Source organism: Camelus bactrianus, chromosome 33 (genome assembly GCF_048773025.1).
Source record: "Camelus bactrianus isolate YW-2024 breed Bactrian camel chromosome 33, ASM4877302v1, whole genome shotgun sequence".
Lineage (NCBI taxonomy): Eukaryota > Metazoa > Chordata > Mammalia > Artiodactyla > Camelidae > Camelus > Camelus bactrianus.
This window is the reverse complement of record NC_133571.1, coordinates 6,112,671-6,401,028: the sequence shown is the minus strand read 5'-3', so window position 1 is coordinate 6,401,028 and position 288,358 is coordinate 6,112,671. Positions and strand designations below refer to the sequence as shown.

The 288,358-nt window shown below is 39.1% G+C and overlaps 1 protein-coding gene and 1 pseudogene across 2 annotated transcripts; one reads left to right on the top strand and one right to left on the bottom strand.

Annotated features, from left to right (window-relative positions):
• Nucleotides 1-58,843: 58,843 nt before the first annotated feature.
• On the bottom strand, nt 58,844-273,118 carry DDX10 (DEAD-box helicase 10). Of its 2 annotated transcripts, XM_074356829.1 has the most exons (18): nt 272,824-273,117; nt 265,220-265,280; nt 264,325-264,455; nt 263,136-263,294; nt 261,947-262,067; nt 261,142-261,331; nt 258,325-258,451; nt 255,048-255,210; nt 250,908-250,992; nt 237,838-237,939; nt 236,599-236,686; nt 233,673-233,761; nt 231,123-231,591; nt 148,472-148,591; nt 145,464-145,625; nt 134,715-134,771; nt 73,786-73,925; nt 58,844-59,520 (listed from the first exon to the last, which is right to left on the bottom strand). In XM_074356829.1, the coding sequence occupies exons 1-18, from the start codon at nt 273,007-273,009 to the stop codon at nt 59,343-59,345; spliced, it is 2,628 nt and encodes an 875-aa protein (XP_074212930.1). In that variant the 5' UTR covers nt 273,010-273,117; the 3' UTR covers nt 58,844-59,342. The 2 variants fall into 2 exon arrangements, with proteins under 2 accessions (XP_074212930.1, XP_074212931.1); XM_074356830.1 differs by lacking the exons at nt 58,844-59,520; nt 73,786-73,925; nt 134,715-134,771; nt 145,464-145,625; nt 148,472-148,591 and adding an exon at nt 225,697-226,675 and having other exon boundaries at nt 272,824-273,118.
• Nucleotides 181,731-182,443, top strand: LOC105080332 (small ribosomal subunit protein uS5 pseudogene; annotated as a pseudogene).
• Nucleotides 273,119-288,358: the final 15,240 nt, after the last annotated feature.

Here is a 288,358-nt window from a genome sequence, read left to right as displayed (position 1 = left end):
AGGCGGAAAGGAGGGGCATGGGGCCAAATACAGGAAGCCCTACATCATGTAAACAACAAGGGTCCCTGGGCAGACAAAGAAAAGCAGGAACCTCTGGGCTGGTAAGTGGTCATATATTTGGGGGCGACAAGAGGCCTGGAGATTGACAAAGAAAGATGGGAAAAGGCAGGAATCTCCAGTGTCCGAATGTAACCTTTTGCTCATTATGCCCTCATTTCAATAAAATTAGCCTTGCAGATTAGAAGTACCACTGTGCACCGAGGACATGACACTTCCGATCCAGACTAAACAAGGACAAAAATCCCACCTTCCCTCAGGAAGGTGGGGTCGGGATGAAAATCAGGAAATATGATCTCAAACCCTTTCCTTCCCAGTGAATTTTCCGCCCATTCATTTTCACACCCTATGTAACTCACTTGCCAGAGAAACTCAGGGCAGCCGCTCACCTGAGCCTGCCCACTCCCGCCTGGAGAATGCGCTATCCATCCCTTAACAAGTCCTCACTGTACTTTTTAACTTTTTTAACCTCTGTGTCTTGTCTCTGAATTCTTTCTGGGACAAGAACCTGGACACCGGTTACAACTGCCAGCAACAGTTACAGAAGCCAAGCGGAGAAGCACATGGGAAAAGGAATTTATTAAAAAGATAAAGGGTGTGTGAAAATGCCTTCAGCTCAAACCCCAGCTTCATTCTTTGTGTCTCCACAGACTGGCTCTCTGTTTCTCTACCCCACATCAGAAGACGGCCTCAAAATAAAAAAGAGTCATGTTTCTTTCATAGCTCATGCTTAAATCTGGTTTCCTGCTATCAACAAATTTCCAGTTAACGAAAACGCTCGCAGGTTCTCATGTCTCAGACAGAAAATAGTAGCAAGTGCCCACACGCCTGGCTCGCGCTGGGAAGCTGATGAACTGTGGGGACTGTCGCTACCTCGGCAGGCAGTCGGGAGGAGGACGCTGGGATCCACAGTGTCTTTCTCTGCCCTCTTCACTGCTTGCTTTGATTTCTGCCGAAGCAACTTGGTTTGATCTCAGTTTATCTGGAAGTTGCCAAAAACATGTTGGCTTCTTTTCTTCCCTTTGGCATATATCCTTAAAATCATTTTTTTTTTCTGTTGAAAACTTTTTTGAAACAAAAATAAGTAGTGCTCTATAAGTAAATCTGTAACTAACATAAACAAGCTAAATTACCCTGAAAATCCTGTAGCCCTGCTACGAGAAAGCAGTGTGAAAGTAAACATCAAACATTTTTAAAGTATCAAAAGAAAAGAAGATGCCCTCAAGTTCACGGCCTCAGTGTCGACCCCACAGACTCTCTGGAGAAAAGCGCATTGGCTCAGTTCGGCTCGCCCATCCTTCCATCCTTCCTTGTTGTCACAGTGAGGGCCAGCACGTGGGTTCCAGGGTACCCTGCGGAGCCACCAGTGACTTTGTGGACGGAGGGTGTGGTTCCAGAAACAGGGGAGCTGCTGCGAGCAGAACAGACCCTCCCAAGGGGCGTCCTTGGCCCATCTACCCCGCCATCTCTCTTGGTTGTGTTAGGTGGTTAGATAAGTGGGGGCACCGGGCAGACGGGTGAAGGAGAGGGAGGAGGGTCCGGAAGATGGTGTTCTGCCTGCCTCCAGCATAAGGGGACTTTACTTCTCCTAAATGAGTGCCAGCAAGAACCCGGTTAGAACCCGACAGCCACGACTGGCGCGGTAGCAAAAAGGACGTAACCTGACACGACTCAATGCTCATTGTATTACAATTAACTTTGGAGTTTAGCACCCCATGGGTTTTCCTGGGTACATCCTGGGTAAGGACATGCACAAAGGGGCCAAGCATGAGTAAGCCTTCCAGAGACACGAGCTGTCAATCAACCAAGAGACCACCTAAGGGAGGAGGTAAGAGAAAGGGGAGACAAAAACCACGGCTTGGATCAGCCCACCTCCCATTCTTGGAGGTGTATTTTTCCTTTTTTTTAAATAAATCTTTTAAAATCCTCGCTACACAACTCACCATCTCCCAATTGTAAACTTATCTTTCAGGTACGACAAGAAGTGGAGTCTTTACCTTTTGGGGTAACAGTTGCACCTCATCTGCGGTTGGCATCTCACAGGTCAGCATTGGCTGCTCTGATTTCAAGTCTGAGCCCTGTCAGCCAAATCGAGGGCATGGTCGGGGCCAGCCTCACCTCCAGCTTCGTCATATCTTCCCCAGCACAGCACGTCGCAGGCTTTGAGTACTTACCATTTGATTGCCTGAGAGAAGTGTCAGCCTTTAATACAAGCTTATGATGTGGTGTAAACACCCCAAAACAAGCTTTCAAGGGATGAAGCCAAACAGTTCAGCTCTGGAACCGGAACCAGGATGAAGGGCGGGTTTTCAATTCTGTATGGTTAGTTTATATTGTAGAGCACAGGGGAATACATTCAAGATCTTGTGGTAGCTCACGGGGAAAAAGAATATGAAAAGGAATATATGTATACTCTGTATGACTGAAGCATCGTGCTGTATGCCAGAAATTGACACAGCATTGTAAACCGACTATACATCAATAAAAAATTCAAAAAATAAATAAAAATAGATAAAATAAAATAAATTCTGTATGGTTTAAGGAGAGAGCTAAGTGGAACTCAATTTACTCTGTGTGTGTGTGTGTGTGAGTGTGTGTGTGAGTGTGTGTGTGTGTGAGTGTGTGTGTGTGTGTGTATGCATGTGCACATGCTTGTGGGCACCTTCCCCTCATAGACCAAAGTGAGGAGATGAGAGACTAGAAATCACCTTCATTTTAACAGCACAGTTTTCCATGCTGGAGGCATATTCAAAAGATATTTTGGTCTATGAACGAAGCAGGGATGTTTGCATAAGAATGCAAACAGAATAGAATTTAGATCCCATCGTCTCAGGCTTGCCTGATACCAAGCTCAGACACATTAAGAGAATTCCATTTGGGACCTTGTTTTAATTGGATTTTATAATCTTCCATATATTCTAATGAGTTCAGGGGTGGAAATCCCTGGTATTGAGGAGACAGCCTCTGTCAAGACGATCCAAGAGCTTTCTTCTCTTCGGGCTGCTTTGTGCTGGAAGTAAGGGCCAGGTGGGGTTTAGCATACGTTTCCATCACCTGCGGGAACTTCCCAGCTGCCAGCCTTCAGGGAGAGCCTGTCCAAGCCTCCCTGGAGCCACGTGTTATGAAAGAAGGGCCCACAGGCCTGCAGCAAATCATCCCTCTCAGAGAGCTCACAGCACTATAACATCATGCACTTGATGATGATTTAAACAAGGGTCTACAAATCCAATCAGGCCAGAAGTCAGCGGGCTGCAGACTGGAAGGGCAGAGGACTCTGCTAACCAGTGGGCACCCAACAAAGGGCACATGACCACAGAGCTCCTGACCCTCAGCCCAGATCCTGTGGCCCCAGCTGTGGAAAAATGTCTAGAAATACAAAGCTGGGCACAGTACTGACCATCTCTGACGATCTGTATTCTCTGCTCAGACTGCCATAAAAATCACCATAGACTGGGGGGCTTAAAAGACAGAAATTTATCTTCTTACGGTGCTCGAGACTCAAAGTCCAAGACCAGGGTGTTGGCCAGGTTGGTTTCCTCTGAGGCCTGTCTCATTGGCTTGTAGATGGCTGTCTTCCCTCTGACATGTCTGGGTCCAAATTTCCTCTTCTTATAAAGACATTGATCATATTGGATTAGGACCCAACCTAATGACCTCATTTTAGCTTTATTACCTATTTAAAGGCCCTATCTACCCAACACGGTCACATTCTGAGGTCCATACCACCATCCAGAGGAGCAAGCCGGAGGTATATATACGTCTCAAGCCTCTCTGAGCCATCGAGGGGTCAGGGCCCCATTCTGATATGTGCAAACTCTAGACAAATGGCCTGAATCTCAGTCCTGCGCATCTGGACAGGCTGTGAGACCTTAGGTAAGTTACTTTTCTTCTCTGGGCCACAGTTTCTCAGATGCAAAACAGGGATGATTATAAGGGTACCTAAATCCTATGACAGAGGATTGTCATGACAAACGAGTTTCCACATATAAAAGGCTTAGAATAACACCTGGCACAAAGTAAATGCTTAGTAAATACTAGTGACTATTATTATCAATTTGGCCACAAAGCACCCCAGCTAATTACTGGCCCCAGTCTGGGTGGGGATCTGTCGGATCTCCCAAAAGCATTGTCGAAGGGCTCCAAGGAACACTAACTGAGGAGAGTCTTGAACCAAGGACAGTCTGACCACAACCTGTCAAGTCACAAATCTGGAAAGAAATAGCCACCATCCACCTTCCAGAAGCCACAGTTCACTCCTTTAACGTGTGCCTCTGAAGACTTGAGGTTTCAGCTTGTGTTGAATGAATTTGCATCCACTTGTAAGTCCCTTTGTACAGACTGAATTGGCAGGCAATGAATTTTTCCCTTTGTTTTTCTTGTTCTCACTGACGACTACAAAAAAAGGCTTAAAGTAATCCTCGGAAGATAAAAGTCCTCAAATGACTCTTCTTTTCCAAGCCCGTTTAGTCTTGCCTATAGCTAATCAGCTTGCCTGTCAAAGCAGACCCTAGATCCGCTGGAAATACACGACAAGGCGGAACGTAGAAAGACAAGCGACATTTTGCTCCAATAGGCTGGGTGTTTATCATTTGTCTGTGCTGGAACTCCAGTTTTACAGGAACTGCATCAGAGTTGATAGAATCCTTCACTTCCATCCCAGAAGTGGAGCGCCCTCACTGACATCAACAGACATTTTTTTGGAGAAACTACTATATGCATATCGCTGCCCAGAGGTGGGAAATAGAGAAAATGTAGCAATACAGGAGCAAGTTCCTCAAGGGGGCTGAGAGTGTAGTGAGACAGACCAACCCCACAACCAGATGATAAGGAGATCTGATGAATGCTGGAGGAATTACAACCGCCCTGCTTGGGAGCACAGGGGAGGCAACGCTTGTGACCCGTGATGGGGGAAGGGTGTGTCTGAGACGGACCCTTTCAAGGATGAGCAGACAGACAGCAAAGTGAGGATAAAGACCTTCACAACAGGGTAAACAGGATAAATAAAGGGGGCAGGGGCTTAAAACTGCTGAGGTGGTGAAGTAATATCATTGGGGCAGAGCAGGAAATAGTGAGAGAAGATACCGAAGCCCAGAGACACCACCAGTTTGGGGTTCGTTCACTTCGAGGGACGTGCCTCACTGCACAGGTGCACAGAGACCGAGCTCACCTGCCTTCCTCCTGGAATACGGTTCCCCGTCTTTATTCCCTTTTACTGCTTGTTTTCCTAGTCTCTGCCTGTAAAGTGGCTGTTGAAAAGCCTCCTAGGACATTTCCTTCAGTGCAGAAAGTTCTATTGGACAGATTGTCTTAGAGAATATTATTCAAGGCAGCTAGTGAGTTTTGGACAGGTTTGGAACAAAGCAATTCCATAAACATGACTTAGGGAAGTTAGAAGTCAGAGCGTGACAGTTATTTAACATACAATTATTTTTGCCTTTGCCAACAAAGCCCTTAAATACGCTGTATTCTGAAGGAGGACCTGACTCAGATCATGCTGTTAACATGTCAGTTTCAGATTTTTTTTTCAGAGTTTCATATAGGTCTTGGTAACTTAATTATTATTTGGAACCTAGCCATCCCTGTGTTGTTGGTGCCATTTTTGTGTTTGTGTATGTGCACAAACCCATTTACATGTTCCATCTCTCAAGATTTTTCATTCCTTAAATGCACGAATTTGTTCTTTTAATTCTTTGTACCCTTAGAGCCAAGCCCAGTGCTTTGTACATAGAATGTTCATGTTCAAAAATATGTGTTGGTTAATAACGGCATACAAGGCTCTCGATGTCTTAGTTCTGCTTCCCTTCAGAGCCTCATGACTCCCGCCAGACGGTCCCTTTACAGTTCATTTCTGTGAGCACCACGCCATTCCCCCATGCTCCAGGCTTTACATGCTCCCGGGTCTTTGCACGCACTGCCTTCCACCAGCACTCCCCTGTGCCTGCCTGGCTCTATTCACCTTTTGGGAGTCAACATAAACTCCCTGTTCCTCACCTGGTCTGACCTCCAGGCCCAGTTAGCTGCCCCTCTGAGAAGCCCCTCTGTCCTCCCCTTTGGAGTGCAATGGCCAGTGTGGCTTCCTTGTCCTCCACAAGTTCTGTGAGGGCTGCAACTATAGCTCGGTCATGGTTGTGTCCCCAGAACCGAGTATCATGTCTGGCCCATAGAAAGCACATAAATGTTTATGGAACAAATGAATGGATTAATGAGCCATAGAAATCACTGCTTGTCAGATACGTTTGATTAAGGACTTATAGAAATGGCTGTGGACCCAGACCACTCACTGTCTGTCGTTTCTTTCTCTCTATCATTTAAAATGCAGACATTCCATAAGTTGTCGCTTTGTTCTGCTTACGGTTTCCTTTGCTGTGCAAAAGCTTATAAGTTTAACTAGGTCCCATTTGTTTATTTTTGCTTTTATTTCTATTGCCTGAATAGACTGCCCTAGGAGAACATTGCTAAGATATATGTCAGAGAATGTTTGCCTATGTTTTCTTCTAACATGTTTATAGTATCTTATCTTATATTTAAGTCTTTAAGCCATTTTGAGTTTATTTTTGTGTGTAGTGTGAAGGAGTGTCCTAAATTTATTGATTTACATGCAGCTGTCTAGTTTTCCCAATGCCACTTGCTGAAGAGACTGTTTTTTCTTCACTGTATATATTCTTGCCTCCTTTGTCAAAGATTAATTGACTGGAAGTCTACGGGGCATATATCCAGAGGGAACGCTAATTCGAAAAGCACCCTAGTGTTCACAGTAGCACTGTATATGATAGCCAAGACATGGAAGCAGCCTAAATGTCCATCGACAGATGACTGGATAAAGAAGTTGTGGTATACTTATACAATGGAATACTATTCAGCCATAAAAAATAATGTCATTCACAGCAACAATGATGGACCTGGAGATCATCGTTCTAAGTGAAGTAAGTCAGAAAGAGAAAGAAAAATGCCATATGATATCACTCATATGTAGAATCTAAAATGAAAGAAAAAGAAGACACTAATGAACTTACCTACAAAACAGAAACAGACTCACAGACATAGTAAAGAAACTTATGGTAATGGTGGGGAAGGAGGGTGGGAAGGGATAAACTGGGAGTTTGAGATTTGCAAATACTAACTTCCATACATAAAATAGATGAACAAGAAGTTTATACTGTACAGCACAGGGAACTATATTCATTATCTTGTTGTAACCTATTATGAAAATGAATATATATATATGTATATGAATGACTGAAACATAATGCTTCACACCAGAAATTAACACGTGGTAAACTGACTCTACTTCAATAAATTTTTTTTTAATTTTAAGAATTCAAAATAAAATGCAGACAAATAGGAATGATAAACCTAAAACTCAAGAGAAACACCCGAGGCAGAGAAACAGGGCCTTGGGATGAAGCAAAAGCACATAGATAGATGAAAATGTATTTTTAATATCCTAGTTTTTAAGCTGGGTGGTGAGTTCCTGGTATTTAATTCCTTACACATATATGACATATATGTTATAAAACATAAATTTAAGAATTCTTTTGTTTTATAAAATATGTGTTACTTATTTTATGAGTGAAATATGGCAGGTTATAAAACAAATTTTTCTAGAGTTTAATTCGTTCTGAGTGATGAGTTAACGTTAACTATTTTATCTTTCACTTTTTACAGAGTTTTACTTCTTTTGCTGCATTTCATAAATATTTCAACAATCATTTTCATTCTTTCAAACAGGGGACAAGGGCTACTGCCTTGAAGTGTAACAGTAATGTCCTCAATCCTTTTCCCACGCATGAGAAAATGGATGTCAGTCTGTGTGTCAGACCCTTGAGACATTGTTAAAGGATTGTTTTTCCACTCCAGCCCAGGTGGTCACAGCGACCCTCAAGACAGCCAGTACAAACCTGTGCCTACAAGTATGACTCCTAAGAGCTCAACATGGTCTCAAGTGACACTTTCTTCCAACGAAGTGGTGAAAGATGGCGTGGGCAAGCCACGGAGCAGGCTTGCTATTCTCAATTTGGTGACATCTAGGTGGTACCTGCCATGTGCCCAGCATTGTGATGGACATTGAGGATACAGGGAAAACTTAGACCAAAAGACACAGCTACTGGTCTCCAGGAAATCACCTTCTCAGGTAGAGAGGCTGACAGATAAACAGAAGTGCAGCAATGTCAAAGAAACACACATAACTCAACTGTGGGGAAAGTTAACTTTAAGTGGTAGGAAGGGAGGTAGATGGCGAATTAGAAGAAGCTTCTAAAGGTGAGGGGAAAGACATTGCAGGAGGAGGAGAGAGCATTTGCAAAGACACAGGATATGCATGTGCCAGTACCAAACAGCGTCTACTAAGCAGATGCATTAAATTGCCACCCCTCACACACACATTTCATTAAAATAAGAGAATCATATTGGTGCCCTCAGCACACCAGGAATTTTGAGAATTTCATGAATGTTTCCATCCTCCCCCCTTAACTGTGGGCCCTCAGATGTTAGAAGTAAGGAGGCACAGGTTATATTAAAAATTATTTACAGCAGAACTTAATACCTAACCATATTTGACTTTGGTCAATGTTAAAAAATTATTTTACTTCTCCTGAGCATTCAGCAAGCTGAAATGAAGATGGGGGTGGGGGAGAAAGTGGCTCAGAACCACTGGAGAATAAAAGCAAACTAACACAGTCATTGGGAATTTTTTAAATAAAGAGGTAACAAAGACCCAGGTCGTGGGGCATTCTCTGGATTAAATCATCAGCTTCCTCCGTAGAAAGAGGTGGCCCTGCAAGACCTTTACCGTGGCTTTCCTTGCCCCAAGCCTCCTCCACGGACGTAATCATTCTCAGTTTCCATGAATATTTTCAAAGAACTAGAGACCTGGTACTGCCAGGTAGAGACACGTGAAATTCCTTCAACAGCCCGGGCAGAACAAGGCTTTCTGAATTCCTCACTAGGCAGGGGGTGCGTTACAAACTGACGGCCCCGAGTTTCCAGACTTTCTAACAGAAGAGAGGCAACTGTAAGTCCTTGATTCCCTTTTCAAGTGGCCGATCCTTCTCTGGTTTCTTCCGTGCGGGTCTCTCCCGTTTCCATTCCGGGCAGCAAGCCCCGCTGGCATGGATCATAATTAAGTGCGATTTAAATGCTGCGCAATTTGTACAATGCTATAAAACGCCGGTGCAAAATCAAGGGAGTTTGGTCAAGAGGAAGATTTATTTTGGAAAAGGAGAGGAGGGGGGAGCAGGTGGCACGAGGCCATCTGCCTCGGAAGGGATAATTAGGGTTCTGGTTTTGCTGACAACATTTTTAGAAAAAAAGCATTTGCAAGGGTTGCTGAAAAGTAGCATCGATTCTGAGAGGAAGTGGGAAGAGAGAGCAAAAGGCTGAGCAGGCCGAGCTTTCCGAGCTAAACTAGTACCGAGTCAACTTGAAAATGAAAACGCTCTGAAAGGAAGCAGCCCGAAGGAAATCCTGCCAGTAAAAAGCAGCCATCCAAGTGGGAAGGATGATCCCAGCTCTCACACAGGGTATCTTTCATCCACCGATACTATTCAGCGCTTTCATCGCCAGGAAGTGGACGGCATTAGAAGAGCTAGTGACCAAGACGCTTTGAAAATGTGCAGACTTTCTTCCTTTTCAATCTTTGGCCTCTGACTATGTGGCCGTTTCTTAGGGCCTCTACCCTTGTCAGGACAAAGGGATTAAGCATATAACTCTTCTGGCGTCAATACCCAGGGAGAAAAGATGGGCTCTTAAACATCTCAAGGAGGAAAGAAAGAAAGAGAGAGAGAGAGGGAAGAAAGGGAGGGTGGGAGGGAAGGAAGGAAGGGAGGGAGGGAGGGAGGGATAGAGGGAGGGAGGGAGGAAAGAAGGAGACAGAGGGAGAGAGAGAACAGGAAAAAAGTGCAAAGAAGAGTAGTGGTTGGGCTGTAACTTGTAGAAGGTACTCATTTGTGAACGAGCATCATGAACTTAGGTCAATAAAAATGGAAGATGGTTTTCTCTATACAAACACAAATTCAGAGGTATTTGTGCTATGTGATTCTTAACAAATATCGCACTTCAGTTTTAATCATTTCTGTAATGTGAACTAAATAGTCTATGTACTGCAATATTCGCCAGCATCTATTATAATCACTGTAATTACCTTCATCTGTCTATTAAAGGACAATTCTTACTTGATGCCGTAACCCTTACACTAAAATAGTGCAACGCAAATTAGAAATTATATACAGACAAATTGGATTTTCCTACCAGAATTTGGGTTTCTCCTGTGAAAACTTCAGTGATAAGAGTCCAAGTTCGGTTGGAAGAATTTAAACTTAACTCATGATCTGGTATGAAATGAAGTTAAATGGGTAATGTTGAGTAGAGAGAAACCTCATGAATTCAGACTTCGTTCATGTGAATTTGACATCTTATCTCTTCAATATCCTTAAAAACATAGTTTCCTAGCAAATTGTTGTTATAAATTCACTTATTCCAAGAAGCAGCTGCTTAATGCTATCTTTAAGAGTCTTGAGGGTTTTTAAAACAAGAACTTAAAAATGTTGTATATGCTGCTGTAGATTACAAGAGCTCTGATTCCTTTTCTGGAGTTAAACATAATATTAGATCTACACCCAACTGACACATCTGGAAAAATATACCATGCAAATATATACTGTCTTTTCCCCTCCCCCTGTTTGCAAATATTCTTATCAAAAGGTTTCAGTGGAAAAAAAAAGTTACACTGAAATGGTTAATTGAAAAAAATACATAGTTGTATCTTCATGTCCATAATAACTGTATAGTTTGCTTTTTTCCATATTAAGACAGAGTCTTGCCAAATCCCCGTACCTCCATAGTGTCATCGGGTGGCTTGAAATCAAGTGACTGATGCATTGATTTCCGGATCCTTGCTGGGGTATTCTTCTAAATGCCCTTGAACTTGAAGTAGAAATGTCTCTTCTCTTCTCAATATCACTCTTCTGACCCTTTATACACAAAAGCAGTCAGTGTGGGCACACCTGCAGAGCACAACAGCACAAAATATAGTGACTCCTCCTTAAATCACCCTGACTTACACAACTGTAAATAATTCCAAGTCACAGGGTCATAAAATCTTAGCATCAAAAAAGGGTAGCATCCAATTAAAAGTGTTCATTTCATAGCTGAGAAAAATGAGTTCTGGGGAGGTGAAGTGACTTGCCCAAGATCATATATCTCTTCTTGACAGTATTGTGAAGCAATGTGGAAATTCACTAGGCAAAATTATGGCTATCAGCCTACTAGTGTTTGTCATATGAGAAAATAATAAAATGGCATTAACTTTTTTCTAGTTTGGGCTTCACATGAACATAACTAACATATTAAATGAGGGGTTTCTCCTTAATTAATCTGTGAATTCATAATACTTTCTACTATGAATGGTAAAGTTTTGTTAAGAAGGGAAATTCTGACCTCTAGTCATTTGGCCAAGGATTCTTCTCCTAGAAAGCTGTCATTAGAAATGAAAAAGAGATGTGAACGATGCTTTTTGCACTGAGATGTTCTTCACTTTCTATTTATAGTATCAAAAACTGGAAATACGTTAAATGAAAAATTGTATTGGAATGGTAGATTACCGTACACTGATGATTCTGAAACCAAAAAAATCTGATTTTAAAGGAATTTAATGATGTGTAAATTTTACCATATAGTTTTTCAGTAAAAGTATAGAATTCAGAAGTGTGTCCTAGAAAAATTATCTCTAGAATTTAGGGCAGAGTATTTCAGTTGGAATCTTTATTTGCATTTTTAATACTTCCTTGTTCTTTATAATAAGATGCATTGTTTCCATAATAAAAGTAAAAACTAGAAAAAAAAAAAAGAAGGGAAATTCTCAATTTATTTCCCTACGTTTTAGCCTTGGCCCATAATACAGGGGGAAAAAAAAAAGTTTTCGCTTACTTCCTAGCCCTCTCCACAAGAGAAAGCATTGTCGTTCTGATTGGTCAGTGTCTGATTTTCATTTGACCACATTTTGCCAGATGGTTGAGTTCCTGTGCCTACAACAGGAATGACACCATGGTTTCTTTTTCACTTCCTGCACCCAGAGCAGCAGGCTGAGCCCGCTGCCTTGGGCACCGCCTCACACTCAGCAGTTAGAAAGCAGCTACCTTATTCGCCACGTGGAAGAGAGCCCATCCATCCATCTCCTCTCCTCTCCCGTCAGGCCGCCTGACTTGGGCTGCCGACCTGGCCTGGAGCCAAACAGCACAGACCCACATTGGGTGATGTCCATGTCGAGCTCCTTTCCTCCTGGAGTTGACTGGTGTGCTTTGGATCAGCCCGTCCTTGGTTCACAATTCAAAGATCCTCTCTTGAGGCTGGGGATGGCGGGTGAGAATAAACAGAAATTCAGAAGGTAGGAAGCAGAGGACGGCAAGTTTAAGGCATGCAGCCTGCCCTGCTCGGCTCTACCACAGACGCCCAGCCTGGTGGGAGGGCAGGAGGGAGGAGCAGCTGGCTGTTGGGTCTTCGCTGAGCCACGTCACTACTATCAATGCCGGTAATGTGTTTCCCATGTGGTCCTTGTTCTTGGTATGTGTAGAGTCCCTGGAAGAGACCCCAAAGGGAAGAGGAGTGAGTGGAACGGTTCAAGGACCAACTCCTACTCCAAACCCACCAAACAAGTGCCAAACTCCGTATCATCACAGAATAAAAAAAGATCCAGTTCCTCCTCTAGCAAAACCTAACCCAGCCCCTGAAGGATGGCCATCTACAAGATGCCCCCGTCCCAAAATCCCAGCTCATTGTTTCTTGACGAAGGCATGGAGACAGATGCTTGTGTTCCCATTTGGCTCATTCCTAGTCCTTTCCTCCAACGGAAATACTCAACCGGCGTGGGCTCGTTCATTAGATTACCAGGAGGGGAGAAATGCCTGACCATGACGCCTGTCTCAGGCAAGACTGCCGCAGAGGGAAAGACAAGAATCACTCTACTTGTGCTGAGATTACATTGAGAAGCTGACTTCGAGGATCCCTAAGGTGCTGCCAACAACCATCACTCTTTGGGTTCCAGTTCAACCTGTGCCTAATTTGATTGAAATAGACACACAAAGGAATGGTATTTCTCTGGACAGAGGGACGTCAGCAGAAGTGATGCTCGTAAAGGGGAAGCTGGACTCCTTGGAAGGCTGCACCACTGATGCAGGGCCACGGTAGCTCTTGCCTGTACTGAAAACCACAAGCTTCATGGTAAGAATGTAGGTCGGCCACGGTGCTCTTAAGTGCGTTGCTGTGACGTGGAAAGGCCACCTGTCAGGAAACCCAGGTGCTGGTCTTACTGACCGTTTAACTAGCTGTGAGACCCAGGGCCAGCACAACCTCTCTGATCATGCTCTATGTGCCTCATCCATAAAATGACAGAGATCCCTTCCAGCTCTAAGACTCCATGTTATTAATGAAATGTCCCCTCATTAGAGATAATGAGAGGATACTGCCTATTGCCTATTTTTTTTAAACCATGAAATAGATACTGAAAAGTAGTATGATTGACCTCTAATTTAAAAAAAACAAACTCAATAAAAATAGTTTGTCAGAAAAGATTGAAACTCAATCCATTAAAATAATTGCTTCCCATATTCCAAATTCAAATTAGATTGTTTCAGTCCATTACGGGTGTTTTTGAGAAATCTTACATTAACAACAATTTGGTCCTTTTCCTGAAAAATCCTGGTGGCTCATATTTCTGTTCTGTAAGAGCAATTAACATTTCTCTCAGTGGAAATGTTAGCAACAACTTGGGGCCACAAGTAACCAAGAAGTCCATTTTCATTTCAAAGACTACAAAAGACAGAAACCCAGGGGGTTGGGCAGAAGCTGGAAAACAGCAGAGATGCTGATTGTGTTTTTAAAATTCCAATTCCATTTTCAAGTGCAGAATGTGCCCAGAAGCAAGACTCAGTACAGCAACCTACAGCAAATGTCCTTAATTACTTCTTTCCCAGCCTCCTTCAGACATTAGCAAGCTAGAAGCTTGGTTCATAAAACTGGCCAGAAATTGCTCCAAATCATTTTCTAATCATTTACTTGAAAAGAGGCAGAAGTTACACTGTGATGTGACTCTCCTAAATAATTACTTAACACGGTGAGGCTCTGACCTCTGAAATCCTGGGACCAATGGGGTTTCAGAGGCAGCAAAGAAACTAAAATTCTGTTTCCCTGGACTTTGAAATGGCAGGTTCTGCTTCCCTTGTTTGATGCATCGAGATGGAGTACTTCTTGCCTTCTGTGTTTGGGGACTGTCCAAATCGTCTGCCTTATTGCCTCCGCTGTTACAAACATATTTGCCAGATGATGTGTCCCAATTTTCAGCCTGAAAAATTGGACACCCTGAGTCCTGGACTTACCATAATTTGTTCTCTATGCATGCACGTGCTCTTTCTTGCTCTAAATCCTTTATCCAGGCTGGTACCAATCAAATAACCTTGGTTTTCTTAAAATAAAATGTACAGTGCCCAATACCCCAAGTTGGTTTTGGTCAAAAGATTCCCTCAAATACTAATCAATAAAACTCAAAAAGTATAAGAATTTATATTGTCTCCAGGAGTCAATCTGAGATGTCTGTTATGGATATGAAAGCAAACATCTCCTGGAGGATTAAATAAACAGCCTATCTGACAAGGTCAAACATCGCCATCTGGGGAGACGGGAAGGAGGCTGGGACACAGGGATGCAGGATGAAGAAGGGAAAAAGAGAACAGAATAATGCAGTTTATCTTGGACAGAAGGATAAAACCATTTTATGGTTTCACAAAAGATCATCTTAGGAAGAAGACCATCCACTGGGGGAGAAAAATCCAGCCGCAGACTATGCTGATGTTGTACTTGGCAGAAGCCAAGCAAGAAATTCACCTTGAGGAAACCTAGGAATCTGCTCAGGCAGGCGGGGCATGCTGGCCACCTGCAGGAAGATGTCTGAGTGATGCCCGTTCGCACATCTTCCTGCCACTGCCTCCTCTTCAGAGCCCAAAGAGGTAGTGCTGCATCTGCAACACTCCCACCTCGAACTCTGTGCAAACGGTCCTTTGCGCAAAGAAGGCGGAGCTGATTCACTAAAATGTTGCAGAAGCCACTTGCCCTCTGCTTCGGGACTTCCCCGCTTCCCACGCCCCCCCACCCCCTGCCACCAAACCAGCATCCTGCCAGCGCCCAGGGCAGGCAGGAGGTAATTACTGGCAGGGCAGACGTGCCTCCCTCCTGGCTAACCGAGGCAACGTTCTCACCCTGGTGAGCAGCAGTGAGCAGCACGAATAACAGAGACAAAGAGATGGATTCTCTTTCTATAAATAAACATGGAACTCTGTCCCAGGACTGTACAGTCGAAACGGTGCCATAAACACACCAGGCTCCCTTTCATTCACCAAGGAAACCTTGGCATTTGTGTAAGAATTATTTGTTGCTGGGAGAGAAGATTTGTCGATTTCAAGGCTCTTTTATATACAAGTTAATGTTAACACCGGAACAATGCAGGAAGGTCTATTCCAGGCTAGGGCATGGGAGAAAAAGAGCTTTCTAGGCCTTTTTAGTTTCCATCAACAGCATTTCAGACCCACTCCATCAGTACCTCGTTTACTTTAACACCTAATGCTGAGTCTTCTGGTTGCCAGTCTGGCCTCCTCACAACTGATACACCTACCTCCATCTTTAGTTTTAAATCTGGCCCCAAAATAGCTTGTAGTTTTGGTGACGCCACGGTTGTCAAGCGGCTTATCTTGTGTGACAGACAAAACCACCCCACGATAGCGCTGGTCTGTTGCAAACCTGACCGACATCAACTCAGCCTCGCCAGTTACCCGAGCTCTGCAGGGCCTCCGGCTGCCTCCTCTACCAGCTTTTTCTTCTCTTCCTTCTTCCTTTTTTCACACACTTTATTTTTAAGCTTCCCTATACCTAAATACACTTTTAAAATTAAAAGCATAAGAAGATTATATCGTACATCTTGGGGCTTTCGTTTTGTTTTGCAACCCTGCCCCCCTTCTCCCTTACGGCTCCACCCAAATCATGGCTTCTTTCCCCAAATAGAAATCTCCTGGTAAAGACCAAACATGTGTCCTTCCATATTTTACCCTGTGCTCATAGATTACTACACAAATATACACACACATCCATATGTAAATATATGCAAATTTAAGAGCCAATGCATTGTTTGTGTTACAAAAATGGAATATTTTAAACACTTGTCTGCATCTTGCTTTTCTCACTACCACCACGCAGAAATCTCTCCAAGTCAGGCAATGGCATTGTAAGTTTATTTTTTTATTTTTCTTTTGCTTTTATAAAATACCTCTCCAAGATACCATGCATGGATGAAAATAATAATTGATAAAATTACTCACCTCTTCATAAAATTATCTTTCTTTTCCATGTGCAAATCTGCTTTAGTCATGGTTATCCAAAGAAACAGAATGAATAGAAAGCATATACATGGAGAGAAAGGGATTTATCATAAGGAATTGGCTTATACAGTTACAGAATCTAAGGGGTCCCAAAATCTGCAGTCAGGAAGCTGGACCCAGAGCCAAGAGAGCCAAGAGCATAAATTCAAGTCCAAAAGGCAGAGGGCTCAAGACCCAGGAAGAGCTTATGTTTCAGTTAAAGTCTGAAAGCAGAAAAAGACTAATGTTTCCAGTTCAAGGCAGTCATGCATGAGGAGTTCCCTCTTACTGTCAGGAGGGTTAGCCTTTTTCTTCTAGTTGTCTTCAACTGATTGGATGAGGCCCACCCACACTGGGGAGAGCAGTCTGCTTACTCAGCCTACTGATTCAAATGTTAATCTCATCCAGCAGGTTGGCCAAGATGACGAAGTAGAAAGACCCTGATCCCACCTAATCTCATGAGCATATCAAAATTACAACTATTTGATGAAATACCATCAATGAAAAAGACCGGAACCTACCAGAAAATCTGATCTACAACTAAAGACATAGAAGGGACCACAATGAGACAAGTAGGAGGGGCAGCTTCACAACATAACCAAGTCCCATACTCCCAGATGGGTGATTCATAAACTGAAGAAATATTATATTGTGGATTTCTCCCATAGGAGAGCCCCACGTCAGGCTTCCCAGCCAGGGTGATGAGCTCCCATAGCATGTGACTTGGATGGCCAGTGGGGCATAATTTCAGGAGCCCCACAGGATTGGGGGAAACAGAGACCTCACTCATAAAGGGCACACAAAATCTCACACACTCTGGGGACCCAGTGCAAAAGCAGCAATTTGATAGGAGCCTGGGCTAGACCTACCTGCTGGTCTTGGAGAGTCTCCGGGGGAGGGCTAGGTCAGCTGTGGGTCACCTTGGGGACATAGACATTGGTAGCAGCCATTCGTGGGAGCTACTTGGGAGCTACTTCTAAGCATGAACATTAGTGCTGGAGAGTGCCATTGTGAAATCCTCTGTCTAGCTCATTAGCACCAAGACAGCCTGTGGGTACCAGTGCTGTGAAGCCTCAACAAAGAAAACCTTTGACAAAATGAAAAACAACCTATTGAATTAGAGAAAATATTTGCAAATGATATGACTAATAAGGGTTTAATATCCAACATATATAAATAGCTCATACAATTTAACATTAAGAAAACCCCAAACAACCTGATTAAAAATGGGCAGAAGAACTGAAATGGGCATTTTTCCAAAGAGGAACTGCAGATGGCCAACAGACACATGAAAAGATGCTCAGCATCACTAATAATCAGGGAAATGCAAATCAAAGTTATAATGAAATATCACCTTACACCTGTCAGAATGGCTGTCCTCAAAAAGAACATGCTTAAGGAGTGCTGGTGAGGACGTGGAGAACAAAATCACCCTTGGATACTGTTGGTAGGAATGTAAATTGATGTAGCCACTGTAGAAACAGTATGGAATTTTCTCAAAAATCTAGAACTAGAACTACTGTTACTACTCCTGGGTATATATCCCCCCAAAAAAACAAAAACTCAAATTTGAAAAGATACATGCATCCCAATGTTCATAGCAGCATTATTTACACTTGCCAAGATATGGAAGCAACCTAAGTGTCCATCAACAGTTGAATGGATAAAGAAGATGTGATTATATACATATATATATATATATATATATATATATATATATATATATATATATATATGTATAAAATGGAATACTACTCAGCCATAAAAAAGAATGAACATTTTCCTCTTGCAGCAACATGAATGGACTTGGAGGGTATTATGCTAACTGAAAGAAGTCAGACAAAGACAAATACTGAATGATATCACTTATATGTGGAATCTACAAAATACAACAAACTAGTGAGTAAAACAAAAAAGAAACACACGGATATAGAGACCAAACTGGTGGTTACCAGTGTGGAGAAGGAAGGGGGAGGAACAACATAAAGGTATTAAGATGTACAAACTATTATGTATAAAATAAGTAAACTACAAGGATATGTTGTACAACACAGGGAATATAGCTAAGATTTTATAATATCTATAAATGGAATAAAACCTTAAAAAAAAGATCTCATCCAAAAACATCCTCACAGACGTACCCAGAATAACGTTTGTCCAAATATCTGGGCATCACATGGACCAGGCCAGGTGACACATGAAATTAACTATCACACTTTCTTTATACATACTAGTGTTTTTTGTTTTGTTTTGTTTTGTTTTGTTTTAATACAGGCTTAAGTTCCAGTACTGGGACTACTGAACCAAAAGGAAAGTGTAGTATTAATTTTAATGGTTTTAATAGTTTGCTTTCCACAAAGACTATAAAAGTTTACATTTTGCCCACACTGTATAAGAGAACTCTTTTCTCCAGAGCCTTACCAGCAATGGATGTTATATTATTTTAAATTTTGGCCATTTTGTATCTCACTGTTACTTAAAATTGCATTCTCTGAACAGCAGTGACTTTTAATATTTTCTCATCAAAATCTGGCCATTCGGGGTTGCTCCTCTGTCAATTGTCCTTACATATCATTTGCCCATTTTTCTACTGGATATTTTGTTCCTTCTTGACACTTTGTAAGAATTGTTTGTATATTTTTAGCTGTATGTCTATTAACCCTGTTTCTTCATTGGTATTTTTTTTCCTATGGCTAACATATAGTTGTTTTTATTTCAATATGTTTGGTGAAATCTCTTTTTTTTACAGGGGGAGGGTCTAGCTCAGTGGTAGAGTGCGTGCTTAGCATGCACGAGGTCCTAGGTTCAAGCCCCAGTACCTCCATTAAGAAATAAATAAGTAAGCAAACCTAACTACTTCCCCCAAAAAACAAACAAAAAGTGCGAAAAATCAACTATACTTCAATTTTTTTAATTTTTAATCTTTGTTTTACAGACTGAAGCTTTCTAGTCTTAGTTCAGATCTCTCTTGCCACCAGATTGTACAGGTCAAATCCCAATTTTTTTCACAAGATTTGCATTATTGTGTGTAAATGAAAGTAGTGCAGTTTTGCTCTCCTCTAGTTGAGGAACCAGGAATCCCAAGACAACGTTGTTAAATCCAGTCTTTTCCTGCTGAATTCAAGTGCTGGAATACACTAAATTCTCACATAAGTCAAGCTGTATTTCTGCACTATCCATTCTGTTCCCCTCATCTCTTTGTCTACCCGTGCCAGTAATACGTTGATGTAATCTCGTTGTCTTAAAAGTGTGTGGTGACATCGGCTGAGGAAAGTTTCTCTTCCATTTTTCTTTTACATAAAATTTATTCTTCTATATAAACTGTAAGATTATTTTGCCTAATTCCCAAGACAAAAACTCTCTCTTGGAATACGGATAGGAATCCCTAAAATTTGTATATGAATTTTGAGGAAATTATCTTTATTGTTTCTAAAATTTTTCCTCTGAAAAAGGAGTCTTTCCAAATGCTTAGAGATTATTATGTGTTCCTCAATAAGATTTTACGGTTTTCTTAATAGAGATTCTGCATTTTTCTTAGATTACTTAATTATAAATATATCTTAGTATCTAAAGCTATTATAAATGAATTTTTCTATTTCCATTTCTGACTGCTTACTTATATAAAAAGACAAGTTTTGATACATGCATATGTATCTTATTCTAACTACCTTACAAAATTATCTTGTTAACTTGAGTAGTTTTTTTTCTTTTTTTTTAATGTTTATTAAGCAAATATTTTTACTTTTTAGTGGGGAGGTAATAACGTTTATTTATTTATTTTTCTGTGGAGGGACTGGGGATTGAACTCAGGACCACATGCATGCTATGCATGTGCTCTACCACTGAGCTATGCCCTCCCCCCTTGAGTAGTTTTTGTAAAATATCTAACAGTGGGGCTTTTGGATTTTGAAAGGTTAAGAAAAAGTATATGGTCAATAAAAGAAATCATTTTAAAATTAGGTTTTTTCCTTTCCATAACTTATTTCATTCACTAGAAACTCCAACATGATGGTATATAATGATGGTAAGCATACTCCTTTCCAGTTTCTGATTTTTACAGAAGTAGATTTAGTGCTTTATGACTTAGGATAATATTTGCTGGTGGGCTTTGGTGAGCAGTATTTATTGTATTAATTTGCTTACTTGTATTTCCATGTTAACTTTCTTTTATAAGAATTTTATAAGCTGCATTTTCAAAAGCTATTAATATTACTATTATAATAATATTATAATACTATTGTAGTATTATTTTCTCTTCTAATTTGCAGATGTAATGAGTTATATTGGTAGATATTTTATTTCTGCCAATTCTTGCATTCCTAAAATAAACCTTACTAGGACCCAGGGCAGTATTCCTTTAAAACTTCACCAGATTCCATTTGCTACTGTTTTACCTTCATTTTTGCATCAATATTCATGTAAGATTGGCTTCTACTTTTAAATTTCCAATTATGCCTTCTCTATTAGAGTTCAGTATTAAAATTAGGTTGACTCCGTTAAGTGAATTCAAACAGGTTTCAATGTTTGCTATGGCCTAGAAGAGTTTAAATAACATTGCAACCATCTTTCTTTAAACATTAGATAAATGCGAGTCACGAACCCACTGTGTCTTAGGGTCTGTTTTCACCCAGCACTCTTGCATCAAGTCTTGGTCCCTCCTCTGTGCCTGACACCGCTGCCCCAGGACGGGAGATTGCTTTGTCTTTCAGGATCTACAGACAGAAAGAGCAAGCTTCTTTGCTCCGTACTCTTTCCTTTCCACTTTACCTTCTTCTGGCTTAGCTCGCTTGCTGTTTGTTTTGAGTTCTTTTCGAGTATTTTGCTGAGAAGAGTAAATGTGAGTGAAACACTCTAAATTATTAATAAGTTTTAAAGCACTTTTTTTTTTTTTTCTTGCCATGACAGGCGAATGATGTCTTGGCTGAGAACAGGATTCTTGTGTTGTGTTTCCTCCAGCTTCCGGGTGAGAGTCTGATGCAAATCCTACTCAATTCCCTTGTCAGTAACTCTCTCCTATTGTCTGAAAACTTACAAGATTTTCTCTTTATTCTTAGAGTTCAGGAATTTTTGCCGGAATAGATTGGGTCTCACTTTTCTCAGTCTGACCTGGAACTTGTCCCTTCAATGTATAGAGTCAGGTCTTTCCAAAATTTTCTTTTATTTTGTGTTTAATTATTGCTTCTTCTTCAGCTGTTCCTTTTTTTTTTTTTTCCCCTTCTCTAAATCTTGCAGGTTAGATGTCCTCATTACATCCTCCCAGCTTCCTTCTTTTCCTCCTTACGATTTTCATCTCCCTATGATTTTGTCCTTTGTGCTTTGGACTTCCAAGCCACCCCTGTGGGTCTCAGTTGTGACCATTACCTAATTGACTGATGGAGAATTTTTTTTTCCACTAGAAATTCCTTTTGTATTGTACTTAAGTCTCTTTAGTTTCTCTTACTATATCTCTGCCTGTTTCCTCCAGCAGCTCCGTGTTGCTAAGATTGTGTTGTCGGTTTGACTCATCTTTCTCTGTCCAGTGGCTGGGATCTCTCACCTGAGAGTTCTTTCCCTCTGTGGTCTCATGGAGGTGAGGTCTGGCTGGAGGTGGACAGGAAGGGGTCTCTTCCTCCGAGGCTGGTGGTACAAAAGCGAGTCATGTCGAGGAAAAGTGCCCAGCACTCTGTCAGCCTCAGCTGAGTGGCCTTGGGTCCAACGCTTCAGCTCTTTCTTGGCCTCTGAGGCACCAGGGGGATGAGAATTACCCACAAGGCTGACATCATTCTTCTTCCTGGGGGAACTGAGACCTCAGTGGGCCCTTTACAGGACAAAGCACTTTCCAGTCTCCACGGAACTCAGACGGTGGTCTCAGAACTCTTGCCAAACTTGTATCTAGTCCCGTCCTAAAATACCTGTCAGCCATCCCCCCTTCCACACAGCCTCCAGCCCCACGTGAACCATTGCTGCTTGACTCCAGCTTCCATTTTGTCCCAGAGATGCAGGTAAACTGGAACTGGGAGTTTGATTAACCCACTTACAGGTTAATAAAACACGAAGACCTAAAAAATACTTCATAGGTCTCTCCTCCTCCCCTCAACCTAGTTCTAACTAGAAAATCACGGATGCCTGCTGCACGGGCTGGCTGGAAGTTAAAAAAAAAAGAGCAATCCAATTTCAGAAACACTTTAAATGATATTTTTCTTCATTTCTGCAAGGCTTGCCCTGATTCTGCAGAGGCCCACAGCATGCAGGTCAATGTGTATTTACCACTGTGTTCATAACACGCAGGAAACTGGGCCGAGGGGTGGATCCAAAGGCTGGGAGATGCTCCCCCTCCCTCCCTCCCTCCTCGGTCTTCATTTAATTCAGCTACAATACCAAGAAAACTAAATATCACAAAGCAATAATCGTTGTGTGAGCACTAAGTTAGGAAATGAAGAAAAATATGACTGGCTCATGCCCTAATAAAGTGGAGCTTTTGGAAAGGCTGAGAATTTACAGCAAACTCCCCTCTGAGGAGCCCAGCTTCTCTGTTCCCTTTTAGCAGTGATTGAAGTATGTGTGTGCCGCCTGAAGCAACTCATATCTCAGCCCAGATCAAGCCTGAGGGAGACCGCGGGCTCCACAGGCCTGGGGAGGACCCGCGGGTGGCAAGGTGAAGCGGGCAGGCCAGTGCCAGGCAGTGTCCGCCTGGACCCAGAGGCGAGCTGTGATGGGAGGAGGATGCTCTGGACTAGAAAGATGCCCGGGTCTCCTCACCAGGAGGCGGAGGCCAAAATGCCAGCCTCACTGGCAAAGTAAAAAGTAAAATCAAGTGCTTCAAACCCTGCAAAAGTGAGGTGATTGAGCAGGCGCCATTATCCTTGTCATCCCAAAGGCGTCTGCGGCTGCACTTTCCAGGTCCATTGCTTCTGCTCCATTCAAGCCTGACAAGTTTCAGAAAACACATTTCTTCACACCTCCATCTCTTTTTATAGTCCCCATTAGCAACAGAGGCATCAGAGTGATTAAGCCAGTGTTACTATTAACATTCTCTCTGTGATTTACGACAGCGCAAACAGAAGGAACATCTTATGGGAGCAGTTAACTGGATATGTTAACTGGGCCATAAAAGATGTTATTTATAAGTAATAAACTTAAATCAATCCTGGCTCAAAAAAAAAAAGGAGAAAAGAATAAAATATCTTTTTATTAAATAATAGAATAATAAATATATATTATTAAAATATAAATATATATATTGAAAAATAAATAATAAAATAATAAAATTAAATAATAAAATAACTGGTTCAGGTATTTAGGAAAGTGTAGTTTTGTTTTGACATTCTTCTCTGCTTTTGCTTGTTTATTTGTTTGTATTTTCCTGACAAGGGCTTTCTCTATTTCTTTCGGCAGATTAACAAGATTTTTCTTCGCTAGAGTGGTTGGCTGTTGTGAGGAGTGTCAGCTATGACTGGCTGCCCTCCCATTAATAACAGGGGCAGAAGCCTTATCTCCAAAAAGGCCAAATGGAGCTGAGAAATTCTGGAGTCATCACTAATCCCATAACTGGCAACCGAGGACAGTGGTTCAGAGATACCTGGGTTCTAACCGTATTTCTCCACTCGGTCACTTGAACTAGTTACTCAGATCATTTCTTCAACCTCCTTAGCTCCAGTTTCCATGAATGTAGAACACGAGGCTGTTCTGTAACTCATCAGTGAGGACTACACTAAGTTAAGTAAAATAATTTTCCACAAGTCCCCACACCAGCGTCTGGCCATAACAAGTTGTCAATAATTTAATATTAATTTTTGTTAATAAAACACCATTTCCTTCTGTACTAAAAGGCCTTTTCTTCAATGAAAAGAAAAATGCTGATGTAACCATGGGATGATAAATCTGGAGGCTGTGACTAGAACGGGTGAGTCCCACACCTGGCTGCTCATCAGAATTTCCTGATGAGCTTAAAACGCAGATGCCTCAGCCCCAGTGAATCAGCCTGGTGGGATGGTTGGGGGTGGAGGGTGGGTCACGGCAAGAAGCTGTATCTATTTTTTTAAATTGTATTATTTAATTATTTTATTTTGGTGGGAAGGGGAGGATGAGGTTTATTTATTTTTAGAGGAGACATTGGGGACTGAACCCAGGACCTCATGCATGCTAAGCATGTACTCTACCAGTTGAGCTATACTCTCCCCCAAAGCTATATCCATTAAAAGCATCCCAGGTGATCTCGGCGATAAGCTGTGTGTGGGAACCAGCAGCTTAGACAATCAGGGCCCGAGAAAAGTTAGTCCTACGGACATCAAAAGCAAAAGCAAAAGCTAAAATAAACTCATCTCAATTTCATTTCAAATTGTGCCTCTAAGTTCCCTTTAAAAAATATTTTAGAGAATGCCTTGTACGTGTCTATGAATGTGTTAAAATATATTTAACTATGTAAGGGGACAATAGTCACAGAAGGAGAACACCCATGGAAGCCAGCAAAGTGACATTTTGCCGCAGATGAGCTTCATAAGTCATAGACACATTGCATGATGAGAAAAATGAACTGAACCATCCTTCAGTTTTTGGTCCTGAGGGATGTTTCACCTTGTTTCCTGACCATGTGGCACAGAAAAGCCTCCATGAATTTATACATCTGCAGAGAGGGTGGTGTATATGGGAGGTACGTATGGATCCAGGCTTTCTCCATAATTATCTGTTAAGACAGGTCCTTTCCTAAACATGTTGCCCACCCAGCGGCCCAAAGCAAAAACCTGAGAACACACTTGACTCTTCTTTTTCCCTCACTGGTCTCATCCAAATAGTGACCAACACATCCTGTCTATTCCCCTCTTCCAGCCATCTTTTCTATTGTCACCCTCCACATGGCCAGCGCTAGCCTAAAAGTGCCCTTGACTCTCCCACACCAGCTACTCCACTGCCCTTGTCAGACAGGGCTCTGCTCAGGGCCAGGACCCTGACAAGGAAAGACACAGGAGGCTGAAGGGTGGACCAGGCATACGGGACAGGCAGCCACAAGTTCCTGGGGCCTGATTTGAGGTCCCACAAAGAGGTCTATAAAGAGCATGCTGGCCTGGAAGGGCTTGTACCTTTTTATTGGACCAGTCATGAGAAGGGAGGGTCACCATCCCTAGGGTCAAGGCCTCTGGTCAGAGGCCCCCAAAATTCTTATCCCCAGAATACAGAAAACATACTATAGGTTAGTATAACACAACAGGCAAGATCTGGGTCAGAGCAATGTGGGTTTGAAGGAGTGTGACCCATCACTACTGGGTCATCTTAGACCAATTATTTAATCTCTCTGAACCTCAGAGTCTCTATTTGAAAATGGAATGCATAATGCCCATTGTATAGGACTACTCTGAGAATCAGAAATATTTGCAAGTGCCTCTCATGGATAATCACTCAATGAATTCTAGCTAGTACTCTTATCGATAACTATATGTGTATATAGGCCTGAGTATTAGAAAGAACTGAAAAGATATATTCAAAAGAGAACTATTCTTCAGAGTTACATAATCCTCAATTTTGAGTGTCAATATTGTATAAATTTCCCCACTTAAAAGACTCAGATTCTCCATGTTTTTCTTTGACACACAGTATGAATGAATGTCATTTTGGTGGCAGTAAGTCATGGGGGGAAGGGGGGAAGTGGAAAATAGAGGAGATAGGTGGGGAAAAAATGTATGTTCATGTAGGACTGAAGCATTATGCTGTACACCAGAAATTGACACAACATTGTTAACTAACTATACTGCAATAAAATATATATATACAAAAAAAAGACATATGAAGAAAGTATTAATTAATAAACCTGTTTATAATCACCTGAAAGAAATACGAATGATGTTTAGAACCCAACAACCATCAGTGGCCTTGGCCAAAGGGAAGAGTACACATCCAAATACAAGAGTCCATCACACTCACCTGGACAACCTACCTGGAAGCAGGATCCCCATCCTGCAGCGTATGAGAAATGTACAGTCTTAAATAAACTGCATTTGGGTAAATAAAGCTAGCTGCTATAACAACAACCCCCAGATGCCAGTGACATAATAGATTAATGGTTTGTTTCCCCCCGTGTCATAATTTCATGCAATAGGAATCATGTACTCATGCAGGGATGAGACTCCTTCCTCCTTGTGACCCTGCCCTCCTTTAAGTTCTCACAGTCTCCTCCAGTCCACTGGTGAACAGGGAGAGCAAGAGGATCCTAAGTGGTAGGTATTTATGGACTACGTCACTTCCGCTCACATTCCATTGGCTCGAACTCAGTTACATGCCCCACTCTCAACCACCCAGCTTACATAATAGCAGTGGAGGCTGGGACATAGAGACCAGCCAAGGCCAAGCAAGAAGAGAGGACACAGATATGGGTGAGTCTCATCAGTCTCTGGGCTCTTCCTGAAGCCAATGTCATGGTCAGAGGACTTATCTATCCTGCATTTTTTTCCCAAAGACTTGCAAACCTATTTTTTTTTAAAGAACTTCTCTTTTGCCAATTTCAGGAGCCACTGGTTAATCAAGCCCTAGTGTCACTACAAGCAGCTCCTGGCCCTTCTTCAATGTTCTGAGTCCACACTACCTGTCAGAAGTCACCCAGGGCACAAGGACCATCAGGTCAGGACACTGTCTGAATTAGCAAGCATGAAAGATTCCTAAGAAGGTCTGGTTACCAGGCGGGGTCAGAGCCTGGTAGTCAGAAGTCTGAGGGGAGAAGGGGCAAAAGTCTGTCCGAGGTGCTAAGGGAGAGCCACTGAGAGGCCCTCACAGCTCCACCCAGGGAACCTGGGCTTTTCTGCCCAATGGGACATCTCAGCATGCACGGACAGGTCGCCAGCTTCGCAGGCCCATCCATCCTGAAACAGCACTGTCTCCTTGTTGGCTAATCACTAAGGCAAGATGATAAGGAAGCCCTCGAGAACTCCCTGAGTTAATGGATAATGCTGATAATAACTGATGATTAAAATGTGGTTTTATTCTCAGGGTGTTTTTTTTTTTTTCTTTCTTTCAAATAATTCTCACAATAACCTGCTGAGGTAGGTAAGAATTATTTCCACTCTCAGAGGAGGGAACAGAGGCTTGGCAGCTCAGTCCTTGGAGCAAGGCCTCCCAGCTAACAGGGGCAGAGCTGGGAGCCAGTCAGATCTGCCTCCAAACCAGAGAAGGAGCTACCACGTTGTGCCCTCAGCAAATCCTCTGCTGGGGCCTCTGGTTCTTCTCCTGCACTGAGCCTCCTTCCTCAAGCAGGATGCGTCCACTCCAATTTTCCTCCACTTTTCATCGCGGTGGCGGCGGGGGCAGGACAGCACTATGGCCACACCCTCCAACGCCCTCCTTGCAGGCGCACATAAGACTCTTCCCCTTATGTTTTGGTAATTCTTGCCCCCGATCCCTACTCAGAGGGACCCCCTTCTCATCTTGGGGGCAGAACAAGACCTGGTGGCTGCCCTAACAACACATGTCATCTCCTCCATAGACGGCCTCTGTGGTGGAAAGGTTTATACTGGTAAATTCTCAGCTGCTGGAGACAGCACAGGGGGAAGGGGCGTGGAGAACGTGATTTGCCCCATTGCAATCCCCCTGCATTGCTTTATGTAAAGGTCCCCTGATTTCAAAGTGAGGAGGAAGGGAAGAGATGGCCCACGGCCAGCCAGGCCTTGACAAGCCCTGCAGCAGGGCATTCAGCCCGGGGCTACGCGGATCATCCTTGAGACAACCAGCGGGGGCAGAAGTGCCAGGGGTGCCGGCCCGTGTGGTGAGGGGGGATGGGAAGCAAGCCCCCGAAGGCAGGAAGCGCAGGGCCCCGCCCCTGTGAGCTCGGGCATGAGCCTAGCCCTTGTTGCAAGTGACAAGTGCTTTAAGGTCAGAATCCGATTTATTTTTCTGTTTTGTTAATGAGTGACTCCCAGAGGCAGGTCACAGCGTCCCCATGCACCCAGCCTGAGCCGAGCGGGTGAGTGCTTTGGCACGACCTTGTTAGGATCCCAGTTGAACACGCTCCGTACACTTGGTACCTAATGCAGCGCTCAGCGCAGACAGATGCTTAGAAATTACTTTTAAATGAGCCGTTTACAGATGACCTCTCTGCAAGCCCGTGTTGAAATCAAGAAGACGGTGATAATGGCGATCCGCAGTAACCCTGTTATAGCACTGTTTGTTCCACTGGGGCTCCATCCCGGAGCCTGTCCGAAGGGATTTGATTATTAAAATACCTAAAAGATACGTTATAAGGTGGCTTCACCAAAAAGACAGTTGAGAAACATCAATTTAAAAAAATTAAACGCCTTGCTGTACGTCCATCCCTCAGGAGTTAGAAGGAGTGGGGGCAGGGGGGTGGAAGGGGGGAGAAGAGGAGGCAGGTCATGCTTTCTAACCTTCCCCAACGTTTAACTGTGTGTGGAAGAGGCACAAGGGAGAGAATCCTATTTTCCCAGTTCACTTAAGCAGCCTCCTGCCGCTACTTCAAGTCTCCAGAGCATCCAGCCTTGCTCGAGTCGCTGGAACTAGACACATCCCCACATGGCTTTATTCTTTCAGTGTGAATTATTGCTTTGAGTGTGCCAGACAGTCTGCTGTACCACGGGATACAGGAGCAAAAGACTGACATGAACTTGCCCTCATGGAGCTCCCAGTCCAGTAAGAGAGCCAGACAAGCAGGAAGAGAGCATCACCACATGAGGAGGGGATTGCAGGACTGTCTCACCCACCAAGTCAGATACCTCTTTGCCTCATTGCACATCTTCTGAGCCCAACCTTTTGAGCTTCCCACAGCTGTACCCTGACACCCACTTGACATGTCTCTGCAGCTGCTGTATGGGGCGCCAGCAGGATCCACTGGCCACTCACACAGGTGCTGTCTGGAGAACAGGGGAGTTTATGCCCCATGGGGCATCGATGGTGGAGGCCACGAGCCTATGCTTCAAACTTTGGCCCCTTGGGTAGGCAATTCTGAAACAGACTCTATATGGCTTATTGTGGGTTAAACTGTGTCCTCCAAAGAGACGCTGAAGTCCTAATCCTTAGGACCTGGGCACATAACCTTATTTGTAAGTAAGGTCTTTGCCGAAGATCATGTCAAGATGAGGTCACTAAGGTGGGCCTTAATCTGATATGACTGGTGTCCTTATAAAATGGGGACATTTGGACCCAGAGAGAGAGAGACACACACACGAGGACAACAGCATGTGAACATGAGAGCAGAGATTGGGATGATGCTTCTGCAAGCCAAGCGGCACCGAAGATTGCCAGCAAACCATTAAATGCTGGGAGAGAGGCCTGGAACATATTCTTGCTCACAGTACTCAGAAGGAACCAACCCTGCCAACACCTTGATCTCAGACTTCTGGCCTCCAGAACTGGGAGACAATAAACGCCTGAGGTTTAAGCCCCCCGCCTGTGGCACCTTGCTGTGGCAGCCTGGACCAGTACACGGCACCTCAGATGTCCCCGTGAGATGGGGCCTCAGCTTTTCACAGCGAGACCAGCTTGCTAACCCTCCCTCAACCCCTGTTCAGTTTTCCCCAAAAACTTCTTCGTAGTTCCTTGGATCCCAGAAGTCCCCAGATGGAAGCCTGGCACCAAGCCCTTGTCTCACACTCTGCTTTCTAGTGGGAAACCCAGGCTGAGACACCCGCCCTTGGAAGAGTCAGCCATCAGCCTAGGTCCCTGAGTGACTACACGGAACAGGGTGACTTCGGACTGTCACATGAGTGAGAAGTAAACTGATCTATTGTTCATCCAGTTGATGTGGGGGATTTACTGGTGAGTTATAGCAACTTAGCCCACCCTGGGCCCCCTTTATCCATGGGGGATATGTTCCAAGACCCCTGTGGGTGCCTGAAACTATGGGTAGTACCAAACCCTATCCGTATTCTGTTTTTTCCCATGCATATGTACCTAGAATAAAGTATAAGTTATAAATTAGGCACAGTAAGAGATTAACAACTACTACTAATAAAACAGAACAATGAGATGTTATGATAACTCACAGAGAAAAAAATGTGACAATGAGTGTGTATATGTCCATGAATAACTGAAAAATTGTGCTGAACACTGGAATTTGACACAACATTGTAAAATGATTATAAATCAATAAAAAATGTTAAAAAAAAAAAACGGAACAATGAGAACAATACACTGTAATACAAGGCACAGGACGGCAGTCTCTTTCTCGCTCTCAAAATACCTGATTGTACAAAGCCAGTGCCTTCTCCATCTTAACTAAGCACTCACCACGCCTTGTGGCCGTAACTTGCGCAGTGTGAGACGCAATAGCAAAACTAGCACGTACTGCTTTTTCCTTCTTCACAATTTTGTGGATAGATTTATTCTTACGGTAGATTGTAGCCCCCTCAGCACCAGATTTTTTTTCTTTTCTTATTACACAGGGAAGTTTCACCCTTTCACTTACAGGAAGCACTCTGGCTCCTCTTTGGCAGATCCGAATTGCCAGCATCGTCACTCTTGGGCTTTGGGGCCCTTGTTAAGTACAGTAAGAGTGACTTGAAACAAGCACTGTGATACCGCGACAGTGCATCTGACAACGGAGACGGCTACTAAGTGACAAGCGGGAGGGACACGCTGGACAAAGGGAGGATTCACATCCCAGGCGGGATGGAGCAGACGGCGTGGGACTTTATCACACTACTCAGAACTGCGTGCAATTTAAAATTTACAGATGGTTTATTTCTGTAATTTTCCATTTAATATTATTAGAATACAGTTGACAGCGGGTAATTGAAACCAGAAAAAGTGAAGGGATGTCATTAAGTCCAATCCGTAGCAGAGTGTTCAGGAGAAGTGACAATGTGCTGGGGCAAAATTTCCCAGTACCTCCCAGAGTGCTCTCGTCACGTCTTCCCAGCGCAGACATTCTTCACTGCCAGTGCTCGGATGGAGTATCGGGGTACAGTGCTTCTTTTAAGGGCCACTTTTTTTGCTTTTTAGAAAGTCCAACCACCTGTGCCTCACTTCCTTACCCAAGCCCTCTTGCTTATTGCTCCCAGAACAGGGGCTGTTGGGTCAGTGAGGTATATTTGCACAACTGCTCCACCTACTTTCCTAAGGGAGTTTTTCCAGCAGATTCCAGCAAAACTAACCAGTTATTCCAGCCTATTCCGGAAGAAAGACAAGAAAATTCTATGCAGTCATACCTCCAAGATACTGCAGGTTTGGTTCCAGACCATCACTATAAACAGAATATTGCAACAAAGCAAGTCACACAAATTGTTTTGGTTTTCCAGTGCCTATAAGCATGTTTAAACTGTACTGTCGCCTATTAAGTGTGCAATAGATAGCATTATGTCTAAAAAGCAATGTATATACCTTACTGCTAAAAAATTCTATCATCTGAGCCTTCATCCAGTCGTAATCTTTTTGCAATAGTAACTTCAAAGATCACTGGTCACAGATCATCATAACAACTAAAACAATAATGAAAAAGTTTGAAACATTGTGAGAATTACCAAAATTTGACACAGAGACACAAAGCGAGCAAATGCTATTGGAAAAGTGATGCCAACAGACTTGCTCGACGCGGGATTGCCACAAACCTCCAATTTGTAAAAAATACTATCTGCGAAGCTCAATAAAGCAAAGCACAAGAAAACAAAGTGTGCCTGTATACGCTAAAAAGTTGCTATTGTATACACTTATTATATTACTATGACTTCTATGTTATCCTTTGACTCCTGGACTAGCCTGAAAGCTCCTTGATGTCAGCAAAGAACCTCATTCTGCATTGATTCCAGTAGCCCACAGCTGGGGAAACCTTTCTTGCTTTGTATGGAGTAGGAACTGAATAAATATTTAAGACGTTATTCCTGTCACATTTACATTTAATATTCCCTAATCCTCTTTTTTTTTCAAGTGTAACCGCAAGCATGTCAGTCAACGCAAAATTCAGCATTTTTATAAGATGATTTTTTTACACACAGGTTCTGTTTTCGGTGCTGCAGTTTGAGACGATCATGGGAGGGAGAGAACCAGGGAAGCCCTTCTGCCCCAGCCCTGCCTCTGTGCAGGGCTGCAAGTGGCATTTGCTCTCACCTCCCCAGCCTGCCCAGCGCACACGTTATAATCAGGCAGCATTCGTCCATCTGGCACTCAGGGACTTGGGAAGGGAGCTGGGGGAAAAGAATCAAGGCAATCTCTTTCCACAAAGCTTCCCACCTGCAGAAGAGCTGTGATAACACTCCTATTTTTAGCACGGAATAATCACATCAGGTGCTAGGTGGAGGAGATGGGGATGGGGCTGGATTGGACCAAAAGTTCTCCAAGCACTCACTCCCTCTGCTTCTCTGCTGTAGGCCCCCTTCCCAAGATGCTTGCTTCTTGTTCCACTTATAAATCACAAAATGCGTGAGAGAAGACAGCAGAATACTAAACCCTACAAACAGTTTAACTCTGTGGGCAATTATTTGTTCAGGATTGTTTTGTACCTGCAAATACTGGGGCAAGGTTTGAATGGCAACTGCATGAAGGGCTGGGGGAGAGCGTAAGGTAAATTAACCATACATTTCATGACTGGGTCGTGCTGAGTGCTGTCAGCACTGTGTAGAGAAGAGGCACCCGGGGAAATGGGTCTGCCCTAGTTTTCTGCATCCTAGAAAGCTCCAAATCTCCCCAGTGACACCACGAAAGCAAATTAGGCAGAGAAAGTGATGATTCAGTGGCTTGTAAAATACTGTGCATAGGAAGCTGGACCAGGGTCTAATTTACTGTAACTCAACCACAAACAACGACTCATAGTTGGAACTTACGGGCACTTTGGGCGGGTCCTTCTCCATTTGCCTGTGGAATTGCACAGGCGCAGCTCTGGTCAGGGGCTGTCTCCTTTGGATCCAAAAGTCAGAGGTGTTTTCCAGTTGATCTCACGTGTGTCTCGGTTTTAATCACTTTGGGGAAATACCACACACTTCTGCTCTGAAGCTCTTGCCAATAAAATATAAATTGTCATCCCCAGAAGCAATCCTGTGGCTTATAATAAAATGATGGAATACATCAATTAGGATGTGCACACGTATCCAGTGAAGAATGCTCTCAGCTCATGAGATGCGGGAAAATGGATTCAGTGGCCTGATGTGAGCATGCGATCAGTTAATTTCCCTGACAAGCGGATCACTATGCCGATTTTTTACGGCACTAATCATTAAGTGAATCCTATCAATTCTGCAAAATTCTTTATACACTTAGTAACAGGGTTTTCTCTTTCAAAACTGTCAGTGTGAGACTTCCCTCTCTGAAGACTTGATATTTCAACACGCTGGCCCTCCTGTGGTGTGCAGGGATCGAGGACGTGAATAAGAAGCAATCCCAGCCTCACGTGGCAGGCAAAGGCCTTTAATCTTCCAGGAGTGTGATGATCTCAGACACTGCTGTGAAAGCTCTGGGAAGCTGGAGGCAGAATGAGTGAGTACTGTCAAGCCTGGGATCAGAGAGAAAACATGTGGTTTCTTGTCTCCACCCCTACTTTTCTTGACACTCTGGTCCCCTGGGGTCTTCCAGACTAAGGCCATTGAGCTCCCTCTGAGTTATTAGGTGGCTGACTGACAGGTGCCACTGAGGTCCTGCTAGGGCGGGGAGAAATGTCATTGCACTAGAATTCTTCCAAAAGCACACTGTTTAAAGGAGAAATAAACAGGCGAACTGAGGTCTGAGCCCTTCCTTTAACAAAAAAAGCTGCTAGATCACGTAGCCCTGTGGATGTGGCTCAGGGGGAAATGCTAAGGGTATCATCAGAGGCTGTCGTCACTGAGAACTGACCTCCCTCAAGTCAGGAGGCATCCAGCCCAGAGACAGCAGCTGACTCCAGTGACGTCGGCAAGCTCCCAGCATCTTTGCTGGTGAAAAGAGGTAATTCAAAGAAAGCCTGTGCAATCAAAGCACAGACATGCAGGAGCATCTTTCTGGTGCCGGCCAGAGATAACTCTTCCCCAAAGGGCCAGTTTGCCGGCAGAGAAGTACAGCAGGGTCATCCTGGTATGTGCTTGCCATGGACATCTTGCAGGATGCAGGTCATCAGGGCTGCAGGATAGGAAATCCCGTCCTGGGCTCTGGCCAGGGTATAAGCAGGAGGTCATGAAGATGCAGCTGGCTCCTTTAAAACGGGAAGGGGATTCAGAGTTATTGGGGGGGTGGATTTCAAGCCCAGAAGAAGAGGACCCTAAAAGGAGGTATCAGGAATTGCTACAGGGGAGCAAGACAAGAGTCTGGAAGGATTTCAGTCTATAATTGGCAATTGCCTGGCCTCGTCCTGGAAATTCAAAAACTCACCTTCCCTCTCTGCCCCCACCCCTGCCAGAGCTTCTAGTCAGTTACTCAGACACTGACAGACACACTGGTACACGTTTAATAACAGCCTTTTGGGGGTAAAAATGTGTGCATGTATATGTCCATATATTGATCATAAGTTGTATGGATCTAAAGGTGCATAATATATGGCGACAACTGATAATAACGTTTACAGTACCCTGTAAGTCTTCATGTAACTAATTTGAGGTGGGAAGCCCCATGAAAGAGTCTGGCAGGACCCCTAGGCAGAGCCACTACTTTCCTGCCAGCGCCATCTGGTTCCCTGGCCCCGCGGCATTGTCTCACTTTTTGCCTCTACAAAACGGCTTGCTTCTAGGAAAGTGGAACTTCTCCCTAAAATTCTATTGGTTCCTGAGCTAACTCCTGATTGGTCCATTTCTATCACTCTATTTTTTTTTAACATTTCTTTATTGATTTATAATCATTTTACAATGTTGTGTCAAATTCCAGTGTAGAGCACAATTTTTCAGTTATACATGAACATACATATATTCATTGTCACATTTTTTTCACTGTGAGCTTCCATAAGGTCTTGTATATATTTCCCTGTGCTATATAGTATAATCTTGTTTATCTATTCTACATTTTGAAATCCCAGTCTATCCCTTCCCATCCCACACCCCCTTGGCAACCACAAGTTTGTATTCTATGTCTATGAGTCTATTTCTGTTTTGTATTTATCTTTTGTTTTTTGTTTGTTTTAGATTCCACATATGAGTGATCTCATATGGTATTTTTCTTTCTCTTTCTGGCTTACTTCACTTAGAATGACATCCTCCAGGAGCATCCATGTTGCTGCAAATGGCGTTATGTTGTCGGGTTTTATGGCTGAATAGTATTCCATTGTATAAATATATCACTTCTTCTTTATCCAATCATCTGTTGATGGACATTTAGGCTGTTTCCATGTCTTGGTTATTGTAAATAGTGCTGCTATGAACACTGGGGTGCAGGTGTCTTTTTGAAGTAGGGTTCCTTCTGGATATATGCCCAGGAGCGGGATTCCTGGGTCATATGGTAAGTCTATTCCTAGTCTTCTGAGGAATCTCCATACTGTTTTCCACAGTGGCTGCACCAACCTGCATTCCCACCAGCAGTGTAGGAGGGTTCCCCTTTCTCCACAGCCTCCCCAGCATTTGTCATTTGTAGAGTTTTGAATGATGGCCATTCTGACTGGTGTGAGGTGATACCTCATTGTAGTTTTGATTTGCATTTCTCTGATAATTAGTGATATTGAGCATTTTTTCATGTGCCTATTGATCATTTGTATTTCTTCCTTGGAGAATTGCTTGTTTAGGTCTTTGGCCCATTTTTGGATGGGGTTGTTTGTTTTTTTCTTATTAAGTTGTATGAGCTGCTTATATATTCTGGAAATCAAGCCTTTGTTGGTTTCATTTGCAAAAATTTTCTCCCATTCCATAGGTCATCTTTTTGTTTTACTTATGGTTTCCTTTGCTGTGCAAAAGCTTGTAAGTTTAATAGGTCCCATTTGTTTATTCTTGCTTTTATTTGTATTGCTTGGGCAGACTGCCCTAGGAGAACATTTCTGAGATGTATGTGAGATAATGTTTTGCCTACATTTTCTTCTAGGAGGTTTATTGCATCTTGTCTTATGTTTAAGTCTTTGATCCATTTTGAGTTTATTTTTGTGTATGGTGTAAGGGAGTGTTCTAGCTTCATTGATTTACATGCTGCTGTCCAGTTTTCCCAACACCATTTGCTGAAGAAACTGTCTTTATTCCATTGTATATTTTTGCCTCTTTTGTCGAAGATTAGTTGACCAAAAGTTTGTGGGTTCATTTCTGGGCTCTGTATTCTGTTCCATTGGTCCATATGTCTGTTTTTGTACCAATACCATGCTGTCTTGATGACTGTAGCTCTGTAGTATTGTCTGAAATCTGGGAGAGTTATTCCTCCAGCCTCTTTCTTTTACTTCAGTAGTGCTTTGGCAATTCTAGGTCTTTGATGGTTCCATATAAATTTTATGATGATTTGTTCTAGTTCTGTGAAATATGTCCTGGGTGATTTGATAGGGATTGCATTAAATCTGTAGATTGCCTTGGGCAGTGTGACAATTTTAACAATATTGATTCTTCCAGTCCAAGAGCATGGGGTATATTTCCATTTCTTAAAGTCTTCTTTAACTTCCTTCATCAATGGTATAAAGCTCATTCCTGATTGGTTCATTTCTATCACTCCTGATTGGTCCATTTCTAAAAAGCTTATTCTTGATTAGTCAACTTTGTAACACCTTATTTGTATATGATGTTACAAAGCCTAGACTGGCAGCCTACAAAAGCCTGTGTAAACCTACAGACGGGGTCCAGAGCTTGGAGTATTAACTCCTCTGGGCCCGCTGGCATAATAAACCTGAGATTGCCAACTCTTTGAGTGCTGCTTGGTCTCTCGTCAGGGCCCAGGTTGACTGTCACAATTGAGCTGTAACACTGAGCTGTAACACACTTTGGTGCAACATTTCAATTCTTTTAGAACGCTTTCATTGTATTTTGTCTGTCTTCTAATTGACGGAGAAACTAGTTGAGGACCAGAACCCCACAGAGACACCTTTCAGACAAGGGAGCAGACAGGCAGAAACTTCAGTGTCATGAGGAAGTAATTGGCCAAGAATCACTTTCAGTACAAAATGATATTCAAAAGTTGCTCCGCCTGCCTCAGTGGCACTGCTCCCACAGACATCTGCGTATAACTCGCACACACACACGCATGCACACACGCACATGCATACACACCTGCCGTTCAGAACAGCCTAATTTTTCGATTCCCAAAGCAGCCAGTTCCTTAGTAGTGATCTTAAACTTGGAGGTACGTATGACCTAGCAGTTCTACTCCTAGGTACATACACAAACAAATGAAATCAGCTGTCCACACCAAAACTTGTAGAGGGATGCTCACATCAGCATTACTCATAACAGCCAAAAAGTGGAAACAATCCCCGTGTCCCGCAACTGACGGCATAGTCATGCAATGGAATACTATTTGGTGCAACATGGATGAATCTTGAAAACACTGTGCTGAGTAAAAGAAGCCAGGCACAGAAGGTCACATTTTGTATAATTCCATTTACATGGCATGTGCAGAAATGGCAAATTTACAGAGAGAAACTTACTGGAGAAAAACGCCCCACCATCACGGAGATTTCAGGGGGGAAAGCACAGACAGTAAACGGATAATCCCATGAACAATTAATCATCATATTGTAAAGGGGTCCCAGGGAAAAACAAAAAGTGCCAAGAGAAGGTATAATAGGACCTGACCTGACTTGCTCAGGACTAAAGACAGACTGGGGAGGGAAAATCCAGTATTTTGCCAAACTCTATCTTACCAGTTCCAAGTATGTCTTTGCCTTGCAAAGTCAAACCAGATAATCCATTTCTGCTTTTTTTTTTTTTCCAGTTAGCATATGATATTTACTCCTCTACTCTGAGGTTTTCACAGAAGAAGAAACTTCTGCAAACACTTCCACCCTCTCAAGAAGTCCTCCAGAGAGGGGCTTATCGGCTCAGTGAAAGCGGTGGGAGGCTGACACCCACTGGGTCCGTCCACCTGGGGCAGGTCCGTGCCCTGCAGTCACAGGCATGTCTCTGTGTCACTGTTGGACCCCTGGGCCCTGGTCCCCTGGGGTCTCATGCTGTCCAGCACAGCCAGAAAGGGCTTGCCCCTTCTGCCAGTCCTGACCTCAGCGCTCAGTGTTCCAGCATCTCCATCTGGGACTGGGTGAATGCTGCTGAGTAACACACGACTCCAAAGCTTAGTGGCTTAAAGCAACAGCAATTTTATAATACAGCATGATTGTATAGATCAGGAATTGGACTGGGCAGTTCTGCTCCCCTGGGCGAGGACCAGGGTTACTCTGTCATATTCAGCTGGTGGCTGGGCTGGGCTGGGGACTCCCAGAAAGCTGCACTCAGATACCAGGCACCATGGGAGGCATGGCTGGAAGGCTGGGCTCGGCGGGCACCTCTCCTCTCCATGGAGTCTCGGGGCCTCACTACGTGCTCCCTGCAGCAGGGTGGCTGGACATCCCACATGCTGCTGAGGGTGAGTGTTCAAAAAGACCAGAAGAAGAATGAGGGGAAAACTGGCACAGCATCACTTCCACCCATATTCTGTTGACCAGAGATGCTACCAGTTTCAAGAATAGGGACCAGAGATCTACTGGCAGTGAGGGGAGAAGCAAGGGACTTGCAGCCATCTTGTCTACCATGACGGGCCAATCTACCCAAGTTTAAGGTGAGGCAAGAGGCAAGAAAGCCCCACTTTGACCTCAAGCCTACAATTCACTGGGGAGCCCTTCCTTTGGGAAATAAAGGTGATATATGGACCCCTGCTTGGCTCAGTTATTTGTGTTTATAGTCCATAAGCCAGAACCCTGAAAAGTGGAAGGAATGACTGCCTTCCCAGACCTGGGAGAGCCTGGATCTTGAGAAGCCATGAGTCCTAAGAACCCTGAGCAGGCTGACGGGGTAAGAATCCCAGAAAACCATTTCTTCTCAACTCTTTTCCACTGCCAACATGGAACCCAGGGTTGGTGTGCTCAGCGCCTGCTATCTTGTGACCAGTAAGTAGGCAGGGCCAGGTCTGGGAAAGAGGGGCCTCCAAGTGATGCTTTTGGAACCCTTCCCAGGCCCTTGCATTTGAAATGGGCCTCGTGGGACCTGGAGGTGTGATTCCTGGGAGCCAACAGCTGCAGCCTCCCTGCATCGCTTGGCAACTCGCCCCACCTTTTCTGGAGCAAACACCCTCGCAGGAGGCCTGGTGAGAAAGCCCTTGGGGTGCCACGCTCTCCGAATCGCAGACGGCTCCTGGGCAGCAGAGCTCCGTACTGGCACACACAGACCTGAACCTGAGGTGCACACGAGTGTTGATCAGCCTTGTGCCCAGTATGTTTGTGTAACGAGCCCCCATCGCCCTCATCACCGAGGCCAAGTGCACAGCGTCATGGACGTTGCACTGTCACCATCCAGTGCACAGAAGCATAGAGCATAAGGGAGTGAAGGTCCAGGGCTTCTTGTTCCCCATCCCAGACCCAAGTAGATGACACCACTGGTGGCAACAACAGTAACAGAACCACGGCTGTAAATGCTCATATGTAACAACTCGCTTCACCTGCAAAATAACCCACGAGGTAGGAACTAGTATTAACCACGTGTCACAGGAAAGAAATTCGAGGCACGTGGCAACTGAGTAACTGGCTGGAGGTCACCCAGTGAGTAAGTGGGGGTGGGGGGAGGACTTGAAGTTCAAAGCCCATGCCCTTGACACGGAGTCTTGGCCTGGTTAACCTCCGGAAGATGGCTGCAGACTCTGTGGCCGCATGACTGGGTCAGTGGGGAGGACGTCGGCACTAGTGTCTCAGCCTCTCTGAGGGTTTCACAGATTACTGTACACTGAGTGGTTTAAGGTAATAGAAATCTATTCTCTCGCTGTTCTGGAGGCTGGAAGTCCAAAATCAAGGGGTCAACAAGCAGGCAGAGCCACTCTCTCTCTGAAGGCTGTAGGGGAGGAGGTTTCCCGGCCTCTTCCAGCTTCCAGAGGTCAGCAGCATCCTTAAAGTTCCTTGGCTGGTAGCTGCCTCAGTCTTGGCCCCGACCTTTGCCCCGCCTCCTCCCTCGTGTGTCTGTTTCTATATATTTCCTTTCTTCTTCTTATAAGGACATTGGTCATGTGACATTTAGGGCCCACTTTACTCCAGATTGACCCCCTCTTAACTGGTTACATCTGTAAGACCCGATTTCCTGAGAAGGCGACACTGTCAGGTTTTCAGTGTGAGCAGGAATGTTAGGGCGACACAAAGCAGTATATGTGGGGACAAAAACAGGGTCATTTCACTGCCAAGAGGCAAAGAAAAATCTCAGTTTGAGCACATCACCTCCATCAAGGTAAAACGGATGCGGTCCATCCAGCCCGGTTAGCTCTGTGGCCTCTGAGCCCGTTTAGAACTCACATGTCCGCCCGTGGCGACAGCGCGAGCACTTCATGGGCCCACCTGTGAGTTCTGCTCGTTAAGGAGCCCCTTCACAGCCTGGTGGTGGGCAGTGTCCCCTGTTTTCTGCCCCACATGACATCTTGCACATCCAGTCCACACACAGCTCTCGGGAGGGACCTTCTAAAGCACAGTCTGCACGGCTCATTTTTCCAAAGGATAAAATCTTTCCCAATCCCCCCCCTCCCCGGAACTGAGCACGGCCCTCCATGTCCTTGACAACGTGGGACAGCCCTGTGCTTATGAGTGTGGGGCCTGGAGTCAGGTTGTCTTGGCCCCAAACCCTGGTGCTGCCACTTCCACGCTGAGATAACGCTGGCGAGGCGCCGGGCAGTTTGGCGCCTGAGCTTCTGCCAAACGTCGGCGTGAGTATTATCACCACCGCCCTCCAGCCCGGCTCCTGGTGCACAGGGCGCTCTCACCGTCGCCCCAGCACTCCGGGATTTTTTAAACTCAAGTTATCCCTTTTCTGGAATGCCCTTGTTCCTCTTTCTGACTGGAAAATTCCAATTTTTCCTTTATGGGCCACCCAGCTCAACTTCACCCTCTCGGTCACGCTCTCCCCCATGTGGCACAGGCGAATTATCGTCTTCTCTTCTGTACATCCACCAACTTTGAGCCGTCAACCCTCTGTCTCCTTAATACCTCCCCTCCACCTGCAAAGCATCCACCACAGTGCCTGGCACACTGACAAGCCGTCAAAACTATTTGTTAAATTGATGTACAAAATACAGACTAGTGGACACTTTTTTTCCTTCTTTCCCCTCCTCTCTCTACATGGACTCACCCTTGTCCTTCTGCCCCATCTACCCACCCACCATCCCTCTGGGCTGATTTAGAAATAGGAAATGACAGCTGCGTACAAATATACCCCAGGGGCCAGGAATGCTCCGAAGACAAGGTCAGACACATTTATTTTTTGCACCTTCTGAAATACCTAATTCCTACCTATTTCAGCTTCTTCAATATCAAAAGCTCAGCTTTCCTCCTCAAGGTCAGTGAATGTTACCTTACAACATTCTGCGTGGAAAGCCCCTTTCCTTAGGCTGGCAGCCCTTCCCCAAGTTAACTTCCACCTGGTTCTAAAAGGCTTCATTTGAAAGGATTCTGTCATCCCAAAGAATCCAAATGCTTTGTTGATTCACTGTTTAACACAGAGTCTAACAAGACAGACAGATTTGGACCCTGTCCTCTGGGTTCACAATTGTTGAGTGAGGAAGACATTACTACGTAAGTTACAGGTTTTATATGAGTTCTTAAAAGTAAGAGCAGGTATGGAAATGTACAGTGCTGAGTGGTCTGAGGAGACAGGCAGTTCTTGTGAGGGAGTGATGTTTACTCAAAGGTCTTGAAAGATGAGGAGGAGTTGTCCAGGAAAAGAGCAAGAAGAAGAGGGCTCTAGGCATGGAGAACAGCATGTTCAAAGGCCCTGGGGCATGAGAGGATACAACTGATACAACCAGTATGTCTGTAGATCAGAGAAGCCACAAGGCTGTTGGAATAGGCAGGGGCCGTGCTGCAGAGGACATTGTGAATCAAGGCAAAGGCTTTAAACTTCACCTTAAGCACACTGGGAAGCCTCTGGGGCTGTAAGCAGGGAAATGAGATGCTCTTACTTGGTCTTAGAAGATCTCTCTGGCTGTGGCATGGATAACAGATTGGGGGTGGTGACAGGGGGAGTGAGGAGGCCGCTCAGAGGCCCAGGCAGGAGCCCACGGGGGCCTCCTTATAATAATGCCCCATTACCTTGAATTCCCATCCTCTTTCCTGAGCAGGAGAGAAAGGAGTGATCCTGGCACATCAGAAATTATGAAAAAAAGTGCTTAGCACACTTGCACACCATCCATCTATGTGCTGCTGAGAATCACCATTGAATGTGTCAACAGTACACACCGGCTGAAAGTTGTCAACAATAGTTTCATGCTTCCTATGAGCCAAACGAACATGATTCAGCCTTTCAAACGAAGGTGATTCTGACACAGGCTACAGTGTAGGTGAACCTTAATGTCATTACGCTAAGTGAAACAAACCAGACCAAAAAATGACAGACAATCCACGATCCCACCAGTGCGCGGCATCCAGGTAAGTCAGGCTCAATGACAGATGCAGGAGGCTCCTGCCGGGAGAGGAGGAGAGCTGGTGCTTAACGGGTGCAGCTCCACTTGGGGAGATTAGGAGAGTCCTGGAGGTGGGTGCTGAGGCCATTTCCACAACATAACTGTAGTTACTGTCATAGGACAATGCACTTAACCTGATTTAAATGGTAAACGTTATGTGGTTTGGATCCCCTCTCCGCTCTCCTCCCTTGCCTCACTGCACCTGTGATTACGCTCAGCTTGTCGCCCCCCGACGGTGGAGACTGCTGGTGGCCCACCAAAACCCACTCTGCCCTTCTCCCACAGGGACAGAATGGAAGCCAGGCACGTGGCTGGACCACCCCCCCCCCCATCTGCAGTTAGGTCAGGTCGTGGATGGAGCTCTACCCAGTGGGACATGTGGTGATGTGGGCTGCTTCGGGCGTGAGGTTCTAATGGTGTCTGTCGGTCTCCATGCTCTCCTGCCAGATGTGGCCACGGCTCAGCCTCCACCACGCACACAATGCAAAGTGCTGGAGAAGCACTTCCAGAGGGAAGCAACGTGGTCCTGCGGGAAGTGGGTAGCACTGCGCATGTCCAGGAATGCTTCCCCTGGACAAGAAAGGTGAATAAAAACCTTTGTTCTTTGCATCACTGAATTCGGGGTCTTTCCGGGATAGCGGCTTAGCTCCTACTCACACACTGACCTCCATCCTCCCTTCTACCCCACGCTTCTAACCCAGAACCCCCACTGCTGCCTCCTACCGTCCATGCAATCGCTCTTTCACACGTACACCAAGGTATGTCACAAAATTTCCTGTTTTTTCACAAATAGTCAATCAGCAGTTTGGTCCTCTTTTCTCTCCTTTTATATTTATAAAGAAAAAAATTATAAATGCAGGTGGAAATCATAAAATGCAGATAGGCAAGAAGAAGGAAAGAAAAATGATTCATAATCTCACCCAAACATGCAATTATTTAATGGTTCCTTTTGTATTATTATATCTGTATCCATTTGTGATGAAACAATATCACGAATCTATTTTCATATCAAGAAACAGATTTTTACAACAGAATTTTTTTAATGGATGCATACTATTCTGTTGAATCTGCCATAATTTACTCATCTACTCTCCAATGGTTAGAAATTCATGTTGTTTTCAGGGATTTTTTTTTTATTATAAACAAGGCTGAAATGAAGACCCTTCCACATCCTTTGTTTCTTTGGCATTAATTGCTGAAGTGAAATTACTGGGCAAAAGAAATACATAACTCACAGCTTTTGATCTTGTATTGCCAGCTTGTCTTTGAGAGGCAGTAAAAATAATTAAAGCAAATTTGTCTTCTAATTATTGCTTTACTACAGTGTGTAGTTTATGTGGAAAAACACTCACCTCCACTGCCCCTCACTGCACGTGAAGCCACATCACCGTGTCGCACAGGTGCTGAGCCTCCCTCCAGGTGCCCAGGCAGCATCCCCACTAACGCACCATCCCTGGTCTAGAATAAAGATTAGTAAGGCACGAAAAACCCATAATGTCTGTTATTTTGAAAGGTAGCTTCTTGAGACTCTTCAAACAGGGCTCATTTCCATTTTCTGAGAACTCAGTAACCCTCTCCCACATAGAGAAAAAAATCAAACCAAAATACAAACGCCTTAGGGGCTTCTTCTCAGATCTCTGCCAAGATTTAATAGCAGAGCAGAAGCGAGGTCTTAAACTACTTCAACAGCTTAGCCACCCCGCAAAGCCATGCACTTGCCTCCCAGGACGCAGAGAAACGACTGTGTCCGTCGGAATTAACGCACACTCCTCTTGCTAAAAGTGTCTGTTCTTTTTCCTAAAGTTGTTCGCATTGTCACAAAGTTGGATAAAAACAACTCTAGCCAGTGCCCCATAATGCTAATGGGCCTCTCGCATAAGACACGATAGTGAAGATTTTCTGTTTGTATTCATTCTTTAAACAGCCTAAGCTGCAATCATTCTGAGACCACAGTTTTCAGTACTAAGCTTACTCTTGAAATCTTCTCCTCCGTCTTTTCCTAATGCTTTTTCAGTGCTGGACCCATGGATTCCTAATACTTCCTCCAAGCTCCCTTTGCCTGCCCAGAAGCCATCCTTCAGGCCATGGTGGCTGTTATTTGGAAGGTGCTCAGAAGAAGGGCCAGGTGCTCCGACAGCTCTCCTGTAGATCTGACCTGTGTGCCCACGGGGCACCAGAAGTACAAGCATGCGGTGAACCTCCACCGAGAGAGTCGTTCGCGGCAGATCTTCAGGGCTGCCTCAATAATGCAGAAAAGTGTCTCCTTTATAGACTGTGAAGACACCGTCTATTGAAGAGATGGCTTCGAAATAAGACCGGCAGGTTCTCATGAGCCTCAGAAGAACACAGTTGAGACACCCGGGGCAGTGATTTGAGTATTTTTAGACTAGAAGGGAAAAGTGAAAGGAAAAATTGGATTCTTTACAATGTGAGGCTTTAGATGGGACACGATGCTGTGGGAAAGAGAAGCACAATCGCTCCTTCCCTCTCTGCCTGGAGCTGTGTGGCCGGGGCCCTGCAAGGTCCCCCCTGGACCTGCCGCTGCGGCCGCTCAGGTGTCTCAGAACACACTCTACCCGGTTCCACTGTGCAGTTCTCTGCCCCCTCCTTTAAACTCCCTGCAAGAGACTCCCGCTGATCAGCTCATTTATTTCTCTATCTCAGCCAGGTCAGACTCTGCGGGCCTTGGGCTGGGCCTCGCCCCTGGTCTGGTCGGCGGGGGCCTGGAAGCGTGAGGGAGCAGAGGTCCCCACAAGGCCAAGCTTTCCCCATGGTGGGAGGTGGGCAGGTCTCTTTCCATAGAAGGTTCTGTGAGAGTGACGCTGCTGGTACCAGAAGGACCTTCACATATGGGTTAAGATTCTAACAGGGAGGAGAGAAAAGGAAACTGGAGCAACCTAGACAGCCGGCGCTGAAGCCTGAGCCGCCCCACGCAGGTTCTGGTTGGCAGGTGTAGGAGGCGCAGAAAGAGGAGGTGGAGGAGAAGGGTTTTAAGGAAACAAAAGCCTTCCTCACTAAGAAATTCCCATCTTGGGTCTCTGAAACCTTAAAAGCATCTGAACCAATTCCACAGCAAGTTCCCTGTTCATCTGAAAAGCCAGGAAGAGCGAAGAGGCCCCACAGTGGGAACGTCCAGACACAGGACCCCTCCTCTCACCCGTGTCTTCCAGAAACATCAGGAGGCGTGCGCCTGGGAGGCGGGCGGGTCTGAGAGTGACTCACCTGCAGAGCCGGTTGGCAAGGCTGGAGGGCAGGGGGCTGACCCGGGAATCTGTCCCCACGGGCCGTCCCCACGGGCGGGCTTGCTCCTGGGGAGGCAGACTGCAAACCAGTCCTTCTCTCCCTCATCCGCTTGGTGCCGTCCTTCTAGAGAGGTGCTTCCCCTCCCTTCAGAAGGTGGGGCTGAGCTGCCGTGCCCTGAGCTTACCAGGACTTCTGGCTGCCAAGCTGCAGGAGTCAGACAGAAAGTGTGGCTCCAAGTCCTTCCTGAGTAGCCAGACTGCCAGCCTCGTGCCTCAGGACCCGGTGAGTGAGGCTGAGCTGCAGGAAGGCCCGAGGGTCAAGGCCCAGGGCCAGGCAGCTCTCTGGCACTTGAGGACACCTCTGGGCCATCTTCCCACCAAGGAGTGCAAATCAGGGCGCCAGAAAGGGGAGGTCCGGGGCCAGGGCGTCGCCCCGCTCCCAGCGATGCCCTAGAAGTGAACCAAGCACCAGACACAGCCCTCGGGGTCCCACAGCTCAGTGCCCGTGGGGAGACCTCCCGCTTCCCACGCGGGCACCACGCTGGCCGCTCAGGCAGCCACGCTGCTGTTCAGCTGCGGCAGCGCAGGGCAGGGCAGGGGAGGCCCAGACGGGGAACCAGGTAGGCCAGCCGCACACCCTGGCTCTGTGCGACATGGAAGCAAGTCACTTAGCTTCTCAGCCAGCTTCCTGATCTGTAGAATGGGAAAGAAAGAATCCCCTCCTTCTGTCAGAGCAGGCAGATAGCTAGATATGAGCAGGGAAAGGGGGAGCGCAGGCCAAACGGCAGGAATTGGGTGCAAAGGAGGGGCACGGGCCAAATGCAAGAAACCACACATCATGTAAGCACCACGGGTCCCTGGGCAGACAAACAAAAGCAGGAACTTCTGGGCTGATAAATGGTCACACATTTTGGAGTGACCAGTGGCCTGGAGGCTGACAAAGAAAGGTGGGAAAAGGCAGGAAGCTCCAGTGTCCAAATGTAACCTTTTGCTTATTATGCCCTCATTTCAATAAAATTAGCCTTGCAGATTAGAAGTACCCAGCATGCACCGACGCCATGACACTTCCGACCCAGAATAAGTAAGGACAAAAATCCCTCCTCCCTTTGAGAAGGGGGAGCTGGAATGAAAATCAAGGAATACGACCCCAAACCCCTCCCTCCCCAATAAATATTCCACCCATTCATTTTTACTCCCTGTGTAACTAACTTGCCAAAAAAACTCAGGGCAGCCGCTCACCGGAGCCTGCCCGCCCTCCGCTTGACAGTGTACTGTCCATCCCTTAATAAATCCTCATTTTGCTTTCTTAGCTTCCATCTCTCCGAATTCTTTCTGTGACAGGAAAAGAGCCTAGTTGCCACCGACAACTCTTCCAGAACTGTTGCCTGGATTGAAGGAGATCATGGAAGCAAGTGGCTCCCATAGTGCTTGGCAGGCGTTAGGCTGAAGCAGCAGCTCCGGTTTGTCACTCACCCACTCAGCCACACAAATCTGCCTTGGCATTTACTTTGCAGCAGGCACTGGGCTAGGTGTGAGAAGATGGAGAAACCAGACAAGCGAGCAATTACTTAAAATTATTGCACAGTTTGAGCACTGGCCATTGTGCAAATACGTGGAAAAGACTTCCGACTCAGGTTAGGGGAGGAAATCAAGGAAGGCTTCTGAGAGGAGGTGGCATCAGTGAACCAGGAAAAGAAGGGGTGAGGACTAGGCAAGGAAGAGGGCATTCTTGGCAGAGGAAGCAGTGTATCCAAAAGCCCAGTGTATTCTCTCTGTGAGAGGCCCTCCTGGGCAGGGACCTCCCAGGCCACGAGCTCAGCATGGGTCTACCACCACTGCAGCCAGCTGACTCCTCCATGAAGCTGAACTCCATCAGTGTAGCTGTGTATATGATTTCTGATCCAAACACACATGTAATACTATTAGGTTCAAATGCTTCCAAGCTGGTGGCTCACAGAGCAAGTATTTGCTGACAGTGAACTTCTGTGGCCCAGGGGAATCCAGTGCTGGTGATGGGAATATGGTTTCAAATTTAGTAACATTTTTACTTACTCATGGACGGGTTTCTGTTAAGCCCCAGGGCCTTGGGAGCCAGGCTAATTTGCATACAGCAGAGACATGTGGGTTTGTCTTTAATCAGTGCAGGAGGTAATAAATAGATGAGGATGAAAATTCTAATTGGATAAAGGTGGTTCAACTACCTTAGGAGAAAATAAAAATTAAAAGCCTTATAAATTAGCCAGCCTAACAGGTCGTCAGGCAACATGTCCAGCTGGAGCACCCAGCCAATCACTCAGTCTGACTGACAGGCTGATGTTTCAATGACTCATCTTTGCAACGACAGGGTCAAGACTAGAGGCTGAGAGCCACTTTTCAATTTAACAAACCATCTGTAAGAAATGCAAGGTTTTCAGTTTAGCGTCTTTGGCCTTCCTATGTAAATGCTTCGACCTTAAGGTCCAGCACATCGCTAATTAAAATCTAAATTGCATTCAAGACATTTACATCCAAAGAATGCCATTCTGGTCAGCCAAACCTACATCACCTGCTTGTGCGTTAATGTTGAAAAGTTCTTTCACTCTCCCTTCTCCAACGCACCATTTTCTGTTTTCACCTGGGTGCCAGTAACCTTGCTATGACTATAACTAGCCTCATTTCTCCTCCCGGCAGATGTAACAACTGATGCTTCGTAAAAAATAGTCAGAAACCTTCAAATGATTCATCCCATCAGCAGCATAACAATAGCTTAGAAACACACTGGATTTTCTGACTTGGCTCTTACCTGTCAGAGAAGGGGGGGTGGGCAGGTGCCCCAGATGATGAAGCCCACATGCAGAGTCCTGACTGCGGGGGCCCGCTGTCCACCCCAGCAGGTCTCACTCTGGATGCACGTTAAAATCACCTGGAAAAGATGAAAGGACCCTAAGGAGACGGAGCAACTGAAATGATCCCAAATGGCAATGGATGAAATTTGATTAAGGTCTGTGTTAGTGACTAGCACTGTGTCCATGTGAATGTCTGCCTTTGATAATTACCTGGTGGTTACATAAGACATTAACATTTGGAAAAGCTAGGGGAAGAATATATAGGGCCTCTTTCTACTATTTTGCATCTTTTTTTAAGTCTAATATTATTTCATAAGGAAAAGTGAAAAAATAACAATAAAAAGAAAGTAATCAGAAAAAAATAACCTCCCAGGAAGCCTCTAAAAGTCCCACCTCAGACCCATCAAATCAAATCTCTTGAGTATGGAGCCTGAGTGTCAGTATTTTTTGAAAAATCCCCTCCTGGGCTTTTACCGCGTAACTAGGAGTGAGAACCCCCGTTCAAGTGCTCAGAGGGGTAAATGAGCCGAGGCTGATTCCGGGTTTATCACATCCTGCTCTACGACTTGAGGCAGGTCGTTTGCCCACACGATCTCAGTGCCCTCGTCTGTAAAATGGAGTCACCTGGTTGCACCTGAGGATACTGACAGTGTGCAGGTAAAGAAAATATAGAGAGAAAAGCTTTATAAAATTTCAAGAACTATGGAAACTGAAGGTGCCAGTGAATCATTCTTTCTGAAAAGAAACGTCAACACTCAAGAGCCCAGGTGACCTTCAGAACACAATGACACTGGTCAATCCGTGAGGGGAGGTCTAGTAAGTTAAAGGTGGCAGTTTCGTTATTTATTATTATGTATTAACCAAGGCTTCCTTTCCTTCAGCCGTCTCAGCCCAACCTTTCCCTGCATCTCAACGTCAGTGCGTGGGCCACACAGTACCGCCCCCCCCCCCCACCGTTGAGGTCCTTCCCTATCTACCCTGACTTAGGACCTGAAGGATAAAAGGTGCTCTCTAGTTATTAAAAAGAACCACCTACTGTCAGCGCTTGTCCCCTCTCAACTACAAGAGTGGTTCTCATGAGCTAGCATGCACTGGAATCACCTGAAGGGCTTGTGAAAACACATATTCTACAGGAATGCTCATGGCAGCCTTACTCACAATAGCCAAAAGGTGGAAATAACCCAGATGCCCAGCAGCTCATGAACAGATGTAGTACGGAATATGGAATATTATTTGGCCATAAAAAATGACACTGTAGAGGAATGCAAACATTAAGTAATCTAGCACTGGCTGGGGCACCAGGCAGTGCAGGGTCTTTCTCTCAACTCTGCAAGTCATGCTCCTCTGCCTCCTACAGAAGTCAAGGGCAACGAGCCTCTCACCTGCAGAGAAAAGTTATAAATAGCAAGGACGTAGGTAGCTTGACCCGTGGAGGCCACACTGTTTTTGGGGATAGCTGGAGATAATTCAGTTTTCTGTAGAACTGAGATAGAAAGTCTCTGAAGATTTCGCTCTGGGATCCACACCCACAGAATTCTTAGTGCAAAGAATGATGGAACCATTTCTTTAACTGTACAGTTAAAAGTCATATGCATATTCCAATTGTTCCTATTAGATGAGTTACAATGAACAGACTAACACATCCCTACATTAGAGAGGAAGCAAGCCCTCTTGCCAGTGATTTACTTCAAGGTAATTTATAGAGAAAATTCTTTTGTAAGAGTTTATGTAGGAGTTGGTTCAATATGTATGTTTGCTCATAATACCCCCAACCTGGAGACAACTCAAAGACCCATCAGCAGGAATATGGATAAACCAATTGTGGTCTAATCACACTATCAACTTTCCATCGCTACCTGATAAGCTACAGCAAAACTTAGAGGCTTAGAAAATAACTTACTTCTCACAATCTCAAGGGTTTGCGGGGTTCAGCTGGGTAGTTGTCAGTTCCATGTGGTGTTAGCCTGGTTACTCACACGCCTACATTCAGCTGGGAGCTCGGCCAGACCTGGGACATCGGAAACGGCTCCAGTCACATGTCTGGTACCTCGACTGGGAGCTGTCTGAGCCTCTCTCTCCATGTCATCTCTCCTAATCCAAGAGTATAGTTGGATCACAAGAGCAGCCTTTGGTTTTTCTTGAGCACTTACTATGTCCCCCACACACATTGTCTCATTTAATCTTCAAAGGAGTTGTTGGAGGTGGGCATTAGTGTTAGTATTTACAGCAGACCGGTGTGAGGCTCAGAAAGGACAAATGTCATGTCCAAGTTCACCAGCAAAGTAGTGGAGGAGACTACTTAAGAAGTATTGAGAGGCAGAGCTGGAGCCCCAGTCAAGATCCGTTTCACTCCAAAGGGTCTAACAGTACTGCCTCTAGACGGCTGCCCAGCGGCTTCGGGTACCACTTTTTTCCAAGGCATCAGAACGAATCTCAAAACAAGCAGACAGATGTGCCTTTGGAATCTTTATGCCCAGATCTCAACACAATATTCCCCTAGGATTATTTCCTTGCTGCTCTGTGGTTGTACAGAGCCCATTTGGTGGGGCCTTTTGCCACACCACACTTAGCCAAGGGCTCTGTCTTCCAAACTCAACTCCCACCCCCCAACCCCGAAGTCAACTCCCAACCCAGCTGGGTATAAGGCAGCAGGCTGTTATGGGTTAATTTTAGTGCAAATGAATAAAAGCCTCAGTCCTGCCAGAGCTATGAGCCTTTTAAAAGAAAATCTCATTAACCCAAAGGGATGCTCATTTGGTAGGATGTGGATGCACTCACTCACCCAGTGCTCGTGGACTCTCCACTCTGTGCCATTTACTGACCTCGGAGCGCGGATTCAACAAAGAATAAGGAAAACACCCTCTGGCCTCAAAGACCTTAATTTGTTTGGCAGGGGTTGGGGAGGAAGGGAGCATGGAGACAGACAAAACTCAGTGCCACACGGCGTAAAAGCAATGAAAGGAACTAAAAGCAGAGAATGACTTGAAGGTGGTGCCGCTTGCCACTGGGCGGCCAGAGAGGCTTCTCATAAGGTGATACTTGAGCTGCACAAGGACCTGAGAACTGAGAGCTCCAAGCAGACGTCCAGTCAAGTGAAGTGAATTGAAGGAACATTACGCATGTAGTCAGAGACAGGACAAAACATAGAGCCCTGTGGGCCATGGAGAAGACACTGGATTTTATTTGAAATGAGAGAAGAAACCACTGGGAATTTTTTTCTGATTAAATGTCTTTAAAAATTTTATTTTATATTGAAGTATAGTTGATTCACAATGCTTCAGGTGTACATACAGCAAAGTGATTCAGTTACATGTATATAGATAAATATTCTTTTTGAGAGTCTTCTCCATTGTAGGTTATTACAAGATGTTGAATATAGTTCCCTGTGCTGTCCAGGAGGTCCTTGTTGTTGCCATTGGAATTGTGTTGAAGTGTAATGAATTTGTAATAGTTTCAGGTGTACAACAAAGTGATTCAGTATTTTTTTAAGATTATACTCCATTTAAAGTTTGAGATGCTTACTGGACCTCCAGGCAGGGTGTTGAATACAGATGGATATGAGTCCGGAGTGCAGAGAAGTTGGGCTAGAGATACATTTCAGAGTTATCAGTCTAGAGATGTTATTTTATATCAGGAGACTGAATGAGATCACTCAGGGAGTCAATGTAGATAGAAAAGTCCAAGGGTGGAGGTCAGAGTCTCTAATGTTTAATAGTAAAGACCATGAGAAACACCCAGAAAAGGAAAATGGAAGAAAAGTGATCAACAAGAAAAGGAGTTAAAAATTTGTACACTTTAAACACGGGCATTTTATTGGTGTCAGTTGTACCTCAATAAAGCATTTAAGACTGGAACGGGAGAAGCAAAGACATGGAAACAGCCTAAATGTCCATCAACAAATGACTGGATAAAGAAGAAGTGGTATATTTATACAATGGAATACTACTCAGCCATAAAAACTGACAACATAACGCCATTTGCAGCAACATGGATGCTCCTGGACAATGTCATTCTAAGTGAAGTAAGCCAGAAAGAGAAAGAAAAATACCATATGAGATCGCTCATATGTGGAATCTAAAAAACAAACAAACAAACAAAGCATAAATACAAAACAGAAATAGACTCACAGACATAGAAGACAAACTTGTGGTTGCCAAGGGGACGGGGGATGGGAAGGGACAGACTGGGATTTCAAAATGTAGAATAGATAAACAAGATTATACTGTATAGCACAGGGAAATATATACAAGATCTTATGGAAGCTCACAGAGAAAGAAATGTGACAATGAATATATATATGTTCATGTATAACTGAAAAATTGTGCTCTACACTGGAATTTGACACAACATTGTAAAATGATTATAAATCAATAAAAAATGTTAAAAAAAAAAAAAAAAAGACTGGGACGGGTGAAGGGAAAGACAGGTGACAGAGACAGCCCTTTGGAGAAGTTGTACGGTAAAGGGAAAGGGAGAGAGCGAGTTGTGCCTGGAAAGAGACAGGGGTGTCAAGGTTTTGTTGTAAGACGGGCGAGATCACAGCATGTTTTCTCACTGATGTGAACAACTCTGTAGGGAGGGCATACTGGTGATACTGCAGAGAGAGGGGACAGCTACAGAAGTGATATCCTTGAGAGGACAGGGGATCGGCACAGGCAGGGAGTTCGGCCAGAGGCAGCAGGGAAGGCGGTGGGGGGCGTGGACTCACAGGTGCAGGGAGGTGCGTGGATGTGGTGCGGGGGGTTGGGGAGGGAGAGGGTCTCTTTTGACTGTTTCTATTTTCTCAGTAAAATTAAAAGTAAGGTCATCAGCCAAGAGTGAAGAAGGGCAGGCGGTCTTGGAGATTTAAGATGAGAGGGAAATGTGTGGAATAGGTGTCCTGGAGCGCAGGAGAGAGGACAAAGCTAGGAGAGCGGCGCTGGGGGCCCACTCGGATTCTCTAGTGAGACCAGGCCATGTGGTTCACGTGCTGCTCTGAGGTGCCTCTGATGTACCTGGGAAGGTCCTGGTCCTTCAGACATCATACCCATCAGAGGTTTTGCTGGCCTTCCTTCACCAAGTCCCTGCTCTGCTGACCAATTGCTGTCTCCTTCCCCTGCTCTGTTTTCCTTCACACCACGCATCCCTGCCTGACAGTGTTTTATCCGCGGGGTTGCTTCTTGTCCATCCTCGCTATGTGTCTCCCCTCAGAGCAGTGCCTGGTGCGCAGGAGGTGTCGCAGGGACAAAGTCTGAGGGCCTCTCCTCTTCTCCCGCAAAAAGAGTCCAGCTGTGTACACCCTACATCTCTGTACCAGTTTCTTCTGATGGCCCCTTCGCACTTCTCCTCCTTGCTCTGTGTCCCAGGAGACCGTGCAGATTCCATCTATGAGCAGCTTGCTTTCTGGCTTTGGTTGGGACCCGTGGGGACCACTGGCAAGAGTCTAGTGAGGCGGGAGCGTGAGGTCAGGAGTGTATTCTCCCGGCCGGTTCCCTGTGGTCACCTCAGCTGGCTGCATATATCAACTGAAGGTCAAAAATCAACTGTCAGTCCTTCCCCTCTCTTCCCTCACCCCTCCAGGGAGGGGAGTGCTAACACTCCCATCACTAGCCTCCGGTAGACCATCCTTTTGTGGTTTCCTTACACCCTGCTCTGTCCTATGTAAATAATCCTTTTATTAAATCCCCTTAGGATGAACCTAATTTGCGTGTGTCATCTGTTTCCTGCTGGGACTCTGACAGGATCCCTCTCTGTAAATAATGATTTTAATAACTCTCTGAATTCCATTAGTGCCTTGCTGCTCAAATGCGGCGGGGGGCCAGCTGCACACTGTCCCCTGGGAGCTTGTGAGGAATGCAGACTCTCAGGCCGATGCTCTCAGGCCAGTGCAGGATTAGCACTTTTATTTCTTTCCTTTTCTTTTTTTTTATGTGAAAATGCGTTTATTTGCTACCATTTCTGAAGTGTATATTCACTGGTCACAGACTCAGAGTTGACACCTTTTTGGGGGGTGGGGGAAGTAATTAGGTTGATTGAGTGATTGATAGTGGAGGTACTGGGGATTGAACTTGGGATTGAGCTATACCCTCCCCCCTTTTGGGGGTGAGGAGTAATTATGGCTGTTTATTTTTTTATAACGGAGGTACTGGGGATTGGACCCAGGGCCTTGTGCATGCTAAGCATGCGCTCTACCACTGAGCTCTACCCTACCCCAGGATTAGCACTTTTAAAAGATTCCCTGGTGATTCTCAAGCACGTTAAAAGTCTATGCAGCAGGCATTGGGGTATTCTGAGTTTTACCGAAGCTCTTTGGGGTATAAAGAAAACCCAAAGAATTGCTCAGACTAGCTCAGGCAGCGAAGTCTTACACCCCAGGCAGTGAAGGAGACCGGCCGGAGCAGGCCCCAGGAGAAGCAGCCGCCGCATGGGGACACGAGCCGCCGGGTCAGTGCGGACCTCTGAGACTCGACAGAGAGCCTGCAGGCAGGCGCTGGCTCCTCCGGCCCACAGGCGGAACCCACCATCTGCCTGCTTCACGTCCCATGACCGGGCGGCTTCCTCACCATTCACTTGTGCATCTTTTGGCCAGAGTTCTTGTTCACTCACAGCTTTGCCTGATTCTAATCAGAGCTCACTTAGGCCCATGCTGGGCCCCCGGTCTGCCTCACACCTTGATTTTGCTGGCTGCATATATCTCGGTTTCCGAGAACAGGAACCTGATTTGCCCAGTTTGTCCCTGTTTGGATGGAGCTTTTTCGCAGGGCCTCTCTCACAGGCTCATGGCTAGCTTCCGGCTTAGCTGCCAACTCCTGCTTCAGCAGGCGCTGGGTAATACGGTATAAAACTGGTCTGCCCGGGGCTACAGGATCAGCAGGGGCCATGGAAGAAAATCACACTATGATTCCACGTCTAGTTAAAGTGGTCTTGAAAGATCTGAAACCGGGTTTTCAAAGCCTGGTTGCAGGCCCTTTCCCGTCACCCCACCCCCCACCCCCACCCCGCCTTCCTCGCCACACTTCGCCTGAACACCTGCACCATCTGGCAGACTCAGGCAGCCATGGAGATGACTTTTCACGTTCAGCGTATTTCAAAAGTTGTATAACAAAATTAATTACATTTAATTAAACTTATCCATTTTTTATAGCCCCAAACAAATCTGGAATGCCGTGTTAAGCTTATGAGATGGCAGTCCTCCAAAGAACCCGGCTGCCGGCTGTACCTGCTCGCAGTAACGTCCTTTAGGGGCGCGATCACTTTACACGAGTGGGTCTGGTGAATGGCCTCCTGGCCTCAGTTAAGGATCAAAAGCCAGGATTGCTCTCTGGGACCCGGGCCAAGAAACAGTCTACATCCTCCCTCCTTCCTGCATTCCGGCTACAGCTTTCACACTCGAACTACAATCTTCCTTTCCCCGCCTGCTCTTTTCATAATGCACTAAAATTACGTATTTTCTTCTCCAGCAGGAGGAGGGGACTGTTCGTATTTCTCTCAAGTGCAGGGCCGGACATCCTGTAGTTGCTGAGTTAACATTTACTCAGTGAATGAATGATGCTCTTGCTCCTGGGTTATGCGTCTCTCCCCCTTTTCTTGTGAAGACCCCACGTCTCAGTGGGTTTCTTGATCCATGGGACTTGGAGACGGCTGTGGTGGCTGGAGGCCTGTCTCACATCTTCTCACCAGACTTAAGCAGCATCCTCTCTGGTCCACGCTGCTCTCCAGGTAGAAGGGAAGACTGCAAGAGGGATGATAGATGCCTCTTAAAGTCTCTGTTTAAAAAGGGCATGGCCACAGTCCCCACACTCTGCAGCTGGAGTCAGTCACACGGCCAAGCCCAGCGTGAAAGGAGTGGGGGGAAAAGTCACGCTTCTCAGAGGGAGGGAGGGAGGGGCTGGAGTGACTATTTGCTGAACAACAACACAGCCCACCACGCCTGTTACCCGAGCTTTCAGTCGGCACGGCTCTATTCCGGTAATTCGTTTGCCAAGTCAGCAACTACATCCCCTACAGTATATACATCAAGAGTCAGGATCCATTCAGCTCCAGGGATAAAATACAATTTAAAGTAGTTTTGCCAAAAGGAAACTTACTGACCCATAACTGGGTAGGACAAGGCGTGGGTTCAGTTGAAGCCACGGAGCTCAAACAGCACCATCCGGGCTCCCCCCCACCACTCTGCTCCCCGCGGGGCTGGTCTTACGCTCCCCAGCCTCTCAGGGGCCGCCTCCACTGGGCCAGGAAAAACGGCCGCCGAAGGCCCCAGGTCCACATCCTCCCTTTTTTTGGAATTCCCCATGGGGAGGACTTTTAATTCCTATCCCTCATTTCACTCTCAAGGGAGGAGTCTTTTGGTCCCCACCCGAGGATCACACCTACCTCCGGGTCAGTCTCTGTGCCTAGGAAATGGGCTGCTTCGGCTGTTCAGATTTAGGTCATGCACCACACCTCCGTCCAGCACAGCCACAATGGTAACCCATTCTGTCCACTGAAATACGTATTTCTTGCCTGAATGTTCAATCAGCACTATCCTCATGTTTTAACCAGTTCTCAAAAATCAGCAAGCAGAAAGCCCCTACGATGTATGTATTAGTCAGGATCCGTTCAGGCCCAAAGACAGGATACAACTCAAATTAGTTTATGAACCAAAGGCTTTGCAGTGTATTTATTCAATGTTTACATATATAGGTAATGAAATCACCTTAATTTCTTATTTGGGCTCAAAAAAAAAAATCCCCAAAACACCCCAAAATCTAAAACTGCATTGAGTGAATTCAACGATAAACCCTCAGTTTGTATACTCTTCATCTTCTTGTCCTTTGAAACTATTTGAGAGATCCTGCACCAGAAACATGAATTTCAAAACCTTCCCAGGTTGTTATACCCCAAGTTTCTTCCCCATCTGTCTTCCCCATTACAGCCATCTCATCCAGTTCTCATCTCCATCACTCCATGTCCCTCCCACCAGAGCAATGCGCTGCAACACACCTTTAAAACTGTCTTGGTTTGTCGCTGTCCATTCACTAAGTCAACAAGCCTTTACCAAACCCGTCACAGGGCAGGCGCTGCGTCTGGCCCTGGGGATGCGCGGGATCGATAAAACTGTCCTTTTGCCCTCAAGAAATCCATCAGATAACAAGGGCAGAGGCGTGTAAACCAGCCGCTGCAGTGCTTTACACTGAGCACTGGAACAGAAGCTAGACGCGTGCTCAGATCTGCGCTACGAAGGCAGTTCCGACAACGCGGAAGGCCGGAGCACGGAGCCCAGCCGGGAGCTCACTGTAGGGATCCAAGCTCTGAAGGCAGAGCTGTGGAGACAGAGAAGGGCGGGGAAAGGGAGAACCAAGCTTCTCGCTCTGATGACTGGGCGATGCCTGTGTTGGTCAATGAGGACACCAAACTCGAAAGTAGGAGAAACTTTTCAGAGACAAATACGGACTTCGGCTGAGAGGGAAGTAGCTGTGCACATCCCTTCCTTGGATTCGTGAGTCATTGGCACCAGTTACCCAAAAATGGTTTTTGTTTGTGCCTGGAGTGGAAAGTAGGAAAAGGAGAGAATACGGAGGTGACAGATCTACGGTCAAATCATTGTTTCGTGCCAAGGCCCCGATTTCTCTCCCCATGAAGAATCTGACAGTCATTTGTCACCAAAAGGGCTCTGTCTTGTTCTGCCCTTTACTTGTTCTTGGGAGCTGGCTCTGGGTGCCTGATGAAGAAGACCCACAGGCTACGGGATGCTCGCTCAGAGACCTAGCTTTTAGATCACAGCCTGCAGGTTCAGGACTGCTACAGAATTTATAAACGGCTACTGTATCTGCAAGTGTCGGCTAAGTGGTATCTTTAGGAAGGCTAATTTAAAGATCTGTTTCAGGAATTGGCCAAGCATTGCAAGCTCAAGACCCTTCCCTTAAGCATGCTCTCATATTACTGGACACAATGAAAACATCAGTATTTTATAGGAAATATGTTTATTATTGATCACGGAAATCCAAAAATACTCATTTTTTTCTCAGGGTTGGTCCATCATACCCTTTCTCTTTAGTGATATTAAATACATCAAAATCATGAGCAATCTGGTTTAACATTACAGAGAAACTTCTGTATGGTAAGCAAGACAGGAATTTCTAAAAAGAAACGAGGTCTTCAGCACTTGCCAGCACAACAAAGGGAGCATTTCCAGGGAGAAGATGAAGGAACCCATGGATCAAATCTAGCAGAGCACATGCTGGCACACGCGATCAGGAAACTGCATAATCCACCCTCGCTGTGAGTCTGCGCTGGGACGGCCTGTGAAAGGGGCTCAGAGGCATGACTGCTCCCGTCTGGAGCCGGGGACCTTTGGGCACAGGACCCATGTTACCTGGGTGCTCAAAGCCAGCCGTTTTGTTCAACTTCTTGTCCACATGACCATGACCAGAGGTCTCCAGGCGAAGACCAGCAGGAAGTGTTTAGCTTTGACTTCTGAGCAGATGTAACACCAGCTCCTCGTCCTCGGCCAACGACAGGCCCGTGTCCACAGGCTCTAAGGTCTCCCACTTGCTCTTCTTTCTGTTCTGACCCGTGGGTCCCACGTCTTCCACTTCACGGTTGTTCCTCTTCCTCATCCCCTGCTTCTTCTTGGTATCACTGGTGGGAACAAATCCAATGATTTACTTTGTAAACAATTAAATCCATTATTATGAAATCAAACACTTAAAACAGGGCAAAATGACCACTAAGAGACAGTTGACAAAGTGATGTGATATCCGAGGGGGGAAGAGACTAACAACATCAGGAAATCAGGGTCCTGTAAGCAACCACCTTCCCACTAACGGATGGGAGGAGCGGGCCTGACACACACCAGGCAGGGTGCTTGTACTTTGCGTGCAGGGTACTTGTACACCCCGTCTGTCTCATCCAATCTTCACAGTAATTCTAGGAAGCTCTGGTATGGTATCCACAATTTGAGGACACCAGCTGGCTCACAGTCTGGCTCCAGACTGGCTCCTCCCTGGGCCACATCAAACCATCTCTGCTTAAAGTCAGGTTAGCCTTTAGGGAGCTGCCTGTTTATGAGGATACCAGGCGCCGATTCTAATATCTGTCGCATTAAGTTGTGATACACAGATTGCGAGTAAAACAGAACCTGAAATGTTAAACTACAAATTACTTAAGACATCAAGTAAATGTGGCCCATTTAAGTCTCTACCTAAGACTCACACATGGCCTTAAGAAAACATAAATATTACTGCAGTACTCTGCACACACTTGAGGCACAGACCATAAAAATAAAGCTAATTTCTGAAGGTAGAGAAAAATCAACTTGATACATTAAAACTGGGAGACAAAGTAAAACGTCTTCAACACATTCTGAGATACGACCATCATGTTCAAAGAAGGCCCTATTGTTGGATAAGAGTTGACAACAAAATAAAAAAATCCATCTATTAGCAATGACAGTGGCAACCATTTATTAAGGGCTTACTAAGGGGCTGGAATGTGCCACATGCTTTACACAGATTCCCTTTATCTTCATGAGAATCCTTGGTGTGGGGAGCCCTGGCCTCATTCTACGATGAAGTTAAGAAAGGTTAAACGACTGGGCCCAGACTGCATACCCAGATCTATCTGACTCTAAATTCAGCCCCAAAGCCAGGCTATTGAAAGCTTTGAGTTGACGCGCCTATATCAACATTTAGATGGCAGTCATGGGAAGAACTGGCTGTGGAGAGAGCACTGGTCAGACCCTGGCCGATGAACCAACATGTCTAAGCCTCAGACTCTTTATCTGTAAAGATGTGGATTACACAATTTACTCAGCAAAACTGCTGTAAGAATTAAATGAAATTACGTAAGTGCAGGAACATAACAGCGCTTCATACACAGTAGTTTCCTTTCTGCCTGTACACTACTCCCTTTCGAGTAAATTCATATACTGAGGTTACATAACAAAGAGCAAAAAAAAATCATCACAGGAATATTATAATATGTTCCACACATAGAAATTATTCCAAATGAGAATAAATGCTCAAGTTCCAATGGACTTTACTATTCCTTGAGAAGACAGCCTGGATATCCAAGTGAATGTGCCTAATCGGCAGATCCAGTTACGACCAGCTTGAAGCGAAACTGTAAATAATTTCCCCACTCCCCTCCCAGAAACGCCCAGTGCCCTGACTCAGCAGCCACTCTCAGCTCTGGAGGACAGGCAAACTAGACAGCGCCAGGAAGTTATTTTAAGCCACAGATGACTGCAATTTAAAAGGGTGCCTACAGAGACAAACTCGGAAGAGGTTCCTCTGATGGAAATTCAGTCAGCAAAGAAAGTTATTCTTACTGGAAAGGGACCTTAAAAAAAAAAAAAGCATTGAGTCCTAATCTGCTTGAGATGGCCAGTCTGGTGCCAATTCCACTGGCTTAGAGTGCCATGATTTATCGGGAACAAATTACTACTGACTTCTGCCCTGCTTATACTTCAAGTGCATCTCAGAGAAGTGGCCTCATTGGCGGGCTTTACTAACGCGCCCTTTGTTAACATGCGGCTGTGCGCTATGTTCCCTGCGGGAAACGGCCGGCTCGGGGAACAGAGGAAAGGCAGGAAATGTATGTAGACGGAAAATACTCTCACAATTAGCAGCTTGTGGACTAGTTCAGAATTCAGAAAGGTATTTTACACTACCCTCCATGGCGAATAAGTGGTGATTGGTATAATTAATTAATTATTAAACAATAATTTAGATATTCTCCAGGTGATTTACCCAAAAGGGGGGATAATGTTATGAATCTAGCAAACACGCTGTTTCCCCAAAAGGGAATAATGTAATGAATCTGGAAAACACTTAGTCAAAATATGGTCACAACATGATATCTTCAGAAAAGGCCTTTTCTAAATGGTGCGGCACTGATGTCAGCAACGTGGCTGAATGAGGCAGCCTTGTGGATGTCCCTCCCAACAGCAGCAGCGTGGCCTCTGTCCACGGGCAAGAGTGCCGCTGTGGGAGCTGTGAGACCCAGCTCTGCACACCAGGAGGCCCTAGACAAGCACCCCACCCCTGAAACCATGTGTCCCGTAAGAGGCATACAGACCTCAGTCCTGGCTGTGACCCTGCACTGACCCACAAACCACCCCCAGTCCATCTTGGCCGTGGAACAGCACTGTCTTAGACAACCACCCACAGACCAGCGAGCCTTCATGGACGTCCAGGCCTCCAGGGGAGAAGTTCCAGCACACCAATAGAGGGAGAAAAAACATGGGTTTGGACACATCTGGAGAGGGTATATGGAACAGTTTGCTTTTATTCACATCACCCCTCCTCCAAGGCGGCACAGCTCAGGGCCAAGAAAGAGCTTCCTAGCCTGGGATGCCCAGCTTCCCCAGCTGTACGAAACGTTCCCAAAGAGGCCGTTTCTCTCTCACCCTATCCAGAGTACTAAATCATGAGCTCCATGATGGTGGTGGTGGGTAGGAAGAGGCTGGGCGCGAGGGAGATAGGGTTCTCAGAGGGAATTAAAAGGACAGGAATCCTGCTGACTACATCATGAACTCCATCAAGAAAACACTTTGTTTAAAAAGGCTGCATGTATGTTTGCACAGAATACGATCTGGAAGATTTTTTTCAAATATTCTTTTTGCTGGTATGTGTATCTTCTGGTTTTTCTGTAACAAGCTTGTATTACTCTTTGCAATAAAAATCAACAAATTTGAAGGGAAAAGTAGTTCTGGGCAAAGAAAAATTACATTTATTCTTTATAATTTCACATAGCTCAAAGCACAGAGACTAGGTGTGCTAAAATAAGGTTCAATCTGGGTCCTGAATACATGGAAAAATGGGAAAAAGTAAGTTTTTTTTTTTTTTTTTTTTGGTCACAATAGACGGGTCATCGATTATTTTCAGCATTTCAAAACACCTGCCAACTGTGTGCCCCAGACTAAGTTCTAGTATTTCTCTGCTTTTGGCTGGAATTATATTAACTGAACTTTGTAAATATTTGACACTTCAGAAGCTTGGGTGAAGTGGAAATTATGCTTCTGTTAATAATAAATGTGAAACATTAACTTTTTTATAAAACAAAAATCCTTCAAAACATAGGGACCAATGGAGTTGAAAGCAAAAGTTCTCTGTGATGATGGAAATGTTGGAAGTCGTGGTTCTAGACTTGAGAACTGGGTCCACCGACCACACAGAGAAATTTGTGGGCGTTCCCAATAGTTTTACTTTTCAGCTTTACAAACTGGGCTTCTAAGGAAGCCGTTCAATAATGGTTTCCATGCCAGCTATCCAGCACGAAAAAAAGAAGTTAAAAACCAGTTTTCTTAAATCTAGGTTCTTATTGAAATATCATATTTTAAACCTTAACGTCTCCCATGTGAGAGCCCTCCCATTCTCACCAACCCTAATGTGCTTAAAGGCGGAGTCTTTGTAAAGCACACTTTGACTCTGGTAATTCTTCATCAACATTGCAAGCGACTGCCTTCTCTTATTACTCAGTATAATCTTTGCGGACTCTCATGATTGGGCGTAGGCCTGCGTCTGCACCCTATTTAGCATTACTCCCTCTTTAATGTACTCCCTGTTCCCCTGGACTACATTTTATTCCCTGAACATGCTCTAAGTTCTCAACTTCTTTTGTCTCCATTGGGAATTCCCTTTTCTGTCTTACAACTATCTAAACCCTCCCTAGCCTTCAAAACCCAGTTTAAATGTCCCCTCCTCCTCAGATTCCACCTTATACAATTCCACTTTATGCCTTTTTCACTGTACTCATTCTGAATGATATTACAGTAATTTTGTACAGAGCTCTTCCTGTGTCTACTAAATTGTTAGGTTTTTGAATTCTGGGGCTGTTTGTTGTCTTCTTTATCTCTGAAGACAACCTGAATAAAGGAGTCATTCAACAAACATCCAACCATCTGAATGGCAGAAATCATGTTCCTCCAAGTCCTGAGAAGCATCACTACTGCAATAAAGAAGGCATGTTTCAACACTTCGCTTCTAACTCAAGCTCTGACAGAGTCACAGAGGAGAGCTTCATGTATGGGAGCACCCTGACAGCACTGGGTCCGGGCTGTGGGTACACAGGCTCCTGTCTGCTGTCCAGTCCTGTTTTTATTAGCAAAAAGTTCCTGGTGTTCTCAATTTTGGCTTTGCATATGTTTTTCAAAATTACATAAACGATATAAATTCTCAAAAATCTTTATATCTATATTCCTTAAGTATTTGCACTCTGGTATTCAAATATGTTGTGCCAGAGACTTTTCCCCTTAGCATACATTTTCATTTACAAGGCCACGGCCACAGCCCTAATGAAGATTAATTACTGCAGTACATTCCATAAAGTCTGCCCGGCTTCCTTCTGATGGTGAAGGCTACGGCATATAGAAATGGAACTAAAAATGTATCATATCCTTAACGTCTCCTTTCTCGCTGCTCGGTACTAGAAAACAGACTTGTAAAAACAATTTAGTCAAGGGGGGAGGGTAGAGCTCAAGTGGTAGGGCTCATGCTTAGCACGCACGAGGTCCTGGGTTCAATCCCCAGTACCTCCTCTAAATAAATAAATAAATAGGCAAGCAAGCAAACCTAATTACCTCCTCCTCCCCGTGAAAAAAATCCAATTTACTCAAAGAAAAGATTGATTGGCTCAGAGTTCATTACAAACATAACTGCGAGAGTGGAATTCTAATAATCAGAAAAGGCTGGGGGTCATGAGAAGGCAACAAAAGGCAGAGGATTGCAGCCACACTGCTGATTCATGCACACGTTTCCTTCTAAACACACACACACACACACACCAGCCACACTGCTGATTCATGCACACGTTTCCTTCTAAACACACACACACACACACACACACACACACCATTTGAGATGAGCAAAACATTTGAGCTCCCCCAACCTCTATTTTTTTTTTGGTTTAAAAACCCACTTGAACCTGCCTCCTTAGTGCAGTAGGCAGCGCGTCAGTCTCAAAAAAACCCACTTGAGAATCTGATGAAAATTCATGACCCTTTTCCCAGATAAACACATGGGAGTGTCTGGATGGCAAGCATACTCGAACCATGATTTTGCATACAAGTTCAAAATGTTTGAGATTCCTCTAAAGTCCATGTATTGAGTCCAGGTTAAGAACCTCTGCTCTGAAGCAAGTTAGAAGACAAACATAATGATTTCTCTTCTCCCAGATTAAAAAGAAATATTTTTTAATATACACATTGGGTTTATACTGTGTATTTTTCTCAATGCTAATCTGTATATAAAACATTTTGTGCTCTCCAAAGCACATTAACTTTTCTCAAAGTACTTTTACTGGTTAGTTTTTAAGATTCAAGAACATCACCTACCCAACCATGTCCTCAATATTCTAGCTATCTGGCAAAATTAAGTTGTACACTTTAGTCTTACTCTTCACTAGTCCTTCAAATGATTTCAAAAGAGAGAAAATCCAATCTTCAACAAAGTCATCTGTTATTACTTGTAATAGCAAAAACAGAAGGAAACAAACACCAAACTATAAGAACTAAAAACCTAAGCATGGGTACAACCTAATATTCTAAAAGGGGAATGGTAATGTATTCTACATGAAGCAATGTGAAATGAAAAAAAAGGATGGTGTCATTCTCAAGGATGGTCCTAAGAAAGTGTCATTCTCCTTCAGACTATACTACAGAGCTACAGTAATCAAAACAGCATGGTATTGGCACAAAAACAGACAAATGGATCATTGGAACAGAACAGAGAGTCCAGAAATAAACCCACACAACTACAGCCAGTTAATCTTTGACAAAACAGGCAAGAATATACAGTGGAGAAAAGACAATCTCTTTGGCAAGTGGTGTTGGGAAAACTGGACAGCCAATGTAAATCAATGAAATTAGAACACTCTCTCACACCACACACAGAAATAAACTCAAAATGGCTTAAAGATTTATAAGACAAGACACTATAAACCTCTTAGAAGAAAACATAGGGAAAACATTATCTGACATAAATCTGAGCAATGTTCTCCAAGGGCAGTCCACCAAGGCAATAGAAATACAGGCAAAAAAAAAAAAAAAAATGAAACTTAATTAAACGTATAAGTTTGTGCACAGCAAAGAAAACTATAAACTAAACAAAAAGACAACCTACAGAATGGGAGAAAATATTTACAAATGATGTGACTGACAAGGGCTTAACTTCCAGAATATACAAACAGCTCATACAACTCAATAACAAAAAAACAATCAACCCAATCAAAAATGGGCAGAAGACCTAAACAAACATTTCTTCAATGAAAGACGTACAAATGGCCAATAGGCATATAAAAAAAATGCTCAAAATTGCTCATTGTCAGAGAAATGCAAATCAAACTACAATGAGATATCACCTCACATCAGTCAGAATGGCCATCATCAAAAAGCCTAAAAACAATAAATGCTGGAGAGGGTGTGGAGAAAAGGGAACCCCTCAAACCGCTAGTGGGAATGTACTTTGTTGCAGCCACTGTGGAAAACAGTACAGAGATTCCCTAAAAAACTAAAAATAGACTTACCATATAATCTAGCAGTCCCACTCCTGGGCATAATTCTGGAGGAAAACTAAAAGAGACACATGCACCCAAAGTTCAAAGCTGCCCTATTTACAATAGACAAGACATGGAAGCAACCTAAATGAGATGACTGGATAAAGAAGTTGTGGTATATATATATAGGATGGAATACAACTTGACCATAAAAAAGAATAGAATAGTATCATTTGCAGCAACATGGATGGACCTGGAGATTGTCAAAGTGAAGTAACTCAAACAGAGAAAAAAAAATGCCATATGACATCACTTATACGTGGAATCAAAAAAAAAAAAAAAAAGACACAAATGAACTTATCTACAAAACAGAAACAGACTCACAGACATAGAAAACAAGCTTATAGTTACCAGGGGAAAGGGAAAGGGTACAGAGATAAATTAGGGGTTTGGGATTTATAGATACTAATTACTGTATATAAAATAGATAAACAACAAGGTCCTACTGTACAGCACAGGGAACTGTATTCAGTATCTTGTAACAGCCTACAATGAAAAAGAATGTGAAAAGGAATATATATATACATATTATATATATCTGAATCACAATGCTGTACACCAGAAATTAACACAACATTGTAAACTGACTATACTTCAATTAAAAAAAAAAAGTCTTATTTAACAGTCTTTTTAAATTTTTTTTTTAATTTTGGGGAAAGGGGAAGGTAATTAACGTTATTTATTTATTTATTTATTTATTTATTTTATTTAATGGAGGTACAGGGGATTGAACCCAGGACCTTGTGCATGCTAAGCACACACTTTACCACTGAGCTATACCCTCTCCCCTCTCAACAGTCTTTTCAGTCAAAACAAAGAGCCACAATCAGGGCAGCAGCCAAGAGAACCCTACTAAGTGGTTCATTACCCTTGATAAATGGTTCATCTTGGCCTCATGGCCTCCCAAGCCATTCACCAATCTTAGAGATCCTAGCACATCGCAAACATGACAAATTCACCGCTGTCATTGAGTGACAGGTATTCAATGCGTGGCTAAATGACAGACGAGCAGAAACCTGCAAGGTCAAGCTGGGAGCTTCCTAAACCCCAAATTTCTCAAAATATGTCCTCCCCATCCTAAACTCTCACCCCAGAAAATAATGCCTTTCTTCCTCAATGGGTGGCAACCTTTCCTGTAAGAGTCCCAAGACAAATAATACTGCCTTTCCCCAACCTGCTGCCTTGGAAGCTTCTCCATTCATGCTAAGTATCACACAGGATCTCCATCCTCCCTCCCTCCCTCTCTCCCTCCCTTTATTCTTCCCTCTCTTTCTTCCTCCACAAATAAGAAGAGATGATCAAGAGTTTCTCTTGAGCTGCTAGGCATGTTGGAATCAGGGCTAAATCTCTTGAAGTTAAAGAGAGTACAAGGAAAGATGGCAGGCACACAATAAAGTCAGTGTGTCATTAAGCTGAGCCAACTTCCTTCCACACCTCCCACCCATAGCTAGATCCACAGTGGGTCAAGCAAGTAAAAGCTGCAGCCAACACTATTTTTCTTTTATCAATCACCTGGACTCTGAGTAAGAAAAATCTCTTTTAAAAAATCATCCCCTCTATTAAGTACCAATAATTCCACCAATTTATATAAAATACATAATACGCCACACCCAGCCACAACCAAAACTAGTTAAGAAAGGAAAATGCTTTCTGGGAATTCCCCTCCCCCCCACCCCAAATTCACCTTTGATTTCATACACATTTCTTCAAGTGAAAGTCTTCCACATATTACAGAGCTGACTGTAACGTCTCGGAAGAAGAGTGGCTGATGAACAAAGTTTACTGAAGAGATGTCATGGACCAACACTAGGAGAAACCACATAGACTGAAGTGGCTCATGTCCTTCAGGTAAGAGAGAACTTTCAGAGACAGGCAAGTTCACTCAAAAACAGAAAATTCATATAAAGCAGATTTCTAAAAGGAAACAAAACAAAACCCCTAAGGATATGGAGAAACAGACAAAAATCCTCGATCAGCCTTTTGATTCAGAGCCGTGGCAGACTGTGCAAAACAACAGCTAAGGGCGTTAGATGCGAAACGGTTTACTCGGTACGGGAAACAGTATTGCATCTAAATTATGCCAACAGTCTTGGTGCAAATTATAGATGTAATTGGTCTTATGTCACCTAGAGTAATCTACCAAACAGACCACCATAAATCAATTCTTTATAAAGAATTCTTTATAAAGTCTCTGGCCTTAGCCAGAGACTGTGGTCTGTGGAGAAGAGATTTATATAAGGCAGTAACAGCCTAACCATAGCCTTTTTCTCTTTCCCTTTTTTATTTGAAAAAGGTTAAGATTATAAATATTAAAAACTTAATCTGACTGGATAATGAATATCTGGAACATCCAGCTGCTTCTTATTCATCGTTTTCAATACTTTGCAAATTTTCACATCATTAGCAATTCACATGAAGATGGCCATAAACCAAACATGATGAATGTTACTAGATATACAAAAATTAATCTTACAGTACACGTTCGGAGCCCGATCCCTCTCAGCTTGTGAGGCTGTGGAACGCTGTTATTGAAAGAACAGCTTAACTTGTCTCACTTCAAAGGCCACACTCTTTAGAAGGGCAACTGCCCTGCTCCCTGCACACTTAAGACTTACACTGACTTCAGGTTTAGCTTAGACATCACTCCCTTGAGGAAGCTCTTTCTGGTTTGTCAAGCCCAAGTCAGGCCCGTCCCTTCTGTGCTCAGCTACCCCCGTCCCTACGGCTTCCCCAGTGCACAAATCGAGGTACTTAACCATCACATTGTTTTGTCACTGCTTGCTTAGCCGTCGGTAACCTCCAGAGAACTAAAAGCCCTGTGAAAGCAGGAAAGGCTTTTTGTTTTTCTTTTTGCTTACTGTTTTATCCTCTGCACCTGCACTAATTACGCCTAACACAAGATAGGGCCTAAAAAAATTCTTAGTTGGAAGAATGGATGACAGAAAGCCAGAGACTACAGATCAAGTGGATATTTTAAACTGTTAAATAGGTAGAATGTGGTTTAAGTAACGCAGAGCTCTTTCTCCAGTTCTTGGCACCACACACAGAAGCTTGTCAAAATATTTTTATCATGAAAGCAGTACAACTACGTTATAGGGACTATTTGGGAGATAAAGAAATGAAAAATCACTTATGAGCACAAAAGATAATTACATGCAATATTTGAGGCCTTCTGTCCTCAGAAGGTATAAAAGTCTGTATCAAAACTCATGAGAGACAAGAACACAGGATTGGGTGTAGTTCCCAGCAGACCAATGAATTCTATGATGTCACAAAGTCCACTGCAACGAAGAGCTAGATTTCCTACCAAACTGTCCTGTCTCTATTTTAATAACAATAACAACAACAGCTAATCCTAACATCTTATATTAATTCTACCTAAGCTAAGCCCTCAGTTCCAAAGGAGGAATCAGAAATGAAAGCCACAAAGTGAAACACAGCCTGGACCAATCTGTAAGGTGGATGAAGATGAGAAAAGAAAGCGAAGAGCATCAAAGCAAGCCCTCCCTTCCACACCTGCTCTCAAAACCAGCGCACAAAAGCCCAGAGCCCCCGGCAGGGTCTGCACATCCGCTGCCAACCGGCCAGCTCGCATCCTGCCGCACGATGTGCAGGTTACTCGCTCCCCCTACTTCTCAGCTCTGTTTCTGAGGATAAACGGAGCTGTTCACGGCAGCATTCTTAAAGCTCCTCAATAGAACTCAAGGTCGTCTAATTTTCATTGTCCCTGGCGCCATAGTATAAGCAAGAACTCTGTTTCCGCCATGCTAGCTTACAGGAGCTGAAGCTTGTATGTCAGAATCTCTTTGGAAACTCAGTGTTCAAGATGCCAATCCTGATCACTCTATGGAGGGCAGGGGATGACTTAAACGCCACTGCGGCTATGCGCGAGCTGAGGAGGAGGACAGAGGGACACACTCCTTAAAACCCTATCCTATCTCCCTGAGGAGGAATTACTGGCCCCAAATCCAGTCATTCTCCACTAAATCTGGCTCTCCTTTGCCTATTTCCTACTAAGTGTCTTTCTATGTAGAAAGACAAAAGCGTTACTCATGGTGAATGTCTAGGATGTCACCAAAGTGAAGGAAAAGAAACACCCAAAGGAAACTTCAAAGAAACCTGCTCATACTAGTTATTTTGGGACGAGTAGCCACTTTCTATTTGGTATATCCAGTCTCATATAAACTCATATCTGAAAACACTATGTCAATACCCAGGGAATAACCTACAGAGAGAGAGAGAGGATGACCAAAGGCTGGAACACTAGCTGTTCCTGTAATTGTTGAGCAGAAGCTACAAACAGTGCAGCAAATAAAACCTGTGAACACGCCAGGAGGATCCTCTAAAGCTGCCATCACAAAATCTTAGCATTTACTCATGTTCATGAGAGGCAAAGAAAAAAAGATGTAGCAAAGCAGGAACAATACAGGATAAACAGCACTAGCAGTATTTACCTGTGAATACCGTAAATACGGATATACTTGTGAATACCGTAAATACGAATTTACTTGTGAATACATTTTCTCATCCAAAGCAAAGTGGTTTTAGTTTATATATATCTTTATTCACTGCCATTGAGGTAATTTCAAGAGAGAAGGAAAAATTAGAGCATACATAGAAATCTCACGTGTAACTTACCCTAAACCCTGCCTTCTGGTCCAAGAATGGACGATACCAAGAACTAGGTTTTTATCCTGTGTACCAATCCCAAGTGATTGATGGAGCCTGTCTGAGAAGGACTGCCAGGGCTAAAACGGAAAGGAATGCAAACAAGCCCACGCTGGATGAGGCGTGGGGAGATCACACACTAGTAACACACACCGCCATCCTGGGTTGAGTCCAGCAGTTCTCAACCATGAGACATATTGCTCCCTGAGGGATATCTGGCAATGTCTGAATATACTTCTGGTTATCCCAACTGGGGAGGTGCTGGTGGTAGAAGATGATGCTAAGCAGTCTACAATCACCTCAACAGCACCCCCCCCCCCACGACCAAAACAAAGAACCACCTGGGCCAGAATGTCAATAACGCTGAGGCTGGGAAACCATAGTCCAGTCAAGTCCATCCTATGGAGAGTCCATGCATCAGGGCTTCAGCTAAATGACATTAAATTTGTTTTGAGGTAGTTTTCCTGAGTCACCTCTCCCAATGTCAGAGTCATTCTGTATAACTTGATTGGACTGTTAGAACCAAGGGATCAATTTGATTCAGGTCGATCACACTGATCTGACCCTAGCTTATACTGTGATCACAGACAAATTAGGACAAGTCTGTTAATTCTTTTCAATCTCTGCTAATGCGGAGTTACTAATTGTGCCCGAAATTAAAACTATTTTAATTTTCATGTCATGCTTAAATATTTTCCCTCTGAACCCTTGTCTTTGAGTTAAGGTGCTTCGGCATCTCTCGAGGTACTCCCACCTTCTTGTCCATCATCATTACACTGTCTGAGCTGGGATCCTTCCAGTACTCCTACCATCTATGCTGTCACCTCTTGTGTCATTTAAGCTATTAGGACCAATTACATAGCTGCTTATCATTAGGATTCTCTCCTTTACTCTGTAAATCTCCTTCATCCACCCATTAATCAATCCAGATATTTCAGTGCCTTTCTCTATGCCTATGACATTAATGTTGGGGAGATGAGTAGAGAGTAGAGCTGAAAGTGTTGGTACAGACGATCTAGCTACAAAGCATTTACAGGCTAATTAAGAGGATGAAACATGTGAAGCTATTAGAGAACAAGTCCTATTAGCTAGGTGGTAGCAGGGAAATGTCACTGTGAGGGTGAGAAATGCCAGAAGAATGAAACAAAATGTCTGCTGAACACAGATTAAGGATGACCCAGAAACTATCATAAAAAATGTTAGGGAAAAAATCCTTACAAATCAGATACAGAAGGATTGTTGACATCTTGCCAGTGACTTCAAAGGCTGGCTCTATGTTTTAAAGGTATGTTAGACAGATGTGAAAAATATGGTCAAATAAACTGTAAGAACCAATTAGAACTCCCTCCAGAGAATAAAATTACACAGAAAGAAATACTTGGAAGTTAACGATATAAAGTCGTATGTGTTAAGTTCAATCCCACAAACCACTCTGAAGGAGCAACACTTACGTAAGAATAAAAAGGGCGGCAAACCTAACCACACTGATGGTCCGTCAAGGTCTGGACGTGTGCAACTGAGAAACTTTCTGAAGCAGAGTCTGCACATTTACTCTTGTAGTAGGAATATGCCCTGGACCTAAATTATTTAACCCTCCTGGCATACGTTTAGATATTTTCCTAAATCCTAATAAGTTCTTTTCACCTGTGGTGCTTCTTGCGGTAGTAAAGTTAACATGTTCAGTATCTAGTCTGCTAAACTAGAAAGCTACCATGTCCATTGCCTAGCTGTCCAATAGCAAATGTCTCAAGTTTCTGGCAACATGTGGGAAAACTACATTTTGGAGAAATCATTTTCACTATTATAAAATAATTCTCTGTTCAAATGATTAAAATGAAGAATAACTCAAATGATCTCCCTACAGCATTTTCTCCGAAGGGGATAACCTTTTTGAGAACTTTTCATAACGTTCTTAGTTAAAACCAGATTATAGCTCTCTGGGGCCTATTTTTTCAACTCCACACTCTGGACTAGTACTTTGGAGGTTCTAACAGGCCTCCTCTTCCCTTCAACCATATTAACCTCATCTGTCATTAGGACCTCCCTCCTCCCTTCTAAATAGGTTCATTGATTTAGAATGTCCATGCAGTTCAATATCGTCAACTTTTAAATCAATAGAATCTCAATATAACCTAACACACAGTAATCTGAAAACACATGCTGAGCACGTCTTACTATTATTCAATTCATCACTTTCATTTGTTTTTGACATGCCAGCAAAGAAGTCCACATTACAAACAAACAGATTCCAATTTGAGAGAATTTGTCAAGGGCTATTTGTGTATGAGTTTTCCATTATTTTGTGTGTTTGTTACTTAATTTTATATCAAAGAATGTGAAAGTGTAACTGCCTTTCTAAAAATTTCAGAGATAATTTTTAACAACACTGTATCAATAGTGGTCTTTGACAGTGTAGCAAAATAAAATCTTATCTCTTTTTGTACTAAAATATACCCTAGTGCATCCAATACTTAATATTTAATACTTACAATACTCAGAAAGAAAGACAAGAAAAAAGAACAGAGCAAGAAAACACCCCTCATATCACCATTATATCTGTTAACAGGAATTACAGAACCTTAAAACAATGACAAGAGCATAAGACGTTTGTCTCCACGCATCTTTGAATTTATTAAAAGGAGAAGACCCATTTACTTAATGCTACCAATGGTGAAAACATACCTAGTTTTATTTTCCAGATCTTCACTGTCTGACTCCTCAGAGCTCCTGTACTTATCTGGATCTGGCAGTGTGCTGGGATCAAATCCATTATCGTCATCATCATCACTCCAATCCAGAAAGGCTTCCTCTTCATCTTTGACCTAAGAAAACACAAGGAAAATTATGGTTTAAGAAAACAGCTGATGAATAATCAGGTCTTATTCAGACCCCAATAAATACCCCTAATTGAGATCCTCAAATTAGAAGTCTTCTATTCTGGTGAAAGCCTCTATTAACTTTTAGAACCGTAATTATTTGCACTGAGAAAGAAAACCCATGTCATTTCAAAAATTGAACAAAATATAGTTTAGACAGTAAGTCACTACTGAGTTCCTTAAAGATAATATGGGAAAAAACTGTCAGTTTTATTACTTCCATGTAACTCAACTATCAAAGAAATAAAGTATAAAATAAGGTTGCTACAATGCTCTTATCCACTATGCAAGTTTCAAAAGTACCAAAAATACTAGGTAAAAAAATAAAAGACCAGAAAAGAGTACAGAAACGTTTGTCTGAACATTTCTAGGCCACAATAAGTCTTAAAATCTGTACAAGCTCATTAATAGTGAGAGGCATCCTAAATTCAAATTAAGTACAAGTCCAGAAAATAGGACGAACACCAAGATGTAGAAAAAGCAGTAACACACTGAGGAAGTTGGGAATCATCCAGTTTCATGCAAGTAGGTAGGTAGGCAGGTGGGCTCTCTTGCTTTTGTTTTGCGATGGTTTATTTTTGTCAAAGAATAAAGTAATGCAATGTTAAAATAAATTTACTACACATTTATACAATGAACATCCCTTATAATAAATTTATCCCTGGCAGATTGGTCTTGTCACCTAGTAGGTAAGAAATACAAACAGGCATTGTTACGTGCATTCAACAAATTATAAGCAGGACTAAAAACAGACAAACAAAAGTTCTGGATGAATTTCTCTTAGTTATCATTTTTATAATCCTTCTTCACACCATGTGAGACTAACTTCAATGCTTCTTTGATTTCGAATGGTTAATGCTCTTTCCCAGAAACTAAATAACAACCCAGAACAGCATAGCAATTGACTGTGCAGGCCTCTGTGAAGACCCCTAAGACTTTTTAAAAGCTCTCCCTTGATAACCTCTAAACATAACAAAAGGAGGAAGAAGTAAAGAAAATAAGGATTAGTCACCACAGCAAAGGTCCTCTGTTGCTTTCGTGATAAAGTTCCCTGTTAAAAATAAAAGGTCTGGAAACAAATATCAGAAGAGAAAAAGAAAAGGCTGCCATTAGACACAGTAAGAGGCACACTCAACAGCCTACTGTATGGTCCACTTGAAAATAACCAAGGATATCAACAAAAATTGAATGTCATCATATACTCAAGAACACTAATCTCCTGGGCTACAAGGTATTTCCAATTTTCCAGTCTGATGCTCTCAAAGTAATCTGCTATCTAAAGGTGGAGGAGACAGAGCCGACTCAAAATAATTCTCAAGTTTTTTTCAGTCTCAGGGCATCTCTACATTTAAAAAGTACGAAAGACTTCAAAGAGCTTCTGTTGACGTGGATTATATCTATTGACATTTACTGTATTAAAAGTTAACTAAAAAACTAAAAAAAAAAAAAAAGTTAAAACTAAGAATTAAAAAACCTCATAAGCTTAAAAGTAATAATAAACTCTATATTATTACATATTAATATATACTAATATAAATAGTATTTTTTATGAAAACAGCTATAACTTCCAAAACAAAAGAACTTAGTTTTACATTTTGCAAATCTCCTTCATGTCTGGCTTAGAAGAAGACATCTGGATTCTCACATCTGCTTCTGCATTCAGTACGTTGTTTTAGTTGAAATACATGAAAAAAACTTAGTCTCTCAGAGGTAGGTAATTGGGGAAGGGAGAAGTAATTTAACAGCCTTTTTAGGTAATAGCAGTTACTCTTCTTTGATACGACAATAAACCTTGATGTGTGGCAGTTTGTTTAAAAGTAGTTGCAATATATAATCTGAAGCCACATGAATACACTTTCTGTACTCTGTTACATTAGAATTCATTGGTCTACGTGGCACTTTGAAAGGCCCCTTTACCAGTGAATGACTTCGTAACATAGTACATTGGTCATCTGGAAAATACTGGTTCACTAAATTATGCACATCTTCCTTATGTGGACTTTCAAATGTTGACACACTTCATTGCACAATATTTTTTAAAAATCATATTTCTTAATATCGCTATCAATATTATAAAAAATATCTTTCAAAGTAATTGGGAAGCTATTGGTGGATACAAATTTTCCAAAGTCGATTATTGGAAAGTATCGATGAATACAAGTTTTCCAAAATTCTAATTTATTTCTTAAAAGCCTGAATTGTATCATCAGCAACAAATAATTTCAGTCTTTTCCTTGAAGTGTAAGCAACAAGTGTGATTTTCCTCTGGCTGTTTTCAGAATTTTCTCTTTATCTTATAGGGGCTCTGCAGGCTTCTTGGATCTGTCAATGTTTTTCAGTAAATCTGGGGAGATAGGACCACTCTTTCTTCAAATATTTTTATGCCTCTTTTTCACTGCTCCTTCCATGATTACAGCATGTGCACTGGACTACTTCACAGTTCTCAGAGGTTTTGTTCATTTGTCTTCAATCTTTTTCTTTCTGTTCCTTGCACAGGGTCATTTCTACTGGGTCCTCAGGGATGCTGTTCCTCTCTTCTGACATTTCCAAACTGTTTTTTAGCCCACCTAGCAAACTTCAAGCTCTAAGACCAGGTTTGTTCGGGATTTTTTTTTTTTTTTTTTTTTTTTTTTGTCTAAATACAGTTTCCATTGCTTTGTGAAGACTACCTATCTGTTTAGTCATACCTATACTTTCCTTTAATTCTTCAAACATACTTTCCTTTAATTCTTTTAAAATATTTAAAATAGCTGCTTTGAAATATTTGCTAAATTCAAGTCTAGGCTAACTAAGAGTTTCTACTGACTGCCTTTTTCTTGGTCATGGATCATATTTTCCTGCTTAACTGCATGTTTAATATTTTTATAGAAAACTAGACACTAGATAATATATTACAGAAACGATGAATTCTGTCAGGTTTTTCTGAGGATTACTGGATTTCTGTTCTAACAGGCAGTTACCTTGCCTAGATTCAAACTGTAAACTCTCTCTCATGGTACTCAGCTACTTATATGTCATTTCTGTTTTGTTCTTATGGCTTCCAAATGCTGTTTGTTAGTCTGGTTTCCTATGGGTCTTACCTCAGCCTGTGAAATGTGACACTGAAAAGATTTAGGAAGAGTTGGGCTCACCAACTCTGTAATTTGCTTGCTTCTTGGAGGTTTCCCCTAATTTCTAGTTGCTCTGTTGACTCTGAGATCTGTGGTCTGACACATCAAGCAGAATGCTTCAATTAATTGTATTTTAACACCTAAAACCATTTAATATGCTCCTTTAACATTTACTATAAAACAAGTAGACTTCACAAAATATCTACAGTATAGTAAGAAATAAACTAGAAAGTGAAAGTTGGTATAAATACCTCAACTCAGTATTCCACTGTACATGTTTATCTATTTGAAGGAAAATACTAATTCAAAATAATTAAAATTTACTTTTAAATGGATAAAGTATTGTTTGGATGTGTGTTACCATGACTCTCTTGTAACTGACAACATTCAGGTCTTGCTATTTCCTGACCAGTAAGATGACTGCACTGTTGCTGCCATGCCGCATTGTCTGTGCTACATTACACTCCTCAGTTCACGACAATGCCAGACAAATATGAGTTGGCAATCACTCCTTTCAGAAACACAATTTCATACTGATCTTTTTGTTTGTTTGTTTCATCCTTTGAATGGTTAGAAGTATAAAACTATAAAAATGTATGATATCTCTATTAAAAAGCATAATGTGCCTATATTAATAACTTCATTAAAAAATAAATTAAACTGCTATCATCTACAACAAGCACCAAGCATTAATAAAAGTCATTATGTAAACAGGGTATTGACATAATGAAAATATTATGGAGAAAAGCAGTGTTTATCTTCCTGGCAAGGTCTAGTTTAGCAGTATGCTCTTTCTAGTTCTAAAAGGTGGCAAAGAAAATGGACATTCTAGCTGCGCTGTTTCTATCCTTGAGATTTCATGAACCATTTAAAAGCTAATTTATAACTATGGCACAATCCTCACTTTTGTCTCTCTCTGGACTCATTTTCATGAGAGACAGCACAAATACTATGCTATAACTATCACCTCCCAACTGACTGTAACATTCCATGATGTATCTAGAACATACATATCGATGGCTGGAAACTCATTGAGGTAAATAAAGGGGCACCACTGAAGTATTTCAGCAGGAGACTAAGTTTATACCTTACAGATGCTCTACCTTAGCGGCAATGGGAAGGGTGGTTGGAAGGTTTAAGATCTGAAGGTAGAATATCAGTTTAAAAACTACAGTAATAATCCAAGTAAGACAAGGGATTCAATGAAGGAAGTGGCAGTGGGGAGGGAGGTGGGGAACAGGTATGAGAGATGCTAAGGAGGGAGAACCAACCAGACACTGCAGACCACATGGATACATATTACATTTCAGACAATCATTATGCTCATAAGCATAGCTGTACATGTTAAATACGGTCTAAGAAAGTTTAGTAAATATTATGAAGACGCCTTACAAAAATGCCTTCACTCAACAAGTTTTTATTAAGAAGATACGCAACAGACACACTACTAGGATCTGCAGGTGTAGCAGTGAGTAAGACAAAGCCCCTGCCCTGATGATACAATAAACTGTTCCAGGACAGTTACTCACAGAAGCACTAAAACAAAAGGCATGTTTTCTATTTCTGGGGGGCAGCCAATCAAGAGCGAATTGACTCCACAAGCCCTGCGAAATACTTAGCATCTGGCAGAACGCAGGCTTCACCTTACAGATCCTGGCTGTCAACGTGCCTTTCTCTTCAGGTATTTCCAGGATGGAAGCTGCAACCACTCCTCCCTTGCCGACTAATTACTTTCCCATCTCTCTCCACCCTCCCGGCTCAAAAAACAAAACAAGATGACCAATCACAACACCCACACTCCTCTCTCACGGCCCTGAGAAATAAACAAAAAGTAGTTCACACACACAAAGAGATCAGGGGCACCTCTATGAACTGGCTGCTCCTGAAATACAGTTTCAGAGCCACTGAGAAAAAATATTTCACCTAAAATAGGAATGACTTTTCCTAAAACACTTATTTGGAAGTCTCAACTATAAGTAGGGCAGACGAAAATATCCAATAAAAAATGTCCCCCAACTAGCTTTTATTTTGCTTTCAGTTTTGATGGTGAGAAGAAATGCAGAAGAAATGAGAAGTGGCGTTCTTCTACAACAAACCTATAAAGTGCTCTGACATACACTACTTTCCTTCATCTTCTAACTTTGTGACGTAGGAAGATAAAGGATTATTGTTCCCATTTTCAAAATTAAGTAGCTGTGATTCACATGATTAAACACCTTAACCAAGGTCACACAAACCTGGATATACGCTACATCTTCTCCCACATCACCCTGAATCTCAGCTTTCACCACTAAAGCTTTGAATTTGCTGCCTGTACAATTACGTCTTCCGAATCAAGCGTATTTTACAAAGCTTCATAAAACATGTGGGGGTGCTTTCTAGGTCACATTGTATGTGTCCATCTGCAGTTTCACTACCCTTGTCTCCAAAGCCTCTCTTCCCTGCTACGTGGAACACTGCACCAGCTTCCTAGTGAGTCTCCCTGTAACCATTCTTCTGATCGTTCCAATTCTCTGTGTCATCATTAGATTGTTTTCTTTTAAATAAGTTTCAAATCTGATCATGTCTATCACCTGCTCACAACCCTTGAAGCCACACTTTCTTTGAGGTCCTAGAACAAGTCAAGCCCCTTCCCACCTTTAGATGCCAGCTTCAAAATGTAGTTGCTAAGCAACCTGCACTTTTATTTGGCTGACAACAAATCAGAGATTCTCACAACCTCCTCTTCAGGTTTAATTCCTAGAACGACTCACAGAACTCAGAAGAGTGCTTTACTTCTGGTTACAAGTTTATTATAAAGGATACAACTCAGGAATAGCCAAATGGAAGATACACATAGGACAAGGTATGTGGTGGGGATAGGGCACAGAGCTTCATGTCTTCTCTAAGTGGACCACCTTCCCAGCACACCAACATGTTCATCAACCTGGAAGTTCTCAGAATCTTGTTGTTCAAGGTCTTGTAACTCAATTTCCAGACCCAACTTCCTCCCCGGAAGGGTGGTGGGGCTAAAAAGCATGTGCCTGGCCTTTCTGGTGACCAGTCACCCACTCTGAAGCTTTCTAAAGATCCCACCCTGTCACCTCATTAGCATAAATTCAAGCGGGTTGGACCAGGGCTCATTATGAATAATGAAAGACACTCGATACATCACTCAGGAACTTCCAAAGGTTTTAGGTCTTCATTGTTAGGAACCAAGGATAAAGTCCAAGTGCATAGTTCTATTATAGCAAGCCTGGTTAACTTCAGGTAATCAGGTCTCAGATTTAACATTTCTGAACATCACTTCCTTAGTAAAACTCACTGTAGAATTCTCTTCAGTGCTATACCTAGATGTCTGCATCCCTTCCCAGGAAGTAAATACCATGGGAGTAGAGGCCACATCCCTGTCATCGAAGTACATTTCTAGGCTTATGATAGAGCCACTCCTGTCTGGGATGCCTCATCGGCAAATCAAAACTCATCGTTTTGTGTCTCTGTAAATGCTCCACTTGACCAAAAGAAAGGTGGTATGTCCAGTCAGTGAATCCCCAAACACCAAGTCAACTCTGGGTCCTCTCACTCTAAACAAAGTTGGTTATGTGGCCCCAACTAATCAGGTATCTTCTATCTTTCTTTTCCTTATTCTTTATGCTTTATCCTATAAAAGCATGCTGCCTTCCGCCCAATTTTGCAATTCTCCAAAAGGAGACTGTCCACCTCAGAAAGTGTTAAATAAGTTTGTACGACCTACACTGTCCTCTTTTTTTTCTCTCTTTTAATTTTTATGCATCTATTTATTTTTTAGTTGAAGCACAGTCAGTTACAATGTGTAAATTTCTGATGTACAGCATCATACTTCATTCACACATATACATGTATGTATTCATTTTCATATTCTTTTTCACCATAAATTACTACAAGATATTGAATATAATTCCCTGTGCTACACAGTATAAACTTGTTGTTTATCTATTTTCTATATAGTACTAGTATCTGGAAATCTCGAACTCCCAATTTATCCCTTCACTCCTGATTTATCCCTTCACCCCTTTACCCCCTGGTGACCGTAAGTTTGTTTTCTATTCTTTTTTTTTTTTTAACATTTTTTATTGATTTATAATCATTTCACAATGTTGTGTCAAGTTCCAGTGTAGAGCACAATTTTTCAGTTACACATGAACATATATATATATTCATTGTCACATTTTTTTTTCTGCTAGCTTCCATAACATCTTGTATATATTTCCCTGTGCTATACAGTATAATCCTGTTTATCTATTCTACAATTTTGAAATCCCAGTCTATCCCTTCCCACCCCCCGCCCCCTTGGCAACCACAAGTTTGTATTCTATGTCTATGAGTCTATTTCTGTTTTATATTTATGCTTTTTGTTTTGTTTTGGTTTGGTTTTTTTAGATTCCATATATAAACAATCTCATATGGTATTTTTCTTTCTCTTTCTGGCTTACTTCACTTAGAACGACATTCTCCAGGGACATTCATGTTGCTGCAAATGGCGTTATGTTGTCATTTTTATGGCTGAATAGTATTCCATTGTATAAATATACCACCTCTTCTTTATCCAGTCATCTGTTGATGGACATTTAGGCTGTTTACATGTCTTGGCTATTGTAAATAGTGCTGCTATGAACATTGGGGTGCAGGTGTCATACTGAAGTAGGGTTCCTTCTGGAAATATGTCCAGGAGCGGGATTCCTGGGTCATACAGTAAGTCTATTCCTAGTCTTTTGAAGAACCTCCATATTGTTTTCCACAGTAGCTGCCCCAAACTGCATTCCCACCAGTAGTGTAGGAGACTTCCCTTTTCTCCACAGCCTCTCCAGCATTTGTAAACTGTCTTCTTTAAACATTTTTTAAACATTTCACTGATATAGTCAAAAAGCAAAGGGTAGGTTCCCAAATATTTCATAAAATAAAGATAATTTAATATGAAAACATTAAAGTGGGATCCAATACTATTTATTATTATTAAACATGGAATATATAAGTACTTATTATTGATAGGGCTTTAATACTAGAAATCTCAGCAATTTAGATCTGACTGAATAATTTTTATTGATAATTGTTAACCACATAATCTCCATCTCGGATTTCTCAAGTATAAAATTTACTTCGTAGAAGTTTAAGGAACTTGTAAAGATTTTAATTAGTTGCAGATGCTTGGAAAATAAGCAATCAGCATCTTAATGGAGGAAAAAATGAGTCACTGGTATGGAAAAATGAAATATGTGACAATGCCTATAAAAATTGCAAGTTATGTTTAAAATTCCCTCTATAGGATCATGTAAGAAAAACTCACATAAGAATCTATACACACACTAAGGGCTTATACACAAAGAATCTAGTTATTTCTACACATATGGATTTATGCACAGTCAGGTTCTTGACCCTTACATTCATTCAAAAAATACATTCAGCTTGAATTAAAAATTACTTTTTGAGTGCTTAGTATATTTAGCCTATGATGGGTGGGCAAAAATGAATGAGTTAGGGTTGTACTTTTGAGAAGTTCAAAAGCTTTAGAATGGAATATTGTATAAAATTCCTCCGGCAGACAGGCAACACAGAGGCATAACCCATGCTTAAATATGCTTCCATACATCCTGTATTTCCTTTATTTCTTTTTCTTTCTGAGCATATCCACAACCACACCAAAAGCAAAAACAAAAATGAAATCCTAATGTTAAAAGTGAGAGAGTACAAAATACTCCAGTAAGAAATGTAACACTCTTGACGCTTTATTAAAAGAAAAAAGTTATCTAACTCAAGACATCTCTGAGTAGAGAGGAGGGCTGATGGAGGGTGAAAGAGAATAGATTATTTCCTTGTACCACACAGAAATTAGGAGATCATCACTTAGCACCATAGTAAATTTTGTTACACCAAAGACCTTAACTGTTCATAAAATAAGAGGGAATGAGACTTGATTTCAACCACTTTACTAAGGGGTAGAGGTTGAAGCCACACTGCACACAATGGGTTAAGGAGTGAGTGTGCATTCTTCCTGGTCAGGCAGTGATTGGTAGTGAGAAAATCAATTAAGAGTCTAAACATAGAGAATGATCTGTTTTGTCTTCCAGTATACTATAAAGCATTCATAAAAATAAACAAAATAAGCTATAAGAATTATATTTAAATATTAAATCCACTCAGGATTTTTTAAAAGGAGCCTTCCCATATTGTATCAATTACAAACAAAATATCAACTTTGACACCTCAGAATATGGTGAGAAGATTCCAAAATTCATGGTAAACTATTTCTGATCCTGACAAAGAACATAAAGATTATAAGGAAAATTTTAGAGAAAAAGGGAGGTATTCAAAACACATTTTATTTTCACTAATAAAATTTCAAAACGACTTTCTAAGAAAGCATTGGGAAGATAATACTTCATAGGTTTGACATTTAAGATATAAGTTCTGATTGCTGTGTACTGCCAACCCTCTTCAATAGTTAAGAGATAGATTGATTTCTGAGATTTACACAGGCTATAAATCCCATGTATAAAGTTAGAGAAGAAATTATTAAAAACTTTTTTCTGAATTGTGAGCACAGAAAGATTAATGCTATTATTAAATGTGCCTATTGAAAATAAGCATTTATCTACTAAGGCAAATGTCCAGAACAGTAAACAGAAGAGCAAGTGCCAGCGCTGAGAAATGACTGTTCCTGCATCATAATGCCAAACTGTAATGGTCCAACGTCTCTCCACTTTTTTTTTTTTTGATTGAAGTATAGTTGACTTGCAATGTTGTTTCTCATATACAGAATAGTGATTCAGTTATACACACACATATTATTTTTCACTATAGGTTATGACAATATATTTAATGTAGTTCCCTGTGCAGCAGGACCTTCCTGTTTATCCATTTTCATATACAGTAGTTTGTACCTGCTAATCCTAAACTCCTAATTTATCCCTCCCCACCCCTTTCCCTTTTGGTAACCATTGTTTGTTTTCTATGTCTGTGCATCTGCTTCTGTTTTGTAAATAAGTTCACTTGTATCACTGTTTTAGATTCCACATAAAAGTGATATCATATGATATTTGTCTTTCTGACTTCACTTACTATGATAATCTCTAGGTCCATCCATGTGCTGCAAATAGCAATATTTCATTCTTTTTATGGCTGAGTCGCATTCCATTGTGTACATGTGTGTGTATTCATATATATATACACATACCACAGCTTCTTCATCCATTCATCTGTCCATAGACATTTAGGTTGCTTCCATGTCTTGTTTGCTGTAAACAGTGCTGCTATGAACATTGGGGTGCATGTATTTTTTTTAATTACGAGTTTTCTCTGGATATATGCTCAGGAGTGGGATTGCTGGATCATATGGTAAGTCTATTTTTAGTTTTTAAAGGAATCTCCATACTGTTTTCCACAGTGGCTGCACCAAACTACATTCCTACGAACAGTGTAGGAGGGTTCCCTTTTCTCCACACCCTCTTCAGCATTTGTAGTTTGTGGAATTTTTAATGATGGCCATTCTGACTGGTGTGAGGTGATATCTCATTGTAGTTTTGATTTGCATTTCTCTGATACAGCAATTTTGAGCATCTTTTCATGTGCCTACTGGCCATCTGTACGTCTTCTTTGGGAAAATGTCTATTTAGGTCTTCCACCCATTTTTTTGATTGGGTTTTTTTTGTTATGAGTTGTTTTTATATCCTGGAAATTAAACCCTTGTCAGTTGCATCATTTGCAAATATTTTCTTGCAGTCCACAGGTTGTCTTTTAGTTTTGTTTATAGTCTTCTCTGCTGTGCAAAAGCTTGTAAGTTTAATTAGGTGACATTTGTTTATTTTTGCTTTTATTTCTATTGCGTGGTAGCCTGACCTATGGAAAACAGTATGGAGATTCCTCAAAAAACTAAAATAGACTTACCATATGATCCAGCAATCTCACTCCTGAGCATATACCCAGAGAAAACTCTAAATCAAAAAAATACATGCTTCATTCTTTTTCTTCAGTATTGCTTTTGCAATTCTGGGACTTTTGTGATTCCATATAAATTTTAGGATTATTTATTCTAGTTCTGTGAAAAATGCCCTGGGGACTTTGATAGGGATCGCATTAAATCTGAGATTGTTTTGGGTAGTATGGCCATTTAAACAGTATTTATTCTTCCAGTCCAAGAGCATGGGATATCTTTCTATTTCTTCAAATAATCTGATTTCCTTTATTAGTGTTTTTATAGTTCTCAAGGTGTAAGTCTTTCACCTCCTTGGTCAGGGTTATCCCTAAGTATTTTTTTTGAATGTGATTTTAAGAGGGAATTTTTTTTAACTTTTCTGATATTTGTTAGTGTAAAGAAATGCAACAGATTTCTGTATGCTAATCTTGTACCCTGCTACCTTGCTGAATTGGTTTATTAGCTCTAGTAGTTCTCCTGTGGTTCTTTAGTGTTTTCCATGTATCATGTCATCTGCATAGAGCAACAATGCAGAGATCCAGTTTGGATCCTATTTATTTATTTATTTTTTCTTGTCAGTTGCTCTGGCTAGGACTTCCAATACTATGCTGAATAGAAGTAGTGAGAGTGGGCATCCTTGTCTAGTTCCAGATTATGGAGGGAAGGCTGTCAGCTTTTCACTGTCAAGTATTATGTTGGCTGTGGGTTTGTCATAAATAGCTTTCGTTATGTTGAGATATGTTCCCTCTATACCCATTTTGGTAAGAGTTTTTATCATGAATTGCTACTGAATTTCATCAAATGCTTTTTCTGCATCTATTGAGATGATCATGTGACCATCTTTTGTGGATGTGGTGTATCACATGGATTGATTTGTAAATGTTGAACCATTCCTGTGACCCTAAAATGAATCCAACTTGAATGTGGTGTGTGAATTTTGGGGGAGTGTGTTGCTGGATTTGGTTTGCTAATATTTTGTTGAAAATTTTTGCATCTGCAACCATTGAAGATATTGGCCTGTAACCTTCTTTGTTGGTAGTGTCATTGTCTGGTTTTGGTACCAAGGTGATGGTGGCTTCATAGAATGAGTTCCCTCCTCTTCAGTCTTTTGGAAGAGTTTGTGAAGGACTGGTATAAGTTCTTCTTTGTATGCTTGGTAGAACTCTCCAGCAAAACCATCTGGTCCTGGACTTTTGTTTGCAGGGAGCTTTGTTTTTTGTATTTTTTAATTACAGATTCTATTTCACTTCCAGTGATCAGTCTGTTCACATTATCTATTTTTTCTTGATTCAGTTTCAGTGGACTGTATGTTTCTAGAAACGTGTCCATTTCTTCTAGGTGGAGTGTAGCTGAACACCTGGATCTGCGTGGAGCTGTGGATTCAGTCCAGACCCCAGCACCGCTTCCACATCACACGCCTGTTGCTAGCGTTGGACTTGCCCCAGCAGGGCACCAGTAATCCACTCAGACGTCCCACAGGTGCTGACCTCTCAAAGGCACTGTGGTGTAAATCTGCCAAAGCCACCTGGGACATGGCTTAGATTTCAGCGCCACTTCTGAAGTTGTTTGACCCCAGGAAGTGGGCTCGGATTTACACCCTGCGTCCCCGTGGGGGCAACCCACCAGCACTTGAGCACTCCCAGAGGTCTTAGAGGCAGAGCGCTGCAGGCCGTGAGCACATCAAGAAAGAGGCTGCAATGGTGGGGTTCTGCCCCTCCCTTCCCTTTGCGCATATGTGTTAAAACAGAGACTTTTTATGGCAGACCTGGGCTCCATTGCACACATTCCAGCTGTGGTTCGTATCACACCCCGGCCCCTTCAGACTGTCTGCATGGCCAACCCCAGTCCTCTCCATGCGTCTGTCCTCTGAAGCCTGAGTTTCAGCACCCAGGCCCCACTCACGCCAGCAGGCCTGGGGAGTGCGGCGAGGTGGCACAGATCCTCTGTGCTGGTCTCTCTCTGCTCTGCCTGGGGCAGATCAGCTGCTGCATTTCTCCTCCCAGCCTCTGAAGCTTCCTTTCTGTCTCGGTTGATCTGCCTGCTGGTGAAGGGGCTTCCCAGGGTGAGGGAATAGTTCTTTCACAGCTCCCTCCCAGGGATGCAGGTCCTGTTCACATTCCCCCCCGCTTTTTTTTTTTTCCCCTTTATCTGGTTACGTGGTGAGATTTTTGCAGGCTTGATTATATGAGATCTTCTCCCAGAGTTCAGTAAGTATTCTTAGATGTAATTTTTATGTATTTGTGGGAGAAGGTGACCTCCACATTCTTCTATTCTGCCATCTTGATCCCAAGCGTCCCCTCTAATTTTAATAATGTTATAATACTAACTAAAATTTTTTGAATGCTTTCAGCTTATTTCTGCCTCCTAGAAATTTATTCCATAATTGTGATGTTGGGCTTTAGCCTAACACCGTTTTATACATTTGGCTCTTTGGTATCTGGCTAAGGTGTGTATTGTTGGCACTTTTATATGTACTGGCTGAATTACACTTGAAAACCCCAACTTCAATCAAGGGCTCTGGACTCTACAATTATGAGGATCCTGCTCAAAAACATCTGTCTTTTCTAACATCCAGCATTTATATAATAGACACAGCCAATGAGAGGAAGCCAACACATATCAGCTCTGGTCAGTTGATCATACAGGCATCCGAGAAGAGGGAACACAGGATGGTGGGGAATGATAAAAACAATACCCAGGGGGAAAACGTAGGAGATTCAGACAAAGGCCACCTGTTTAACAGAATTTCTCTCTTAGATCGAGTACAGCTTACCCAAATTCCTCTCAGTACCTTCTTTACTTTTTTCAAGCATTCCAAAACAATGGGAATATCTGATTAAAAGACTATGAAGAGGAGATATAAACAGCACATGAAGTGAACACAGTCAAGAATGGCAGCCAAAGAGGTTTTGCACATGAATATTAAAAGCCCCAAAGATCAAATCCCAAATTTGGAAGGATCTTCAGAATTTGAAATAGTCAATCAGTGACTGTTTAGTGCACACTTATTGTGTGCTGAACATTACTATAAAAGAAGAATGTAATCTGAAACACAGCATGGCAAGAGAGACTGTGATTCAGCGTTTTAACCTTAGTAAGACTTTTTGTAAAATGAAATTTCTTTCAAATCTGCCTTGTGCAAAATTCATTATTCTTCCTAAACTGCTTACTCACTTGCTTCTCTCACAGAGCTCTACAGGATACTAACAATGCTTCAATTTCATAACACCCTATTAAATAATAGTGCATCACATCAACTTTGTTTCTTGTTCTCTTCTTTCCAAAGGAAAGTTACACTAAAGAAGACATTAAATAAAACACATTTAAAAGTCCAGCTTGCTGTTCTCAAAATAATGCACAATTTAATATAAGATGAGTCACAAGACCCTGATTTGATTGCTCCCCCAGTGGCGAGCTGTGTGTCCTTAAGCAATCAACTAACTCAGGGAGCTTCCGGTTCCTTATATGTATAACCTGATCACTGGCATCTAGCATTCAAGGTTGTTGTGAACATTAAACAAGAGAGTATGTGAAGATGTCTACAAAAATGTTTATGATCATTATTAACAAACTGTGCAAACTGGGAAAAGATATTTCAACAGTCTGGTGGTCTTAACCTTCTTAAGTACTCTTCTGCTTTCCCCAAACCTGAGGCTAGCATGGGCAGAAATGTGAAATAGATTTAAATCGCCTGAGTAAGTAGTGTATTCATTAGGAAAATATAAAAGACTACACACAAAAGGGAATAAAATTGAAACTATAAAAGTGACATAAGGTTATAAAGAGTGAAAGTATCAATGTTAGAAGTAACCACAGTATTTAAGGATGGTAGTTCAAGTTTAAATAAAAGTACTACATTGTAAACTAAGTAGTAAATCATTTGGGGAATGGAATATTACTCGACAAGGACTGATATATGCAACAACATGAGTAAGTCTCAAATGCACCTTGCTAAGCAAAAAAGGACAGATTCCACAGGCTACATACTGAAGGATTCAACTTATATAAAATCCTGGAAAAGGGAAACCTATAGGGACAGAAACAGATCAGTGATTACCAGGAGCCAAGGCTGGAGAAGGAAGCAAGAAGGAATTTTTTGAGATGATGGAACTATCCTGTATCTTCAGTTATGGTGGATGTACAACTATGTATTTGTCAAAGCCCACAGAAGTGAACACCACAAACAGTGAATTTTACTGTATGTAAATTAAGAAATAACAGACCCCCCCCCAAAGATTATTTTAATGACATTCAAAAGAGTTTTCACAATGAATTACTAAAGTACGAAGACCATACTAATAAAAAATTTATACAGAGGAAGCTTTCAGTAGGAGGATTGGGTTACAGGGTTTCTCCTCTTTCTACCAATCTAAAAGTATCTTAAAATAACTAATATTTTTAAATTAAAGAGATAAAGTATTGTTTTTAAAAGATTCTAAAAGAAGTTTTGTATGAACTCTCTAATACAATAATAGATTAAGGGTGTTCTTGAGATTAGAAGTTCTAAATTATTAGAATATCATATGATATCACTTATATGTAGAATCTAAAAGAAATGATACAAATCCTATTTACAAACCAAAAACAGACTCAACGGACACAGAAAACAAACTATAGTTTACCAAAGGGTAAAGGGCAGGGGAGGGATAAATTAGGAGTTCGGGATTAACAGATACACATTACCATATATAAAATAAACAACAAAGACCTATTGTATAGCACAGGGAACTATATTCAATTTCTTGTAATAACATAAAATGGAAGACTCTGAAAAGAAAAAATACATATGTATGCATATATATAACTGAATCACTTTGCTTTACACCTGAAACTAATGTTATAAATCAACTATACTTCAATAAAAAATAAAATTAAAAAAAAAAAGAAAAAAGAAAAGAAGTTCTTAATCTGGGGTTCCTGGAAGCCACAAAACCACTGAAACAATACAGAAAATATTCTTAGTCTGTGCACATATGCATTTGGAGAAGAGGAGTGCCTAACATGAACCACCACTGCCAAGTCAAGAACTACTTGCCTGTTACAACTGCACTTCTTGGGGTTAAACTGATGCTAGTAACACAGGTCTCAAATTGGACAGTTCTGAGCTCTGAGAGGTCATCTATCCCCAAAAGCCTTGAACATGCTTTAGGTTTCAACTACCTAGTGACACCTGCCAGTCTCTCTCTTAAGAATTGTTTCAGGCTGTTGAGAAGCAGAAAAACACAGAGCAAAAGTCATAAACGACATTTTTAAGGGCAGGAACTCATAGTATTACAATAATTCATAAAACAGCCACAGAATGAGTGGGACCAAGCACCCCTCCTGCTACATGTCTTTATTTTCCACCTTTGGCCAAAACCGTCATAGCTCAGGGAGAGGAGAAAAACCATGATGGAGCTGGTTAAGCTCTAGCTTTAGAGCAAGAAAACACTCATGGGATGGGTTTTCAGTCGTGTGCATGTTTGGTTTTACTACATTCTTCATGGTTTGTTCCATCAATTCATTATCACTTCTCCAAGTGGAAATTCAAGTCCAGCCTGAACTTCTCAGCAAGCTATTGGAAAACTACTCTCCACAGGGATTAAAACTGGCTCATGTTTGGTGAAAAATAAACAGCAATTTAAAATCAGAAATGAATTGAATGCGTTCAGGTTTTGATCAGTGCATATGAATGAATCCAGTAGAATGTGAAAATCCATCAACCACATGCATACAAAAAGGCAAAAATGCTAAATAGTGGGGAAAGCACTCCTGCAGAGTGAAACTACAAACCATGATGGCATATCTTCCAAGGATACGTGCAATTTTGATCTCAGTGAATGAGATGTCGTTGAATGAACATTTCCAACCAAAACCGATTTTTCCTTTTGGTGTTTTGTAGAGAGGCCTCTGTTACTTGCGTTGCAACTGCCTTGCTCTGATAGCCAGCCTCCTAATAAGAGTAGGATCAGTTCCAACTGGCTAGTTAAAACAACAACAACAACACACCAAAAAACTGCCCATTAAGAAAAAAAATCACAGCAACAAGGTTATTTTCTTTCTCTTTTTCTTCCCCTCCCATCTATCAACATTATAGCACCAATGACTCAATGGGAGAGGAGACGAGATAAAACTAGAAACTTAAAATTAAAGGGTATTTTGCTTTGGGAAATAGATCGTTCTTCAAAACGTTAGTTACAGAATTACCAAAACAACCCAGCAATTCCAATCCTAGGTACAGAGCCAAGAGAAGTGAAAAGTATGTCCACACAAAAACTTCCACACGAATGTTCCTAGCAGTATTATTCATAATAACCAAAAAATTCAAACAACTAAAATGTCCTATAAAAGATAAATGAATAAATAGAATGTAGGATATCTACACCTAAGATGGTTAAAGAGATCATACCTACTTAAAGTTATAAAACAAATGCATTTTTAAGTTCTCACCTAGTTCCAGCTGTTATATAATAAAACATGTAACAAAAAGAAAAAGCGAACCTTTAACACTTCTCCTAAGGAATAGTAATTCAGACTTTGGGAAAAGAGCCTTAATAAGAGACTGACAATGTTAAGTTTTCTGACCTCATTGAGTTTACATTTCAAGAACACCCAAAACTTAAGGATAACACAACAGGACGAATAAAACAACTCACAGAAAAGCAGGTCATGCCTTATGCATCAAGCAAAATAAATAATTCACTCAATGATGGCATCTAATACTCTGGATGTTTTCTGAGGAATTATTACACTGGCTTATGAGAACTCACACCTCTTAAATCAGAGCCCATTTTACTGTTCAAGCATTAGTAAAATTGCTTGCAGTATGCACTCTTTTTAATTACCCAGGTCAAAGCTTGCCTCTATTAATCAGAGTAGATATTTTAAACCTCCCTAAACATAAATTGCAATTACCCCAAATCCCATCTTTTATTTTGAAATTGACCAAAATAGTCATGACCTGAATTGTTGGCCAGAGCATAAGTGCCAACCAACTATAAATCCAATATTCTTAAAAGTTTCTATATAGGATAAGAATTTTCTACTTAAAAAAAAAAAGGAAGAAAGCAATCACTCAATATTCCTTAAGTAGTAAATGAAAGTCTTTTCTTCTTTAAAAATGGAAATGAATTATGAATTGCCCCCAAGTTCCCTTAAAATTCCACAATTACTATTTAATTGAAAAGTTACATAGTCATCTTTTACTGGAAGTTCTACTTTTTTTTTAAATGATAGAGTACTTTATAAAAGAGTATGCCTAAATGAGCAAAATGTCATTTTCTAAGATGTTCTGCGTTTTAAATTCCATTAACTTTGCTAGTTCCCCCATGATACTTTGGCAACAAAGAATTAAGGTTGTATTTATAAAAATTAATAAACCAGCTCTAAGATAAGCCATGCTAATATTTTCTTAAATGTACCACTCCGTAGTCTTAAGTCTATTCCATTTTAGGCTTCTATTTTCAAATTTAGTTGAAATGAACTGCACATTAAAATTAGGAAGAAAAAAATCACAATGTGCAGCACATAATAGGCAATGGCTTACAATCATGAAAAAAGATTACCTCTCATTTAAAATTCTTTAAATACATCTTAAAATTCTACATGAGAACATCTTAAGTGCATTATATTATAGAAAGAATGAAAATCTCAGTTACCATCAATTTCCTACATCTTTACCACCTTTACCTTAAAGACAGTAAGAAAACATTGTAAAATTTCAAATTCATTATTTCCTAGTTTTCACTCTTCCCATCTATAAAACCTCTCAGCACCAACCTAGCACCTTCTCTGCTAAAACATGACATATACAAAGTATATTATCCACATGCTCTCACTTACAAGCTTTCTTTAACCAAGAAATCAATCAACTAGCTCATGATTTTAATATCCAAATTAAAACTTAATATCCAAAATTAAAGTTCACTTGTGTAGTGAAAACCTTCAAATGTTGAAATTCTCTATTCTGTTTCTTTATAGTTTGCCACACAGTCATTTATAAGTGGGTTTGAACAGAGGTACAATTAAGATAATCAATTTTCCATTCAACAAGATAAAAGCAAAGAAAATGTTTTGTTTATACAGGAGAAGCATATTTTGAGGAAATGAATGCTAGAAATCATAGGTAACTCATCCACTGCATAAATTTGCATGAAATTTCTTACCTTCTATTACTTTCTCTGGTTGGGGAAAAAAATAGCTAATCTTGCATATCAATCTCTTTAATATGCTATTTAGCAACCAATGCTTCCCTGGTAAGGAAATGACAAAAAGCAATTTCTATATATCATTCAGATGCTGGGCTAAGATTACATCACCTATCCATATATATAATTATTTAGAGATAGAATTGAAACCACAATCTCTGGTGCCTGTATACCTGAAAGACAATTTATTTTGTGCAGTTTTCCAAAAAAAGGTGGTAGACAAAAAAGCTAACAAAAGAAGCAAACATTTTGGTGCATTTTCTAAAGGTTTATGCAATACAAGTAGAAAAATTATTATCTAAAGGTTAAAATTTCAAGATTAAAAATAATGTCTAGAACACAAGTGTTTAATAAATGAAAAAAATGAATAAAAATATTAAAATTTCGCATTTTACAGATAAGGAAATAGGATTAGAAAATTTAAATACAGTCAGTGGCAGAGCTAGATCCCAAATCTGTGGGTTATTAATACAGAATTAACCTAAAATTCTTTCCAAAAGAAGTAATTTAAACAAATACCTCTCACCTTCATCCACAATCTGAACTACCAAGTCAATGATGTTAATAATAATCTTCAAATCCATACAAATCCTAAACACTCATGACACAAGAAGCTACTGTACAAATTTATGAACTCTCACGGGCACTCTGCCTTTTCCTTCCTTTCTCCAGCAAGTATTTGTCGATTATTTACCATACGCCAGGTTAGTGGATGTAAGACCTCTAAGTAGGAAAGCACCTGTTAATAGACTTGCTTTATTAGTGTGTACACACACACATACACAAAAGGAATCCAAGAGGACAGAGAAGACTTCACAGAAGAGAGTCACGATAGTCTTGAGTGAGTTAGAATTTACAGGCAAAGGGAAAGAGAGGGTGGGAAAGAACAGGGGGACTTCAGGACTGTAAAGGATGGGACAGCACTGGGAGCCAAGGCTGGGAAAGTAGACAGGACAGCTTGGGAAGGGCCCTGAAAGTGTGCTAAGGAAATCTCTATGGTCCCAAGCCTACTAACCTTTTAAAATAGGACTTTTTTTTTTAACCATAAAAAAAAATTGTGTAGATTCCTCTGTCTTCATCTCCCCCCATGATGATGGTAGCTGTACCGTTGTCATCTTTGAGAACATACGCAATGACCAAAATTACTATGAGTTTAGACCCTTCTTAAAAATGTATACTTTTACTAATGCTAATAGTAACTATATGCATGTTCAAGTTAGTACTATGTAAGTGTGAGAATTATTCAGTTCAGGCTTTTTCACTGAGCTATGTTTTTAAAAAAATGTTGGCTTCACAGGCATTACTACAGGATGATACAAATGAAGGAAGGCACCAACGGATGTGGTTAAAAACATAAAATTTCTTTCATGGCAAAGGATATGGAACCACATCTGTTCTGACTACTACACAAAGCACCAGACAGGGCAGCACACTCCCAGATGCAGACGCAGGCTCCCCAGGCCTCCAGAGGTCGGCCTGGAGACATGCAGGAAACATACGGTAACACTTGAACACCTTGCAGGTACTGCCAGGTGTGAGAAACTCATCTTTGCTAATTTTCCAGGGGGTTTTACGTCATCCTGGTAACTCTTTACCTCTCTGCTCCATACCCAACCCCCCAAAATATTCTGGAGATTACTGACTCCATGCTTGCTGTTCACCAAATTCAAGTAATTAGTAGCATAATGCTGGGTATAAACTGTACAGCTGCAGAATGCTTCAGTGGACAGGTTTTGGACCTGCCTTAGTCTCATTTCAGAGCCACAGTATGAAATATAAAGTCAAGAGTAATTCCATTATGAAGGGGACTGATGCACAACCGTACCATGGGGTAAGAAAGTGAAGAACTGTAACACTTTTCTTCACGTCAAAGTCTACTTTTTCTTGGGCGAGTGGTTAAACTACCCACACAGCCCTATTATCTGAAAAGGTCCACGTTGGAAGGTTCCAAATATAGTCATGCTTTTTGCACATACAAGCACTGACTGGACAGACAGACTCACTTACTCACCTCCCAGTTAACCCTGATGTCACTGGCTACATTACAACCTCACCCTTGTGCAGGCTCCTGTGAAGGGTCCAGAAGGAGAGCAAAACACAGTCTCCCAAGGACCTGGAAGAATGCTGGCGGCAAAGGTACCAGTACAGGATGACGACGTGAATGAAGGGAGCTGTCAACAGGTACGTTTCGAAACATAAAAGCTTCTCAGAATACTAAAAATCTATTCAAAGGAAGCTGGCCAGAAACATAATTCCTGACTACCACAGAAGATGAATGATTAGGAGCTGGCATTATCATGTGGTGAGTAAAATGGCTCTGGGAGTCAAAGAAGGCGTTCCAAGAGGGCTGGAGCACACAGGAAAGGCTTCATGGAAGACGGGGAAATGGATTTGAGATGATCTTTGAATAATGGGGGGATATGGGAAAGATAACACACACACACAAAAAGAAATGCCACTAAACATGGGCACAGCGGGGAGAAGGTTGCACTAGGAAGAAGCATGTTGGAGGGGACAGCAGATCAGGTGATACCCAGCAGTTCAGAGCTAAACCTTAACCTCAGTTACAGCAGGTAAAACCTGAATTTTCTTCCCTAATGTCACTTTCTGGGCTCTTTATTTCTGTATTTCTAAGGTTCCTCCCTCACTTATAAATATATGTATCCATTACTTTATTATAAGTATTCTCTTGGGCTCCCTCAATCCTCTGTGAAACAGAACCTGGTATAATAAACAAATCTGTGTTGAACTGTAGGGTGAGATCAGACTACAGAGAACCTGGAATGTTCAAAGAGTAGTCTAATGCAGACTCATAGACATAGAATACAAACTTCTGGTTGCCAAGGGGGTGGTGGGGTGGGAAGAGATAGACTGGGATTTCAAAATGTAGAATAGATAAACAAGATTATACTGTGTAGCACAGAGAAATATATAGAAGATCTTATGGTAGCTCACAGAGAAAAAATTGTGACAATGAATTACATGTATGTTCATGTATAACTGAAAAATTGTACTGTACACTGAAATTTGACACAACATTGTAAAGTGATTACAAATCAATAAAAAAATGTAAAAAAAAAAAAAGAGTAGTTTAATGAATGAGATGGTCTACATGGGTTCTTAAGCAGAGAAGTGTCACTTAAAAAAAAGTGGTATTTGAAAAACTCATTCTAGCCACAAGCATCATACTGAAGCAATTAAACAAAATTTTAATTAAAAAAAAAAGGCAGGAGTTGGCAAGAGTATTGTAGCACTACAGGTACCAGGCGACAACCAGAAGACACTGAGATCAAAGCAGCAGCTCTGGAAGAGGCAAGGGCACCTGCAACATACTGTCCTCAGATCCCACACAGGCTGCTCTCGTCATCTGCAACAAGCTACTGGCAGGTGGAATGAACAGCGTCTCTCTCAGCTGTGGTTTATCACAGTGATATGGATTGATAGTTCCTGAACTGATGGCCTATTTCTATCAAATTATATTTACCCTTGTAGAGGACATAGTAAATTTACCAAATACTCAGAATAGTGAAATTCTCAAGGAAGGACTTTCTCCAAGGCAGCCATGCATCTACCCTCTAACAAATACCTAAGCTCTATTGGTCTATTCTGTAATGTCTGGTCCTAAGTCAAGTGTCATATATTTTTATCTTTTTAAGAAGATTCAATACACCTTTTTGAAAATCTCTGCTACAAAAGAAATAATATTGCTATTCTTTAACCTATTTAATTACTGAAAACATCTGTTTATTTAAGATTTGGTATGTGATACATTGAATTTTCTTTATAACACCTCAAAATGTCACAAAAGAATCACTTATATTTACGATGTGGCTAACAAATTAAACTTCTAAGAAACAAAATTTCTTCTTTCTCATGCTTCTCTTTTTCATTTCTGGCTGTGCTGAAATTGTGAGCTTGTTGTTTAATTCTGGTTTACTTGTCTCATAGCAACCATATGGCATACAGTAAATCACTATTTTTATAACTAAGTAACCTTTTCAAGGGTTCTTTTATATTGCCACAATTCAAGTTATTCTAATACGGGCTTCAGAGTTTAGAATCTTTTCTATGGTCAGCTGTGCTCTGGCTCAAATTTAATTGGCTGAAAGTACTTTGAGGTCAGAAAAAAATTAAAACCTCCATTATTCAACTGACTGGAATCTTCAATTAAGTAAAAATTGGGGACAATGAACTTTTAGGAAGAAGAAGCAGTATGTGTTATTGGTCACTACAGATTCAGCTCCATTTCCTGTCATTTTGACACAGATTGTGTAATCATCCTAAGAGCTGAAGAAGATAACCTAGAAATATTGTAAAATACTGAATTATTAAAGAAAGGTAATATCTGTAAGAATTCGGACATCTGTATAATCAATATACAGTTTACAAACATGTTTACTATGTTGACTCAATTCTCAAACAACTCTGTTTGATTGGCTTTATTTTTATTTGACAGACAAGCCAAGTAAGACTTAGAAATCTTAAATACCTTGGCCTGAGGTCATAATGCTGATAAACAGCAGGGTCTGGATTGGAATTGAGTCTAATTGCAAATTCTATGTCCTGATCATTAACTAATAATATCTCGTGGTACAGAAAACTAGACTTCAACTGCAGAGATGAACACCAAAAAAATCGACTAGTTAGGCTTCGAAAATATTTTTTTTTTTTGGTGGGTAGTGGGGGTTGTTAAATTTTGTCAGATATATTATCATCTATATCCCATTTCTATTACCAGTCTATTACCAGTGTAGCATGTCCAACTTCCCTGGTAAAATGCATTGGTTTAAGTGAACTTTACAAAATTAAGGAAGTAAACAGGGATTTTTGCAGCATAAACCTAAATCTAGAACAAAGGTACAGCTGCATAGTCTTTCAGGAATCTGTAGTATACACAGTCACATAATATAGAGCATACACAGAAATAGTCCAGACATGGTCATATTGACAATGATATTTGCTTATAGGAAGTGAAATGGCACGTAAACTTTGCAACCAGAAGGCAGTATATCTTACTTATATCATCACTTGGGTTTTTGTAAAGAAAGGAGTTCAGTGATTTTTTTGTTCAACAAAACTACAAGGCTAAGAGGATGGAGGCATATACATTAAATATGTGTAAGTATTTTAAGATAACTGAAACCATGCACGGTGTCTGTCAATGTGTTATCAGAATTTGATAGTATTATTGTTACCCCTTATTTGAATTTAATTTGACATTCCATACAAACATGATTTTTACAGTTTAGGGCCTATAATATAAAGGGCTTGGTATCTCTATTTTAATTCTAATCATCATCCTTCTGCTGAGAAGATTTGTTTATGAAGTGACTGACAGGGCTATTAAAATCCATGAGTTATCTAATCTTGAAAATAAGGCTTATTATAAGCATTATAAACACTATCTCAAACAAAGCAATATCCATTTCCTCTGATTGAAAAAGTTATAAAAACCAAGAGTAATTTAGTGGCTAGAAAGGTGAAGTGAAAGGACATTAATATATTTCTAACCAGGGTGATTTTCAGGTTGTTTCAGATGTGATTTTATTCTCTGCATCGAGAGAATTCACAGGTGATCTGCTCAGAGCCTACAAATTTGCTGTACCACAGTTTTTTTAAAGGAAAAAAAAAATCAGAAGAGAGACCAACAAGTATAAAGGCCCTGAAGTAGCAATGAGCTTGGTGAGTTCACGGAACTCCTATGGTTTTTGCCAAATCGACTCAGTAAACGACGATGTCATAAACTATGGTGGGGAAGAGCTGAGAGGTGCAAGCAAATTCTGCACAAAGAGGGACAGTTTGTTGAGCTCGCGTTTTCCACTCTAAATGTCTTGCCTTTCCAGTCTTTCATCTAACTGCGTTGGGTGGCATGGGTTAAATTATAGCAAGGTACAGTCAGTTTCAGAATGTTAGGTTTCAAAACTCTCTCTGTTGTTGGGTCTGTTTCAAAAATGACTGACCTACCACTCTCTTTCTCTTTTACTTTCATGGGCGAGAGAACACAATACCTTTGGAATTGACCATAAATAGAGATGAACTGACATTTTACCCATCAAATAACATTCTCTTGTGCTTGCCTAAGAATGGAGACCATTTAAATTGTCTTCATTCCCTTTAGTTTGTTGACCTTAAAAGCTTATCAGTTTCCTTGTTGAGCATTAAAATAAAATAAAATAGTATGCTTAACCATCATAAATTTGAAATGCCTAACAGCCACTCAAGTGAAAATATTAAGGATGCAGTTAAATATATAAATCAGGACCTTGGGAGAGAGGTGAAGGTTAAAGATATACATTTAGGATTCATCACATTGGAATATTTAATGTGCTGAGAATGAATGAAAACATCTGAGGATGAGTGAAGACTAGAGAAGAAAAGAGGTCCAAGGACTGAGCCAGAAGCATTCCAACAACGAGAAAGCCACTAGTAGAAAAAAAGTTAGTATAAGAGGGGTTCCCAGGGAGATTTTCAGAACTTGATTGTCTTAGACCCTAGTAAAGAAAAGCTTTAAGAAGGAGAAAACGAACCACTAGGTCAAGTGTCGGGAGGTCCAGTAAAATGAAGACTGGGAACCGACAACTTGATTTGGTAAGATGGAAGTTGATGATGATTATGAAAAGAAACATTCTGGTGAACTGGAAGTATTACACCCTGAGCAAGTAGCCCGAAGAGATGAGGGATGAGGAAATGGTAATAGAAGCATAAAAAATTCTGTGGAGTTTCACTATCAAGGGAAATCGACAAAAATGTGCCCCAACTATAAGTGTGTCAAAAATGTGGCGAAGGGAGAATGTAAAATCTAGAAAAGGACTTTTTTCCCCTGATGATGACAGATATAATATGTCTGCATGCTGATAAGAATGATCTGGTAAAGAGGAAGAAATCAACATTACAGAAGAGACATGGGAAAATTCAACAGCAAAGTTCTTAAGTAGAAGAGATGGGAGGAGACCCAGGGCCCCAGCAGAGGCTGGCTCTTGGGATCAGAGGCTGGCTCTTGGGATCAGAGCTGAGACAATTTATCCACGGTAACAGACGGAAAGTCACAGATGCACGAAGGAGTATCACATAATATAAAATAACCCCTTGGATTATGACTATTTTCTCAGTAGTAATCTGAGACAATCTCAGATTTGCAAATCTTTAAAAGTAATCATCATAAGTATATGGTCTACTGAAAAGAGGGGTGGCCAAGAAGTGGGTCCTAGATCTGGTTCTACCAATTCACCACCTGAACACCACCAGCCAAATGTCCTTTCTCACCTGTATTATAATACCTCAGTTGCCCACTTATCTTATGGAGTGCCGTGAATGTGAGTACAAACCATTGTAAAGTTATTTAGAAATAGGAGGAAGTGCCACAAATGTACATAGTTATACAGCATGGGCTGTAGACAATTTACATAGGAATACCTAGCAACTGATATGGGCAGTATCTTGAGATTCTGAATGTTTAAGATAGATACTTCTGTATCAGAAATTCCCAGAAACATGGACTGTTTAAGTCAGAAGGCAGTGTGCTGAAGTAGCCAAATCATGCATTTTAGAAGCAGGTGGTATGTGGGTGGGGATTGGTCGAATATCAGCATTACCACTACTATAAGGCCTAATCTCTACCAGACCTTAATCTCTACCATAACATTTACTTCTTCAGTGCTCATTCTTCTAGACAACACCACTTACAATAAAGCAAACCTCAATGATGTAAAAACCTGCAAAATGCTTTGTATCACGTTACCTTCCAAGTCTACCTATTCCCTGAAAGCAAAGAAGGAAACAGCCTATATCACATCCAGAATTTCATTCCATTATAGACTGATCTGAAGACAAGAGACTAGTAATTTTCTTGTGAATCTCATAATTACTAATGTAACAGAGAAAATAAAGACTTGAGGTAAGATAAAGATCACTGCTCTTATGAGTCATGCAGGTAAAAAGGTATCTCCAATTTACTCTGGCATTCCAACCAAACATAATTAGCAACCTGCTGGGCTACAGCTCAAGTTTTAATGGAAACTACTGCAAAGTGTCAAAGTGTCCTTACACAGAAAGCATGTCAGAAAACAAAGAGAAAAAGCCCACAGCATATCTACTCCTGATTTTTAAAAGCCAGTATTAATGGATTTTAATGATAATCATTATTTTAAATGGTAGGAGCAACAAAGAGGAATGAAGGCAAAGAAAGCCACTACTGTCCTGAATTACAGAATCTTAGATGTGAAAGCAACATTTTAAAAAATAAATGAGGAAATGTTAAAGACCCAGAGATTTTAAGTAAGTTGTTTCAGGTCATGTCACAGGCCCACAACAGGCAAGCAGCATCATGTCCTACTTCCAGTCTACTGTTCTGAATCCATTTTTATTAGAATATTTTTGTACAATATTAGCTAAAACACATTTTCTGTCATCTCCTAAAGTACTAAGAGGAATAGACATCAAAGTTAACACAGACACAAGAAACTTCAAAATCTGACCTTCCATCCATCACTGAAAAGCAATGGACTTTACACTCTAACTACATAATGGCTTAAGAGCATGTTTCAAATTACCTCATCTTCTACACAACTGAGGATTAACTGCTTATATTATGGATGTCACCGTGGAGTTATAATGAGGGTTTAAAATGTGTTTCTTCATAACGTAGAATCAAACACAAGTCTTCAGTCAAACAGACTGCTGAGCATCTTGGTTCAGCCTGATTCTCAGGGACCAGGGACTTGCTCTTTTCTAACCACCATTCCCGGTTCCAGGTGAAATCCTGAGATCATAATGGTCGAGAAGAATCTTTAAAATAAGCACAAAAATTGGGACCACTTCTGCCTGCTCCCAGATTTTTAAAAATGGGATGAAGCAGACTTTGAGTAAACACTATTTCATGTAGGATAATACAGAAAAGCAAGAAAATGACTTCAGAGAATCCTTAAGTAATTTGGACTGAGTATTTAACCTAGTTTAGAGAAAAAGGATGCTCTTACTTTTCTTTTCTCCCCTATAATTCATGATTACTTCATGGTTAAGCAATCCTCATAGTGCTCAATCCTCTACCAGGAAGGAAACAGAGTTAATAAAAATAAATGAGTTTTAGACCTGACAAATTTGACCACTTGTTAGCGAACTGCCTAATGGCTTGCTCTGGAAGGATATTCTTTCTACCACAGGATAAAACAAGACGTGAAAACTCTATATAGACTTTATTTACCTGAGATATGTCCCTAATTATTACAAAAGAATTACTTTATATTACTGATTTGAAAAAGTGAATTCTGTTCAAACGGTAAGTCTGTTGTGAGACAGACAAAGACAGAGAGAGGAGAGAGATGTTCCACAGCTTTATGAGAAAGCAGGAAGCCTTTTGGGGGGTTGCCCTAGATGACAGTTTGTTATAACCTAAATAAAACTAGAGAAAATACAACCTGATATATTGCTAAATATAAACTAATACAGTAAGGGCTAAATGATAATCAAAGAGAGAAAGAGTTCTGAATTTAGGCAAACCCAAGTTCAAATGCCAGTTCTCTGGGTTGTAAAACTTCAATTAAACAATTTAATCTCTCTGAAGCTATTTCGTCTTCTGTCAAATCAGAATGTTACCTAGGACGTCACACATTTGGAGAAAGGAATAAATGAGACGGTGTAAAGGGAGCCCCTGGCCCATACAGCACACAAATTTTAGCTTGCTTTCTTTCCCCCTTTCTCACCATATTTAAAACAAGCAAGGATATTTTATAAAGCAAGTTCTTTACAGACCAGCATAAGTCTTTGGAAGTGAAGTTCAGGGTCTGAAATGTTGAGAAAAACAAGTAGCCCTCAGATTAGGAAGTGGCCACCAAATGAAATGAAAATAATTCATAAGGGATGTAGCCATATTTCTAAGCAGGAACTTTAGCTTTAGCTAATGAGCAAAAGAGAAAAAAAATGAAGATTCTTTAAACAACAGACTGATACAGTGCGAGCAGCATTTTGGTAGGATGAACTTCACAGAAATACGCGAGGCTGGTGAAGCGGGTAAGGCTGCTGTGAACTGCACAATTCCAAAAGGCATCATCAGCATCATGTTGTACAAGTACGACACCCTCCAGAAAATAATCCTAAGAATCTGGAGCCATTTAGAAAGTTTCTGCAGGAATATAATTTGATGCAACAGAAATCTCAAACTGGAGTGGATGGCAATGGGAAAGAAGATGAGAGAGGAAACATCCAATATACTTAAGGAAGGAAGCACTTCCTGGATGGTTCTAATTAATCCCGTGCAAGTAAAATTAATGCATGTTCTCCACGCCTGCAAGTAGCTCACAGCATTGTCTCTAACAAGCAGGTGTTTTAAAACCTTGTTTGTTGGCGATTCTAACCTGTTTGTAATTCATAGTAAGAGAGAGACAATATTTAAACTATTGAAAACCTATCCTACCTAACAAGCAGAAACAAAAAGTTGCAGCGAAGAGCTGATTATTTATAGTTCTGCTCTCTAACCAGCAAAAACAGCCTATTCTCCTCTCTATCAAGCACAGAAGGATTTATTCAGAATATCAATTCTGATTCTGTAATACCCACAGTGTAATAAATTAAAATACCACACATGCATAGAATTTAAAGCGCTCTTAAGAAGGCATTAAATTCAGTCCTTTCCCAGGAAAGACAGTGTCTGACCCTCTTCCCTTGACATTTCTGGAGACTCCACAGTTCTTATAGGTAAGTCATTTCAAGATGTCTCACCTAATTCCTTCTGACAAGAGTTTAGGTCCACATACTTCCTTCCTGTACTAAAAGAAAACGGAGTCTATCATAATCACTTGAAAAATACATTTTTATATATTTCTGACTGTTTTAAAATCTTCTCAAAGTTTTCTCCTCTGTGCTAGACCTTCTTAATTCCTTTAACCTTGTTTTTATATCTTTAGACCTTTTATAAGGTGTATTTTCGCAGACTGTTTAACTTCAAATATCAAGCTTGTCATTATAATCACACTATGCTCATTCAACTTTAATTCACATCTAAGGTTTCCATGTCAAACTGATCTATGAAACAAAAAAAAAAATCTTCCTACAGAAAGTAGTCATGAAGCCTAACAGCCAGCCATCTAGTAGGAGAGGGGAAAACTACTATTATTCAGCTAAAATGATACTGTCATTTGTGTCTCTCTCCCATCATACTTACTAGATAACACTCCTATGATTGATTTATACATTGGGCTTCCACACTGAGCGTGAACTCCTCAAAGATCAAGATGAGGCCTAATTACTGTTCATACATCCACTGCAATGCTCTTGTGGATTAAACTGTGCCCACTCATCAATTCATATGCTGAAGCCCTGACCCCCAATATGACTGACTGTATTTGGAGACAGGGCCTTTAATGAGGTGATGAAGGTTGAATTAGGTCATAAAGGTGGGGCTCTAATCTAACAGGACTCATGTCCTTACACGAAGAAGATGATCCAGAGGCCTCTCTCCCCACACACAAACACAGAGGAAAGGCCACGTGAGGAGGCAGCTGTCCACGAGCCTGGAAGAGAGGCCTCACCGGAAACCAGTCCTGACAGCACCTTGATCTTGGACTTGTAACTTCCAGCACCAGGAGAAAAGACATCTCTGTTGTTTAAGCCACCCAGTCTGTGGTGTTTTGTTATGGCATCCGAGCTGACTAATTCCAAGGAAGTATTCTGTCAAGTAGAGTGTTTTTAAAAGCTAGGTTTTTTCAAAAGAACATAAATACAAAACAGAAACAGACTCTTAGACATAGAACACAAACTTGTGGTTGCTAAGGGGGAGGGGGATGGGAAGGGACAGACTGGGAGGTCGAAATTTGTAGATACTGACAGGCATACGTAGAACAGATAAACAAGATTATACTGTATAGCACAGGGAAATGTGTACAAGAACTTGTGGTAGCTCAGTGAAAAAAAGTGACAATGAATATATGTATGTTCATGTATAACTGAAAAATTGTGCTCTACAGTGAAATTTGACAAAACATTCTAAAATGACTATAACTCAATTAAAAACAAGTTAAATAAATAAATAAATAAAAGCTAGTTTTTCCTTTGTTTTAATAATTAGGTAGAATTATTAGAGTTTGACTGCACATATACATTATATTGCATGTAAATATATATATACAATAGTATAAAAAAGCTAGTCTTAAGAGATCCACAAATTAGTAAATGCCTTCCAATTACTAGCACATAGTTTTTGAACAACATGTCTTAAAGTTGAAGAAGTATGCTATTATACCCGTAAAACCTTGGTGTTGATATGTGTAAGAAACAACAACGTATTTTGATATGGTCACCTTGAAATGAGGGACATTCTGACAAGGCTAATTTGATGAAATCATGTCAGAATGACGCCATTAGAAGGCAAAATCAATTATTTTATTAACAAGTATTATGTGCAGATACAGTGATGATTCTTCATCCGCTCCTGCCTGTCACCTACCCAGAGTTGGCAACAGCAGTCACATTAGGATCAGGGTTACCTATTTCACTGTCATAACTCGATAATAAAAACAGATGAAGGTAATGGATTTCTTATCTTTTTTGAACTTCAGGATGTCTCTGTATCAAAATAGCCAAGCCAAATGTCACATAACCATGTGCTTCTGAGGCTTGTTACAATTCTTATTCTACGATCTTTCCTCAACAGGAGCAATGCAAAGTCACTATTTCAGGAAGATTATATTATTCATGATTATGGTTCCTTTACAGGAATTTAAAGAGAAATCTAAGCTAGAGTATAAGCTAAGTGTTGTTCATATAAGTAGGAAGCTATTTGTTTATCATTGGAAGAATGCATCTAATTAATTAAACTCGATATTTAGCAGACTTAGAAAATTCTAATGGGAAATAACTGTTCTACCCCTAATTCCAGATAGTACTGAACATGGAAACTCTATAGAAGCTGTAACAAAAGCAAAAGTATTTCAGTTCCATTTAGAGGTTCTCTGCACTTTGTAAGTCAGTAAACTGAGATTTAAATAAGTTAAATAATTTGCCCAAGTTCACAGGCCTAGTAAAGTTTTGACCTGGGATGAACAAGTGTGTTTGTCAGCAACCCCTAAGTGCTTTGCATTAAAACATGGCTTTGGCAACCAACTGGCAAAGAAAGGCAAGTATTTATCCAGTCCTCAAGATAGAGAATCCCTTTGTAATACTGTGCCAAATAAAAACCTTCATCAGAAAAAACTAAAACAAAGTGAGACATTAGAGGAAGTTTTGTTATAAGACTTAATGGGCTATTGTGGAAAAAAGGGAGAATGATTTTCAAGTAATCATAATTTTATTCCAAAAGAAAAACTGAAATATCACACTAGGGGAAGAAGGCAAGAAGAGAGAACAAATGTAGAGACCATTCTTCAGTAAAATAGTATCTGGCCGAGAGAAAATAGTAAAAAAAAAACAAAAAAAAACCTTTCTGTAGCAATAGTGTGATATATCTATACTCACAAGGTAATTTATACAAAACCTTTGACATGCAATCTAAAGTTCACTGAGATAACTCATTCTTTATAAGAGGATGTTTCTGTGCATCTGCCTTCCAGAGAGAAACAAACAAACAAGAATTTCTGCCCAATCCATCTTTTTTTTTTAATTTTTCCATACTTGGAAATGGAAAAGTTATTACACTGTCTCTAACAAAAAAAAATTTTTTCTTGTCCTGTATACGAATTCAATGTGCTTAATTCTGAATAATGTGGAAGTTCAAAAACACTCAAAACTATTATTTTATCTTAGAAATTATTTTCAAATAATAAGTAGAGAAAAACAAGCCTTTCATTAAATAGCTTCCTTTTTCAGAAAGAAAGGAAGGATGAGAGGATAGGAAGGGAGGAGAAGCAGAGGGATGGAAAAAGGGAAGAAGAAATCCCCAAGTCAAAAATAGAAGCAAGATAAGTAAAAGAAACATTGGCTAGCATCATCCTTAACAAACTTCCTGGATGTGAGATTTATTTCCCTTGGGCTAGAGTGTTTCACTTCAGATGATCAGATGAACTCTGCCAAGTTGGGAAAGCTACACCAAACAGCAAATCAGATGGGAACTGCACTTTTCTATCATGCAATTATCAGCATAAAACTCTCCAAGGCAGGGAGCTGTACATGTATCTTCCATAGGATTCCTCTAAGTAATGTTTATGTTTACCCAAGCCCCTGAGTCCAGATCATCAACTGTATGCCTTTTACATATCAACTGTAAATTTGCCTTCAGAAGGTACCTTGCACCCCTCCTCCAAACCCACCATGCATAGCCAACCTCCTTAGTTAGTAACACAGTAAACACCTGACACAAATTTGCTTTATACAGAGATTTTAGAAACTCAATGAAGTTCTTTATAGCAACCATGCTGTAACAACAGGCTTTAGACTGTCACTGAGATTTAGATATAACACTTCTGAAATCTCATCAGGTCACTAAAATGAAATTCCACCTGCACTGTCTATACCCAAAAGCATTACATAAATTTAAAGAACTATCGATACACACAACTTACTAGACTTTTCCTAGAACGTCTAGATCATAAAAAACAAAAGACAAATGGTGTTGATGACTTTCAAAGAACCATGAAAATAAAACAACCATACAGATTATTTATGTTCAAGTTTGCATGTTTTAACCTAGAACATTCTTTTGAAAAGTTAAATACAGCAGTACATAAAAACAGTCACAGGGACCAAGACATCATTCACTTACACTTTTCACAATGGGGGCTAGAAATTCTTGAGTTTTACTGGGAAAACGCAATCTTGGAAACATATCAAAAATTTTAATGTTCCAGAATATTCTTATGTTTATGATGACAACAGGACAAGGGTTGGCCTTTTGTTCTTTAGGCTTATGGCTCTCTCTCTAAAGAACCTAAGAACTAGAGAAGTTTCTGGAGGTCAGTAAGACTAGCCATTATTGAACCAAGAATCTGCTTCGTAACAAAGGGGACTTTTATTTGGACACAACTAGTGGTGGCGGTAGTGTAACTTAAACCAAAATCTCTCTAAAAATATTGTGATGAAATCTGCCATATTTTTAACATCCATACAATGGCGGATGTAACTTTTCATGATAATAAAAATAATTAAATTAAAAGGATGCATTTTCTCTCTTCTGAAAAGTGTGGCATGAAAGGGAATTAATTTGTGGAGAAACTCTTAGGTGTCAAACATTAACAGGTAGTTCATAAATGTCATCTTACTTCTCTCAATAATTATAGGATTTATGTATCAAGAGCCCCATTTGACAAATGAAAAAAAACTTGGCGAGTTTAAGAAACTTGTTTGAGATCACAAAGGTAGTAAATAATGAGATGGACTTTAATCAAGGTCTGAATGACTCAAAAGTCAGTGTTATCTTCCCTTCCTAAGTACTTTCTCAGCCAAGTTAAATATCTACAACACAGTTCCTCTGTACCCATCTTTCATCTCTCATGGCTCCAAAGTCCCCTCTCCCTTCTATCAACTGCTGTGGCATGGAGGGAGCAGAGGTTGGGAGTAGGGAGATTTACCTGCCACATAACCTGTGTACCTTAGACAAATCACTTAACCCCTCTGACCCTCAGGCTCCTCATCTGATGAAAGAAAAAAACAAAACTACCAGGGCAGACATATGGAAACAGGAAGGTACTCTCAAAGAACCTAAAATTGAATAAAAACAAGAGAGTCTTTTAAGAGTCAAAGGACAAAAATCAACATAAAATAAATCAGAACAGAGATTTACAAACATGCCTATTCAGTATCATTGAGTAAATTACTAGGTTGAACCATGTGAAATTGCTGTTTTTGTCAATGAAAAATGATCAGATATCAGTAATTTTTAAAGATTCAACTTGATATTTAACCTCGCCAAGGCTCAATTTTCCTCAAGTGCAACACCAAGAGAACAGTGTTACTTACACCCCGAGTTTACTGGGAGCACTATATGATCTAGTGCATATAATGACTTGAGGCATGGGGTCCAGCTCCCTGAATCTAATAAGCTATGGGTTACCTATGCGAAAATAAACAGGAAAACTCATAGATGCCTCCAGGAAATCAATCATTTGTCCTTTCCAACCTCACCGTCCTCTGGTTCCTACTAATACACAGTAATCCCCATCCACCACCTTATTGGGAAGGCTAGTAGTGAGAAGCTTCTATGCCATGTGACAGCATTCCAAGAACCAGAAAGCCAGTGAAGACTTCAGCCATTGTTGTTATGGTAACAACTGACAGGATGCTAGCTCTGGACATTCCCTGTGGAGATAAAGACTTTTTTTCTAACTGCTCTTCTGGTCACGTGGTCATTTACCCCTGGTGAAGGCAACAGTGTTACAGGCACATCTGTGTACTTAACACACCGGCAGCTTCAAAAGGCATTCTGACATGAGCTTAAAAACTGGAACAACAAATCTCTTGCTGAGAGACCCTTCTGAGTTTACAACCCTGAAATGGTTCTATAATGACAGGGAAAAGGGTCATAGGGAGTTCTCAATTTGGGATTAGAAGTATCTGCAATTTTTTTAAAAAGCTCCTGACCCATCAGGTCCTCTGGTTTCCACCAGGATCTGCACTTTCAAACAGTGACTGATTAAGCTCTCAGGGGAGACAAAGGCCTAAGATACGAGAAGTCGAATTTTAAAAATGCATGCGCTAAGGGGAGGAGGGTATAGCTCAAGTGGTCGAGCACATGCTTACCATGCATGAGGTCTTGGTTTCAATCCCCAGTGCCTCCTCTAAAAATAAAACCTAATTACCTGTCCCCTCCCAACAACAACAAAAATGCGTGTGGCAACAGACAACGAGTATACATTTACCAAGATCCAACAGTCTCTCTTCCTTTTAATAAAAATTAAAATGTTGTACATAGTAATGAGGTCCTTTGAGAAACTTTATGTCCTTTCTTCATTTCGAGTTATTCCTTGAAATAGGCAAAACTGTTTGCCCTAAATTTCTTCCTGGTTTGAAACAAACAAACAAACACAATACAGACACACAGATACAGACACAGACACAGACACACACACACCCCTTTACTATGGTAACTTTACAGCATTACCTCACTTATCCCCCAAATAGTGCTACAAAATAGGTGCTATTATTAACTTCATTTCAGAAATGGGGAAACTGCTCTAAGGGTTTCTGTAAGTTGCCAAAGAATTCAAACCCAGACATTCTGATCCCAGGGCCAGCCCTCTTTACTGCTCTGTCCTACTACTGCCTTCAATAAAGGAACTGAGCTTAAAGACTGCATGATACTTTATTAATTTAGGCCCCATCACTTCTACATTGGCGATTTAAAAAAAAATCCAGCTGAAATTAACTGCCAAGCTATACCAAATAAGGGTGTTAAAAATGTTTGAGCTACTAAACAAAAGAATCCATCTTTAAGCACCTCCAAAAATCTTGAAGTACCTATTCTTAAATCCACCATCACTCTTACAGACAGCTCTCTGCTAAAGAACATGTTGTCTGCCTCCTCTGATTCCTCTCCAAGTAGAATCAACCCAATTATGAGCTTTGGAGCATCTTGATGAGTCTCAGAAGTTGTCTCATTCAAACTCTCATGATGGGCAGGAGTCCCTAGCGTCAATGAGAATGGTGTCTGAAAGTGAAGGACACAGTAATTCCTCATTGCATATAATATCTTTTTAAATGTCTTTGTCAAAAGACAGGAATCTTGGATTAATCACCAATTTGCTGCACTTCCTGTGGCTGTAAAACATCAGAATTTTTTTTCTACTGCTGCAAAAACACAGTACTCTCACCTAAATCAATACCCCTCCTGACTCTTAACAATCTTGCAGGTTAAACAGAACATGCCCTTCTTTAGGAGGTCAGGCAAGCACACCTACTCCTATTGTGGGCAGCTAAACACCTAACAGAAATAGACCCTTTGGAGCTATCTGAATGAAACACAGCTCAGGTAGTGTTTGACCCAATTTAGTTCAAGATCCAGAGGAATAAAAAATTAATAAAGTAAGTTACTTGGGACTGGTGCATAATCTGTTTTGGTAAAACTATACCGACATTTAAACTTTTTTATGGGCAGCTTTGTAACATGGACAAAATAATTAAGTGATGTTTTGGGTCAAAATACACAGACTGGATAGATGTCATAGGGTATTAAGTCTGAGTTCTCCTTCTTGGCCAATTATTTAACCTCTTTGGAAAGAGGTTTTATGAAAAGAATTCAAGATTCTTTATAAGGGAAAAAGAGAAGCAGATCCAGACCATTAAAGAATTTGCCCTGAAAAGGAGGTGTTCTCAAGTAAATTATAGTTTCCTTGGTTGAAACACCCAGGACATTGTTATAAGACAAAGGAAATCATAGATTAGGAGGGGAAAAAAAGTCCTATGTTGGTTCACTCCTAAATAAAGAGGATAGTCAGTCAGTCAGGAAGGTAAGAAACATGTCTCTGAAATACCAGGCAGTCCAAGTCTGGAGATCTAAAGCTAAGAGTGAAAAGGAAGAACGGAAAAGGAACTGCAAGTCTCTTCTCATGGGGACTGAAACAACACACTCATCCCTGATAAACACCATGCTACTCAGGGACAGAATATCAAGTTTTCCTCAAATTTGACCTTCTGACAGTTAAGACACCCTTGTCTACCTACTTAGAAGAACAATATACCATGACTCAATTATCTAACAACAACAAAAACGGCCACTTAGTCCAAACTTCAACACCAAAATAATTATGCTAACACAAGATGACAGGGCAAAAACCTCATGGTAACCCTCCACCGACACATGAAACTGCTAAAGAAGTGCATAAATACTGAGGATGATTTAACTAGGAATTATGCTCATGCTGTTTACTCTGCAAAACGTTTACTCACAGAACTCTTTCCAGATCTCCTTCTGAGCATTGGCTCCTGGTCTCAAATCACAATACAGCTCATACTTAAGAGGCCAATTCCTAGTTTTCAGAAGCCTTTACAGTAAGGGGAAAGAAGGGACAGACAGTGAGAGACTGAATGGGAAGGAGGATGAGAAAGAAAGAGAAATGAGTGAGTGGTAGAGCTGATAAAATAAATCAGCATCTGCAAATTTTGATAAACACCACACTTGTATTTGCACCAGAAAACACTGCTGCAGGGAAATACTGTTAAGTATTTCCACAAATTCAAACACACACACACACACACCCCCACCAGACACCCGTGAGTACCACAATTAATTTAGAAGTTCTTCTAAAAGAAACAGAACAGTAATAGTGCCAAAAATAATAGAAGTCAGTTGGGAAGCTGGCACAACTGAACCAAAATGGACTTATATTTTTGCTGTCAAAACAAGGCTGTTTTATAAACCAAAGCTGTCCAAACCTAGGGAGAATATGATCTCAAAGTATCCCTGGTTTTGTGCAATTCAAATTTACTTTTTATAGGCTATACCTCCATCTCTCTACCCCCTACGCTAACTTATGTAAGTGCTCATTTTAAGGAGATGAGGAATGTTTTCTAAGTGTCTTATGCTTATTCCAATTTGCTTTTCTCTGAGAGAGCTGAACATGGTGAAGAAACTGCTTGTTTTATAGCCACTCAAGTAGAACACAATGATCCTAAAGAATGTTCAGTGCAAATAACCACTTAGTGGAAAATCAGTTATGACTTTGATTGCAATTAGTCATCAGTCTCTTTTATGTATTTGTGACTTATCTTGATATAACATTATACCAGTGTTTGGTAGTCACAGTGACATTTGACAAGATCAGCTTTCAGGAACACACTGCGCAAAAACTAAGAATCAGGACAGCTGCAAAATAATTAACTCATAGGATTAGAATGCTGCAATGGATGGTCTTTTAGTAGTTCACTATTATTACTGCAATCATTTGTTAACTCAGAAAATTTCTTAGTACTTCACGCAAACTCCATTATGCATAAGCAAGGAGGAGACGTTAATCTACCATCAAAGCTCAGTTGTTTTTTTTTAATTGTTGGAACTGGTAAGGAAGAAGATGGCGCTGGGATATAGGCAAGTGGATGGATATGGGAAGGAAAGCTGAAATTTATTCTGAATTCTACAACAGTGGAGGGAAAAGATTTCTCCTCCTCACCGCTATGGTGACAAGCAGAGTATGCTGGAAAGGAAAGGGGACAGATGAAACAAAATGTGGCATTACATTACAACTCATATTTTCCACCAGCAGGAGCTTACGTCTCCAGAGTCCCCAAGCCTCCAATAGTGTTAAGACTCCCTTCCCATAGGTTAGGGCAAAGGTATCTTTGAGTTATAACGAGGGAGACCATGTAGCCTGGTCAAAGACAGTCTTAGGTTTGCCCAGGACCAGCTGTCTGAGTGTAATTATCCATTCCACCCATCTACACTCTCTAAGGTGTCCTGTTTGTATGATATTTTATATGGTCACTCTAAGTAATAATGGAAATCAACCACGAGGAATTGCCATACTGTTTTCCATAATGGTTGCACCAAACTTAAAAATAAATGTTGATAGGAATGTAGTTAAGTCAAAAGGATTTACTGATAAATTGCGATGGGAGTATAAGAATGAGAAGTCAAGGCATCTCCAAGGTTTCACCTGAGCAACTGGAAGGACGGAACTGTCACTTCCTGGATAAGGAGGATCATGGGAAGAACAAACTCGGGAGACAAAAAATTGAAGTTTGAATTTGGCTATGTTAAGTCTGAGATTCTTACTAAAAATCCAAGTGGAGATTTCCAATACACAGTTGATTATATGAACATAGGTTTCAAGGAAGAGTAACATACTAGTTTGAGAGAGATTTTAAAAATAGAATCACAAGAACTTGATGTTTAATTGCATATGATGAGTAAAAGAAGCTAAAAATGACTCCCAGGTTTCTAGGCAATGAAAAACAGGAAAATGATAACAGAGAAGTTTCTAAATTTTAGCCTTCTCTTAATTACTATCTGCATTTTACCATAATTCTCTATAATGAAGCTAAAAATCTCAACTTTCGAAATTTCAAGTATAACCTTTTAAAAAAATTAACACATTTTACAGAGAGCATTATTTTTTAAAAATAGAATATATATCAAACTTTTCTTGGTAAGAGACAATTTTTCTTTTACCAAATTATCAGAGATCAGAAAAGTACAAAATTGAGATTCTTAAGTTTACTTGTATACAAATACGTTGAAGCATTCATTTTTTCATTCTTTGCGTTTCAGATTAACATTGATAATCAGCAGTCTGTTCAGAGTGAAATTTGGAGCAAGACTTATTATGCTTTTAATGACTTTCAGAGGGGTAAGAAATAAAAAAAAATAAGATATTTTTGAAAAAGATTAAGATTTTATGAAAGCTTATCAATGAAAATACAGAATAATCTCTAATAAAAAGGAAGAATTGAGGCATATCTGTAACAATTCACACTTGGGAAAAGACCTGCTAACATGTCTTACTCCAAATGATGTTTCTAAAGTTTAAATATCAGTGTTTCCAGAGTGGAACATTAAACAATGAAAAACGCTTTCTCAATTCAGTTCCTTCCAAAGAGAAAATGAGTGATGAAAACTATCATAGGCCATGACAGAGCGTAATGGCAATTTTATACCTTGCCCTTGCTGGGTAAAAGGGCTGGAATTTTACAACATAACTAGAAAACTATCTTACCAAAGAAAGAATGAGAGTTTAGGGATGTACGCATATGACTTTCAACATAAAAGTAAATTCTTCAAGCAATTATTTGGGTTTTCCTTTAATTCTACATCTGATCCCTCCTTTCCATTTCCATCACTATCATTTCCTCTTGCACAGACTTTTAAAGACTGTTAGCTAAGCTCTTTCTCCTACTCACTGATCTAGCAGTCAGAAAAATTAAACTTAAGTCCTAACTGAGGCTTTAAACTTGAGACAAGAGATTTACCTCTTTAAACCTCAGTTTCTTTATCTGCATAAAGGAAACAAATATTTCCTCTTATCTACTTCTCAAGGTTATTAATGGGAACAGGGTAAATACTGGATGTGGAAGTTACTTATGAACTGTAAGGAGCTCTGTTGGGGTATGGTCTTCACATTCCTGGTGCAAAGATGCAGTCTCGTTATCACTGACACAGATTCTTCAAGGACTTTTTGTTGCCCATTAGAGGTAAATTCCTTGCTGAGCACCTGCAATCTAACCACAGTCTATCCCTTTGGCTTTACCTCTTCACAAAATAACCGACTTTCAAGTCACAATAGCCTGGTGTTTATCAGACCATGTATCTTAACTCACTAGTGAACCAGGATGTCACCGAGTGGATTGAGCCTATCCTTTTTTAAAAAGAAGATAGAATAGAAAATTCTGAATATATGACATATACTAAGGATAAGTATTGTTTTGTGAAATTTATCTTTCAATGTTGTGTGTCCATGTTACTAGGAAGAGTAAAATGTGTTTCTTATTCTCAGGTTCAAACAAAAAAGTATAGAGAACCCTAAAGTGAACTACTCACTCACCCTTCCACAAGCACAACTTCGTGATCTCAATCATCTCACCATACTAATCACGTTCCTTGCACCCAGACTTCCCTTCTACCTAACCTTTCTGAGACTCCTTACTTGTCTGAAAAATACAGGTAACACAAATAGCTATCTCACAGTGCTGCTACGAACAACAGATCAAAGTCCTTTGTTAAAAGATACTGAATGTGATGAGGCATCAAGAGATTTTCTCTGCTCTTTCTTCTTTCCTGACTGCAAATCCATATGACAAGGTAAAGAAATGTCAGCAAACACTGTAGGCAAAAGAGAAATCAGAGCCCAGTGGATACCAAGTCATAGTATCTATGAAATTAGGAGTTTTCCTATTATCTTGGGTCCCAAGCTGTTATTCACAAACAAGCAAGAGGTCTTTAAGTCAAACCATACATGTAGGACTGCCCGAAGACCAAATAAAGCTTAATATCCCCTTGATGTCTGAGGGCACAAATTACAACCATCAGTCCTGAGACAGTGGTGCCCTCTGTGTCTACTGAGATTCCTGAGGGCTCTCTGGCCCTATCGCTGCCATGCTTTTCAATCATGAGGTCTCTTTTATTCACAGGTTGCTCTACATTTTCCTTATTACCTCATTTCACTGATGATGGGGGTCTAGCCTTTAACAAACCACCTATTCTAACCTGTTGTTTACCCTCTGTGGCCTCATAACCCACCGAATCACACGTTTTAGGACGGGGAGTCAAGTGCAAATCAGTGTGTAATGGGTGCAGACCTTCCCTGGAGGTAGAATGCCCGTGCTCAGTGCCCAAGTGTTGTGACTTTCATGGAGACTGGTCAGAGGTTTTTGCTCACTTCCTGGTTCTTGACTGTGGTTGTCAATTTTCATGTCAGTGAGGTATTATATCAGAGGTTACATACTCCTAAGAAGAATCAAATCAAGTTTTGGCTTATTCTTCAAAGTTCTAAATTTCTACTCAGACTACTCCCCATCCCCTCTCTTTCTATATATATATATATATATCATACTGAATCATGAGCTGATACATAAAACACATATCCTTACGTCTGCTCACAATTCTTCACTGGCTCTGTACCGTCCAATAATAAAGTGCATTCTACTTACCATAACATTCAAAGCCCTCTGTTTTCAGCCCTGACTTGTACTGTTCCACTTTGAGAACCTCTACCCCTCAGGAAAAATTCTGCAGCGGACAACTTGTAACTTAATGCTCAATTGCTTCTTTTTGATGCCAGCTTGGTACATTCAGCCTCACTTACTGTCAGTATAACATTTCTACGGTCCATTACAATTAAAGAACTTTCAGGAACACTTCTCTTGATTTATGTTTCAAGCCTGAATCAAATGGCCCCCTTTCCTGAGATACTATTTTGAATTCTACAAGTAAAAAAATAACCTCTCCAACTTCCAAACTGTTAGCACCTTGTATTACTCATGGGAGGTGCTGCTAATATAATTATATCCATTATTTTATCTCTTTTACTAGATCTGCCTTCTAGAACACAAGTTAAATGCAGTTAAATGCAAGATTTTGGACTCAATCACTTACTAAATGTGAGACTTTGGGCAAATTTATTCAATTTCTTTTAAGTTCCAGGTCCCTCATCTATCAAATTGTGTTCAGAATACCTACATGTGAGTATTAAGTAAAATGCCTTAGCATAGTGTACAGTATAATAGCTTAATGTTGGGAGCTATTAAAAATGGCTCTCTGTTACAGATCTGTGCACTCCCTAAAGCAATGTACCTGATAGGTGCCAAGTTTAGGAAATCTTAGGACAATCTTTGACTCATCTCTCCCAGTCTCCCCAGGCCCAATTAAGTCGCCAGTCTTTAATAGTTATATTTCTTGAATACCTTGAATAAAAAGTCCTTTTCCTACCAGCCTTCCTAACCCTCTGACCCAACCACACAATGCAAACAAAACTAATTGTGGTAACAGCATAATGATATTCTAATTGCCAAACCATGCCTGTCTTCAGTTCTCATTCTATTTTCTCTTTCTGCCATAGCACTCCTGATCGGGTCCTACTTTAAATTCTCTCTCCATGCTTCCTAAAGTAATATACCAATTTTCTTCTCTCCTCGCTTTCTGGAAACATCTTCTCAATTGTCCTAACTGCTTTTCATCCACCTGCCCCTACAATGCTGTTCCCCAGGATTTGTGACCTGGTTCTCTCTCTGTCTCATCCACTCTCTGAAGTCAGACTAGCTAGCTTGGAATCCCGATCACCATAGACAAAGAGGTGAACAACCCTCTGTGCTAAAATTTCCTCATCTGTTAAATGGACATGATGATATTACTACCTGTAACTTCAAGGACTGAAATGTATACTCTAAAATACATTTTTTTAAAAACCCGCAGAAAGTACTTACAGTACTATCTGACACACTGAAAATGCCATATAAATGTTTCATTTTTCCCCCTTTGGCTTCAAACATTATATATGCAGACTCATAAAACTTCTCCATCGTAACACTCACTGTATTGCACTATCTGCAGACATCTCCCATTAGATTGATAGTTCCTCAAGAGCAGGTTGATTCTATCTTGGAGTTACGAGGGCTAACACATAGTAGGTTCTCAAGAAATATGTGTGGAGTGAATGCATGAATCTTTCTAGGACCATCCTGCTACTTACACCAAATCCATCCTCAAAATCTTCACTGCATCCCCCATACTTCTGAGTCAGCCCAAATCTTTAACTAGGTATTTGAGATCCTCTAAAATCCATCAACTTTCTCCAGCTCTAGCTCCTGGGATCCCTCTTACATGCTAGAAAAAACTGATAGACACTCCCAAATCAGATGCTTCCCAAATGCCCCACAGCTGCCAGCCAAACCCTTTGGCCCGGAATGGTGACGGTCTCTTGTTCTATTTCTATCACTGGTGATGATGCTACAGAGAATAGACAACACACCTGCAAGTATTATTTGGGAAGGTTAGAAAGGATCTAAAAATGATTTTAAAATATTTTATCAGCTCCTGAATAACAAAAGGAAATCAGAAGTCTAGCTGAAAGGGGCCAAGCTGGACATCGGGTCCAAAATACCTCTAGCCAGTTGAGAAGTTTGCTCAAGGCCACTCAGCGATCCATTGGCAGCACAGAAATCAGGCTCCCAGGCCGTCAGATCCTCTAGGTCAGCACTAGTTCCACCGAACAAACCAGGGCTACTCCAGAACCACGGTGCTGCCCACTGCCTCCAGGGCCGCCTTGTAAGGCTCCAGTTTTCTGGACAAGGCAGCTTGGTCCCCACCACCCCCATTCTCCATTTCCCCCTTTCTGTGGCACATTCCGTGGCCACAGGAGCTCAGGGCCTTTTGTTTTTTTCAAATAAAGTGGTGGAAGTAAAAAAAAAAAAAAAAAAAAAAATTTCTCCCAGCGTGGCCAATCCAAGGACGTTCCCCTTTCCCCAAAGCCGAGCTTTTCAAGTGTGCCTGCCATGAAGGGGCCAAATGCGGTGGTCTTTTCTCTTATAAAGTTCTAGACAACATTCCTCTCATACTCAGCATTGGTTCCGAAGCAAGAGGAAGAGGAGATCTTACTCTGATGCCAACCTGCATACAAGTAAACACACCGAGGGAGAGCCAGCGCTGCTCATGCCAGGTTACAAACTGATTCAAGAAGCTCAGCTTGCATTTATCCATGTATTTCTAGGAAAATGCCTTTCTGCTGCAGCGGCATAAGCCAAACCAAAAATGTAAGAGGCTAATGAGCACCTCAGGCTTGTAAGCAAGTATGAAGTTGCATATCTGGACATAGATCACTGGCTCTTAATAGGGTAGTGGTAGGATTTAATTACACATATATATGCTACAATGAATGCATGCAAATAAGCCTCCTCTCCAGAGGTTCTGATGGGAGGAGAGTGAGGAGGGAGGAAGCTAGATATGTGCATTTTGAGACCTCAAGCGATTTGGATTCAACACACTCCAGTCCTGACTGAACCACTGGATAATGGTGGGTAATTCAGAATTTAGGCAGAAGCATGCCTAAAAAGGCAACACGTAATAATATTAGAGTGACTCACAGCTCGCCAAGCCCTTAAACATTTATTATTTTCACAGGAGATCTGGAAGGCTGACAATGCAGGCAATGTCACTGTTATTCTACAGAAGAGGAAACTGAGGCTCAGGGGAAAGACGACTGCCATGGATTCCGAAGCTTATTAGCAAGAACTGAACCTGGCTCTTTTATTTCCAAGTCTCATGCTCTTTTGGGAGAGCTCTAACAACCTGGCAGTTAATGATAAAAGCTGACCTTAAACCCAAAATCTGTGATCTAACATTACTGATGAACTCAGTGCAAACTACAGTATCTGTCGATCTTAATCTTTTCTTTTATTTGGAGATGACTTAATATTTTTCTTCTTTCTTTCACTTTCTGTTATCCTCAAAGGAACACCACAGAAATACCATGTACCAGCTGTACTGAGAAGGGCAAAAATCCCAGGGCTGGATGGATGCCAGCAGGCGGCGATCAATAGCACTCGTATTTAGAATTTAGATGAGACTCATGTTAGAAGCAATTCAATGAGGCTGAAGCCCTATGATAATAAACTTTCTACTCTGCAAAGCAAGCTGCACTAATATAAATAAATGGATTAGCTTGAGAGTGTATATCATTTCCAACTGAAGGAAATGAGATGACTTTAAAAAATCAAAATCAAACACGTCTGTAGTAAAGGGTGAAACTGATGTACACAGCTGAAGATCAAGATAAGTAAAATGAAACAACTGATCTTAATTCTAGCAGTGATCATCTCCCAGACAAGCAATGTTTCCTGATAAAGAAACTTTTGGATCATGTATACACTATGCCTGCAGTGTTTTCCAAGCTTAACATCTGATCTGGAATTGCAAGAAACTTACTCCCTCAAGTAAAGGTAAAATGAGGTTATATTAACAAATAGAGCCCACCTCCTCCTCATAGACACTGTAAACTCTTACCACTGGACCAGGTGCATGACAGATGCTCAGTAAGTACCTGTCAAATCGATGTTTATCTGTAAATGGTCAAAGTAAGGGAGTAAATACTTAAATCTCATAGGATGCACATGGAAAATATTTTATTAACCGGAGTCTATGGCAAGAATGAGGTAAACCAAATGAAAAAAGCGTACTCATGGAAAAATAATCATTTCTTTGATTAGATGATCCCTCAAGCTCTGGATATTTCCCAATTTCTGTGGTCAATTATTATGCATGTATTTCAATTCATGAAGTTACAATAATTATACCAAGGGACCATTCATACTAATGTCCATTTCATCACCCTTGTGTCCCCTTTTCTACATGTAGTCCAATTCAGTAGCTCTCAGGGTCCTCTGAAATGGCAAGAACAGTAGGAACCTATACAATAGTCCAAGGCCACCAAACTACCTCATAAATTTAGTGTAGAAACCAGAAAATTCACTGGAGTGGAAAGAAGGTTTAAAATCTCTGAACACTGCAGTGAGTACTGTGCTTCTTTTAGAAAATATACATTTTTATTTTTTGATTTGCATGGGAATCAAAAGAGCGTTTACTTTCTTATTTGGGGAAAAGTGCTTTGTAAATTTTAGGGGGTAAAATATCATACTTCTTAGAAAAGGGTATTTAAAAAGAAATGTGCATTTGAGGAATATAAATTATTAATTTTCTTTCATAGCTTTCATAAAACATGGATGACCCTAGGGAGGCTCTTAATACTTCTAGGAGTTACACAAGTTACTCATAATACCCTGTATATTTCTAAATCTGCAAATTAAAATATCTAGGTTAAAAGCATGTATAGAGACCCAGTATACCACTCCATTTTTTTAAAATAACCTTTTTTAAAATTGAAGTATGATATATACTGAGGAAAGGACACAAACCATAAGCATATGGCATGATGAAATCCCACAAAGAGAACACCCCCACGTGTCTACCACCCAAAGTAAGAAGTCAGAACACTCTCAAGTTCTCAAAAGCCCCCCTCATGCTCATTTCCAGTAACAACCCCTTGTTTTCCCCCAAAGGTAATCCCACCACACTGACTCGAATCCCAAAAGTTAGTTTTGCTTTCAAAAAAATTACATAGATGGAATCTGTTGAATTCATTCTTTTGTGTATGGCTTCTTTTGCTCGGTATTTGTGAAATCTGTCCTTGTTACTGTATGTAACAATAATTCTTCCAAAACTATATACATTTGACCCTTGAACAATACAGGTTTAAACTATGTGGATCCACTGATACGTGAATTTTTTTTCAGTAAATACATACTACAGTACTATGTGACTGTGGTTGGTTGAATCCGCAGATGAGGACTTGTGAATCTGGAGGGGCGACCATGAAATTATATCTGGATCTTCCACTGCATGTGGATCGACCCCTCTAACTCCTATGCTGTTGAAGAGTCAGCTATAATATTTCACTGCATCAATCCATGCAATTTATCTATTCTACAGTATGCGTTATTTCCAGAATGTGATGACTATAAACAGGGCTGCTTTATGAACCTCTTTTGGTAAACACATACACATTTGTCCAGCATGTAGACCTACCTAGGAGAGGAAGTGTGGGGCGCAGAGCCGGTGTATGTTCAACCTAGCTACACTGCCCAATATTCTTCCCAAGTAGCTGGATCATTAAAAAGGAAAAGCAAAGCTTCAAGAATTGTAGTGATTTGTAAATCACTATAATTATATCACCTAAATATATAGTGATTTAAGAAAAGAAACAGAGATATTCAAGGTCTCATAATTTAAAACTACTCCCTTCTGAACACTGCACATAATATTCAAGGCAATCAGGATGAGAAGATTTATTCAACCCCTAAGTAATGCCAAAAGACCTCTGCATATTGGGTCCTGATACAGAAACCTGAGGGTTTTCTTAACCAAGTCACTTACCTAGCTTCTCCACAGTAAAGCTGTTCAGTGGTCAGATAGCTATAAAGCTCCTACTTATTACATACACGAATTAATTAAGCATGATAATCCCGATGAAAGTGCTTTGAAAAGGACAAAACACCATGTGATGCTGCAGAACATTTACACCCAAACAGTCTGTAAACAACAAATTCTGGAGTTCTCATCAAGTAAAGAACCTTTGAATGCTACAATATGTATCAATAATAAAGACTTAATAGGCAAAGGAAAATATGTTATCGCATAAAATACTGCAGACATCTGGCTACATCTTTACCCAAAGCAAGAAAATATAGCAAACAGGAAATCATTTAATGTTGCTGATAATAACTGCAATCATAAGTAATAAAATTAGCTAAATAGAGTTTTACAGTTATAACATATTTTATATATAATTCTTTAGAGGATTAAAAAAAAAATGTCAGTGAGAAAAACAAGTTCTTCTCGGTATTTCCAGTATATTTGTTTACCTCCAAGAACAAATTCTTCTGGCCAGTAACTCTTCTCCTTAGAATGCCAGCTTACAGTGCTCTCCAATAGAAGTCATTATGGCTTAAAGGAAGGTCAACAAAGCTTGGCCACTTATTACTCCACAAACAACACAGTAGAGGGTAAAAGTTTACCCCTGCAAAAGAGGTTTCCTTATTCACTAAGAAGTATTTCACACTGGAGTAGTGGATCCTATCACCCATCTCTGAGATGAGGAATGGCCTTTAGGATCAATACAAACCTTATATCCATTGACTGCACTCAAGGAGTCCACATTAGGATTGCAAAGTACAAAGATCCTGAGTTCACCTCCTCCCACAGACACACCAAAACTACAAGTATGCAGAGAAGAGCTATCTCTGAGAACAAACTGAAGACCAGCAGAACAGTTTTTTTCACAACTAAAGGATATAACGAAAAGTGAGACTGGCAGAGAAATAGCCTAGTCAGAACCCACACTCACAGTGCAGTGATGCACATGTGGGAGGGATATCACAAGAACAGAGGCCCCCACTAGAGAAGCAAGGGATCCAAGCTACCCATTAGGCTCCTCAGCCTGGGGAACCAGCACCAGAAGGATGAACTCCCACAATGTCTGGCTTTGAAAACCAGTGGTGCTTATGTCCAGAAGAGACAGAGGACTGAAGGGAACCAAGAGTCTGCTCTTGAAGGGCTTGTGCACAAACTCACTCACCTCAAATCCCAGCAGAGGCAGCAGCTTGAAAAGCACTATTTACAATAGCCAAGATATGGAAGCAACCTAAATGTCCATTAACAGATGACTGGATAAAGAAGGTGTGGTATATTTATACAATGGAATATAACACCATCTGCAGCAACATGGATGGATCTGGAGACTGTCATTCTAAGTGAACTAGGCCAGAAAGAAAAATACCACATGATATCACTTATATGTGGAATCCAAAAAAAAAAAAGGTACAAATGAATTTATTTACAAAAGAGAAACAGATTCAGAGACATAGAAAACAAACTTGTGGCTACCAGGTTGGGGTGGGGAGGGTGGTGGAGGGATAAATTGGGAGTTTGGGATTTGCAGATACTAACTACTATATATAAAATAGAGACAGAGCAAGGTCCTACTGTACAGCACAGGGAACTATATTCAATACTTTGTAATAGCCTATAATGAAAAAGAATATTAAAAGGAATATAAATATATATGTATAAATATATAAATGTATATATGAATGCAAAAATATATAATGTATATACATTATGCTGTATATCAGAAATTAATACAACATTGTAGATCGACTGTATTTCAATTTAAAAAAAAGAACAAAGCCTACAATTAGTAGAAGGAAGAAAAATAACAAAAATCAGAGCAGAAATAAGTGAAATAGAGGCTTACAATAGAAGAGCTCAATGAAACTAAGCTGGTTCTTTGAAAAGATAAACAAAACTGATAAACCTTTAGCCAGACTCATAAGAAAAAGAAGGGCCTAAATAAACAAAATCGGAAATGAAACAGAAGTTACAACTGACACCATAGAAATACAAAGTATCTTGAGATTACTATGAACAATTAATTATATGCAAACAAACCGGACAATCTAGAAAAAATGGCCAAGTTCCTACAAACATATGGTCTCCCAAGACTGAATCAGGAATAAATAGAAAATCTGAACAGACTGATCACTAGCGATGAAACTGAGTCAGTAATCAAAAAAATTTCCAACAAACCAAAGTCCAGGACAAGACGGCTTCACAGGTGAATTCTACCAAATATTTAAAGAGTTAATGACTATCTTCAAACTATTCCAAAAAACTTAAGAGGAAGGAATGCTTCCAGACTCATTCTAAGAGGTCAGCATCTCCATGATATCAAAACCAATAAATACAAAATGCCAATCAAAACCATAATGAGATATTTCCTCATACCTGTGACAATGGCTATTATCAAAAAGACAACAAAAAAACAAGTATTGGTGAGGATGTAGAGAAAAGGAAATCCTCATGCACTGTTGGTGAGAATATAAACTGGTGCAGCTACTATGGCAAACAGCATGGAAGTTCCTCATAAAATTAAAAGTAGATTTATTATATGACCCAAAATTCCACTTCTAAGTATTTATGTGAAGAAAATGAAACCACTAATTAGAAAATTCATATACGCACTCCTATTTTCATTGCAGCATTATTTACAGTAGCCAAGGTATGGAAGCAATTGAAGTGTCCATCAACAGGTGAACAGATAAAAAAAGATGTAGTATAAATATACTATGGAATATTATTTAGCCATAAAAAGAATAACACCTTGCCATTGTGACAACATGAATGAACCTAGAGAATATTATGCTAATTGAAATAAGTCAGACAGAGAAAAACAAATACCATATGAATTCACTTAATCTAAAAAACAAAGCAAAGAAACAAAAGAAAACAGATACAGAAGCAAAGATACACAGAACAAACTCGTAGTCGCCAGAGATGAGGGGAGTAAGGCAAAAGAGGTGAAGGAGATTAAAAATTACAAACTTAAGAGTTATAAAATAAATAAGTCATGGGGATGTAGTATACAGTATCGGGAACATAGTCACTAATATTGCATTAACTTGTATGGTGACAGATGGTTACCAGGTCTTTATGGTAATCAATTCATAATGTATACAAATGTCGAATCACTACGTTGTACACCTGATACTAATATAACATTGTATATGAACTATACTTCAATTAAATTTTTAAAAAGAAAAAAATATAAATCATCAAATTATCTCTAACTTAAGCAGAATAAACCATGACTGAGCATAAAGGGCGTCACCAGGATTAAGTGAGTCTGTTTAGTGAGAGTCCTGATGTTCTGGAATGGACCTAAATGACCATCCAACCGAGCAGAGCCCAACAGACCATTTAATAATGCAGTGTTCATCCATAACATATGTAAAAGGAGACATACACACACACACAAATAAAACAGTGAGAGAAAGAGAGTGTAAGCACGTTATTAGCGCTTTTCTGACAACTTATTCTGAGTTCTGAGTCTATTTCCCCTCCAATTTTATGTGTTTAGAACATTTTTTTATTTTGCAAGTTTTATAAAAGAAACAGAATTCTTTAAGAAGTATTAGAACACGTTTTGAAATAGCTATTAAAATTCTGTCTCATATTACTAAATGAAAGAAGCCAGCCTGAAAAGGCTACAAACTGTACAATTTCAACCAAATGACATTCTGGAAAAGGCACAGCTACAGAAACAAAAAGATCGTGGTTTCCAGGGGTTTGGAGAGAGGGAGGGAGGGAGAAATGAATACATGGAGCACAAGGGATTTTTAGGGCAATGAAATTATTCTGTATGATGATATAGTGGTGGCTACAATTCATTATGCATTTGTCAAAACCCACAGAATATACACTATCAAGAGTGAACCTTAATTTAAACTATGGTTTAAATAGTTGATAATAGTGTGCCCATGTTGGTTCATCAATTGTACCAAATATGCCACACTGATGAGGGATGTTGAGGGTAGGCGAGTATATATGCGTGGGTGGGGAGGGTTGTGTGTGAACTCTGTGAACTCTATTTTCTGCTCAATTCTGCTGTGAACCTGAAACTGCTCTAAAAGAATAAAGGCTATTTAAGAAATAAATTAAATAAAATGAACTACAAAAAAAATTATGTCTTAAAGATTCTGTCTCAAATTAATCTGATATTGCATTGCAAGTTTAGAAACAACAAATACAACTTTTTTGGGGGGAAATGTCTTCTTGTTCTCAGGGTTAATGGCTCACACAGCACAGGTTTAGGATCACCCTTTATCTTCACAGCCACTGCGGGGCCCTCAGTGGTCATGGGTCAGGGGGTGAACACAGGCCTGGACTCTTGTACTAGCTCTTTCATGTTCTAACCACAGCTACAGTTACTCAGGCAACCCGTATTCATCGGTATCAAAGAGAATACTCAACGTGACTGACAACAAAGCAGTTTTAGCAGGATCTGCTGATTTGGTCAGTCAACAAATATTTGTGAGCAAGGTAATGGATGAATGAGGTCTCACATCTCTGACAGAGGTTATGTTCCAAAATCAGCAGGCAAGGTGACAATCATCATGCTCAAACTACCCTAAAATGTCCCTTCTATCACCCATAAAATACAATGCACATAGTTTGTATATTCAGCTACACTAAAGCTTGAGGACCTCTAAGTATGATAAAAGGGCGCAAGAAAAGGAAAATCAATACATGAGGACATATTAGGACAGCTCAACTTTTAATTTACTATATTCTTAGCACTTAGGGAATGGGTCAAGTATTCTAAAGGGATCTTGATTACCTAAGAGTGTACTACATTCTGTTTTAGTATTAAGCACCTATAACCTTAATGTAAGTTAACGGATTTGCTTGAAATTGTGGTGAATAAGCAAGATGGGGCAGGAGAGGAGCATCAACTTGGAGAGCGTTGGGTGTGCTGGACACATGCACAGTCTGACAGAAATTTACATGGTGCAACTCCACTGCATTCTATGAGCCCAGCTGCTAGGTTTCAAGGAGCCTGTAACTGACACAGGATTAACATGTAAATGTTGACCTTGAGAATGAACATACCTGGACCTCACTGATGTATTCAACTAATATTTACAAGAATTAACTAATGTGCCAGCTATGAAAAATAAGTTGCTGTTCTCAAGGAGTTTACAGTTTATTGATAAGAGACACAATCACTAAGTATCATGACAGAATAATGTACGAAAAGTATTGTGGAGCAAAAAGGAAGAAATGCCTAAATCTGCTTGAAGGAGGCAGGAAAGGCTTCAAAAAGGAAATGGCGTTAGGAGGAAGAGCTGTGAAGGAGAGGACATCATAGGGCAGAGGGAAAGTCTGTGTAAAAGTAAACAATACAGGAGAACATGGCAATTTTAAATGATCTCCATGGGTTGGAAACAACGGTCAATTGTTTCATGATATTTCATTCATAAGAAAAACTTGACTACTGGGATTATAGCAAGGTTTAATAGAAACTAATAGGAAATTAGCAATACTCTGTAGCTGCCAATGGTTATGCAGCTAATCATTCTGTTTCTTAATGCAACCACTATAAAAGGGAACTAACAGTGGTTAAGAAGAGCAATTTCAGGAGAAGAAAGTATTTGCTTGCAACTTCTATTTCAGATTTTCAGGCTGCCAAATGTGCATACTCTTAACTGTCTTGGAAATGAGGTGCCAGTATAGCCTAATGCTTATTAAGTGTCAGGACTCTAAAAGAGTCGGTAAAGGAGACTGAGTCTGGGCTCTGCCATGCCCCAGCTATGTGACTTGCGGAAAATTATGTAATCTTCCTAAGCCTCCATGTCCTCATCTTCGAAATGGAGATAATACCACTTACCTCACAGCTCTGTTTGTGAGGATTAAAGCCATAATGCACGTAAAGCCTTTAATCGCAGTATTTGTTACAGAATAGGCAGTCAGTGAATGGTAGCAGCTACCAGTTAATACTGTTTTACGTCGGCCATGAAAGGTATATCCCAAACTAATGTCATTATTACAATCCCTATTTATTCTAGAGGGAAAAAAATGCATACTCTTTGAAATCTTTTGGTAAATTTAACATTAACGTTATTAAAACTTTCAACATTACTTGCGTTACAGTCTTAAATAAGTGTTAAGATTGTGACTAGAGTAGTATTAATGATATCATTTTATTATATTTTTAATGTGACATCTTAAATACAATAAACCTAATAAAACTCTAAACTATGGTCAGTGCTCTCTGGTATTTCCTGTCTTGCTGTTGTTTAACTATAAGACCCTGGAAGAATCACCTATCCATCAAGGGCCTCCACTTCCTCCTCTGCTAAAAAAATTATTTGGAATATGAGTTTTCTCTTTAAAAGTTTACACTCTGGGGGGAGGTAGGAATGGAGAGTTGCCGTTCAGTGGGCACAGAGTTTCAGTCCAGCATGAAGAGAGTGTTCCAGAAGTGGACAGTGGTGGTGGTTGCACAGCAAGGTGACTGTAATTAATGCCGCCAAATGGGACACGTAAAGATGGTTAAAATAGTAAATTTTAGGATATATTTTACCACAATAGAAGTATTTTAAAAGAATTTAAAGTCTGTGCTCTGTATCCCTTTAAGCCACTCTATCACCACTCAGTCATTCATTTAAATATTAAGTGCTTACTATGTACGAACCAGGCAATGTGATAGGTGATGCAAAGAACAGGACTTAGAGCTGAGTGAGAAAATCTGACATGTTTACAAATAAGTGCAATAAACTATCAGATGCTTCACAAAGAAGGCCGGAGTAGGACTGCAGAAGCAGGAGTCCATTATATCTGAGAGGGTCAGTTTCAGAAAGGGAGAACCTATAAGCTGAGTCTGAACAGATCAGCATGTACTCACCACGTGGGTGAAACGCACGACCAGAGAGCTGTTCCTTCTCCCAGAGTGAACTCTAAATCTTCATGACCAGAAAAGGACGGGGAACCCCGCACGCGCCTCTAAAATAATTCGAGACGGTTAAAAGCTCAAACTTAGTGATCCCCTTCTTCACTACCACCAAAGAAAGGGGGGGAAAGAAACTTGTTTGACCATCACTTTAATCTCAAAACAAAGCAAACCAACACTACAATCGCAATAAAAGCTGAATGTAATTGAGCTTTCATTTCTAATTCAGATAGTTATTAAAGGGTTTTGGAAAAGCACGTCTTCTAAAGGACTCAATCTTGTTTATTTAAAAAGTAGAAGGAAACCATAATGGGTCTTATTATAGCACTAAAATAAGGTATTATTTGACTACTTTGCTTAGAGAAACCAAATAACTCATTTAGGGCACCATTAAATATGTGATTGCGTCAGTGCAGCAAATGGTGCCCTGGAAGAGTTCAGACCCTTCAAACAGAGCAATTTACTTTCAGGGAGCACCTTTGCTTTCTCTGGGAATCGGGACTATAAACAAACTTATATTTCCATTATCTTGTTTTAAATTTTATCAAAAGCTGTTTGGTTTAAAATAAACCAATCCTCTAGAGCCCTTGAAATCCTAACCATATTAAAAACAAAGAAAGAGACCAGTTAAATTTCAATAATTACAAAATGCCAAAGGAGGGGAAAAAAGGAGGGGGAGGTAAAAGGGTTATATGTAACATATGGAATGAGGAAGCATTTCTCCCCAGAATAAAAAATATTAATTCGGTGTTAGTCAATAAAGCACTGTCAAAAAGGAGTAAATGCAAAGACTTAAGACCTAGAAAAGCTGCAAATGACCATTTTCCACGTTTATCAATGTCTATTTGCAACTCTACAAAGAGAGATAATCCTTTAGCAGTTAAGCCTACAGCAAGATGTGACAGAAAAAAAAGTAGTTATCCACAAATGTTGAGAAAGGCTGAGGCCCTATACTAGCAATTGTGTTGAGCATAATTCATAGTTTTTGTTATGCATCTCGGCTCAGATCAAAGGGTCACCCAGCAATGAGACACAGACTGCTTTCCAGTCTTAGTCTGGAGTTCTCTCCTCACTCAAGTTATTTGCTATTAGTTATTTTCTATGAATAGTTGTTAGCCCATGTACCAAAGATCAGGTTTGTTTTTTAAAGAAAAGACGAACAAAGAGGTAAAAAGTAGCATACAGAAAGAGCATGGGGCAGTAAGAGTAAGAGGGAATGAGGATTCAGAGAGCCTGAGCACGTAACAGTTCCACCATCAAAGGCAGTGACAGCGGTAAGTCATTTACTTGCTTTTAGCTTTAATTTATTTGGGTGTTTTCAGAGTAACAAGTATGTATGGATGGATGTATTTAAGTAGAATCATTATTTCAAACACAAGTTTCCCTGGAAGCTTCAGTATACCTAGAGGGGGAAAAAATGGGACTGTTCTGTTCGAAGACAAAACGGAAGCCTAGAGTCCTATCCAAATAACCGTCCTGTGTGCTGAGGGGACGGAAGGACGTATGCCCACAGGACCCCTCAGCTACACAACCTACTGCTTAAAACTGCTGGGAGAGGTCCGCGGATGTTTCACACTATTCAATTCCATGTACTAGGAAAAGTTCAAAAAAGATTTTAAAGGGCTGACAGATGGTTTTCACTTTGTTAAGTAATAATGATTTGCAAAGTCATCATTATTATTTCATAAGTGAAAGGACATTCCAGCAGCAAAAATCCAGAAAGAACGTATTATCAGAATGAGTAAGTTAAGCTTTGCTTTATGAAACTATTGGTGGCCAGAGAAAAAGGTATTATAAATCAGTAGATTAGGAAACCTGTCCAGGCCATCTCTCAGGTCTATTCAGGTTTGAAAATTATACACCTTCTACTGCTATCCTGAAAGAACTAAGGTCATTTTAGGTATCCAAGAAATTATTCCCTAAGATTACTGTTTGTTAAGCACATTATTAAAGTGCCCCAGGGTCACTAAAATAAAAAAAGCAATAAAATCAGAAAGAAGAAATCAAGTTAAAATTGGCTATATAACATCAACCTCAAAACGTATATCATTTTAATTATTTTCAAATAATTTTCCCCATGCTTAAAAAATAAGAACTATAAGCAACATCAGTAATAAATTCCAAGCAATGCTTAACTTCCAGGTGTTTAAATGTCTCGAAGCCATTTCCTACTCTTTGGTCCTTCACAGTCAATGTTCAGTTTTATCAACCACGTACTTTGTTTAATACACTCTACTTGTCTTTCAAAAGCAACACAGCACTCAGATATCTCTGGGGTCTATTTCCTCAAGCTTCAGCACCGTTGTTCTTTCTCTTTTCGTTTCTGCAAAATCCTTCCAGCCACCAGAGGTTGGTACAAGCACTTGTGACCATCAAAGTAACAGGAGGAAATCCAGTTGGATAATGAGATAAATAAAGCTTTATTTCCAGGATTATGTAACCTCCCTGAATCCAAAAAGTGACATGATCTATTGAGCATTGCTACAACTAGTGTCTCAGATCTCAGCATAAAATTTCTAACTTGTAAGAACATACAGCATCCTGTTAGCTAAAATAAAAGTCAAATACTCTTCAGCAGTTCAAATGTTTCTCTACTAAAGAAAGTTTTGATACCCAAAGACCTCTATCTTTCAAACCACTAGATATTGGGTATCCTGAAAGTCTTCTTTAAAGTTTCAACTTCATATTTCTCTCCAACTCCTGACACTGCACATAACATACTCTGGGCAGATCTCAAATCTATCTTTTGACAAAAAGTTGTATCAGACTTCTGAGAGGTCCATTCCAACTTTATTTTACCACACTCTGACTTTAAAGTGTTTTTCTTAGGAATACTTACTATGTCAGGGAAGAGATAACCACCAAGCATTATGTGTAAAATTGAAGACTCATAATATTAAGCCTCTCTTTTCTGGCAATTATGGATAATTCCGCCAATTTTTATTCCATTGCTGTTTCCCAGTTTTTAAAGCAATACTCTGCCCTCTATGCTGAATGAAGCACAAAACAGGACAGCTCTGTCAGTCTCCCTCTCTCGCCCTTTCAGTTTCTACGCATTGATCTGTTGCAGTAGCTACAGACGGGTAAGACAACGCTGTCTGGTACAGTAAGTCAGCAAACACCACTTTCTTTCACCACTAAGGTGTCTTTCAGATATCCTGTAGGTTTAGTGACTGAAGGATGCTCTGGATTGAAGCTGACCAAGGGGCCCCAGAAAGCAACAGTCTCAAGTCATACAATGGTCATGTTTAAACATGTTAAAGAGAAGACAAAGCTTACTCTAAAACTACGTCATAATCCTCATTTAAAGCGCACGTGCATGTGCACGCAGACAACCGGAAAACCTGACAATTCGTACCCTGTATTTCTTCTGAGGTATCACGGAACTTTGGGCCATCACCTCTTTAAAAGTCCCCCCAAATAACATCTTCTGAGTCTGTTTCTAAAGGGGCGCCAGGAAAGCCGTCAGAGCCTTCATCCCCTGTCACTTTCATTTGAAAAGAAGCTGGGCACAGAAAGGGGAGTCCGAGCTCATGCCTCGGGCTCCATGAGTCAGCCTGAATCTGTCACTGCTGCCAGCGCTTGGTGTCCTGGGGAATATCTGAGTCCTGGCTACAACCTGTCCTCTCATCCCTCTGCTAACATCATTCTTACAAGAGGGCTGCCATCTCTGGGCACTCGGACGAGGCTGGAAAATGAAGGCAGCTCGACTACTCAGAGCAACACTGCAACAAAGCCTGGTCTACTGGCTTTGCAGCAGAGCCGCGTCCGCTGTTCTTCTAGGAAGCCCTCCTCTTTTCTTGGACATCAAAAGACAAACACACACAACAAACATGGGAAGGGGCACAGAGTGGAGGGATGGGCCTGGCTTGAGGAGTTCACTTTAGAATTCACTGCCCAGTGGCAAAACCTAACTTTGACGGCCTTTACAGCTCTTCATTTCCCAGCTGGCATAGTATCAAAACCAAACACAGACACCAACTTATAGGGAAATAAAAGAAGAGGCACAGGAGGCAGGCTCAAGGGTGAGAGCCACCTCTCACAGCTTAAACCACTCTGAAAATGAAGCACGCAGTATCAGCAAGTATAAAAAACAAACCAGCCTTAGCAATAGACACAAACGTGCATGCACACACAAAGGGAATGCAGTAACACGGCTTTCTTTTGGCTCCAGATTGTATCTTTCATTTTATAATTTCATATGCAGAAACCAGAGCTCCCCAGTAAAATAAAACAGGTTTATTTTTATGCTGCACATGCAATATTCATAAATATCAAGTGCTTTCATTAGACTTAAGATTTTCTTCCTAAATTTAAATTTTTCCCACTACAGTCCCTGAGATCTCATTTCTATGCCATGACAGTTCACATCTGCATTTTAAAAGCAAATGCAGAATCCGCCATCTGATTTAGCAGTCAGGCTGCACACCCCACAGACCTTGTTTTGGGGCACCTTTGAAGACAGAGTGACATTTAGTACTGAACACAAGCAGTCCTTTCGACTTTCACTGTGGAGTAATGGCTTCCCACTTGAGAACTGCAGCATGAGTTATCAGCCCTGACTTGCTCTCTAAGTGCTACGGTCAGCATGGAAAAGAATGAGGAAGAACATTATGGGTTTACTCAAGGGAGTCGGATCTTTGCTAACTGCTACAGAGAAATCACGGCTAGTCAGGCACAGCACAGTGAGATACGGCGTGAGAAGCGACATACATTACTGGGTCCTGGTTCTAGGAAGTCATTTCTACAAAATGTCCTCAGAATGCAGAAGCTGAACCCTTCTCGGAGTTAAACACACTGGATAAAAATTGTAGCTGCACGTGGATGATGGTGTTCATAGCTGTGTACATATATTTGAAAGAAACATCTACAGAAGCTGAAAATTTTTGTTGACAGAATATAGTGAAGGTGGGAGAGAGAGGCCTTTCCCCTGGATTCTAGGAGTTAAAATAACCAACGCTTTCATCTATTACCAAGCTGAGTTCACACAGGCTGTCTCCCTAGTCTGAAGATGACATAGTACAAAATCCTATCAGGCCCAGCCCACAGAGTCAACCATCTCCTGTACTTAACAGGCACAAAACATAGCAGAAAAAGATGGTGAAGGCAGTAGAGCAAAGTCAAAGAAACAAGTCATCTCATGTATTTTTCCTCCTACATCACAGGGGAAACAAATGAATATCAGAAAGCAAATAATACATATACATGGGCTTAAATCCAATTCAAATGTCATGATACATAAATAAATATAAAATACATATGGAAGAGAAGGGTATTTAAACTCCATTCAATGTTACAAACATTTTTCTCATTAAAATATAAACTCTTACCTTTGCTTGCTTCTTATTGGCTTCTCTTCTGGCTTCTCTTTCTTTCAGTCTCTTCTCCTACAGGTAAAGGAAGAAAATTAGCAATGTATAAACTTGTCTAGCAAGTGTAAATCAGACTACATACTCATAACAGGTTTTTCTTAAGCCAACTGATAAAGGATATTCATTTTTCAAACATTTATTAAGTACCTACTATGGGATTAGCACAAGTTTTCAGAATGATTAAGTATGTGTCAAGCATCTGGAATCAAATCACAGTTCTGCCATTTATTAGCTGTGCAATTTTAGGCAACTTATTGACTACCTCTCATTTTCTCCATCTAAATATGGGGATAACAGGGGCACACATTTCATAAAGTTGATATAAGAATTATATAAAATAATATACATGCTTAGCACAATGTGTGACATATGACTGGTACACAGTGTTGGCTATCAGAATAAAAAAGGAAGAAATGCAATAATGACTATTTCCCTTTTCCTCTGTCTAAAAGCAGAATTTATACAGGGTATGAAATCCACAGCCTTGGGGTTCTAAGAGAAGTGGCAATATTTTTTGCAAAAGAAAAACAATGGAAGATAATTCTTATAAGCTCATTATTTTATTGAATTGCTTTATAATTTCCCCATTCATTTTCCAATGATCATAAAACAGGCAGAAAATGCAACACAAATGTTTTTCAAAATAAGAAAATAAATGTGTACAATATTAAAATTCAAAACAATAAAATTTTGTTTTAAATAAAACACCTCTTTTCTTCTTCAAAAATAAAGCCTTAAAGCAATAAGAAAAAGGCTATTCTTAATCCAAAATTCGTAACTATATAGATTTTTTAATTTAATGAACTACTACATCTATGTAAAAAGTGAAAAAACAACAAATAATTTTTTCATGAATGTGAAACTGCAACCGTGATTCATAGTACGTGAAATATCCACTAACATGAGAATTAACATGTTTTCTCAGTCCGGGCACTCTGTCATTACCAGACATGGCTTTATGCTTTACATATGGCTTTATATACTTCATACACGGCTTTCTCCAGATTCAAGAACCAATTCTAATACATACTCTGAAGACACCTGAGGCTGCTCCATTGCTCCCAGCATTGAGAAGAGCAGGCAAGTGCTACATTCCACACTATCTACTTTATCTAAGTTTACAGACTCCTTTTCGACAAAGTGAGAACATAAATATTATAAGTTGAAAAAGGGGTTAATTACGAAGTAATGTCAAGAGGAGGGGAGTCCACAGAGCTTATAGATTCAGTTTTTATAGCTTCAGATTGCATAGCAAGAAAGATAAATTCTAAGTGAAACTAACAAAAATCCAAATTCAAATGGCAACTGTGAATGTGTCATACTCTTAAATAATGCATAATGTTAAACTATTCTTTTCTGTGATTATTATTCTCTCTCTATCCCAGTTTTGGAGAAAATGAGTGCTACTTTCACTTCCGAATAAAACACACAACTAAAAGGGTAGATAAAACTTAAACAATATGCAATTACACAGAGAGACATTCTAAAGATTACTTGGAAGTTCCAGGATCAAGGTCAGAGGAAAAAGAAAGATAAAGAAACCAAAACTAAGAAGGTGATTTGTTCACTGTCAAAGAGCTCAATCATCGGTCTTCGTGTGCCAAGTCTAGTGCTTTTTCCCCGTATCTTCTAAAAACAATTAAAAGTCAGGATTGGGGACTTTAACAGACGTGGCTTTAATAACAGAAAAAATAATACTTAGTATTATTTTAACAAGAAGTCAACAAATACAATAGTTATCAGATACCCCATACTCGAGATAGTTCTCTAATGGGCTTATAAGAGTTGTTCTGCCACCAAAGTAAAATAATCTCAATGTGTCCTCAATTGGGGGAGGGTGGAGTTAATGGATGGCAGTTTGTAAACATCTGCACCCAAATTCTTCATAGAAGTTGGCACCAATTACTGATTCTCTATGAGTATTAGCAGACTACAAAATAAATCAAAGTAACATAAAACTGATCATAATTATGCTTAGTGTGAGAGCTGGCTTTAGTTTGTGGATGCACATATTTGTAATTTTCTCTCTCTTCTCTTTCACACACACACATTTCAGTTCCATCTTCCACGAAAAGTTTTCATGTTTAGAAAGTAAAATTAAGCTAGACAGTATTTTATGTTATTTTATAAGGATCACAGCGACTTTCAAGTGTTGCACTGCTTAAACTAACTTTAAAACTACAGCTATATAAAACATCAAATAACTAGGGAGGAATAAAACTATACTTTCATAAATATATCTGTCCATCAGCATATGATTACTGCTGTTATTTTCTTACTAACAGTAGTAGCACTGAATTAAGTATCAGCAGTATGCTAAGCATTTTACATATATTTTCAAATATGTGCTACAAAACTTTTTGACGTATTATCATTCCTATTTAATAGATGAAAAATATGAAGATCAAAGTGGTGAAGTAACTTGCCTGATGTCACGCAGCCAGTGATAGACCTGAGACTAAAACTGAGTCTGCGCAGCCAGCATCTCCACTCCCTCAACTCCAGCACACGTCTCTACCCCTTCTCTCCTCCATCAGAAAGTTTTGCTTAGCTTTGTAGATGAATAGTGTTTTTATCTTATCAGTACGTTTTAGCCAAATGTTGCATTTCCTTTTGTTGTTAATAATGGTCTGTTACCATATGGGTCTTTCATCCTGACAGCATTTTTTTCTGATAGAATTTTATGTATACTATTTTAATTAATTTTTGCCTATACCCTGTGGAAAAAAAATAAAACTAGATAATTAACCACATGTAACAGTCACACAAATTGTTGCTGTAATTATTCAGTAACTGGCCTTCTCCCAACACACTAGAGTATCTGAAAATGGCACTTCAAAGTTCCAAAGAATAACCTTGATATGTCCACATCAGAAAAACTCTAACTAAGTAAACGCTATCTTCCTCTTGGAGCTTTTCAGCTAGCCATTTTAATCATAGCAGGAAAAAACATATTGATAATTTTCCACTACTACTGAACTCTGAACTCCAGTACTAATTCATTATAGTCCACGAAGAACAATTTATATTTCAAATTTAAATTGGCTATCAGAATTCACACGTGCATGCAAGTGGAATAATTTTTCCTTTTAAGATTTCGGCCACAAGTCTCAGGTGAATGAGGAATATTCAAAGCCTTTCAAATATGAAGTGAATATGACCAGGATATGAAACGGACGTATAATAAAAAAGTACAAACTTTCAACATTGGGTGAGACAAAAAGAAAATTAGAAAAGTTTTCTTTCTTATCTTAAAAAGCTGTATTAGCACTTTATCTGAAAAAAGCAAGTAAACATTAGTCTTTAAACAAAGGAGAAGAGGAAGTACAATTATGGTAACCCAAAATTTAGGAAATGGATATAGGGAAGAAAGTACATTTTTTTTTGATAAGGCATGACAGAAGTTCTTTTTTTAAAAGAACAGTATATGAATCATAAATGCTATAAACAATGAAACATAAAGATAGAAAGGTTGGATTACAATAACTAGTGGAAAATTATAATTGAATTTTATTAGATTCTGTAGCTGAGGTTCCCCACTCCCCAATTAATTTATGTGGTTTAAATGCTTTGTCCTTTCTTTCCCTATTTCATTTTTGAGGATAGATTGGTACCAAAAGGTACTTTATGCCAACAAAAAGAAGGCAAAATTTTATCTTTAGTTCTGCCATGCTACCAATGATTAAGTATAAGAAGAGCATGGAATTCAACAATAAAAATCAAATTCACAAGAGACAGGACAACAGAAAAATTACATTTCAAGTTACAAAATTCTCCCCTAGACGTTCTTATATGTCTTTTGGCTTCTCACACACTACAAGTCCTCAGTTTCCAGAAAAGAAAGTACCAAGAAATATGAATTTCATCAGCAGTCAAGACTATGTTATTTAAACCATTTTCATTTCATGGAGATCTTGAAAATTCGCAGATCTGGAAATTTATATTTTTCAGGAGGTGGTGGAAGCCTATTTGAATGAGTCTCAGGCAACTGTTGTCAGTTTGGTAAGGAATGGAGTTCCAACTGTCCACAGAAAAAGAGGGGACGTCGATCTTCATTTGAATATTACAGGAACCCCTTTTTCACAGAAGAAAATTGGCTCAACAAAAGTGAGTAAAAGAATGATTATAGTTTGGTTTTTTTTTTTTTGCCCTGAAGATAACCCCTGCCCTCTAAGAACAAAATCCCAGGGAGCCTAAACCCCTCCTGGGAACTAAGAACACAAGGGTCTATGACGTGTTATCTATTCTATAGAGTTTATTTGAACAATATAAAAAAATTGGTCTTCCATGTATAAATCTATAACAACTTCATTAAGTATATGAAGACAAAGAAAAACACAAATTTACATAGAAACACAGATTCACTAATCAATTCCTTCAAATATCTGCTGAGCTACTATGCGCCAGGCCCCGATGTGGGCTCTGGGTAGACGGATGGGCAAAACAGACACAGCCCCGCTTCCCCTCATCTCTGCAGCCCCTCAGCCACCTGGCCCAGCACCAAACTCTGCCCCTGTGCCTCAACGCCTCTCCAGCTCTAGACCGTCAATCTAACAGCCACCCCACCTCTCAAACACACACACACACACACACACACACACACACACAAAGAAATCCCCAAAACAAAGATCTTAACCATAAAAAGAAAGATAACAATCAGGTCAAAGACCTGCCACACAGTTGATAAGACCTATATAATCTTGAGTATTTATTTCATTTTGGATGCTGGATGGGAAAAAGAGCCCAAGTAACCAGATGCTGGGCTGAATATCACAAGCTGCTATAAGCTCATGAGAGTAAGAACAAAACTTCCCAGGCAGACATCACGAAATTACAGGCAAAGTTTGCACAGCAATCGGCTGGACTCTCCTGCACAGTAAGCCTGGCTGTGATGGTGGCAGGAAGGCTGCACAGGACGAGGATCTCTTTTCCTCCCCTATAAATAAGCTTGATTCATAAAGTCCATTCTAGAATTAAGCACCAGATACTTTGTCCCTTGCCTTCATGATAACATTTCTGACATTAGTAAAATTTCATAAGACCATATGCACCAGATCAGTCTCTGACATCTGCCTTCGATGTTAAAATGACCACAGCTACACAAAAATGGATCATAGTTCTAGTAACTACACAGCCTTGCAGTGAACACTCAGGGAAAGGTGATGTTAGTATGGGGTCCTAGACTAGGCTCCTAAGCACAGTGCTTATTTTATGACCTTGCTCTGGAAACATGAACAATTTCTATTTCTTGTCATTCCTTCTTCAAGATCCTCCGTCCCTGTTGTCGTCCTCTACCTTTTGCTTCACTGCCTCAGAGTTACCCTGTTGTAGGAGAACGCCTGACGGTACAAGGCAGCAGCTGCGTGGGCAAAAAACAGCGTGGACAGTAACAAAGACCTTGGTAAGAGTCCCAGGGCTGCTACTGACAAGCTGTGGCGCCTTGGACAAACTACTTGACCCTTGTAAGTCTTAGCTTTATCATTTGTAAAAATGAGGCTAGCTCACTTGTATCATAAGTTAATACATAGAAAATGCTTGTTAGTGGGGAGGGTATAGCTCAAGTGGCAGAGTGCACACTTAGGAGGCACGAGTTCCTGGGTTCAATCCCCAGTACCTCCTCTTAAAAAAACAAAACAAAACAAAAAAAACCTAATTACCTCCCCCCACCCCCACCAAAATAAAAAATGCTTATTGCAGGACCCAGTTAACTAGGTGCTACTTGTTACTGTTCTTGTTATTACTATTCCTAAGATGCCTGATTACTGCTGCCTTCCTCCTTCACTATCATATAAATTTATGTTTAAGATACTTGGATTCCATGTCAACTCAATTCTTGTCACCAACAAAACAGATTTTTCGAAAAAGTCCCTTTAATTCTTTTTTAACTTTCTAATATTCATGCTAGTAGTAAGTAGAACTCAGAGGATCTTTGCCCACAGTCCAGAGCCACCTTTTGACTTGGCTATGCCGTCTAAACAAGCAATCCAAAATGGATAAAACACTCCAAGTACATTTCAAAGAAATGAAAGAGAACGTCGTAATGAATTGCTTCTCTTCACTCTCAGCTGTTACAGCAGATATTACTGCACTAAATACAAGCAATCTTTCAGAGCTAAGAATAATGACATAACACCACAGCCCAGATTTTCATTCCATTAAAGTAAAAACCTTTCAATGATACGACCCATGGCCCATCTTTCACAGCTCTGACTGAATTATCAGAAAACACATGGTTTCCTTTGCAACTTACTAACATACTAATGGTTTTACCTGCAAAAATATGGCTTTTGCTACAGTTTTACTTCTCACAGTTTCAAGAAAAGGCATAATTAAATATAGCTACTGGTAATTGCCAGGTAAAGCGGACAATCAGAATGGCCTCAGAAGAAAGTGATGCTTAATGGCTATAACAAAGACTCCTGAAAAAAATAGAGCTACTAACTGGGTGACCTAAAGCAGTTACACAGGGCTCCTGATGTCCCCAGAGCGGCCAAGTTCCAGCAAGCGGGTGGCTCATTTCCACTTCCCAGCAAAGCCATAAACTGTACGGCGTTTATTTTTTTCTTTATTTTCTTTTCTCTTCTTTTTCTTTCCTTTTCTTGTCTTTCTTTTCTTCTTGCTATAAACTAGTTAAAATTCTATAGCTCATTTTCTAAATCTTTGTGACAAAGATACTCCCTTGAGTCACAGTAAAACTTACATAGCTTTCAGAATCTGGCAGATGAAACTATGAGGCAAGGACAGGTGTAACAGCATGGAGGAAGAACAGGCGGGAATAAATGAATAGCTGAGACCTGCATTACAAAACCTGAGTGCGTATTCAAAGCTGTGGTGTGAGGTTGCCAGTTTTAAACAGCAAGAATAAACGACTACTTTCAAATAGAATCATTAAGACAAAATTCACGTACATATTAACTATCTTATCCTTTTAAACTAAAAATATAATCATGAAAAATTTTTAACATGCTGAAAGAACATTTCTAACCCCATAAAAACTTCTAAAGTTGACATGTATTTTTTAAATGTGTCAAATACAGAACCATGTTATAGTCTATATGAAGTTTCCTTTTCACATGTAAAATGCTTTCAGGCACATTCCTCATTCATAATTTTGTATCAAAAGTTTCTTCACCTTTTTCTATCTTCATGAAGTAATGCTTACTCCTAGACCCAAAAGTTAGTATTTCAAGTAGTCTTTAGGGACATACAATTCTTCTCAGTATATTTTCATAGAAATAATAAACTTATAAGTAACTGCCTTCAAGGCAAACATAATCACATTTGCCCGAGGTAAAACTTCATGCTAGAAGAACTAAGAATTGTCATTATAATAACTTAATACACTTAATTAGGGAAAAAATATGATTTCAAAACCAATATTGTGTTCAGGTAATGCAATTAAGATAAACTGTGCAAGATTAATAATATACTTAGTTTTTAAAGTAAAATGCTAGTGACCATTGGAAAACAAGTGAACAAGGTAGCCTTATCATCAAGCAAGGAACCTAACGGGTCAGCAGGGGAAAATGACAAATTAAAATCCCATTTTTTTTAAACAGAAAAGGATAATTTTATTCCCATGATGTCTCTGATCACCCGGTATTAACCCGTATTTTCATTTCCTCATTTTTCAGAACAGGAACATGCAGTCTAAGCTGATGACTGGTGATCCCCCAGGTGGACCAAATAATGCTAGACTCAAGACTCAAATGCAAGTGTTCCACCTTACAGCACAGCATTCTTTCCACCAAACATTATGCCAAAGGGTAAAACCTGCCATTTAAAAAAATACTCCATACGCCTTGTAGGCAGAAATTTGGTCCATGGCAGCTTCGTGCACAACTGATTTGAGCACCTGTATCGTGTGTTACGTATGCAACTGTCATAAACCTACTAAGTGCTCACAAACATGAAATTTACACTAAGTTAATATGCAAATACTTGTATGTATTTAAATAATCATTTTACTGATGAAAATACCAAGAAACGAACCATATTTGTGCAAGGTAGCTTTTACACTGAAGTTGAACAGAGAGAAGACTGTTTTAGTTACCTCCTTGTGCTTTCTTTAGGCTACATAATATCTTCAGTCACCAATATAGAAAATATGCTATGGGCCACCTTGTGCTGAATATACTTATTTTATATAAAACAACAAACTTTGACTTGTTTTTTAAAAAGGCCTTATGTCTATTTTAGTTACAGAGGACTGACTTCAAAACCAGTAGCATGTAAAGTTCTTGTGAGTTCTCTCACAATTATGTCAGCCCCACACTGTTCTGTCTGACACTGCTGTGAGACAATCCCAGCGATGGTTTAAAAATCATATTCTATGTTTTAACAATGGTGCAAAGACAAGAAAATGAATTACATAAAAGCTCAAAGATAAGTGAAAATGAACAACTATAGAACAGTACATACAGTATTCTACCTTTCATGCAACAAAGGGAGAAAATAAGAATATGTACTTCTGTTTACCAGCCTTTGCGTAAGGAGACTATAAGGATACATCAGTAATTAATAAAAATAATTATGTATGGGGGAGAGGTATGAATAAGACTGACAGGGCGGGGCAGAAGGAAGACTTCTCAACGCTAACTTTTTTATCACTTTGATCTTGGAAAAAAGGCGAAGATATTATTTATTTCAAAAATTTTAATGTAAAAAAACTGGGGTGCACAAAGCTTCTCTGCAGTGACAGACTCTCCAGAGTTAACCGTGATTTCACTATAATCTTCCTCAGGACGGAGGAACCCATGTATTTTACATATTCCATCTTCGCAGCCTAGGGTAGAGCTTAGCGCACGCACACACTGTACAATAACTATACAATAGTCAACTTGAAATTAAGTTCCTAAATGTCTCAGAAACAACATTCCACAACCTGGATACAGAAGCAACTTCCACACGTGGGGGAAGGGTGAAAGGGAAGATAAAAGGGGAGGAAGGCAGGGGTAGGGGAAGGGGGAGCCTTCATTTTATGTAAGTTCTCCACATTTCTTTTACTGATGGCTACTATTTGAAACTACAGGATAGTCACGGATAGTTAGAGATTTGCAGATACTAACTGATACATATAGAACAGATAAACAAGTTCATGCTGTATAGCGCACAGAACTATATTCGATATCTTACAGTAACTTATGGTGAAAAAGAATAAGAAAATGAATATAAGGATGTTCATGTATGTATGACAACAATTGCACTGTACACCAAAAGGTGACACACCACTGTAAACTGACTATACATCAATAAAAAATACATATATGAAAATAAATAGATAGATAAATAAATAAAATAAAGGACAATTGTTCTTATGCTAGATAAATACTCTAAGTAGAATGTAAGCTGAAACATGACAGCTGCTGACACTCCTAATGTTATTAAAAAATTTAATGACAAATTATCAGCACCAAATTCCCATACAAAGCACTGTACTCAATGAAAGCAGCAAGGCAGGAAATGTTTTGTTGTCTCAATAATATTAATGCCCAGTGACTGCAACCAGTGTATTTCAGGCTCACTGGTTCTCCATACTTCTGGAATGTTTTTCTCACCATTCATCTCCATCCGTGAAGCTGTATCTTCAGTATCTGCTTTTTCTTATCCACTACTGTGAAGCTGCAACAAATCTTAAAGAAATGAGAACTGCTCCTCTATTGAAAAAAAATTTTACTGGGCTATTAAATAGTTACAAGGTCAAACAGGAGTCAAAAACTACAAACTCCTTCTAGGGATGTGGTTAATGATGTCCACATCCGAAGGCTTCACGGTTTCTTAACACAGAACCTACTGTCACAGCACTGATCCTTCGGCATGATGCTGTGTTACCCGGAGGTCAGGAGCCGTCCCAAGGGCATGATGCAGAAACTTCTTTAAAAATGTAAATGTGTTTTATGTCACTACTTGACTCATTGATCTAGGGAAACGTCCACTTGTAAGTAGTGTGGAAGGACAACACCATCACGAGTGACCAGAATGGAATAATCCTCTGTTTCAAGGATAACAGGAAACTGCCACGTTTGAGGTCAACAGGGCACTCGCCCTCTTACAAGGTTTCCTTTTTTTTTTTTCCTTAATACAGTGAGCTTAATCTTATATCCATTACCAAGTAACTGCTTATGGAGGAAATTTAACTGTTAAGTTGAAGCTGGAAACAACACTAATGTTGCTCAAATGAGTGAACCTTGAGACAAACTGTTTCATCCACACCATGGAACACTACTTACAACAGAGGGAGTGGAGCATTACATACAGAACAACTTGCAACTCAACAGATTCGTGCTGAGTCAAAAAACCCAGTCCTAAAAGGCTACATACTTCATAGCTTCATTTATATAACGTTCCTGAAATGACAAATTATAGAAATGGAGCACCTAGGATATCTGTGTACCTACTTCTAACAACTACATGTGCAGCTACCATGTTCTCCCAATTAAAACTTAAACTGAAAAAAAAATTCACTGTAATGTGGGTCACCTCAACCAAAAGTAGATTTAGGTAACATTCTCAGAAACCAGTTAGCAAACAAAGACTCCATCAGCAGAAGGAAAAAGAAGGACTAGATAAAATAACAAAATAGCCACTGAAAAAGCACTGTTAGAGACAACGAAGTAATTTGGTTATTAATGAGTATCTAATAATTATTTGCATATGTTTAGAATATATGAAATTTCATTCAGTATTAATTCAAGACAGAAAGCTTACCCGATGCTTTGCCTTAATTTTCTTCCTATATTCTTCTTTGTCAAATTTGTCCTCTTCTTGAAGCCTTTCCTTTGCTTTACCTAAGTTGATACCGCCGGCATCGTCCTCTTCCTCGGTCTCCTTTGAGACAGATTTCTGCACTTGTGGCCACTGTTGAACCAACTACAGACAGAAAAGGTTAAGTATGGGGCAGGAAGGCAGGGAGTTTTAACAGAGCATCACTTCCCTTTATAGAGTGACTTTGAAATGGTGCACATACACACTTTCTGCCTTACAACCTGTATTTCTTAAACTTTCTAACAAACTATATAATAAAAGTGAGCAAGTCACAGAAAACACCATCCCAGGCAGGATAAAGGAATCCTGCCACAACTCAGTAAGAGCAGAACTGAAGGAAAATTTCGTAAGATGATTTGGAGAAGGATGTTGCCCCAACATCATCTCAGTGTTCTGGGCAGGCTATACGCCACCAACTCAGCTCCCAGTGATCCGCACGGGGTGGCAGGGGGCAGCCCCAGCACAGCACGGCACCCTGGTGTACCTCAGTCATGCTCTCACCACACTGGCTTGTTTCACTCTCCTGTTTTTCTTTACCAGCATTAATCCCCTCGAGGGCAGTCGTATGTCTTATTCATGTATCCTCAGAACCCAACACATTATCTGGCACGCACTAGATGCTCAAAAGTGGCTGATGTGTCACACATCAGCTGGTTCTACACATAAAAGCTGAAATAACTAAGCTAAGTGTAAAGGAGAGTGGGTCTCAGAAGCCTGCTCAGACCTACGTGATTTGACACATACAGTTTATGGTTAGGAACAAGGTGATGAAGAAGTCAGGGCCCTGATCTGGGAGTCGGGAGACCTGGTTTAATTGTCCTGACTTTTTCACTAGCTTGATCCATAATCCTGAATGGATTACTTAATCTCTGGACATCTGTGTCCCTGCCTGAAAAATAAGATTTGTTTGACTTCATCATTTTCCAGGACCAACAATACTAAAACACTAGACAATTTAGACACAAAGGATTCTCTAATTTTACCTAATGACTGGTTGCCGGGAGGATTTAAGTAGCTGCCACTCTTTCTGAAAGACCACTGATTAACCAGCAGGCAAATGCAAGTTGTAGGCACACACATCGCAGGTGTTAATGCCTCCTCTCACTCCTGTCACCACTAGTCATTCTTCAAGATGAGATTTCTACAGAGCCGCAACTTTAGGCAACGAACCAGGGTCACGAACACAACTGCACAAGAAGCCAGGCCAGCCATCACCGACACCAAGGAAGCAGCGGGAGGGAGCAGCTATGACAGTAAGAAAGCCACCCATTGCTCTGACTTCTCACCCCTCTTCCAACCAGAGTGAAAAAAGTTCGCTTTGTGGGTTGAACAAATGGTGGCTTTTCTTTGATACTTTTAGATCAGAAGTTTCAGCATAGCTCACGCCACACAGAGCTCCTCTCAGCAATCAGCTTACACTGAAACATTTTACAGCTAAGGATTTACACTCATCTGGAAGCTAATGGATATGATTTGTGCCGTTACACTCGGGAGCAGAGCAAGGAACCTCATTATGGCAACAGCACTAACCTTTCACAGTCAGCATCTGATGCAATACAACTGTATTTTGGTTTAGCCTGCTTCTCAGGCGCTGGCCTCTTTTTAGTAATTTCATGAAGATTCATGTTTATCAATTATATAGGGTTCCTTTGCAACTTCCAGCAACAGTCTGAACTGCATTCTACTTGTTGGTTTTCATCTAATTTGCACATCATTTTACTCTATATATTACTGCAGATTTGGGCTTCTAAAGCAAAGCCCTCTTCCCCAAAGTAACATCCAAATCTTCGTTAACTTCAGAATTAAAAGGAAACATACTCCACTGAATACAGACTGTGTAGACAGCATTTATATTAGTCATGATGAAATAACTGATGTGATACATTACTCTCAGTATAAAAAGCTCTGTTATTTCACTGAGATACTAGACAATAGTTCATTCACTCAGCAGGTGTTTGTTTCGAGGGCTTCCTATTTGCTAGGCTCTCTTCTAAGGGCTGAGGACACAGCAGTGGGCAGACGCCTTCCCTCACGCTGCTTCTCCCATCCCAGTGGACTAGAAATACCTCACCTCGTGCCGCTGGAGTGGAAGGAATGGACAATCACCAAATAATACAGAATGTAAAGTCAAATAGTAAGTGCAATGAAGGAAAAAATAAAAACAGGGCAAGGGAAATGAGATCGCGGTGGGCGAGGGGTGCGGTGTGCTCTATCCAGATGAACAGGGAAGACTACAGGTCGGTGAGAGTGAAACTGGGAGATGACAGTTAGAAGATCTGCTATGACCACTGACCAGACACCACTCCTTAAGTGAGTCACCTGATATTCTAGATATGACTCTTTTAAAAATGAAGATAATATTCTTATGTAATAGAGTGACCTTCTTCAAGCAATCTGTGAGAGGTAGCCCCTTCCCCACTCTACAGGGATGAATTTACACTAAGACCAGGTACACAGTGAGATGAAAACCAGGCAGCTACGTGCCCGAGGTTATTTTAAAGCAAAGAATTCCTTCCCACAGTAGCCAGTAAGGAAAAGCATGCCAATACAGCATGTGAAACTGAGGAACTGAAGAGCAGAGGCTTTTTAAAGTTAAGCAAAAGATGCTGTGGTGAGTAGCTGTGTTACTAGCCTTGAGCGTGTTCCCATAGAGCGTGTTGACAGATGGGCCCCCATGACTAGCAAATCTTATCTATAAAAACAGGATTTGGAAAGTTCAAAACCAACACTGTTGTTATCATCAAGAAATACCGCAGTTTACTGTCAGTGAGGCATTCGTGCCGACAGATGTACCGTTGACCAAAACCCTACAGGAGCAGCGAAAGGAATGGCCTGAGTCCTTTACACAAACGTTATTTTTCCTACTAAAGAATGCTTAAGTCAGCAGGAGACTCAGACTCTTTCTAGTACTTGGAATGTACCTCAGAAACGAAGCATGTGCAGAATCTTACCTCCCCTTCGTCAGTAAACGTTATTTTCTTGTTTACTTTAAAATTTCTCTTCATTACTTTTTTTGCCTCTGCGACCTTGGTCACTTTTTTCTTCAACCTGGATTTAGAAGGTTCTTTCTTCTGTGTGAGAATATACAAAAAACAGAGATGATTAGGTAAATAGCTGGTTCATAATAACAACTTAACACTAGCAACACACTTCCCAGAACTGAGTGTGTGTGTTGCTCACTGGATAATGGGAAGCACCAAAATTACTGTCTAGAAGTAAAACTATTAGACTTATTAACTAACGCCCCCACCTCCAATCCTAAAGGGGTTTAGGTTTCGATAGGAACATGAGACATAAATAACCTTAAAAATTTTTATTACTAAAACTATGCTACCTTGATAATGTAGAAGCATCAGAAATTACATGATGGATAATGTCATTCTAAATGAAGTAAGCCACAAAGAGAAAGAAAAATACCATATATCACTTATATGTGGAATCAAAACAAACAAACAAAAAAGGAACTTATTTACAAAACAGAAACAGACTCACAGACATAGAAAACAAACTTATGGTTACCAGGGGGCGAAGAGGGTGGGAAAGGATAAACTGGGAGTTCTAGATTTGCAGATACTAACTAATATATATAAAATAGATTAAAAAACAAGTTTATACTGTATAGCACAGGGAACCATATTCAATATCTTGTAGTAACTTATGGTGAAAAAGAATACGAAAACAAATATATGTATGTTCCTATATGACAGAAGTATTGTGCTGTATGCCAGAAATCAACACAACATTGTAAACTGACTATATTTCAATAAAAATACATTTAAAAAAAAAAAGAAACTACATGATAATGTGATAAATGGACAGATAAGATAAGTAAAGCTATCTTCCAGCTAAAAACAGGGCACGTTTTTAAAATAGTTCTAACTTCCAAGTACAACTTTGAATTTTTAGACTAGGAAAGTATTTCCCTGAAAAGCAAAATGACTCCAATACATTGTCTGTGACTCAAAAATCTCCCTCCCATTACAGTAACTCACTATATGAATACTGGGAAACATCTTATGATAACTAAGCTGTGTCCAAAAGTGAGACAGTGTAAGAGTTCTTGAACAGGAAGCTTGTCAACCAAAATAAACTGCATACTTTGTGAACACAGGGCACTCTCACTAATAAGACTTCCTTCCACCCAGCCATCACTCCTACACCTCCTTTCTCCCTCTAAATACTTATCAAAGAACACCAGCAACACCACCACCAGGGCTGGAGACTGTGTTACTGACTCCTACAGGATCTTCTTGGTTTTATGCCTAAGTCAGTTCTTAAGGATCTTGGGTTGGCCGATACTGTCATCAGCCCTGGGCTAGTGATAGAGAGAACGCCAATCAAACAGTGCAAACTGAGAAAATCATTATGATATAAAAATAACACAGAGGAGTGAGTTATAACCAAAAAAAAGCACGAAATATCCTGGGGAGCCACAGGAGCAAACTTTCTGAGGGCGATGATAATGCTCCTAATCTTGACAGGCGTTTGAGTACACAGGTGTATACATTTGTCAAAACTCATCAAATGTTACACTTAAAATTGGTGCATTTCATTGTATGTAAACTTCTACCCCAAAAAAGTATCCTGTAAATAAAAACTGTACTTTTAGTTAATGCCAGGCAAGTTGAAGAATATGGAAGAGTGTAACGATGTTGGCAACTTACTCCAAAATGAATTAAATAAAAAAGGATGATGAATGGATAGATGGAAAACTACATGAAAAAGGAAATATGGTTAAAAGTTAATTACAGAATATGAGTGATGGATATTTTGGTATCCAAAGTGTACTTTTTTCAACTTTTCTGTATGTTTGAAATTTTATGTAATAAAACACGAAAGAAAAGAGAGAATACACTCAGAAAAATAAGAAAAAATACCCAGAAAAACAAGAGAAATAGTCACAAAGGAAAGATACCAAAAACTGTCAGAATAAAATAAAGAACAGTCAGAAAAACAACCCTGCAGAGAGAAACCCTGGAGTGAAGTAGGTCTACATCAAGAGCTTTAGGGAAATCCATGTTGTCACTGAAATTATGTAACAAAAGTCAGGGGGTATTTGCATCTTTGCATTTTTATGGTTTATCATAGTTTCTAAAAGGGGTCTGTGATATCCCCCTCCTCCCCACAAAAAAAGGTTAAATTGTTTGTTTGTTTGTATGTTTTAGGGAAGCCACTGAAGAATGGAACAGAAATGCCAACATGGGTGAGAAGACAGGTTTACTGTATTTTCCTAATAGGCTGTGGCTTTGCTCTGATACTTTAGGATTAATCTTCACTCATTCAAATCTGCAGAGTGTCATCAACACACAAGACATCAGAGTACACACTGCCCCAGCAGTGAAAGTGACAGGTGGACTCCCAACTCCCACTGAACCTCACTCTATCAACAGGGGAAAAAAATTAAACATTGACTATTTAATCACAGATGTAAGTGCTTGGACAAAATATACAGGATGAATAAATCTTTAATAGGGTGCCTGCCCTAGCTAGTCTAGGGTGAGAAAGTCGAAGAAAACTTCCTTTTAAGGGACAGGTGTTTGAACTGAGTAGCAAACACCCAAACACTGCTGTATGACTGGCACATCGGCGCTGAACAAATGCCTTCTGTGAGTCAACGGATGGTGGATTTCATATATGGCTTACAAGAGAGTCGTAGTTCAATGTCATTCTTTTCAATATTAATGTAGCAGTTAATACATGCTTATTTATTCATTAAAGAATATTCAGTTAAAAAGTCACATTTATGTCCTCTTCATCTACCTCAGTTTACCTTCCAAGAAGCAAACACAGCTACTAGCTCTTTCTGTATCCTTCCAAAGACATTCCAGTCACATTCAAGTACATATGAAGAACCCATGTTACCACAATATTTACGTCTTCGTGAGCATTTATCTACCTAGGGTACATTCCTTTAAGTTAAAGCCATTGGTCAAAGAGTATGCGCATTTAAATTTTGAAAGGTATTTCTAGGCAAATTATACAAATTTATACTCCCATCAAAAATCTGAAAGCAACTGATTCTCCATATCTAGTCAAACAAAGTATAATATTTGGCTTTATATTTGCTGGTCAACTAGGTGAAAAAATAATATCTCTGGGAAGTTTTAATTTCCATTTGTATTATTTTGAACATAGCAGAACATCTTTGCAAAGGCGTGTATTATTTTTCAGTGCACAGTACAGATTCTTTGTCAATACTTTTAATGACTCCCTGGTATTTTATTTATTAACCTGTGAAGTTTCTTCATTTGTTAAAGATGATTCAGTCTCTTCTCCCACTTCATCCTTTATGGTTATACTTTTGCCATATAGGGTAAGAGTCTATTGTTTTGCTTTGTTTTGGCCTTTACTGAGCAGATTTTTTTAAAATTTTTATGAAATTACATTTTCAAATAATAAAATTTTCTAGGTTTTCTAGGTTTGTGCCATACTTAGTGCTTTTCCAACTAAAAGATTTTTTTTTAATGAATTTAATTCCTTAAAATGTAGATTTTACTTTTCTCAAAAGTTTCAACATTGGCTCTTGGACCAGAGGGAAAGTGCTCATTAATACTTTAAATTTCTATACACTGTCACAGAAACTGTAAAGTATACCTATTGCTAGGTAAGAGTTATTTTTTGACTATGAGCCTTTATATTAATGGTGTAAGAATGAAATTTGCAGCAGCCAGAAAATATTATGAAAGATTTCCTGACAAGATATGAAACATCAAAATGCAATTTTTATTTCTATTTGCACTTCTTCCACAACATGTATGCTAGACTTTCAAATAGAATGCCAAACGGAAAATCTCAAAATACAAAGCTGATAGAGCATCAAGTCATTCTCGACAGTGATGGCTGTAGCAGGTTGCCACGAACAACTTGGAAAATAAAAGGTAAGAACAGTTACAAACACAACAAGGGTTCCTATCAGAAGGGCCATGTTAGTTAATATTGGCTACAAGAAGATTCAAATTATAATCCATGAAAAAAACCTACTTTCATATAAGCATTACTGGATATCCTAGAGGGTAAAATAAAAGCATTACTGCAAAACAATAAAAAACAAAACCACAAGGAGATGAAAGTTAGAATTAAAGGGAAAGATACTCCAAAGAAGTCAGATTTTTATCTTTCCTTAAAGTAGCTTCATTTGCATCACCAAATAATTAATAGTTTATAATAGAATTGTATCTAAAGGTGAAGAAAACCAACAAAATAAAGAGCTATCAACCCTGGTGGGGACCTTGAAGGACACCTATTAAAGCCTAAGCCCTCATGCTAAAGGTAAGGGCACTTTGCAGCGTTTATAAACACTGCCACTCCAAAATCTGAACCTACTGACCTTGAGACATTTCTATTGCCTAAATCACCAAACCCTACTAGAACATATTTATGATTTTTTTAAAAAGCAAAACTGCCTGCTATATAAGCATAATGCCTTCATCATCCTACATTTACTGAACTACAGTAACTCACATATTCTAATTTTACAGTATGAAGTAAGGATGCACTAGCTGACATTCTAGTTTAAAGCCATCGAAACTTCCCTGATGATTAGGGATGTTGAGTACCTTTCCATGTACTACTGACCATCTGTATGTCTTCTTCGGAAAAGTCTATTCAGGTATTTTACCCACTTAGAATTTGAAAATATGATTATTTGGGTTTTTGTTTCTGAGTTGTGTGAGTTCCTTATGTATCTCAGATATTAACCCCTTATCAGATACATAGTTTGCAAATATTTTCTCCCATTCTGTAGGTTGCCTTTTTAACTTGTTTCCTTTGCTGTGTTAGAGCTTTTTAGTTTGATGTGGTACCCTTATTTCAGCTTTTGTTGCCTGTGCTTTTGGCACTTTATCCAAAAGATCTTTGCTAAGAATATGCTATTTAAATTACAAGGCCTCAATTCTACTTCCTTCTGATGAGAATCATAGCTGTTACAGAATTTATCTGTATGAGACACTTGTCTCATTACTTGATACTGACACTTCATAAATCATATCTAGAAGACTGCCTGAAAGAACCATTCTATACATCTTTCCAAATTTTTTTTAACATTGTATAAATAATGTGTGTTTACTCCAAACACAGAATCATACAGATGAGAGCCTACATATCCCATCAAAGTTCCCCATTTTTTTAAGGCTAGATCAGTCCTGGTAATTATATTAAGAAGCAAACCATAAGTAAATGCTAATCTTTCTCGTTCTCTATTTCATATGGTCAATAAGGCCGTGCACCACTAATCTCTTTGCAATCTGTAAATTGCAATTTCAATGTATAAAGTAATGACAATGGTTAATGAGTACTACAATATATAAAGTATCAATGACAAAGTATTTATTATGAAACATTCGTGATTCTTTTGGAAAAAATCATTTTAACCAGTCAACATAAATGGGAAAACAGATGATTTAGTATTGTTTTTTCCCCCGCCTCAGATCAAAAACTATGTAATATCTCGTGATCTCAGTTTTGCTTGGACTTCCTTCTGGTTATGGAGAATCATAAGGCACAAACACTCACTGCAGTGTTTTCTGATTGTTAGAGTCTTCCTTTAAGATTCCTACTCCCTGAAGCCACTGGCTTAACTTGGAACACTTTCCAGAAGCTGCTTTTTAACCTAATAAATTCTTCCTGAGAGTATGTGTCTGCTACCTTAACGACTCAATGCTTTCAGAAAAATAACTTTCAAATCTATCTCCAATACAGTTGCCATCTCCCTCTATATATTCTTTCTCTTATTTTTCATAAGTAAGTCCCCCCACCAAACCCTCATTCAAACACCAGTTTCTTCCCTCAACATCTGTCTTCTTTTCCTCATCTATTCCTTGTAAGAATTAACAAAAATCTTCCCTTGATTTTAAAAAGCTTCTTTCTAGCATTTCAGTCAATAGTTCTTTAAATCTTCCATTGCCTCCAATTAGTCCAGGTAAGACCTAAATTCCTTTCCTCCATCCAAGCCATATTTTACTTTGCTTATTTCCTTATTTTAAGCCTCATCCCCAGTTGAGCTTCATGACCAGGCAAATCCATCACTGTCTTTGTCCTATATATTATCTCAAACAGATCATTCTACCTTTTCAGCAGTTTTTATACTGTTGCAATGGATAAATTTTGAAAATAATTCATATTTCTAACTCACTATCCTAGGAAATTTGTGTTTAATTCACTGAAATTGTTTAGGCTGTTTACTGATTTTGTCTTTGTTTTTGCTTTTTTTGCTAGCCAGGAAATACGCATTATTTGCTACACACCATGCCCCTCCCAAAAAAGCCACTCTACAGAGACGAAATCTGGGATATTTCCTATTTCTTAACAAAATTATAAAGCCAGTCATATTTTGCCTTAAGAATCCAATTTTTAACCTGCCATTTTTAATAAATATTTCTATATTAGGAATTAGGCAGCTGGAAGCAATTTAGAGAAACAGAGCTTGATACATACTTTTTGCCTCTCTTTTTAGACTTAAAAAAAGTGACAGTATGGATTTCATTTCTAACTTGTGTCCAAATTGACTACATCAATTTCTGTTGTCTCCTACAACTTTTGAAATTCTGCTAGAACTTACAAATATTATAAGCGATATACAAAAACTCAGCAGTATAAAAAGGAAAGCTAACTTCTTTCACACAGTCATTTAGTTAACAAAGTTAAGGGAGACTGACTACATAAAGGAGGCAATAATGGTGGTAATAAACTACGTTACAAGACTTGGGGCAGCATTTTTATGAAACCACTATAAACAATATGACACTGAGGTACACTCTCTAGGGGGAGCACTAAACTAGCAACACCCCTACCACCTTCCTTCCAAGTGATACCAAAGACCTAGCAATAATACACCAGCCGCTAATTTAATCAAAATCTGCTTAATCAAAATGAGACAGCATCAAAATAACATTCAACAAGATTTAATTATAGGTTTCACTGAGAATTTCATAGCTGGCTCCAGCACCTACAAGAATAACAAATGACTTGGCAGTCTGATTAGTGTGATCTAAAGCAGAGTTTCTGAAAATTCATTCATCATAAAAGTCTAACATAAAAATGCCACGTAATAGTAGCTTTTCAGTGAACTGCAATTTTAAAAATTATCCACACACACATGCACACGCTTCTATACTCTAAATTACAGAAAGAGAGTTTCTATATGATTTCAAGCCTTTACAAAGAGCTGCTGTAATAGAACTAAGATATATACTAAACTCAAACTGGGCTTGGTACCTGCCTAGTTAAGACATTTTTTTGACATGCTATTTTAAGATATTTAAGAGATGCTGATGCCAATCTCCCAAACTCCTAAGACAAGGTAATTAATCACTGTTCCTAGTTACCCATGGTTCCAATGTCTGCCATTTTTCTAAACTGGCTGACATTAGTAAATCACAAGACATGCGTGGGTTGTATTTTAACTGAGAGAAATAATGACATCACTGCCATGTTTAGTCGAAGCCATGTTCACAACTACTTGTACAGTCAAGTTTCCAAGCTCTGCTTTCTATTTTATACAAAAGTTATAAGCTAAGCCAAAGTACCAAAGGAAAGGTCAAAGGCCAGCGTACATGTGCTCCATTTCAACAGTGTGCTTCGACGATGTCTAATCCTTTACCACAGGATATTCTTAAAACTACACCATTTATAAAATAGTGGTATGCAAAGCCATACAGTGGTGATTTTTAAAGTACTGGCATTATTAAGAACAGAACCTGGAGGATGAAAAGGCCAAAATCACCTAGAGAAATAACACTGCATCCACACACAAATGCAGAAGTGAAGCAAATTTCAAGATCACAGGGCCAGCACCAGCAAAGTTAGGGCTAGAACGCTAAATCCTGGAGTGGGGAGATGCGCAAAACAGAGAAAGGGGGTTAAGAGGTACAAACTTCCAGTTATAAAATAAGTAAGTCACAGGGATATAATGTAGCACATAGGGAATATAATAATATTGTCAATAATGTTATAACTTTTGACAGATGATAACCAGGTTTACTGTGATCATTTCATAGTGTATAAAAATACTGAATCACTGTTGTACACTTGAAACTAATATAAGACTATACATAAATTATACTTTAAAAATAACAAGAATAAGCCTATATTGATCACTAAAAAAAACCCCAAAAACAAAAAAAAACAAACCTACTTTGTGGGCTTACCTTAATACCACATGTAACAAAGTATCTTAGAAATATCTCTGAGACTACAATTTCCCATAATTTTCCTAAACAACACTCAGAGATCCCATAAAATGAAAATCAAGACCTGGTCAACAGCAAATGGTTTTATTCAAAATGAAAAGAATTTCTCAGTGAATGCATTTTTAAAATGTTTTTCTTTTTTTCTTTTTTTATAGCAGAACCATATACATGATTAAATCTGACCTCTAATTGTTTTTTTCAAATCTCTCAAAAGCATAATATCTAGAAAAGAGTATTCTGCCCCTCAACACTCTACTACTTTGTCATTTTTCCCCCAGCAAATTACATGTTGAGCATGCAGTGATTAATATAATTTTCATCTGCCCTATTTAGCACTTAAACATTTTTAAGTCTGACAGCCAATGGAAGCTGCTGACAGATTCTTGCTCATTTGTTTATTTTTCTCCTACCTTAGAATGAGTCCCTGCTATTTCATTAGTAAATGTGTAACACTAAAATGCAATATTCAGAACTGCAACTTCCTAAAAACTACTACAAGCCACAATTCCCAAAGAATTAAAATGAAATTTTTGCTAAGCTCCAAACTCCTTATGTTACACAGCCAAGTGACATTTTTTTAAAATCACTCTTTCTAGTCCATCCAGACTAGAAAATGTAGGAGCTAGCAATATGTCTGAAATTCTCCCCCAAAAGGCAAATTACATTTAAGATTCAACACTGGCTATCTTTCGAGACCTTTTTTCACTTTCTTCCCTCAGCCTTCTGGTGATTATCTCTCTTGGTATTTATTATACTCTACCTCTATTTTTTTTTAAATTGAGGTACAGTCAGTTTACAATGTTGTGTCAATTTCTGGTGTAGAGCACAATGCTTCAGTCATACATGAATATACACATATTCATTTTCATATTCTTTTTCACCATAAGCTACTACAAGATATTGAATATATTTCCCTGTGCTGTACAGTATGAACTTGTTTATCCATTTTATATATAGTAGTTAGTATCTGCAAATCTCGAACTCCCAGTTTATCTCTTCCCACCACCCCCTCTACTTCTGTTTTTAAGAAATTCTTCCACTTCTACTTTACCTCTCTTAGACACCACACCAAACTCCCTGAGGATACAGACTTTGTCTTACTCGCTGTTTAATTCCTTGGGTAAGTACCTACACTGTGCCTAAACAAATCAATAATTATTTGTGAAGCTGAGCTGAGCCTGGTCAAATCAAGATGAGTTTTTGTTGGGAGTAACATTCATTCAAAGACTCTGAAATGCATTCCTCTGTTACCTATTCTGACATCAATTTACTTAAGTAGCACAGAAATAAACAAATGTGTAACATTTCACATTTGACACTTAATTTGTTGAGGGAGTGGATTCACTGACCCTGGGCAATGAAGTATATGCAAGAAAAAGAACAGTCTGAAAATGCCGTCAGGAGCCACTCTGGGTGCCTAGTCAGTGAGATGCAATAGCTCCTTCATCCCCTCCTCCCAGCAGAAGAGGCTGCAACCTCACTCAGCTTCAGACAGAACCATAGCTTCTTCCCTTAGCAGGGCAGACCCAACCTCCCAAGTGCCCTAGGTCTCCACCTGCTGGGCAGATGAATTTCTCAGATGACTGCAGGCATCAACACTCCACTGTCTGATTCCCCGGTAGTTTACGTGCCTATTCACTGGTATGATTGATTTACCGCTTCTACAATAAGAGACAATAATATAGGACAGGATGCCTTCACTAGAGTAAAAACCTATGCTTATATGGAGCACACTGGCAAAACTCTGGCACCCCTCTGTTTGGAATAAGGGGATGGGAAACCCATGCCATACTTCTTGCTGACCCTGGCTTTCACAAAATGTCCCCTTTTCCCAGTAAAGCCTATTCCTTACTCCACATTATGATACTGTGAAATTTGTTCTAAGCTCTGACATATGACAAGTGCCAATCCAGATGGACTTACCTGGCAGATCAGAAGGTCGCTACACTCCTCTCTGAGAAGTTCATAGAACATTAGCTAGTTAGAGATACCATCTGCCAGACACCATGCGAGATGTTTTATGTTTCATTTATTCCTCACAACTTCCCTTTTGAGGTACTGCCTGCATCTTACAGGTGATGAAACTGACAATAAAATAAGTTAAACAATTACCCTGCTGAAAGAGACAGAGGCAGGCTCTAAAAACACAGACTCATCACACTCAAATTTTGTACTTTTTCAAACACTGAAGCTCGTGCTCTTCTCAGGACTCCACAATGTCACTGATTAAAATAAACTTTGGAAACACTGTTCTATGAAAGTTTAACCTACTTTCCAAATGCTGGAGCTCATAACCTCTCTCAGAGATTGAAATACAGTTTCTACTTGAGCAAATTCTTCAATACAGAATTCACTAAATAAAGAAAATGTATGTTGTACTGGGACACCTATTGCTATTTCTCCTGTGTATTTTTAAAAGAATAAATTACAACAAGAGAAAACAATGAGAAAAATTACTACTTTCACTAAAAAATTAATGTAGATTCCAAACCACATACATTATTAATATTGGTCAAAATCCAAAGCTAAATGCTTTTTTCCAAGTTCCAGTGTTATCCCTGAAAGGTCTCTACTGGTACTGAAAACAAAGACAAATTGAATGTTCTTATGTCACTCTAGGAAAAGAAAATAGTAATTACAGACAGAGGTGAAATACAGCGAGGGGAGGGGCTAGAAAGGTAATAAGAGTGCTGTGTCGAGACTCAAGGAAGACTTGCGGGACAAAAGAGACAGCACATATGGAACAAAATAGACAGGGGAAAGGACAGCCGTGTAGAGTTAAGACAGTTACAGAAATAAAAAGAGACAATCTGAAAACAAAATCACAAGAAAGGAAGAAACAAGAGAAAGTAAAAGCTGTATAAAAACACAATCCTCTCACAATTAGTGGTATGTTGCAAAAACACTGCATCATGCAGCCAAATCACTTTTTTCCCCTAATAGACACCCAATCAAACTCCTAACTCTAAATAGAGAAAACAAAATGATTAAACGAGCAACAGGAAACTTTCAGAATTTCTTAACCAGCTACTGACAGGATGCACAGTAACTGTCTTCCATTTCCCAAATATTCTCTCTCTTAGCCCCAAAGAATGCCTGGGATATAAGTATAGAAGTGGTAAGTCCAAAAGAAAAGAGTATATTGGAACATGAAATAAATCTCTGGGACTCAATGTGGTTATTTCTAAGTTAGTTTGCTATCACTGGCCAATACAATTTATAATATATCCTAGACTGCTTCTTCTCCAAAACTCTGAATTATTTAAACCATACAATGATTTGAAGGATTTGGTTAAAACATTAATAACTTAATGATGATCCTAATAAAAGATTTACCTCAAACTAACTTCAAATACATTCAGTTTCAATCTAATCAAGTAAACAGGCTGAACTGATGAAAATTTTATTAAAATGCAATTAATTCTCCACTCACATAATAAGATTTATGAAGTTAGCATATTATAAAACTCACTAATAATTTGCCTCATTAATTCTGAATCTAAGATGCTGGATATCAAAACTTCCTAATAAAGACCCCAAACTATCAAACAGTAACTTGATCAAAATAGTACTATGATCAGCTAATTATTTGAACACCTACAGTAAGCCTTGTCCAACTAAAGGCATAGCGTCTGGATAATTTTCAACGTGCTTTGAAATGAACTATTTTAAGAACAGTGAGTAAACCCATATTTCACTGCTCTGCCAGAAATAGCTGCTATATCTTGACTATCATTTTAAAATAAGCTCCACCTTACTCAGAGAAGCGTGCATGCGTTTTTGGCGGGGCAGGGGGAAGCAGCACAGAGAGAGGGAACAAATATGGATGTGTATGAACATCTTATCAGAGAGTGTCCAGAGACTTGCTTTCCCTGAATCTCGTCCCTGGCATGGTCTCTCCAGTTTACTTCAGGATATACCGAGCACTGACATACACAATTTATTATTTTACATACTACAGGACAGCCATTGAACTGCAAGGAAACACTGTGCTTCTCTAGAGTAGAAAAATGTTTTCTCCTTATGGAAAAAACGTTCTTTTCATTTTGGCAGTTAAGCCTCAGAGCCCAATTCCTGATCCATATTAAAAACCATGTAAACCCTTGCATGGCCTGTATATTAAGTTTCCCAGAAGTCATTTCTACTTTGTGTTTTGCACGCCTGATGTTTTCTATTTTATTGCATTAAGAGGGATAAAATATAACTAAAAAGAATAAAGGAAGCTCAGTCATTTATTCAACAAACACTGACTGGATGTCTATTAAATTCCAAGTCCTATCCTAGGCACTTAGGATGTATTGAAGCTTGCATTCTAGTCAGAAGACACACACACACACACACACACACACACACACACACACACACACACACACACGCAGAATATGCCAAGGAGCTTTACAAGCTAGAAACAAATAAAAGGCAGAGTAAGGGGTAGAATGGAGAAGTTTTAGACAGTCAGAGAAGGCCTCTCTGAAGAGGGGAGGCCTGAGCAAAGATCCAAATGATGTATGTGAAAGAGGAAGTCGTCAATAATCCAGGTAAGAGTTCCAGGTGAAGGAAACAGTAAGTGCCAAAGGCCCACAAGTAGAAAGGAGCCTGTTATTTTCAAGAAACAAAAAATTCCAAGTGACCAGACAAAAAAGAGCAAGGTGGAGGGTGATAGGAGAGGGAGTCAGAGAAACAGGCAGATTTCAGATTATGCAAGGCCCGGCCTTGAAGGACACGATAAAGTCTCATTTCCCCCTCAACATGGCAGAATGAATGCAGGTTTTGAGCAAGAAAGAGGACATGATGTAATTTACTTTTTTTTTTTTTTATTCCTGCCAGCCCACGATGTGAAGATATTAGACTCGAAAGGAGCAAGGGTTAAAAACCAAGTAAACCAATTAGAAAATTAATCCTTTGGTCATAGACGGTTTGAGTCACGGCAGCAAGTGAAGAACACGGTAGAGTGTGGATACATTTTGAAGACTAACAAGACTTGCCAGAAGAGCTGTAAAAGAGGATTCAGGGATGACTCCTAGGTTCTTGGACTGAGTGACTGAGTGGCTGGTGTTAAATACCCAAAAGGTATTAAACAGAGAGTTAAAAGGAGTTTAAGGGAAGCAGAAGAGCTTCAGGACATATATTTGGATTTATCGACAAATCCAAAGTCTACGTTTACCTAGGAAACCTATGGAGATGGAGACTAGTTTAAGGAAGAGCCTCAGGGCACTCCCTCATTTAAACATGGGGAAAGAAGGCAGAATCAGCAAAGAAAACCAAATAGACGAAGCAAATAAATACAATTAAATTTTGTAATTTAAGTGAAGCGTAACAAGCTTACTCCTTTCGACTTCATCTTCGTGCTGTGTGATGCAGGGAATGACAAATCAGTTCATGACCCTTCAGATTCAAATTAATAAGGAAAAGAAATAAAGTGAGCTAAGCCCAAAGAAACCTCATTATCTAAAGAGTCACAGGATCCCAATTTTACAAGCATGAAAGCAGTTAAGCCCGTTTGACAGAAGGATATCCAGTCCCCTGAACGTTTGAAACAACATTCAATGTCCATTTCCCAGGGAGCTTTTGGATCATTAATAGCACTCATTTTTTTGTTGTTTTTCTGGTTCATCTGAAAATAACGGTAAGCCTCCACCCTGCTTACTTTGTCAACTTTTTTTCTTAATTGAAGTATAGTCAGTTTACAATGTTTTGTCAATTTCTGGTGTACTCAACTATTTTAAACCACCTCCCAGAACCACGCTAAGGGAAACGCATATAAATATATCTAATGATTAATTATAGAACTTCCTAATGTCAAGTTAGAAGATTTTGCCTCTCAAGTCTAGTAGGGTGGGCAGAGCACAGAAAGGTAACAGAGTAAATGTTCTGCTATTTGTGAAGTTAATGGCTAGTTTGTTTTATTTTAATAATAGTGTTGTATTTTAAAAAACACCACCAGCAACAAAAAAGTAGTCTCCAGATATAATGAAGAAAACACTGGGCTAAAAAGAAGATATCTTACTCAGGGACAGTTTAATTTCCTATTGTTAACAAATATGCATGGGGTAAGAGGGTGACTTTAAAAGAGCTACACAGAGAATTATATAAACTTATATATGTGACCCAGCCTAAGCCCAGCCAGCCAGCATTTACATGAGTGTGTTAGAGGTGTGCAAATCTGTTAGTTGTCTAACAAATAAACAAAAAGATGAAAATTGACTCAAAAACCCTGCTTCATTACTAAGTCAGTATACAGGAGATTAAGCACACAAATTTTAGGACTACTTATTACTAAGTCCAAATCCTAGCTCTACTATTTAGCAGCTCAAGAGTTTTGAACCTCCCAATCTTCAATTTCCTCATCTGTAAAATAGGAAAGAAAATATATTCTCAATAGCGCTATCTTAAGGATTAATTAGGAAATATAAGTGCTTAGTAAACGGTCTGCCACAATAAATCATTCCTATATTGTTGCTGCACTCACCACCACCAAGGCAGTGAACAAAGCAGAATGTGCCAGAGATTTAAGAGCAGTTGAGACCAACAGAGAAAAGGGGTGGGCCCCTGAAGTTTCTCTTCACTCATCTAGTTGACTGACCTCAAAATTCATCAACCAGCTCTCATCCCAGGTGTGTCCTCCTACTCTGGTCTTTCTGCTCCCACTCACCATCCTGGTGAGAGTGACATCTAGCGATAACTATCCAACCACTGAGCTGTTACTTTTTCAACTTCACTGTGAGGTCCTGCCACCTTAAACTCTCTGGCGTCCACTACACAGAAACCTGACCCCTGTTTTCAATTTTAGTTCCCTTGAGCAGAAAGTCACCTATCACAAATTCAGCCAAAAATAAACCAGTCACAAGCTTGGAAAACAAACCTCTACTAACACTCAAGAGCAGTATTCAAGAAAATGAAGAGAATAATTTCTGTCTAATGTTAACTTAGAAACATTGACAAATACATAATTTTTGGTTTTTATAAACCCTGGTTTATCTAGTACGTGTAGCCAAAGATGAATACAAATACAGAAGACCAGCTGAAGTTCAACCTTTCTATCCTAATTATCCATCTAGGGATAAGAGAAAATTATAAATCACAATTCATCTATTGCCAAATTAAGAAAGGTGGTTTTAAATGCGTAATATTTAGAGAGAGACTTCTGTTCTGGCAACATAGTAGATGCTCTTATACCACAAATATCTAGAAACACTGATAAAATATAACCAAAAAGCTTTTCAGTATTTAAATACATTGCTAACCTAGCAAGAAAAAAAAAAATCTCCCGAGTCAAAAAAGGGAAAGAAAATTAGGTAGTCCTGAGGTATACTATCAACTCAAAGCATACCATAAATATGATAGGATGGAGCATTACACTCAAACTTGGGCACAGCGACATGGGAAATTAGATTAATCCCCTATGAAACTCTTAAATGGCTGTACAATCTGTGAAAGAAGGACTGAAAAGAATATGGCTGGGGGCCCCAAAGACAAGAAAACAGTTCAATTCAGGCTCTAAGCTCTGGGTACAAGAAAGAGGGTAAGAAGAGGGAGATAAGTAAAAACTCCTAGAAAAAAATCCAAGGTGGACTGCACAAATTTACAGCAACAGAAATCCCCAGGTTAAGAAATAAACAAAAAATAGTTTCTGTTCAGGTTCAGAATTTGGGGAAATTCTGGAAAAGAGTGATGAGTAGCTCTATGAAATATTTAAACATAGGATAAACGAAAATATATGTATCAATGGAGTGGAACAGAAAGTCCAAAAATAGACTCAAATTATATATATTTTTATAAATAAACAAACAAACCTTTATATATAGGTTTTCATATAGAATAAAGGTGGCACATTAGATCAGTGCAAAAGACGGGCTTTAATAATGCTGGAACAATTGAATAACTATCTAGAAAAGATAAAAGTTTATTTTTTCCACACTTCACACCTGACAAAGAATAAATTACAAGTGGATCAAAAGCTTACATAAACAAGATTAAACCATAAAAGTACTAGATTAAACCCTGGGAGAAGTCTTTTGTAATCTTTAAGTACTGAAGGTTCTTTCAACTTTGACAAGAAACTCAGAAGCCACAAAAAATCCAATTGGCAAATTCAACTACATAAAAAATTTTAAAACATGATCCAAAGTCAGTAAGACAAAAGACAACCCAACCTGGAAAACAAAAACAACCCAAGAACAAAAAAGGCAAACTGCCTGCAATTCATTAGATCCAAGCAAAGGTCAACTTTCCCCAATATAAAGAGCTAACACAAAAGAGAAAAAGACAAATGAACATAAATACAAAACAGAAACAGACTCATAGACATAGAATACAAACCTGTGGTTGCCGGGGGAAGAGGGGTGGGAAGGGACAGACTGGGAGTTCGAAATTTGTAGACACTGACAGGCATATACAGAATAGATTAACAAGATTATACTGTATAGCACAGGGAAATGTATACAAGATCTTGTGGTAGCTCACGGTGAAAAAGAATGCAACAATGAATACGTGTATGTTCATGTACAACTGAAAAATTGTGCTCTACACTGGAAATTGACACAACATTGTAAACTGACTATAACTCAATAAATTTTTTTTTAAAAAAAGAGCTAATATAAAGAGTAAGAAAAAAGATCAACAGCCCAATAGAGCAAAAGATATGGAGAGTTCCCAGAAAACGCAATACAAATGGCTCATTCACAATGTGAAAAATATAAATGAAAATCTCACAGCGATACCATTCCCCTCCTACGTAATTGGGAAAGATCAAATATTTGAAAAGATGCTGTGTTTGGAAAAAGTGGTATCATGTATTATGAACAGAAATGTGATACAACCCAATTTATAATATCAATCAAATTTTTAAATTTATAGACCATTGATTTAATAATTTTACTTCTAGGAATTTATTCTTTATTTTTAAATGAAGAGAAATACACACTCAAATATTTTCAATTATCAGTAAGGAAGAAAATACTTATAGTTCTGGCACGTTGTCTGTTTTCTAAAACATGTATTATGAATTTTATAACAATTTAAGAACAACTTGGGAAATCATCTGTTCATAAACAGAGTAAATGTTTGTTCATGGCATTTTTATGACTTTTTATTCACACAATTTAGAAATATTCATTTTACAATTTTTCACATTTGCTATACACAACCCATTTAGTCAACAGTTACTGAAGAACATATATAGTAGGTAAGATGGTGGTAATACCTAAGAACTACAAAAATGTAACTCAGAGTTGACATACTTATAAATCAATGTAAGTAATGACTTACATGTCTATTTCATCAAAATCTATAAAGTACTAAAATTCTTCACATACATCTTTTTGAGATATAATACTACAAAAAGGAATATTCAGAGAGTTTACTTTTGAAAGACAAAAATCAATTGAAAATAAAAGTGACTAATTAATTGGCTACATAGGATATCAAACACAGCACAATTTGATGATGCTACCTGGCAAAAAAAGTAAGCTCATTTCAAAGGCATTATAGCTGTGTATTAATGATCTGCTTAACAAACTCTGAAAGATAACTGGATTTTTAAAAAATATCTTATTTATTGAGTTTGTTGTCCATTCCTCAGTTTGTATCTAGCGTGTTAGGCAAAGCTTCTTGCAATAAGGAAATTAATGAGCAGGTTGGTTGCAGCCATTACTGCAAAATGATTAATAATTTTACTAGAAGAAAAACAGGAACATAGTAACATGTGTACATTTAACTAGTACTAGTATAAAAATTTTAGGATAAGTGAACAACAAAATAAATTAAACTCCTCTACATTTATACAATTAAAGTATATACAAGAAGATTACAGCAAATGTATATCAAAAATTGTCACTCTTATTAATTATTGGCTCTCTTTGTCACTATTATAGTTAATTTCCTCTCCAGAGTTGTCCTTTGCTCAATGTGTCCGAACAAACTAAAATTCAATAGGACCACCTGTCATTTCTGAGTCATAGAGGCAATGGGAAACTGGTGGGCAGTTAATGAGAAAATGTAACTGGGTGCTAAATGGAACCATCCTGTCTTCTAAGGATTCTTCCTCCCTCACTGAGAGAGAAAACACATTCTATCTGCTTGCTTTTTAACAAGTAATATCAATAATACGTCTTTTTTGTTTTGGGTAACAGATGGTACACAAATAGTTATAATTTATATTATATTTAATTATAAAATAAAATAATATTTAAATGTAATCATGTGCTATATGCCAGATCATGGTAGAAGATGGTGAATAACTTTTTAGTTTGTTTCCTTTTAAAAATAATCCTGAGGGATGGGAGTAAAATTAGAGAAGGTTCAGAAAGGAGGTAGCTTAAGGGCTCCTTGCCTAAACTAACCTTCCTTACCCTTGTCTATAATTTTAAAAGTCCAGTTCAACTTCCACCTATGCCATGAAGCTGTCTCTTACCCAATCCAGCAGGCTGATCTTTGACCAATTCCTACCACTATATAATGTAGCACTTAACTTTATAAGGTCTTGTATCCTTTGCTAATTTTTACACACACTACCTACCTCCACAATATAATCGTGTGAGGTGTGACAGGTTGAAAGTGTATATGTAGCCGCAGCCACAGCCACCACTAACATCCCAACACAGACATATACTACACTGAGCCCGCTGCTGAGGACAAGAAAGATTTCAACATAACTTAGAGTATATCAAGTGACCAACAGTTGATTTAGCCAACAAAATTTAATGATCTCTTTTAAGAGGAGAACAGACAAAAATACACTGTAGAATATATTTTGTTCACCTTTTTGTAGAAAGTGAACAAAACGGACAAAAATTATCTCCCTAGGAGAGTTTATAGTCCACTGGAGATGGACAAAAAATAACGACTGGAAGGTGTAAGTGCTCTGGGCAAAAATACACAACAGGGTAAAGGAGGCAGGGCAAGTGTGTGGTACGCCTGTTTGACGGAGGTGGGGATCAGGGGTCGGTGGTTGTTAAAATTCTCAGGGTGTCAAGCCATGCGTCTCTGTGTGTGTGTATGCGCGCAGGTGCACATTATCACTCAGGTCTGGGAAGAATTAAAAAAAAAAAAAAAAAAACCCAAAGTACAGATTCCAGGGAAAAATAAATGTTTATAATTAAGAAGTTTAAATTTTACTTGGATTTGGTCCAGTGTCCCCATTTTAGAGCTGTGGTCCACGTCAGTCAATTCTACACAACAAAAGTTATTAGCACCACTCTGAGCACCTTCTCTGCTTCTCAATCAGCCTCTCCTCCCTCACCGCCCCCTCCTCACCCCCACCTCAACACACACCAGCCCTCCAAACCAAACTTATAAATCATCTGTTAATGCAATTGGGTACCGTACCTCCTAATCTTCTCCACACAGACTGTCATCACTGTTCCCATGACTCACGTTATAAAATAAGATCAGAAGAATACTTCCAGCGGAAAAGATAAATCTATTTAAGTTCCTTCCACCCAACTTTTTGTTGTTATTGCAGTTCTTCTTAATAGCAAAGATTTTTTAATGTAAAAACAAAGAATTCTTATCAACTATAATAAAAAAATTTTAAATGTATAAACAGAATTCTTTTTAAAAGACTATGATTTATTCTATAAATTTAATGTTCAAAAAAATCTACATGTATCAAGTTTTTCTTCTTTCACTATTAAATTGGCATATTTCCCAAGAATAAAACTATATTTAAAATGTGAATTTAATCCAGAAATTTACCAAAACTAAAGGTCATTGTTCTAAGTCATTAAATTCATGGTATCAACTCCGCAATGTAAAACAAGGCCTATTATTAAGCAGGAAGAAAAATAAGATGAAAAAACCAATGGAACTAATCTCATTACCTGTTTAAATAACTGAATAAATTGACGCCAAAAAAAAAGAAGAAAGAAATCTTAATGTTACTGTGAAATCTATTTTTGTATTGCTGCTTTCTGAGAACATGTAAATCTTAAAAAAAGATTATCCTCTATACATGCCTAAATTATGCTTTTAATGAGATTTTTATTCAACCTAATGAGAAACTTATCTTTGATGTCTGTATTGTTTGCTACTTTAAACAAAAGCAACTAATTATATTAATAGTTTGATGATAATTCTGAAATCTTAATGAATATAATGTGGAGTAAAAAAAAATTCTGGTCTCTACTCTGGAGGCTCAGACATACGTGGATCCATCTCTGAAATGCTAGGGCACAGAGTTTGCAGGGCCTCATGAGACAAACCTCGTCCTTAGCTTGCAGTCTTGTCAAAATACAGACCACGCTTCAGCAAAGTGCCAGTCACAGTTATGGCCCAGCTTCCACCCTCTAATCTAACCCCAGCATGAACACGATATATAAGCATTAATATGTACCATTTTTAATCACTCAAGGTTTACTTATCACCCTGAGATTCGCATCTTGTCTGTGGAAGAAAGATCCAAAGGAGACTCTCCACGACCCCACCTCCGGTGTTCATGCCTCTGTTCACCCCTCTGGCGTTCATCCCCTCCCCTTCAGGGTAAGCAGGACGGTGACTGTGGGGAAGGTAACGGGCTATTACTCCCACGACTGTGCTACGTCATGTAAGACTCCAGCTTCCCAGCAGACTGGAGCTACAGACTTCCTTCCCAGGCTCAACAAGGGAAGCAGCCGTGCTGGAGAAGCATACATGGCCAGAACTATGGGCAGTCTCTAAGAACCAAGGGTGGTCATCACCCAACCGATAGCCAGCCAACATCTGGGGCCTATGTCACACAGATGCTGCCAAGGAAATTCTGCCAACAATTTGAACACTCTCGGAAGGGGACTCTTCCCCATTCAAGTCCCTAAATGAAAGTGTAGACTGGAAAATCTTGATTGCAGCCTTGTGAGACCCTGAGCACAGGACCCAGCTAAGCTGTGTCCAGACTCCAGAGCCACAAAAAAAAAAAAGAATGAGAGACATAATAAATGTGTGTTGTTCTAAGCTGCTAAGTTTGTAGAAATTTGTTACACAGCAATAGAAAATTAATACACTGCCTTAGAACTGCTCTCTAATTTGATTTTATCTGTATTTCTTTGATGCACTTGGGACTTACACAGTATATAATGCCCTCAATAAATGCCTCCTGAATTAACACAACTGTAAGAGTATGATCTTTTTGGCCAACTTATATTTCAATTCTATGATAAAACAAGAAGAAAATAAAATGAGAGAAGCTAGAAATTGCCTTGGAAAGAGACCCATTAGCAATGCCTTACGCTAAAAAGACATGAGAAACTACAGAACCGAAAATGAGAAAACATCAAAGAAACGCAATTACTTCATGTGATCCTCACAGGTTAGCAAAAGGAAAATACGATCCAGAGGCAACAACCAAAAACACTTACTTCCAACACATGAGCATTTGTTTTATTTCTCAGTTTCTGCAACCTAGAGATTGCTTTATAAGCAAAAGATCATTAAAAATCAGAAACTCTTTGCTGATATTAATATCTGAAATTGAATTATCTACAAAAAAGAAAATATAAAAATACATAGTAAGTATATTTTACATGACTTCAAAATATAAGTTATTTACATAATATATGCCTTGGAGATAATGAGAACAGTGATGATAAAGAAAAACAAAGATCCTCAAAAGTCCTAAAACACTGCTTCTGAGAAATATTCATCTGGGTGGAAATGACCCTGAGCAGCAAAGGTAGTAAAAAAAAAAAAAAAAAAAAAATACAATATTGAACCAAGCTGGACAGATTGAAAGAATGCTGCTGGCAAAGAATTATTTGTCTGAAAAGCAAGAAAGAAAAAGCAGAGGAAACTGAAATAAGCAGCCAAAAGAAAAAAAAAGAAAAAAGAAAAAATTGCTGGAGACAGGATGTGTCTGTAATAGAGTATCAGGTCTAAAGAATAAATTTAAATCTGACCGGCTTTTCTCAGAACTATGTTTTTTGCTTTTTTCTTACGCTGGATTTATAAAAATGATACAGACATTAATTTCATTGGTTGCCTACTGATAGCACTTTGGAGCTGTACCTACATCCATGTCTGAGAGAGAGATGTAATTAAATTACAAGTCTAGAAATCTAAATTCGCGAGGCAAGGATCCTGTGTTGGTGCTTTCTCATTCAAAACTCACTTTGTTAATAAGGGGGAAGGGGTAATTTTCATGAAAAGTGCACACATGAAAGTAAAAGCACATACACATCTCTTTTCATGCAATGTAAACCACGAACTTTAGGAATCTTTTATCTTTTTAAACATCCCATAAAGTTTCAGAATATTACAAAAGAAAAACAGCTTATTCTAAGCATGACAGAACCAGACTTGAGAAAATAACGTATCTCTGAAGAGAAATAATATGCCGCTGTCTTGTAAACATAAATTTTGTACCAGAAACCACATGTTTCTTCTGATATACAAACAAAAGTGGACTAATAAAAATTTAAAGGATTGCTTTAAAGAAGAAAGAAGTCGCATCTGGCATCTTTTAAGCAACAGTACTATTAGATTTAGTGCATTTTAAGTCACATAAACGCACAGTTATTCGACTGTTCCAGACTTACCCTTACACATTTCTGAGTTTTCTGAACAGACCAGTGATGGCTGCCACTTGATCAGCCACAACAGGCCACACCATCTTCACACACTGATCCTATTTTTTTGCTGTTGTTTTGACTACAAACACACCTACTAAAACATATTGAGAATTTCTATAATTTTCTTTTTCAAGCTTCCTATAGTTCCCTTTAATTGTTATCTCTGATAATGAGGTTATCAAGATGACCATCCTACCTACCATTAATGATGATAAAAGAATGCTGATAGTTGGTAACATATGTTGGTTAATGGCATCAGCTCAGCCAAGAGTAAAAAGGACCAGGATCTGAATTCTAACTTTGCTATTTACTAGTTGTGTTTTTATTAAGCAGTGTCTAGCACATTAAAAAAAAATATGCAAATTCTCCATGAGGAAGAGGGTTTTCAGGGTTAGCTGTATTATAAAGGGGTAAGAAGAACAGGGGGCAGGCGTTTGGGCAGGTGAAAATGGGGGCTGACTTAATAGCACTCCATAAAACACAGAAACTGATGTGGCTTCACCTCTGTACCACACAGCCTGTATAAATATTACCATTTATGCTTTTATCTGATTTTCACAACAGAGTATAAGAGAAAATGGAGGCTGTAAGAAGTTAAGAACAAGTTCAGAAAACAGAACATAGTATACTCAGGAGCCACAGGTCTTCTGAGCCCTCTGTCCACAGCAAACGTGCTCTTCTCTACACACACCAAGCCACTTCCGACCCTGGAGTAGTTTAACATCTCAGCAGTTTGGACATTTTGAAAAACATGTTTCTAATCAACCTCAAAAAAGCACACCTATCTCAGGCTTTACGGAGAGGAGAAAGACAAGCCAGCAGAACAGAAAGCTGCTGCTGATTCTATGGCAGTTTACAAAATAGGGAATGTGTCCTTTCAGCCTTCATAGGTTAGGCTGGTAAGGAGAGGTGAGGATAAAATGTTTGCCTTATTCTAATACTGTGAGGAAACTATGTTCTCGTTAAATATTTTCTTGACAAAAATTGAAACAATCACACTCTGGCATTCAAAGAACCCATCCTGACATTCCAAAGTACATCATCTAACTACAGGGTCCTTCCCATGCAGAGAGGTCGCACTGTCATCACCCTCCAGAGTTTGAGAGAGAACTGATGGGCCAGCGAAGGCTGTGGTTCTGCCAGTTCAAAGGATTAACTCTTCTGTTCTTGATGAACACGGCATATACTTGACAAAAAAATGACACCAAGTGACAACCAACATCTATTTCCATCTCTACACACTGGGCAGACAGGGATGCAAAAAGAAGGGAGGCAAATTACTTAACCACCTGGGTGAGAAATCAATTCACGGAGCAAACTCTCAAAGGGTAAGTAAGTATAATGACGTATAGCGAAAACTGTCATCAACTGAGAAAGTGAGAACAGATAACACACAAATTGTAAGTACTATAAAAGCAACATGACTATTCAAATAACTGGTTTAACCATATTTTTGCCTAATAAAATGAGGGAAAAGAATCATCTCATGCAATTTTCCATGTAACTATCAATAAGAAGTTAATTTCTAAAAATCCATACCAATGGATTCTTACCTAGGAGCATTTAGCTCTATTTAGGCAAAGAACCACAAGGAACAAGGAAACTGCTGAAGTATGACATACAGACAACTAGAAAACAGCACAGTAAATATTAAGGTACTCATTTAAGACAGAAGGTAAATACAAAAATAAGTTAGAAAAAAGAAGGAACAATGTGGACTGCAGTCATGCTGAAAAAAAATGAAGCTGAGCTACCTTAAGGAAGGCACTGTAATTCTCAGCATCAGTGTCTACCCACACTCATCAACATTTACTGAACGTCAGCTCTGTGTATCAGGCACGGTGCCGAGCACTGGGATGTGAGGATAAACAAGAAGACTCAGTTCTCTAGATGCCCTGCCCAAATGGACAAGCTGACAAGAAGTAATACACAGTACACAGACAAATAATTACACTGTGACAAATGATCCAAATGAGTGTGAAATCTGTGCAAGGGCAACAGAAGGAAACAAACTCAGACAAGACCTTTTTCAGTGGGGGATTTCAAAAGAAAATTAATTTCTAATACCCTAAAGCATCCATTGAAGGTAATAAATTAACTTGTTCTTATACATCTAGAACAATAATATTCATACAGCATCTTAAGAAAAGTTGAGTTCTGAGATTCAAATATGAAACCCTAGCAGACAAAGGCTTCAATCAAATAGTAAGATTTCACCACACAGAGAAGGAAGAACAGGGTATCCCAGGGAGGGAGACTCTTATTGGCTAAGCCACGGAAAGGATGTGCCACACCGCCACATTTGGGGAAGTCTAAGTTGTTTCATGGAGATGACGACAAGAATGAAAGTGAACAGGGAGAGAACTGGAGTCTGGCAAGAAACAGGACATAGGTGAAGTTTTGCATCAGATTGCAAAGCACCAAGTAGCTAAGGACTTTAGAACCCACATACAGAAAAGGACAGGGGCACACTCTGATTTGTCCCAAAGAACTTCTAAGGATGGTTCTGGTTCACAGAGGCCAAGAACTAACCTTTTCAGGAGACTATCATATTTCCTACACAGTAAGTAGAAAAAAAAAAGTTGTGTCCAACTGTACCCTGAACTTTCTTACACTGAAAAATGTTTTATTACGTAACAAGGAAAGTAAACCTCATCATCCACATACCTATAAATGACTAAGAGAACTCCAAAGAAATAACTTATTTTTCAGGTCATCTGGGTTATCATGAGTCCAAAAAGTCATTTATGTTAGTTTTAACAGCTCTGCAGTTTTAAATAAATAAATAAATAAATAAATAAATAAATAAATAAATAAATAAATAAATAAATAAATACATACATACATACATACATACATACATACATACATACATACATACACACACACACACAAAATAAAGACTGCAAAGAAACAGCGATACCTGAAAAAGCAGATACCTTATTGAATCAGTATGCCTATTAATTATAAATAAACTGGTTCTGAGATGAGAATTTACTTAAACAAAAAAGTTTACGAGAACCCAGGCACTATTAATACTTAAAGGAAACTCAGTAAATGGGAAACAAGAATGGAGGGTAAAACTTCTCCTCTACCCTCTCCCAGTTGGGCCTAAGACTCAGACTGACACAAAACACATTAACAGGAGAAAACCATACAAATTTTACGTGGTAATTTTTTTGTGTACCTGAAAGCCTTCACAAGGAAAATGAAGACCCAAAGAAGCAGTTAGGGCTGAAAGCTTATATATTTGGCTGGACAAAGAGTAGTAAACGGTGACAAGACAAAGGGTTTGGGCCAGGGCAGTGAACTGTGGAAAAGTGACCAGGAAGATAAGGATTATTAACAAGGTTCGTTTGTCCGGACTTTTCTCAGCCTCCAATCTCCATCTCTAGTAGTAAGAATGTCTTCCTTTTCCTGGCATCAGGAAGGCACCTTTCACAGGACAGTTTTACCTCTTGCTTTGAGGAAGAAAAAGAAAGGTCAGAATGGCCTTCTTGCATCTGCTGTTTACATGCCTTTGACTCAAAATAATCCTTATGCCCAAGTGGCATACTTTGGGGGGGCATTTTCTGCTAACCTACACAATTAGGGGAAGCGAAGTTGAAACTTTCAGAAGCCCCGGAGTCTCTTTTCCCCCTACCCTACCTTCGAACTACAGTAACTCTTCTCACATATTTAATATTCCAACATCTTCAATCCTCTTCCCATAAAAAACCTGTTCTTTAAAAGAGATCTGATAATCAGCCTTAAAAAGGATGGAAACTGTGACACATGCTTCAGCAGGGATGAATCTTGAAGATGCTATGCTAAGTGAAATAAGTCAGTCTCAAAAAGACAAATACTGTATAACTCTACTTATATAAGGTATCTAGATTAGTCCAATTCATAGTAACAAAGTAGAATGATGGTTGCTAAGGGCTAGAGGGATGAGAAAATGGAGTGTTGCTGTTTAATGAATAGTTTCAGTTTTGCAAGGTGAAAAAGTTCTATGATTGGCTTTACAACAATGTGAATATACTTAATCATACTGAACTGTATACTTAAAAATAGTTAAGATGGAAAATTTCATGTGAGTTTTAAAATATTACTAAAAATAATTTTAAGAGAGATCTAATAAACTCATTGAGACTGAAATGGTGAACAACTGAGGATGAGAGTCCATGCTCCAAGAAGGTAAAGCCAAAAGAACATTTATGGAGACTAACAGTTTGTAGAGCATTTTATTCTGTAAAAGTTTGGGGGCAAAACAGTGATGTAATTGCAATTTTTTTTAGCAAGATTAATGTGACATCAATATATTAAAATATATTAGATGGAAATGAGAACTGGAAGTACACAGTCGAGAAAAACAGCTTAAAACTGAGCAAAATAACCATTCTAGGGATCAGTTCAAAGATGAAGTTGTTAAGATTTCTAGCGTGGGTGGAGGAAGGATGTAGCCTGAGTCTGCTCCCTTGGGATCATTAAGGAGCAGCTGAGCAAGCAGATAAAGGGACAGCAAGTGAACGGCATGAGACACAATGAGCCCCTTTCCACTGCTCTTTAGCCTCCAGGCCACTCTATCAGGAACCAAAGAATTGCTTTACTTATTTATACCTTTCCCCATCTAAAGAGATCTGAAAGGGTCGGCAAGCAACCACCGCGCTGTTACTCTCGGTTGGCCAAGCACAATGGAAGTATTTACATCTCACAGAATTCGAGCTGTTGCGATAATGACACAACCCTTCACAAATCACACAATAGATAAAATTCTGATTTTATAAATAAAATTGTGGTAATTCAAGTAGTAAGCCCATCTTTACTAAACAGAGCTCTATTTCATAGAGTGGTTCTTTTTGTAATAGAAATCATTTATCTAGTTTGTTATAACCGAGTGTGGAGTTCTTTGTATTCATTTCCACTGCAGCCGGGGAAAAAGGCTTGAAGTGAAGTTAAAAGAAAGCTCTAAGTCAGATGAATGTACTAAAAGAGCCCTTCTTCTTTAACATACCAAGAGAAAATGAAACCAGAATTATCTAAAGCATATTAACAAGCATGTGTATCATAATAAAATGTAAATATTTAAACCACATTATAGAAATAATATTTTACTTTAAAAAGGCTAAATTTGCCATCCAGATGACAATTCTCCCTATGCCTTTTTGTTTTAACTTACTGTTGAATTCTATATGAGACAGTAACCAGAAGGCTAAATCACTTATGCCAACTCTCAAGATCTTTATTCACTATTACTAAGTTTAACTTAAATCAAGATTCTGCAGAAATGACAAAGATAAATAACAACAGTTGTCCCAAAAAGCATATTCACCTGGGAAGTGAAGGGGTAAAACGCAAGTATACACTCAATTAGAACAGAAGGGATCTGAACATGCACCCGATGTTCACAGCAGCACTAATTCAACAGCCAAGATACAGAGGCAACCTAAATGTCCATCGACAGATGACTGGATAAAAAAGCTGTGGTATATTTATATAATGGAATACTACTCAGCCATAAAAAAGAATAAAATAATGCCATTTGCAGCAACATGGATGGACCTAGAGATAGTCATTCTAAGTAAAGTAAGCCAGAAAAGAGAAAGAAAAATACCATCTGATATCATTCATGTGGAATCTAAAAAGAAAAAGAAAAAAAGGACACTATGAACTCATCTACAAACAGAAAAAGACTTGCAGACATAGTAAACAATCTTATGGTTACCGGGGAAAGGGGGTAGGAAGAGATATACTTGAGAGTTTGAGATTTACAAATGTTAGCGATTATATATAAAAATAGATTTTTTTAAAAAGTTTCTTCTGTATAGCACAGGGAACTATACTGAATATCCTGTAATAACCTTTAATGAAAAAGAATGTGAAAGCAAACGTGTATATATGTGCATGACTGGGACACTGTGCTGTACACCAGAAACTAACACATTGTAGCTGTCTGTAATTCAATTAAAAAAAAAAAAGGATCTGTACTATAAAGGTTATAAGGAACAAGGATAGTTCTAGTGTCGCAAAACAAAAAACATAAAAACAATGTCTTCATTGAAAATAAATAAACCCAAAAAAACCTGCTCTTTGAAAGGTCAGTAAAATTGATGAGGAAAAAAAGCAGGTAAACATTATTCACAGTATCAATAATGAAAGAATAAAACATCACTACCGTTTCACACAGACATTTAAAGGCTAATTAAAAGATTATTACTAAGAATTCTATTTCAACAAAAGCAGTAACTCTAATGGAATGGACAAATTTCTTGATAGGTACAAACTACTGAAGGTCATCCAAGAAAAAACAGATAACCTGAAAAGCCCTATGTATTAGAGAAAAAGAATTTGTACTTTAAGAACTTATCCACAAGAAAATTCCCAGGCCCACATGGCTTCACTGGTGAGTTATCCAAACATTTAAGAAATAGATAACAATGCTACACAAAGTTGTGCAAAATACTGAAGGAGGAACACTCTCCAAATCATTCTGTGAATCAAGCATTACCCTGATACCCAAACTAGGCAAAGGCATTACAAAAAAAAAAAAAAAAAAAAAAAGACCAATGGATCTCATAAATACAATTTTAAAGCTGTTATTGCCAGCAAATTGATCAGTATATTAAATACAATCCTCATCCTAACAATCCTTTTCATACTAAGTAAAAGCTTACTATAAAGTGTATATAGAAATGCAAAGAACCTGGAATAGTTCTTTTTCTTTGAAAAAAAAGAACCAATGTTGGAGGACTTACACCAATTGATTTCAAGATTGACTATAAAGCTACAAAAATCAAGATAGTAAGGGATAGACTGGGATTTCAAAATTGTAAAATAGATAAACAAGATTATACTGTATAGCACAGGGAAATATATACAAGATCTTGTGGTAGCTCACAGGGAAAAAAAAGTGACAATGAATATATATATGTTCATGTATAACTGAAAAATTGTGCTCTACACTGGAATTTGATACAACATTGTAAAATGAGTATAAATCAATAAAAAAGAGTTAAAAAAAAAAAAAGAGAGAGAGAGACAGTAGAATGCTGGCACAAGGACAGACAAATAATCAAGGGAACAGAACACATACTCCAGAAATATACCCATATGAATACAGTCAACTGATTTTCAAGAAAGGTGCCAAGATAATTCAATGAGAATATGGTCTTTTTAACAAATGCTGCTGAAATAACTTGATACCCATATGCAAATAAATGAACTTTGAAACTTCCCCCACACCGTATACAAAAATAACTCAAAATGCGTTATACCCCTAATTCAAGAACTAAAAATACAAAGCTTCTGGAAGAAAACACAGAAGAAATTCTTGTGACCTTGTTTAGGCAAATGCTTTTTGGTTTTTGGTTTTTGGTTTCTTAGATAACACAAAAGAAATAAACCACAAAATAAAAAGTTGATAAACTGGACTTTGACCAAAATTATGAACTTTTGAGATTCAAAGGACACCATCAAGAAAGTGAAAAGATAGCCCATGGAACGGGAGGAAATATTCCCAAACTATATATCTGATAGGAAACACATCCTAAATATATAAGGAAAATTAAAACTAAGTGTTAAAGAGACAACCCAATTTTTTTTTTACTTGACAGAAGATCTGACTAGATGCTTTATCAAAGAAAATATACAAATGGCAAACACATGAAGGATGTCCACACCCCTAGTCATTAGGGCTGTGCAAATTAAAACAGCAATGAGACACCTTTACATCCATGAGAATGGCTGGACTTGGGGGGAAAAAAGACAGTAATAACAAGAACTAGCAAAAACACAGGGCAACTTAAACTCTCATACAGTGCTGGGAAAACTACTTTGGAAAATAGGCAATTTAAAAAATTAAGCATATACTACCACATAATCCAGCAATCTCATACTTCATTATTAAATACTTCAGTACTTACTTAAGAGAAATGAAAATGATGTCTACAAAAAGACTTACACTTGAATATTCACAACAGATACATTTATAATGGCCAAAAACTAGTACAAAAACAAATTTTCCATTTTGGAAAAGGCAAAACTCTAGAAATAGAAACATCAGTGGTTACTACGAACTGAGGATAGAGACAGGGGACTGAATGCAAAGGTATACAAGTGAACTTTATAAAATGATGTAACTGTTCTATTATGATGGTGTTACTGTGAAAAGACTGCAAATATTTGTCAAAATTCATTAAACTGTATACTGAACATTATTGAAAATTTATGTACCTTATACTTCATCAAAGCTGACTTTAAAAAGAAAAATCTAGTCACTTTAAATACAAGTAATCTTTTTTTTCCCCATCATGATTTTCCAATTTAGGCAGGACTTAGCAGGGATGGGTCACCTCTGCTCCACAAAGATCAGCGAAGGGCAGCTTGACTCAGGGCTGGAGGATCCACTTCTAAGATCAGTCATAGGGCAGCAAGCTGGTGTGGGCTGGGGGCTGGGAGCTTAGCAAAGGCCTCAGGGAAGGTTTTGGTGGGCTCTCTCTCACAGCATGGTGACTTCAGTTCCAATAGTGAATGTCCCAAGAGGTACAAGCAGAAGTCCTTATCACTCTTTATGACCTGGTCCGAGAGGTCACATTGGTGTCTCTTGCATCATAGTCACAAGCCTGCCCACAATCTAGTGAAGAGACATAGACCCCACCTCATGATGGGAGGAGTACCAATGACATATTATAAAGCAGAGTGTGTGAGATGGGAGATATATTTATAACTATCTTGAGGAAGACAGTCTACCACATTGGACTTTCATTCTGTAGATAAGTGGGAGACAGGGCAAAGCCAAAACAACACGACTTCAACTAAATTTTAGGACAGTAACTCCAGAAACACTATTAGGAATAAACTAAAGCAGAGACTGAAAAAGATGTGTGTGGGGGGGGGGGGGCCTGCCTTTTAAGGTGGTATTTCAAGAGTCAAAAGCAAAAGAGACCCTTAAAGTGGCACAATATCTGTGAGCAAGAGGAAACACGCTTGCCAGAGATGCTGTACAAATACAAGTAAAGCATCTTGGCTGGAAAGTGGCAATGCCATTAAGCAACACAAAGTTTAGGAGGGACAACAAAAAATTCTGTTTTGGCACATGCTGGTGAAGGCAGAATGCATTTGAAAATTAAAAAAAAAAAAAAAACAAGGAAGAGACCCACAACAAAGAGCAAATATATAAATAACCCACGAAGAAGGGACTCAATTCTGATTGATCAAGGGTTGGTTAAAATTCTTAGGCAAGGCAATAACAATCACTGCTGTATATTTCTTAAAAGACTGATATTTATCTACACAGGAAACGCCCGAAAGTATGCTTTATTACTCCTGCTTCCTTCCTAGCCAAAGCCTTCTCCTTGTAGCTCACTGGGTTAATAAAACTGCCTGTCTGAAGATTTGCCTCTAATTCAAGGTAGAAACAATTTATATAGCTTTTTCAGTGATAATAATGATCACACATGAATTCAAAACATTGCTTGTTTGTTTGTTCCACTTTAGATCTGCAGCATGGCAGGCAGTGTTGGCCGAATTCCTCCCCACCATTCCTTGCTAAAAGAATCCCTGCTTTCTTCAGCTATCAAGTGGCCATATGCTTCAGGGGAGCTGGCTCTATAATGCCCAGGGTGAATCTTGGTACAACTCTGGTCCCAGTACTAGCAAACTGCAGGATAGAATCATCTGGAAACTTTTAAACAGACCAATGCCTGGACTCCCCCTCTCCCTTGCAGTGATTCTCATTTAATTGGTCTAGAGAAATAGTGTCTTTTCATCATTAGGAGACAAGTCTGAGGACAAAAGTCAAATCAATAGTAACTAAGGTTGCCAGAGCAGACAGATGAATGGAACCTTGATCTTAAAAACACTGTTGAATTAACTGACAGCAGAACGATCTTTCATCCAGGTTTCTCATTATGTAATTAACAATTTTTCTCATTCTTTAAGCCACTTTTGGTTGTGTTTTCTGTTACTTGCAACGAAAAACATCCCACAGGCAATACAAAATTCAGGATAGAAGTTTGGCTTTATAAACAGGAAGCAGAACTTCAGTCTTCTGCTGACAAAGGATAAGCCAATTTTACAGGAGCCAGCAAAGAATGATGTCATTTTACTGTAAATGAAAAGATCCTTTCTGAAACTTATTTGAATATTTGAACATTGTGTGCACTCAATTGCATTTTCAAATGACTAGAGTTCTTTGAAACTGAATGATGCAGTAACATACGACACAATACGTTCCTGCACATAAATCTTCCCCAAGCGTTTTAAGAGCCATCCCCCAGATATACCTAGAAATAAATAAGGACATTTTCAAAACCCAGAATGAAACAATTTATGGATGACATTTCCTGCTTTGTTCTGCTCATCAATTCAAATTACCTAAACACACTAAAAGCAACGGCCACCAAGCCTATGCTGCTGGCATATTCTCCTCAACCTTGGCTTTGATTTAAGGCACAAAAGGAGAAAGCCCCTCATTTGAAGGATTCTGCATTGCTTCTCTGAGAGAACACATGAGGGTGGATGATGGGAAGGTGCTACGGAAAGGGTTCCACAGAGGCAGAGCCGAGGACAAGAAGTGGGTCCCCATCACCAAGCTGAGCTGCCTGATCAAGGACGTGAAGATCAAGTCCCTGGAGGAGACCTCTCTTTTCTCCCTACCCTTCACAGAATCTGAGATCCCTGATTTTTCAGGGGTGTCCCTAAGATTTTGAAGTTACGCCCATACAAAAGCAGACCTGTGCTGGCCAGTGGGCCAGATTTAAGGCATTTGTCGCCATTGAGTTTTTCTACAGAGATGATGGTCCAGGAAGGTACTCACTGCCATCCATGGGGCTATGGTCCTGGCACTCTCCATCACCCCTGTGTGGTGAGGCTACGGGGGAACAAGATAGCAAACCCTAACTGTTCCTTGCAAGGTGACTGGTGGCTGCGGCTCTATGCTGGTGCTCCTCATCCTCACCCCCGGGGGCACTGGCATCATCCAGCCCCCGTGCACAAGAAGCTCATGTCGATGGCTGGTATTGAGGATGGCTACAATGCTCCCCGGGCAACTTCACCAAAGCCACCTTTGATGGCACCTCCAAACCTACAGCTGCACCCCTAAGCCTCCGCAGGGACCACTTTCGCCAAGCTCCCCCTCCAGGCACTCGCTGACCGTCTCCTGAAGAGCCACACCAGCGTCTCCCTGCAGAGGGCCCAGGATCCTGCTGTGGTCACCACATAGCTTTTATATCAGAAAAGTAAAGTGAATTCAGTCTGTTTTTTAAAAAATAAAGGATGCTATCCCATAATTTACTTCCGAGTCAATTATTGAAACCTTTCCTCATCTTGTTCTCACGGGAATGAGGACAGCTCATTACTCCCAAAAGTCACCTCTCCTCCACACCCCAGGTTGGGTCCCTCCTACCCACTCAGAAACTACTGCTCTTCACTGGCCCCACTGTCTTCAGAAAGGTTCGGGGTTCCTGGCCTTAAGCCTTGAATCATATTCCCAACTCCCAGTTCTTCCATCCAGCATAAGACTCTGCACCATATATTCCTTTCCGTGCCAGCAACAGCCTCCACTCCTACCCCTGCCTTTCACAGGCAACCGTCTTGAATTGCGGCCACTCATCTCTTCATTTATCAACCCACTTCAATATGGTTTCCACCTCCAATACTTCATTAAAATTGCTCTGGGAAAGGTCACCAATTATTGCCTTTCTGCTAAAATTAATGACCCCTTTTGAGTCTTTGTAGTTCTTTCGTGATTATTTTTAAGTTTCCATTAAAGCCAAACTCTATGTTAGGGACTAGATGTCCAAGATTGATTAAAACTGTCCGTATCTTAAAAAGTTCAGGGTCTAACGGGACAGTCACAGAGACGATTTCAATACCTGGTAAATAAGTTGAATGACAGAAGCCTACACTTGATAGAGGGAAATCATATGGAACCAGAGCTAGGAAGTGGTTTCAAAGAAGCAATGAATAACCGCTGTTTCACAGGTTCAACAAGAATTCATAATGTTGTAGACACTGAAAAAAGGTATTTCAGACACAGCATATGTGTGTGAAAAATAGAGAAATCACCTAAACTCAGGCCACAGCAGTGAGCAGGAAGGAAGGGATGGATCTAGGAGAAATTAACCTGTCAGGCAGAATTCTTCCTTTCCTGATACTCTCTCTCTGGTTTTCCTTCCATCTCGCTCTTTTGTTGGATTCCTTTTCCATTCCCAAAAGTTTGTCTCTATCCTCCTCATGTTCTAAATGCTCTCAGGAAGATTTGATCCCAGCCTTCAGCTGGTTGGTAAACACTGCAAACTGGGTCACTGTAAAGTTTTCATCTGTAACTTTAATGACATACTGATAACCAAAAGAATATTCAGATCTTTCCACAGCATTAGCCAAATTAATTGCTTTCATGAAAGTAACGTACAAAATAGCATGTGAAAAATAACAGTTACGCAGATCACATGGTGCATGAGTGGCTCAGGTACACTACACCAGATTAACGCAATGAACTGAACAGAAGCAAAAGTCATCCTGGGAAAATCAAATTACAGAATTTGTGATTTAGAAATAGTCTAACTAGTATTTAATTGCAGATGAGGAAAAAACTGACCATACAAATTTTAACCATATCCAGGAAGTTTTTCAAAAATGACTGCAGATGAATTTAATGGGAGAAGAATTCTAGGCTTGTGCTTTCTCTGAAGAATGTGGCTGAGTCCTCTACCTCCAAATTCAAATCTGCAGAATTGCCTGCAAGAATCACAACTCCTAAGCAGAAATCTAAGAAAAAAGACGGTTTCTAAGGTAACCAACGCTCACATCCATACCATATACAATCCAGCATAACAAAAGTCATCACCTGAGCTTGTCAGAAATTAATTGGAAGAGCTGGTGTGTTGTATTTGTGCCCTGAGGCTGCACCCCTTTAAACAAATGAACTCCATGTTCTGCATTAGCTGAATTTGCCAGTGGCTTTCTCAAGGAGAAAATGCACCTTTGAGAAGGTCAAAGAGGGATATGTGAGAATAATCTCTTCTGATGGCTGTGCTCTTAATGCCCAATGGCCAATGGAAGCAAAATCATTATGAAGTTACAGAAGCAACTTTTTAAAACTTTTGAAGAGATATTAAAAATAGAGCAATGCAGTTGTCCTATTCATACTCTCTTGTTAATTTTATTTCTATCAGGAGGGGGGAAAAAAAGTCTACGAATTATTCATCCAAGAAAGGCAACAAACAATCGGGAGAGATGATTCTTTGGTCTGCAACTTGAACTACACTATCAGAACCTCTGATAACTAAAGCTCAGACTCTCTGCTCCCCTTTTAAAGGAAAGCCATTTCAACTATAAATTGATAGAACATTCTGGAAAACAAAATGGAAACCCTCTTTCTTCTTTTACCCTCTGAGGGCAAGAGAGAAGAGAAGAGGATCAATAGGAATGGAGCTAATCTCCCCATGCAGCTCAATACCATGAAGGCCATTTGGTATATATCACAAACAATAATGTTATGAAACTGGAATGTTTTTTTCATTCAATCCAATTCCAATAAATGAGCTTGTCTGAAAGTGAATCAGCTGTCACCAACGTTGTAAACTGCATTTTAAATTATTTTCCTTCCTCTTGAGAATTTCATTTAATAGGCTTATGTAAATTAAGTACCTTTAGTTACTGCCCTATCCAAATAAAAAGAGAGTAAGTTGTCAATAACAGAAACATTTTGCAACAATATACCCCAGGCATCTACGTTAATAAAATACTTGAACAGAATACTAAGAATATGTTACTTCAATGCATTGTAATAAAACAGCATACCTTGGGACGCAGAGATAAGACAAGTATATTTATGGAAGATGTGGTAAACTGGGAAAATTACAGATCCAATTAGCACTTGATAAAGACCTCCAATACAGAGCTTCTTAGATTATTCAAAGGACAGCTATACTGGAAACAAACTAGATAATACAGTTTGCTGGCCTAAACAAACACACTAGACCTAAACCAAAGCACGGAAGGGGAGAAAAAAAGTGTCCAGAAACCACTCCTGTAAGTCACCTCAAATGGACTTCCTTTTGAGGCACAAAATCAGGAGAACAAGACAGCTATATCTTTGGGAGAGTGATTCAGCATCAAATATGAACATGGTAGTATTACAGTCTATTCTTCCATCTTTAACTTCAGCTACCCTGTCCTGTGCTCTGCTATTTGTACTCGTGTCACTAGGTACACAGAAGATCTACTAAAAGAAAGCAATCCAAGTGTAAACTGACGTTTTACTTTTGGAAAGCAAGATGGCAAAACACGTCACTAGCTATCAACAAAATCTTCATCTACTCATCTACCATTGAGTAACCTCTCCTTTCCCAGTGCTTCCTCTAAGCCATATAATTTAATGCTCAAACAACCACGATGGACAGATTTTCTTACTTTGTCACATAAGATGAAAATGAGGCTCAAACAGGTTAACTTGCCACAGCCTCACAGCTAATAAGTAGTGTAACAGAACGTGAACTCACTTCACATCTCCCTCCAAAGACTTTATTTCCTCTAATCTCTTTAACCTAGGAATTCTACTCCAAATTTATCCTGAGTAAATAAATCAACAAAACCAAAATATAGACTCATAAAGATATCTCTGCAGCTTTTCACAGCTAAAATCAGAAACAGCCAAATAGCCAACATTAGAATGGTGCTCCAAAAGAATGAAACACTGTACAACTAATATGAATATCATATATATAACTTTTAAGGAAAAAGAAGACAGTTAAGAATCACTGCTTTATTAAACATACATCTACCCAGCAATTCCATTCCTAGGCATTTACCCAACAGATATGAACACAAATGTCCTTAAAAGATTTGTACATGACTGATCACAATTTTATTCACACTAGCCAAAAAGCAGAAATAACCCAAATGTCCATCAACAAGTGAACAGATAAACAAATTGTACTATAGTCACACAATGAAATATAACTCAGCACTGAAAATGAAACAGCTACGCATACATCCAACAACACAAATTTTTTAAACATTATGCTGAACAAAAGAAACCAGGCATAATAGAGTATATACTATATGACGATGTTCATTTGAAGTCCTAAAATGGACAAAGCTAGTAAGTTAGTTGAATGAATAGCAGTAGTTGTGCTGGAAGAGGACAGGGGGCAAGAAAGATCACAAGGGAACCTGCTAAAATCTGTGCCTGTATTGCATATAAACTATACCTCTAAAAACGTAAAATAAAAAAATTTTACGATACTGTACTAAAACTGTAAGTATGCAGGATTATTTATGTTGACAAAATGACAAAAACTGAAATAGAGCATGTGAGTACTTTTAAAATCATGTCAATTTTTTTGATGTCACAGTTATATATATTTTAAACAGTATTTGGGCAGGGAAGTAATAAAAGGCAATCCATTCCTTGGGACAGCCTGCTTCATGAGCAAACCAAGATCACTAGGCATTATTTTGAGATGCTGAGCTAAACTGGAAAACGCAAGTGTTTCCACAATTTGGCTCAGGTTCCAAGACTTAGCACTCATTTCTCCCTTTTATTCTTTTCAGTTAGCTGGTCATCAATCCCTGAATTAAAAAGACAGTATCTCACTCACTTTTTTGTTCATACATTCACTCAATTGTCAAATGAGCTGTGTGTTTCCCTGTGAAGGTCAAAGTCTTCATCGCATCCATCTGCCAGTGTAACCTGACACATTTAAAAACTGTATGCCTGGCAAAACCAATTTAAGATTATTAACATTTTTCATTCCCATTTAATTTCCCATGACAACTCACCCTCATATTCACAATGTTTCTTTCATTTCACTAATGAGCTAAAGACAGCTTTCACATTTATTTCAGTTCTTTCAGAATCGGATGCGTTTGGCAATACCAACCGTATAAATGAGCCAATGTCTAATTCTGAATAAGGTTTTGAAAACATTTCACTGTGCTCTATGTCACTTATCAAGCCACGTGGTTCTGAGCTCTTTCACTGAAAGCAAACATGTGAGAACAGCAGTAAGAAATGACCGAGGGTCAGCAGGTGCCAGACATGCAGTCATAGAAGTGCGGGTGTCTTCTACTCTGGCAAGCGCAATGCTGATCAGAGAAGGCAGTGACCTCTAACAGTGTGCAATGTGTGATTCTCACTGAAGAGGAGACAATCCAAACACAAATCCTCCCTCAAAACATACCAGGACCAGTATGGAACAGCACATTTCATTTGTCTGTATTTTTCTGTAATACAAACTATAAATAGGAAAGCTCACAAATTTTCTTGGCTGAGGGAGCAAACACAATGTAAGAAAGACTCTTGGAGGCATGGGCTTGGGGGTAGCGGGGAAGAATGAGAAATAACAGTTTCTAGTGTAACCAGGCATGGGTTCCAAGAATTGAAGGAAAAGATAATGCCCAAAGTATAATGCGAGTCTTGGTGGTCAATCAAAGCTGAGATTTCCAGTTACAGGCATCGGAATGAGCGTACCCCTTCTGTTCCCTCCAGAAATGAATTAATTAAAAAGCATACAAAATATAAGCATAAACCCCCACAGGCCAAGAGAGAGAGAAGACAACAGGAGACAGCAGATATTAACAAAATTTTATATTACGTTAAGTGGATGAATGATGGTAAATAACTCACCAGTGTGAAGAAAAATGCAAACCAAGTGCCTGCACAGGGCAGTGCCCACAATACGCCAGACCAGTCACACTGCCAACAGACAAGTGACTCTCACCCCACCACATGTGGTAAACTAAGGCAAATCCACTCCCATCTACTGAATTAGAGCATTGATTCCTACCAGATACCACACCTACTAGATATAAATATGACAACACCCTGGCTTGTCTCGGGTTGTCAGCGAGTCCCAAGCCAATGAAAAAGACTAGCATTACTAGGTACTTACACAGACTCTCCTTAATTGCTTACATGGGAGTAGTTTGCTTTGGCTGCGCACTTTTCCATGAGAATAACTTTACTCCATCACCCACTAAGCGACTGCCCTTGCTCTGTAGCTTTGGTACCTTCCCCAACCCAGCATCCTCTCTGCGTCTGGGAGCAAGTACTTTCTCCCTCGTCTAATTTAAGCAAAATATCTTCTTTCATGTTTCTCCAGGCCCAATACTCACACTCCCAACTAACAGTTTCAGGGCTGAGTCTCCCTTCTCAGTGCTATGGGACATTCCAAAACAATTAAATAAAAATATATGATCAGTTTTTAAATATTAGTAAGTTTAAAATTCCTTTTTATAGGCAACTCTAAAATATAAATGAATTACCCTTACTGTATTCTGCCCTCCTCAGTTTGGCTATAAATAAACTAAACTAATGCCAAACCTTTAACAGCTAAGGAAATCAGTATTTGTAATTCTGCGGGGATGGAACCAGGGTCCAGGAAAAGACTGAGAGATGAACAGCTAGATAACAAAGTGAAAGATGCATTTGAGTGAGTGTCTGTGAGCACATCTGTGCACAAAGGTTAGGAAGCACGGAGAAGAGAGAAAAGGCTCACAGATCTCCGAGATATAATTTGGTAGAAGAAGAAGAAAACATAAAATGTTTTAAAAACTTAATGGTTCCAAAAGAACTGTTACGTAAAAAATTCAGGTGGACAAACAGACTTCGTCAAAAGACAAGACCCCAACAAAGTGTTGCTGATTTGACAGGTTATATCTCTGAAATGAACAGCCATTAAGGGGGCAGAAGAGAAAGCTGGGGTTAAGCTGGTTTCTGTCACAAGTAAAAGATCCACTTTCTGGGGAGAAGAGATAAATCATTCTTCCCTGCTCATTGACATTAGTACAATGAGGTTCATAACAGTAGAAATGTTATGATTCAACAGAACTATTATGTGTCAAGGCAATATGCCATAGTTTGCATCAGAGTCGGCAATGAAAAAGAATTTCATGGCTGCAACATCCTGTGCCCTAAGAGTCTCAAAGAAGAAAGTTCATTTTCTCTCTGGATTCTGCAATTAGGTCAGGTATCCTAAGCCTATGGTTCCCAAAGTGTGGTCCACAGACACACACCCCCACCAATACCCTTTCAGAAAGTCTGAAAATGTATTTTCATCATACTGTGTTCCACCGTATTGACATTTTCAATTGCCACACAAGAGCAAGAGTGGATAAAAATGCCAGTGCATCAGCACCAATCAAGGCTTTGGCAACAAACTATACTAGCATCATTGTATTCTCCAGCTCCACACACTCTCTGTAATAGAAGATGTAAGTTCCACTTACAAATGCCATTTATAAACCAGTAAAAATTATTGATTTTATTAAATCTCAACCCTTAAGTACAAGTGCATTTGTTTCCTGAGGTTGCCACAAATGGTTATTTGGTGGCTTAAAACAGGCATTTATTCTCCCGGAGTTCCGGAAGTCAGAAATCCAAAATCTCAGCAAAGCCACACTCTTTCCAGAGATTCTAGGGAAGAATTCATTCCTTGCCTCTCCCAGTTTCTTCTGGCTCCAGGTGTTCCTTGGCTTGTAGCCACATCACTCTAATCTCTTGTCTGTAAGATCACACATTGCCTCCTCCTCTTCTCCAAATGTTTTGCCTTCTCTTAGGTCTGTGTCTCTCTTCCATACAGACACTTAGCATTGGATTTAGGCCCCATTTGGAAAATCCCAAGTGATCTCAAGATCTTTAACTTAATTACATTTGCAAAGACCCTTTTTACAACTCAAGTAACATTCACAGATTCTGGGAATTAGGATGTGGACATATCTTTTGAGGGGACTTCATTCAGCACCTACAACAAATCTTTTTAATATTCTGCATGACCAAATGGGAAGTGAGCATAAAGCACCTCTACTGCATAGTGAAATATGATGGTTATCTTGAGGAAAAGCACTTGTGAGACTGAGCTGCAAACCGAACTAGACACTGTTTGTATACACATCATTATTCCTTGAAAGAACAACTGACAAACTACAAAATCAGCCTTACAGATAGAAATGTGTCTGTTACTATCAATGGAGACTTGATGTGACTAAGATGTAACCCTCACAGCTAAGTCTTGATGTTCTCCTGTTAAACTGAACATCAGCATCAGATAAGGCCACTGGGACCAAGATGGATCAAAAAAAAAAAAAAATCACTCTTATGAGTCAGGTGAACCACAAACCACAAAATGACTAAACGCCCCCTATTCCTGGCTATTTAGATTGCTCCTTCTTTACCAATTAAACCTTTAACTTGAATTTATTCCTGCCTCTTAAATATTAGGCTTCAGATATCCAAGTATAGAATCACCTCTACATCCCCATAGCATCTAATCCAGAGCAAAGTCCCCTTCTTTCAACTCTCTCTTGAATCATCTAACACAAGCCTATAATAAATCCTTTCTGACAAATTCTTATTGAGACACTCCATGGTTCTCCAGGAAGCATTCTCCCTTACTGCCACAAGAAATAAGCCCAACTTGTTCAACTACAGGTGAACCTTTAAAGGTTTCTGGTACTGTCTGGCTAGAGGGCATTGAAAATGGTTTTTGAATCTTGAGCATTTGCAACACTTCATCAAAAACGAACACAAATTATTTCAAGGAAACCAACTATTTATTGCCACTGATAAAAATCAAACCTTCAAGAGAAAAACAGTTTTAGAAAACTTGTATCCACTGTGCACTGGATAGTTTCCCAATACTTAAAGACTTCTCTTAATGAGAATGGTGGTGATATTAACAAACTGGGGGCAAGGGTAATACTATAAAATGAAATGGGTCACTACTTGGAAGATCTGCATAACTAAGAAAACAAGTATTTTTCAAATAAACTAAGTATGAGGTTAGAAAATAATAAATAAAAGGTCTTTTCAGGGTGCAAGATAGATCAACAGATTCTATTGTAACGAACAAAAAGTTCACTGATACGGTTTTATATTCTACATTGCAACTAATCTTCAAGAAACTATCAGTGGTTGAGTTCTAACGCAGCATGAAATTATTTGGTAGAGCTATTCCAACACTCTTCCTCTTCCAAGTACAAATATGTGGGAGGCTAGATTTTCTTCATATGCTTCAATGAAATATGTTGCAAACAAACTGTTAGCCAACAACTTTGTTTTATTTAGCCAGACGTTAAAGAAAATTGCAAAAATATAATAGTGCCACATTCTACTTTTTTTGAAAACAGTTTATTTTACATAAAAAGCACTTATGTTAACATATAAAGAGTGCGCTGTTTTAAACTATCATAAAAATTTCTGTTTTCTTTTTCCCCTTATCTTTTTTTTTCTGTGTTAGTTTCTAATACAGTAAATATCAATCAATAAGCCTCAGAAACAAAAGCTCTTTGGGGCCCTCAATAACGCCTACGAGTGTCAAAAGTTCCTGCAACCACAAAGTTTGAGCATCGCTAGCCTAAACCATTCCTACTTTTCAAAACAACCTCATTTTTTTTCTATCCACCAGTTTCAGTAATTTTCTATGACAAAGAAACTATATTCAGATTGTTCAAATCTTATGTCACACAATAAGCTGGCATAACACAAGTAAATTACAATTTAATTCCCAATGCTAAAATAAAAGTTTCCAGATCTCAATAATATGACACTAAGGGTGTACAAACATCCCAATTCAGAACAAAGTAAATGAATAACATATCAAAGTTTATTGACATGGTTGGTCTGAGAACTCCAAACCAAGAAATTAACCTAAGTCAAGTCTAGGATACCTCAAATACCAAAACAAAAACAAAACAGATCTGGAGGAACATATCTGCAATCTAGAACACACAGAATTTCTACAGGGGAAGGTAATCTGAAGATCACTTCAGAATACAAAATTATAAAACATATACGGAAACAACTAATCAACATAAAGAAGAAAATCCACACATAAAATACAGCAGTTTATATTTCCAAGAAATTTGGATAATAGAATCATGTGATAGAGGCTCAAATAAATAAGTTTAAAATTTATTAAACATATGAGAAGAAACTAAAAACATAAGAAAAGTATATTTTTAAGGCCAGATTTAGGAAAGAATCAAATATAACTTATTGGAATGAAAATGGGCACTGAAATTTAAACCTCAGTGGTTGGGCTAAACAGTAAGTTAGATACAGATGAAGGTAGTAGTGACGAATTAGAAGATAAATCTGAGGAATTAATGGAAGGCATCACAGAGATAAAGGGATGGAAAGTACAAAAAGGAGATTACAAGACATGGAAAACAAAATAAAAAGACAACATGTTAAACTGGAGCTTTAAACAAGAAAATAATGTTGAAAATTTTCCAGTATTGACAAATCCCTCAATATAGGAAGTATGAATCCCAATCAGTGCACCTATAGAGAAAATCTGAAGAGTCAAACTACTACAGAAGGATGACAATTAGACAAACACTGGCAGCAGCACAAGCTGAAAGGCCATGGGATAATATCCTCAGGCCAACAAGGACAACCATCATATCCAACCAAACTAACATTTAAGTCAAATATTTTCAGGCAAAAATACAATATTTACTACCATCATGTCCTCACTGAAAGAACTACTAAAAGTGGTATTTGGGGAGGAAACTAAATCAAACAGGAGAAAATGGGGCACAAGAAAGACTTCAGCAAGTAAATATATGTGCAGGTATATTTTTAAATAATAAGCATTGCTAATCCAAGAGGCAGAGTAACAACTGATGTTGGAGGCTTAAATATATAAGAAACTAAAATACTGAACATTGTAACACTTGGGCTGGAAAAGTGAAGAGAGTTAAAAGTGTTCCAAGGGTCTCATACTGTAAAGAGGAGGGCAGGGAAAACAGTTATCTTTAGACTTAGTCAAATTAAGTATGTGTTTATCAAGGGAAACCAAACGTTTCAATGTTTAAGATAACTAGGTATATGTAACAAACTGAAATATATGACAGTGTGCTCAAAGTCAACTAAGTAAGTGTGGATACTGATACAAACTAAACCCCTCTGTGGTTCCACAGACTCCCACTCTTCCTCAGAGTATTTCTTATATTGTACATAACAAGTGTCCACTTGACATATGAGATAATGAGAATGCCAATGTCAATCCATATAGTATTAGAAAGCTCATTTTTTCTCTCAAGATGAATATGTAAATAAAAAATCTAATGTTTTTTGGTGGGGAGGTAATAGCTCAGTGGTAGAGCTCATACTTAGCATGCACGAGGTCCTGGGTTCAATCCCCAGTATCTCTATTAAAAAAAAAAAATCTAATATTTTCTTCTTGCATCCCCAATGAATCATCCTGCTCTTTACTTTGCCAAGGAAGAGATTTTTGCCCAGGATTCTGTAGCAGGAACAGCTTCCCCAAATAAAATACTCCTTAACATAATAAACCATGAGTTAATTAGGCAAAGAAGGGGCTAAATGAAGTGTGTTCCAAAGAGACGCAAGAGCATGAGTAAAAGCCAAAGGGATAAAACAGCTTGGTTTGTGTAGGAAACCTAAAAATACTTTGAAATTTGCGGTTCTGAACTGCTAGGGCACAAAGCTCATCTCCCCGGCATTCACTCCTAAAAACCAACAAGAGACATCCTTATCTCTGCTGTAGGAGATAAAGCTGCCAATTGATCCCAGTCTAATCTTCTCCACCTTACTCTCCTCACAGTAATCAGTGTCCTAAACTCACCGTATGTTATCAGATCTTAGATGCCTAAATTGGAAAGTAGACATGCTTTTGTTGTTTGGCCCCAAAGGAACATGAAATCTAAGTTCCACTTTATTGCACAAAATGAATTTCCATTGCACTGATGCACTTTTACACTGCCTTTTCTCAGAATGTATCTCAGTATAAAGCAAGTAATCACAATACTGACTTCCAAGAAGCAGTCAGACAATCCCACAGGCTGCCGAAGGCATATACAGACTACTCGTGATGTAGAAGGTGAGGTCCATATAACTTAGTGCCGAGTAACACTTTCTCTTCAACTCTCCAAAAGAAAGCTAAGACAGCTGGCACCCCAAAAGTAGAAGTAAGACTCTCTTACCCCAACAACCACTTAACAGAAATCAGGCCATTAGCACCCATTATTTAACAAACAGTTCTCAAAGTAATTAAGTTTCCCATACCTCTGAAGTCAAATTGAAGGCTTTAATCAACAAACAACTCAAGTCCTAAAGGTTGCACACCAGCCTAGCCAATTAATTATTCTCTACCAAGCTTCTTCAGCTGTATTCAGTTGTTTATTCATGTATTTATTCACACAGTCAGTCATTCAATTACTCAATGACTGTTAACTCCATACCAGGCATTGGTGTAATTCTGAGTGAATACAAGTAAGAGTCACACCCAAGTTACTATAACGTAAGTTTGTGCCAAATCTAAACAACTGGGATGAGAAAACACACACAGCTTACACAGCAGGTGCTCAAAAAACGTCTGTTAATATCAATTATGATCATAAAAATCTAAAATATACAATCAGTAGCTTGCAATGGTTTTCAAGCAAGAGTGTGCGAAGAGCTACTGTTACCTAGATTGATTATGGACTTGAATGAAGTTAGACATTTTTAAAGATCCTACACTATCTTTGTTTCTATTTTAACTGTCATCGTGAAAAGAAATTATATATCAGACATTATGAAGAATCAGGAACATGTGATATTAGATATATGGTACAAAATATATTAATTTACTTCTCTTTGACAAAGGCTATGCTGGGTTCTTTGAGGGATACAAAGGCAAGCAAGACATAGGTCTCTGCCTTTATAAGCATATAATCTAGTGGAGGAGAAAAAGGGTACAAAAATAACATAAACAAAGGAAAATACAAATAGAACTGTAAGGGTAGAGGCCCATGATTATTACTGAGAAAAATACCCACTTCAAAATCATTTTTTAAGTAAAGCTTTAAGTAAGTAACTTCAATTAAATTTCAGTAAGGCTTTGCTGAAGTTAAGAATACAACTGTGGCTCACACTGGCCATTAAATTTTGTAGGCACCTATGATTCAATACTTCAACACATTAAATTTCCTTAATACTTAAATTTCCTTAAAATATGGTCAAATTCATCTGTCATTTAAGGTTCTTCACAGCACCTCCTAATCCAATCTTCTACTTCGTTCAAAACCCTCTCACTGAAATGTTAAGGCAAAACACAATTAAATGGTTGCTGAAATGCAGAGTTGACTTAATAGAAAAACTCATCTATTTAGACACAGATCAATAATTATTTCCTGGTGCACATATGAAAAACAAAGTACGTGAGGAAGTGTCAAACATCACGGTTAGTAATATATTTTGCAATGCAAAAGTAAACTAACACCTATTAAATACAGAATGACTCCTGGATTTAATATGAGGTTGTCAAATTGCTCAAACTGCAGTCAAAATATTTTATTTCCTTTAGACAGCTGAAGTGAAACTACTGCTACAAATATTTTTCAGGCCTAATTTAAAGACAGAGCATCTAATTTACTAAAAAACTAATAGCACCTTGTCATCTAGTCCTAAGTAGCATTTCTGAAAGAGCTGTAAGTAATTTTCTAAAACTACAGTATACGGAACTTAAATGCTGGTATTTTTCTTACCCATATTCAAATACTGTAATTAACTGTATATAGGTTAAGAATTCAATGAAGGGACAATATGACAATGTAGCAGAAATCTCCTGAAGCAGTCTACTTTTTAAATTCAGCAGCACTACAGCTGTTGTGATACGTCCATTGTTATATTCATTGCCTCAGAGTCTCAGAGTCAAGGTAAAATCCACTTTGAGGAACTGGCAAACTGGCAAAGAATTATAAGCATAGATTTCTCCATCTTGCTTTCAGGTCTATCTAAAAATTTGGCTTTTTTCAGAATATTTTATATTAATTTGAAGGCCAATTAAAATCTTGCATGAAAGTTAGTCAAAGAAATGAAAATAACAACTTAAATTGCAATCCAAGTATATTGTTTTTATTTGCATATCCTGTGTCTGATAGAATGTACTTTTAAAGAACATGCAAATTTTTATTCCAAAGCTAATAGAATGAATATAAATTATCATTTTGTTTTAATTTATACTAGAATCACTGTAAATATAACAATTCAAAAGTCATTTTATCTAAGTACGTATTCATTGTTTGTGATCAGTTTCCAAATCCTTATAGACTTTTAAGAGACAAAGTCAAGGAAAACAATGCTAAAAAATGCATTCCCTGCCCCATCTCATTGTATCTCAAATTAAACTTGTTTATTATATTCATAATATCGAGGTAGTACTTCTTTCATTCTTTTCCTAAGCTTTGTTTTGTTTTTGCTTTTTTGCCCTTAGAATGTCCTAACTTACAATGTATGCTTGCAAACATAGTGAAACTGATCTGTGTTATTGTGAAATTTTTTAAAAAACTAACCTCAAGACACTATTTTCTCTGTTCCCTCCCTCACCAAAATGAATTAACAACCCCCATAAACATCTCTCTCGCTCTTCATCTTGAGTTCTACTTGGCTAAACAAAAAATTCCCTGGAAGGGATGACATTCCTTTGATGTTGTATTTGACTATTCCATAAAACTGAAACAGGCAAACTTCATTTTGTAGTACTACTAGGTAGAGAATGCTAAGAAGAGAAACTGTTTGTTTTTACTATACATACACTTTGAGCCAGAATCAAATATTTTCCCTCTCATTTATTCCCTTATATCCTCCATTAAAATAGAACCCACTATCCAATGACTCACAACTCAATTTAAAAATTCAATTTTAAAAGTCCACTAGTCTAACACCAAATGACTTGGTTATATCAAACCACAACTATAAAACATTTCAAAAATACAAAGCTTTTGAGTCCATTTAAAAAGGAAACCAAATAAATTCAACACTGGAAAAAGCACGTTGCTCACCAACAGGGTATATCCTTCATACATGTGCACTGTCAAGTGTTCAGCAGCCCCCACATCTCTATTTAGTCTTATTTGTTTATTAACACATTGTTTCTGGTAACACAATGCCTCAAGGATACTTTTTAAAAAGTATTTATGTTAACTATGGATTCTTCCAAAACCAAGTGGAGAGAGACTAGGTAAAAACAAGCCCAAGTGAGGATGACCTTAGTAAAGGCCTATGACATCAGACATCAGTGCCACCCCCACACACCTCCCATCAGAGGACTATCAACTTCTTCACAGTATTACTGCTACAGTGCAGTCCAGTCTGGCAGCAATGGAACTGGAACCAGAGAAAGAAAAGCACCAGACCCTTCCCTGGACCTGTTAACGGAGCACCTGCTCTGACAGTCATGGCGATTTTTGTCAAGACTCCCAGCTCCTGCTCTGCAAAGAGGCATGCACTATGGTAAAAGTCTGTCCAGGAATTAATGTGTTCAAGAACACAGAGGCAGCAACAAGGTAAGAGAGAACTGGATCCACATGTACCACAGCTGTTTTGTGGATAGAATTTACTTCTTCGAGGCATGATCCTGAAACTCAAAGATATTCTAATGGGAATCAAATTATTCTATATGCAAGGAAAGAAAGCCAGCAGCATCCATTTTCAACATTCGAAGGAATCACACTAAATTATCACAGTGCTCTAAAAGGGGGCAAAAGGAAAGGAACATTCACTGTCAGCCAAATAGATGGTGTTCTTCATGGGGATGTGGAATAAAATGCATGAAATGAGGACAGAAATGCACATAATTTTTGTATATGTGCTCCCAAAATACTGAGACCGCTGATCCAGACATAACTTTGCTTTTATCTAACTTTAATCGGGATCATTTACTTACCTCCAACAAGATCTGCCTTACCCACACATGAGACCAGGGTAAAGGTATTTTGAGAATCTCTGTCTCGGAGGGCCTTTAATTCAGTAGTCAAATTCCCTTAGTCTAGGGGAAAACCTCTAGGTTTGTCCTGCTTTTACAAACTCCTACCTAGGTTTTCAATCTTTGCTCCCCAGTTATTAAGCCTGGGTTTCTGATCAAGACTGATAATACCCAATTCCCATATAACTGTGACACCGGCAGTGGAAAAGGATGTGTTTGTTATCCTGTAATCCCTGGTTTGTCTGTGTGCTTGCCTGTTTGTTTTCACAAGCACAGTATAAATGAACCACACTGCTCACTTGGCATCACAACTCTGCTAAAGGAAAAAGTAACTCAAAGAGGAACCACTACCCATTCTGTTGAGTTTTGTTACCTAAATAGGGACTACTGACATATTTCCACCTCACTGGTACTCATCTGTCTTATACATTTGAGCATTTCACTCCATAACAAGTTAACCAAAAAGAGCCATTAGGAATAAGAATACCCTCAAGCATCAGAAATTCAGAGTAAGGAAGAGAGCTAACAGATCGCCTAGTCTAACCGTCTCCGCTCTGCTAGGAGTGAAGACAGAAATTAAAAGTCAAATTTAAAGTCTTAAATACCAATTTGATCAAAGTCAACAAACTAGACTGAAACTGGTATGTAAATCATACTTTGAGTAGTGTTGCTTTAGAACAAAAGACACTACTTCAGAATTCCTAGTTTCTCATCCTGCTAGCAAAGTTGCTCTGAGAACACACTACACATTTGAAGAAGTCCCTGTATTTGTCTATGTAGCAATTCTATTCAGAAAATGAAAAGAACTAGATTTAAAGTGAGTAATCCACACTGGCTTCTAGCATTCACTCCTTTTTCTTCCCTATGTTGCTCACATCTATGTAATAAGATCTAGAATCTTCACCAAAGATCAAGGCAAGCTTGCCAGTTTTCACTGTCAGAATCTACCTCAATTTTTTTTTTTAAAAATTATTCACTGTATGCTATTCTTCCAACTTCCAGCACTTTTTAAAAAACAGATCTTCAAGTATTATTCAGTGACTCTATGAATGTATCAACAGCTCTCTTTGAAAGTCAAGCATATAATTTGGTGATGCCAAAATTAACTCTTCATTGTTTTAGGTGGAGGCATGCAGGGAGAGGGGAATGGTACTGGGGAGGACAGTGGGGGTGTGAATAGAAATCCATGTATGGCCCATATCTAGAAAATGGCAAGCTCCTGGAATAATGCATTAATCCAAATGCTTAAATAGTTAAGTTTAGTTCAGCTGAAATCAGTTGAGATGGAAATATGTAGTCAATGGAAAGAAATAAGGGTCATAAACCTAGAAGAGAAGCAGGCATTTTTAGACCAGTTTAGCTTTAGACTCACCAGATTGAACTTTTAAAATAAAATTTCTCGCCACAATAAATAAAACAATGTATTAAAACTGACTTCCAGAATTGTCCAAATTATTTTTAACATGATTTAAATTTTTTTCACATCTCTTTGACTGTCAAGTTTTCATTGGCAAATTTATCCAAAGTACTAACTTTTCATTTTAAAACTTAGTTTGTATTTACACAACAGAATGCCTTAAAATTGATCCAGGTTCACCAGGATGCCTTGCTGTAGGCCCTAATGGTTTATAACTTCTCTTTAAAATGTGTATCTTTAAATTATGTCATCATTCACAAGGATAATATGGAGAAAAACATTATGAATTAAGGAGGAAAAAATTATGAATTAAACACCTATAAATCCTTGTTCATTTCTGTTACAGTGCAGCAATTTATCATCTAATGTATAGTGGTCTAACAACTAAGAGTTTCTTGTTCTCAGACATAGCTGACTGCAACTCACAAAGCAACAGCTGGCTACAAGTAGAGAATTCACTTGTATAGGAGAACAAGTATAGAAGTCACTAAGGACTAATAGGAACTAACTGTCGTTTTGATGTATTTGACCTTGCCATTTGAATATCTTCTTGCAATGTTACCAAAGAATTAAATGCCTAAAGACATTTAAAAATGTCCCTTGAACTGAACATTTAAGTTAGTAAGACTGATTTTTATTACGTACTGGATGCAAACTTTTTGTTATTATCATAACACTTAAGTTACAATAGAAGTCAACAGGGAAATGTTTTTAAATGCACAAAATGTCCCTTTCTGCAACTTTGGACGAATATGCCGAATTCTTAAAATAAGGTCGAATTCTTAAAATAAGGTCAGATTCTTTGCTCTCCAACAGAAGCTTTATTATGCCCTCTTTAAAGTAATCATGGCAAATTCGGAGGGATTTGGGACAGGGAGTTAGGAAAACTACCTCTGATTCATACTTGGTAGGCTGTAATATTCATGTTCTCAATACAGAGATTTGATAAATGAATCAGATTTACTAAGTGAATAACTGGCCATGACTTGCCCATAATTCATTTAAATATATGCAGACTTTCTTCTAATAATTTAAGAAAATTAGGAACAGCAGGCTCAATCCAAAAGAAGGATTATTGTTCTAGTCTAACTGCCAGAATTGAATTGGAGAAACCCCAGTGAATAATAAACATCAATCATACTCACTCTTAATGAGAGCAATAAGTCAAACCTCGATTTTTTCATAGTTTTATTACTAGAGAACACACTGCATATATTTATTTAATGATTTACTACAAATTGTATCTTCTTTTCCATTCTCAGTAAATCTGCCATAGTAGTAACATACTGTGCTTCTACAAAATGTATATTCAAATTTCCCACAATACACAACTCTCCAAACTACCAGTAAGTTTCACTTCTTATCAAGATACCTCCACTCTCTATGGTGCTTTCTGTTTCTGCACCAAATGGAAGAGGCCACAAGATATGCAAGTTGAAGGGAAAACACCACCAGTACGGCTGCTGAAATGTCTTACGAGAATAACAGATCTGGATTTATATTTGACTCTTTCTCTAAAACACAAATCTCCATGACACAGTGGTCCATACATGTTTTCGGAGTTTCCCAATGAACTCAGAAGCAATACATGGTAATCTGATCACTGAGGACGGCAGGGTAACAGGGAAATAGCAGCGTCACCAGCCAAAAGTAACAGCATCTAAGTCAAAGAAATGTTATATTAGAGGAGATCGGAAGTCCAAAAACTCTTTAAAAGTTAAAATCAAGAGCCTTTAGAAAGAAAAGTCTGGAATCAAAGAGGACCATAAGGATGACCTTAATTCCACTGCAGTTACTGCCATGCAAAAGGAACTGCCTCACAGACCACAAAGAAATGGGGAGAAGCTGCCTCTGAACTACTGTTCACCAAAAGGAGAGAAGGAGAAAAACACAAGTACATAATGTAACAATTTTCATAACAGAATCAAAGTGAAGTCAGGCTATACAACATCCCTGCTTTGAGTGTTCAATAGAGTTGAGAAGGAGTTCACTGGCTTACTTCTTAAAGGATGTTCATACTGTTGCCACAACAGGGAAGGAGGAAGCAGAAAGCCACAACCAGATCCCTGGAGGTCTTAGCACACTCCAAAATAAAAGCCATGTCAAGTGATGAGAGTTTGAAAATTATTTTCTACACCTTGCATTTGTTTCTGTTTTTCTCCAGGCACTAATAAAGCACTATGCACGAGGGAGGTTTTGTCACACAGTGAGAATGCCAACAGCATGTGGTGAGGCGACTAAATTACTTTATTTATTCAATCTTCTCTTCCCAAGATTTTTCACATCATTTCAAAGAAGATTTAGGTGAACAGTATTGCCAATCATAGAAAATAACCATCAAAACAACCCATAAGAAAGAATTACATGGAAACGTTAAAATCAAACTTAAAACTCCTTTTTGAGAACAGTGTAAAAGGAGATTTTTTTCCCATTCCTAAATTCTGGACTTCTGCTTCAATAAATCATTCATCTGTAAATTAATAGGATACAGTCAGGATAGAATAACCACCTTTTCTATTACAGGCCCTGAACTTTTTTTTTTTTAGAACAAACAATGCTATGCTATGCTGTACTTTAATAAAAACATCCTAAATCAAATCTGAATATGATCTCATAGTTGTACAAATAAATTTAATACCTGTAATCCTAAAAGGTCAATTTAAAAGCATTCTCATATGAATTAATATGTAAGCTTACAGGAACTTTAACAAATTTGGGGTTTTTTTTAATACATCAAATGTAATAATCATTTTAAAATTTATTTAAAAATAAAAAGTAGGAACATTTTAAAGTCTATACTCCCCTGTCTCTCCCTTAGTTTTCACATGTCCACCCACAACCACCTCCACCAGCTCATACATCAAATGCACCAAGTAATCTAATGAGCTATGCCAATTTCCTGTAGACATGTATTTCATGAAGACACAGAACATATCCCAATTAAAACTCAGTCCAATATACAAAACAATTCTTAAAGCTTAAGCAAAACTTTGGTTAATGATAAGAAAAACCAACCTACACTCATACCACCCAGAAAACACTAACAAAAAGGAAAAGGTAAAAGTGAAAGTTTCAGATTCAAGCAAAGGAAAGAGCAACCAGTAAGAAATGTAAGAAATGTAAGACGATGTACCTGCCACTCATACATCCAAGTTATCTCTAACTCCCACAGTTGGATAATCATTATGTTTTTTAGCAGTGAATCAGGGCAGGCAATTTCTCTAAGTATATCAAAACTATTTCTTTCACAAATTCAGCTACACAGTGAAATGGAAGGAGGCTAAGAAAAACATCCTCCACACAAAATTATCTCCTTTTTTGGCACAGCAAGAATGCCTAGAAAATTCCCTCATTACCTTGTAATTCTGTAATAACACAAATTCCTGATAAAATACGACATCTGGAGTAAGCAGCATCTTAAAACAAAAGTCTTACTGCCACATCCTAATCTGAGCTATTGGAAAATCGAAGTCAGGAGCTATTATGAGCTCTTATAACCGATGAAGAAGAAAGACATAGGATTATGAGAATACACCAAGTTCTGCCTACTCTAGTTTTGCAGTCATCAAAGCAGCCCTGGAACTGATGTAGTAAAAAGAGGTCTCAATGAACTATTAAGTTCGCTGTAAGAATTTACAATGTTTTATTTTCAGTTCAATGACAATCTAAAACTCTTAGTTTAAATTCTGGATCATCTGGATGACGATCTAGCAACCAAATCTAACATCTGAGTTCAATGGAGTATTGACAGCCGGAGCGGCACCAAGCAGAAATGCCGGGACTGCACGAGCCAAGGCGGAGAGGTCGAGCGGAGCCGGAGGGAGCGTTGACTCATCACACCAGCCCCGCAGGACCGGCAAGACTAACGCGGAACAGTAGCATCCATCTCATCAAATGAATGCTATTTATTTGAAGTTCTTTGGTTTTTTAGCTTTGTTTTCTATTTCGCTTTGGTTTTACAGGTGTATGAGAGCTCCAAGTAAAAGGAACTTAGAGTTATTTTAAGTTATATTATAATCAAATAATTTAAGGAAATAATTTTATAGCATCTAAAAAGATAGAGTTAACTATTACTGCAGTATTCATTTTTAATTACTCTTATTAACCATCTAATATCAACCTCCAAAAACGCAAGTTAATATGGTTGAGGGAAGAACTAAAAAGATCATGTGGATTAAACTGTAACAGCATTACTAGAACTGGTGTGTTTGTTAGTAAAGGCAGAAAAAATATATACATATACATATACCATAAATATAAAGCAAGCAATATTTCCTATTTCCTTTTGGCTACTATAAAGGCATCTTAGAGACATAATTATGATTTAACTAGAACAACTGAGTGAGATTTTATGGTCAGTCCTGGTGGTAGGTAGAAAAACAACCCCCTCCAAAAATATGCTAATCTCTCTGTGCTATGAATCTATTATGTTACATGGCAAAGGGAAATTAAGGTTACAACTGGAATTAAGGTTGCTAATCAACTGACTTTAAAGTCGGGGAGAGTAGCCTGGTTTATCCAGGTGGGTATGAGGTCATCACAAGGATCCTTAAAAGAGGAAGAAGCAGGCAGAAGAGGTCAGAGTGATGTGATGTGATGTGATGTGATGTGATGTGATGTGATGTGATGTGATGTGATGTGATGTGATGAAAACTCAACCCGCTGTTGCTGGCTTTGAAGAGAAAGAAGGCAGGGAGCCAAGGAATGTGGGCAGCTTCTCCATAATCAAAAGGGGAAGGAGACAAACTCACTCCTGGAACCTCCAGAAAGGAACACAGCCCTGCTGACACCTTGTCTTTAGCCCAATGAGGCCCATCTAAGACTTCTGAACTACAGAACTGCAAGAAAACAAATCTGCGTTGCTTTCAGCTGCTAAGCTTGTAGTAATTTGTCAAAGCTGCCACAAAAAAACTAGTGTAATCCCTTACTATTCCATTTTCCCCATGCTACATAGATCTGCTGTCCTGACGTTTTACAAAATCCAAAAATTTCATTTTTAAGTTTATTCCACTGTTTAGTATGTATTTCCTGTGAACTATTTCAAATCCTTCATAGACTAAGACGGTATCAATTTTTTAAATAAATGACACAACATTGTCGAACGTCCAGAATACCCACAGCACATGAACCAGTAGGTGCTAAGGACACAAAAAGAGTATTACAGAGTCAGCCCTCACTTACTTACATGAACTAGGTTTTTTGCCAGATGGTTAACTATTTTCTCTTCAGCGCCATTTGATAAAACTGAGAAGTGGGGTGACTGGATAGGAGGCTTAGGAACAGTGGAAATTTGATGTTGTCACCATGAGCGAGAGGAGGCAGAAGGAGCTGGGCCGAGCTCAGGCTGCTGTGGCAACCCGCGCCCAGGCATGGGGAAGCTGGGCAGTCAGCTGAATTCTGGTGTGAAGTCTGCTGGGCAGATGAGGTGGAAAGACAAGAATGCAATGGCATGAAAGGCACTGACAAAAAAAAAGAAAAAGAAAGAGACTGAAGGAATGGATCACAAAATAGGAAGCAGACAGGAAGGGAAAAAGGGAACTGAGGCTGATAGATAGTAAGAAAATGAACTGATTGGGGGGCTGGAGATCAGAGAAAAGCCAGAAAAAAGGAGAAGAAATTATAAAGGCCAGAAGGTTAAGAAATTAGGGTTAGGGATGATGATAGTTTCCAAATAGGCAATGGACAGACAGTTTCAGAAGGAACTAAAGAGTCAAAGAGTTTAGCACAAATCTTAGCATAATAAAATCACAAGACTATAAAGAGAAGCTTGGTCATCAAAGCTAACACCAAGGAAGACAAGTGTGCTTTTCTGGGAAACCCGCTGGGTGGCATTCCCACCCACAGAATTCTTGGCTCTTAGGACCCAGGCACCCCGATGAGTTTGTAGAAATTATCACAATAAATAAAGAGTGTCATGTGCACACATCAGCTCCCAAAAACAGTATTCAAAATTATAAAAATACAGTTACCAGTAAATATTTTTATCTGGATAATTACGAAAAATTACAATTAACAGGTGTAGCTTATGCTACACAGACAGGAACACAAAAGGCATCAATAGAGTTTTTAGAAATTCAATGACTTCGATGTGCAACATGAATCGTGGAAAGGAGAACAAACAACTCTACAGAGACAGGACAAGAGGAAGAGATGGAGGTAAAGGTGAACACCGACAGGCTGGTGTTTTGGTTTGAGGAATTCTTTGTCCGCAGAGATGGGAGAGTTCTGTGATTGGGCTGGCGAAATTACACCGCTGAAGCCATAAGACCACAGGCTCCAAAAAGTCATCTAGCTTCCAAAACAGCAACTTCCTCCATCAATACAGACCCAAACTAAAATCAAACGCTCTACATTTTGCTGTATTTTTCAGATCATTCCTAGGTAAGGAGAGATCAAATTAACGTGTGTTGGGATGCTTGAGAAATTAGAAGAGAGATAATTCTACTTAATAAATGACTTTACAACTTATGTTCCTTCAGTTAAGACCAAAAGAATCTGAAAGCAAGATATGACTAGATGGATGTTGACAGTAATTTACTAAAACATAACAACTGCATTTTTTCTCATTGTAGGAATAGCCAAAAAAGCCTAATGGTCATCAGGAAAGCACAAACAGAAACTTTGAAAACATTATGAGAATACTACTTTACTGGTTTTAGACAGGCTGCACTGAAAGGGACTTCCAAAAGTAGCCAGCCTGAAGCCTGGAGAAAATTATCACAGCTCTAACACATCTGCAGCTCTAAGCGCAGAACTAAGACAACACTACAGGAACAGGGTGACTAGTTCAGTGCTATATAAACCAAAGATCAGGTAAAGTCTGCAATATCCTAAATCAACAGACAAATCCAACTACATGCAGCAACCTAAAAGCAAATAAATAGCTCAGTGAAGTCAGTAAATTAACTTGAGTGAAAACATAGGGTCAATTTCAATTTATCTCTCATCTATTTCAGTGTCCTATTCTCAAGACAACTATAAATTTGAACTTCATTATACTTGCAATCTGATTAAAGCAGGTGAAGAATGCAATCTGATCTCAGTGAGTTTGACATCAAGATGCATGAGGTCTCACAGCACTGATAAATTCTCTATGTAAGAATCACTCAGTCCAATGAACCACCTTGAGTTGAATTTCATTAAGACAGTGTATGATGAATAAACACGGATTAACCAACAGAAATCACGTTCAATAAAATTCACTGCAAACTAACCTTCCTGTGTGGTTTGGACAAACATCTTTAAAGAAAACTGTGGCAGCATTAATGAAATCAGTGTAGCCAGAGGCTAAGTACAAGGGAGGGTACAAACTTCTGACATGATGTATGATCTTGGAATTGTTCCTTTTGCCGTTTTATTTCAGATTTCAAAAAAAAAAAAAAATCTGCAGTAAAAACAGCTGATATTTATTTACTGAGCACCTGACATACACTTGACACTTTACTTACTCAGAACAAGCCTTTGAGCAACTACTATTATTAGCCCTACTTTCCAGAAAAAAAAAAAACTAAAGGAAAGGGAAGTATATTCCAAGTCACAAAATTAGCAAGTGGCTGAGGCAGGATGTGAGCTCACGAAATTTTTCTCCAGAGCCAGTGCTGTTAAGCATTCTACTATACTGTCTCACAAAAGGTTCTCCATGTAAATTAAACATAGAAAAAAAAAAATCTAACTGAGGAAAGAGAAACAATATTCATAAAGTATAAAATACTTGCAAGGTCAACTCACTCAGGAGTAGGCGAACTTTGTAAAGGGCCAGGTAATAAATATTTTAGATTTTATGGCCCACATGTCCTGTCGCAACTACTCAACCCTGCCATTGTAGCCAGGAAGTAACCATAAACTAATGAGCTCCAATAAAACTTGATTTAAAAAGTTTAACCTTATTTACAGACACAGGTAATAAGGTAACAGGATAGATCTGTCTCAGGGGCCACAGTTTCCCAACCCAGGCTAGCTCAGAAGCAGGAGAGCTTAGAAGTTTCAGTTTTCTATAAAACTTATGACTCCTATAAAAATCAATTACAGAAAAAAAATATGCACAGAAGCTGTAAGAAGTAACACAAAGGATCTTTTCAAGAGCAAGTGGTTTTATTTGCAGAAAAAATTTTATTTTTAATTATTAAAATGCATTGTTTTAGTGTTGAAAGCAGCCTCTCACGGACACACCTCTAGGTTTTTCTAAATCCCCAGGGGACGCAGCACCTCCTGCCAAGAACAGGTTTTTTAAAGCCACAGCCATTGGCACCAGGGCTGCTGAACGGCCTACATTTGTTCCCGGCCCACAGTTACTCCCCCACAAACAGCATCTGTCCTGCTGGGGTGGGGGTCATGGCATTCAGCCAACAAGATCGGGTTCCCTAGGACCACGGAGACAGGAAGCATGAGACTGCACCTCACCCAGACTCTGCACATCAAACAGATGTGAACGCAGCACCCTAAAAAGTCAACCTTCTCTGATGCTGACTTTCTAGTTTTCAACCACTATCCTCCTGACTACTCACCCAGTTAGGGACAGCAGATAGGACAGGGAACAAGGTTTGCCCTCTGTGCTCACAGATGCCCCAGGCTAACTGAAGTTATGAACAAGAAAATGCAATCTTCTCTGATCCTTCTATTCTTGTCCTATCTCTCACCTATAGCTAAACGTGCAATATATCTCAGATTACTCCCCTGCCTCTCAGATTCCTAATGCTGCCACTCTAATTTCACTTTCAGCCACCTACTATCTATTTGGCTTCCAAATGTTTTTAATCACTTACACCTTTTAGGAAAAACATTTTAAATATGTACCCAGAACACATTTTAACTTATCAAATTTGCGTATGAATATAGGAGGGTATAAATCAAATCAAATTATGCAAGAGAAATACGAAGCATTAGATAAGCACATGCAGGTTCTCACAGTTTCTTCCTGTATCTCAGTGATTCACCAAGCACACTCTGCATGGAAACTAGATTATGGCCACAGGTTCCAAACTTAGCACTACCAGAATAATCCTTGAAAAATGAAAGCTATACTCAAACATATTAATGTATAAAACACTAAGAACAGCAATTAAGGTACGGGTCATTCAGCCTAGACAACCCACCAGGGAACGTGTACAGTGAAGGCCATACTAAGGCTGGGCTTTTAAAGTCATACTATCTATGTACTGGGGACAGTACCTAGTTCAATGATACAATACATCCCAGCAAAAACAGCAACATCAAAAGTGAACAACAACAAGAAGCCACTAAGGCTGGGCTTTTAAAGTCATACTATCTATGTACTGGGGACAGTACCTAGTTCAATGATACAATACATTCCAGCAAAAACAGCAACATCAAAAGTGAACAACAACAAGAAGCCACCGCAGACAGTCAGTTACTTCACTGCAACATAAATTAGCATCGAAAACTGTCAGAAACAAATTATTTAATGAATGAGAATAATTGTCAACACTAAATGAAAAAGATAAATTGGGAGAGGATGGCTTATACTGACTTTTAGGGAAAAGGCAGCCAATAACATATGTAATACACAGATATGTTATTTTACATACACACACCACTCTGCATTCAGCATTTTACATTTATAAGGCATCTCAAGAAAAGTCTAAGAAATTTTAACTCGCTAAACCTCTTAATACTCCTATAAAAGCAAGTGCTATGTGGCTCAGAATAAAACTAGATTAAAAATTAAGCTCACTCTTTGATAACTCATTAATATAAAACTTCACTAAGTATTTCCAAATCGATTCCAGGAGAATACTGTTGCTTACTTGTCTTATGCTCAATACTTCCAATTTTTCATGAGACTTTTCACTTTCCAAATGAGAACCCACCATAGGAACTATACATCTTAAATGTTTACTCCAGCTTCCAATTTTGTTCTGAACCAGTTATTTACAGGAATCAGGGCACAAAGAATCCTTTACAAACTCATGGTATATAAAAAGTGTAACCACTGAAAATGTGACATATGGGGAATGGCTGGCCACTTGGGAACAGCTTTAACACTACGGCAATAAGTCCATAATACAGCACTGCTCCTTCCTTCTGCAATGTTTATCCGCGTTGGAGTGGATGACTCTATTTTGTAGGTTTGTTTGTATGTTTGTGAACAACCTATATTTTAAGATGACTCTTGTTTCTTCTAATCTAAAAATAAGCATAGAGCAAATTTTAAAACAGTGGCTCTATTTAGATAGTCCTTATCCAGCCAAGGATAAGCATTTAACAAATTACATAGTTTGTGCCTTACGATTAAGATATAAATTTTTAATGAGCACTCCAGTCACGCTGTTAGTCCAACTGTAAAAAGCAATTAAACATATTTAGTTTGTACAAATTATTATGCATTACAAAGCCTTCCTTCTGAAATGAAGACTGCTAGTAGTCACTGGCAATCAATATGAAACACATTTCTAGTTTATGACAGAGAGCTATACGCTTTCTAACATTATAGTTTGGCTACTAAAATTCTGTTCAGCAAATGTGTATTTAGTACCTACTATGTGCCAGGCCCCAGGGGACATAAATGGAACTTTTGGGACATTCCCTGCCAGTAGCGACTCAAAATCTGGTATCAAAAAACAACACTGAATTGCCTGGGGAATATAAAAATTAAGATGCTGATGCTCCAAATGGAAAAACGTTAGGCTAGGTTTATAGTCTGGTGCTAGGAAAACACTGTTTTGTAATGTTCTACCAATTCTATTTTAGAAGTGTATATAATATGAATATGACAAAATAGAAAACTATTTCAACTAGACATCACAGGTTTTCTCCACTCTGATCACTTCACCATGAATGACTATCACATTGCATGTGATAATCCAAACTGGCTTGTTAGACCAGAACAAGAAAAAAAATGTTCCCACTGACTCTTCACCAGCTACCTACTGACTCATTCGTAAGCACACCATGATGGACCCACACTAGCGATGCAAAACATGCATTATCGCTGGTTATCAGGTAAAACACTGCTGGGTGTTCATGCTACCAGGTGGTGACAGCTGTGAATTTAATCAAGGCTGGACCTAAATTACTTGGCGAACCACCTCACCACCATTGTGGTACCCAATTCATACCACAAAAGAGAGTTAAGACAGCAGCAGAAAGAGGTGGCAGAAACCCAAAACACTGACATGCTGGAGGCAGTATTAGGACGCCTCTGCTTGGTTTCTCTGTCTTGTGTTGGGTACACAGCAAAAGCAAGAAGCAAGTCAGCAGGTTTAACCTCGGATTAAGTCTGAAGACCCTGCATGAATGTATTTCTAACACTCCCACATAAAAACTAGTCACTGCAAGAGACTAGAACACTTGTTGCCAGAAGTTGGGAGGTGAGGGAAAGTTTACTGAAAGGGTACAAACTTTCAGTTATAAGATGAATGAGGTCTATGGCTCATGTATAACATGGTGACTATGGTTGATAACAATGTATTGTATAACTGAAATTTCCAAAGAGAGCAGAACTTAAATGCTCACACACACAGACGCACACACACAAAGGTGAGGTGATACACGCGTTAATTAACTTGATGGGAGGAATTCTTTCACAACATATACATATACAATATCATCACATTATTGAAATAAATTTCCACACAGTGAAGCATGGGGAAGTCATTCTGGCTTACACATGATTTAACTTGAATTTTGGGCTAACTTAAATAACCTGTCTGTGGCCTAACATACACTGCACATCTGCTTTAATTATTTTTTTTAAAAAGGGTGCACTCACCAGAAGTAAAGAATGTCCATGTTAAAAATAAAGATTAAACACTTCCCTTCTTGGGAAGCCAATGCCGGTATTTCTCTGATGTTAAGACTTCCTTCCCAGGTGTCAAGGCCGCACTGACTCACTGTGTACGTGCTAATCTGTTTTGGGGTTTGTTTTTTTTTTAAACCTTGAAGGAATGTATCCCTGGCTTGTGTAATGTTCTTTGTTCTGACAAGATTTAAAACCGTGCTGAAAACCATGCTTCTCCATGGCAGTTTCTCAAAGTTATCTGAAAGGGTGTCTCGCAAACTATAGTTCTGTTTGGCTCACATAAAACCCTTTTCTATTCCTATTATAGACTGTTTATTACTCCCAATGACACTATAAACCTTAAATATCTTATAATTCTATTTGTCAATTACTCCCCAACAAAACTGGGGGGAAAAGCACCAGTCCCTGCAGTTGAACTACATGATCACCCTCAGAACATAAAGTCATGATGTCAGCCCCTTGTTCTGACCATCTGCCCCATTCTTGGGAATCTACGTCATTCGATCTTTGGGAAGTGTGCCCTCTCCATCCACTCCATGACGCGAGAGCTCCAAAATGTTTAAGCTCTAAAACTTGAAATCTGTAACACTCACTGGGAACTTTACCATTCATTAAGGCTTCATGCTATGGTGAAAAGAACTCTGTTTAGCTTCCCAGTAAAATCTAATGTACTTCCTGGCTTAAAAATGCGCATTTTCACAGGTTTCTTAATCTCTTTAAGCCTTATGTTGTTGTTTAAGATAAGTCTCCCTGACTACATTTTAAAGCCCTATGAAGGAAAGGACCTTTTGTTTTATATTCCTATCAGCATACTTTGCTCAAATGGATGCTCAAAAAAGAGTTTAATATATTCACTAGCTGTTACAAATCTTGTAAATAAATAGATAAGTAAACCTATTAGAAGCCACGTATCTTAACATACAAAATTAAAAGGTGTCAGGTAGGGTAGAAACAGGATATTTAAAGAGTTTAAGTAAATTACAACGTAAGGCATTTTACATTAGTTTCAGATATTTCATCATCAAAGGAGACTTATTACAAGTCTTGAAAAAAAATTTTAATAAGTAGAGGAGTCCTTCTAATTTAATTCCTTCTATAACAAACCCTCTTAGTTTATAGTTGATATGTGATAAAAGTTGGGAAGAAGGAGCAGGGGTCACTTGGTACCAAGTAATCTTACATATTTTATTTCATGTATTTGGAACATTACTCTGAAAAGTAGCTTATAGACATTATCAGACTCCTAAAAGAGCCCACTGCAGAAGAAGAAGGTGAGACTGAGAGGCAGTGTTAGGAGCCCCTGCACAACAGAGAAATTAATTTGCAGCATAGTTGTGTGAGCAGTTCAGTATCCTGTAACTTGTTAGCAGGAAACTTAAGGTTCAGGTCTCCCATTTTACATCATCACATTTGGCAAGCGAACCTTAAGAAAGTTTAAGTAAACTATGTAACTGACGTTTGGTCTGAGTCACACCTATTTAAGTACCAAATGAAGGACAAATCAAGCTGGTAGAGGTATTATAACATCATTCCCTGCTACATATGCTAAAATAAAAGATTTCTTTGAAGTCAGCTTTTCTGATTGTTTCCCAAAGAAGAAAACAATGATACTCCCCAACAGCCAAGTCCTTCAGTGGAATCTTTCACAGCAGAATCTTAACATGGCTTCTCATTTCCATCAACTGCAACATTCAGAGCAACAGCTGTACTTCAGATTCTGCCATTTTATTTTAGCTTTGACCATACTGATCATGATTTTTCTTCTTTAAAAAGGGAATTATAAGCACAGGATAAAAATCATTTTTACAGAGCACTTACAGGATTACCTATATTACCAACCAATAAATTCAATGCAGAATTTCAGTAAAATACAGTTCTTAAATACTTGTTTTACCTAATGTTCTTAACAAAGCAAAACCCTTTGTAATAATAAGGTATAAATGACATTTTTTATCATCCATTTGCAAGTAGGAGTAATTTTACTTAAATCAAGATAAACACCTGGGTGAAATTCTAGACTCTCTAAATGATCATTAAACACTTAGTTTCGATGTGATTTCTTTCACAGTAACTCAATTTTATCAACAAAATTTTACACATTAAATGTGATTCAGCCACAGTTCATTATGTCTTACACACTCTATGTATACTGACATTTAGAGAAAAAAAATTATAGCAGTGACAACTCCATGAAGCATGACGAAGAAGGCCGAGCATTTAAAGGAAGCATTTAACAGGAAAATTAATGGTTTTTCCCTTTCAAGGATAACAAAAGAGGATTAGTTCTTTGACCTTTAAGCATTAAGAGAACTTTTAAATTTGACTGGATAAAACATGCAACCTGTCAGTAAGCTCAGAAACTTGAAGAGTGAAATAAATATGTAATCCCTCATTCCTGGAATAAAGATTCCAATCAGTAACAGTATAAACACCAATTGGGGAGAATTATAGTACCCTGTAACAATCCTGCTTTATACACTGTGCATAATAATGGAATTCTATTTCCTTCACCACTCTGGCCTTTATAAGAAATATCCAAATGGTTATATTTCAATAAAGCGAAGGAAAAATTTCAGACACAGGTTTCAGTATTCGTATGTAACCCATTCTGTGTTTCTCTGTATTTCTAACCAACTATTTAAAATGCAAATTCAGGTCCATATTTGCAATGAGAAACTAAAACCAAATAATTAGCAAGGATACTCACTATCTTCAGGCTTTGACCAGATTTGGTTTCCCAGTATTTGTGGTCTTTCTAGATGTTTTATTGAGTTCTATTTTAATTCAGTTGTAATCAAAGTACATTCTCTGTGGGAATTCAACACTTTGAAACATACTGAAGCTTATTTTATGACATTATGTATTATGTGAACAAGACAAGAATGAACAGTCTGCAGTTGTTGGATACCCCGTTCTAAAATATCAGTTAGGCCTAGGTGGTTGAGAGTGTTGTCCAGACAGATTCTCAAAGTCCTCATGTGGCTATTGATTATTTTTAGACCTACTTGCTGTATCATTTGCTGACAAAGGAGAGCTAATCGGCCCTGAAATGATCTGGAGCTCTCCTTCTCTGGCTCTCTCTTCCAGGGGTCTCCTCTCCCTCAGAGGGTGCAACTGCCCCAGCCCCAACTCGTCTCCTCAAACCAGAAAGACTGCACACCTCCTATGAGAGGTTTCCCCGCTCTGTAACTGTGGCCCATCCTCAGGGCAGACGAGCCAGGACAGATAATCCACCCTGTGCCAAAGCCAGTCCTTTCTTGCAAGTTTTCACTCCCCCTCTAAAATCTGCTTACTTTTGCTCTTCCTCAAGTTTTTGTTTTGTCCAAAACTTACAATTCTTAACTGAAAGAGAGTCCGTTTATTATGAACTTACTATATCTACACCATAGAAGCCCCTATGCAGACTTAAATTTGTTTTCAATGTTACGTAGTGTATGTGTGTGTTTCTGTCTGAAACCTAATAATAAACCAAGTACACCCAAAGGTCTCAAGAAGGCCAGAATCCATGAAGAGTCTGATGAAATGAATTCCACGATTCAGTAACTTTGGGGTCATAGTACGAACAGCAAGAGGAAGCTTCTTAGTAGTACTGATTAAAGTGCATTTAATTGAGACAATTCTGACGGCTATGTTTAGAGGGCAGATTTGAGAAAGGAGATCAGTCAGGGGACTAACTTAACAGCGCAAGAAAAGAACAGAGAGAGGATAGTAGCACGCATGAGGAGGATGGGGACCGAGCCAAAGAAATTAGAAGTACACAGGTAGGTAAGTAAGTTCCCCAGAAATCAAAAGGCAGGCCAGGGGAGAAGTCACAAACATTTTGCCCCCACAACGTTACAGCATTAACTCTTCTTTGCATGTTTCTTATGTTCACTGCTATCACCTCAGTCTCCCTAGAAATGGAAATAAGTATTAATCATATCAAAACTCTTCCATACCATATTAAAAGTGGGCCTCACTATTCAATCACCACACTCTGCCCATTGATCCAAACTGAATCTATCAGTCTTTTCAGTACAGAGACACAGGCTGCCACCACCAACTGATCGGTTAGCACATAACAGGAAACCTATCTGCTCTCCTAGATTTATATTTTATTCAGACTGATATACTGAAAATAATTTACATATAATCCCCTAAACAAAAATATTTTAATTAACCCCTATGTACATTACCAAGCTCAAGTTCATATACTGAGCTTCTTAATCCAGCACAACCTACCCACCCTAAATTCAGCTAAGAGTCCCTTCCACATACCTTCACAACTCCACCCAGTCCCCTTTCACAACATGACAGGTTCATTTCCTTCTGCAAGTCTTTGCTTATGCTGTTGCCTTGCTTAAAAGCCAACAATCACAATTCCTAGCTAAATTCCTTCCTTCAAGGCTCAATTCAAGTCCTACCTTCACATGTCCTTGCACCATCTCCCTCCAAAATATTTCTGTAACATATCTGAGCTAATAAGTATTGTTAGTCATCTTTTAACGCTTATGCTCTCCTATACTCAACCAAGCGACAAACAACATGAGTATAAGCAACCCATTGTCATCAGGGAAATGCAAGTCAAATCCACAATGAGATACCACTTCACACCCAGTAGGATGACTATAATCAAAAAGACAGATGGTAACAAGTGCTAGTGAAGATACGGAAGGATTGGAGCTCTCATACACTGTTAGTGGAAATGCGGAATCACTGTGGAAAACAGACCTGTACTGCCTCAAGAAGTTAAACATGGTTACCATATGACACTCTTGGGCATATACCCAACAGAAAAGTATTATTTACATCCACACAAAAAGCTGTGAACAAATGTTCATAGCAGCATCATTCATAATTGCCAAAAGATAGACACTGATGAATGGATAAACAAAATGTGGTATATCTATACAGTGGAATATTACTCTGACATAAAAAAGAATGAAGTGCTGAAACATGCAACAATATAAATGAAGCTTAAAAACATTATGTTAAGCAAAAGAAGCCAGTCACAAAAGACTACATACGTGATTCCATTTATATGGAATATTCAAAATAAGCAAACCTGTGGAGTTACAAAATATATTAGTGGTTGCTTATCATTGAGGAAAAATGGGAGATTAAGCATTAATAGCTAAAGGGTGTGGGATTTCCTTTTGGAGGAGACGAAACATTCCATAACTGTGGTGATAGTTGGAAAACTCTGCAAATATACTAAAAGCTACTGAGTTGTACACTGTAAATGGGTTAATCATATGACATGTGAATTATATCTCAATAAATGTGTTATCAAGACATGCTAAATCTTCCACTGAGAAGGGAATAACACAATGCACTAATTTCCAACATATCTAACCATATATCAGGTCTTCAAGGTCCAGAAGAGTTCAGTATCTGAATTATTTACCTTCTTGCTGATAAAGGTCACAATTATAAATGCTAATTAGAATACTTAATAATTAAGACTATTCAGAGAATTGTAAGAAGGAGGACTCACTTTTAGAAGTCATGTTTTAAGACGGATCTGCACCAAGTTTCCTTTACTTGATACTATGATCAGATTTGTATTTAAACTGCAGTGGTGGTCATGGTAGTGACCTTGGATAACACAAAAACATATACATAGATATCACTCTTCACTTGTTTCATGGCTCCTCACCACTTCCTGCAAAGATCTGCTCTTTCAAATCAAACTACTGCCCCTGGCTCTGCTCACACCCTTTCCCTCTTTCTCAACCTATCAGATCCAATGCAGCCTTCAATACTAATCAAGCCCCATCTAATCCAGAAAGATCTCCAGGACTCTAGCCCAAATTCAAAACATTTTATTACTACAGGTAAATATTTCACATTACCTTTTTTACACAGCTATCTTATACTGTTATTTCACTGACAGTTTCCACATAAATATCCTATTCTCCTCAACTTTGTAAATTTCCTGGGAGCTGACAAGTCTAATTGTTTCATATTTGGTACAGTAACATGTCCACATTAAGTGAGTCAAACAAACAACTAATTAACTACAGCAGGTGGGGAGGGGGGTGGATTGTGGCAGAAGATATTTAAGGTCAACTGACAAAAACAATCCTAAATGCTCAGGCTAACCCACTCTGCCTAAAGGTTCAGCAGCACTTGTATTTTTTCCTTAGCAGACTTTTGGGTCTGGGAACTATAAATTATTTAAATTATATAAATCCCTGCAGTGCTGTGGGTGTTTTTACAGAGATCTCAACAGAATAAGAAAGAAGCTGGTATTCTAGGTCGTCCAGCAGGGTCTTTCAACCTGAGAAAACCAGAGACAAATAGCCTCATTAAATGATGGCTTCTTGGCACCTGCTAAGGCTTTACATTTCACACAATGTGTGCAAATCAGTGCATGAACAGTATTGTAAATGTGCTCTCCAACTGCTCTTTCTTTCAACGTCTATTTGAGGAATTCCTAGAAAACTTCATAAAGCCATTCAAAATGATATTAATGAGGATATAATTAAGTATAAATGAACTGCAGATCTGAATTTGAAAAACCTTATGAATCATTATTCTCCTTTATCCTACTAAACACACGTTTGGCAAGAACATATAAACCCAACACAGATGTGAACACACAGACTTGCCAAAACAACTCTACTTTCATTGCTGGTTTAAAATAACTAGATAGTTTTGATTATCACGCTTACTGATGTCTCAAAAGAGACAGCACAAGTACTGCCTAGCAGTTCTTAGACTGCTTCTCCAAACTTCTCAAACGCGGGGACAACAGGACTCTAGAGGTGCTGCCCGTGGAGGCGTGCTTGGGCTGGCACCGAGAAGCAGGTCTGCCTCCATCGGCCTCTGCCTTTGCCTTTGCCATTGCCAAAGTTAAGGTCTCGGCTGAAGAAGTACCCAACTGTGGGAAAGAGTCTTGCAAAGGCTCCTGGCAATAGTGATTTACACACATACCCTCTGTCTTTACTCAGAACTATATACACATTTAGACCTAAAATAAGCCACAGATGGACCATATTAGGATCAAACTGATCTCTTCAAGCAAACTCACTCTAAAATAAAATTACTGGTGGTTCAACCTAAGAAGTTAGTTTTTCTAAAGAATTTTCTCAACTATCTTTAGAAAAAGGTGAGAAGCCAAAATTTCACTTAAATTTTTTATTTTTCTCGAGAACACAGATGGCCACATCAAGCAAGCAGGTCCTAGAGATCAAAATAATCAATCTGCGGAGAAAAGGATGATGAATGAATTCAGTCAGGTTTAGGGAAGATTTCACACAAGGTATTTACTACATATCTAACCCAGCTTTTCAAATCTAATACATGGGTCCTATCTCGGAGTAACCCATTCAGTCAACAAATATTTTCTGATCCCTTAGGTTCCTGGTACATTTTTCTATCAAATGGTACAGTCTCAAATTGGGCTAAGGAATCTGATTAAACAGACAAAAGATCAACCAGATGTGAATTTAAAGAGGTTCTACTCCTTTGCTTATCCATTCATTCATTTCATTCAGCAAACAGTTACTAAGAACCTGCTATGATGACAGGCAACCCTGACAGATAATAAAGACACAAAAATGAATAATATATATTCCCGGTACTCCAAAGGTACACAGTGTAGTGGGGAAAACAAACAATGTGCCCGTGCTCAGTGCTTTGAGAGTGTAAGGTCAGGCTGTGTGGGATGCACGCTTTGGAGCACCTGACTCGGTCCCAGCAAACGTTAACTAGCCACTATTTTAGGTCTTATCAAACAAAAGCAACAGTTCTCACATGGCGGCATCTGTCTCTGGAATTCATGTTGATCATTTAAACTAAAGTAGTTTTCCTCCATTCTGATTTGGGAGAAGTAGACCAAAACAGAAAGACAGAAGGAAACAGCTCTGACTTCCGGCTGCTACCTAGCATTGAAGGACAGTCGCCCGCGGGTCTCTCTGCGTCTGCACGTCTTAAATCAGTTATTCTTCCAGATTACCTTTTCAAGGATGTGAATATAGCATACAGCCTTAGAAGGCAGAGATCGTATCTCCCTTGGGGGCCGTGAACAGATCTGCTCCTGACCAGGTTAATAAGGATACTGTCTCCCTCTGGATGAAGAATGGGCAGGTTGCCTAGCAGTCCTCTTCTAAGGCTGGGGGCTTCCTAGCTCTGACACAACCAATCGGTGGACAGCTCCAACCTGAGGTCACCTCTTTGTGGCCCCTGTGGAGTTTTAGAGGCAGAGAAACCAATGCAAACTTGAAGCTCATGCAGCCTGCTGTGCCATGAGCTGTCCAGCAAACATCTTATCAAAATGTGGCAGGCTAACTTGTGGCAACTAGGGTAGAATCTCAGACTCTTCATGGTTCTCAAAACCTAGAAATAATCTGTTTTTCTCTTTTCAATAATGAAAAGAAAAGCCAAATTAATCTGCAATTTCTACCACAGAACAGGGCTGGTTAATGGGAGGTGTAAGAGAGGTGGCCCAGTATACCACCTTTAATTCTGTAAGTATCAATCCATTATAAATCTGGTTAAAGAAGCTGCTGGTAGTAGACCGGCTGGAAACTAGATACGCAGGTAGGCTCCAGGACACTGATAACACCTTATGGGGGAATAAAAATCTTGCTCCCTCCTTTTTGTGGAAGGGGGAGAAATAGAGTATTATGTCTAAAAACACCCATTAAAAAACCAATACTTTGTTCAAGTTATTAAATAAAATGGTTTAATAGCCATTAAGACACCTATTACTAAGTATGCTTGAAACTGAGTCAACCTAAAAACTCTTAATGGAAAATAGTAAGAAGAAAGTAAGATTCACTAAAAGCTAGATTTTCAGATTCCTTAAAAAAAAAAAAGAGTTTAGTCTCAGAAGATTTGGCTGGGGAGTAGACACAGAACCTAAAAGAAATCTACCTGCTCTTTGATTTGTAAAGTTCTACTTTACGGCATGTTAGCAGATGGGAAAAACAATCCAGACAGATCAGAAGATACAGAGAAAAGAAAACAATGCTGAACCAAACCAGAGGGGAGAACATTACTCAGCAAGTTCTTGCTAAGTGTTTTTTGGAATACGCAACCATTTCCTACATCAAACATTCTGAAATCAGTGTACTTTCCAAAATTAGGTATCACAGCAAGGAAGAAAGCGTTCCGCTGCACTCTGGCTTCCCATGACAAAAACCAGTAGATATGAAAATGCGGACAGGGAAAGTCTCATGCTAATTGTGATCACTCAGAAGGTGTAATTGGAAATATGCCATTTAGAAAACAAACTCAGGTAGGAATTGTTATTTGGAGGCAGGTTTTATACTGATTGCCACCCAGAAATTAATTGATTTGCTTATTCTATCAATGTAAGGGGTGGGAAGGGAACAGACCAACAGGAAAAAATTGCATCAAGAGAGTTTATCCCTGAAAATATGAGCTTCATCCTTTATTTTCTCTCAGAAAAGTTGCAATATGTGATTTTTATCAGGCTTGCTGAATGCTTAGGATTTTCGTCAGCTATTCCAAGGACATTAATAGTGCCCAGTATTCTAAGGCACTTGTGCCTGGAGCTTAAAATTAATGCACAATAAGAGTCACCACTATATTGGCTTTATAAGAACTGTAATAAAATATCACTCTGTTTTCAGTCATTTATTATGCCAAATAAAAACCAGCAGATTCTCTGCCCAACAGTGTATCAGGACCGTCTGTCACCTCTAGTCTAACAGCCAGCAGGCATGCTAAAAGAAGAAAAGAAAGGAAAACAAACCAAAAGCAGCAAGAGTGTTCTTGGGGGAAAAAATGTCCAGAGATTGATGGTCTGCCTCTTGCCTAATAGAGATAAGCTTTTTGTCCTATGGCAAAAGACTCCAGGCTTGAAAAGTAAATAAAAAATTTTAAATTCACTTTATTGAAACTTCATTGGAGATGTTTCTAATTATGATTTCTTTAAGGAGAGCACATTATTGATTTCTTTTATTTTGATCCTAGGGAATGAAAGTGCGGTCAATGAATGCCACAGGAGAGGCTCATTGAAAGAAAATGACCCCACACTATAAACAAGCATTCAGTGTCTACCATGTGGGAGATCTGCAGAGAATGCAGCTACAAGCAACTGCTGCTACCTGCTCCCAAGGAGATGCATCTTACTACACATCTCTTTGTCTCGTCAATATGTCAACCAAAAGCCCACTTACCAATCAATTCTTCCTCTTAATCTTTCCTTCCTTCCTTGTTTAAAGTGCACTATTTAAACAAAAAACCAATACTAAAAAGGGCCAGCAAATCCTCATATCCCAATCGTGGTGTTTTCCGTTACAGAGGCAAATCTCATCCATCAAAAATAACCCAAAAGCATGAAAGAGTTCAAGGGAAATTGCACAAATTTCTACATGACAAACAGTATGCTCCATTCATTAAACATCATTCCTTACACACACTCAAACATCACACCACACTGCATTCTCTTCTGGCCACACAAACAGAAGAGGTGGGACGGGGCGCAGGGTAGAATACAGAAGGAGGCGATATGATCAAATGGTAAAAAGAGAAAAACAATCATCTAACCCAGAGAAAGAAAGAGAAGGCAGAGAAAGAAAAGAACCAGGGAAACAAAGAGAGATCCATTTCACTTTTTTGGTAATTTTTCGTTAACAGATTGCATAACATTATTGGTCTGCGATGGATTGGAAATTAAAATATTAGCCCTTCAGCAAACATAGCGTAAGAAGCACTGCCCTGAAGACTTTAAAAATTTAAACAGTCATGAAATCACTATGCTAAGCTTATACTTATTTTATAAGTATATAGTTTATACTTAGTTCTTAATATACCAGCATCCCTCTTCCCACTGAACTTTACTAAAGTGCCATTGCTCTGATTTACTTGCTGGTATCTGCTCCCAAGAGGATCTGAATTCTCTATCCATTCCCGCTACCAGGCTGAGCTTTCAGGTGCAATTAACCAATTGGCAAATCACACGCATGTTCAGGGCACCAGCAAAGCTGGGGTATTTTAAGAAAAAACGTTTCTGAAATAGCATATTTCAACAAAAGCAAGGAAGTGGTCATCATGTAAAAATAATAACTTGACTCTAACTGTTTTAAAATGTAGAATTCCTTTTATTTCAAATTACATATGGGCAGTGGGGGCACCGTAATCTTCAGTGCTTAAAACATCTAAATACTTAACCTAAAAATGGGAGAAGGGTGACTTACACACTCCCAGGGAGACGCCTCTGACCATCCCACTCTTTGAAATGCAACACCTCACCTCCTGAACTCTGCCTCCCCCTTGCCTTGCTTCATTTTCCCACAACACATGTATATATATTTTGTCCATCTCCCCCCTGCTAGAACATAAGCTCCATGAGAGGGAATGGTGATGTTCTAATGCCTGGCACATAGCAGGTGTGTGGTAAATATTTGCTAAAGGAGTGAATTTTTCTAAAATCATCATTAAGACTTCACTTAATAAGCCTTCATTTCACTTAAAATAGGAACAAAAGCTTCACATCAAAGCAAACATGATCTAATTCTGCCTGTCACCACTAGATGGCACTAGCTTCAGCTGCTGCCTTGGACTTGGATACAGCATGGATTTTTGAAGCTGTGTTTCAAAAACATATACTGAAAAGAACAAAGTCGAAAGGGAAATACATTTGGACAAATTGAAGAGTGAAATTCAGTGCCACCAAAAAGACAGTCCTCGCACTAAAAAGTTTTAGGTAAATATACATATAATGATGGCTTAGACTCAAGAACAAAGGATCTCATTAAGAGGATACTTGAACTAGTCTGTTCATAAGCAGAGAACCTGAATTCTCTAAAGTTATAGCTGTTATATATATATATATACACATACATATGTATATGTATGTATGTGTGTGTGTGTGTGTGTACACTTGTTGATGACTTTGAAAAGCTCTTTATTTCTGATTATCTTAACAGTCAAGGTCAAGGGCAACTTATATGACGCTCAAAGACAACATGTCCTATTTCAAATATTTTTTTCATTAACTCTACCTTAAAATGAAGATAAGCTGATAAATGTAGCTCCTGGAATTTAGGCTATAAAAAGTAGGTCATGATAAAATTCAGTAGTCAGCAGTTGCTTTAAACATTGAATATGTATAGAACTAGGAAATGAAAGGAAACAGGTCAAAATATTTTTGATATAATAATGACCCAGCATGTGAAAAAATAAACATCAAGCCGAAAACTTTCAGCTTTCCATTGTGAATTTACGTCCTCAGGAAATCATTTGCATACAAAACTCAAATAGGGAAGAAAAAATATATATATAGCAACTCACCTAAGCATCCACATCTACGTTTCAAGTCACACAGTAAACTATTCTTTTTGAACTGGAATGAAACTTTTAAGAATTAAGAACAAGATACCAAAAAAAAAAAAAAAAAAGGAAAGGAAAGGAAAGGCACCTGTAAGAAGACAAGAGAGCAGCTCCCTCTGAGCCACTCAATGATTAAGACTGTGTTCCACTTCATGGAACGAAAAATTAAGAATAAAGCATCCTGACTCCTAGGTTTTATTTTAAAGGGCTTTCCACTCTGTTTGATTCAACAGCATTACATAAGACCCTTGCACACAAAGGTTATGACAATCTCAGTAATCACCAGGTAGAGAGGCAATGGAAATTAAGACCTTCATGTAGGCACATTATGAAGTACCAAAAAGAAAAGTACTAGCAAAACAAACAGCTGGAATCCGGAGGCCAGTGGGATAAATAAGTAAAGAAAGGCTTTAAGGAAGAAGCAAGATCAGCACTGAATCTTGAAAGATGAGCTGTGAAAGGCGAGGGTGCTGAGAATGCCCTAGAATGGCATCCCCTCAGGGTAAGTGAAACACACTGGGGAGTCTGGGCTGGGGGGCTGGGCATGTAACAGGCTAGGGGCTAGCTTACAAAACCCGATTAAAAAGGATGAACTAAAGGGAAGCATGGAAGGTCAGCCACATGAAAAATATATATATATTGACTTGACAGAGGTTTGCAGGAAGATGCTTCAGAACAACAACATTTGGGACCAATTATGAGGCTTCTCCCACAAGCCAAGTCTGGGGTGAAAATGATCTGGGGCAGAATAGTGGTGGTGCTAGTGCAAAGTAAAAGAAGAGAAAAAGAACACTAAAAAAGAGACACTAAAATATAGAAATGACAGGCATCAAAAAAGCACAATCAAAAAAGTCAGCTAGGTCTGGGCATGACCAATTTCAGTCCTGCCACTTTCCCAATTTGGACCATTAGGCAAGCAACCGAACTTTTCAAAGCCTCTATTTCTTAACCCACAAAATGGGGATAACATTGCACAAGACTGTAATAAGAGTTCAAGCAATGAGACACAGTATTCAAAGGCAGGGCAGATTATAGAAAACCAACAGATGTTCATCGTTTCCCGATCTTCTTCTACAAAAACAAAGCTGTCTGCAAGAAGTTTCTGGAAATGAGTTAACGTGGTTCATTCCCATTTTTAAATTGAATAATTACGGGGGTTTGAAAACAGCTAAATCAGCACTCCCCTGAAGTAGTCCATCAGCATGCCCAATCACTCCCCAAACACAGGCATCCCTTCCTCTAGAATGTCCATTTTTAAATTAACAGCCTTAAAAGTATAAACAATATCCAACCATAGCCTAAAATCTTCTTTATAATACCTTCTAGAAGTATACTGCACAGTATTAATATCCACAAGAATACTGCAGTTAACTGGACAGAGAACTCAACCTGGAAAAATACTCGTATAATAATAAATTTCATTTAATGACTCCACATGAAATATCAACCCAGTAATTTATAACCAAGTGACTCATTTCTGCAAGGCACTGTGCTTTCCTCGTTACAGTCTGATTATATCCAGTTACGAACTCTCCTTAAATACCTGGCTGTGACGTCAAATGGACGTGTGATATCAGCGCAGGGCTTAGCGCTCTCCAGATCTGGGCAGGGCACTGATAATGCTCTATTAACTATGCTGTCGTCATAAAAGCAGTCTTGTTTCCTGACACTACACCTGGAATAAGTGAAATGCATTGCTTTTTCTTCCTACAATGTGTCCCGCTTCAGAAAAAGGCCTTATTTTCCCATGCTACCCCAGACACTGCCTAGCCACGGCACTGGCAAAGCGCCATCACCCCTTTACCTGCGGGCTCCTATTGTACTTTATCAAATGGGAAGAGTAGCTGACTTTCACTGTGCTCCTTCTACGGACACAGACTGTGCTGGCTGTTGTCTAAGCAGCACAACGACTCTGCCAAGTAGTTATTTTACAGAGGTGGACACTAAGGCTCAGAAACTGAAACTGAACAGCATGCCAGAAATAGCACACACTTTATTGCAGCCATGGTTTGGCTCATTCTGTACTCTTTGCTTAGAATTCTTTTTCCCCTTCCGATGAACTTATACCCATTACTTAAGGCACAACTTCCCTCAGGATGTCTTCTGAACTGTGGTGCCAATATGAACGCTTTAAAACATCTGGTTTCAAGAATCAATAAATGGACAGAAATCCAAGATTCTGTACTGAATTTCTGTACTGAAATTCTGGTTTAATAATCTGCTCTGAGGGGGTGGGAAGGGATAAATTTGGGAGCTTGAGATTTGCAACGGTTAATGACTATAAAAAAAGATAAAAAATAAAATTATTCTTTATTTAATATCTTGTAATAATCTTTAATGAAATTAATAATGAAAAAGAGTATGACAATGAATATATGTACATACACATAACTGGGACATTACGCTGTACACCAGAAATTGACACATTGTAACTGACTACACTTTAATTTAAAAAAACAGTAATAATAATAATCTGCTATGTTAACTAAAGTATAAGCTTCTGAAACTCATTAAGAACCTCACACACCTAGTAGGCACTCAGTAATTGCTGCTGGGAAGAGAGAAAAGAGAAAGTGAGAAGGAAGAGAAAGAGGAAAGGAGACAAGACAAGAGGCAGAAAAACTCCCAGCTCCCATATAGTGGAATCTTGATTCAGAACTTTGAATATTTTTATAAGAGAACACTTATAAACAACAATCTAATAATAAAGTTAGCTTATCTATGCTTTACCACCAACAGCGAGTTCTTGAAATACTAAGAATTTTGTGCCAAAATGTAAGAGTAAATGTAAACAGAATATAGATTCAACTCTAAGGACAAGTAATCTTTGAGTATCATTCAAACCATAATTAAAACTGATCTAAGTTTACTGCTGAGAAAGCTTTAAAAGGACACTTGCTAAGCTAAGATGGAATCCACCTGTCAGTCCCATTTCTAAACAATCATAAAATATGAGAGAGAAAAGGATATGTTTAGAGATTTCATTCTCATATTTAGGAACATGCTTTAAAGTCATTTTCCATTTAATTATTTTAATTATATATTTATTCATGCTCTTCTCTAACACTGGAGGTTAATTTTCAAGACACCCAAGAGCCAATAAAGCAAGACAAACCGAGTCCCTTTCTATGGTGGGCAGTCAAGCCACCTTCTCCTTAGCACCTGATCAGCCCAAGTGTGCTCTTTCCTGCCCATTTCTTTCATTGCTCCATCACTCATGACGACCTCTCCAGTGCTGAGGGGATGTGTTTCTCTGTCAATGCCTTGATCCTGTCGAACAGAAAAGAACTGTGACAGGGCAGTGTTCCAGAAGACACCACCTGCACCTGGCACTCAGCAATACCTCTCGTCTCCTTTTATGCCCAAGTCTAAACAGGTAAATATATCAATTCTGAATTCCAAGTGACTGCACACAATGGGAAGCCCAAAATTATTTACAGTTCTGTCAGTTACACTGGCATTACCCATTTACAGAAAGTAAACTACACACAAATGATGGCAGACAACAGGGGAAAGAGAATGTGATTTGACATCAGAAACAGATTTGAGTCCTAACTCCAACACTGTGACCTTGGAAAAGTCACTTAAAAAAAAGTCTTTGAAATTTTAAATAGTATCATCTGCCTTTCCTGTCATGAGGATAAAATTCATACTTGCAGGAAAGTATTTGGCATATGGTAAAATACCAAAAAATCTATTATTTTATAAATAATGATATGATAAATAAATTCCATGTAAACGATAATCCAATGTGTTCCCACTGACTCCGAGGCTCTACTGAGTTCTACAACTGCTCCTAAGGAGCAAGAAGAAAAAGATAATCAAGACAAAGGAAACAACCTGTGATACAAGTAACGAAACCAGTTCTCTTGTGTGCCTGGCATGTTGTGTCTAAAGACACGTCTAAAACAGGAGCAAAAATATGTGAACAAAAAGGTAGCAGTATCTGAAAAAAATACTTAGTCTCCCAAGAGGAATAAATTCATTTGTCTGTGTAAATGATAGTATTATTTCCCATTTTGTGAATGGTAAGGTTTTCTTTACCTTTATCAGGTCTATCCTTAAAAAATAGATAATAAAGGAAAAAAGCAGCCTCCAGTGAGTGATGGCTGCAACACAGTATGAAAATGTAAAATGCAAGAACCAAGGCTAAACAAGAAAGCCAAATGAGACTGTGGATACAAAAATCACACTGGAAACCAAACGCCTTGATAAAGAATAAAAAATACGACAATTTGAGTGCAAATAAGTATTGATTTGGAAAATTCAAAGGCAGATAACAGGTAAAGTTGACAACCTTTTTATTTCTATTTCAGCTAAAGAACCAATCATTTTAACTCTTTTTGTGTTCAGTACTAGGGAATGTGCAGAAAGAAACAGAAAAGCATTCCTTTATCAGCATCTCAAAATCCTGCAACTGCCCCAAAAGTTCCCTCACATTTGATACATACACCATAATACTTCCAGTTTATTATGGTAAAAAAAAAAAAGTTATTTTAAAGATAGAACTTTCTATAGTATAACATGCAACATATTCTTAGTTAACAAAATTTTACATCATTACTATCAGATACTTAAATTTACTATCCAAATTACAAAGCTTGGCCAGCTCAGGTATATCATTTAAGACAAATAAATAGGTCATTTATGCTCATGTTTATAGAAAGTGAATTCAACAATATCTTTCAAATCATTATAAGTCAATCAGGCAAATCATACTTAGTTTCAAAATACAGATTTCAAAGAATAAACTCTACAGATATAATTCACAGCAAACAAAACTATCAAAGTGAAAGAAGAGATAAGAAATTCAATAATTCACTTATTCATTCAGGAAGCATTTGTGAAATTCTCACTAGGTGACAGACACTGTTTCAGGCTGTGAACACACACTGGTTAGTAAGACAATAATTTTAGAAAATTCAAAATCCAGTAAGGAAGGCAGGCAAATAAACAGTTTTTTGTTTTGTGTGACAGAAGTTATAAAAAAAAAAAAATTAAAAGCCAGGAATAGTAATTAAGGTTTAAGGACTCTTGCAAATCAACAGGAGAGAGACCAATATTATAACAGAAAAAAAAAAAAAAAAAGAGGGGAAAACAAGCAATACACACACACAGAAATCACACAATGGGTAAATAAATGAATAATGGTCAATAATATAATCAATGAAAAATAAATTCAAACAATTAGTCAACATTTCCACTAATTGTTTTTCCAAAACAGTAAAAACATGAATATTCGGTGTTGGTGTGAGTAAATGGACACTGACACAGAGCCAGTGGGACAGTGATCAATACAACCTCTCTGTGGGATAGCGTGGCAAACTGTATTAAAGCTTTTAAAGTGTGTCACATTCCCAAAGTCATCACAGGAAAACTACAAGCCAATATCCCTTATGAACGCAGAAGCAAAGACCCTTAACAAAATATTAGCAAACGGATCCTAAAATAGATAAAGGCAAACACATCATAAGTGAGTGAGGTCTATCATGGGAATTTAAGGTTGATTCAACATTAGAAAAATCAATGTGCCAACAGACTAAATGAGAACTATATGTTCACCCTAAGAGTTGCAGAAAAAGCGTTTGACAAAAACTCATAATCCATTTCTGATAAAAACACTAAATCAGCAGAAATAGAATGAACTTTCTCAATCTGTCAAAAGCACTTACAAAAAAACCTATGGCTAACATCAGATGTAAACATCAGACTGAATGTTTCCCCTCCCTAAGATCAGGAACAAGACAATGGTGTCCATTCTCACTACTGCTATTCAACAAACAGTGTAATCAAGTAAGAAAATGAAATAGAAGACAAATAGATTGAAAAGGAAGAAATGAAACCATCTTCATTCACAAATACCATAACCACCTACAGTAAAAATCCAAAGAATCTCCAAAACAAGCCACTAAAACTAAATAGGACAGTTTAGAATAACTGGTACACAAAAAGTGTATTTCTATATTCCAGCAATAAAAAATGAGAAACAAATTTTTTTATCACTGAAAACTATAAAATAGTAAAAGATGAATCTAACAAAGTATGTGTAAGATATGCATGCTTAAAATTATCTTAAAATGCTGACATTAAAGAAGGCCTAAATAAATGGAAAAATATGTCATACTCATGAATCAGAAGAGTCAAAATTGTTAAGATATCAATTCTCCCCAGATTTCTAGATTCACTGCAATCTCAATGAAGATACAAGCAGACTTTTTATAAAAATTAACTAGCTGGTTCAAAAACTTATATGAAATGCTAAGGTCCAAAAATAACCAAAATAATTTTTTAAAATACCAAGTTGGAAGACTAACACTTTCGGTTTTGAGATTTACTATAAAGCTATACTAACGAAGACTGGTATTCTTGATGGAAGGACAGCTGTACAGAACAGAAGTGAGTCAACCTAGAGACCCACACATACACAGTCAACTAACTTTGAACAAAGAGTTAAGGTAACTAGAAGGGAAAAAGAACAATATTTTCAGAAAACAGTACTGGTACAACTGGATATTCATATGGGAGGGAACAGAGATAGCTGGGTCCTTGACCTTTACCTCACACCATACATAAAAATTAAGCTGAAATGAATACTAACCCTAAATCCAAGTACTAAAACTATAAAATCTTCAGAAGAAAACATAGGAGAAAATCTAAATCAGATTTCAAAAACCAGATTATTGGTCAAGAACATGAATACTAGAGTCAGAATACCTAGGTTCAAACTCCATCTCTGTCAATAACTAACGGTGTGCCTTACCATTTGATTACTCTGTATCTCCGTTTTTTAGCTCTTACTTGTATAATGCCTCATAGGATTATTCAAGGACTGAATGAGATAATGTCTAGAAAATGTCTAATTCATATTAAGTACTCAATAAATATGTTTGCCACTTTTAAGGTTTTTATTTAAAGAAACACCTGTCCAAGTTTCAGAGTTCAAAATTTAATATTTCCTCCTGTGAGTCTTAGAATTGCATCAAGAATAAGAATTCAGGTTCATTTTTCATTCAATTCTCTTTTTAAAAAAAAAGTGATCAAGAATAAGGCATACAAAATAAAAAGGAAAATAAGGAAAGGGCGGAGAAACATATTTACTTTGCACATCCAAGTACCCCAGGAAAAGGTGTATTATCTGGATTATCTCTTCTGTTCCTCCTAGCAGGTGTCTAGTAAGAAATAAAGGACCTACATGAAACTTTCAATAAACCTTCATAAGTGGCTTATTTTAAATAGAAGTGCTGGCTTTCTATTTAAGATTCTGGATTGGTGCCCAAAACCAAATGTCTCATTAAAACTAAAATTCATGTTTAGAGAGATTAAACTGCTATAAGGAACATTTGTAATTATTTAAATCAGAAAGTAGTATGTTAAGAATCACAATGAAGGATCCTCACACCATAAACCATGGGACCCCATCACCTTCCTTAACGTTATAATCATGACTCTGGCTACTTTAAAAACACGCACCGCAAAACCAATAAATGAGAAGATTAAAGCTGTCAACCTCTTAGAGTTTCCAAAGTTATAAAAAATGAAAATCCTCTGGCACCTATTCCATCTTTAGGTATAAAGATGGAGGGAGAGTCCACAGCAAAGAAAACCATTCTACAGATTTCTCCTACTTACTTTCCTACAGTTCCCCAAAGGCAACAAGCAGAACATGGTAAGAAGTTGGGGGAAATAAAAGAGGACACTCCACTGGGAGCAAACTTACCTGTGATGTTTTATTCTCTTTAAGATTCAACCCAAACACATTGTGCCGCTTCACCTTAAAGAAGTCAGCATCAAGGCCGTCTTCCTCCTCCTCCTCATCTCTGTCCAAGAACTGCACAGGAACTTCCTTGGTCTTCTGTGACTCTTCATCGCTAGGGACACACTGAGGTTGGGACCCTTTTGCTTTTGCCAGCTTCTCTTCCATTCCTTCTTCATCTTCCTTCTCTTCATCACTAATACCATCATCCAGTCTATACTCTGTCTCTTCTGGTCTTTTTCCACCTTTCTGAAGAATCGACATCTTCTCATTGAAGTAGGCTCTAAATTCTTCCACTTCATCACTGGTGAGGGAGGGAGCCCTTGGCTCAATGACTTTATTATCTTGGCTCACCACCTGTTCTGTGGTGGGTTGCAATTTTTGCATTCTCTGAAGAAATCTGACCCGTGGTGCCACAGCAAGCCCGAGAGACCTTAAATATGAGCATACGAAAACAGCTATCTCAATACACTGTATTGATGTGTGTTTGTGAGTTTATTATGAAATGATTTGTCAGGAGTTGAGATTTTTAGTTTTCTTCTTAGAGAAAATGTTCCTCTGAGATACAAGTCAATCTTGACAGCTTAGATGACCCAAAAGATACTGAATAACTGTCAGAAAATATTGAAGACATCTCATTTTCCATTAAGAGGTTAACATGGTACAAAATAAAGAGATGAGACCAGAAACAAGGAATGGTTCAAGCTCTAGATCTGCCTACTTCCAATATAACTCTCTCAGGCTCAGTTTCCTCAAATATGAGTAACAATATCTACCAGGCCTACTACAGTTGTTGTAAATATCTGATATACTAACCATATGAAAACACTTTGTAGAATATAAATACTAACATAAATACTAGCAGGAAAAGGCATGGCCATGAAAGAACAAAACACAGCTCCCTGCAATGAATGAACTCAAGCATTATCATCCTTCCTTCTAAGGCGTAACGTAACACAATCACTTCTATAAAAAAGGATTTTTAAACCAGAGACCAAAAAAAGAAAAAAAAATCTTATGTTCTCTTTATAAAATCAAGATTTACTCTCTGATCAGGTCTTTCCCGGCTTCTGACTTCCCACAGATGGACTGGAAAGCAAGGCCTGATATAATAAAAAGCTAACGTTGCCACATGGATCCACTGCCTTTTTCCTATAGACATGACTCACAAAAACTGAGAGGTATCGTTGTAAAACGTGGATTCAGAAACAGAACTGTTGAGGTTCACAACCTGGCTCTGTCACTACTAGCTGTGTGATCAAAGTGCATTATTAAATATGTATGTATATGCATGACTGTGACATTGTGCTGTACACCAGAAATTGGCACAGTGTAACTGATTGTACTTCAATTAAAAAAAAAATCTCTATATACAAAATGTCCCGTAAATATGGCCCTGCAGCATTAAGATCTGTGCCTCTCCTGTTTGCTAGTATCACAGCTACGTCAATGACAAAACAGGGAAAGAATTTCATGAAGCAGAAAAATCAGCTAATAATCTAAACAATGAGTCGTACTCAGAAATTATAAAGTGGTCAACAGATAAGTGAACAAAAATGTGTCCATGGCATATGATTCTCCATCCATTACCTAAACAAAAACTCAGTGATCTTACTCTGTTATCTAGCAAATTAAATGGTTTTAAAATGTTACTTTTGACAAATTACCTGGTATACTGAACTTGCAATCTAACATGAAGAAAACAGCAGCTCACCCAGATACAGATTTTTATTAGACTCAATTTAAAGGTAAAGGCACTCAAATTCCTGGAGAGCAGGCCAAATATATAGACCCTGCCTTGAAAGTATATATTTCATCACAGACTAGGAGATTTCATGCTGACGTTCAAAGTATGATTAACCTCAAGAGTGCTTCTATAGGATTTCATCAATGCCCTTCCCACAGGTAGGACTCCATTGAGAAATGGATGCTCCTCCTTAAAGCTGAAAAGGTTAGGGTAAAAAATCCTTCAAGTACTAAGCCAAAACAAGACCAAGAGTTCCGTTCTCATATAACAGTAAGCTCAATTGCCAAACAGGGACGTTTTTGCCCTGGGAACTGTGAGCACCTGCAAGAAACACCAAGACACAAAGAATATTCAGGCAATAAGCAGCATGGAAAACCAATCTAAAACAGGCGACTTGCATCCAAAGCATAGAAAGAACTGTCTGTGCTAAACCAGGCCCGCATCTTAGAAAACAAGAGGACTACAGACAATTAAAGATTTCAAAGAACACTTATCAATTGCTCTCCATCTACTTTAAGACCAAATTATAGGAAACAGCCAGAGCAACTCTCAGGAATTTATACTTACAAGTAAGAAACTTCTTCCTGACTGAACTGAACACTCAACGAGCTTTCTACAGTTTGAACACTCTTTTTCTCTGCAAATATTTAACAGATTCTTTTAAGGTAAGGCAGAGTGGCTTAAACTAAGACTCTCAGAACCAGGTTTCAAACAAATTCCCTCTGACTTTGAGGACTCACAGTCAGAACTATAATATGAATACTCACAGGGCATATTCAGGTATAGGTAGCTTGCTCACATCAAATATCTCTTTATCCTTCATCAGATAGACGGAACGTATATAGGAGACAAAACACTGTAAACACAAAAGGTTGAAATGTATGATGTGTAACAGTTAGAAATGGAAAATGAATTTTAACCAAGATAAAAGAAAATTAACCAAAGAGACAAATTCAAAGACAGTGAAAAAACCTAAAAAAACAGTTGAGTATATCTCAACTCCACAAAAACAAAAAAACCTACCTTTTTAGAAATGCAGTATTAGAAAAGACTTTAAATTTGGTTTCATCAAGCCTACTCAATACAAAATATAACCTTCTCAAAAAGCTTTCTAGAAGTTAATGTCATTCACGTCCATTAATGGGAAGAAACATGGGCTTTGGAATAACACAGTTGATAATCTGAGCTCCACATTTTACTAGCTGAGCAAGTTCTCATTTCTCTGTCAGTGTCTTCATCTATCAAATATAATATAATAGCACCTTCTACTTAGAGTGTTATGAGAATTAAATGAGAAAAAATGCATGCAGAATACCTGGGCATATTTTCTGCAATACATTAAGTACAAAATAATACCGGTTATTCTTACCAGAAACATCCTTTGACTACTACTACAACAAAATAAAATTTTACTGCACTTCATTAAATTAAGCTTAATAAAATTGTAAGGAAAAAGTTTATTCCTAAAGCTTTTCCTTTTTTATTATAATTTCAAATAATTCATCATAATTTCAAGTAGTGTGTCATTAATTTGTAATCTTTCTTCTGTTTGTGTTTAAAAAAAAAAAAAGAAAGAAAACTCTATGTCAAGAGCTATTACAAACTAAAAAGTAAACATGATCCTGGATACTCTGTCAGTCTGTAATATAAACAGGCAGCAGATGATGAAACATATCTAAGTAAGCAATTTTATTTTTTGGTTTTAAAATTAGTTTTTGTAAAGTACATTTAATTCCCATTTCAGTATTTCCTAAACTTCACATTGTCTCTAACTTTACACTTATCTTTTCTTCAAGCCATTTACATTAATCTTCAAACCATTTTCCCTGTCTCTATAGGCATTAAAATGAACAATTCAAGGATAATTTTTCTCCCCTACAGTTGTCCACAAGGAATCAGTTGCTTATCATTTCTGTTCTATCCAGATGATAATCAAAAGCTAGAAAATCACTTCTATGAAACTAGATAGCTTGCTGCTACTGGCAACACGTTAGCCATTCTGCTAAACCATGCGTGACACCCAATAAATCACATCATTTATTTCAATGTGCTTCTCTATAATCTTTGTTCTGGAAGGCTCACTTGTATGCAGAAACCAGTGAAACAACACCCTTCCAGTGTTTCGTATTTCCCAATTCATAATTGAATGACTTGAATGTGGTTAAGTCACAATATATCAGAATTCATGTATATTATTTTCAAATGAGTATTATTATTTCCAAAGCTTCTAAAAGATTTAACTCCTAGCTTGAAGTATGTCTACTGGACAAAACAGGAACACATGCACACAAATGTTTTCATGCCCAAATATATGCTCAAAAATTTTAAGAAAAAAAAAAACTGTTTAAAGACCTTTTTCATTAGATTTCAGGTGAAGTGAGCTTACAGAAGTCCAACTATGCCATAGTTCATTATTTGGTCCTCTTATATTTCGGAATTAATTTCTCCTGATGTATCAGGGAAGTTCTTTAGAAAGTCAGACCTGGATTTAAATCTCAGGTCTGCCACTTAATAGCTATGTGACCCTGGACAATTTTTAATTTTCTCACACTCCTACTTTACCATCTATAAAAGCAAATCAATATCACCCACTCATAGGATGTTGGGGAGATCAGATAACACGACGCATATGAAACTGTCCTGTAATAGGGTCATGCCATGGCTTAGTGCCTAGCACATACTAAGCATTTGAATTGTAGCTTTTATCATTAACATTGTTATATCAAGCAGAGCAATAATAATTCAATAAAATATAACCTAGGTTATTTCTCAAATGTAAGATCTGCTCTTTAAATAAAACGTCTTTGCTCAGAATACCCAGTTTAACAAACCATAACACAAAAGCCTGACCACTGCCTTTCCCCGCTCAGGCTCCTCTATCCACTTAGGATGCCCTTCCCAGACCTCCTTTCTATCTCCTTCCTCCCAGTCTCTGAGCCCCTGCTCTCTAACTCACTGCTGATGTGTTATGGAAGATGCAGGTGTAGATATCCCACATAGATTTCGTAACTGAAATATAAGTGTTGAAAATGAAGAGCTTCATAAAGGAAGACCCAAATATCCATTGATTCAAAGACTGGACAACTGTAAGCACAATGCAAAATAACTTCACGTCTTCCTTTTCTAAAGAATCTATTGCTGGGTACTCTGAGAACTAAAAAATAAGTTTAACTAAAAGTGACAACTCTTTGTGCATTTGCCAACCAAGAGGATTTCTAAGTCCAAAAAAGCATTTGGGAACATTAAGCCATATCTATAGATTAAAATCTCATTCCTAAAGACAATTTAGCAAGAGGGCTATGCTTTCTAGAAATTTAACCTGATATAGGATATATTAATCTTACAGTCAAGAAAGTGCAGTCAGGAGTTAATAGCAGCTTTACTGAAGAAATCAAAAGATGATAACTTTGTCAAGTATATTAGAAATTCAGCCACTGTGCATTAAAAATCATCATTAAGAGAATTTTCTATATGTCTGACAAGATTATGGACAAGTAATAGATATTTCCCCTGGTTACTCTAAGAAATACATAATTTTTTCAAAGTTAAAGAACAAGCTACACTTATCTGAAAGTTATACTACCTAAATATCTGAAGCATAACCATGTAATCTAGAAGTAGTAGAAAATGATAAAGTTTAACTTTAATATATGCTCTATTGCAATGGAGGTATCCAATTCAAAAGTGACTTACTCTTTGAGCTCTTTCTTTTAAATCTCGGTCTTGAGCCAAAAATGATTCCAATTTTTTCTGAACGTCTATAAGTTTTTCTGGATTGATTCTTTTGGAAAAAAAGATAAAGGTTAAACTAAGACATCTCAATTTTGAAAACTAAAAATAGTACACAGCATTTTCCTATTCTCCTCAGGATTTCTAAATCTACATTATTTCTCACCTATACACTAGATTAGACTGAAATTACACTAGACATAAATTTGACTGTCTGCATATTTTGAATAATGCAGGAAAAAGAAATTAAAAAATCAGACATTTTCTCTAAACAGCCCATGCCAAGTGAATGAAAGGCTAGGCTAACATCACAATTAGGAACGCTTAGTTCTGAAGTCTTTAAAAATAGAAATAGCTCTCATGAGAGGTGGATCACTAATGAAATGGAATAAGTGAAAGCAAATATCATTTTTTGTAAGTTTGTTTTCAGTCAAATATCATAAAACCAAATTTAAATAATAAACAAGTAGCCAAGGATATAAATATTGTTTTCCTTATCTAGAAATTAAGCATAATAAAACAGAACCATTACTTAAATCTGCCCAGGTAGCTACAGGGAAGAATGAAATCCTTACAAGGGTGTATTCAAGGTTTTCAAAGGAAACCCCACTTGCTTCCCTCAGTTTAGACTGAACCATTTTGTTCCTGCAAAATGGTGGTGATAGGTAGTGGGAGATGAGGTGTTTTTGTATTTTTTTTAATTACACAAAATACCAAAATATACAAAGGTAGAAAACTTTCACTCAGCCTCAACAATTATAACCCACATCCAATCTTGTTTCATCTCTAAACCCTTACCCACCCCTCCACCCCAACTAACCACTCTCCAAATTATTTTCCTCCAAATAAAGCCAGGATATTTCAAGGGTCCCGACACAAGTGATACTAGAATCAGTTCTAACTTCTTCAATGACAGGAGAGCCCTAGCCTCTGAAATGAACAGACAACCCTAATTTCATCCAAGAGGTTTAATCTTTTCAACCATCAATGCTTCCCGATGCTAAGAAGTTCTCTTTTTTATCTTATTTTCTCCACTGACATTCTTCTAAAAAAAAGTCATTAAAAACAAAGCAAACAAAAAGTCAAAAACCAGACAGCAGAAAAGATCAGAGGGAGGAGGGAATTAGGTATATGTAATTAGGCATAATAATTTCATGCCTTCATTTTCCTAACAATAACATCAAGACGGCAAATAGCTCTTACTTGATTTCTTTCACAGGCACTTTCTTCTGAAGGAGCTGCTGCACCATCCCTTTTTCTTCTGAGGGAAGCAGAATTAATAAAGCTTCACCATCCTCTTTGTATCTAAACAAACAAAAAAAAAAATGAAACCCCTTCCACATTAATGCAACCTGTGTTTTACATTTTAACAGTTTGGTGACTAGGTAACAAGAAAGGAAGGACACCAAATTAGTAAATATTAGGATTGTCATTTTTCTTAATCTGTGACAACAGATAACAGAAAACTAGGGCTCTGAACAGCCTTTTCAAATTTTCATCACTAGTTATAATTCCTAGTGCATTTTAGGCTATACCACAGAAGAAGAAACAAATCCGTTAAGAAGAATTTCTTAAACAGCTCTCTACCTATAGCAAGGAGACCATGTCTCACTCAAGCCACTAGTGTTGTAATAAAACTAATCATTTAATAAACATGGCATTCAATAAGTTAAGGAAATCAAAGTATCTTCCTGGGGATTTTTCTTATTTAGAATAACACAGTTCAGAGTTCTGAGACATCAGTTACGAGAAATGGATCTCCGCTCAGGCAAAAAGCTTGCCTCTAATCCATGACCTCCCTTCCCTCACCTAGTACAGAGGCACTACCAGAAGCTTCTACATAAGCAGGCCACAAGGCACCCATAGCTGCTTGGAGCTCCTTTTGCTACGTACATACAGATTTCCTTGCTACCTCAGATACTACATGCAAGCAGTTAAGACAGAACGGAATCAGGTATTTGCAGAAATTTCTTAAAGACACAAAACAAAAAGTAATATCAAAGCACTTTCTTCAGGGTTCACGCTATAAAATGTAAGGGCAGATGACTTTTTATAGTTAACCAAATAAACTATTTACTGAGAAACTTTGTGCCAGGTATAAGTTGTGAAGAACAAAAATAAACAGGAGATGAATATCCCTGCCTTCAGTGATCTAAAACCTAACTGTCTAGAAAAGACACACACACAACAGCAGCAAGAGATTCATAAAAATAGCCCCAAAATGGTAAATCAGTTAAGTAAGAAAGGAGAACCACCGGCAATAAACGTCATGAACTCAGAGTGAAGGAAGGCCACTCAGGGTGAGCCAGAGAAAAAGAGCAACACGTTACAGCAGATGGAATCCGAGGTGGGCCTTAAAAATGGACAGAAAGGGAAGAGCTAAGGTATCCCAAAGAGGGAGAATGGCATGAACAAAGGAGCGGAAACCAGAAAATATAAGACAAATGCAGAGTGAACTAAAGAGAGGAGAAATTCAGCCGAAGCTGGCGTATGTAAGTGGACAGCAGAGAAGATTGCTGGAGAGCACACGCGAGTCTGGTTTTGGAGGACCTTGGATGCGCCTGTCGAGAGAGACTGACTACCACTGTATATAAGCAGAACTTTACCACTAACACTGGAGGGAAACTGGCTTTGTTAACTTATGGTCAATCCAAAGACTGAAGGGCAATTTTCATCTCACGTGTTGATTTAAAAATTCTATTCTTACCCAGAAGGGTAAAAAAATTCCAGTGTAATGCCTTTACGGAAGTATACGTATGTGTATAGATGTGTGTGTATGGGTGCATTTATATATCTTTACGTGTACAATGACAAGTGAAGAAGTATGGAATAAAACATCAGAGGTCTTAAAGGTTTTAAGTTAATACATAAATCTAAAAAAATTAAAGGGCTACTATACGCCAGGCACTAAAACAGAGTGATAAAACAGACATAGTTCTGGCTGTCGCAGAGCTTACAGACCATTAGGGGCAGACATAAAACCTGTAATAACAACAAAGTGGTATAAATGTTCCAGCAGACATACAAGAAGCTGTAAGAACACGTAACACAGAGCTCTACTGAACGTGCTGTAAGAACAAAAAAAAAAAACTGCTTGAGGAAATGGGAAATGACATATAAAAAGCTGAGACTTAAAAGAATAATCCGGAATTAGTCAACTGTTAGGAAGTCAACTTTTCCAGGGAGAAAACAGCATTTGAGAGAATCCACTGGTTAGTTTTGGCTACTTCATGTCTGTTTGCTTTTTTCTAGACTTTCTAAATGCTTGTGTATTAAACATGGATAAGAAAGCAAACATACATTTACTTCTTTTACTAAATATGTTTCATAACTGAAAAACCTCCTCATTGTATTTCAATACAGACCAGTATGACTCAAATCTTTCGTCTTAATTTACTATGAAGAAATATGAATTTAAAGCATTTCCCCTAAGCACTAAACTATCTGTGAAGGCAGAAATTATCAGTCTATGAAATAGTGAGGCAACCAGACAAACAAGGTATCTGAGAGACATTACAACTTCTGAAGTCCCAGGAATTCACCAAGGACAGGGCGAAAGCCAAAGGGGACAGAGATCAGTTAACACTGACCACTACGTATGCACTCACCAAATACCCTCCAAGCAGCCAGACTCTTGGGGTGAAGCCAGTTACCTTCACAAGCAAAAAGGCTTATTTCATGTGGCACAAAGAGAAACATTTGGGAAGAAGAGAGAACACTGGGTTGAAGCGAAACAAATCCTTTTAACATTCTATATCCAAATTCAGAGATGGAGAGAGAAAGTACCAAGGCTCCCAATTAAGCTTAGGCCAGAACTACAGCAGAGGGGTACAGAGAAATCGCTAGGTTATCAAAAAGGCATCCAATGAACATCTGGCCTTCAGACTGACTCATAAGCAAGAGTAAGTCTAATCACCTACATCAATCTTATCTACCCACTCATGCATCCAGGGATAATCTCGGAGGATGCGTTATGAGTAGAGTCACAAAAGGGCCATATCCAAACCCTTTAACATTACAGCTAACAGAACATACACGTAAAAGGCTAAGGTTAAGACAGACTGCAACATGAAATTTAGAAGAAAAAGATTCCCAAAGGAAAATGGAAAAACATGTCCCGAGGTCAAATTCCGCAAAGCAAGTATCTTTTAATAAAGATCATCACTGTTTATTTTACCTGTTTTTACATCACATACATCCTTTCCCAGAAACAATGTAAAAGCACAAATTATATCCCACATGTCAACACCCAAAATTTTCCAGTAAGCTTTTATTTCAAAACTAAAAGCACTTTTTAAAAGGCATAAGCACATTTCCTTTTTTAAAAAAATTCTTACAAGAATAATCTATTTACCCATGAGTTAGCTTTTAGATTTCAAAAGCAATATCCAAAGCCTGAGGCTAAATATATGTATAAAGAAAAATAAATGTTCTTCATAAGACCTACATTTTAAAACTCTATATATTTAGACAGATTATCTTAAGAGACATTGTAGGCACCAAATAAAAAGCCCTGCATCTGAAATGTAACAAAAATCTCATTTCCACCATCAGTGTTAATACTATGCTATGTTTATGTAACTCCTTAGAATTTACGATGAGCTTTATTTTACATTAATTTGCTTGTCTTAAAAGCAAGCAACCAACATGCTTAGCAATGTATTTACAATAAACTCTATTCAATTACAAAAAACAAACAAACAAACAAGCAACCAACAGAGGAAGCAAATAAAAAATAAAGTTCCTGAAAGGTCAAGAAGTTGGCCTAAATAAATAAATCAGCTGATCACTACACGGACTTTAAACTTTCAATACTTCTTTTCAGCTCTACCAGGATTCCCTCCAGAAAGGAGGATCCTCTATCTGATCATAATTGTCTGATTATCAGTAAACTTAATACCCTACAGCTCAATTGTACTTGTAGCTAAAATAGGAGAACCAGACCACTGGCTCTTGGATCACAGTGGTAACTATTTCCTTGAAATAACCTTGAAACAATATGGCCAGAGGAAGGGAAAAAAGTCTTGCCATTCTGTCAGTAGTTTGCCTTCTACCCAAGAACCATTAATCCTCCAATTCAGATTCCCCAACAAAAACTCCATTCTGGTGAGTCTTTTAGTGGCCCTTAAACCTTGTTCACTTCTACCTTCAACCATTGCTGCAGCGTGATCTGGCAGTGTTCATAACTGCCTAGCCACTGAGTGCTCCCAGCCTGGTTCTCCAGGTTACCAATCAGGTTATCAAAGAGCATTTAGAATGGTTCCATTTTTGCAATTTAAAAAAATATATATACATACAGATATACATAAAAAAGAAACTTTTCTAGAATTTAGGTGGTTTAATTGTTTTGCCATTGCCAGGAATTTGAGTAATAAATAAACATTACTTTTGTAGGATACACAAGTTAATAAAAAAAAAAGTAAAAAACTTTATATGCTTTTAAAATCTACATCTTTTATATCATTCTTTCCTCATTTAACACACATCTGAGTACTACCAATGTTAGTTATTCTCTTATCTTGATCATTAAACTGAGGAGACATATGAATTTGCCTTTCACACCTAATATACATCATTTGTACCTAAAAGCTAGTCATTTAAATATCTGGTGAGTGAATAAATGCAAACAAACCACTAGAAACTGCCCTCACAGATGAAATACTGGATTTGGAGATAGGAGAACTGATTTCAAGCCTCGGTTATATTATTCATTAGCTTTATAACCTTGGATATTGAGTTTTTTTTCCACTACATATTGCATTTTCTTATAAGTTATACAACTTGAATGAGATGGCCCAGGTCCCTTCAGGACTAAATTCCATACCTGTGACTCTTAATATACTAGTCACTGTTCACAACACAAGTATGATGGAGAAGTAGAGAAATGGAGAGCACTGTTGGTCACATGCTGTTATTCCACTTCCCTTCTCTCTCTTCTGTCCCCTCCCTGTGTCTGCTTCTGTTCTCCCTACACCTTAGCCTTACCTGCGGCAACCAGCCCCCAGAGCTCCTGTCACTGTGGGAGGACAGTGCAGTCAGCCATGCGGATGCAGAAGGACAGCCATAGGAATCAGAGTCCAATTGTTCTGTTCCTCCTGCACAATGTGGTACAAAGGAGAGCTTATTCCAGGGAAAAGGGTATCTCTGACTCACAGAATATCTAAAGATACTACACGAGATTTAAAAGAGAAAAAGACAGACTGGAAAGCATTCTGGGAAAAATAAAGCCATCTGCAGCCTAAGATCTTGGAAACAAAAAGAGATATGCCTTGATAGGCTCAGCGGTTTGACAAATGAGGTTCACCGTAAAATAACTGGAAAGAAACCAAGCTGGCTAACACGTAATGCATGGGAAGCTTCTAGCAAACTGATTAAGAACAAGGGTTCATGAACTGCACAGGGAAAGGGTAGAAATCATTAAACTCTGTCAACTCTGTCCTCAGGAAAGAATTTTTTTTTCAAAAAAACTAAAGCTTTAATAGATCAAGAACAAAAAGAAAACCCATACAGAAGTGACACTGATACCACCTAAGTTACACTTTCAGGAACCGGAGAGATATGGTTAATCTCATTTTACAAGAGAAGAAACTGAGCTTTAAGGAGGTTAAGAACACAATCTGAGGGTACACAGCCATCAGATGACAGAGCCATATCCAAACCTAAACTTCTTGACTTTTAAGGACAATGTTGGATCAACTAAGGGATATTTATCTCATAGTCCCAACAAAGAAGGAAAATGTACATATTTTTAGTTTATCCTCGTGACCACAAATGGCAGCCAATTTGAACAGAAACATCTACCTTCTTTCTCGAAGTACCTGATTTCATGCATTCTAGAAGCCCTGCATGGGAGCAGCAGCCACTAGACTCCCTTAAATGAAAATGGCTAGTTTGGGGTACACTGGCGAGAGCATGAGTTATAGAGTCAGAAAGACCCAAGCATAAATCCCAGCCATGGGACCTCTGCATGATCTTAGACACATTCTGCCTCATGATCTGACGGTTTCCTAATAAGAAGACTCTCTCATGAGGCTATTATAAAGGCTAAACAAGTTCATTCATATTCACCCAGATACTTACTGAGCGTTAGAAAGTGAATGGCTACGCCACAATCCATCACTCATGTGGGGGTGCAGGGGAAAGGGGTAGGGATGAAGCTGCCCTGGCCAAACATTTTTAAAAAGCAATACAGTCAAATCTCTTCATAAACATGCTAATGACAAGTTTCCTGGGAAACAAACATGATACATCTGCTAGCATGAGAGTCCTCATTGATGAGATGCTAATACAATGTACCAGCGTTGCTTACAGTCTATGGATTTAAGGGGTAGGTTTCAGGGTCAGCCTTGTAACTATACCAATGACCCACCTGTGTAAGTGATAAACCTTGTATATCACTTAGGGACTTTCAGGTTAATCTGGACCAGAGCACACCCTGATGTGGCAAGAATGATCCTGTGGAGCTGTGAGGGAGGTCCCAGACTCTCCCTGCTTCACATATACCTCACAATTACAACTCTATACTTGAAATTACATATTCGAACAGCTTGATATTAGGTATGGTAGGCAGCTTCCAAATTACTAACTTCCAATAACCTGGGCCTCCTGGACAAGATGAAGTGTTGACCTTGGTCTTAGCTATGTTTTTTTCGGTTTAACACCAAGAGCAAAGGCAACAAAAGCAAATATAAAACAGTGGGACTATATCAAACTAAAAGGCTCCTGCACAGAAAATATTTGCAAATCATGTATCTGATAAAGGGTTATAACATCCAAAATATTCAAGGTGCTCATAAAATAGCAAAAACCAAAGAATCTGAGTCAAAAAAATGGGCAGAGGACTTGAGCAGACATTTTTTTCAAAGAAAACATACAAATGGCCAACAGGTACATGAAAAAGCTCTCAACATCACTAGTCATTAGAGAAATGCAAATGAAAACCACCGTATCATCTCACACCTGTCAGAAGGACTATTATCAAAAAGACTGGAAATTACAAGTGTTGATAGCAAGGATGTGGAGAAAGGGAACCCTTGTGCACTGTTAGTGGGAATGTAAATTGGTGCAGTCCCTATGGAAAACAGTATGGAGGTCCCTCAAAAAAATCAAAAATAAAACTAGCATACGATCCATCAATTCCACCTCTGGGTTTTCACCCAAAGAAAACAAAAACACTAACTCAAAAAGATATATGCATTCCCATGTTCACTGCATTGCTTACAATAACCAAGATATGGAAATAATCTAAGTGTCCATCAGAGGATAAGTGGATAAAGAAGATATGGTATATGTACACAATGGAAGATTACTCAGCCATAAAAAAGAATGAAATTTTGCCATTTGCAACAACATGAATCGACCTCTAGGGCATTAAGCTAAGGGAAATAAGTCAGGAGTAGGTGGGGCAAAAACAGATTCAAAAAAATAGTGAAAAAAGTCACAGACATCACAAGAAAAAAAAATTCTGTAACTATGTATGGTAACAGATGTTAGGCTTATTTTGATGATCATTTTGTAAAATACACAAATACCAAATCATTATGTTGTACGCCTGAAACTAATAAAATGTTGTATGTCAAATTATTAACAAAAAATAGATGGAGTGTGACTTCTGAGTCTAGGTCACAAAAGTCATTGCAGCTGCCACTTTATTCCTTCTTACCCTCTCATTTGCTCTCTGATGAGGCCAGCTGCCATGTTGTGACAAGCCCTCTTAAGAGGAGGCCCACATGGAAAGGAACTGGGAGACACCTCTAACCAACAGCCAGCAAGAAAAATAATCCTGCCAATAAAGGCATGAGTGAGCTTGGAAAGGGATCCACCCTTCGTTGAGCCTATCACAGTATCTGTGACACCTGGACTGCAGCCTTGTGCCAGACCAAGAGCCAGAGGACCCAGATGTGCCACACCTGGATTCCTGACCCACAGAAACCATGAGATAATATATGGTTCTTGCTTTAAGCCACGAAAAACGTAGGGTAAATTAATTACACCACAATAGATAATTAATATGTTATCTCTGATTCGTAAGTCTGACTTGAGAAACTAATTGTGTTATCTCAAGTGTCTACGCCATGCCAGGCCCTGCTCCAAGTGCTATGAGAACATTGATTAAGTAGACAAACTCCTTTGCCTTTATGGAGCTTACCATCTAGCGAAAAAAGGAAAAAAACAAAAACAATAAATACAGTGAGTAAATGCGCTATTGTATTTGAAGGTGGTAAGTGCTACGGAAAAAAGAAAATATAGAGCAAGGAAAGGAGTGGTTGGGGCCGTGTAAGAAAGACAGCCATGTGGATACTCGCGGAAAAAGCATTCCAGTAGAAGAAACGGATAAAATAAAGGCCCTGAGGCAGAAACATACCTGGCATGCAGAAGAGATGGCAAGACCAGAGTGGAGCAAGGGAACACGCAGAGAACGATGGAAAATAAGGTTGGAGGGGGTTGAACAGTACAGGGCCAGGAGGTCACTGGCTTTTACTCTGAGTGAAATGCCATCAGAGGAGTGACATGATCTGACTCGCATTTTAAAAGGACCACTCTGTCTGCCGTGCTGAGGACAGCCAGCAGGAGGGCGGGGGGAGTGCAAGGGAACAGGGATTCCTAAGAAATCCCCCTTATCTGCCTCTATAGAGAGAGTGATCATACCCTACCCCAGCTCAGTGTTCCTTGATGAAAAACAAAGGGTTGGTTTTGTCTTTTTTTTTTTAAGCTTTAAATCCTAGATACTAACAAACAAAGGCAGAAGGCCACGCGAGGAAGCACAGCCTCTGTCTAGAAAAAGCTGATGAAAGACAGAATCTCAATGAAGGAATCAAAGTAGTAAGAATTTCCACCAGAAAAGACTGTTCCTATCTTGTACCTAAGACATACACAACATGCTTCAGTAAATTATTATCATGGAAACTGTCTTTCTACTTTTATATTTCAATTTACAAACCAATTAAAGATACTATTCAAAAAAATTCTCATTATCTATTCTATAAAGTACCAATATTTTTCACAAACCATGAACTCTTCACAAGTTACATTAGAAATTTTAACTAGCTTCCATCTTCATATTTGCTGTTGTTCTAAACTGATGCTGGCAGGTGTGCAAGGCAAAGAACTGGCCTCTGCTGCCCCCTACTGGAACCACATTTTGCTACGGAAGTCTCCCCAAAAATCTGAGATCCACAAAATGCAGCCAGGCAAATAAGGCTTAGTGGAAATACTGCTGGAATTATACCACTACTCTGGGAAACAAACAGTTATATATATAAAGTCTCACCTTTTACCTATAAACGGCCAACTGTTTATATATATTCACAGTTATAATATAAACTCCCATCTTCTACCCACAGGCCGCATTGTCCGAACAAAAGCATTTTAAAAATTAGGAGTATCTCATGTGTACTGACTTTCCATCCCCAAATCTTTTTTATTTTCAACTGGGCATTTTTATAAGAAATAGAAGAGCTTGGTTTTACGAGTACCCAAAACTGCAAGCCCTAAAGATATTTGCTTTTAAGTGATAGAATGTATCATGGGATATAGCTTTATGAAACTATATTCCTATTTAAGGAGATCACTTTGTTAAAAGGGGTGTGGATGGTTAAAAAAAAACAGAAATTTCTCTCAACTGCTAACAATCAAAAGAATTTTAAACAGGTGAAGAAACTAAAACAGAATAAGCACTTAAGGCAACAAGTACCAAAATCACCCTTTATTTTTACCTAAAACACAGAAAGGAAAAAAACACATTCCCCAAACCTTAGCTATTTTGCCACAAAACAGTGAATTCATCTCTCTACATCCGTACATTACAGTTCACTTCCAAAAGCAAACATTATCCGGCAACCTAGGTTTAATTACAGCATATACACAGGATTTTAATTAGTTTCAAATTTTATTTTAGTCTTTATTCAATTCAATTATCCAGTCTGATGGCCCACAAAACTTTCTAATTATCTCTAAGCCCATTAATGACAACTTTTAAACTGCAGTTTGGTTTTTCTTTTTTATTAGATTGTCAAAGAAAACATAAGCATTACATACCCAAAACCTTTCCACTGACTATAAATCTAAGACAGTCAATTCAAAATATTTTTAATTGGTTACAAAGGGTCAAACAGGCTTGTACTTTGAAAAATAATAAGCACATTAGAAACTACATTACAATAGTTTTTCAAATTGGTATTCTTCCTTCAAACACAATCATTGTGCTGTTGTACCCCCTCCTCATCTCCACAGTCATTAAAACCTATTTAATGCTCACCATGGCATGTTCAACGACATTAGATTTTTAACAACTTCTCCAGAACCAAGAACCCGGAAATATTTTCCCTTCTTGAATCTTTTCCTGATATACTGAGATGTCCAATAATCTTCACATAGGATGAATAATTTTAAAATACTGCTAAATGTATTCTGCAAAGGAATCAGTTTGTCCTGTACCTGCCCACATGCACTGGCACAACTAAAAAGCCTATCTGACCTGCACCCCAATGTTCATAGCAGCACTATTTACAATAGCCAAGACATGGAAACAACCTAAATGTCCATCGACAGATGACTGGATAAAGAAGTTGTGGTATACTTATACAATGGAATACTACTCAGCCATAAAAAATGATAAAATAATGCCATTTGCAGCAACATGGATGGATCTGGAGATTGTCATCCTAAATGAAGCCAGAAAGAGAAAGAAAAATACCACATGATATCACTTATATGTGGAATCTAAAAAAAAAGACAAACTTATTTACAAAACAGAAACAGGCTTACAGACATAGAAAACAGACTTGTAGTTACCAGTGGGGTAAGGGAGTAGGAAGGGATAAATCAGGAGTTCGAGATTTACAGACACTAACTAATATATATGAAATAGATAAACAACAAGTTCATATTATATAGCACAGGGAACTATATTCAATATCCTATAATAAATCATAATGGAAAAGAATATGAAAAAGAATACATATATGTGTCTGTGTATATATATGTATAAAACTGAATCACTCTGCTGTACACCAGAAATTAACACAACATTGTAAATCAACTATACTTCAATTTTTAAAAAATGAAAAAAAAAATGCCTGTTAATAAACTCACATCTCAAAAACCTACAGAAATCTGAAAGAAAACTTTCAGGTAATAGGGAGGTTTATGTGACTCAAAAAGATTATAACCTCTCAGGAGACAAAGATGTCTGCTTCTCTTTGCATGTGTAAACCTAAGAGAGTTGTCATTTGTTCCTGTGACTGCAACAAAATTAGAGATGGGAGTAAACTATCACATTCTGTTGAAATTACATATTTTATTGTCTGTATTCCTTCTCGGTTTCGAGACGAACAAGCTCAGGTGTTATGCCTGTTTTCCTCATTGTATCTCCCACCACGTACAATGCTTCGCACTTAACATGTATTTGTTAAATCCATACAGAACAAATGAATGAGTAAATCTAGATTACTTTCAGCTGTCTTTATAGTTTTCCATTTTATGGTTTTATTATATGAATCTGTTGTTCTTTGGTTCAACAATTTTAAGCAAAACGTATCTTAAACATATACCAGTATTGCTCAATAGAACTTTTCACAATGATATGAACGTTCTATAGCTGCTCTGTTTAATATGGTACTAACTACATGGGATTAACAGCAGCTTAAATGTGAGCAGTGTAACTAAGAAACTGAATTTTTATTTTAATTTAAATTTAGCTGTACTCAATTTAAATTTAAATAGCCACAAGTTGCAGCGGTTACAATACCGCGTGGCACAGAGACCACTCCTTAACTTCAGGGAAGGATGTTCAACCACTGACGAGGGGGTCAGCGTTTGGAGTTGTTTAAGGAAAGGATCACATTTTAGGATGCAGACATGTAGAATTCCTGTATTTTCCAGTACCCTCCACCTCAAAACAACTATCAAGAGTAGGTGGGATTTGAGTCTGAGTTAAAATACAGAGAGATACATTATAAATCATGTAGTTAACAGAGGAAGAAAATATCTTGTATTAAGAACTTGTATCTGCCAATCAAGACTGAACCCAATTGTCTACTCTGTGAAGTCTTCCTCCTGTATTTCCTCTGGAGCTCCCTCTTAAAACTTCTGTCAATACCGCTAATACTGTATATGCCTCTAAACTACAGATTGTTTTCAAGGTAACTAAAGCTTCCTTAATGGAATGGACACTACATCTTATTTTCATGCAGCAGCTCACAGTAGGCCTACCTCACATGTGGCTAGTCTTTCATAATGATGACCTGGTGAAAAAGAATGAAATTTGGGGTCAAAGACCTGAGTTCTAGTTCTGTCTCTGCCATTTTCTTAGTGATCTTGGGTCTAACATTTAATTGGTTATTTCCAATCCTTAACCATTACAAATATTGGTAAGATGAGTATCTTTATAAAAACTTTATTTTCTTAAGATCAATTTCTGGACAGGGAATTACTGAAGCAAAAAGAAGAACCTTAGGCTTTTGATAAGTACTACCAAATGCTACCTAGAAAGATGCTAACATTTATAATTCCCAGCAGCATACATCTCCCAACATCACTGCATTCTCAGCAGCAATGACGCAGCACGTTTTCCTTTGCATTCATCCAGTCACCTTTCTATGCCCTTTACTCCCAAATAACTGACTTTATTATATTCTTTTCCAGATAGTTACCCCACATTCGTGAGCAAACACAGGGTACTTTTACTGGGGAGAGGGAATGTGAGGGGCGGTGAAAAGGGAGTACTTGGGAGTGGCCTCCAACAAGGCCTCTAATTCCCACACTAGAAAAAAGGAAAAGGGAAACCTATGACTCAGAACCACCCTATCTCTTATAAGCACCTATCCAGAGAAGGTAAGAGCACAGAGCTAGCTTACAGGAGTCAGACAGCCTGGGTTCAAATCCTTGCTCTATGGATCTTCAAACAAACTGTTTAACTGCTCAAAAGACTCGAATTTTGTCATCTGAAAACAGAGATTGAATAAACAGTCTTATACTTCACTGACACGATTCAAAGACATGATGTTCAGTGAGCAGTTCTAACGAAAAGCTTAGTAAGGGAAGAAAGTTAGAACAAAAACACTAAAATAAGATTTTCATGCATTTTTCTCAGCACTCATCCTCCAGTCTCAGCCACAATGACTTATAAGAGCTGTCCACCTGCTATCAACCTACATCACAAAAATGCCAAACCAGCACTCACTCACCTGAACTCCTCCATTCTTGGTCTGTACACAGTTCAGGAAGCATGCTTTTTCACTTAGATAGAACCAAGAGCAAAGACACAAGCCTACCTGGCGGTTCTGCCTGCTCTGTGAATGTATGTGTTAGCATCCTCTGGACAATCAAACTGAAGAACCCAATTCACAGCTGGGAAATCTGTACAAAAAGAATATCAAGTTGAAAAACCAGGTCTAAGATATAACCCGCAGCACTATTTTTATTTTATAATGTTGCTTGCCAGGGCTTTCCATCACATCAAACTGACAGATATCATCTGTGAACTCTATTAAAAATAAAATTGACTGCATGAACCAAAAGATAATAAACACTTCTTTTCTTTGACAAACTGAAATAAAATTAATGACAGTGTTTGAATGTGAAGATTATTTTGTATCTGACACAGAAGAGACAGACCGCTTTGTGTCAGACAAATAATGAAACATCCTGAGAGTTAATAATCTAAAAGAACCACTTCTCATAGGTTCCCAGTGAACTATGAATCTGGTTTATAAATTTCGATGAAAATTTACTTTTCCTGCTATTTCCATCTCCATTCAAATTAATAATGTCTTTTTAAATCCCTCTCCTCATTTCCTAGCAATAATTACTCCATATATATTTCCGGCTGCAAAAATTTCCATTCATTTCCAGAGATCCTGGTCTCAACGACTTAAGAGAACTACCTCTAGTCATTTATGGACTTTGCCATAAGGATTTCAGATCGACTTCTATCACAGAGAAAAAAGCTGAGGGAGGGAGAGAAGGAGAGAGGGAGGGGGGCAGGAGAGAAGGAAATGGGGAGGGGAGAAGGAGGGAGGGAGGGGAGAATGAAGGAAGAAGGAAGGAAGGAAGGAGGGAGGAAGGGAGGAGAAAAAGAAAAAGACTAAGAAAAAGAAACAGATTTTGGGAGACAATACCTATGGATACCTACCTATAAAGATAAAACCTATCACTAAGCTATATAAGCTACTCAGAAGGGTTGAATCTACTGAAATGGGCAAAAATCAAGAAAAACAAAACAAAGATATTTAGAGAACTCTGTCTCTTGGGACCTGAAAGAGCCAGGCGCCTCAGAAGGCCAGGGCACGTGTGCCGGCTGTAGACAGAAGGCAGGTTAAAGGCGGCACTCAGACCCTCGGGGCCCCTCCCTTAGCCTACACACTGGGTCTCCTGACAAAGAGCTGGAGTCCTTCTCCAGAGGAAGTCTTCTAACCAAGACACCAGAGAGAGTGGAAGGCAGAGGCACCAGAGCCAGAGTGAAACAGGGGTTCTGAGTGAGTCTGCATGCCACCTGGGAGCGTCTGTGTCTCCTTCCTTGCTAGGCTTCTAGAGAGAGCCAGATGCAAGCTTAACCCCTCTGCTCATGGGGCTGAAGCAGTACCCTCTGGAGAGACTGAATATTCAGAAAGAACAGACTTTGACACCTTGGGTCCTCCACAACATGGCCAACTCTGTCCAAATCCCCTCATAATGAAGGCCATTTGTCAGCAAGCCTCATCCAAGTACAAAACACTTCAAAAAAGCTTTCTGATGCCTCACTGTTAAATTCAGTAAGACACCCAATTGCAGTCAGTCGGGGAAAGCCTCAGAAGTGGAGACACAGACAAGTAAAAATGAAACTCAGCAGAAACAGAAACAATGAGAAGAGGACTTTAGTATCTTCAGGGAGATAAAACACTGCATGCATCAAATAAGAATAAAAGGCTGTTAAAAAAAGGAAATCCTGGCACTTAATTAAAATTTTAATTAGAAAAGTTGAAATATAAAGTCAAGAAATCCCCCAGAAATAACCAGAAAAAGACAATGAGATGGGCAAGAGAAGAAACAGGAAAAGCAGAGAACTGATCAAAGAGATCAGATATTCTTCCAGAAAGAGGAAATAAGGAGGGGAAGGGGAAAACGTTATAAGGTAGGAGAAAGGAAACAATCTAAGTATACAAATTCCCCACTAGCAAACTACAATCACATATCAAAATAAACACTGACTCTTTAACCAAACCACCAAAGAAGTAATTCAGAGGTAAATTTCCTGCAACTAAAAGACATGAATCTCTATTCTTTGCTGTTCAATATCGTAGCCATTCAAGTTTAAATTAAAATTTAATAAAATTAAAAACTCATTCTTTCCTCATGGCACTGGCCACATTTCAAGTGGTTGACTGTCATGTGTAGCTGGTATCTGTGGTATTAGTGCAGACACAGAACATTTCAATGATCACAGAAAATTTCTGGACATTCATATAATAGAGCTTCAGGATAGTCACTGCACATTTTTGTAATAAAAAGACTAAAACCCAAATCTGCGCTACTAAAACCTAAATGGGGATTACTCTAGGAATATATTAATTCATACTATGAGATACACCATGTAAATACATTAGAACTTTATAAATCAACATGGAAGGGCTTGAAAAGCAAGTCACAGACTAGCATGTGTAATATTGCTTACACAGAAACTTCATAAACACCTAAGATAATATTATATACTGCTTATGAATACATTCATATAAGCTTTTTAAAATAAACTAGGAGACTCTTGACATTCTTCGTGCCATAGTTAAAATCTATGAACCCCTTCTCAGCATATTTTTAAATGCATAAAGTAAAATCTATAGAATTATAAGAGAAAACAAATATAATGCAACATTTGTATTGAATTGTAATATATATTTTGCAATGCATATGCTTGTTTAATAACACACTAAATAACACAGCCTAGTTGGATGTCTAATAACCACCATAAAATCAAAATAGTACAAGTGGAAACAATATTCCAAGATATCTACAGAAACTGTAATGTAAAATGAAAATGTCTATAATTTCAATTGATGACACTCTTACAGGTACTACTAAAACCACGACAATTCGCTGCTTACATTCATAATCGAAAAAAATGCTAAATCTCAGTTAAAGGTTAGTGAATATATATAATTTTTTCCCCATCAGTTCACAGACCCTCCTGAATTCTATCACCAACTGGACTATAATTGAGGAGTCTTCAATTAAAAGGTTACCTACCAACTATATGAGAGTAACTGTGTAGGGAAAGGAGGAGAAGGAAAAAATGAAACAGGAAAGGGTACAAAAATATTTCAATTACATCTACTAAATATTTGGTTTCTTTAAGAAACTCCAAGGAAACTATGACAATATAGTAGTATCTGTTCATTGTGATGTATATAGAACACATATTACATATGCAATATAATTAATGGCTTATGCTGACCTTAACTATTTTAGGTTCAAAAACCGGGAGGGGCAGGGTGGAGTCAGAGCATAATATACATAGATACAAACACAACTAAAATGTTTCAAAACTATATATTCAAAACAGTGATGAGGGTAGGAGAGTGTGAGGAGGGGAGGCGGGATATGTTATTGGGCAGCTGAGAAAACAGCTTGGAGAGCTTTAAAAATATGCAGACTTGGCTACTGCCTCCAGTCACACAGGAATGAACTGATACAATGACTGAGATATGCTTTAAAATACTCCCAGAAGGACAGGAGACAGGAGGAAAGGGGGATCATGAAAAAGATAATTGCCAAAACTGGCTAATACGTATATGACAGTACCTTGGACTCAATCTCTATATGTGTCCTTAAAATTTCCCCTAATAATTAACACAATAAAATTAAGTGATTGAAGAACTCCAACCACCTATTTATTATTATCCTTTGTTCTCACCTCTAAACTAGTTTTCCTCTGTAATTAGTTCCATACCCTACTCCAGCCCCAAAAGCCACCAGTCGTAGAATATTATCATAGTGGCTTTTTCAAAGTTTAAACACATTAAATGTAATGATAGTTAAATAAAAATTAGAATGTTTGGAGACAAGAGGACTTCACTGGTTTTCCTTGCTAAGTCAGTTATAGCATTTGTCAAGTTTCCAGTTTTCACAGAAACAGGACTTTTTTCTTATCTTTGAATTTTTCACCCTCCTTTGATCCTGTAGGCGCCTCAGGATTCTAGGATGTCATTATTATCATGAAACAATGCAAGCACAAAAGATGAAAATATTACAAAACTTTTCACTGATGTATCCTTAGTGTTCAGTCATGTCAGTTATCCATTTACTTATTTTTCTTTTATAAAATAAGAAAGCCCTGAGTATGTGAGTCAAACTATTTGTATTCCCAGAATACAGCCATTTATAAAGCAAACTGTATTTCCCATGATCACAGAATATTTCCTCGTAAGAGGTTTTCTTACCCAGGCCCCTGGCTGCTATATCAGTGGCAAAGAGCACCGCAGCTCTCTTGTGTACAAACTCATTGTAGACTTCCATTCTTCTCATCTGCTGCTGCCGGCCGTGCAGGGCGAGGATGGAGATACCAGGACGCAGCCGGCAGAACACCCGGTACAGGTACTGAACCTAGGCGTTAACAGGAAAATGATTTTGGAACTTCTGGATAGTAAGAGGAAGTAAGCTTATGCGTTGAATAGAAAAAAAAAAAATGTATTACAGAGCACAAGTTCCAATTAAAAAAATACAGAGCAGAGAAAGGGAAATGTAGAGTTGTAGGCTTCAAGCATTTTTGCTCACATTGTTCCCCAAATGAATTTTGAAAAAAATATACTTTCCTTAACATTTTTAAGTTAGTGTCTGACATTTTCCCAAATTTAAGCGGTTTTAAAGAGTGGAATTTCTGGTACATTGCAAATATATTTTGAAATACATCCTTAACTCTTATAAATCTATCCACTTGATTCTAAATGGCATAGCAATTTGATATCCAACACCAGTTACTTAAATATGTATAAAAATAATGGGGGAAATTATGTATGTGTGGGGTAGGGCCCCTCAAATTTTACTGCAAACCTGAAACTACCCTAAAACAGATAAAGTCTTTAAAAAGAAAGATTACTAACAAACTGTGAGGAAACTCTTCTCTAACAGAAAGACTTTACATCATTTCTTTACCTCCTGAATTCATACTTCTATTTCCTGAATTCACAGAATTTTATCTTAACTGTTTTATGCTTGAAAGTCTCTTATTGATCACTTTATCACATGATTTTCTACAACTTATGCATACATGAGTTTTAATTTTAATTTCCTGTAGCCATAAAGCTGCATTAAAAGTTCTAAGACTGAACTATTATTACAACTACTAGTATAGAACTGGCCAAAACAAGAAATCTTAGAATTTGATTTAAAACAAAACAGACATAAAAAATAAAATTCTATTATAAATATATTTTTTAATATATGAGACTAGGTGGAGCTGACTGTTACTTTAGTTTCATTTCTCTTTAGTTTATGTACTCATAAATGACTACTACTGATAGCTAGATGAGGCAGAGTACAGTAAGATTTTATTCCTATTTCTTAACACAGGTGTTCAGAAAAATCTCTTCATGAAAACATAGAAAATGGACTGGAAGGAACCTTAACTTTCTGAGCTCTTGTAAGATATGTCAAAAATATGATAGATTACAGATAATTTTACCCATCAGCTAAAAATTCCATTAAGTCTTCTTTCGAATTCTGTTGAAAGAAAAGACTGGGAAACCATCTGAATTGCAAAATGACTTGTTACCCAGCATTAGTCATTCACTTTCTCAACAGTACCCTGGTGCTAGGAAAGTTCTCTGATCCTGAGATGATGCACCCAGAAGATTAGGAATAGAGGGACCCCTGCCTTTCTTTTATAAAGTTTTAAAAGAACTGCCATGAAAGGAGAGATGGAAAAGGAGAAATTGCAGACCAGATCACAGACACACTCTCAGGAAAGCCAGCCTCAGAAAAGCACATACGGGAACTGAAGAAGTGTAAAGTGAGCCCTCGAAAACTTCCTGCCGTCGGCATCTCGAGTCAAGACTGCCCTTTATTCTCACGCTTGAAAAAAACTAGCTGATGTGGAAGATACAAAATAAAGCCACGCAGGTCCTAAGTAAGGAGTTCAATTTACAGAAAGGTCACTGAGGTGTTTTAAGCAAAGCAGTGATATATTCCTTTCCACTTTCCAAAGATTACTCCTGCTATAATGCAGAAGTGCCTCAGAAAAGAAAGGAAGGGGATGGAAGCCCAAACAGGAGGCTAAGAGAAAGTTAAGCATGGTTCGGACTGCACTGTAGCATGAGGCGTGGTGAGAACTGGGAAAATTAATGAGTATTGGCAATAGATTGAATATGAGTTGGAGACATGCAAGAATTAAGGATTCGTTCCTTTAATGAGATGGGAAAGAGGTGGAGGAGGCAGATCACAGGGATAGGAAATCTTAAATTGCTTTTTCTAGGTTAAATTTAAGATACCCTCTAGACACTCAATTGGGAAATCTCTAATATTCAAGTGAATACACAACCTGGGGCTCAGGAATGAGGACACGGATTAGGAAGCTGTTAGAAAACAGAGGGCATTTAAAGCCATGGAACTAAAAAGGTATAGAAAGAATATAGATAGAGAAAGGGCAGAATATACTTTGTCCACTGAGAAGAGGAAAAGCAGAGTACTACAGGTAAAAATTTAAACATCAACTCTTAAAATCACTTCCTCGTATGTAGATACTAAAAACATCCCGTCTTTATAAGATGTAAAGTTCTAAAAATCTAAAGTAAGTCCTTAAAAAATCTGAAGTCATCCTTTACATGGAAAAATAGTAAGGTTTTGTGCTTTCCCCCAACAACAGACAGACCACTACTTATCTTCCCCATAAGCTGGAGGAAAACTCACTGCATATTTATCACGCTAAGCTACTACAAAAGCTGTAAATCTAGAATCAACCTACTATAAGTCAACAACTATATGACATCAGGAAATCTGAAATAAAGTAGAGGAAAAGTGTCTCACAAAAATCAACCACAGTTGCTTTCCTTTAAGGGAAAAGATCAAGTTTTCTTATGTATCACTGAATCCCTTACTTATAAGCACATAAGACTACTGTTATAAGACAAGTGTTCAAGAAATGCTGATTAACTAAATAAAGATATTAACAAACACTACAGAAGGATAGGAGAGAGTACAGTGCATTGGAACACGGGGATTGGGGAGTGTCAGAAAAGGACTTTCAGGTGTAACATTGGAGCTTAGCCTTAAAGGATGTTAAATATTCCTCCAGAATTAGGGTGAAGGGATGCAGGGAGATAAGCACGAACAAAGGTCTGGAGGCATGGAAATAAAAGGCATCTTCTGCTCGGTGTTCGTGGAGGGCAAGGTGGGTGTCAGGTTATACAGACCTCTAGTCTAGCCATTCTATCATTCTATTGTTGGTTCTACCAATATTTATTGAGGGCTACTATGTTCTAAGTATTGTGCTAGGTACCAACAATACTGAAGTAAAAACAGTTTCTGTCCTTCTTTTTTGAGCTTCAAGTCTCATCCATGGATTCCTTTAAAATGAAGACACAGGATTCTCATTATCTACAAATTCTTCCACACCTAGCACTGCAACTATTAAAATAGACAAACAGCATTTTCAACGGAAATTTGATATTTTAAAAAGGATGATTTAACACAAATAACTTAAGAAAAACAAACAATAGGTACCTCTTTACAACTGGAAAAAAATACAATACTTTTCTTCTTCAGGTGGCTTCTCAAAAAGGAATACAGCACACTTATTTTCTGCTGCAGCTCACAAACTATGTAGTTCTGTTCCAAAGTGGCAGGGGTGCTCATGGAAATAAGAGGGAAAAATGTTAAAAATATGCCACATTGGTAACTTTGAAATCCAGACCACAAAACAAAGGAACGTTAACAGTGGCGTGACTCTCAAATTTTTCACATACACATATATACATACCCCAAAAAGAACTTGTCTGTTGTCCCTTAAGAAACGAATTTAGCACATGATTCAAATACATTCAAGATCCCTTACAGAGTATGTATCAAAAATATACAAGCAAACAGGGGGCACCTCTGCAAGGGTAGGGTCAAGGATCAACTGAAGGGGCATGAGGAACTCTCTGGGCTGATGGTAATGTTCCACCTCTTAGTAGGGCCATGGGTTATACAGACATACATATTTACCAAAACTCAGTAAACGAACTCTTAATTTGTTCATTGCACTGTATGCAAATCTTACATCAAGAAAGAAAATCTCGATACAAATACTGAACTCTAGATAGTGGTATACAGATACGTATACTGAAATACTTAGGGGAGGCGCACAGGTGTCTGCAAATTACTCTGAAATGCATCAGAAATAAGATGAATTGATATATAGAGTGATGGGTAAACGGACAGTAAGTGGATGCTACCATTAAGTGGCATCTAGGTGGGCACACGGTTTTCACCATAGAATTCTTTCAACTGTGCTGCATGTTTGAAATTTCTCATAATAAAAATGCTGAGGAGAAATACACATGCATTTACTCTTTGAACTAATAAACCTACTTTTAGGATTGTGTTCCAAAAAATACTCTGGTAAAAACACAAAAAGATATAGTATTATTTATAAAGAAAAAAAAAGATGGAAATCAGCCCATCAGCAGAAAACTTGTGGAATGAATTATTGTACATCCACACAGTAAAGCATCACGCAACTGTAAAAGAGAAATAAGTAATCTATATAGTGCAATGGAGTGATCTCTGGGTCCTATTGTTAAGTGAAAAAGCACAGCAAAATAGTACATAACATTTGGTACCATCATCAGGGTGGGGTACATATATAGGTGTGTGTGTATATTCACACACACACAGGCATCCCTGTGGGTGTGTCAGTTTATACAAAGGGGGGAAAAAGGGCAACATACAGCAATATAAAGGAAACACACTGATATATTTTTTCTAAGTATACTATGATAAACAAATTCAGAAAGATTCAATTTTGACTATTCTGGTCTTTTACAATTTGAGAGTAAATATTCTTTTATGCCTTAAAATATTCTTAACCATAATTTCTCAGGGTATACTAACCAAATTCTTAAGTTGATAAAGGGGAAAATTCAATAATGACATTACACAAAATTCACAACAGCATCTGCTTATAACAGTATTTCTGGTGAATTCAAAATTACAGAGTCCCACAGTCACTCTCATATAACCTCCAGTTCTGTAAATTATGTTGCTAAATACCTGCCTTCTAAAATGTTTTCCGAAAGTCACATTTTTACAACTGCATTTCAAGAATCATTTATAAAATAAACAGTTTTTGCATTCAGTTTTTTCTAACTACCTCTATGATCTACAGATAATGACTAGCTTATCCACAGAAACTGACAGTAAGGATAACATATACAATTAATTTACATAAATTATAAAGTGTTTTAGAGACTACCTAATGATTGAAAAATTAGTGTCTGGTAAAGACACTACTGAGTTTTGAAAACAGGCAGAAAGGAAACAGCAAAAAGAACAAAGACTATCAAAAGACCTAGAGAGTCTAGATTATCAAATTAACTGTACCAAGAATTGCAATAACTATCTCAATACAACTTCACAAACAAAAATCAGTATCTACTTAATGGAAAGCCAAGGAGGAAACGATACATCAAACACCTCCTGCTATTCCATTCCTGAGTTGCTGATAACCAAAGTTACCCGTACTCGGATTCTCCAAAGTTTACCCATTAGGGTCACCTGGAAGAACAGAATCTAACCTCTGCTCAGGCTGTTTGTTTTTTTTTTCCCGCTCAGGCTTTTTTTAATCCAAGACATCTATTGGTTGAACAAGGTCAAGGTAGGCTCGTATTCCCTGTATTTAAAGACTTGGCATAAACCCACGTACTTTACTCTCCAGTTTCAGTGAGACCAAGACAAAACTATAGTTTCTGGAATGTTTTAAACAGAAAGATATTTTGCTAAATATTAATGCATTTGATAAAATATGTTCCATAGCCAATTAGTCCTGCAAAATACAGCTAAGAAGAATGATTCTGTACCAAAATAATCTCTGTGAATGCAGGAAGCTTTATTCATCTCCCACTGCTTTGGAGAATCACAACGTCCATGAAAACGTTAAAGGCTCTGAGAAGTCTTGAAGAACACTGCTTTGCCTCAACTCAACATTTACTATTTATGTATCTAGGAATGCATCTCCCTACCCTATCCCTATTTTGTGGGGGACAGTTGGTGAATAAATACCTATTAACATTTTATGGAAAAATATTTGTTCCCCAGACCACATTTGGGGAAATACTGAATTAGTCTCACATTTAAAAGTGCATTGAGAATTTAAATAATTTTTACCAATATTTTACCAATATATCTACCAATATATTTGCACAGTTAAGGAATAATACATAAAATGATGTTTTATTTCCTACAAAAGTTGTATTAATTTGAAATGTTAAACTCTTCATCTTAGAAAAAGAGTGAAGACTGATTTTGACTGAATCAAATCTGGTTTCAAAGAGTACATACCTATATTTTGCTTTTTCATGAACCCAGATGTACTCAGGGTTTTTTAAACTCAAGCGTGCAAGGTCCTTTACAGACTTGGTTTGCGTAGCTGAGAAAAGCAAAGTCTGACGTTTCTTGGGAAGGTTTTCAATAATAGCATTCATGGTATCAGCAAAGCCCATATCCAGGATTCTATCTGCTTCATCAAGAACTAAAAAGGGAAAATGCAAGTTGAACTACAATATTTCAGACATACATTAGGAGAAATGCAATGTGGTATTCGGGACTGGATCCTAGAACAGAAAAAGGGCATTAGTGGAAAAAGTGGTCAAATCCAAATAAAGCCTGGAACTTATATAATGTGCCAATGTTAATCACTTAGTTTTGGCAAAGGTACCAAAGTTATGTAAGATGTTACACTAGGGGAAACTGGGGGAAGGAAGGGCATAGAGGAACTCTGTACTATCACTGCAAGTCTCCTATAAATCTAGAATTATTGCAAAATAAAAAGTTGATTTTAAAAAAATACACATTAGGTCGCATCATAAGATGTACCTTAAAAGATAAAACCTCTTAGCAATGCCAAATACTGAAGTGTCTAATTTCATACAGAAAAGAGTGCTTATATCTTTCTAACTATTTTGACTAAAAAAAGGTCTTAATAGTACTCTCTGGATTTAGAACCATATGCCAAAAAATTATTTCAAGTTATTTCTCAGATCTTTAATCACAATACTTTTTCAATAAAACACTCCTATCATTAAAATTTATGAGGGCTCCCTCCTAAGTCCAGATTCTTTTCATTAGAAATTCGTTAGAAACTCACCTAACATTTGGAGATTGGTAGCATGGAAACATATTGTCTCATCCATGTGTTGAAGAAGCCGACCCGGTGTGCAGACGAGTATATTTATGTTATTGATCCTCTCGGCTTCGTGTTTCAGATCCTGAAAACAGTTGTTCCTTCTGATTACATACACAGACACATCACTGAGCAGCCTGTGGACCAGAACTATGCAAGCCATCTGCACGTGGCAGGTCATCACAGCAATGGAGGGACTCTAGAGATTCATGTAGTGTCTCCCTCCTATTTCCACAGCACAGCCAATTTCCAGGCCAAGTAAAAGTCCTTAGTAAAGACCCAAAGAGCTCAGAGTTCCTCTGGATTCTTAATCATATCCAGGATTTTTGAGGCCAAGAGAAATATATGAATTCTCCAAGTCTTTCTTTCCTCCTGTATCTACCAGAACCGACTTAAAAACTAGAATTATCCTCGTTCTTTAAGTCAGACCCCAGCGGCATTGATCGGGCTCTCTGACACCACTCACTGCACTTCATGGACTGAAAAAAAGAGCTGAATTCTCTACCTTCTAGAAGATCTCTCCTCAAACCAAGAGCCACAGACGTTAGCTACTAAAGTTGGGTGGCAGGTTCACAGGTCTGTGAGGGTGTGTGATACTGTTCTTTTTGTGCACATTTGCATGTAGATTCGAGAATTCAAGTATTTATCCTCACAATCCAGGAGAGACTCTAGCAGAGACAAATAATCCAGGTAAACTAGAAGAAAGGGGAGTGGAACACTAGGCTTTCCCAGGACCTAAAATGAACACTCCTCAAAACTCTCTTCTACCTTCCTCTCTTCTGCTGCTGACCCAGCAATGTTCTGAATCATTCAACCTCTTACAGATACTTTACTGAAAGGAACGAGTCCACACACTGAAATGGTACCTTTCCCGATGCCTAGTAACAAATACATTTACGTATTAGTTAAGAGTTCATTAGTCTCAGGGAATCTGACCAGTTCAGATACCCTGACAAAACAGACTCTCTGGACCTGCAAAACCAACCACCAGCCTCTAGATGGCAGTCACCACATCAGGATGCTCCCACCCCCTTCTAGGGGGCCAGCCTGACTGTTAATAGATGAAATCTCCACCTTTTCCCAGTCAACTGTATCACTGCTCCAACATAAGCTATAGAAGGAAAGAAAGGAGGACAAGGACAAAAAATCAAACCTTTCCACCAATGATGAGGCCAGCCGAGAAGTCGTGATTCTTCCCTACTTTCCGGAGAACCTCAAAGGTCTGATAGGCCAGTTCTCTTGTAGGTGATATAATCAGGACCCCCAACCCATCCATTGAGGTCCACTGCAGACGATACAAGGCTTCCAGCACCTCAAAAAACACAACAAACTGAAGTTCAGTAAGTCCTTTAGAGAGGCAGCTTTTTGATTCCTGAGTCAACCTTGCCCCTCCAAATCAAAGGCACCTTCCAAGCAGACAGCACACCAATTATGAGTCTCATCCAATCACAAAGAAGCTGTTTGCTTTGCTTTGCTTTTTCTTCTGTCCACCAGAAGCATCCTCCCCCAAGCTATAGAGGAAAAGATGCCCCATGGCAGCTCAGCTGTTGCCAGGGTCATGCCCTAAGGAGACTGGTCATCAGTGACAGGTCTGTCCAGCCTACAGGCCATTAAAACAGATTTCAGAAAATTATTTGTCTCCATTTTCTGAACAGAAACCACATTAAAATAAACTCTCCTCTGTGCAGCTGCTTTAGTTATACCATGACTGAATTTTCTACTTATGGAGAAACTTTGTTACAAAAAATTAGTATTTAAGAGAAAAATGGTTAACACTTGGAATAAAAAATCAAAAGTGATCAGTAGGAATTAAAAATTATGAGACCAACTGTATAACAGATACAAGTGAATTCCTAAGAGGCTCTTCTGTTTTACTGCCATAAAAGGTATCAATGATCCGGAAAATTCTCAATAAATGACCTAATGTCCTTAAAGTGAGCATACTTCAGCTTTATCCTAAACAAGTGGCAAATATAATGCAAGTGGTATGTTTGCAAGGGTGAGTGCAGAAACAGCCTTCCAGGCCACCCCACTGGGCTTACTGCAGAGCAGAACCATTCTGACCTGCCACCCTGGAACACCCCACATCCTTCAGGAATGCATGGCCTGTCAAGGCACAATAATTCATTCATTCAGTAAGTTACTGAGTGCCCACCACGCGCAAGGTGCTGTGCTAGGACCTGGGGAATGCAGTGGAGAACGAGACAGACAAAGCTTGCATTCTAGCCAGGGAAACCCAACATCCAATTACTCTTTACATAATTATTTATTTCTACCTAGGCACACAGTGTTTCAAAATCATGTTAACAAAGGATCTGACCCAAAACAAACAAGCTACTTACTGGAACAAGGAAAGCCAAAGTCTTGCCAGACCCAGTTTTGGCAGCTCCGAGGACATCTTTACCTTGCAACGCCAACCCAATGGTCTGCTTCTGTATCTCAGTTACCAAACGGTACTGGGCTTCTTGCAGACCTGTCAGCAGGGAAGGGAAGAGAATGACACTTAGAGCATCCCTGTAGACTAGTACTGTGGGCCGACTTGGGAATTCAGATGTTGAGCCCCTAACCCCAGTACCCTAGAATGTAACTGTATTCTGAGCCAGGTGATTAAAGATGTGATTAAATTAAAATGAGTCCGTTAGGGTGGGTCCTAATCCAAACTGACTGATGTTCCTATAAGAAGGAAAAATTTGGACCTAAAAAGAGACACTAGGGTGTGAGTGCCCAGAAGGATAATCACTTTAAGAGGCAGCAAGAGAGCGACCATCTGTAAGCCAAGGAGAGGCCTGGGACAGATACTTCCCATCATGGCCCTCAGAGGAAACCACTCCTGCCAGACCTTCATCTTGGACTTCCAGCCTCTAGAACTATGAGAAAATAAATTTCTGTTGTTTAAGCCACCTAGTCTTGTATTTTGCTCTGGTGGTACTAGTAAATCAATACAAAAGGTGTCACATTTTTGTTCATTCTCTTGTTTATTTTAACTAATATTTTAATTATTCAGAGGCCTTGGCATCTTGTTTTTTAACTACTGTTCTTTAACCAGTCCAGAAAGAACGAGAATGACAAACTGGTAAAACTTCAAAGCATTAATACTGTTTCTTATTATAAGTTTTCATGATATCAAAATTATTTGCCAAAAAAAGATTCTTAAAGTTAAACTTTCTCTGAATTTTTTTCCATTAAAAAAAAAATCAAGAAATCCAACAACATGTCCCAAAATCACCATGTACCTACCTTTTAGGGTTTTTTTGGATAAGGGGAAATCTGAAAATCTTGTAATTTCATTTACATTTATCTGAAAAGTAAAAGGGGACTACGTCAGATAAGACAAAACAGTATACCACATAATTCATTTGTCTCATAACAAAATTATTTTTTGTCTACATTGTGCTGCCAAGCTCATCCTCGATACTGCAGGACTGAATTCAATTATCATTTCTAATTATAAACTATCATTCCTTCTGAAAAGAAATATGCCTCAAGGAAGCTGTTATCAAAAATATGTCTGTAACCATTTTCAACTGGTAAAAAAAAACCCTCATTCACTCAACCCATACACACAAACTACTACCACCTACATCCTTAACACCTCTAAAATATTAACAAGAAAATAAATCATCATCACACCAATATTAGGAAGAAAATTTACTTTCAGCCCATCCTTCAAGGAATATCAGTTTAAGAAGTAAGGGGCAAAATGGCTATAAACCACAGACCACGATGGGAATAGTTCCTTTACACACTCTGGAGAATAAACTGAAGTTAGCTGCAGAAACACATTTTGTTAGCACAAATCTTTCAAAGTTTTAACCATGGATCAGTGGCCTACGAAATCCAACCTGACAACTACTCATTTGGGGGTACACTGAAGGAGGGGTATTATTTACCAATAGCAGAGAAAGTGTCCCTGTCGCGATCTGAAGCCATAGTAAGTAACATTTTGCCCTTTAACTTTAAATTATCTAAATGTTCATTACTGATGTTCTTCATTAGCATAAACCCAATTTTCTCAATTTCACTTCGGATGCTCAGGAGAATTATTTTATTATGGATGCTGAAAGCAGGAACTGCTGCTTAGATCTGGGAATATGCTGCCAAATTATTCATGATCCACAAAAGGGGAAAGTTGCATTTGTAAGGTTCATTTATTTATATTACATTCCAGGCAATAAAGGGATGACAGCCTCTATTTCACTTTAGTCTAAACACCGTCTTTCCCAAGATTCTTAATGTAGTCCAGGCAGGGCTGTCCTCTGGCCTCAAATGCCCAAAACACAAATATTAAAACATCACCATAATCCCTACAAATCATCCCAGATAACATCGGAGAGGAGGCAGAATCAGTGTACTAGCATTAGAAGGAGAGAAGTTTATTCAAATAATATCCTGTCCTGTTAAGGAACATAAATTTGGAGGGAAGTAGTCTCCCAAATCAGCCATTAACATTAGATGTGGTCCGCCCTGCACCTGTGGTATTATCAGCTAAAAATCTGTTTTCACTGTGAATGGAATGCTTATAGAAGGAGCTAGACAGGCAACACACTCTCTAATCATCATCAAAGATACAGCCACAGGCAAAGTGGACCTTTGTTAACCTCCTAGAGGGAGAGTCTGGAAAATGGAACTGCTTCAGGACCCTACCCAGCCACTGCCACGTAGTTATACACCATATGCTCAGAAAGATGTCCCCAAAGAAAACAAAAGGACATTTTTATTCCACTGATGCTCTAGAACAAGGGTCAGCAAACTGTGGCCCACAGGCCCAATCTAATTTGCTGCCTGTTTTTGTAAACACAGTTTTACGGGAGCACAGCTACAAGCGTTCATTTACGTATTGTCTAAGTAGTTGCAACAGAGACCATGTGGCCCACAAAACCTAATATTTACTACCTGGCCCGCTACAGAAGAGGTCTGCCACCCCTGGTCTAGAAGGCGCTCAATTACAGTCCAAGGAACACTTAGAAGCCACAGCAGAAGATGGCTACGGATCCTGAAAACAAATTAAAACTCTTTCCCCTTCCCTTCATCCTTTTCTTAGGAAAAAAAAAAAAAATCCCTCAGAAAAATTATGTACCTTCTAAAATCTGTATCATCATTCTTCTGAAATCAAAGAACAGATGTTTCAGAGACGCTACTTATGAAAGACTTCCCAGCATTAGTGGAAAAGTTAGAGGAGGCAGAGGGGAGATAGAACAGCCACTCTCCTATACTTTTTCCAACTCTCTTATTTCTCACAAAAATGAATGATGCTTTTACACCGCAAAGCATGGAGGAAGGTGGGGAGGGGGGCAGTATTAAAAGCTTCCTAGAATGCTCCACCCATTGCAATCAAGAGAAGAAAAGCAATCTACCGCAAATTACACCAGACCAAAATCTGATTAAGGGGAAAAAAAGAAAAAATCAGATTAGAGGGCAGAGTTCCCATAGAACATAGCTGATTACAATGAAAATCTAAATGAATCCCAGGTGCAGAGAGCTGGAGACATTCAGCAAGCGAAAACAGCTGAACTAAAAAAAAAAAAAAAAAATAGTTCAACATTTCTCAGTAGGCTTCAATCCCCAGCTCCCATCAGCCCCTCGACAATATACACCCTACGTGGTGGCCTTAGCCACCCAGATCTCCCACTGCAGGGAGCACGGCTGACTAACAAATGCCAGCTGTCACCCCTCTAAGGCCACCACTGAAAAAGCCACAACTGCCTGCCTGGCCTGCGCCCAGTCAGTGACCGAGCACAGCAGCAGTACCCTCTCCTGCAGGACAGGGGAGTCCTCTAATGGGCAACTGAGGTTGGAGGACACCCTGTCAGCAGCTTTCGGAGCACAGTGCTGCAGCCTGAGCTCTGCCTCCCCTACCACCACCACCCCTCCCACGGCCCTCTCTCCTTTCCCTCCCTTTACCTTCACAGACACTTGTCCCTAATAAATTCCATTTCCCTTAGCCCCATCTTGGATCTGCCTCTCAGAGGATCCAAGATCTAGGCTATACCAACAGACTAGCCTCCAGACCCTTTACAGTTCAGATACACTCTCCAATTGCCCCCAGGGGCTCACCCCTGCTTCCAGATAAAGGTTTTAAACATAGCCTCTGTGTACGTTTCCTGCTGCTGCTATAACAAATAACTAGGATCAGTGGCTTAAGCCGACATAAATTTATCAACTTAAAAGTCTGGAAGTCAGAAGTCCATTTTGGCCTCACTCAGCAAAAATCAAGGTGTTGGTAGGGCTGCATTCTTTGTGGTAACTTTAGGAGAGAATCCATTTCCTTGCCTTTTCCAGCTTCTAGAGGCGCCACATTCCTCAGCTGATGGCCCCCTTCCATCTTCAAAGCCAGCCAGCCAGCCTGGATGGTCAAGTCTCTCCCTTCACAGTGCTCTGGCACTGACCCTTCTGCCTCCCTCCTCCACGTTTAAGGACCCTTGGATGATTACACCAGGTCCACTTGGATAATCCAGATCGATCACCATATTTTAAGGTCATCTGATTAGCAACCTTAATTACCCCCAGCCATGTAATTTATTCACAGGTCTGGGCATTAGGATGCTGACATCTTTAGGAGGCCATTATTCTACCTACTACAGACTCCAAAGCCATTCATAGTCCACTTCCAAGCCTCTTCTTCAAACTCACATGAAGCCAGTTCAGGAGCACCTATCACACTCCAAGAAGTATGTGCCCCCTCAAAGAACACCATGTATTTTCACATCTTTTTGTATTTCCTCACGTTGTTCCCTCCACCTACAATGTCCTTGCCAATCTTGTCTACCTGGAGAACACATCATTCAGGAACTAGCTCTGCTCATGGATACCACAAACTGCTGGACAGTTTATGCCCTACACAAAGGCATCTGGTAAAGCTAAGGCGTGGGGGCTGAAATCCAGCCCAAATTTAGCTCCACAAGCAGGCCTGAGGCTGTAACTGCCAGGAGGAAGGGTAGCGTCCCCAGAAGAAACATGTTTCTCTAAGTCATCTGGCCAGAAAGGACTCTGTACAGAATAACTTAACCTTTTCCCCCTAATTACACCATCCTCTAACTCCACAGCACTGTACATATTTACTGTTACAACATTTGTCAAAATACATCAACCCCACCCCAACTCCCTAGGGACACAGACATGTATTTTTTCCACCTATTTTTACCTTGGCCTCAACAAGTACCTGTCAAATTGTTTCAAAATGTTTCCAAATCAAACTGTTCAGTATTTCAGCAGTGAGGCTGCTGAGCACCATCTGTGTACTGTCCACTGTAATAAAACTTTTATGCACAAATTCCACCATCTGAGAAGCCATATGGTGAGGGTCTGTCCCTTTGTTACCTAGAGAATAATAAATCTGCTTTGATTGTATTCTAGTATTGCTAGCCCTGGCAATTGATTTCACACTGTTTATTTATTTCCTGACAAAATCTTAAGAAAATATTTCTAAGATTAAAAAAATTAATAAAGCAGAACAATACTTAGTGGGGAAAAAACTGCCCCTTCAACTTAGTGAAAAGACTGAGATTTAAACATTTGTGCAGTGCGGTAAAGCAGGGGGGTCTGGACTCTGGCATCAGACCTAAACTTCCTGGGGTAGAACTTTTTCACTTACTAGCTGTTTAACTTGTGCAGATTATTCAGCCTTGCTGTGTCTTAAAGTTTCCCTCACTTATATAATGGAAACAAACTCATAGAGTTGTTTCTTCTCAGAGTATGGCAAATCAACATGTATAAAAGCCTGATAAATGTAGTAATTATTATTAAAACAAAAGACCAAAAAGAATGGACCCATGTTACCAAGCAGAATAAAGCCACCTGGAAAAGGTCACCATGCACCAAACATCTAAACACCAGGGGGGTGCCTTCTCAAGGACAGGCACTGTGGGACACAAAGCAAGTGTGTCAATGGTCTAGGAGGAGAACTGACAAAGAAGTTAAACAAAGCCACTCATCACAGCCTGCTGATGGACGCTATAATAACGGCATATACAAGATGCCACAGACACACAGTCCTATCCCCACTGGGGAGGTCACAGAGAGAAGCTGGAGGTGAATCTTGGCGGATGAGTAGGGTTGGGGAGTGAGTGTTCACTGCAGGCAGTGGAAACATCAAGGAGAACGGCCAGGTCACAAGGCTGCAAGTTGTTCTCTCATGTGTGCCTACCACGTACCACCTGGTTTATTATATACATTACCTTATTTCAGCCTTACAACACTCTGGGTGGTTAATAATCTCTGTTGAGTGAAAAAACGGAGACACAAGGACATTCAGAAACTTGGCTAGTCAGCACCTGAACTGAGTGAGTTAAACCAGGTTTGTCTGACCACAAATAACTCTCTCATTGGACTAGAATATGCTGACACACTGAAGTGTCTGACCACTGTCCTGAAAGTAACTGGGAACTACTAAGAAAGGGTTTTGATCAGGCGTAAAATGATAGGATTTCATCCTGGAAAGAATCTTTTCCAGCAGCTACATGGAGGACAGATTCGAAGGCAGTAAGGCCTATGGGCCAAATCCCATCAGCCACCTGTTTTAGTAACTGAAGTCTTGCTAGAACACAACTACGCCCACTTACGCGTCTCCACAGCAGCTTTGTGTTGAGTGGTTCCACCCTCACAACATGCAAAGCTAAAACCGTTCACTATCCTGTCCTTTACAGGAAAAGTCTGCTGCCCATTGGATAAGTAGCCCAGGCAAGAGATGATGGGGCCTGAACTAAGGCAGGCAGTGGGGATGGAGAAGCATTTGAGAAATTTAAGAAGCAAAGCAGATCACTAGCGCGACTAACCCGATGAGGAATGATAAGAGGGAAGTCTCTGGGGTTTCCTCCTAGGTTTCCAACTCAGCAGTCTGCTAGATGGGGGGGCTAGGATGTGGCAGGCCAAACAGTGGTCCCCAAGTATGCCCCTATCCTAACTTCCAGAACTGTGGATGTTACCTTATGTGACAGAAGTGACTTTGCACAGTGGTTAAAGATCTTGAGATGGGGAGATTATCCTCAATCATCTGGATAGGCCCTAAATGTGATCAAACGCATCCTTGCAAAAAAAAAAAAGGGCAGTGGTAGATGTGACACAGAACAGGAGAAGGCAATGTGTCCATGGAGGCAGGGACTGGAGTGGTGCAGCCACAAGCCAAGGAACACAAACAGCCACCAGAAGCTAGAAGACGCAGGAAACAGAATTTCCCCTAGAGCCTCCAAACGGTGTGTGGCCCTACTGACACCTTGATTTCAGCCCAGTGAAACTGATTTTAGACTTCTGCCTTCCAGAACTGTGAGAGAATAAATTTCTCTTGCTTTTAAGACACCAAGTTTGTGGTAATTTGCAGTGGTGGCAATACGGAAATAACATACAAGACTGCGAATTCAGGAGAAAAAGATAACAAACTCAGTTTTGGGTTTATGGCATTAAAGGTATTCTATGACACAGTTGGAGAAAGACATCCAGCACAGTTAATTTAAAAAGGTGGGGGGGGGCGATATGAACTCAGAAGAGCTCTGCGTAGACTACAAGGAGGAGTCACAGGAATAAACCTTGGGATTACACGAGAGAAGAGAGCAGAGTGAGAAGCAGCGATAAAGAGGAGTCCAAAATGCGATCTAACAGCAATTTACCTCACAAAGGCTTCTTGCGGTGCTGTGTATACAGCAGTCATAGTAATAATATAACAGGTAAGATTCAGAATATTTATGTGTCAGGCATTGTACAGAATACTTTACATGGATTCTTATTAACTGCCCATAACTTATAAGGTACATATTATTATGCCTTTTAAAGACAAGAAAAGGGAAGCAAAGTAACTTGCCCAAAGTAACTCATCTGACGAGCAAAAGCCAGGATCAAATCATCATCTTAATTTACAAGCCCAAAACAAACTCTACGCTCTACCTAATGTTACTTTTGATCTAAGCGTTGTTTAAAGGAAAGCTATACCAGAAAGACACATGATGACTTTAACTTCAGATATGCTCCACATGTTAAGTCCCTGATTACACTGCACTGGAAGGGGGCAATCAGTGAGAGGCTGCGTGAGGTGGGTGAAGGCCAACAGACGTGGAATTTAGAGGGAAGGAAGAGAAGGGGTAGTGGAAGCCCCAAGGAGCCTGAGCAAGGAAGAGATCAAGAAGTCAAAATGAAAACTACAGGGACACTCATCTGGGAGCATCAGCTACACTGTGGGACAATAGGTACTAGAAATAGACCAGGAGTCCTGCTTTTCTATGGCAGTTTTTGGATGGGGACATGAAACAGAAAATGAAATGAGCACAGGAAGGATGGGCCATGTTGAGGGATGCAAGTCTGGCACAACGGTTAAAAACACAGGCTTTGGAATCAGAAAGACATGAATCTAGGTTCCAATTCCACACCACCTACTAAATGTAAGCGCTAAGGACAAGTTTCTTATCCTCTGGGGGCCTCAATGTTCTCTATCTGTAAAATGGGAATGAGACCCCATACCTCAGATCAAGTCAAATAATTAACATAAAGCACGGGACAAGTTACTTAAAATGTAGGTGTCATTATTTACCACTACTGTCGTTAGTATTATTTTTGTAAATATCACTGTACGTAGAGCAATTAATCTCCCTATGCTTAAGTACCACCGCGTTTCCATCATTTTATCAGGAGCAGTGTGGTGAGCACAACAGCAGCCCGGAGGTCGGGGGGCCCGGGCTGCGGCACCCAGCAGACCACCTGTGGCCTCCCCTGGCCCCCGGAGGCACCTCTCACCCCGCCCCCTCCTCCGGGACTAACGGCGGGCTCCCCAGGCAGGGTCCCAGGGACAGGTCGGCCGCCTTCCCCGCGCTGCCCCGCGGCCGGCCCGGCCCGCGCCCCCTCCCCGGCGCCGGCCTCACCTTCTCGTAGTTCTGCATGAGGCGGCTGATCACCTCGCGCTCGACCTGCCACTCGGGCTTCTTCAGCTGCTTCCTCAACTGCTTCTTTTGGCTCTGCTTATGTCTGTGTTTCTTCTTCCAACGATTGAAGCTCCGCACGGGGTCGGGCCGAGCTCCCGGATCCCTACTGTCTGTAGTTTTGCCCATCGCGGCGGAGGCGGCGGCGGCGACAGCCCAGACACGAGACGCTCAGCACAGGCTGAGGTACGGCTCTGAGAGGACGCGGAACCAGCGTGGGGAGAGAGGCCGACGGCGCGTGCGCAAACCAGGGGCCCGCCCCCGGGCTTTTGAAACCGGGGCACGCGCGGGTGACGGCTGGAAAAACCGGGCGGTGATTGGCTACCTGGAATCCGCATGGCGGAGCGGAGCAGTCGCGGGGAATCGGAGGCGGTGCAATCCGAGGAAGAGGGCGGGCCTTGAGCGGCTCCCCCGGCACGCCGGCTCTTTAAATGGGCGCATGCGCACTGCTTGCTGTTAGTATGGTGACATCATACAGCTTCACGCTTAGTGGCTGTTACTTTGCCCTGGGTTTTCCTTGGCAAACCGCGCGCTAACACCACAGACGTAAGACACACACACACAAACACACACACACACACACACACACACACACACACACACACACACACACACACACTCAGTGAATTATAGTTGTGATCCTCGTTTTGCATATTTTATCCCAGGGAGCCGAATGATTTGCCTAAAAATCAAACAGCTAGTTAATAACTTCTGATTTCCATCTACTGCAGGGTACGTCCCTAGGAATTAAAAAATGAACATTTTGTATTCTTCGAATGTTCTTCTGGGTTTTCCCTTTTTTTCTAGCCCCTCAGACTAGCTGCTGCAGCAGGAAACTGGAGCAGAGTCAAATTAAATTTGCCTTAAAAATGCTATTATAAAGACAAAATAATCAGTAAAAATAGGAATTAAAAGTTACTTGCAAGATGGCCATTTAAGTGAATTGGCTTTCACTGAAATGGTTTTTCCGGTACGTTTACCTAGAGCACTGATACACTCTAGGCGGGTGGGGGCAGAGCTGTGCCAAGGGAAACAGGGAGATTAAGTTCAAAAGTTCACCTGCGGAGTGTTTGGGCCCTCAAATTGCCTTTCCAACTCCACGTAGCCAGATGACTCCCCCAACCACATGCTCATTCCCCAAACACAAGATGGTGAGCGTAGGTGGCAGGAGGTAAACTGGAGAATCTCCAAACTCAAGAGTCACTAGATGTGGTAGAGAGTAAAGCTCAGTAAGGGAAAGGGGGGTATAAAAAAGTACATATACATCCACTAAAAGTTAAAAATAGAACTACCACAAGATCCAGCAACTCTACGTCTAGATATATACACAAAAGAATTGAAAGCAGGGTCTGGAAAAGCCCCACACTCCCATGTTCATAGCAGCATTAGTCGCAGTAGCCAAAAGGGGAGAGCAACCCAAGTGTCCATCCACAAATGGTGGATAAACAAAATGTCGCATATGCATATGATGGAATATTATTCAGCCTTAAGAAGGAAGGAAATCCTGACAATGCTACAAATGGATGATCCTTGAAGACTTCACGCTAAGTGAAATAAGCCAGTCACAAAAAGACAAATACCATATGATGTTACTTACACGAGGTCACTAGAGTACTCAGATCTGTAGAGATGGACAGTAGAATGGTGGTTGCCAGGGGGTGGGGAGCAGGGAAATGGGGAATTGTTGTTTAGAGGGTATAGAGTTTCAGTTTTGTAAGATGGAAAGAGTTCTGGAGGTTGGTTGCACAACAATATGAATGTACTTAATGCCACTGAACTATGCACTTGAAAATGGTTTAAATGGCAAATTTTATGTATATTTTACAATTTTTAATTGTTTTAAATATATATACAGAAGGATGAGGCCCTCAGCTCTGTCTCACTTTTCTCCTGAAGCTGAGGGAGCTAAGCATTAACGTGCCTCAGGCAAAAACCTGGACCATTCACCTCTCAGAAGGCTGAGTGGCACAAGAGAAAGACCTGGGTATGATGATATTAAGGCAGAAGCCAAAGAAATGGCAGGTCATGAACCTCCCCCAGCTCTTCAGTAAAACCTACCAATTAATAAGCCCTTCCAAACACCTGTTTTTAATATGAAGCCTTACTCAAATAAGAAGGAATAAGCAAACATTTGAGGAAATCCTTTAACTAAAAGGTTGGAAGCTAAAACTAATAAACCAGAGATTTGCAGAGAGCAAATCTTCAAAAAATCATTGTTATTATTTTTAGAAAGGTAAGACACAGTATCCATGAATACGAACAGAAACTATTCAGAGTATGAAGTAGATCCCTTAACTGAAATACTTTTGTTCATTATATAAATCAAGTTTCAATATAAAATAAGAAAATTCAAGGCTCCATCACAATAAAGAACTCAATACCACATTCCAAAGTCATTAGGATTTAATGATTTGTAATAAAAATAGTTCACATCCTGATTGCATAAAATGGCATTTTTATGATGGTTTCAAAGCTTATTTGCTCCAAAACCTGTTTTCTGTAGAAATGACACCAGATGGGCTTTCAGTTGCGACATTGAGGACATTAAATTTTTGTTAATACCTTTTAATTTTGAGATGCCACATTCTCCACTACCAACCAATAATCAGAAGGCTCCGAAAGGGCTGAAAAGGATTTGCAAATGTGCCCGGTAACTATTGCTACAAATGCAGGCACAACTTCAGTGAGGGCAGGGGCTTGACTAAAAGTTAGAGGGTGGAGGATGGATTAGTTCCTCATACATTGATCTCCCACTGAATATGATTCATCATTAGTTTCTATTGTAATTTTTACATAGTTGTGGTTGTTTATCATCAAAACTCTTCAAATTATGTATGTCTCTAAAATAGTGAAAAGACCATTACATACTTTCTGTACTTTGAAACTGTTTTTTAAAGAGTATCTTGTTTGAGAAGGTGTAGAAGCAATGATACCCCAGTAGTAATGAGCACAACTGTTACCCAGATCTTGGTCTATAAACACCATTTTTTCCAATCAAATGGACCCGAGCTCTTTGGAGAAATGCCTAATTTCAGGGCTGGGGCAGAGGAAGTACGGAATGAGCCTGGAATGTCTTGGGGTGCCAGAAAATTTTTAAAAAGAGCTCACAGAATGATGTAAATGGAGGGCACAGGTCTAGTTATTGACCTGGGTGCTAGTCACAAGAATATCTGCCCCATAATACTTCCCAGGCTCTGTACTTGTGTTGTTTTCTGTAGGTATGTTCTATTTTCAATAAAAATGATTTAAAATATAAAATGTCCACACCAAAAGAGTCGTGCCAAAACAGTGCTGAAAAAAATACATTTAAACATAAGTGTTTTCAAAACTATACCTTTGGCTAGCATTCTAAACTTTACCTAGATAATTGATCTTTTAAAATATCAATAATTTATAAAAAGACCACTGCTTATTGCCTCTAATTGAGTTTTAGTAACAGGGTGGCCTCAACTGGGCTTTCATAGCATATATTTTATAATGATTTGAAAATTAGTATTTTAATACCCTTCCATGTTTTGATGGACTAAAAGGTAGACATACAGTCCTTGGATGATATAAAAACTTCAATAGAGGGGGAGGGTATAGCTCCGTGGTAAAGTGTGTGCTTAGCGTGCAGGAGGTCCTGGGTTCAATCCCCAGTACCTCCATCAAAAATAAATAAATCTCATACCCCCTAAAAAAAGCAACAACAACAATAAAAACTTCAATAATCATATGTGTATATAGTTACGTATAGAGAGAGATATCCAAAAAGGAAGATTTTAGCTATATTTTTCACTGTTGTATTTAAAGAAGGTACAACAGGAATATGGGATGGTCTAGAATTTCTTTTTGAGAATCTCCCTGTCAAAATCCATTTGGTTTTTCATGTGCAAAATTGTGGCACTATCATTATCTCTGACTTTCAAACTATTAATAACAATAGTAGTAGTAATCTATTATTAATAATAACAATATAATATAATAATAATAGATTACTACTAAAATTATTACTGTTTGAACTAGATTTAAGTTTTCCAGATATCAATCTATGAACCATCAGGTATTTTTTTCTTGAGTAGAGATCATTTTCAAAGCGTTTTTTAATCATCTTCACCTCAAAACTATAGTGATTCTAACTTTAGTCAGGTAGCATTTTTTTTTTCACTGTCACAATTTGTACATTGCTGTCAGAAGCTTTTCTGGCATCTACTTTGAATTCAGTCTTCAGGGAAGCTTTTATTGCTTTTGCTTTGGCCAACACGCTCTCATAATGGAGAGCATCATCCTCGATCACAAAGATTTTTTCTTCTCATAAGATTTTGGATTCTGTCCTGTGTTTAGAAGTCCGCTAAATATGAAGATCTGATCATTCTCCAGTTGTCATTTGCTGACCAAAATCTATGTTCATGTATAGAAAGAGTGGATTTTAGAAATCCAAAAATCTAAGGATAATTGTTGTCTGTTCTACGTGTGTCCTATGCAGGTTATAACCAAAAGTAATTGAACAATGTTTAGCATATCTTGCTTCATTCAAATTATTTCATTTAATGTGTCTGCTATTGTGTTGATTACCAGGTTTTATGTTTTGCCCTATAAATTGAGTCTCTCTTCCACAGCACCAATAGTTACATACATACTTTTCAAGTCCAATTCCAATTTTGGAAAGGTAACCCTTTGCTGATGTGCTTTTTCATTCGCTTTATCATTTCCAAGGACATGTGATAAATGTCAGTCTCTGTACCCCTTTGCATTCTGAACTTGATTTTTTTCATGCATTGATAGTTTTTAATAAAAACTGAATTCTTCAGGGTACAATAAACAGAATCTAGAAAGTTTTCACTGTTTTGAGTTTGTATTTTTTCTAAGTTTTCAAAGCTTCTGTACTTTTTTTTTTTTAAATTCTAGATTTCTTGTTTTTGGTAGATAATTTCCAATAAGAATGACCTATTCTTTAATATTCAAGTTACATGGCCATGTACCTGAATTGGGAGAAAACACATGTGATACAAATGTACATTTGATTTATTTTCTCTTTCAGTTTTTACTTAAACTCATCTGTCTTGGTTGACATGGAGGTTAAGTAAATTACCACCCTGTTATCTGTTTCACAGTCTGATGAGTTTACTATTTTTTTCCAGCATTCCCTATATTATCTCCAAAAATATGTATTCAATTAATCAAATAATATTTTTTCACTTTCCTCCATAATAGCTTCCTCTTTTTAGTTTTCTGGTTTGGTTAATTTTTTAAATTATGTTTCTGATGGCTAGTAAGAAATTATGTAAGAGGTTTGTGTTTTATCTCAAAATTTGTGAAAATCTGAAATAATATATACCCAAAAAAGCTGGTAAATTTTAACATTGATTATTTTTGCCTAAAGACATTTTATAAGAAAGAGGAAACGTGCTCTTTTATAATCACCTAATAATTACCTAGGAATGCCTTTTTTATTGTGATATAATATGTAATTTAGGAATCTTATTTATTTTTACTGTAGAATCAGAGAATATTCCCCTCCCCCCCTTTTTAAAACAGATCTGATAGTTTTAACAAAAAGCAAATGTTGGCAAGGATGTGGAGAAAAGGGAATCCTCTTACACTGTTGGTGGGAATGTAAATTGGTGCAGCCACTCTGGAAAACAGTATGGAGGTTTCTCAGGAAACTAAAAATAGAACTAACATATGACCCAGCAATTTCACTCCTAGGTATTTGTCTAAAAAAAAACCCACTAATTTGAAAAGATACATGCACCCCAATGTTCACAGCAGAATTGCCAAGGTATGGAAGCAATCTAAGTATCCATCAACAGATGACTGGATAAAGAAGATGTGGTATGCATATACAATGGAATACTATTCAGCCATAAAAAGAATGCAATTTTGCCATGCAGCAACATGGATGAATGTAGAGGACATTATGCTAAGTGAAATAAGAGAAAGACAAATGTTGTATGATGTCACTTATATGTGAAATCTAAAAAAACCCAACAAACTAGTGACTATAACAAAAAAGAAACAAACTCACACATACAGAGAAGAAACTTGTGGTTACCAGTGGGGAGAGAGAAGAGGGGGTAAAATAGTGTTAGAGGATTAAAAGTTACAAACTATTAGGTATACAATAAGCTAAAAGGATATTTTGTACAACACTGGGAATATAGCCAATATTTTATAATAACTGTAAATGGAGTATAACCTTTAAAAATTGTGAATCACTATATTATACACCTATAGTTTATATAATACTGTACATCAACTATCCTTCAAAAAAAAGACTCCGATATTTTTACTAAGTCATGTTTTAGAGTTAACTGCTACTGGTTAATTTTTTTCCAGGCACACAACAGACCTCTTCAATGATGATTCTTTAAGTTTTCCTGTTCTCTACACTGTAACTGCCTCTTTACATTGTTACTGAAATTTAATATTATTAAATTTCAAGAGAGTTCAACAAGATCTGAATAACTTGGCCTAAAGAAGCTAACAGATGAGCCACCCAAGTTCTTGTGTCACACAAAAATGGCAAATAATTTCTGGTAAATCAATTCCACCGTATATCAATTTTTTTATTGGAAAGGAAATTAATCACACTACAACAAAGCATATGTTTATTCAAATAAAGAAATCCTCTTTGTTTCTTTATGCCTTATCAATATTATCAGCTTGAAGTCATTCTTAGGATATAATACCTCTGTAGAATTTCAGAGGTTGCAGCTTGGTTTGGTTCCATCTTTTTAAACTCACATCCTCTAAAACTTGGCAGGGCCAACGTGCAGCCACCTTAATTCCAGAGTGCAGGTAAGCTCTCTGAAATTTTCAACAACAAAAATTCATTTGCCTAATTGGCTAGTACACATAAACTAGAAGGCCCAGAGGTTCTAGCCCGCCCCAGCTGTTGTGTTGCTAACTACTGCCAGGAATCATGAATCAATTAGTTTGTCTATGCATATATTTGTTTATTCATTTATCTAACTTTTTGTGGGTTCCCATAGTGTACTAGACATTGTTAAGCCTCAAGATTACAAAAATGAACAAGAAATTCCCCTGGCCTCAAGGAGTTTATAACTTGGTATGATAGTCTCCAAAGTCAGCTTCCTGAGAATCACACAGGGAGTTTTTTTTTTTAGTAGTATGTCCTCAGCTTTACCCAGAAATATTCTGATGCTGCAAGTATGAAACAGAAACTAGGCAATCTGATGTGATCAGCCAAACCAACCAGTTTGCACACTGCCTTTTGGGAACCTCTGGCCTAATAGATTATAATTAATCATAATAATTGAAGCTGATTATAATGAATTATATAATTTGCATCAGTTCCAGTTTAATGCCACTGAAATTACACCATAATAAAACTATGAAAGATTAACATATGAAAAGAAAATAGTAATGAATAGTCTCCATATGCCCTTGATTCACATCGAACCATAGATAATACTAATTAGTCTAACAAAACCATCTCCACTCATGAACGTTATCACTAAAAATTACTGTGGCTGTAAAACGGAAGGATTCTGACAAGGAGGTCTACTAGTAAAAATACTTGGAAACTCCTTCTCTAAGCATTTGTCTAAGAAAAACTAAACACGTATCTCATTTTTCACTTAGGGGGAATTAAGGACTTGCAGTTAGTTCTTTTTAGTTGGTAACGGCCAGCAGGTGGCAGTCTAGGATCAGGTGCTATCTTCCCCTTGGGGTTAGACAGAATTCAATCTGTTTTTATGGCCACCAAGTGTTACCAAGTTCAAACTCGTTCTACTCGCACACGAGAGAAGACGGGGCAAGGAATAGAGACATTATTAGGAAAGCCAGCAGATGGAGGAGATGGGGGACTAATGTCCTGGAGAACCCCGAGTCAAAATTTAGGCTCCTTTTATACTAAAAAAGAGTGTATGTGGTTTTGTTGCAAGCTTCTTGGTGTCAGAATCCTCTGTTCTTGCAGCTGTCCACATAGGTCAGATCATGGTGTCCCTGTACACCTCCAACAAAACAAATGTTATTTTCTATTCTGCAACTTTTTATCTTTATATGAATGGGAAAGTGTTATACCCTTAAAGGTCAGAGCCTTGAGACTAGGCTTTGTTGTATATTTCAGGCTCTAAGCAACATTCTTTTACAGAAGATACAGACAGAACCAGCATGACTAGGCACAGGAAACAGAGCACAGAGTTAGAGCCAAAGGAACAGATCTAATACAGAGTCAGATTTGTTCTTTCCTGTTACACGAGTAGTTGGTTTTCTGGTCAGTTTAACTACCTTGTAACATGGTCTACAATTACTATTCCTCAAATTCTCTGGTGTATTTTTAAATTTTTTCTCCCATCATGTTTTGTTTTGTTTTGTTTTGTTTTTCAATGAAAAGTAACTGCCAACACTTATTAGCCATTGAGTAAGCATTGCTAGATTCATAACATACATTATCTCTAAGCCTTATGCATCCCATTTTTCTAGATGAGATAAATGAAGCTAAGAAAGATTAAATGATATGCCCTGGGTCACTGACCTAGTAAATGACAGCACTGGGATTATACTCCAGTTTGTGTCACTGAAAACAATTTATAATTTCCATCACTGAACACCTTTCATCTATCTTGTCCCAAGAAGAACTGAGATCTTTACAAATAGTAGTTTATCTTCACCTGGAGCTAATCTTATTATTTCTAACATGAAACTGAGTTTGGTTGTTTGACATTATTTTAAATCTAATTGTCCACTACTTACGTACTATTTTCATATATCTCTATGTCTTGCATAGATTAAATAAGAATCTTTATTAGGAGATTAGCAGTTCAGCTCTGATCTGTAAAGTGCTTGGGCAGGGTCACTCCCATCCTTACAACAACAACAAAAAACTAGACAAAGTGAAAATCAATTACACTTTTTGGACCCATCAGAAAACTGAGTTTGCAGGGTATACTGCCACTCTGCAATCTGGGAAAACAGGCAAATCCAAAAGACGCACGCGCAGCCAAGATCGGCTTACCCAAAGCAGAAGCTGCTGGAGCCATAAACTGGTAGGAATACTTAGATCATAATTTTGGTGAATTTCTGGAGTCTGAGTGAAGATTAGCATGAGTGGAGCCACAGTCTCAGGTCAGGGGACAGGGGAGGTGGCCCAGTCCCACTGGGTTCTCAAGGTAAAGATCTGAGGAAAATGCCCTGTGGCTCTGGCCAGGGTGAGGAGAAGAGTAATTATTATGAAATATTCCCAAAGGCCTACTCTCCAGGGGAAACAACTTTATCAGAGCCTTGTTCCTGTGATAGGAAAGAAGAAATCTGACTCCACATTAGATCTGCTCCTTTGGCTTTAACCCTGTGCCCTCTTTCCTATGCTTAGTCTTGCTGGCTCTGCACCTTTTGTGAAACAGTGTTGACTTTAGCCTGAAATATCCAGGAAAGCCTATTTTCAAGGCTCTGACCTTTAAGGATATTAACACTTTTGCACTTATATAAAGATAACAAGTTGCAGAATAGAAAATAACATTTGTTGGTCAGAGGTTTACAGGGACACCATGACTTGACCCACTTGGACAGCTATAAGATCAAAGAACTCCTACAGCAAGAAGTTTGCAACAATCAACCACACCTTTTGAGTATAAAAGGAGCCTGAATTCTGACTTGGGGAAGATGGCTCTCCAAGACATTACTCTGCCATCTTCTCGGTCTGCGGGCTTTCCAAATAAAGTCGCTATTCCTTGCCCCAACACCTCCCCTCCCAATTTATTGGCCTGTCGTGCAGCAAGCAGAACAAGTTTGGACCTGATAACAATTGTTTGAGGTTTATTACTGGATCTGAATCATCTAACCTTAATTCTGGTAACTGTAAAACTGTTATGTTATGGGTAAGGCTAGGGAAAGGGAAGCTTGGTGCCGTTACAGATGGAACAGGCTTCTTGGACAAAACAATAAATAAACAGGAGACTCTAAAGCAGGTCTAATGGATGAAAGGAAAACAGAACCATAAGTAATATAAGAGAAAACCTAAATAAAACCCTAGTCAACTCACCAGTAAGATATCCGTAGGATATTTTCAGCATGTTGATTGGCTGGGATGTGAGGAGTGAATTTGGAGGGAGGGGGGCTGTATTGTGAAATGGAGAATGTTGTAGTATCGATACAATAAATAATTAACAAATTAGTGATAAATTATGTGAATTTAAGTCAAGATCCCTAAGATACGGAATGGCGACATCGCCTCACTAACTCCAGGAAATCGTTGTGTGCCTTTTCTGGAGACTAAATTATGTTGTCAGAAAACCACAGCAGAAGAAATAACCATTAATTCAAAGACAACAGTTTATCCAAAGACCAGGTGGCTTGTGGTCTGGAAGGTGTGGCCCTGAGTGGGTTGATTTTCCTAGTTTTCAGTGGAAAGTGCCACATACCCCTCCCATAAAATAAAAAAAAAAAGATGTGCCTTCTTTATCATGCAAACATGTCTGCTAATCTTAGCTGTAGAAGAAATAAAGCGTATTTCCTGATTTTTCATTTTCATAAAATCCTTCCAAAATCCATAGTCATATAGTAAAATTTCTGCATTTTGAATTCCAATTTAAGAAAGCACTTATTAAGCAACTACTCCATGTTAAATTTGTCTTAGGCACCACCAGTGATATAAAATTAAAGGCAAAATTTTTGCCCACAGGAATTCAAGTTTACCAGATTGAAAACTATGTTTTTTAAAAAATTGTTTAACTATGTATTAAGGAATATGTACAAGGTGCCATGGGAACATAATCTAAGCTAGACTTAGGGAATCATCCTGAGAGGAGATAATGATGGAACAGAATCTTGAGGTAGAGGTTAGCCTCTAAAAGAACAAGTATGGAGAAAAGAGGAAAGACTAAGGAAATTGCATGGTCAAAGCCATAGTAGTAAGAATGAAGGGGATGAGATCCTGTTCTCTTTTTTTCTTTTCTTTTCCTTAGTTTGTTTGCTTGTTTTAACATTTTTTTTTTACTGAGTTATAGTCATTTTACAATGTTGTGTCAAATTCTAATATAGAGCACAATTTTTCAGTTATACATGAACATACATATATTCATTGTCACTTTTTTTTTTTTGCTGTGAGCTACCACAAGATCTTGTACATATTTCCCTGTGCTATACAGTATAATCTTGTTTATCAGTTCTACATTTGAAATCCCAGTCTGTCCCTTCCCACTCCCCACCCCCTTGGCAACCACAAGTTTGTATTCTATGTCTGAGTGTTTCTGTTTTGTATTTATGTTTGTTTATTTGTTTGTTTTTTTAGATTCCACATATGAGCGATCTCATATGGTATTTTTCTTTCTCTTTCTGGCTTACTTCACTTAGAATGACATTCTCCAGGGACATCCATGTTGCTGCAAATGGCATTATATTGTCATTTTTATGGCTCAATAGTATTCCATTGTATAAATATACCACAGCTTCTTTATCCAGTCATCTGTTAATGGACATTTAGGCTGCTTCGATGTCTTGGCTATTGTATATAGTGCTGCTATGATTCTGTTATTGTTATAATGAAGCAGGTAACAAATCAGCCACTTCCACTGAAGAGACAACTAGATGAGGGGATATATGATATTGGACAGCTCCCAACACAGTAAGATCTATTTAAGGGGCTCAGATATGAAAGAGAAGAAAAGCTTATCGAAGTCAGCCCATTATTCTGTGTGCTACTTTTCCTCTTGGGGCATTTGCTGATTTTTAAGCTTTTCAAGAGAAAGGCTGAGAAGCAGGGCAGAGGGTTGCGACTAAGAGACAGAGAAGTGAATGCGGTTTCCAGCAATTTCATGGAGCTAGGGAGATAAAAACTGGGGTTCAAGTTTGCCAGTCAGGACTTAAAGTCACCAAAATCTGAGTAAGAAGAGGGAAGGGAAGTAAACAAAAGTGATCCTGACATTCAGCAGGAGTTTCTCTTAAAGGTATCAGTGAATACATTTCAATAGACCAAGAAGCTAAATCCAAGACAGCTGAAAAGCTGACTAGAGCTCTTACTGTCTTATGATAATTCTCAGGATCTCTGAGAGGGCCAATAAGCTAGGTTTGAATGCTACATCACTAAGAACCAAGAAGACTGGCCAGCCATGCCACAGAACTATTCTAGTGGAAAATCACTGCCACCAATGCCTGGCACTTTGACACTCATGATACAAAGACTCAATGCCAGAAAATACACTGTAGCCATCCCCAGAAGAGCCAGATACCTTTGACACAAGGCTTCAATAAGACCCAAACTCCCTACACAAGTCGATCAAATTGATCAAATAGAACACAGGAAAGGAGAGGGGGAAGGCTTAAAAAGCAAGTGGACTTCAGTTCCCAGTGTAATAGTCAGCTATATGCATAGAACTCAGACCTCTGAGTAAGGGCCATTTCTTGGTTGATAAGGGTACCTTTGAGGGGATTGAATGAGGCTGATTCTGCAAACACGGAAGAAAAAAACTACAAACTGAATTCAACTACTGTTAATAGAATGAAATGCCAGTGCTGAGGTGAAGAAGGGAGGCTAGAATGCTTCTAATGGGATTGAGAGCCAACTGGAAGCCCAAAGGATGTAAATGGGGGTCAAGTCTCTCCGTCTTCCTCAAGTCTTCTAGTCTTCCTCTAGTGCCCTCTGTTGGTAGCATGCTCCTGAAGCAAAATTTCCTTTCTCCTGAAGGAAAAGTTTTGTGGACAATGATGTTAAGTCCAGTCTTGACCACGTTGAATCAAGGGTACTCAGTGGGCCATTTGTGGCATCTCAGCCCCAACATCATAAAGCTGAGCATATGAAGCAGAAGGACAAAAACCTAATAACCGATTTAGTCCTATAAATATGTCAGTAATTGAGTAAACAGTGCAAAATCTTCTCACAAAGAAAACGCTAAGCCCCGACAGTTTTACAGGATAGTTCTAACAATCAAAGAATTAAACTCTGCTAGAGAATAGACAAAAGGGAACATTTGTCCCCACTCTTACTAGGCTAGAATAATCCTGATAATAAAACCAGACAATTGCAGAGGGGGTGGAGAGGGAGAAACAGAGAGGGTGTATGTGTTTACACACATCTCTACATTCATCTCATGGTGTATCTTGCCCAGGATTGCATATTCTGATTTTTAAAAACCTTTATTAATTCATAGGCTAAAAATGACATAGTACTGTTTTAATTTCTACAATTTATATTATGCCAAAGATTGTTTTTCAATATATTTTGGGATTTGTATTTCCTCTTCTTGAGTTGTTTATTCAGATTCTTTATTGGTTTTTCTATTAAGGACCGTGTTAGTCTGGATCTTTATATGAGGATGACTCACATTCAGATTAACTGGTTATGGGATTTTGTTACCAAGATAAACAGAAACACACAGAAAGAAGAAAAGTTTCTTTAAACATATAGTTTCCCTTGACCCAATATTTTCAAAGCTGGACTAGAAGCAAGCATATGGATAAGCAGAATTCTACGATGACCCCCAATGGGCCACACCCCAATGATTCACACCCTTGTATGACTTGCTCCCAATATAACACTGTTTATCATTGGATAGTGGGATTTTATTACTTTTTCTTTGTAAGTATTTTATTACTTTTTCTTTTCCTTATTGCTTAATATTTAAAATTATTTTTGTTCAACAATAATAGAAACACTAGCATGTAAGGCACACTTATTAAGAGGTAGAACTTCTGGGATTAGAATTTCATACTGAGTCCCAGTCCTTGCAATAACCCACAAGATAAGTGTGGTTAATTTTTTTAATTTTATTTTATTGAGTTATAGTCAGTTTACAATGTTGTGTCAATTTCCAGTGTAGAGCACAATTTTTCAGTTATACATGAACACACATATATTCATTGTCACATTCTTTTTCACCATGAGCTACCACAAGATCTTGTATGTATTTCCCTGTGCTGTACAGTATAATCTTGTTTATCTGTCCTATATATGCCTGCCAGTATCTTCAAATTTCAAACTCGCAGTCTGTCCCTTCCCACCCCCCTCCCCCCTGCCAACCACAAGCGTGTGGTTAATGTTTTACCATTAGAATTTTACTTGCTATCTCAGTTAAATATATCATAGTAGTAAAAGTGAGACCCTGCAAGGTGTGCTGTGAGAACGGGAGTCTTTTCTTCCCATATACATTTCTAATTTTTTCACTCCCCAGGAGCAGCCATTTTAAACCCCTAGAGCTGTTTCTTCAGTATGGTACCTGTATATTTCTTTCCCCCAAAACATGCTTATGCAGCTAATTCTCGACTTTCAGTTTTAAATGTTATCACTTAAATTTCTACCATGGGAGATGAAGATCTTTAAGGCTGCTCCCCTTTTAAGTATAAGTATCTTTGTTAGGTCAATATTCTAAAACTGCATTATGATGGCCATGTAAATATAATTCACAGGTAAGCCATGAGTGTTTCCTTCCTGGTATAACTTGCTCTTTTTCCTGGAGTTGATAATTGGGTTTTGGTTTTTTGTTTGTTTGTTTGTTTGTTTGTTTGTTTGTTTTACCCCTTACATTAGCTTTCAACTAGGGGTATTCATCACCTCCAATTCCAGCCTTTCTGCAGTTTTGCAGTGTAAAGCAACTTGCTTCCGTGGCTACCTGGACTCTTAGGTTGTACCTTTCTTGGTTCTCCAGAGCCAATTAACACATTTATTTGCTTTACAGCCTCCAAATTTTTTGGCCCAATTTTTGCTTCTGGGTCTTTCTTTCTTTCTTTCTTTCTTTCCTTCTGTCTGTCTTGTCCTTGTGGACTTTTGGCCATGTTAAATTTTTACCGTAATTTTGATAGTATTTTAGGCGTGACTAGAGGCAAAGGAATGTATCCAATCCACTCTTTAATAAAACCATATGGCTGAATATTTTAAATACAGTGAGTTGTGTCATTTTTATGAAGACAGTATGTTTTGTGAATAAAAAGTTATTTTGTTGGAAAGGAAAAAGAAAAATTAGCTCTTCACCTCTTTCCATAATCCTCTCAGAGTTAAGGTCAAGTTTCTCAGCTTGTCATGGGAGACCCTTGAGAACTGATCCTCTCTCTCCATGACCTCATCTACCACCTCAGCGGGGTCACTGGAGAAAAAAATCTTGGGCCAGGAGCTTTCTGGTCACCCACAAGATAAATGAGGATTCACTTTACCAATGCTATTGCTGCCCCTAATTTCTCTGTGCCTAACTGATTGCTTTTTTGTAAAATAGGAGCCACCACATTGATCTCGGTGAATATGTTTTATCAAATCAGGCCAAGAAATCTCTGCTGCATTGTGAAAAGTGGCCTTTCCAGAAAAAGGCTTCTATAGAAACATTAAAGTATTGTCAGTTGGGTAGCTTAACTTTTAAGGTTTATCTAGATGACAGTGTTTCCAGTTCTGTATACTGACATAAGCATTTCATCACTCACTATGGGTTCAGTTGAATTGCCAGTTCCCTACTCACTGCGCCAAAACAAAGGCGACTTAAAAGGGAGAAGGCAGGAGAAGGCAAGGGACAAAGCACAGACTTTGAAACCACAGAATCTTAAATGTCATTTAAGT

What these genes read in the sequence shown, in the direction of transcription:
- DDX10 (XM_074356829.1), bottom strand. Translation starts at nt 273,009, where the DNA reads ATGGGCAAAACTACAGACAGTAGGGATCCGGGAGCTCGGCCCGACCCC. An exon ending in TATAGCAGCCAGGGGCCTGG is followed by an intron (nt 250,993 to 255,047) that starts GTAAGAAAACCT and finishes CTTTTTGTACAG; the next exon opens with ATTTCCCAGCTGTGAATTGG. An exon ending in AAATTAAGGCAAAGCATCGG is followed by an intron (nt 134,772 to 145,463) that starts GTAAGCTTTCTG and finishes CTTTACCTGTAG; the next exon opens with GAGAAGAGACTGAAAGAAAG.